At 33.4% G+C, this 279,290-nt stretch overlaps 2 protein-coding genes and 1 pseudogene across 4 annotated transcripts; 2 read left to right on the top strand and 1 right to left on the bottom strand.

Moving 5' to 3' along the window:
* The first annotated feature begins 38,090 nt into the window (after nucleotides 1-38,090).
* On the top strand, nucleotides 38,091-176,634 carry LOC101956960 (sodium/hydrogen exchanger 2). Of its 3 annotated transcripts, none has more exons than XM_078034595.1 (12): nucleotides 38,091-38,521; nucleotides 41,558-42,021; nucleotides 42,544-42,794; nucleotides 59,272-59,489; nucleotides 63,295-63,491; nucleotides 93,136-93,201; nucleotides 96,308-96,378; nucleotides 100,746-100,910; nucleotides 103,837-103,945; nucleotides 124,177-124,311; nucleotides 171,665-171,731; nucleotides 174,491-176,634. In XM_078034595.1, exons 1-12 carry the CDS (start codon nucleotides 38,266-38,268, stop codon nucleotides 174,619-174,621), a joined length of 2,130 nt encoding a protein of 709 aa, XP_077890721.1. In that variant the 5' UTR covers nucleotides 38,091-38,265; the 3' UTR covers nucleotides 174,622-176,634. The 3 variants fall into 3 exon arrangements, with proteins under 3 accessions (XP_077890721.1, XP_077890720.1, XP_077890719.1); XM_078034594.1 differs by having other exon boundaries at nucleotides 38,092-38,521; nucleotides 93,136-93,225; nucleotides 174,494-176,634; XM_078034593.1 differs by having other exon boundaries at nucleotides 38,092-38,521; nucleotides 93,136-93,225.
* On the bottom strand, nucleotides 143,742-158,472 carry LOC101957251 (translationally-controlled tumor protein-like; annotated as a pseudogene).
* A 28,937-nt stretch (nucleotides 176,635-205,571) lies between the features above and the next one.
* On the top strand, nucleotides 205,572-229,561 carry LOC120890766 (transmembrane protein 182-like). The gene is made up of 5 exons (XM_078033933.1): nucleotides 205,572-205,727; nucleotides 210,408-210,528; nucleotides 222,735-222,833; nucleotides 228,340-228,477; nucleotides 229,524-229,561. The coding sequence occupies exons 1-5, from the start codon at nucleotides 205,572-205,574 to the stop codon at nucleotides 229,559-229,561; spliced, it is 552 nt and encodes a 183-aa protein (XP_077890059.1).
* The last annotated feature ends 49,729 nt before the right edge of the window (nucleotides 229,562-279,290 follow it).

Here is a 279,290-nt window from a genome sequence, read left to right as displayed (position 1 = left end):
TGTTGTCATGCAATTCTTTATAGTGTTGTCTTCTAATCATTCCTAATTCTATAGATTCAGTAGTTATGTTACCCCTTTTCCTCTTTGTAATTTTAGTAATCTGTGTCATGATCCTTTTCTCTGCTAATGGAGCTAAATTTTGCTCATATTTTTATTTAAAAAATACATTTTTTTCAGTAATATAGACTAAACCCAGTGTGCAACTGAACTACATCCCTATCCCTTTTTATTTATTTATCTTTTTGTTTTACGATGGTTCTCACTAAATTGCTGAGACTAGCCTCAAATTTGCAATCCTCTTTCCTGAGCCTCTGGAGTCCCTGGGATTATAGGTGTGGGCTACTGCACCCTTTTGGTCTTTTTAATGATTCAACATTTGGGTTTGTTGCTTTTCTCTATTATTTTTCTATTCTTTATTTATTGATACTCAAATGTTCTGCCTTGAATTTTCATGAGGTCCCTCTTTTATTCATTTTTTTTTCTCTGACTTCCACATATGAGAGAAAACATTCAACCCTTGCCTTTCTAATTCTGGCTTAATTCACTTAGCATGATGTTCTCCAGTTCCATCCATTTGTCAGAAAATGCTGTAATATCGTTCTTCTTTACTCCATTGAGTATATATGCCCTGTTTTCTTTATCCATTCATCTGTTGACAAACAAGTGAACTGGTTCCATAACTTGGCTATTGTGAATTCCATTGGTATAAAAACTTGAAATTCATGTATAACTATAGTATGCTAATATTATTTCTTGTGTATAAATATCAAGGAGTGAGATAGCTAGGTCATACAGTGATTGCATGCCTAGCTTTTAAAGGGATATCCACACTGATTTCCTTGGCACTTGTACTAATTTGCAACCTCAATAATAGTGTGTAAATGTTCATTTCCTCCCAAATCATCTACAGCATTTATTATTATTTGTGTTCTTGATGATTTGTATTCTAACTGCAGTGAGGTGAAATCTCTGTGTAGTTTTGACTTGAATTTCCTTGATAACTTATACACATTTTCAAAAATGTATTTACTGGCCATTTGTATTTCTTTTGAGAAGTATCTGCTTATATACACACACACACACACACACACACACTGGAGATATATATATTCTGGATATTCATCCTATCAAAAGAGTATATTGCAAATGATTTTTTCTATTTTGTGGTCTCTGTCTTCACACTCAATTTTTTCCTTTCCTTTGGAGAACCTTTTAAATTTTATGCCATCCAGTTTTAGTGTCTCATTTTCATTTCTATTTTTATTTAACTGGGTCTTAATTCTCCATGTGATTTTGACATTAGTCTAGCTACAGGTTTTTCCATTTGCCTGTCTTTTAAATAACTAATTTAAAAAAATATTATCAATCCTCTCCTTTGTTCCTTGAGGCCCTATTTCATTTTTGTCTAACCCTTATTATTATGTTACTTTTACTAATTTAGAGATTAGTTTATTTTTGCTTTGGAGGATGCACAAGTAGTTTATTTGAAATCTTATATCTTTTTTGATGTATGCAATCATTCCTATAAACTTCTATCTTACTACTTCTTTCATTGTATCACAAGTTTTGGTATGTTGTATTTCCAATATTATTTGTTTCAAATAATTTTTTAGTTTCCCTTATGACTTCGTCAATGATCTACTGTTTGTTCAAAAGTGTGTTTTTCAGTCTTCACGTGTTTTTGTAATTTCTAAAGATTCTCTTACTGTTGATATCTTGTTTCATTCCACCATTATCAGGAAGTATTCAGGGTAGAATTTGAGATTTTAAAATGTGTTGAAATTTGTTTTGTGGCCCATAATATGGTCTATTCTAGAGAACATTCTATACATTGATTAAAAGAATGTTTATGAAACAGCTGTTGGATGGTATGTTCTATAAATGTCCATTAATACCATTTGATCTGTAGTGTAATTTAATTGATGTTTATTTGTTGATGTTTTGTCAGGATGTTCTATGCTTTTGTGAGAGTGGAGTATTGAAATCACCCATTATTACTATACTGGAGCTTATTTCTCCTTTTGATTGATATAATGTTTTTTAAATAAAATTTGGTTTTCTGACATCAGTCATATATAGATTTATAATTATGACATTTTGATACATCGATTCCTTGATAATTATATAGTGACATTCTTTTTTTTTTGGTACCAGGAACTGGACTCAGAGGCACTTAACCACTGAGCCACGTCTACTGACTTTTTAAAAAAATTTTCATTTAGAGATAGGTTCTTATTGAGTTGCTCATCACCTTGCTAAGTTGTTGAGGCTGGATTTGAACTTGTGATCCTCTAGCCTCAGCCTCCTGAGCCGCTAAGATTACAGGAGTGTGCTACTGCATAGGGATATAATTATATAATGGCATTCTTTGACTCTTATTACTATTTTCTTGGTTTAGGCAACTTTATTGAAAAAATAAATCTATTACTAGCAGAACTATTAATCACTTATCCATTGACAACTTGCATCATTTACTAAAGTTTACTTTAAACAGTGTATTGAAAGATAGATTAACTAATAACTCCAAACCTAAACAATTCAAATGAAAATTGCAAAGTATTTTCAGACCCTATTTTAGAATGCAAAGGTTGTTTTATTTCCAACTCCCATTCTCTGTAGAACAAGAATAGATCATTTCTTTATTGGCATGCATAAAATACATCACATTTTATTTTATGCTGTTGCTATAAATTCAACTCCAATTTTCCATCAACATTAGTAATGAGCATAAATATATCATAAAACCTCAAATCTCTAACAGTGGGAAGCTTAAACAAAAATGGATGCTGCTAGAATAATACTGCTTCTTTTGATAGAAGTGAAGAATGATTTGGTCTCATAACCAAGCCAGAGTGAATGCATTGACAACATAATACGGAGGCTCCATTTTTCTTAAGATTCAAAATCTTGGGCAACTGTTCTCTTTTAACTACCTTACAATTTTTAAAAGCTAGAAGAACTTAAGTCTTCTCAGATGAGCATTTAATAAACAGAGGAAAGTAAACAAAATACAAAGTTAAAAGAGGGTCTAATAGGGGAGCAGCTGGACAGAAAAATAAAGAAGAAAAATAATTTAAAGTTTATTTCAGCTATAATGCAAGATATTTTGACTTTAAGGTAATATCACATGGAATGCTTCAAAATCCTCTCCTGAGATATTCTGTTGTACTTATCGCTCTCTATTTTACAGATCCATGCAATCTCTGGATTAAAGGGTCATCTGCAGTGAACATAGCACATAGCAGTGAACAAATGGATAAAAGAACTTTAGGAATAGTTAAAGCAGGGGGCCTTCAAGATCTTAGAATACCAAGATAAATGCTCTAATTTCTGTGAATATTTGGATGATAATTTCTTATCATAAATGCAACCTTGTGTCGTTGAAGGGGTAGTGTATAGTGAAAAAAATTGTTAAAAATATACACTGTTTGACATGGGCAGCCATTAGGTCTCATAGTTGTGACTTGCCAATGAAACATCCCCAAACTGGACCTGTAGAACATTGTGTTGGAGTATCATGGGTCAAATCACACATTTCTTGTTAATCCATTTTAGCCACCATAGTCTGTGAATTTTTGTCTGGCTTCTCATTATCTTTGTGTGCTCAAATTTCCAATCAAAGCTATTGAATTTCTAGGTGGTTGGGAAATATTGACTCTTTATCTCTCACTGGTGCCGAACACAGGTGCCTTTTCATCATTTCAGATCAGTATGCAAATACAGAGGTCATGAGCACAGGAAAAAATTTAAGGGTGAAGGCAATAGGTAATCTATGCCACCCACTTTTCCTTTTATTTTTTATTTTTTTGTAACAGCATCTTCTCACTCTTGTTTTTGTTTTAAAGTCTTTTTTGTACTGCTTTCTTTCAAATTTTTTTTTTTGCTTGTGTTACTGCTTTCCATCATTTCACTTTCAGTTCCTGTGTTTCTTTACTGGTGAAGTTAATTTCTCATAGCCAGCATATTGTTGGGTGTACATTCAGCCAGTTCATGTCTAATTTTTTGTTGTTGTTGTTTTGTGTTTGGTACTGGGGAATGAACCCAGGGGGCACTCAACCATTGAGCCACATCTCCATCCCTTTTTCTCTTTTATTTAGAGACAGGGTCCTGCTGAGTGGCTTAGGACCTCACTAAGTTGCCAAGGCTGGCTTTGAACTTATGATCCTCTTGCCTCAGCTTCCCAAGATGCTGGGATTACAGGCATGTGCTATCACATCTGGCTTAGTTCTTGTCTATTAACAGGATTATTAACGTTATTTTATTTCAGAGTTATTATTGAGAGGTATGGGCTTATGCCTGCCGTTTTGATGATTTTCTTCTAATTGTTTTGAATGCCTTTCTTTCTCTTATTCATCTTTGTGGTTTAATGGCTTATTGTATTGGTAATGTTTGATGCTTCTGTATTTCTAAGTTTTTTTCTACTCTTCTAGATGGATTTGTATTTTCTCAAGCTATCATGATAAATTATATTTCCCCTTCTGTATGAATGAATCCATTAAGCATCTTTTATACATCTTATCTGAGTGTCATGAATTCCCTATCTTTTTATTTATCTTGGATGGTCTTTGTATCCTATGTGATTCTGAAGGATATCCTTGCTGGGTATGATAATCTTGGTTGTCAGTTATTATCTTTCAGGACTTGGAATATATCATTCCAAACCTTCTTTGTCTGTAGGATTTCTTCTGAGAAACATGCTGTTAATTTAATGGTGTTTACCTTTTATGTGACTTAGAACTTCTCTAATTGAAGAATTTACATTTTTTTCTATTTTCTATAATTTTTAATCTGTCTTCATGATAATAATCTTCCATTTAAGCTATTATTTATAGGTGCCTACTATTTCCTTCCTGTATTGGTCTACATGAATTTCTTTCTCAATGATCATACTAACTGGGTGCATATTAATATTACCTTTATATTATAGATGAAATGACTGAGGTTTCTGGAGGCTACCTGATTTTTCCAAAACCACACAGCTGCTTGATGGAAATTCATAACCACTACATCACACAAAATGCTTATTTTCTTTGATGAACGTCTTTAGAGAAAAGTTAAGGATAGTGATATCTACTAACCATTTTCTCGATTCTCAACACTTTTTTTTCTATAAGGAGTAAAATTCCTATCTAAATATTTTACTGTTCTGTGCACAGGTGATTCTTAGCCTTGCTCCGTGACAAATGCAGAGTTGCTCCTGTCCAGAATAGGGATCCCATGCATGAATGTGAAAATGATATGAACAGTATCAAGAATATCAAATAAATTAGAAACACTTACTCTATGTCAGAAATTATAATCATTATTTATTTCCTTAATTCCTAACTCACAAAATCACAAACAAAATAAACTGGTGGGTTTAAGCCAAAGGTCAACACACTGTTTCTCAAAGGCCAAATTGGCTTGTTTATGTAAAGTTTTGTTGGAACATACCCATTTTTTGTGTGTGATTGATTTACAAGACAATGATAGAGTTGAGTAGTTGTGACAAAGATCATCTTCATGCAACGCCTAAACTACATACTATCTGGCTTCATAAAACAATCCTGTCAAAAGTTGATTTTTAAGTTACTGAGTTTTGGAAATAGATAACTAAAACAACATTTATTAATAATTTAGCATGAATGTATTGTATATCTTTGTATTTTAAAAAGTAAACACTGGCAATTCAGAGATAAATGAGAGAGAATGTAATATCAAGAAGTGTACACTCTAGTTGGAGAAAAATGTATATAATATTAGGCAAAAACAGCTATTACATAATTTTCTTGCAAATATGTTAAATATATGTAACGTGCCAGGTACTATTTCTATACTAAGGACTAAAGACAATAACTATAGTTAGAAAATCTCTTACCTTTGGTAATCTTGTAATTTATGTTTGGGTTGTCTGTGGTATATCAAAATAGATTTCTGTTAGAGGGAGCTATTATAAGAAGGTCTGGATCTTTGAGTTTAGGACTTGAAAGTAGAAAAATAGTAGATGTGATTAAATCCATGAGAAAGATGATAATGTATGAGAAATCCTTTTGTGTGAAACAATATACATGAGAACAGAATCCCAGGGAATGGTGTCAGATAATGATTGGATGGGGAAAATAACTGAAAAGAAAAAAAATCTAAGTAAACATGACTACAGAGATTGAAGGAGTATCACAGAAACCAAGAAGATTGAAAAATGTTTCCTTAATGAAAAAAGAAATTATCTACAATGTGAAATGCTGCTGAATGGGAAAGAGAGAACAATAGTGAGCAATGTTTATTGAATTAGGCAATGAAGGAGTTATGAGCAATGTCAATGAAAAGGAGATGATAGGAGCCAGAAAGATTCAGCATGTAAATTAAAACAATATAGTGAGCTGTTAAGGGAAGAAAGGGGTGTTATAGGATTTAGTTAAGAGTGGAGGGCTTTTTATGGAATGGTAAAGATATATGTATGTTTGTAAGCTATAGAAAAGGCATATAGGAAGAGACTGAAAACATAGTAGGAGAATAATCAAGTATAGTAAGTAAACATATGAAACCATAGTAGGAGAATGATCAAGTAAGTATGGTAAAAACCCGGCTATAATGTAAGATGTGATTGAATCAATTGGTGGGTAAAGAAATTACTCTGAAATAACAAAAAAGAAGACTTCTAACACTACACATAAGGAGGAAAATATGGTTCTAAGTATGAATAGGTTTATAGACAGAAAAATAAGGAACTGATTTGTGTCCCATGACTAATTTATTTAAAATTTAAGTGGAAAGCAAGATCATTAAAAAATTGTTCCTGAAAGATTTGAGAGATAGAACAAACTAACAGCAAAATAATTAATGAATATATGAATGACTCAACTTTTTCTGTAAACTAAAATTGTATCACTTATCTTCTTGTTGATTTTTTTGAACTGGAAATTGAACTCAAGGGTGTTTTACTGTAGACCTACATCCATAGACTCATTTTAGTTTTTATTTTGAAACAGGGTCTTGCTAAGTTACTGAGATTTGCACCACCATACCTGGCAGATTTGTGGAATTTTCTGAGCAGTATTTGACATTCATGTATCAGGCTTGAACAAAGATTTTTAACAATGATTCGAAGTTAATTTCTAATCAATCAGTGTTAAAGGACAAGAGGAGTTGGGAGTTGAGGACATTGGTGAAAAACGTTGCCTAAGTGAGAGGGTGGCAAAGTTAATTGTCAGGAATTGAAAGTAACAGAGACCTAATGAAGTTGGAGAAAATTGAAGTTCAAGTAATTAGTAGTCTTGAATAAAGTCAATATCAAGTATATGAGCAGTAACTCCAAGAGAGTGTTGTATTACTTGCTGGTGTAATATTAGTGTGTAATATATCAGAGATGAAATTGAAGTAGATGAAAACATGGCCCACAGTGTGACCTCAGAAATGGATGATTTTAAAGATAGAGATTATGAAGGTCATAAAAGATAAATAGCTCTGAGGATTGAGTGTTGGATGGAAATATAAGTGTACGTTTAAAACCATTGGAAAAATGGCAGTAACTAAAAAGAAATGTAACCTAAAACACCAGTCTCTCAACTTTTGATTCAATATGGTAGTGTTTACAAGAAACTATTAGAAGACTATCATATAATGATGAGAATGTACTATATGCCAAATGTTATACATTCCTAAGGTTGAGAGATTTAGTATGAAAGAGTAAAAATAATGGTTTGTGTGCCACTGGAGACTAAGGAAATGTTTACAACAAGCTCTGAGTTGTGGGGGAGTGAGAATCCTATTCTTGAAGGACAAAAAATCATTTCTTATAGACAGAAATAAATTAACATTCAGCTGAGTGCAATGGCACATGCCTGTAATCTCAGTGGCTCCAGAGGTTAAGGCAGGAGGATCGCAAATTCAAATCCAGCATCAGTAAAAGAGAGGTTCTAAGCAACTCAGTGAATTCTGTCTCTACAAAATTTAAAAAAGAGGGCTGGGGATGTGGCTCAGTGGTTGCATGCTCCTGAATTAATTCCCTGGTTCCCTCCCAAAAAATCAATTAAAATTTAGAGACAAACTAATAGTCATTAAGAGAGTAATACAAGGAGAATATGTTAACCATCAAGTGAAAAATTTAAAAACTGCACTGAAAATGGAATAGGTAAGTGTTCCTCAGGTTCACTGGTGAAATGATTAGTTTAGGAGAGATAGGCTAAATCTGCTATGGAGGGCTGTCCTGAGAATTTCATGATGTTTAGCAGTACTATGGCATCTCCATTCTAGATGCCAATAGCACAACTTCCCAAAATTCTAGCAGTCAAAATGTCTTTAGATATTGTGAAATGTCACTCTTGAAGCAAGATCTCCCGCAGTTATAAACCACTGGCTTAGTTCTATACAGAAGTCAGAGGTGTTAGGGTTGGGAAGGAAACATAGAAACAATATGAAGGTTAAATTGAAGAAGGCCATAGAAATCAATAAAACCCAGCATTCAGGGTATTTTCCAAAGATACATGATGATGTTAGCTCAACCAAATAAATTTATAAACTTTGGTTTAGATTTAAAGAATAACAATTTCAATAATGACACACAAAATGAACATTTAGTATTTGATATATACTGCTTTCAAGTGTTTTATAGCATTAGCTCTTTGAATAATCTAGCTACCATGTGAGACAGATACCATTATGGTTAACATTTTGTTGATCAGAAAACAACCACTGTGCAGTTATATATCTTACCTAAAATCACATGGTTTTAAAGTGTTGGAAGTGGGATTCAAATGCCAAGGCATGTGACTCCATAACCCACGCACTTGCACTTAATCACTTACGTTCTCTCACAATGATTAGGATGAGTGAAAATTCACCAGAGTGATGGCTGGGTAAAGCTTTTCAAACATAGCCCATTTGGTTAAATATATACATTGCAAATGAAAAGGCAAAGATACAGAAAATCTAGAAAGCAGGAAGTAGTTTACCAAAATGGAGTACAGTGTGTGTGTTGAAGGTAAGGGTAAAAGATTAAGTTTTCAGAGATAAATAATTTAGCAATCTGGTTAAATAAACATATAAAATTGCTATATACCAGGCACTATGCTAAGAAGTGGAGATGTGTAAATGAATATTAGTTACTACTCTAAAAATGTTCACAGTGTAGGATGACAAACAATCAAGAAAACAGATATTAGGAATATGGAGAATGATTTTCAGTGATAGAGGCATATATAGTGCGATATGGGACACAAAGAAGGGAAACTTAATCCAGTTTAAATACTGGAGAAAATGATAACAATTTCTCTTTCCTTCTTTTCCTCTATTAAATTTATAATGAGGTAACTATCTAAAATCACTACAAAAGACTGTGTGAGGTTAATGGACATGCTACTGTCCTTGCTGTTATAACACTGCAAAAGACCTAACTGCAAAGTTCTTCTCCCTATACTGCCTGTAGGGATAGGGTCTCTGTTTTAGTCAGGTTTGTGTTACTGTGACCAAAAGACATGACAAGAATGATTTAGAGGAAAAGTACGCTTTGGCTCATGGTTTCAGAGATTTAATCAATGGTCAGCTTACTCGATAGCTCTGGGCCCAAGTTGTGGAAGAACATCATAATGGAAGGGCATGGCAGAGGGAAGCAGATCAGGACATGACAACCAGAATGCAAAGAGTGATTTCCCCTTATCAGGACAAAAATATAAATCTCAAAGACATTCCCCAGTGTCACACTTGCTCTAGACACACCCTACATGCCTACAATTATCACCTAGTTAAATCCTATTAGTGAACTCATCTACCTCTCCTAAACTAATCATTTCACCATTGAAAATTCTTGCATTTTCTCACACATGAGCTTTTTGGGAATACCTCATATCTAAATGATAACATTCCACACCTGGCCCCCCAAATGCCCATGTCACAATACAAAATACACTCAGTGTATTTCCAAGAGTCCCCATAGTCTTAACAGATACAATATTGCTCAAAAGTCCAAGTTTAAGTCTGAGACTCAAGGAAAACTCAGATGTAAAGGTAAAAAACAAAAGTCACAATTTATAATGGCACAAAATAAACATTTCCATTCCAAATGGAGAATGTGTGTTTTAATTAGTTCTTGCATCACTGTGACCAAAAGTCCTGACAAGAACAATTCAGAAATATTTGAAGTTCAGTCCATTTCAGCCAACTCCATAGCTCCAAGCCTAAGATGAGGCAGAACATCATGATGGAGGAAAGCAGCTTAGGGCATGACAATCAGGAAGGAGAGAGAGAGAGGGGGGGGGGGAACACTGCTTACCAGAGAGAAACTAGAAAACCCAAAGTCATGCCCCAATGACCCACCTCCTCCAATAACATTCCACCTTGCCCAGTTAACACTCAGTTAATTTATATCAGTGGATTAATCTACTGATTAGATGACAATTCTCAGAATCCAAATATTTCATCCCTGCATTGTTGCACACATGGTATTTTGGGGGACATTTCAGATTCAAACTATAGTATTCTGCTCTTGGCCCCAAATCCCATGCCTATCTCACACTACAAAGTGTATCTGGTCCATTTTCAAGAATTCCTTCAGTCTTAACAGCCCCAGAATTAGCCAAAAGTCAAAGTTAAAGTTCAAAATCTCATCTGACCCAAATCAAGTCATGAATGTTTTCCCCTGTAAAGGTCAAAAGCAAGTTACATATATCCAATGTATAATGGTACAGAATAAACATTTCCATTCCCAATGAAAGAAAAAGGGGCATAAAAAGAAGAGATGGGACCAAAGGAAGCCAAAATCCATCTGGGCAAACAAGTTCTGTAGCTCATTTCATCTCTGAAAATTCTTTCATTGTCTTGCACATGAGTTTTTTTTTTAAAATCTTTTTCAAAATTTTTATTGTTGGTTGTTCAAGACATTACATAGTTCTTGATATATATCATATTTCACACTTTGATTCAAGTGGGTTATGAACTCTCATTTTTACCCCATATACACATTGCAGAATCACATCGGTTACACATCCACTGATTTACATATTGCCATACTAGTGTCTGTTGTATTCTGCTGCCTTTCCTATCCTCTACTATCCCCCTCCCCTCCCCTCCCCTCCCCTCTTCTCTCTCTACCCCCTCTACTGTAATTCATTTCTCCCCCTTGTATTATTTTTCCCTTACCCCTCACTTCCTCTTGTATGTAATTTTGTATAACCCTGAGGGTCTCCTTCCATTTCCATGCAATTTCCCTTCTTTCTCCCTTTCCCTCTCACCTCTCATCCCTGTTTAATGTTAGTCTTCTTCTCATGCTCTTCGTCCCTACTCTGTTCTTAGTTACTCTCCTTATCTCAAAGAAGACATTTGGCATTTGTTTTTAAGGGATTGACTAGCTTCACTTAGCATAATCTGCTCTAATGCCATCCATTTCCCTCCAAATTCTATGATTTTGTCATTTTTTAATGCAGAGTAATACTCCATTGTGTATAAATGCCACATTTTTTTATCCATTCATCTATTGAAGGGCATCTAGGTTGGTTCCACAGTCTTGCTATTGTGAATTGTGCTGCTATGAACATCGATGTAGCAGTGTCCCTGTAGCATGCTCTTTTTAGGTCTTTAGGGAATAGACCGAGAAGGGGAATAGCTGGGTCAAATGGTGGTTCCATTCCCAGCTTTCCAAGAAATCTCCATACTGCTTTCCAAATTGGCCACACCAATTTGCAGTCCCACCAACAATGAACAAGTGTACCCTTTTCCCCACATCCTCGCCAGCACTTGTTGTTGTTTGACTTCATAATGGCTGCCAATCTTACTGGAGTGAGATGGTATCTTAGGGTGGTTTTGATTTGCATTTCTCTGACTGCTAGAGATGGTGAGCATTTTTTCATGTACTTGTTGATTGATTGTATGTCCTCCTCTGAGAAGTGTCTGTTCAGGTCCTTGGCCTATTTGTTGATTGGGTTATTTGTTTTCTTATTGTTTAATTTTTTGAGTTCTTTGTATATTCTAGTTATTAGGGCTCTATCTGAAGTGTGAGGAGTAAAGATTTGTTCCCAGGATGTAGGCTCCCTATCTATCTCTCTTATTGTTTCTTTTGCTGAGAAAAAACTTTTTAGTTTGAGTAAGTCCCATTTGTTTATTCTAGTTATTAACTCTTGTGCTATGGGTGTCCTATTGAGGAATTTGGAGCCCGACCCCACAGTATGTAGATCGTAAACCCTAAGAGTATCCTAGCCATGCCACTCTTCTTCTCAAGCGGATCAGGCAGAGTTTTTGCTTACTGCTGAGTGTTAGGTTTTAGTTCTCTTCCAACCTGCAGAATTGTTCAAGCAATCTAATGTCATCTTATGGAACTTATGGCCACCTTGTTTTCTTGAAACTATAAAGTCTGCTTCCCACAGTTCTATTGTTAATCTCCTCTTCCAAGTGCTACACTGCTGTGACCATCTGGGACATGTCGTATCTTTCCCTCCTGGGCTATAAATATATGTAACTAATAAACTTCACTTTATGTCATTTGTCTTGCATCAAGTTTGTTGTGTCTTTGGATAGCCCCATAACCCTAGAGCATTTCTCACAAAATAAGTGAATAGGAGGAAAATAAAACATCCTCTGATCAGCATAGTAGTTTTGATTTTCTCTGTTACTAACCTGGGCCAGTTCACTCCTAGTTAGGCAGCCTGGTAGATCCCTGCTCCTGGGAGGTCAGCATATTGAAGCCAAACTTAGTACTAACACCAGTGGATGTAGTGCCCTATATCACAGGACTGCTGGACTCAACTAACCCTCCCAACCTCAGCCTCACCCAGTAGCCACCATGACCAGAATAAAATACCCTCCCTTACTGCACCAAGTTATCAAAACTGTGCCTTTTTGATCTCTTGATAAATGGGTAAAAACAGGATTTCTAACTGTGGTATATTACATCCTCCAGCACTCAAATACGACTATCTGTTTTTGTATTGCTTTCTTATTGGAAAGAAAGCAATGCAAGCTTCTACCAGCTGTTGAGTATTTCAACTTATTACATGGGGACTATGGAACTAATCATAAAATTCATCTGTGGAACTTGTGGATCCACAGCCAGATGAAATTGGACCAGAATTCCAGTTATCAGTTCCCATAAACATACATCCTATCCAGAAAACAATGAGAACATTTGAGGTCTCCTGACATCAGTGTCACTTCAAAACACTATATACGATATTTTTTAAAGATTTTAAAGATGGGCTGGGGATGTGGCTCAAGCGGTGGCGCGCTCACCTGGCATGCATGCGGCCCGGGTTCGATCGTCAGCACCACATACCAACAAACATGTTGTGTCCGCCGAGAACTAAAAAATAAATATTAAAAATTCTCTCTCTCTCTCTCTCTCTCTCTCTCTCTCTCTCTCTCTCCTGTCTCACTCTCTCTTTAAAAAAAAGATTTTAAAGATCTGATACACTGTTATATTTCTTTATATTTTCAAAGCAATTTGCCTTGCACAGTTTTTTCAATATTTTTCAACTTTTTAATTTTTTAAAAAAATTAACTGATAAATAAAAACAAATTATACATGTTGATGGGGTACCATGTAATGTTTGACACATGCATATACTACATAATGTTGAAGTCAGGTGAAACATTTCATCTCCTCATTTATGGTTCTTTGTGTCAATAACTTTTAAAATACTTTTTCTAACTTTCTGAAATGTATAGTACATAGTCATCATCTGTAGTCACTACAATATGGGTAGTACACCAAAGTGTCTTGGTCCTGTCTAACTATAATGTTCTACCCATTTGTCAAACTTTTCCCATTCCTCCTCACTCTCTTCTTTCCCCAACATCTGGTAAACACTAGTGTATTCTCAACTTCTATGAGGTAAAAATTTTTAGAATCCACTTGTGAGTGAGATAATTTGGTAAATATCTTTCTGTGCCTGAATGATTTCACTTAGCATAGTGATCTCCGGTTCCATGGTTCCATTTAGGCTGTTGTGAATGAAAGGATTTAATTCATTATTTATGTTGGAGGATTATTCCATTGTGTACATAAACTACATTTTATTTATCCATCATCAGTTGATGGACACATTGTTTCAATTTTTTTGGCTATTGACTATAGTGTTGCAATAAACAAGGTAAAGAAGATGTCTCTTCTATATTGGATATCAATGCCCTATTCAGATGAGCACATTTCAAATACTTTCTATCATTCTGTAGGTTGTCTTTGCTATGTTGACAGTTTACTTTGATATATAGAATCATTTTAGTTCTATATAATACCATTTGCTCACTTTTGCTTTGGGGAGTTCTGTTTATAAATTCCTATTCAAATGTCTTGAAGAATATCCCCTATAATTTCTTCTAGTACCTTCATCATTTCAAGTCTTCATGAAATTAAGTCTTTAATCACTTTTTTCAAGTTTTTTAAGGGGGAGGGGAAGAGAGGGGGGGGGAGAGAGAGAGAGAGAGAGAGAGAGAGAGAGAGAGAGAGAGAGAGAGAGAGAGAGATCTTCTTCTTTTTTTTGTAGATGGATACAACACAATGCCTTTATTTTTATGTGGTGCTGAGAATCGAACCTGGGTCCCACCCCTGCTAAGCAAGCACTCTACCGCTGAGCCACAATCCCAGCCCTTTAACCACTTTTCAATTGACATTGTAAGTGGCGAGAGATAGTGATCTAGTTTCATTCTGCAGGTTGATGTCTAATTTTCCCAGCATCATTTAGACTATTCATCTTTCAATGCATGCTCTTTGTAAAAAATCAGTTGGCTATAGATGCATGGGTTCTTTATTAGTCTAAGAATTGCATTTTTCTATGTGGGTGTTTTTATGCCAATACTATTCTATTTTCTTATTGTAAATTTGCAGTAGGCTTTGAAGTTAGGTAACATAATATGTCTTGCTTTGTTATTTTCCCTCAAAATTGCTTTGGCTATTTAGGATTTTTGGAAGTCTTTGATTTTTTTTTTAATTATGGGAAGAATGTCATTGACTTTTGTTAGGACTGCATTGAATCTGTAAATAAATTTAAGTAGCATGGACATTTTAACAATATGATTGATTTTAATCCATGATTGTGAAATGTCTTTCTACTTTTTTATGTTCTGTTCAACTTCTTTCATCAGTGTTTCATAATATTCATTGTAGATACAGTTCACATTTTTGTTTAAATTTGTTCCTAGGTATTTTTTAGGTAATATAAATTGTGTTACTTTCTTAATTTCTATTTCAGATCATTTGTTATTGTCATATAGCAGCACTATTGTTTTTTGCATGTTGATTTTCTATCCTGAAACTTTATTGAATCATTTATTAACAGTATCCTGATGAGTTTTTAATTTTTGTACTATTTGACAATTCAAACACATCTTTTCAAATTTGGATGTGTTTACTTTTTTCTTTTACCTGATCACTCTAGCTAGAACTTCCAGAATTATGTTTAATAAATACGGTGATAGTGGACATCCTTGTCTTGTTCCAGATCTTAGAAAGAAAATTTCAGCTTTTCTCTAATCAATAAAAAAATTAGCTGTTAGTTTATTATAAATGGTCTTTATTATTTTGCAGCATATTAGCTCTATATCTAATTCATTATGTTGAATTTTATCAAATGGTGTTTCTGCATGTATTGAGATGATCATATGGCTTTTGTACTTCATTCTGTTGATTTGATGTATCGTGTTTACTGCTTTATATATGATGAACCATCCTTGAATCTCTGTGATGCATTCCAATTGATCTTGGTGAATAATATTTTTAATATACTTGGGTATTCAGTTTTCTAGTATTTTGTTGAGGATTTTTGCATTCTTGTTAATCAAAGACATTAGCCTATAATTTTCTTTTGAGTTTTGTGCTTTTCTTGTTCTGGTATCAAGGCAGTATTTTCCTAGAATGTGCTTTTAAGTGTTGCTTCTTCTTTTATTTTTTTGCAGTAACTTACAGAGAATTTTAATTTTTTCTTCTTTAATTTTTTTTAATTGAGTGGTTAAGCCATCTAGTCATGGTTTTAATTTTTTTTGAAAGGAGACATTTTATTTCTGAGCCAAAATAAGACATTTAATTTTTTATTTTTAAAATTTATTTATTTATTCTAATTTGTGATATATGACAGAATGCATTTCAATACATAATACACATATGCAGCACAATTTTTCATGTCTCTGTTTACAAAATAGAGTCACAATATTTGTGTCTTCATACATGTACATAGGATGAAGATGTCTATCTTATTTTACCATCTTTCCTACCCCCTACCCCCGTCTCTTCCCCTCCCTCCCCTTTGCCCTATTTAAAGTTCTTCCGTTCCTCTCATGCTTCCTTCCCCATCCCCATTATGGATCAGTATCCTTATATCAGAGAAAACATTTAGCATTTGTTTTTTTTTTTTGGGGGGGGATTAGTTTACTTCACTTAGCATAATATTCTCTAACTCCATCTATTTACCTGCAAATGCCATTATTTTATTCTCTTTTAATGCCGAGTAATATTTAATTTTGTATATATAACACAGTTTCTTTGTCCATTCATCTACTGACAGACATCTAGGTTGGTTTCACAATTTAGCTATTGAGATGCTATAAACATTGATTTGGCTTTGCCACTGTAGTATACTGATTTTTAGTGCATTGGGTATAAATCAAGGAGTGGGATAGCTGGGTCAAATGGTGGTTCAAAGTTTTCCAAGGAATATCCATACTGCTTTCTATATTGGTTGCACCAATTTGCAGTCCCACAAGCAATGTATGAGTATGCCTTTCTCCCTAAACCTCGCCAACACTTATTATTGTTTGTATTCTTAATAGCTGCCATTCCAAATGGAGTGAGAGGAAATCTTAAGAGTAGTTTTGAATGCATTTCTCTAATTACTAGAGATGTTGAACATTTTGTCATATATTTTTGATTGATTGTGTGTCATTTTCTGAGAAGTGTGTGTTTAGTTCCTTGGCCCATTTATTGATTGGGTTATTATTATTTTTTTGGCCCATTTATTGATTGGGTTTTTATTATTTTATTATTTATTATTATATATTATTGGGTTATTATTATTATTTTTTTGAATTCTTTATATAGCCTAGAGATTCATGCTCTATGTAATTTGCATGTGGCAAAAATTTGCTCCCATTCTGTAAGCTCTATTAACCTCACTCATTGTTTCTTTTGCTGAGAAGACTCTGTAGTTTGAATCCATCTCATTTATTGATCTTTGATTTTATTTCTTGTGTTATAGGAGTCTTATTAAGGAAGTTGGGGCCGAATCCAACATGATGAAGATTTGGGCCTACTTTTTCTCCTATTAGGCACAAGGTTTCTGGATTAGTTTCTAGGTCCTTGATCCACTTTGAGTTGAGTTTTGTGCATGGTGATGGATAGTGGTTTAATTTCAGTTTGTTGCATATGGATTTCCAGTTTTCCCAGCACCATTTGTTGAAGAGGCTTTCCTTTCTCCAATTTATGTTTTTGGAATGTTTGTCAAATATAAGATAACTATATTTGTATGGGTTAGTCTCTGTGTCCTCTGTTCTGTACCATTGGTCAACAAGTCTATTTTGGTGCCAATACCATGCTGTTTTGTTACTATTGCTCTGTAGTATAGTTTCAGTTCTGGTATAATGATGCAACTAGGTTCACTTTTCTTGCTGAGCATTGCTTTAGCTATTCTGGGCCCCTTATTTTCCAGATGAATTTCATGAATGCTTTTTCTATTTCTATAAGGAATTTCATTGGGATTTTGAGTGGGATTGCTTTAAGTTGGCACACTGCTTTTGGTAGTATGGTCATTTTGACATTATTAATTCTGCCTATTCAAGAACAAGGGAGATCTTTCTATCTTCTAAAGTCTTTTTAAATTTCTTTTTTAGAATTCTGTAATTTTCATTGTGAAGGTTTTTCCCCTCTTTTGTTAAGTTGCTTCCGAGTACTTTATTTATTTATTTATTTTTTTAGGCTATTGTAAATGGGGTAGTTTTCCTAGATTCTCTTTCAGAGGATTTGTCACTGATGTACAGAAATGTCTTTGACTTGTAGGTGTTGATTTTATATCCTGATACTTTGCTAAATTCATTTATTAGTTCTAGAAGTTTTCTGATGGAATTTTTTGGATCGTCTAGGTATAGAATCATATTGTCAACAGATAGTGATAACTTGAGTTTTTCTTTTCCTGTATGTACCCCTTTAATTTCTTTCATCTGTCTAATTGCTCTGGCTAGAGTTTCAAGAACTATGTTAAATAAAAGTGGTGAAGGAGGGCATCCCTGTCTTATTCCAGGTTTTAGAGGGAATGCTTCCAATTATTCTCCATTTAGAATGATGTTGGCCTTGGGTTTAGCATATATAGCTTTTACAATGTTGAGGTATGTTCCTACTGTCCCTAGTTTTTCTAGTGTTTTGAACATGAAAAGGTGTTGTATTTTGTCAAATGCTTTCTCTGCATCTTTTGAAACAATTATGATTCTTATCTTTAAGTCTATTGATGTGATAAATTACATCCATTGATTTCTGTATCTTGAACCAACCCTGCATCCCTGGGATGAATCCCACTTGATTGTGGTGCACTATTTTTTTGATATGTTTTGTATTCGATTTGCCAGAATTTTCTGATTTTTTTTGCATTTATGTTCATTAGAGATATTAGTCTGAAGTTTTCTTTCTTTGATGTGTCTTTGTCTGGGTTTGGAATCAGTGTGATATTGGCCTCATAGAATGAGTTTGGAAGTCTTCCCTCTTTTTATATTTCATGAAATAATTTGAGGAGTATTGGTGTTCTTTGAAGGTCTTGTAGCACTCAGCTGTTCATCCATTTAGTCCTGGTTTTTTCTTGGTTGGTAGACTTCTGATGGTGGCTTCTATTTCATTGTTTGAAATTGATCAGTTTGACTTGGTAATATCCTGATTTAGTTTGGGCAAATCATATGACTCAAGGAATTAATTGGTGCCTTTGATATTTTCTATTTTATTGGAGCACAAATTTTCTAATTTCTCATTATGTTCTGTGTTTCTGTAGTATCTTTCGTGATATTTCCTTTTTCATCATGGATGTTAGCAATTTGAGTTTTCTCTCTCCTTCACTTCATTAGCATGACTAATGGTTTGTCAATTTTATTTTTGTTTTTAAAGAACCAGCTCTTTGTTTTGTCAATTATTTCAATTGTTTCTTTTGTTTCAATTTCATTGACTTCAGCTCTGATTTAAATTTTTTCCTATTTTCTACTGTTTTTGGTGTTGATTTGTTCTTCTTTTTCTAGGACTTTGAGATGTAATGTTAGATCAATTATTCGATATATTGTATCAGTGTTCTCATTTACTTGTAGGAATTTTTTAATCAGAAAGGAGACATTTTATTAGTGATTCAATCTCACTTCTTGTCATTGTTCTGTTAGAATTTTCTGTTTCTTCATAATTAAATCTTGATGAGATGTATATGTCCTGGAATTTGTCAAGTACATTTAAGTTATCAAATTTTTGGCTTACACTTTTTGAAAATAATATCAATTATCATTTATATTTCTGTAATATCAGTTGCAATGTCTCCTAGTCTTTTTTTATTTAAGGTTTTTATTTTTCTTTGTTGCTGTAGCTAAGGGTTTGTCTATTTTGTTTATCTTTTCAAAGTACTAGTTCTTTCTTTTATTAATTTTCTTTATTGCCTTTTTAGGCTTTGTTTCATTTAATTCTCTGTGATCTTTATTGTTTCTTATAATAATTTTGCTTTTGTATGTAGACATTGATTGCCATAACAACCCTTTTTTGACATGTGGTGTCTCCATTTTTATTGGTGTCAAAAACTTTAAATTTTCTTCCTTGATCCATAGAGTGTTCAGGAGGATACCATGGAATTTTCATGTACTTGTAGATTTCAATTTTTATTTTTATTGAATTCCAGTTTTATTTCATTGTGATTGGAAAAGATGTTCAAAATTATTTCAGTTTTTAAAATTTTTTTGAGTCTTGCTTGGTAGCCAATCACAAAATCTTTCTTAGGGGATGTTCCATGTGCTTATGAGAAAATGTGAATTCTGCAGCTGTTGGATGAAATATTTTGTATATGTGTGTTAAGTTCAATTGTTTTAGGGTAAAATTTAACTCTTTTGTTTCTTTGTTGATCTTCTGTCTGAATTGGACACCCCACTTGACTTTGTTCTTTTGCAGCTTTCTGAATCTTCTCTTTGCCTTTTACCTTTGAGAGTTTCATTGTACTACACATTGTGGTAGGCTTGGTTCAACTAAATGTGACTGTTTTGGTCTTTTTGTACCATCTAATTTATATCCTTCTCTAGATTTTAGAAGCTTTCTGTTACTCTTTTGCATAAATTTTCTACTCCATTAGGATTCTCAAGTCACTTTTAAAACTCCAAAATTTTCCTATTGCCCCAAGGTTTCTCTGAGCTTTCTTTGTTCTTTTTTATTCTTTGTTTTCTCTTTTTTCCCCCTTGGATAGTGTGTTTTCAAATATCCTATCTTTGAGTTCAGAAATATTTCTTCGTTTGATCTATCCTGCTACTAATACATTCAATCATGTTTTTAATTTTATTGAGCATATTTTTCAGCTCAAGAATTTTTGTTTAAATGTTTCCCTCTTTTTGTTGTTTCTCAAATAGCACAGTGAATATTTTCTCTCGTTTCTTCAAACTCATTCAGGTTCCTTAACAAGGTTGTTTTAAATTCTATATCAGAAGTTTTTTATGTTGATTACTTTCTGTCTCATTTCTTGCACATTATTCTGAGTGTTAAGTGAGGTCATGATTTTCTGAAAGCTCTTGATGCTTGTTGGAATGCAACACCATTGATAGATCAGTTGTATATTCTAGTTGTTTTAGTCTGGTTTTGTTTGTGTCTGTCTTTCCAAAAATTTAAGCTAACTGCTTATTTTAAATCTGTAGTCATTTCTACTATTTCAGCACTGGATGATGCCCAGGTCCAAGTTTACCCAGTCAGTTGTTGGTGTTTTGCCACTCTTTTATCACTAGAGGGCAATCCATACATAGGTTTATTCTAAATCTATACTTGGTGTGTTTAATAGAAAGAAACAGGAAAATATACAAAAGAATGTAGTCTGCCCCTTCACAGGTCTCACTCTGGGACCAGGGCAGATCCAGACAAGTAAAAAATGTCAAGCACTATAGGATTTTGCTTACCTCTGGGGAAAATTACCATAGATGGACAAGTTTCAGGCTTGTATGTCACATCTGTGGCCAATGATTCAGTCAAACTGTCATATTCTGTTAGGGTACAATTAGGGCTCTATTATAGCCCACAGCCTGATGAAATAAATGGAGCACTGGTATAGATCCAGAGTCCACACTGCTATGGTCTGCCTACTTCTAAGATGGACTAGTGGCCCAAGACCACTGCACTCAGCCATAGGAGATACTGAAAGGAATAAATGTCCAACAGACTAAAGTTACCTGTCTTCTGCCAGCATGAGGTCCATTTCAGAGGCTCTATCTTCACACAGGCCTTAGGATGGGGACCATTAGGATCTTCTCAGTATTAAGTTTCAGCAGCCCATCACTAATTTCCACAGCACAATCCTACACTTATTGTTCTATCCCTAGTTAATAGGGTCTTGTTCCACTCTGTGCTGCCTGGCATTGGTGTAGTGTCTGTGAGGGCAATCTCTTGGCCTACTAGGCTGTCATTAAACTTGGTCACACCTGAGTCTCACAGCCCCGGAAACTGTATAATCTTGAGGGCATACATAGTCCTACACTATAGCTGGCGATTAAGAGATAAAACTGTTTCAATGTAATAATTGTTTCTCTCTCATGCCAGGAAAGTTCTAGAGCTCCATTCTTGAGAAATGACTTGGTTATAGCTACGCTGCATAAAGGTGGGGGATGAATTGCAAAGACAGATCCTTGGCAAAAAAGGCTTATACTAAGCTGCATTGTACCTGAGGTCATATCTGTAGGGACTTGCATAGTTTCAGGGTTGTGGGATCTATGCCTAAGTCTCACTCCAAAGCTGGCCATGATGGAGTCCCAAACTTTAGTCTATCCCACTGTGATCTCTGGCCTATGTATAAGACCTTTAATTTCTATTCAGTGCTGGGTCTGACCATGGTGGTCTTGCCATTATGCTCTCAGAGACTTGACCAGCTTTTGTAAGCTGTTTATTTCCCAATGGGTGGGATCTTTCTCCCTCATTTAGCACTTGGGTTTGGAGGAGGGATGGTAGAAGCAGTTAAATCTCTGATTCAAAACAATTCAGCGGCTTAATTTGTGAGATTTGTCATTCAGGCAGGTTTCACTGTGGAGGGATTGATAGTGGAGTCAAAATTTGAGGATTGGACTTAACTACCTTTCACTTCCCCAAGCCTAAAGTGTCATTCCCAGGACTTTTTGCATCCTAGTCAAAGTACTCCAACATGAAGTTTCACCTTCAGGCAGATTGCAGTGTCTTTCTGGTCACTCTCAAGACATAAAAAAAACTGTCTCATTTTAGGTATTAAAATAACAATTCTAGTTTAGTATCAAATTTTAAATCTCTCTCTTCTTTTAGTTGCCCACTGCTTCCTTCTCTGTCACAGACCTCACTCCCTGTCAGTAGCAAGTTTTTGTCAGAGACACTGTCCCAATTCAACAGTGTCTTTTATGGCTACTACCTACCCAGTCCATGTATTGGGCTGTCCACAGGTTATGTTAGATTTTCTGACTTTCAGAGCAGTAAATTTTAAGATATATAAGACCCTTCTCAAGAAGACTCCTTTTTATAGTACTCTGAGAGGTTTTTAGGAGATGCAATGAAATTTATTTTCTATAAAAAAATTTCTTGTGCGGACTCTGGGTCACTTATCTTATCTCTTTGTCTGCAAGGCATACTTTTTTTTTTTTGTATTGGAAATTGAACCTGAGGGAGCTTAGTAACTGAGCTACATCCCCCCACTTTTTCTTTTTTTCTTTTGAGACAAGGTCTCACTAAGTTGCTTTGGCCTCACTAGATTGCCGAGACTGGCTTTGAACTTGCAATCCAACTGTTTCAGCCTACTGAGCTGCTGGTATTACAGGTATGTGCTATCATGTCTGGCAAATCAGAGCATGGACTTTTGCTTCTTGTTTTCATTCTTTTTCTTTCATCTTTGCTCCCTTGACAGCAGAGTTCCCTTCTCCTAACTGAAGTGCCTAGCCCTAGGTGTTGGAGCCACTTCTCTTGATTTGTTTTCTCTGGATTTCAAAAGGTTTTATTTTCTTTACTGTCAATTTCTAGTGGTCACACACAACCAGTAATTTCTTCAAGCAGTGAGAAACATGTTGCTTTTTTCCCCTATATTTTGGAGGAGCAGGCAATTGTTAGGTGCCTTTATTCTGCCATCTACTCCCCCAAATCCTTATCTATATAACATTTTTAGATATTCATGTTTCAATGAACATTTGGATTGTTTCTATGTATTGGCTATTGTGAATAGTGACAGAATAAATATTGGAGTACATTTAACTCTTTGACATGATGATTTCTTTTTTTAAAGAGAGAGGGAGAGAGAGAGGGAGAGAGAGAGAGAGAGAGAGAGAGAGAGAGAGAGAGAGAGAGAGAGAGAGAGAGAACTTTTAATATTTAATTTTTAGTTTTCGGCAGACACAACATCTTTGTTTGTATGTGGTGCTGAGGATAGAACACGGGCCTCATGCATGCCAGGCGAGCGCGCCACCGCTTGAGCCACATCCCCAGCCCTGTCATGATGATTTCAACTCCTTTGGATATATACCCCAAAGTGGAATTGCCAGATCATATTGTAATTCTATTTTAGTTTCTTGAGGAAATGTCATACTATTTTTCCTTGTGGCTACACCACTCTTTGTATTCTGACCTTCCTTATAGGTAATTACTTATAAGTGTAGTTGTTAGATTCTTCCCACCATTGTGAAAAATGCAGGCCAAAGTATTTAATTTTATAGTCTACATTATTAAAATGTATATAGTAAACATTTTAAAAATATGGTTATGATCTTAATTTTGTTGTAAAGGCTAAAGGATCAAAATAAGAGAGACTTGGTGAACACAAAACAATGGAGTATTGATTAAGAAACCTGGAATCTCTTTTGAACTCAGTTGTTAGATCTTATATGATTTATTAAAACTTTATATCCTCTTCTTCAAAAAAGGTTTTGTGTTTAGTTCAAAGCTAGTTGAGAATCTGCTATATAGCAAGCATGGAAATATATGCTTTAGACATGAGAATTAACACTGCCTCACTACAAGCTGTGGGTCAATCTAAGCACATGAGTGAGACTTTGGCACAGATATTGGGGAAGCTCTGGGTGCTGATGGGGGCCAAGGTTTCCAGTCACTGAGTCTGCACACTGAAAAAGAGGGAAGAGAACTCTCATTTAAAATTGGCAGTATTAACTCTGTGATAATGAGGCCAATAGGCAGTGGGACAGGAACAGTTCAGGGTTGAGTGGAAAATAGTTACCAACAGCATCTTTTTGTGGGTCCCACAAACTCCCTTAATGCCAAGAAAGTTATGGAGGATGCATTTACATAACCTGAGCACTTCCTACACACATTCCACAAGCACACAAATTGAAGTTATCAAGCAAAGTTCATGGTGCCATCTAGATCAGTCCACTAGCTGCTCAGGTAAAAGAGTTGGCCAGCAGTGCCTGTTAGAGTTGCACAATGCCTGTTTGCAATAACACAGTGATATTGAAGGGAGATTCTGCACTGAAATTGTTAACAACCCCATTACTTGCTTCCTGGTAAGGAGGGGGCAGAACTCGTCGTTTGGTCTCCCTGTATTTCATTGTTCTTTATGGCTGAGTAATTTTCTATTGTGTATATACACCATGTATTGTTTATCTGTTCATCAGTGTTTTTAACATTAATGGGTGCTGAATTTTGTTGAAAAATATATGAAAATGTTCAACATCTCTAGCAATTAGAGAAGTGTAGACTAAAACTACACTGAGATTTTATCTCACTCCAGTCAGAATGGAAATTCTAGAGAATACAAGGAACAATAAATGTTGGTGAAGATGTGGGGAGAAAGGCACACTCATACATTGCTGGTGGGATGGCAAATTTGTGTAACCTTTATGGAAAGCAGTATGGAGATTCCTTAGAAAACATGGAATGGAACCACCATTTGATCCAGTTATTCCACTCCTCTGTCTATATCCAAAGGTCTAAAAATTAACATATTACAGTGACACAGTCACATTGATGTATATAGCAGATTAATTCACAATAATCTAGCTATAGAACCAACCTGGGTGCCCTTCAATGAATGAATGGATAAAGAAAATGGTCAGCTTTTAAGTTACCATTGTTAATGGTATCTACTCTCACCTCTCAATTGGTAATGGTGGTTGAACATAGTACATTGATTGTGGAAATTTGATGTTTTGAGACCAAGATGTAGTACCAACTTAGGATAGACTGTAAAGAGAAAACTGATCACTGAAAAACATTTACATAATGAAAGAAGACTCCATCACAACAGAAAGTAAACAAAAAACTTTCAAAAAGACAATGAAATAAGCCAATATAACACCTTCAAATATTTGTTATTCTCCATAGTACTTGAATCTACAGATAACAAAATGTATAAAATCCTTGACAAGTAATTAAAAAGTTGATCATTAAAATGACACAAATGAAAAGATCAGGAATTGAACTTTTGGAGAAAACACAGGATAAGGAGGAGTATTTTAATAAAGAAATGGGGATTTTGAAAAAGTACCAAATAGAAAACTTGGAAATTAAAGATTTAATACATCAAGCGAAAAATTCAGTTGAAAATATATACAATAGATTAGACAAAGTGAAAGATAGAACTTGAGAGCTTGAAGACAAGGTGACTGTCCTTGAACATTCACACATTATTGAAGATAAAAACTGACTGTTGTTGGAGTATTGAATAACAATTTTCAGGCTTATAGACTTAGAAGAAGGTGCAGAGATATGCTGATAACATTGATAACCTTCTCAATGAAAAAAATAGCAGAAAATATTGCAAACCTTGGGAATGAGAAGGATATACAGAAAATGGAGGCATCTATAACTCCAAATAGCAAAGACCTGAAAAGAACTTCTCTATGAAACATTGTTATTATTTAATTATAATGTATCCCCCCAAAGCTTACATGTGACACAATGCAAGAATTTTAAGAGAAGAAATCGTTAGATTAGGAGAGGTAATAATGAATCAGTGGATCAATTCCACTGATATGAATTAACTGGGCAGTAACTGTAGGCAGGTAGAATGTGGCTAGAATAAGTATTTACTTGGGGTGTGGCTTTGGGGAGCACAGTTCCTTTTCTGCTTCCTGGTTGGCATGTCCTGAGCTGCTTTTTGTCTGTCATGCCTTTCTGCCATGTAATTGTGCCTCACCTCGGGTTGAGAGTTAGGGAATCAGCTGATTATGGACTAAAGCTCTGAAACCATGAGCCAAAATAAACTTTTCCTCTTTTAAGTTGTTCATGTTGTATCTTATGGTTACATTGTTGCAAAGTGATAAAAACACACATTATAATCAAAATACCAAAATTACAGATTGAAAGAATTTTAAAGAAAGAGAGAAATGATGGGCTACATTTGGAGGAAAATATCAAATGAAAATAACATCAGATTTCTCAGGAGAAACACTAAAATCCAGGAGTACTTGGTATAAATTGTTTCAAACCCTGGAAGAAAATGACTGCCCAAATTGCTATATCCAGCAAAGTGATTCTTCCAAATGAAAGAAGAAATAATAATAAAAATTTCCAAAATAAGCATTAGTTGAGGAATCAGAAATATATGATTCCTAAGCCAAAATTGCAGAAGATAATTAAAGAAATCCTATAAGCAGAACAGGAAGATAATAATAACCAAGAAAACTCAGTGAACTATAAACATTTTAGAATACTATATAATTAAATGAGAATTTGTATAAAATAGAACGCCAGAAATCAATCAAAATGGCAGAAAGTAATAAAAACCTTTCTATAATAACAATGAATGCTGATAGTCTCAAAACTCCAATTGAAAGTCGATTGGCAGGGCTGGGGTTATGGCTAAGTGGTAGAGCACTTGCTTTGCATGTGTAAGGTACTGGGTTGATTCTCAGCACTGCATATAATTAAATTAATAAAATAAAGGTCCATCACCAACTTAAAAAATTTTTAAAAAGTAGACTGGCAGATTGGATTAAAAATCAGCACCCAAATATATGTTGCCTGTATGATAATCTTCTTAGGAAAAGAGAGTCACAGCAGGAAGTGAAAGAATGGAAACTGTTATTCCATGCAAATTGAATCTAAAAGCAAACAGGTATAGTTAATCTTCCATTTTAAAAAGCAGACTTCAAGCCAAATTAATGAGAAGAGAAAATTATCATCACTTCATAATCATAACTGGAAAAATTCAGCAAGAAAATAGAGTGATATTAAATATATATGTCCAAAATACTCATTTAATTATACAAGAGAAAGCTGCTCAACATAAATGATCAGAAAGATCTCAATGCGATAATAGTTCATGATTTAAGTATACTTCTTGTACCAATAAATAGATTATATATACATAAACTCAACAAAGTTACTGCTGACTAAAAACACAATATAAATTAAATCAACTCAACAGACATATATAGAACATTGTTTCTAACAACAAGTGAATATACTTTTCTTAGCTGTTCATGGAATTTTCTCCAAAACACATCATATTTTAGGCCACAGAGCAAGTCTTAGCACATACAATAATACTGATATAATTCTTCACATTTTATCAGATCATAATGGAATTGAATTAGAAAGCAACAGCAAGAAAACCTACAGGAACTGTATAAACACATGGAGATTGAACAATACATTTTTGAATGAGGAATGGGTCATTGAATAAATCATGGGAGAAAATCTAAAATTCATAGAATAAACCTGAAATAGAGATAACACATACAAGAATCTCTGGGACTATATGAAGGTGGTTGTAAGGTAAAATTTATAGTGTCTACATAAAAAAGTCACAGAGATTATAAATAAATAAACTAATCATGTGTCACTAAGTTTTAGGAAAACAAAACAAACTAATTCCAAAACCTGTAGAGGAAAGGTAATAACAAACATCAATGTTGTAAAGTCAATAGAGAACAGAAAAATCAATACGAATATCAGTGAAGAATTTTGTTTATTTGAAAAGAATAAAAAGATTGATAAACCCTTAGTCAAACTAACAAAAAGAGAGAAAGTGCAAATTAATAAAACCCAAGACAAAAAATGGGGATACTACATAGACATTAATGAAATCTAGAAAATCATTGGGTAAATATGGAAAATTTGTAATCCAATGAATTTTAAAATTTAAAATAAACCTATGATAAATTATGTGATCAAAGTAGTAATAAAAAGCCTCTTGGCTGGCACTGTGGTGCACAACTGCAATCTCAGCATCTCAAGAGGTTGAGGCAGGAGGGTGGCAAGTTAAAAGCCAAACTCAGAAACTTAGCGAGGTTCTGGGGAACTTAGTGAGACCCTGGGAAAACTTAGTGAGACCCTTTCTCAAAATAAAAAGTAAAACAGGCTGGAGATGTGGCTCAGTTGTTAAGTGCCCCTGTGTTCAATCTTTGATATCAAAACTAACAAACATACAAACAAGAATTCCTCCCAGCAATGAAAAGCCCATGTCTGTATTGATTCCAAGCTGAATTTTGCCAGATCTTTAAAGAAGATGTAGAACCAGTGCTATTCAAATTATTCCATGAAATTAAAAGGGAGAAATAATTCCAAACTCAATCTATGACAGTATCACCCTGATACCAAACACAGTAAATCAAAGAAAAAATATTAGGGATCAATGTTCTTGAACATAGATGCAAAAATTATTAATAAAATACTTGAAAACTGAATTTTACATCATACCAAAAAGATCATACAACATGATAGTCATTCCAGTGATGCAAGGCTAGTTTAATATATGAAAATGAGTAAACATAAAATATCAGATAAATAGAACTAAGGACAAAATCACATGATCATTTAAATAAAAGAAGAAAAGACTTAAACTAAATTCAGCATTCACTTATGTTAAAAACATTGATGAGCAGATAAAGAATACTTGCTATATATACACAATCTTAAAGAGGAATGGAATTATGGCATTTGCTGGTAAATGAATAAAACTGGAAAATATCATGTTAAGTGAAATAATCAAGAACCTGTATGTAAAGGGTTGGAAGTTTTCCTCATATGTGGAAGCTATAACAAACCAAGGATTATAGGGAAAAAAGTGAGGAGTGGGTGTGGAAACATCTGATGAAATAAGAAGAGAGATCAAGTAGTAGAGGAATGGAATTGAGGGGCAGGGGAGAGGGATGGGAAAAAGGATGAATGATGAAATGAATCTGATGAAACTTTCTTAGCTAGGTATGAGTATACAACATTGAATTTTACCTTTATGTATATCCATAATGCATTAATTTTTAAAAAATAAATAAATAGAAGAAAATTCAGCAGAATAGAAAAAAGAAAACGTGGGAGGGAGGATGGGTGGCAAAGAGGAAGTACTGGGGATTAAATCAGAACAAATAGTATTCTATACTTCTATATTTATGTCAAAATGAATGCCAGTATTATGTATGGCTATAATGTGTTAATAAAAATAAATCACTGATGAAACTAGATGTAGAAGGATACTACTTCAACATCACAAAGAGGATAAACTGAAAACATTTACTCTAAAATCAGAAACAAGACTTGCATTTCATTCTCACCCCCCCCATTTAATACTTTACTTGGAATTTTAGTCAGCACTATTAGACAAGAGAAAGGAAAATGCTGAGTAGAATGTGAACTACAAGGAACTCTTATACACTATTGCTGGGAATGTAAATCTATACCACTAGGTCAGAAATAAATATGGGGATTCCTTGAAATCTAGGAATGGAACAAACAAGTGATACAGCTATACCACTCATTGGTATTTGCCCCAAAGAAATGGAAACACCATTCTATAGAAATGTATGTATATCCACGCTTATGGCAGCACGAATTAGAATAACAAAGTTATAGAACACGATGAATGAATAAAAATGTGGTGTATATATACAGTGGAATTTTATTCAGCCTTAAAGATGAATGAAATCATGTCATTTGCAGTAACCTGAACGGTAAAATATAAAGTGAAATAAGCCAAACCCGGAAAGTCAAATATTTTATGTTTTCTCTCATATGTGAAAGCTAGAAAGAAAAAGGAAAAAAATGTTCTCTTGAAAATAGTAGGGACACCAGTAGAGCATTGGAAGAAGATTTAGGTGTAGGTACTTGGGAATTAAATTGATCAAATTTGGTTTTGTTCAAATTTGTAAATGCAAAAACTAGTATTATGTATATATAATTACTATACCTAGCAAAAGCTTTAAGAAAAATTATTGTCAAATTGATGATAGCACCCTAGAAAGTTTCTGCACAACAAAGGAAACAATCAACTGAATGAAGAGATGATGTGCAGAGTGGGAGAAAAATCTCTTTGTGTTCCCTGGAGAAAGGATTAAAATCCAGAATATATGAAGAATGTATGAATATATAAATATATGAAGGACTCACCAATCAAAAGACATAAACTAGCAGACTGGATTAAACGAAAAAGACTCAACAATGTGCTGCTCTAGGAGACTCATCTGATAGGAAAAGACAGATTGAAGGTGAAAGGTTGGGAAAAATCATACCACTCACATGGACTGAGGAAGCAAGCAGGGGTTTTCATCCTCATATCTAATAAAGTAGACTTCAAGCCAAAGTTAATCAAAAGGGATAAAGATGGACATTACATACTACTCAAGGGAACCACACACCAATAAGACATAATAATTATAAATATATATGCCCCAAACAATGATGCAGCCATGTTTGTCAAACAAATTCTTCTTACATTCAAGAGTCATATTGACCACAACACAATAATCTTGGGTGATTTTAATAGACCTCTTTCACCACTGGGTAGATCTTCCAAACAAAAGTTGAATAAGGAAATTATAGAACTCAATAATACAATTAATAACTCAGACTTAACGACATATATAGAATATTTCAACCTGCATCAAGTGGATACACTTTCTTCTCAGTAGCACATGGGCCCTTCTCTAAAACATACCATGTACTATGCCACAAAGCAACTCTTAGCAAATACAAAAAAGAGATACTACCATGCATTTTATCAGATCATAATGGAATGAAATTGGAAATCAATGACAGAATAAAAAATTAAAATTTCTCCAACACTTGGAGACTAAACAATATGCTGCTGAATGAACAATGGGTTGCAGAAGACATCAAGGAAGAGATTAAAAAAAATCTTAGAGGTAAATGAGAACATAGACATGACATATTAAAATCTCTGGGACACTATGAAAGCAGTACTAAGAGGAAAGTTCATTTCATGGAGTTCTTTCCTTAAAAGAAGAAAAATTCAACAAATAAATGACCTCACATTACATCTCAAAGCCCTAGAAAAAGAAGAACAAATCAGCAGCAAAAGCAGTAGAAGGCAAGAAATAATTAAAATTAGAGATGAAATCAATGAAATCGAAACAAAAGAAACAATTGAAAAATTGACAAAACAAAAAGTTGGTTCTTTGAAAAAAATAAATAAAATTGCTAACCCTTAGCTACACTAAAGAAGAGAAGGAGAGAGAGAGGAGAGAGAGAACTCAAATTACTAGTATATGTGATGAAAAAGGTAATATTACAACAAACTCTACAAAATTACAAAAGATAATTAGAAATTATTTTGCAAACTTATACCCCAATAAAATAGAAGATATTGAGGGCATCAACAAATTTCTTAAGTCATACTATTTGCCTAGATTGAATCAGGAAGAAAGACACAATTTAAACAGACCAATATCAAGTGATGAAATAGAAGATGTCATCAGAAGCTTACCAAACAAGAAAAGCACAGGACCAGATGGCTACATAGCTGAGTTCTATAAGACCTTTAAAGAAGAACTAAAACAAATACTCTTCAATTTATTTCAGGATTTAGGAAAAGATGCAGCACTTCCAAACTCATTATATGAGGCCAATATCACACTGATCCCCAAATCAGGCAAAGACACATCAAAGATAGAAAACTTTAGACCAATATCCCTAATGAACATAGATGCAAAAATTCTCAATACAATTCTGGCAAATCAAATACAAAAACATATCAAAATGAATGTGCACCATGATCAAGTGGGATTCATCCCAGGAATGCAAGGTTGAGTCAACATATGGAAATCAATAAATGTAATTCATCACATCAATAGACTCAAAGATAAAAATCATATGATTATCTCAATAGATGCAGAAAAAGCATTTGACAAAATACAGCATCCCTTCATGTTCAAAACACTAGAAAAACTAGGGATAACAGGAACATATCTCAACATTGTAAAGGCTATCTATCATAAGCCTCAGGCCAACATCATTCTAAGTGGAGAAAAATTAAAGGTATTCCCTCTAAAAACTGGAACAAGACAGGGATGCCCTCTTTTACCACTTCTATTCAATATAGTTCTTGAAATACTGGCAAGAGCAATTAGACAGACAAAAAAAATTAAAGGAATATGTATAGGAAAAGAAGAAGTTAAATTAGCACTATTTGCTGAAGATATGATTCTATACCTAGAAGACCCTAAAAGGTCCACTAGAAAACAGTGACAAATCCTCTGAGAAAGAAATGAGGAAAACTACCCCATTTACAATAAGCTAAAAATAATAACATTTGGGAATCAACTTAGTGAAAGAGGTGAAAGATCTATACAATGAAAACTACAGAAACCTAAAGATAGAAATCAAAGAAGATGGAAAGATCTACCTTGCTCTTGGATAGGCAGAATTAATATTATCAAAATGACCATACAACCAAAAGCACTATGCAGATTTAATGCAATTCCAATTAAAATCCCAATGGCATTCCTCATAGACATAGAAAAAGCAACCATGAAATTCATCTGGAAAAATAAAGGGACCCAGAATAGCTAAAGCAATCCAGAGCAAGAGTGAAGCAGGTGGTATCACTATACCAGATCTTAAACTATACTGCAGAGCAATAGTAACAAAACCAGCATGGTATTGACACCAAAACAGACTGGTAGACCAATGGCACAGAATAGAGGACACAGAGACTAACCCACAAAATTACAATTACCTCATATTAGACAAAGGTGCCAAAAACATGCATTGGAGAAAAGATAGCATCTTCAACAAATGCTGCTAGGAAAAGTGGAAACCCATATGCAACAAAATGAAATTAAATCCCTATCTCTCACCATGCACAAAACTCAAATCAAAGTGGATCAAGGACCTGGAAATTAAACCAGAGACTCTGCATCTAATAGAAGAAAAAGTAGGCCCTAATCTTCATCATATGGGATTAGGCCCTAACTTCCTTAATAAGGCTCCTATAGTGCAAGAATCAACAAATGAGATGGATTCAAACTAAAAAGTTTCATCTCAGGCAAAAGAAACAATCTGTGAGGTGAACAGAGAGCCTATATCCTAGGAGCAAATATTTTACCCCTCACACATCAGATAGAGCACTATCTCTAGGGTATATAAAGAACTCAAAAAGCTAAGCACCAAGGGCTGGGGTGGTGGCTCAGTGGTACAGCACTTTCCTGGCATGAGTGAGGCACTGGGTTTGATTCTCAGCACCACATATAAATAAATAAAGTAGAAGTCCATTAACAACTAAAATAACTTAAAAAAAATAAGCACCAAAAAACCCAAATAACCCAATCAATAAATGGGCTAGGGACCTGAACAGACACTTCTCAGAAGAGGATATACAATCAATCAGCAAATAAATGAAAAAATGTTCATCATCTCTAGCAATTAGAGAAATGTAAATCAAAAATTCTCTAAGATACCATCTCACTCCAGTCAAAATGACAGTTATTATGAAGACAAACAACAATAAGTGTTGGTGAGGATGTGGGGGAAAAAGGTACACTCATACATTGCTGGTGGACTGCAAATTGGTGCAGCCAATATGGAAAACAATAAGGAGTTTCCTTGGAAATCTCGGAATGGAACCACCATTTGACCCAGCTATTCCTCTCCCCGGTCTATACCCAAAGGACTTAAAATCAGCATACTACAGGGACACAGCCACATCAATGTTTATAGCAGCACAATTCACAATAGCTAAACTCTGGAACCAACCTAGATGCCCTTCAGTAGATGAATGGATAAAAAAATGTGGCATATATAGCCAATGAAATTTTACTCAGCAATAAGAGAGAATAAAATCATGGCATTTGCAGGTAAATGTATGGCACTGGAGAAGATAATGCTAAGTGAAATTAGCCATTCCCCCAAACAAATGCTGAATGTTTTCTCTGATATAAGGAGGCTGATTCATAATGGGGTAGGGAGGGAGGGCACGGGAGAAATACACAAACTCTAGATAGGGCAGAGGGGTGGGAGGGAAAGAGTCGAGGCAGGGGGTTAGCAAGGATGGTGGAATGTGATAGACATCATTATCGAAGGTACATGTATGAAGAAATGAATTTGTGTCAACATACTTTATATATAACTAGCAATATGAAAAAATGTGCTGTATATGTGTAATAAGAATTGTAATGCATTCCACTGTCATTTATTTTTTAAAATCAATAAAAAATTAAAAGATAATTGCAAAAAAATAGAAAATAGTATGGAAGTTCTTAAAAATTAAAAGTAGAACAAATCTGTGATCTAACTATATGACACCATGGTATATATCTAAAGGAAATGAAGTAGGCATACAAAAGAGATACTTGCATACCTGTATTTATTGCCACAGTATTCACAGTAGTCAAGGTATGGAATCAGCAATCATTGCACACAGACAGTGGATAAAGAAAATATGGTATATACACACAATAGTGCTTCGCTCATCAGAAAAATGGAAGTCTGTTATTTGTTGGAAACTGGATCTAAGTAGAAGTCTCATGTTCAGCAAAGTAAGCCAGAAACAGAAATCACATGGTTTCTTTCACGTGTAGAAAATAAAATCAAAGCAAAACAAAAGGATGAACTGAAAGTAGATGAAGAATTATTAAAGGTTGGAAGGGTGCTTGAGGGTGAGGACAAAAGGAGGAGAGGAAGACAGTATAGAAGAAAAGATGGTGGACATGATCAAATATGTGCACATATGTAAATGGCACAGTAAAACCCATTAGTTGGTACAAATAATGTATAATTATATCAAAAGAAAATGTGATATATATGTACAATGGAATATTATTTTTCATCAAATAATATAATTTGTCATTACATGAGTGCCTCCAGAAGACATTATGCTAAATAAAATAATTTTGTAACAAAGACCAAATATTTCATTATATTACTTGTAAATGGTATTTAAAGTAGATGTAAAAGCAAAAAATTGAATGATGATTCTAGGCATTTGGGCAAGAAGATTATGTTGAGTTGTTGCTCAACAGGTATGTGTCTTTTATGTAATATTATAGGGATCTGCTCTACAATGTATGACATAAAATTAACAATATGATATTGTTCTCTAATAAGTATCTTAATACAGTGCTTTCCATGTTAATTGTTGTCACCATGCGCTCACACACACAAAAAAATGCAAACACATACACAAATATAAACATACATATCCAAAGAATATAAGAAAAATTTTCAAAGTGATGGATAATCTCAGTACCTTGATTGTGGTGATGTTATCATGGATATACACATATATGCATACTCATCAAAATACATACATTAAGTGTGTGCAATTTTGTCATATAAATTTTATCTCAATAAAGCATAAAAATTGTAAAAATGAAATAATGCAAGCATACACATTATATTCAACAATGTTCATATCATCCTTTTAAAGAATCACCCCAAACTAGTAACAACTTAAATATCCATCATTTTGAGAATGTATGAACAAATTGTTGCATATATCCATAATGGAATCCATCTCAGCCATAAAGGATCAAACTAGTTATACACATAAAAATATGAATAATTTCTATAGGTAGTGTGCTGAATAAAAGAAGCTAGACACAAAGGAGTGCATACTGTATGATTCAATTTATATGAAGTTCATGAATTGGAAAAAAACAATCTATGTTGCACACAATCAAAACAGTAGTTGCCTGGGGGTTAGTGAGGAATAGTTTAAAAGAAGTATGAGAGAAAGGTTCTATATTTACTTTTGGGTGGTAGCTAATAAAGGTTCATATTAATTATCAAAAACTCATCAAACTGAGCAATGTAAAACTATATATTCATTAAATGTAAGTTATACATTTATAAAAACAAGGAATGGAAAGATATTTTTCTAATCATGCATGGATGACTTTCCACAGATCCTAAAAGGATAACATTATATGATTCTGGCATAAAAGGCTAGACCTAGATAAAAAGGTACATAAATATTGAATATTCCATGCCTGATGTGATTACTCCAGAATTTGGCCTAATGGAAACTTAGAATATAATTACTTAGAATGGTGGTCAGTTTCAAATTAGCGGTCTGTTCTAAAACTAAAGTGAATAGCTCTATGTTCGGTATGGGTTGATGGTAAGTGAAATTGCAAATTGAAAAGTTTATAGAGAATATAATACTAATTTCTTAGGCTTGAAAAAAAATGCCTCACTTTAAAAAACTAAACTATTTTTCAATAAAGACTTCCTGTGGACAAATCAAAACCATATGCATTGGTGAGTCTTTGTCTCCAAATTTTCCCCTCTTTGATGAAAAATGGGTCATTGATTTATCATTAGCTGTTAGGCTAGATGGTATTTAGGCAGCTAAGAAAAAATTGGGTCATTGATTTATGTAATAGCCTAAGGCTCCCATATTTTAATTACCCATGTTCTCTGTGAATAGTCAAGCATGTTGTTAACACTAAGGCATTTATTTTATGAAATATTTATTTACTTACTTTGGATATTTCTCCCTTCCTCCTTTTTTCCTTCCATCCTTTTTTTCTTTCCTCTTTTCTACCCTCTTCTTCCTTATCTCTCTGTCTGTATCTTTAGCTTTCTTGATGAAGGTAAATTTTATGTTTATTAAAAATAAAAAATTATTAGAAAGATACTTCCCCATATTTACCATGTAATTTAGCAGTGTTCTGATCATGCAGAAAATAAGAAAGCATAAATTTCCTGGTATCACATATATTTGTATTGTCATAATGCTCAAAGCACACACATAACTTTCAGGAATTACAGTAAAATAAAATATCCATCACAAATACCTGTGTTTTTTTTTTCATTGAGTACCTCCAGAAAGCATCGCTTTATTTCAAATATCCTTACATTAAGCAAAACATTTGGTTTAAGTTTAGAAGGTAAAGATAGTTATAGTAATGTAAAATAAATACAAATATTTGGTAAAAGGTGGAATAGAGTAGTAAGCAAAATCCATTATCTCTGTTATCATGCCATAGTACATACGTGTATGCATGTATGTGTCTGGATATGTTAATTAGCTTGATTATGGAAATCATTTCACAATGTATAAATATCAAAACATCATGTAGTATATACCTTGAATATATATGATTTTTATTTTTCAGCTAAACCTCAATAAATCTGGGAAAAATGGAAAGGTCATGATAATACAGATTTGCAACTATTCAAGAGGTCAGCCTCACTGATTAAATATCACTAAGTTTTATATTCATGAAACCAGTTCATGTTGGTCATAATGAAAACTGAATAATTTGACAAGGAAATTAAAGGAGCATAATTCCCATGAGTTGAAAGTGGGATCACAAATTTCTTGGCTTTGAAATCTCTATCAAAAGACATCACATGGATTACAGGAATTATAGTAAAATAATATTGTTTGCCCTGTTCTTAACTACATTGCCATATACTCAGAATAAAGAAAATTATTTTTCTTAGAATTTTTAGGAGCAGCTGATTAATGTTTTTCAATCCTTCCACTCTCTCTGTTAAAGCAAACTAAGCTACTTTTAGGTTTTTCCTGCCCAAAGCATGCTAGTTAGGTTTCTTGTGTGCAGACACCTTGATAGACCGCAGGAGGCATAGGAGTTTCACTTGAATACTTTTTACAGATCTACAGGGAATAAAGAAATCTCATGGTAAGAAAATAAATTTTTAAGTGGCCAGAATCTAGTTTTCAGGGATTTTCCTTAGTTGAGAGTTAGGACTGAGGTTAATTTTTTTTCCATGTCAATCAATCATTTCCCCCAGCACCCTCCCTTTGCAGGCTCCTGGCTCTAATCTCATTCCAGGGTATTGCAACCTATCATTTATCTGCAGGGACTCCAGGGAGCTGCTGGAGTGTTCACTGATCTACTAAGTGCTAGGCAGTGGGTCTAAGGGTTAGAGACAGCAAACCACATTTGAGAGGAGGAGAGGCTGGAGATAATATTAAACTGCTTTAGCAAGCATAGCTCGCAGAGCTGATGATGGCCTGTGGGCTAGGGCTCTTGCATCTGCTGCTGGGGCAGCTCTGTTCCCAGCTTCTAGGAACCTTCGGGAATACTATGCAGCACCACCTGGACCCGCAGACAGACAATGGCAGCTGGGAGCCAGAAGAAACACAGGATAATGACTCAGTGGTGTCGGCTCACACACTCCTCTTCTCCCTGGATTACCAGCATGTGCAGGTCCCTTTTGAGATCACACTTTGGATTATGTTAGCCTCTTTGGCAAAGATAGGTAAGTGAAGGACTGCCTAAGGCTCTCCCATAAAGTTTTCTGATAGGAACTCTTTGGGCTTTTCTGGATGGTAAGAAAGGTGCTCTTTGCTTGAAGTACCGGAGAAAGCAAGCTGGAACATTTGTCTCCTGCTGCCCGCCAGAATGATCTTTTTTTTTTTTTATAGATAAACCCCCACTTGAAAGTGATTATATCCAGATTATGGTGGTGGTCTCCAAACTGAAGGTGGGAATAGGCCCAGCCGGGTATAGAATGAAAAGGGTTGCAGTTGTTCAAGGGATATGTGGAGAAGGTATAATACTAAAAAAGAACAGGTGAATGTTATTAGTTTTATTCTAGACACTAACTGGCTTCAGCCTTTATGTATCCCTTTCCCCCCCTCATAGGAAGCTTGTTATATTTTTCAGGTAGATTATCTCCTCCTTTAAAAAAGAATTTTTTTTACTCCCATTCAGCATTTTAGCAGGTGATCACAAAAGAGAAGCCTAGCAAATAGAACAGAAGATTTTTTAAAACATATTTAAACTATAGGAACACCCTGAATTACTAGTATTATAAACTTCCTAAGTGGAGTTCAGTTATTTCTTTTATGTTCATTTATAATATATCTGGCTTTTACCTTGGTGATGTTAAAATTATGAGCCCTTTAAAAGTTCAAAGTGTTTATTATTAACTATTACTTTTTTATAGGCTCTGAACCAAAAACAATGCCAGGCAAATATGGCATCCTACAGAATTTTGTTATTTTAAAATGAGTTTATTAGTTCCCAACTAAATCATGTTTAGCATTACAATGTTTAAGTTACTTTATAAACATAGTTTCAGTATTAACAAAATAATTGACTGATTATGATACATACAAGATCCAAAGACTCATAGCATGATAGATTGCCCAAGCTAGGAAAAACCTTAGAAGTCATTCTTATTCCAGCCCCATTTTTTCATCCATTCTCTTTTATAGATAGTATATCTGAAGGCTAGAGAGAAAAGATAATTTGCCATGTTTATGGAGCAGAACTAGAATGCTCATCTGCTGCCTTCTTGATCAGAAATACTCATTATCTTGAGTGACAATAATTTTCATATGTGTATAGTTAAGGTCTTTTATATTTTATACTTTGCAGTACTAGATATACTGATAGCAAAAACGTATAAGTAAATATTAATGTGAGGACAAGAGGGCAAATGTTACTACCTAAAACTGAATGTCTGACTCTGGGGGTCCAATGAATCAGGTCTCATCCTTTGCCTCTCAAATCAAACGGATAAACTAGTAATGAAAAGTGGGAAAGGAACTTCAATCAGTATAGCTATATCAGGATGGCAAAGTGAGATTAAGAATTTTATGTAAGTTTTCATGTAAGTAAACATATGGCAAAATTATTTTTCTGCAATGGTGCAATACAATCCTATTCAAACAACTGTAGATGGGTTACATAACAGAGAACTAGGAGCTGATTTTTCTAAAAGCACTGACTTGTCATTTGGGACTGCAAATGCCCAGTGGGCAGCTAAAAGCAGAATAATGCTTGACATTTCTGCCTTCATTTTGTACCTGTCTTCAGATTCCTGATGGGCTCTGCACATAGGCATGTTCATCATTTAAAGAGGGCTCATCTAAACATTGGTAATACATGGTTTATCAGCCCTAAGTTTACCTATCCTACTTCATCCCTTTTAAAGACTGAGGAATACTTATATGAACTTTAGCTTTAAATAGAAGTAGAATTGAGTCAGGTGGAGATGAAAGATATGTATAAGTAAATAGTCTTGGTTAAACTGTGGTCTGATTATTATAGTTCTGTGAGGTTGCTCTGATGAAGTACTTATTACCTGAGGTGTCAATCTCCATTTGATTCTCATAATGTTTACCTATGAGACATGTGATCCTGGATGAGGGAAATTTGGCTCCCATGAGATGATTGCTCTTCCTTAGGGGTGCAGTCTCATCATGTGGTGAGCTATTTGCAAGGTTGTGATCTTCTTAGAAGATGTAGGGCAATGAATGAAGACTTCTAGGTGCCAATCCAGGAGATCTGCAAATCTGACAGTGGAATGTGCCTGCAAATCTTGAAAATACCTTTTACCTTGGTATCCTCAGTCTTAAAAGGGGTTGAAGTAGGATAGGTAAACTTAGGGCTGATAAACCATTTATTACCAATGTTTAGATGAGCCCTCTTTAAATGATTAACATGACTATGTGCAGAGCCCATCAGGAATCTGAAGACAGGTACAAAATGAAGGCAGAAATGTCAAGCATTATTCTGCTTTTAGCTACCCACTGGGCATTTACAGTCCCAAATGACAAGTCAGTGCTTTTAGAAAAATCAGCTCCTAGTTCTCTGTTATGTAACCCATCTACAGTTGTTTGAATAGGATTGTATTGCACCATTGCAGAAAAATAATTTTGGCATAGTTTAGTAAGAGAATAAAAACAAAATCTCCATTGTTAGCATTAATTAATTAATTAATTCAGCAAATATTTTCTGAGCATATTTTATGTGTGGATCCATGGGCTGTAGAACTAAGACTTCATTTTTACTCTGAGGAACTTTCAAATTATTTCAATATAAAGAAGAAAAATCATTCTGTAGAGGGAAACAGCATGGTATAGTGGAAATAATAGATGACTTTTAATCAATTAAAAAAATTTTAAATTATGGTTCTCAACTATATATAATTTGATGTATATCACTGTGATTGTGAGAAGAATAGAAGAACATATCTAGCTGATAACACGTTTTGTGTGTATTTTAAAATATGCACCTACATTTGAAAATGATCTGGTAGACATGTGAATTATTGTCCTCTTTTTAACTGTGAATGCCATTATTCTACTAGCAAATATTTTTCCTTCATAGAGACAACTGTCTTTGTCCATGCATCTGCACCTTTTAGACATTATTAAAATGAAAAGTGTGAAATAACTAAGAAGCTATTTTCCTGAAATCATGAGGCTTGACTAGAAGGACATTGGACATATGGGGGTGATTGATAATGATGTTTTAATACTCGTATCTTTTCTCTCTTTTCCAGGATTTCACGTCTATAATAAAATGCCCACTGTTGTACCGGAAAGCTGCCTCTTGATATTCGTAGGTCTCATCATGGGAGGACTAATTTATAGTTTAAATGATCAATCCCCACCAATAATGGACAGTGACATATTTTTTCTGTACTTACTCCCACCAATAGTCCTTGAGGCAGGGTATTTTATGCCCAGTCGGCCCTTTTTTGAGAACATAGGAACCATTCTCTTGTATGCTGTAGTTGGAACCATGTGGAATGCATTTGGAATTGGTCTTTCTCTCTATGGCCTATGTCAGGTGAAGTACTTCAACCTTCAAGATGTGTCATTGCTTCATAATCTTTGGTTTGGTAGTTTGATTGCTGCTGTAGATCCTGTAGCTGTTCTCTCTGTATTTGAAGAAATACACGTGAATGAGAAACTTCATATTTTGGTATTTGGAGAATCCCTCCTAAATGATGCTGTTACTGTTGTAAGTATTTTAGGCATGGAATTTCTGGGCAATGAATTAAGTTCCCTTAAGATCACCCCTGAAATTTAGAATTAAGTCCTAATTTAGGCCATAATTGAGAAAGCTAATTCTAGAAGTAAGTCTATAAATTTAAAGAATATGCTTTAACAGTCACAAATATGCTTTAGAAAGTGACAAGACTTCCTTGACCCTGTATTTATCTTCTATTAGTTTACTAGTTGAAAAGTGAGATAAATCTTCTGGAGGCCATGATCTTTTTAGTCATGTCAACTAAGAAAATCTTAGCCATGAAAGCTATCTTCACAGCACATCAGAAAAATTTCAAACATAATCATGTATAGTTGGATGGTGATCTGTGATCTGTAGAAATATTGATATGGGAAAGCATGCTAATGAATTATGTTCAGTGGCATTAGGAATTATAGAACTTCAAAGTTGAGTAACTCACAAGTTAGAGGGGCAGATAGGGTAGAATTTGGGATTTTTTTAATTGATACATTTGCTGTAATCTTTCTTATGCAGGTACTATATAAGCTGTTCAAGTCTTTCAATGAAATGCCATCTATCAAACTTGTGGATATTTTGGCTGCAATGGGAAAATTCTTTTTGGTTGGAATAGGAGGAGTTTTCATTGGGTTCCTGTTTGGAATGTTTGCTGCCTTTACCACACGTTTTACGAAGACCATCCGGGTCATTGAACCCCTTTTTGTCTTTTTATATAGTTATCTCTCCTACCTGACAGCAGAAATGTTCCATCTCTCAGGGATTGTGGCGTAAGTATCTGGATAAGACTTGATCTGTCTGTCTGTCTGCCTATGTATCTATCTACCTATATTTTTAGGGATTGAGTCTCATTTCATACCAGAAATCGAGAAAATTCCATTTCCTAGATATGGGAACAGGATGCTCCCTTTATTCTCTTCCTGATACTTCTAATAGAGTCACTTAGTCACAGTACTCTAAATTTATTTTGGGACCAAGTTTATGGGCTCCTTCTAGAGGTTAAATTACTACACCTCAACTACTTTACCTATATTGAAGTAGTTGGCTGAAAAACCAAAATGAATCTCTCATTTTATGGACATGGAACTCCCTGAGCCAATTCTCTATCTTTGAAGGGGTGAATCATTTCCTAATAGATTTGATGTGCCTGAGCACAATAGCAGTCCTGGGTGTAGTTAGACAGCATATCACTTAAGTAAGTTTGACATTTATTGTTCTGGCATAGGTGAACTTTCTGCAATAACAAAGAATATTTTTATTACTTCTTTTGCAAACTATACAATGTATACTGTTTTTCCATTATCTATCATTGGCACCAACCAGTGATGATAATCCTACATGTTTAATAGTTAACTTGCAAAGGCTGAATGCTCACATCCTAAGTTGAACAGTATTAGCATATAAATGCTTTTGCATTAGGGTTTAGATAGACCAACCCATTTAAAATATTAGGAAAAAAGTAATGAAATACTTAAATAAAATGTTACAGGTTTTCCAGAAGCTTAGATAGAAAAAATTGAAAAGATTGATTTAAATTAATTTCCAAAGAACTAATGCCTCTAGGTTACTCTAGGGTTTAAAAGGATTTGCTGTGAATAATAAATGTCTTGGTAATGTGACTAGAATTAGTTTGTTTTAAATGAAAATATTCTAAATTGAAAGTAAGAATTCCTATCATGGACCTGGGTGATTTTACCTTAAATTGTTAAGAGATGTAGTTTGGGCTTTCAATTGTCTTTTGTTTTATTTTCTGCCATTACCCTTTATGAAAGACAGGTAAAAAGAGCTAAGAAATGTGTGGAATTGAATGAAACAATTTAAATTTAATTCCAATTCAGGGCATTGTTCAGAGCTTCTACAATGGTATTTTTAAAGTGGCTTCCTTCTTTTGAGCCACTAGGCTTTCACAAAACTTTGCAATATGGAGATTGTTGGCAGGTTTCTGTTGAGTCTTGAAAAGAATAAATCCTAGGAAAAACAATGTTGCCAAATCTACTTGCTTCTTTTGAAATATCCTGAAGCTTAACTTCCTTAAATGTAGAACCTTCATTTTCAGTTATGATTACAAGTATCCTTTGGGGCTGTGATCTTATAATCTTTTTTTATTTTGACTGAAAAAGATAATGGAAAAAAGATCTATCCTTAATTTCTTTGGAGATAGGTTTATAAAATCCATTTAAATAATTTAAATTTTTATTTAGGTATTTTAACATAGGACTTTAGGTTAATTTTTATTTAAAAGTTGTATTACTACCCTTTTTAAAAATAAGCAAATTGCGTTTATATATTAATCTCTGCATTTACTGTAATTACTTGGAATGTAGTTGAACAAGAACAGCACAAATATGATTTAAAATATTTAAGAAAATGCTTTTCTTAGACATTATTTTTTATTATTAATTTCAAATTAATAATTTGAAAATTAGTTAGGCTGAAAATACTGTATTAAGAAATTGAGCACTGATGCATTGGTCACCTACAGAACATAGCATATAGATGATGATGAACAAACAATTAAATACAATAATAATGCATAATTTAGATTGAATAATTTAAGTAACAGTCAATTCATTGATTTAAAAATAAAATATATTTCAAAAATTAAAATTTTATCTTTTTATGTGTTGGAAACAGAAAAGCTTCTCCCAAACGTCCTGAGCTTTAGTTCCTTCATCTGTTTAATGTGGATGATAGTATCTATTTTACAGTATGATTGCAATAAATATAGTATATTAACTGAGTGCTATTTAAATATAAAAATAATTTTTGTCATTTTATTTGTTGATTGGATTACTGTGTTAAGCATGCAGCAATCGTAGATATAATGTTGCTTTGGGGAGGATTTCTCCTCCTTCTATTTTATTCCACTGTCCAATAATTTGGAAAAGAGGCATGAAAACACCTGCACTCATTCAAGAATTGATTGCTTTTTCAGAAATGAGTTGCATATGAATCAGTTCCTACTTAAAAGATTATTAGTTCTCAGAATGGTCAATAACATCATTGATTTTTGTGTGAATATGTTGAGGGTGGAAGAAAGGATGAAAGCATAATGCATGAAAAGTAATTAAAAGTCAAGTAGGAGATTTGTGAGGTTGAGCACTGTTTTTAGCCCAAGACTATAAAGTATCCATTCTTAATGATGGCTGCTTTTAACAGTAGTATATTGCATCCATTTGGAACTAATTTTGTTCCTTTTCAATAATGCATTACTTCTGGAGTCAATAAATCCACAGTTACTGATATTTCAAACATAAATTTTATTATAACAAGTTACCTTCTACTTGGGACTTTCTCTGATAAAAATTCTACCCATCACTGCTATTAATTGCTATATTTAAATTTTATGCTAAAATTTTGTGGTTTTATTACAATAAAAATTATATTGTTGAATATATACATCTGTTTATATTAGTACTTTTTTTTGAGATTAACAATCAAGCTTGGATTTTCATTTAGAAACTTGAAAATATGCTTTTTATCACCATTATATTTTTGTTACCTTTTTGAAAGCTTGGCAAAAATATGAATTTGCTTTCCCAGGTTTCAAATAGGTCTGTATTTTGTTTAGAAAACTGCTACTTTGCTATTGTTGCCTAATAGTGTAGGTAGGAGAACAATGTTTGTTAATTAAGTGTGGTTGGGTCAAACAACCACTTCTGTCTAACATTGTTTTTGAGACTCTCAGAAAATAGTCGGCATTGTTATTTAAATGTTGGGTTGACACTTCTTGTCTGGTATCATTTCTATTCATAGCGCTTAAATGCATTCTACTCTCATGTATAACTAATTAAAATAAATAAAAAAGTAATAAAAAACCTTAAAAACTATAATTAATGAAGTACACTATTCATTGGTTCTGCAAATAATATTATATAAAAATTATAGTACAGAAAGCAGCAGGCAAATTTCTCATATTGTTTTCTCATAAGCATCTATAGATAAATGATTATTGTGTCTAAAGAAAATTACTTTTTATAATAATCTTATAATTTCTATTCATGAATTTTAAAAAATTATATTAAAATTAAAACTGGATTTGTACTTGTAGCTAAAATACTCAAAATTAATTCCTTTTAAAAATTTTTGTGGCTCTGAGGATGGATTCCAAGGACTTTATACATGCTAAGTAAGTACTCTACCACTGAGCTACACCAGTAGCCCAAAAGGGTGCTCTTTTTATATTCTTATTTTCTTCTTCTGACCAAAAGAAAAAAATGCATAAGTTATGGAAGAAAGAGGATCCAATAGAACGTTAGGATTGAGAACAATATTTTGTGTAGTGACAAACAGTATTATTGTAAGATCACAAATACACTTTGAAGTTATTATAAAGTGAACTACAAAATCAAAGCACTGAATTTAAGAATATTCTCTCTCAGGTCTCCACATTTATGATGAGTTTTAACTAAATTGGTTGGTAAATTGCATAATTCATCTGTATTACTATATGATAATATTTTATCCAAGAAAGTTATATAAAACAGTATAAAACACCCTATATAATGTCATTTCAATAATTTATCATGACATTGCTTAGCTTTCTAACTGTGTGAATCTACTAGATGTTCTACTTTCTTAGCTGAAATGGTGCAATGCTATGTGTCTGTGGAGCTAAGAGCTCTTTCACTTTTGGAAGGAATTTGTCTCCTATCCCACCAACATATAGATGTCTTTACCTGGCAACTGTTACCACCATTACCTGAAGCTTCCAGATAAGTACTTTCTATACTAGTTTCAAAACTTAAATACTAAGCTTAAACTTAAGTCCTTGTTCAAAATTAATGAAATCAGAAATTTTACCTATAGCATATATTTCATTGTAATGATAGGCATAGCAAGTTTGAGTGTATTTCTTAAAGATATCAAGAGAATTATAGAATATGAAATATTTTTGTTTCCTTTGAAATTGATGAAACCTATCCATCTTACAGTCCTTTGTCCTAGCTGAAAGGATATTTGTATACTTAATCAATGAACAAACAAACAGGTAGTCTGTCCCTGCTCCCTGGATACAACTGTTCTTCCTCCCCAATTCCCCTTTTTAATTCAAATTTTCCAAGATTAGAGTAGGCTCTGCTGGATGAGTCTTCAGGAAAGTTTCTGTGGTTCACCTAACTTGCTCAATTCTGGAATTGCAATGCCAACACAGTTTTCAGGAAAGAATCACTACATTTTACTGAGAATAATACAGGAAACAAGAGCTGTAGCAACTTACATCTTGTGGACCCTCAGTTGTCACTTTTTGAAAGATTATAAAAAAGAGTATATAAATGACTAGGGGAATTTTAGATAAGACATCATGAGACCACTTCTGTAAAATGAGTTACTTGTGTTAATCATGCCTCAATGAATCATGCACAGCTTGCTCTATAGAGAAATATATCTAGGAAGTGAGTAGTGACATTCTTAAGAAACCTCTACTTAAGGGAGAAGTTAATGTGAATTTCTTAGAGAACTGTAATGAGTCAATGACAGACATGACCTTTCATTTTGGAATTTAATTACTGAGAAACTCTTTTACTCCTATGGCAAATCAATACTTGAAATTTTAATTAAAATTCAGTGTCTAGGCTTAAAGACTCTTGAAAAATTTCCATCAAGAAGATAATAAAAATTAAGCTTGCACATAAAAAACCAAAACTAATTCTATTATGAGAAGAAGATGTTTATGATTTTTATTTTTTAAAATCTTATTTGGATTCTAGGTCTTCCCCTGTGAATGATCTAGAGTTTGTGCCATACTGTGACTTTTGCAAAAAGAGATTTTAATAAGCTAATAAAATGTGTTTTAACAGTGTAAAATGCTTCATTTTTATCTAGGTCAGTGATATTTAAATTGTGGCCCATGAACATCTGGTGGTCTATAAACTGTTGGTTACTATAGAAATTGATAATTTTTACAATGTCCAATATTCTGCTAAACACAATAATCAATAGGGACTTGTATTTTGTATGTCTCATTTTTATTCCACTTTTTTTTCTAGTAATTCTTATTTTTATTAACAGAAACTGACCTTTCATTTCAGATAATTTGAGTCCCTTATCTAGACCAAAATGAGCTTTGTAAATAGTCATTTAGCACCTTAATATGGGCAGTTTTTTAGAATATATGAGGCACCATATCAGAAGCTGGTCATACAGAAATGAATAAGGTGGAGACCTGTATTAATGCAGTGGAGAAGAATGGGTGGTAGGTGGTAAATTATAGTTCGGTTGTTAAATCATTAAGTTATGTAGTCAGACTAATGTAAGTGAAAATCCCTGCTCTTATTCAAACTTTAGGTAAATTACTTAATCTCTCTGATTTGTAAAATGGGCTTAAATAAATGCCTAACTGATGCAGTTGCTCTAAAGATTGAAAGTTAATGTCCATAAAGTGATATGAATCCTGCCTACTATACAGGATGAATATTAGTGAATTTTTTTTGGAAATGAGAATGAGAAGCATCCATATGAGCAACTATGAAACAGGACAGATATTATAAAAGTCATATTATAATTGCAAATGAATTCTGAGTGATGCAGACTTCACAAACATTTAAGGTGGTTGAAGAATGAGTTGAGCAAGTAGAATGGTAGAAAGAGACTATTTAAAGTAGAAATGCTTGATTTTATGAAACTATTTTCAAGGTTATAATTTCCTAAAGGAACTCAGTAAATTATGAGTAGTTATTATTTACAAAAATACTTTTCTTAAAAACTGCCACTCAAAAAGAATTTGTAATTGTTATAATTCTTATTGGTCTTAGGTGGTTAGCTCTTTAGTTTTCTTGAAATATATTGCTAAAATGCTATAGGGAAGAAAAATTCAATAAAAAATTAATGAAAACCTTGTGTGGTGACATATACCTATAATCCCAGGGGCTCAGGTGGCTGATAGGCAAAAGGATTCCAAGTTTGAGGCCAGCTTCATCAACTTAGTGAGGTCCTTAGATACTTAATGAGCCATAGTCTCAAAATAAAAGACAAGTAAAAAAGGGCCAGGGATGTTGCTCAGTGGTTAAGTATTACTTGGTTCAATCCCCCAACTAAAATAAATAAATAAATAAATAAATAAATAAATAAATAAATAAATAAATAAATAAATAAATAAATAAAATATTTAAGTAATTCTTCAACTTTCTCAGACTGAGATAAAAAGGATTGTAGAAGTCTTTAAAAAGTGAATTTGTAAGACTAAACACATAACTTTCAGGTTAGAGCCAGTTATTCAAGTGTAATCAAGGGGAAATATTTAATAGTCATCTTTACTTCCAAATTGATCTTCAATTTGTGTGATACAAAAAGACAAAATAATATGTTTAGAGGAGATGAAGTTGGTTGATGATGCAAAACCATTTGATGTTTTGCTCCAGTCTAGTTTTTCATTTAATAAAACCAAAGGCAAAACTTACACATTCAACACTAAAAAACCTCTAGTTGAAAGGATGTATAGCTTAGTCTGGCATGACTTATTAGCTATGCTTTGGGTTCAAAAGGTTTTCTGTTTGGAAGTACAATCACCATTCATAATATTGACATTTTCACATTCTAAATAATAGACTTTGGAATGTATCTCATTAATAAATGTAAAATTTTAAGACTTCTCATATCTAATTCATTAGAAAACTAAAGTGTGGCTGAGGACCATGGATTGTTTTGTGTTATAAATAAATTATAATTAGTAGTTATCTTTGAAGTCAACTGATTTGACTATAATTTATGCACCATTATGCTTGTAAGTATGTATTCTTGAGATCAAGTCCCCAAAACAATAACTGGTTAAGTCTGGAGATGTTAGAGTAAGAGAGTTGAAGAATATTTTCCTATAAATGAAACAACATTTGCACAAAAATTTGTGTTTATGTTTTATGTTTGAAAAAATAGAACATTACACATTATATTTATTATAAATGTGATAAACTTTTTTTTAAACTAAGAGAAAAATGTAGGAATTTTAGTATTAGGGTAGTAGTTAAGACTATAGTACTTGAAACTAAACAGATTTTTAAGTCCCATATTTACTATTTATTAGCTATGTGCCCTTGTCGTGAGTATCAAATGAGATATAAAGAACTCTTCACAATATCCAACCCTTTATGATAGCTCAATGTGTACATTATTATTTTTTCTTTCCTTTTCACCTATAATAATATGTGATACTTGTATTCTCTTCAATGTAATGAACAGATATCTTACTCTTTTCTGTCTCCTAGATTTTCCTCTTTATTCTAGACTTTCAATATGCTAAGTCTATCTATAGTGCTGAGAAATACATATGGGTTGTACTAAGTAACTGAAAAGAATTTTCATTTTTTAAAATATGTTACTTAAACATGCTCATTTCAAAATATTCAGAAAATTCAGATTTTAAAACAAATTATTTATATACAAACACAGATAAAATCATAAATAATATTTTGTTGAAGATCTTTTCAGGAATTTTTCTATATATTTAAGTAGCATAAAAGAAGCTTGGTGAAAAATCCATTACAAAACAGAAGAGAAGGCTTATCAATTTCAGAGCAGCATATGGCACTGTTCACTTTTTTGGTGCTCTTTTTTTTTTAGAATTGGTGCATTATAATTATGAACAATAGTGAGATTCGTTGTTATGTATTCATTCATACACACCGTACTATTGTGGAAAGGCTTCTAGTACCTTGCCAGGGTGTCCCTTTTCCTGCCCAGGAGGTTATAAGCCACTGGAGAAAATAAGTCAGAAATAATTAGTGAAGAACAAAAAGACAAAGAATAAAAATTATAGTTTTAAAGTAGAGCGCCTGATGATCCAGCCCACACAGGAGCTGGAGCTGGAAAACTAAAATATGGCTCCTGTGGTTTATTTTAGGGGGTACATAAAAAGCAAGAATATGGTTTCAGGGGTGGAATTTTGCTTTGTGATGTCTCATAGTCAGCAGGTTGATATGAATCTTGGCAGGTCACACCCATCTTTGAGAGGCTGCGTGGTTGCAGCAGATCACCCTATCTCCAGTGCTCTGTGGGACCAGGCAGAGCTTGAATAGGCCTCACAATGTGTCTGGGTGGTCTTAGCCAGAGGAAATTTCAACTGGAAATTCCCAGACACTAGATTCTTCTATTCACTAGGCTGCAATGTCAATGTAGACCACAAATAGCCCAGGGATGGCTCTTGACACAATAGGGTAATATAATTTGGTCACTGCATCCCCCAGTACCTCTCCTTTCCTTTCTCTCCTCTTTTCCCTTTCTTAAGGCAATGGGACCATGAATATATTTGCATAAAGTACTGCATCACAGTGATTTTTCTCCAGTTGAGTGGCTTGTCTATGCAAAGACCAATAAGAGTCTTCTGAGCTCCTGAGACTGGTGGCTTTATTTTTTCTCTTCACACTGAAAAACACTTGGTTCATTATAACTTTTTTTATTAGGCAAATTTAATTTTTGTTGGTACTTTTATTTTTTAACTGGTGAATTGAAGTGCTTATGAATTATCATCTATGATTTATAAGCAATAATATATATATATATATATATATATATTTATATATATCCAAAAGACTTTTTATCCATAGATTAAAATTTTATTAATTTTATTTTATTTATACAATTTTATTTATAGAAGCACAGGAATTACCAGTTCCTTCTTCTTTTTCTTAAATTTGTGCAATGATTTATATGTAAATAATCAATTACTGCATTTATCTTTAAGGTGTTGGCATACTGAATATACATTCAGACCATTGTCTGATTTTAGTTGTGTACTGATAATAACCTGGTGCTTTTCCAGGCTATTCCCTTTACATTTCTTATTACTCTTCTTCAAAAACTAATAGCAGAAGTGCAAAATTAGTACAACCTAATATTGAAAGGAAACTTGTGGAATCATTCAAAACAACCCCCTCATTTTTTCATATGAGGAAATGGATGCCCAGAAAGATGTGTAAATGATCACATAATTTATTTTTTTCCATGCAGGAGCATAACAAAGTCATTTCAACACATAAGAAAGTCTTTCACTTTTAAAGAGTCTGAGAGTAGAGCAATCCAGTATAAAGCCATCTTTTTAAAATTTAGTTGTTGCAAAAATCATGTAATAAAATGTGCCATCTAAGCCATTTTAAACATACAGTTCAGTAGTGTTATGTATATTCACATTCAGCCATCCTTTCCTTCTTAAATCATCTTTTTGAGTCTAAAAGCCTATGCCATTTTAATAAAAGTTTCAGTTTTCTTTTGTACTCATGGAATGACAGCTCTAAGATGTAAAGCAGTAAAGAGTGGATGAGAGTTGTTAAATTTGTGCCTTATGAAAATATGGAATCCTAGCAAATGCTATGTAAAATTATACTTAAAAGGTAAAAGATAAACTGTTGTAGGAATTATAGAAGATTTGTTAGATAAGGTCATTATCTCTTTTATTTTTCATATACTAAAGAGATAAAATCTTTGCACAGTTCATGTGAATTAATATTTTGTTTAATAAATTTTGCACATTTCCCTTGCAAGAGTCAATTTCTGTTTTTTAAAATAAATTTTAACATCATTATGAAACTATCATAAATAAATTTTCCTTAACTTTCCATTGTAGAAACCTAAGAAAAACAAATATTGATTGGTTATTAATATACAAAGAGGAACTTTTTAGGTATAGTTGTTTTAATTAGTACTTCAAAGAAGCTTTCCAAAGACATACTCTGATTTTCTCACTTAGCTTCATTTTTTTAAATTTCTATCATTAGTAATTTATTTGGGCCATAGTATAGACAGCCAAATTGATTGGGATTAACTGAGATTAGAATGGATTTCAGTCAACTACTTTTTAATATTTATTTTTTAGTTGGACACAATACCTTTATTTTATTTATTTATTGTTTATGTGGTCCTGAGGATCAAACCCAGGGCTTCACATGTGCTAGGCAAGTGCTCTACCCCTGAGCCACAACTCCAGCCCCAATCACTTTTAAATCATTTCAAAATATACCTTATTTCAAACAATAAACACATTTTTGAACTTCTACTATATTCTCACTTTTGTAGGAGTTAAAAAAATTAAACAAGATCTCCTTTCAAAGGTTTTAAAATTTACCTAATGAGGTAAAAACGTGATTACATGGAATTATAGGTTGACAACAAAGAAGGATAGAAAACAATGTCTATAACAACTAAGAACATTTAACTACCTTAATGTCTGAACTTGGGAGAGAGTGAATGTGGAGAAGCAGTGGTGGTGGTGGTGGGGCATGGGGATTACAGTAGTATTAGAAGCCAAATTTGACTTACTCAGGAAAAAGAAAAAGTGAGTAAGTAGAAAAGGTAAAGGGGATGGTTCCCTCAACATTGAAAATCTAGAGGCTGTAGACTTTTCTTCCTGTTCCTCTTGCTTTTCATAACAACTTATTTTAATCTTCAATGTCATTAGATTCTACGGACTTCTAATTCATGTTAGTTACTTTAGGCATTTATGAAAATTTGTGACTAGCTATTCATTTAATCCTCCAGTAAGTGTCTAAGAAATACTTTTATTCTTTAATCCTTTGCACTGTTAAGCACTTTCTTATGAATCTCCAATCCCCAGAGTTGTGAACTCTTGTAGGACACTAATAATACCTTTTGCATTTTTCTTTTTTATTCATTAACTCACTTACTATAGATAGTCAAAATATTTATTGAACATATGTTTTATTTATTTATCATTTCATTTTTATTGGTATTATTTGTCTTATTGTGCCCTACAGGGAAAAATAGACTTGAAGAATATTTTGGGGACTGGTAGAAAAATAATCTTGTTTCTTGATTAAATGGCTACTATCCCAAGTTATAGTTTTTGGTGTTACATAAAAATGTGCAGATATACAGCCTCCCCCATTTAACTATGAAAGCTTGTTGATACATTAGCACTATGTAGTAATGATGAAGTAAATAAAAGGTCTAAACTCATGGTCTAATAAATGGTCTAAAAAGAAAACAAATAAATTCCCAGTTTCTTTAAAATCCTAATTATAACATTTAAAAAATCAAATTTGTTAGAATTTGATTTTTTTTTGTGGTGCTGGGGATTGAACCCAGGGCCTTGTGCATTCGAGGCAAGAATTCGATTTTTAAGTGGTTTTAATTTTAAAATAATACTAATCTACTTTTAAAAAATTTTACTGAAATAAAAGTTTCAAATACCATAGTGAATAAAAAAGGAATAAAAAGAAAAAAGGGCAAACAAATGTCTGAATTTGATGAATAGAATTTCCATGTTATAAATGGCAAATGTTGGATGATAGCAGAGGGGAAAGTAAAGAAATAGGTAGGTACAAGAAACCTTGTAAAGTAGATGAGAATTATTGCCAAATTAGAGCATGGGGAATACAATAGTGTCAGAAGCCAAATTTGACTTACTCAGGCAGACATCATTTGCTTTGAAGGATAACTTTATGATCATATCTGATAATTACTGGTGATTGACAAGGAGACCTTTTTTTGATAGGTGTTTCAAATTATGGGTTCTATTTGTAGCTATTTTCCAGAAAGGTGAATAGTTACAACTGGATTTTGTATCAATTTACCATTGTAATGCATAAAGTTTATTGTGTAAAGGCAAATCATAAGATGTGCAGAATATACAAACTAAAACATACCAGGAAAATTTTGTGTCTAATATTTACCATATATTTTGTTGTGTTAAGCATTTTGATCTTTCTGGGGTGCTTACAGTAACATTTTTGTTGGAATGCTATTAAGAACTAAAAAAAATTGTGGTACCAGATATTGCACCCAGAGTCACTTAACCACGGAGCTACATCCCCAGCCAGGTTTTTTATTTTATTTTATTTTTTGTTTGTTTGAGACAGGGTCTTGCTAAATTGCTGAGTGTTGAACTTGCGATCCTCCTGCCTCAGCCTCCCAAGATGCTGAGATTACAGGTGTGTGACACCATGCCAGGCAAGAACTTTTTAAAATTTGAAAAATATGAATATCTATTTAGGGAAAATTTTGTCTATTTCAATGAAATGAAATCATACAACACAAAGACGACAAAGTCTGGATTCAATCAAAGCTAGGCTCAAATAACTGCTGTGTAAAATGCTAGTTGTTCTATACTGGGCCAGTTAATGTTTTTGCGGTTCATGCATTCTTGTGAGGTTATTGTGAGGATTTAATGTAATAATGTATGAAAAGTAATTGGAATATAATTGGCATTCAAATATTAGCAGTTTCAAATGTTGGTGATGTGATTTTATTCATCAGCTGTTGTTTCCCTGGCTAAAGGAAACAATCAAATAATATTTCTGATCTTTGCTTAATAGATTTTTCTTCTTCACCTCTCTTAATCCTTTTTTTTGTGGTAACATTTTTATAAATGAATTAGAAATGACCTAACATGGGGAACACAAAACAGTGGATACTTTATTCATATTTAATCTGGCAACTGAAGATGTGTGCATGTGTGGTATATCTATACTTAGAAAACAGAATAGAAAGTAAAATATAACTAATCTTTGAAACAATCCACAAACATGCAAATTATATTTTGGCTTGATATGTGTACTTTTATGGTGATGTCAGGTCACCTTAGATCATAAAGTGATTGAAAACAGGAATCACACCATGGTGGGAGGGGAACCACACAATACACCATATTTCTCAAGAAGTATTAAACTGATGGAATTGGAAATTGCCTAAGAACAGGTATGAGTATGCAGCCATAGTTCATTTATTATGGCAGTAATATAGTCTTGGTAATATTTTAATTAGTTAACATCTTTAAGACACTCAAAGCTGAAAACAAAGAAATATATTTCACTCAGACATCAGGAAGTATATAGTATTTCAGGAATTTTAGCAGATGATCAATGTTAATCATGCTCCCTGAGGATTTTATTATACCATTTACTCAAACAATCAAAAATTGACCTGAGGGAGAATACATTTTTAGATGCTGAACTGTTTTAATTTTTTTTCCAGAATAGAAAATGAAAATAAAACCTACATGGTAACAGATAGGAAAACAAGAAATTGAATATAAATATCAAGTCACCAAAAGCTATTTATTAGAAGGTATTGTTTAATAAGAAAAAAAAGAGAGAAAAAAAGGAAGGGGAGATTTCATCAAAATAGAAGAAAGATCAGTGAGATAGTGGAAGAGGATTGAAGGGGAAGGAGAATTGATGGGAAAAGGAAAGTGCAGTGGGATGAATCTGACCTAACTTTCCTATGTACATATATGAATACACTACAGTGAATCTCACCATCATGCACATTCACAAGAAATTAATTAAAAAACAACTATGGGTAAATGGCAGAAAGTTCAGTAGAGTAGAGAGAAGGGAACAGGGAGAGGGAGGAGGGGAGGAAAATGGGAAGTACAAGGGACTGAATTAGAGAAATTATATTTTATGTTTTTATAATAGTCAAATTGAATTCTAATGTTATGTATAGCTCAAAATAATCAATAAAAAGATTATTTAACAGTGAAAATAATAAGGACATATATTCTCTTGGCATTTGTTAGCATTTGACAATTCATTTGAAGCTTTTGGTACCTACCTAATTTAAAATATTTTTATGATATAGGAATTTTAATATATAAAAATAGATAAAGTTTCACTGGACAAATAAAAATTGTTGTTCATGAGACAAATTTGTGACAGGAACTCAGTTCTCACCTTCAAAATTTGCACATAGAACTACAATTATTAAAACAATTCTGTAACAAATTGAAAGCAGATGCTTGGCTATCACATTTTAAAAAATACTGTTTAATAATTGATTAAGATTATCTACTTGGTAGCTCTGTGGCAGAGTGCTTGCCTAGCATGTGTGAGGCATTGGTTTTGATCCTTAGCAGAGCATAAAAAATAATCATTTAAAAAAGCATTTTAAAAAGATTATCTATTAGCTGAGATTAAAATGAAAATAGTCAAATTAAAAATATGTGAAAATTATATTTTGAAACATTGTACATCAAAATGAAATCTTTCAGTTTCTGGAAGGAGCCCCAAAATGATAGAGAATAAAGAAACAACATTATGTAACAATGGCAGGAGATAGAGAGTTCTTTATTATTAAGCTGACTAGAGAGAAGATACAATTTGACAGATAAAATTATATATATATATATATACAATTTGATTTTAAGTATAGGAAATACTTTGAAATAAAGCCTTCAAACATAGATATAATCATCAAAAAGTGTTTCTTTTTGATTTGGTATAAGGAAAAAGGAAACATCAGAGAAATTTGTTATATTCTTTTCCTTCTGTTGTTTCCAGAGTAGATAGCCACCATTTTTTTTTTTTTTTGGTGGTACTGGGTTGAACCCATAATGCTTTACCATTGAACTACATCCCCAGTCCTTTCTTATTTTTATTTTAGCTGAGTTGCTGAGGGTCTGCTTAAGTCCCAGTACTAGCTTTGAATTTGTGCTCATCTTGCCTCAGCCTCCAGGTTCACTGGGATTACAGACCATCACTCACCACCAATGTTTCTTTAAAAGTAGTAGTGGGAGAATTTATAGTGAATTGATGCTGAATTCAGCATTCAACTAATGAAAGGAAATAGAGAAAAGCAAATCAGGTAGGAAATGTAACTTTCAAGAAATTGAAAAGCATATAATATCATGTCGGTTGAATGTGCCATTCGTGAAAAGTATTAAACAGAATTTGTAAAATAAATACCTTGTGTGTATTTTCAAATATATATCCAGGGGATTAAGTGAATGGGGTCTAGAGGCAGATCTGGAGACAGCTCTGCAGCTTACTGTCTTGAGCAGTTTATTTAATCTTCATAATTCCCTTATCGCTAGCATGGAGATAATAAGTGTTTCATAATGGTGGAAGTGAGAGTTTGAGAAAAAATAGATAAAACAATTAGGATACATACTTATAAAGATTAAGCACTGAAGAAATATTAGTTATAATTGTATATAAATAGATATATGTGGGTAAAAATTATAAACTAAGCTTGTTGAATGGCATTTTTTAATCATTAATGACCTTAAGCCCATTAGACTCTAAGTGTGTCTCATGGGTTTAATTTGAGTGGAGCAATATCAGAGAACTTGCAGTAACTTTAAGGAAAATTGTCAGTAAATTCCTACTGTTATTAAATAAGTGGAGGAGAAGTGTCTTGATTTGTTTCTAGGGATTGAACCAGAGCCTCTCCCCTTTGTGATTGTGGATTTTAGTAGGGCTGAAACTTAAACCCAGTTCTTTGCAGGTCTCTGCTTCACCTACTATTTTTGGTTTTATGTAGGGTAATCTTCTTTTCATTTCCAGGGTACATTTCAAGGAAAATTAGTTTAAGGTTTAAGAACCTATGGTTCTATGCCCCAGAGTGTCATATTACAAGATTTAGTTGTTTGTTGACTGGCCCTATGCAAATCTATATTGACCTACAGATTAGTTAGTGTGATTCCCACATTTCTCCTTTGGCATTATGACCCTTCTGGTTTTTAATGTGAGTCATTTTCTAGGATTTATGCATTTAGAAAAAAAAGATTTTACTACAGGTGGCAGAATTTCTGTTTTTATTGTAGATTCTGACTTCTGTGCAGATGATGTGAATGACTACCACTTTTGCCACACTTACAGTAAAGAATTATTTTAAAATAAATTAGTATGCGGAACTAACCAGTTGTTGTTCATTTTGTGTACAATGTTCTCTCTATCCCTGTCCCTTGCTGCTCCTCTCCAAGTTGTTGTCTGAATATCTTTCCCCACAATGATAAAAAATAGAAATAAAAGCTTGTAGGAATGAAACCATTTTGGTGAATGGAAGGGTGTGTTAAAATAGTCTTGAGGATGACTGGAAAGGCTTACTAGACAGGAGGATAAAAGCATAATTTTGAAAATGTGGTGGATAGAATACAATAGTCAAAACATCCCTGAGTATAAAATATTATAACACTGTAGCACTTTAGAATCTATAAGGATCAAGTTTTTATTCTTAGCATTTAGCTCTTAGTGGTTTACTGCCAACTAATGATTAGAACCTATCAATGTAATCTTATTTGAGTAGGAGAGATTAGACAATGTCAAAAATGATAAAGCAGGCAACTTGCTCTCAGCACACAAAAGGACATAGAAATTGTCACCTATTTTGAAAGCTAAATATTTGATAGTCTTAGAAATGTTATTGTATAAAACTTGGAAACTGGCATGCTTTTCATATTCTGTAACACAGTAAAGTACCTTGAGTAACAGAAATTCTGATTCTTCAATAATGTTTGTATGATTACCTTGCATTATAGTTAAATGCAAGTGCTATTCTCACACATTATTTTTCCTTCTTTAGAATTATCACTTGTGCTATGAGCATGAAACGTTATGTGGAAGCTAACATTTCTCAGAAGTCCCATACTACTATCAAGTATTTTATGAAGATGTGGAGCAGTGTTAGTGACACTCTTATCTTCATCTTCCTTGGTGTTTCTACCATTGGAAATAACCATGAATGGAATTGGCCTTACATTTGTTTCACTGTCTTTTTTTGTCTTATATGGAGAGCATCAGGTATGGTAAATGTTATTTACATAAAACTATGCTGACTAAACTTTGGATTGTGCTAGAAGCATGGAATTAAAAATTTAAATATGCTTATTTTCTATAATTCTATAGGCAGACTATTATATATTTTCATTTATGTAGGAAGAATTTAATAGCAATATTAGGAAACAGGCTATGGAAATAGACTACCTCAATTAAAATCCTAGTTTTACCCTTGAGCCTTGTGGCTTTGACAAATTTATAAAATCATTCTAGGCCTTAGCTTCTTTAACTTTAAATTGCAAGTGGTGTTGATACTAACAACTTCTGCCAGCCATTATAAGAATTACATGAGCTAATCCAGTCAAAGAGGTTAGCAAAGAGACAGGTATATTAAAAGCTCTCAGTTTTTTACTACTATTAGTTTTTTACTACTATTAACAATTAAAACTAATAGTAGTTTTTTACTACTATTAACAATTGCTGCAGCTGCAGCAGTGAAGTTGAATATTATTAGTAATAATGATGTTATAATATGGAATAATATAAAAAAATACTAATGCTCCAAGAAATACTACTAAGAATTTGTACCCAGTACTACTGTTATTGCTAGGAAAAAAGCTGAGCAGTTTTTGTGATTCTTTTCTGAGTGTTTACATCTGCCCACCTTATCCCAAATTACAAAGAAAGGATAAAGTCACCTACAACTTTCAGCACTGTTGTTTTAACTTTTCATTCTTTCATGTACATATGTAGCACACTGATATTGTTTCATCAGTATTATTGAAGTACTGGCTATGGCTTGGGGAATGCTGAGTCTATCAGTTAAATATATACATTCTTCATCTTTTACTCAAACCCTAGTGGAAGCTGAGTGACATCTAGTGTCCTTCCAAGTCCTACCTGATATATGACTTTACTGTTGGGTGAAGCTAAATATTTCTTAGTTCAATCCTTATAGTAAAAAAAAAATACCATTTGTACCAAGGTGAAATATGCATGTATAGTATATTTTTCATTCTAAAAAAATCACACCTTCATTGCTAATTGAACTGAGATTTCTCTTTAATCTCATGGTTTACAGTCTTCATGGGAATTCAGTTTATACTTTATCATCTTTTCTTGACATTTATGTCTCCTCCTCCACAAATGAATAAAATCATAGTAGACTTTTTGTTGGAGGCTATGAAACTTACTTTAACAATACTGAGAGGCACATTAGGAAAATTGCTTAGGGTTTCAAGGATGAATAATAAGAGAGGTCAGGGTATACTTTATTATCCATTAAAATGTGTGTAGGTTAGACATTAACAGTGAAATTATCAGGTGAATGTCATACAGGTTCATAGAAGGCTATTTATGGCTTAGTATAGCCCCCTGGAAAATCTCATTAGAGTTTTAAAATGTTCTTTAAAAAACACTACACAACTTTTAAGATAAAATCAGATTTAAAAAAATCTACTTTGTGTCCATATGCTATGATAAAAACTCACAGGAAAGAGGATACCAAGGTTAATACCAAGGATAAGTGAGAATGTTTTAAAAAACTGTTAACACCTAACAAAAAAGCTACAACTAGAGAAGAAGGTCAATATTTCTATAGGTTTGTATAAATTGATTTCTGTGAAAATTCAGAAGGAAAAAACAGATCCTGTTTCCAATATTTTCTTATTTCTGAACTATAATATATAGATAATCACTGCATCTAGTATGAGGAAATACATAAATGCCTCTTACAACATAGTCAGTGAGGAATCTGTAATTACATAAGCCTGGCATCACAATTTGATTTAAGGCTGTGCCTATAAATGAATGGAAATGGTAAGCTGTAGGCCATATTCTCTTTTCCCTTTGGAAATTAGCTATGTTAAATGTTATTTTTTCAAGTCTCTGAAATTACACATTAGTAGTTGGTACATCAGAATATTCTTATTCCTTTTGATTTGGGTGCCTATATAAAAGATCAGTAAAAATCAAAACTAAAACACCAGATTTCTGTCAATTTTGATTAGTTGAAGATAATCAACTAAGTTGACTTAATGTACTTTGACTCAAAGTGTGCTAGATTACATGTCAACTTGGATAAAATTGTAGTTTGGTTCAAAATGATTATAGTGTCACTATATTTGAATACTGTCAATTTCAATACAGAATAAGAATGTATTATATAGATTTAGACATTTATTGGAATATCTAAATGTTCAAAAATAAGGAAATGGTTAAAACAAACTACTAGAAAATTAATAATATAAACATAAGCATGTGGATTTGGTAAATTTTATTCTAAAGTATTAGCAATTGTTTTATTAGAATGGGTGAGATTATGAGTATTATGTTCTTTCTTTGCATATTTTTATTTTTCTCTAAGAGTTCCTTCTGCTTTTGTGGTAACAAAATAGTGAATTAAAAGAGCTAAAAAGAATTCAACAATTTAAAAAAATTTACAGTTTTCAAATCTCTGGACTTGAGAGAATTTAGTTATTATTTTCATTATATCTATTCTAATGGCTTGATTATATTTTCATTTCACTGTGTAAAATACTTAAATTTAATTACAATGTTTTAAATAATAGAAATAGATAAATTTTTTTATAATCCACAAATGGTTGCAAATCAACCCCATGGCACCTTAAATTGCTATACTCAAAGGCAGAGAATCTGAGATTTTTTTTAACGTAAATCAATTTAGTCAGAACTATCTGTCCAACAACGTATTTCAGCTCAAATTTTCTGTAAGAATCTGTGCTTTCCACTAACAGGGAGTGGGAAGACGGGAGAGATAGAGGAATTATTGGGGACTGAATTGAATCAAATTGTATCCCATTCTTGTATAATTATGTCTGAATGAACTCCAATACTATGCATTAATGTAACGAATTATTAAAAATTTGCATAAAATAATCCCTATTTTCAGTACTCCTGTCAAGGGATCTTGTATTTTCTTTCTGGTCTTGAAATAAATTATTTGATAAACCTACTTACAGAAAAATGTTCAAGATGTACTGCATATTGAAAGGAGAGGGAAAAGGAGTGAAGTATAACTCAAGTATAGTAGTATAATATGATCTGTGGGACAAATGATTCTCTTGTGTCTCAAATTGTATTAGTACATGATCTCATAATTCTATCTTCGCCAAGGTTAGATTTTGAGATAATAATGAAATGTGAGTAATTAAAAATTTTAGCTGATGTTCTCAGAACCCTGGATCCTAGGTAGATGTTTAAAAAAGCACCCTTATTGATAGCCTTGAACTATATGGAATTATTGCTCAGGTCACATTCTTTAGTTTTTATTTCATTAGCTTGTATCTGATCAGTAGCATTTATAAGACTGAATAGAAATATTACATTTTGTTTGTGGAGATTGCTTTTTTTAAAAAAATATTTCCTAGTTGTTGATAGAACTTTTATTTTATTTATTTATATATGGTGCAGAGAATTGAACCCAGTGCCTCACACATGCCAGGCAAATGCTCTACCACTGAGCCATACAGCCCCAGCCCCTGGAGATTGCTTCTAAAGAGTACCCTAGAGAATCCTTGTGGGCCCAAGGAAAACAAGTATGGCTTAAATTCTAAAAACCAAGAATGATCAGAATTTAAAAAAAACAAACAAAATAAAACAAAACAAAATGCAACTATTTAAAGTAAACTCTCTGAATGTAATTTTATAAACTAAACCTTTAAGTTGCTTAATTAGTTTAAGTTTTTAAATTATTGATCACAAGCCCTTAGAATTCTAAACTAGTTCAAAACCGATTTATTACAATATAATTTTAACATTATTTCTGTTGATTAATTAGCTCCTCTCATCTTTTTATTGAAACATTTAGGAGTTCTTGTGTTGACTTTCTTCGTGAGCAAATGTCATATGAATACAGTGACCAGAAAGGACCAGTTTATTATAGCCTATGGGGGACTTAGGGGAGCAATCTGCTTCTCTCTTGTTTTCCTGCTCCCAGAATTTTCCAGAAAGAAGCTCTTCATTGCAGCAACTACAGTTGTTATCCTTTTTACTGTTTTTGTGCAGGTAAACAAACTACTAAAGTAGTGCAATTTGAAGTCTTCCACTCAGATAAAGAAAAGAAAAGAAAACAAAAACAAACAAAAAATTCAAAACCAATGTTCTCTATTAGGACCTTGAAATTAGGTATTTTAGATTTAAGAGAGACAATTAAAATATGTGAAATAGCTTCTATCATAACTAAAGCTGGACTTTTACAGAATCTGAAGTGAAATTGATTTTAAGTCAATAGGGGAAGAGGAGGATGCAGCATTTTTTTTTCAAGTGGATGACAACCAATATTTAGCTACTTAAAATGGTAAGATTGGAGTTGAGGGCAGACAGGGATATAAATAAAATATTTTAATATTTTAATTCTATGAAAATTCTGTTCTTAAATTACCCTTTGGCCATTTGCATATGACCATTTGTCTTAAATTCTAATATAATTTACATTAGTTTTGCAAAAGTTATTATAAAGATTCTTTTAAAAATGTCTAAAAATATATTCATTTGCTAAATGGTATTGTATATGATTTTTTGGCAAATTTTATTTTTACTAGAATAATGACAGTGGATATTTCTCCATGTGTACATGTATGTGTGCTAGGGGTAAGACAAGTTAGGAAATTTGAGTTTAGTAGACTTCCCTTTAATTTTTCTTTAAGTTTTTTTTTAGTTGATACATAAAACAATACACACACACACACACACACACACACACACATACATACAAGTTAGGTTTCAATACATACATTGTGAAATGTTAAAATCAAGTTAAACACATCAGTTTTCTCAAATATTTAGTATTTTTTTATGGTAAAGATATTCAAAGTCTTTTCTTACAGCTTTGTGAAATAAAAAGTACATTATTTTTTTATCTATGGTCACCCAGCTGATGCAATAGCACAACAGAACTTCTTACTCTTAGTGAACTAAAATAGTACTCATTGGTCAAATTTTCCCAATCACTTCAACCCTCCTATTTTCCCCAGCCTCTGATAATTACCATTCTATTCTCAATTGCTATGAAAAACTAGTTATTTTTTTAATTTATATTAAGGTGCTGATGATTGAACCCAAACTCTCATGGATGGTAGAAATCTGCTCTACCATTGGACTAACCTTGCATCCCTGATATAAATATTTCTAGATTCCACATATGAGTGAGATCATATAGCACCTGTATTTCTGTACCTGGATTATTTCAGTTAACACAATAACTCTGGTTCCATCCACGTTGTTGCAAATTTCATCCTGTTTATGTCCAAATAGTATTCCATCAAAACTCTGTTCCACATTTTCTTTATCTGTTCATCTATGGTCAAATAATTGGAGTGTTTCCATTTCTTGGCTATTGTAAATCATGCAGCAATTACCACAGGATGGAGATATCTCTTCAACAACATTTCATTCCCTTTGGAAGTGTATTCAGTAGTGGAATTGTGGGATTTCATGTTAATTAATTTTTAATTAATTAAGGAATCTCCATAATATTTTCCATAATAGCTTTACCAATTTATATTTCCACCAACCCTTTTCTCCATATCCTCACCAGCATTTGTTACCTTTAGACGTTATGAGGATAGCTAATCAGAGTGATATTTCACTTTTTTTTAATTTAAATGTCTCTGATGATTAGTGATGTTGAGCCCCTTTTTATATACCTATTGCCAAATTATATGTCCCACTTTGGGAAATATCTATTTGCATTTATTTCCCATTTTAAAATGGTTATTTGGTTTTTCAGTATTGAGTTTTTGGACTTATTTTTATAATCTAGGTGTCAATTTCTTCTTGGATGAAAGTATTTTCTCCATTTTATTGTTTGTCTCTTCACTCTGTTAAGTGTTACCTTTGATGTGCTAAGATTTTTAGTTTGAATTAATCCCATTTGTATAATCTTTTTTTATTGGTTGTTCAAAACATTACAAAGCTCTTGACATATCATATTTCATACATTAGATTCAAGTGGGTTATGAAGTCCCATTTTTACCCCAAATACAGATTGCAGAATCACATCAGTTACACATCCACAATTTTACATAATGCCATTTTGTATAGTCTTGGTAGTTTTTCTTGTATTTTGGGGTCTTATCCTAAAAATATTGGCAAACTTCAATACCCTGAAGGGTTTCCCTTCTGTTTTCTTCTAGTGGTTTCTAGTTTCAGATCTTACACTTAAATATTTAATTTATTTTGAGTTCATTTAGGTAAATAGTGAAATATAAAAGTCTAGTTTTATTCTTTTCATTGTGGATGTCCAATTTTTTTGCCAGCATCATTTGTTGAAAAGATTATTTTTCTCCTATGCCTGTTTTTAGAAACTTTGCGGAAAATCAATTCACTGTGGATTACATCTGGATTCTTACTCTGTTCTCTTTGTTTATGTATCTATATTTATTTCAATATCATGTAATTTCAGTGATTACAACTTTGTAGTATATTTTGAACTCAAGTCGTATAATGCCTCCTGATTAACCTTTTCCTCAGGATGGCTTTGGGTATTTTAAGTGTATTGAAATACTATATAAATGATTGAGATTGTTATTTCTAGTTTGGTGAAGAATGCAAATAGTGTTTCCATGGGATTGCATTAAATCTACAGATCATTTTGAGTTTTATGTGTTTAATATCAATATTGATTCTTCTGATCTATGAACAAAGGATATCCTTTTTGTGTTCTTTTCAATTTTTTTCATTAATGTCTTATGATACTTATTATGGAGAACTTCCACTTCTGCTTAAATTTATTTTTAAATATTATATTTTGTAGCTATTTTACATGAGATTGGTTTATTAGTTTCTATTTCAAATAATTTGATTGGTTTATAGCAACACTATCATTTTTGTATATTGATTTTGTATCATGCAACATTGATGAATTCATTTATTAGTTCTAATAGTTATAATTTCAGTGGGTTTGTTGGAATTTTCTATATGTAGGATAACATAATCTATAATCAGTCACAGTTTGACTTCTTTTCCAACGTATATGCTCTCAGTTTCTTTCTTTTGCCTCATTGTTCAGGCTAGGACTTCTGCCACTGCATTCAATAAAAGTGATGAAGGTGGGCATCAATTTTTTGGTCACAACTTTAAGCAACTTTCAATTTTTCTTCATTTAGTAAGACATTAACAGTACACCTAATTTGTTCAGTGCTTTTATTATGAAGAGATGATGAACATTATAAGTGGAATTTTTTCATCTATTGAGATGTCATATCATTTTTTAAAAATTATTTGTTCTAATTAGTTATACATGACAATAGAGTGCATTTTGATACATAATTACATAAATGGAGTATAACTTCTCATTCTTCTGGTTGTACATGATGTAGGATTACATGGGTCATGTAATTATATATGCACATAGGATTATAATGTGCCATTCATTCTATTTTCTTCTTACCCTCATACCCCTTCCCTTTGGTCATATGGTTTTTATTATTCATTATGATGATGTAGTATATCATGTTTATTGATTTACATATGCTAAATCATCCTTTCATCCCTAGAATGAATACTGCTTGATAATGGTGAACAATATTTATAATATGTTGTTATATTTATTTTGTATCATGCATCATTGATTAATTCTTTCTTCATAATTCAATTTTGATAAAGTGTAGGTGTCCAGGAACTTGTCCATTTTTTTCTAGGTTGCCATATTTTGGTGTATAGTTCTTTAAAGATCCTTTGCATTTCTGTGGTGCTGGTTAAGTCTTCCATTTCATCTCTGACTTTGAGTCATTTCTCTTTTTCTTAGTTTAGCTAACACTTGGTCAATATTATATTTTTGAAGAGCTAGCCCTTTGTTTTATTGATATTTTGTGTTAGATATCAGCTTCTAGTGCATTTATTTCTAATGATATATTTTAAAATTGCTTCTATGGGTAGATAATAATTATACCTAAAAATGTGGTTCATTGTGACATATTCATATGTGCACATAATGTAATGTATTCCATTTAATTCTCCAGCACTTCCCTTTTCCCTCCCTCCTCTCCTCCTTATCCCTTTATCCCTTTCCCCTAGTCAGTTCCTCTCCCTTTTATTTTTATGAGATCCCCCCTCTTTTTCATTCCACATTTTTCTCTATCTTTTGCATGTGAGAAACATTCAACCCTTTTCTTTCTGAGTTTGGCTTACTTCACTTAGCATTATGTTTCTCTAGTTCCATGCCAGAAAATTACATGTTTTAATTCTTTTTGTGGCTGGGTAGAATTTCAGGGATGTTTATTCTCAGTGGAAGCTGGAGAGAAAAATAGAAAAAAAAAAGATGGAGATGGATCTCATGTAAATCAAAGGCAGATCAGTAGAAGAAATTTACCAAGAGTTGGGAGATGAGGAAGGAGTGGGGAAGTGCTGGTAGTGATACTGCCCAAATTATATTGTTACATTTTGTATTGTGTACATGTGCAAATATGTACCATCAAATCTCATTTGAGGAGGGAAGAAAATATGTACAACTATAATGCATCAATAAACATATGGAAGAAAGAAACTGTACCCTTACACTCCATTTCTTTCCATACTTTGAATATTTAATATTCTATTTTATATTCTATATCCGTCTATCTCTTTTTTTCTGTTTTTAATCTCTTTTTTTAATTGATTGTTCAAAACATTACAGAGCTCATGATATATCATCTTTTATACATTTGACTCAATTGGGTTTTGAACTCCCATTTTTACCCCAGATACAGATTGCAGAATCACATCTTTTACATACTTACATTTTTACATAATGGCTTATTAGTGACTGTTGTATTCTGCTACTTTTCCTATCCCCTACTATCCCCCCTCCCCTCCCCTCCCCTCCCATCTTCCCTCTCTACCTCCTCTGCTGTTGTTCAATTCTCTCCTTTTTTCCCCTCCTCCTTGCCTCTCATAACCTCTTATAATTTTGTGTATCATTGAAGGTCTCCTACCATTTCCATATGCTTTCCCTTCTCTCTCCCTTTCTCTCCCCCCATTCGTCTTTTTTAACTGTTAGTCTTTTCCTCATGCTCTTCCTTCCTGTTCTTTTCTTAGTTGCTCTCTTTACATCAAAGATGACATTTGGCATTTGTTTTTTAGGGCTTGGCTAGCTTCACTTAGCATAATCTGCTGTAATGCCATCCATTTCCCTGCAAATTCTATGATTTTGTCATTTCTTAGTGCTGTATAATACTCCACTGTGTATAGATTCCACATTTTTTTTTATCCATTCATCTATTGAAGGGCATCTAGGTTGGTTCCACAGTCTAGCTATTGTGAATTGGGCCACTATAATCATTGATGTGGCCGTATCCCTATAGTGCGCTCTTTTAAGGTCCTCAGGGAATAGACCGAGAAGGGCAATAGCTGGGTCAAATGGTGGATCCATTCCCAGCTTTCCCAGGAATCTCCATACTGCTTTCCAAATTGGCCTCACCATTTTTCAGTCCCACCAGCAGTGTACAAGTGTACACTTTTCCCCACATCCTCGCCAACACTTATTGTTGTTTGACTTCATAATGGCTGCCAATCTTACTGGAGTGAGATGGTATCTTAGGGTGGTTTTGATTTGCATTTCTCTGACTGCTAGAGATGGTGAGCATTTTTTCATGTACTTGTTGATTGATTGTATGTCCTCCTCTGAGAAGTGTCTGTTCAGGTCCTTGGCCCATTTGTTGATTGGGTTATTTGTTATCTTATTGTTTAATTTTTTGAGTTCTTTGTACATTGTGGATATTAGGGCTCTATCTGAGGTATGGGGGGTAAAAATTTGTTCCCAGGATGTAGGCTCTCTATTTACCTCTTTTATTGTTTCTCTTGCTAAGAAAAAAATTTTTAGTTTAAGTAAGTCCCATTTGTTTATTCTTGTTATTAACTCTTGGGCTATGGGCATCCTATTAAGGAATTTGGAGCCCGACCCCACAATATGTAGATTGTAGCCAACTTTTTCTTCTATCAGATGCAGTGTCTCTGATTTGATATCTAGTTCCTTGATCCATTTTGAGTTAACTTTTGTGGATGGCGAGAGAAAGGGATTCAATTTCATTTTGTTGCATATGGATTTCCAATTTTCCCAGCACCATTTGTTGAAGATGCTATCCTTCCTCCATTGCATGTTTTTAGCCCCTTTATCAAATATAAGATAGTTGTAACTTTGTGGATTAGTCTCTGTGTCCTCTATTCTGTATCATTGGTCCACCTGCCTGTTTTGGTACCAGTACCATGCTGTTTTTGTTACTATTGCTTTGTAGTACAGTTTGAAATCTGGTATCACTATACCTCCAGATTCACACTTCCTGCTTAGAATTGCTTTTGCTATTCTGGGTCTTTTGTTTTTCCATATGAATTTCATGATTGCTTTATCTATTTCTACAAGAAATGCCATTGGGATTTTGATTGGCATCGCATTAAACCTGTAGAGAACTTTGGGTAATATCGCCATTTTGATGATGTTAGTTCTGCCTGTCCATGAACAGGGTACATTTTTCCATCTTCTGAGATCTTCTTCTATCTCTCTCTTGAGGGTTCTGTAGTTTTCATTGTATAAATCTTTCACCTCTTTTGTTAGGTTGATTCCCAAGTATCTTATTTTCTTTGAGGATATTGTGAATGGAGTGGTTTTCCTCATTTCCATTTCAGAGGTTTTGTTGCTGATATACAGGAATGCTTTTGATTTGTGCGTGTTGATTTTATAACCTGTCACTTTGCTGAATTCATTTATTAACTCTAGCAGCTTCTTTGTAGACCCTTTTGGGTCTGTTAAGTATATTATCATGTCGTCCGCAAATAGCGATAATTTAATTTCTTCTTTTCCTATTTTTATGCCTTTAATTTCTTTTGTCTGTCTAATTGCTCTGGCTAGTACTTCGAGAACTAAATTGAATAGAAGTGGTGATAGAGGGCATCCCTGTCTTGTTCCAGATTTTAGAGGGAATGCCTTCAGTTTTTCTCCATTTAGGATGATGCTAGCCTGAGGTTTAGCATATATAGCTTTTACAATGTTGAGGTAAGTTCCTGTTATCCCTAGTTTTTCTAGTGTTTTGAACATAAAGGGATGCTGTACTTTGTCAAATGCTTTTTCTGCATCCATTGATATGATCATATGGTTCTTGTCTTTAAGTCTATTGATGTGGTGAATAGCAGTTATTGATTTCCGTATATTGAACCAGCCTTGCATCCCAGGGATGAATCCTACTTGATTATGGTGCACAAGTTTTCTGATATGTTTTTGTATTCGATTCGCCAGAATTTTATTGAGAATTTTTGCATCCAAGTTCATTAGAGATATTGGTCTGTAGTTTTCTTTCTTTGAAGTATCTTTGTCTGGTTTTGGGATCAGAGTGATGTTGGCCTCATAGAATGAATTTGGAAGAGCTCCTTCTTTTTCTATTTCTTCAAATAGCTTGAAAAGTATTGGTATTAATTCTTCTTTGAAGGTTTTGTAGAACTCCGCTGTATACCCATCCGGTCCTGGGCTTTTCTTGGTTGGTAGTCTTTTGATGGCTTCTTCTATTTCTTCCTTTGTTATTGGTCTGTTTAGGTTGTGTGTGTCTTCCTGTCTCAATCTGGGCAAATCATATGCCTTAAGAAATTTATCGATATCTTCACTATCTTCTATTTTATTGTAATATAGGGTTTCAAAATACTTTCCGATTGTCTTCTGTATTTCTGTAGTGTCTGTTGTGATATTGCCTTTTTCATCCCATATGTTAGTAATTTGAGTTCTCTGTCTTCTTTTTTTCATTAGCATGGATAAGGGCTTGTCTATCTTATTTATTTTTTCCAAGAACCAACTTTTAGTTTTATCAATTTTTTCAATGTTTTTTTTTGTTTCAATTTCATTGATTTCTGCTCTAATTTTAATTATTTCTTGTCTTCTACTACATTTGCTGTTGTTTTGCTCTTCCTTTTCTAGGTTTTTAGGTGTAGTGTGAGTTCATTTATTTGTTGGTTTCTTCTTTTTTTGAGGAAAGAACTCCAAGAAATGAATTTTCCTCTTAAAACTGCTTTCATTGTGTCCCATAGAGTCCGGTATGTTGTGTCTGTATTATCATTTGACTCTAAGAATTTTTTCATCTCCTCCTTTATGACTTCTATAACCCATTGATCATTCAATAACATATTGTTCATTTTCCATGTGATGTAGGATTTTTCCTTCCTTCTTTTTCATTGATTTCCAATTTCATTCCATTATGATCAGATATGGTGCATGGTATTATCTCCATGCATTGATATTTACTAAGAGTTGCCTTATGGCATAATATATGGTCTATCTTTGAGTAGGATCCATGTGCTGTTGAGAAGAACGTGTATCCACTTGATGATGGTTGATATATTCTATATATGTCGGTTAAGTCTAGGTTATTGATTGTGCTGTTGAGTTCAATAGTTTCTTTATTCAGTTTTTGTCTAGAGGATCTGTCTAAGGGTGAGAGCGGTGTGTTGAAGTCACCCATAATTATTGTGTTGTGGTCTATTTGACTTTTGAACTTGAGGAGAGTTTGTTTTATGAACGTTTCAGCTCCATTGTTTGGTGCATACAAACTGATAATTGTTGTGTGTTGTTGGTGGATGGTTCCTTTTAACAGTATATAGTGTCCTTCTTTATCCTTCTTGATTAACTTAGGTTTGAAGTTGATTTTATTCGATATGAGTATGGCCACTCTTGCTTGCTTCCGAGGGCCATGTGAGTGGTATGATTTTTCCCAACCTTTTACCTTCAGCCTGTGTATGTCTTTTCCTATCATATGGGTCTCCTGAAGGCAGTATATTGTTGGATTTGTTTTTTTGATCCATGTTACTAGCCTATGTCTCTTGATTGGTGAGTTTAGGCCATTAACATTTAAGGTTACAATTGAGATATGATTTGTACTTCCTGTCATGCTTCTTTATTTATTTATTTTAGTTTGGCTAGTTTTACTTTTTGGTTATTTTCCCCTCCCTTTACTGAGATACCTCCTGCTGTTAGTTTTGGGCACTATTTTTCAATTCCTCTTCTTGTAGTATTTTGCTCAAAATGCTTTGCAGTGCTGGTGTTCTTGCTGTGAATTCTTTTAGCTTTTGTTTATCGCGAAAGATTTTAATTTCATTGTCAAATCTGAAGCTCAGTTTTGCTGGATACAGTATTGATGGTTGGAATCCATTAGTTTTCAGCGTTTGAAATACATTGTTCCAGGATCTTCTCGCTTTCAAAGTCTGTGATGAGAAATCTGTCGTTAACCTAATTGGTTTACCCCTGAATGTAATCTGCCTCTTTTCTCTTGTAGCTTTTAATATTCTTTCCTTGTTCTGTACGTTGGCTATCTTAATAATTATATGTCTTGGAGTTGGTCTATTATGATTTTGAATGTTTGGGGTCCTGTAGGCTTCCAGGATTTGGCAATCCATTCCATCTTTCATCTCTGGGAAGTTTTCTAGAATTATTTCATTTAATATGCTGTCCATTCCTTTGGTTTGAAACTCTGTGCCTTCTTCTATCCCTATGACTCTCAAATTTGGTTTTTTTATGACATCCCATATCTCCTGAATAGATTGCTGGTGGGATTTAAGCATCTTTTCTGTGTTGAATATAATCTTTTCAAGTTGATAAACCTTGTCTTCATTATCTGATGTTCTGACTTCTACTTGATCAAGTCTATTTGTAATATTCTCGTTTGAGTTTTTAATTTGGTTTATAGTTTCCTGCAATTCTAGGATTACTGTTTGATTTTTTTTAAGATCTCTATCTCCTGGTAGAGCTCATTCTTTGCCATTTGAATTTGTTTGTTTAATTCGTTTTCAAAATATACTTTTATTGCTTGGACTTGCTGTCTCATGTCTTCTCTAATATTCCTTTCCATTCGCGTTAGGTATGCGTTGAGTTCTTTCCCTATTCCTGCTTCTGATGTTTCTATGTCCTCCTGTAGAATTAAGTTGTCTTGCATTGTTTGTACTCCTTTTTCCCCTTGTTTTCTCATGTTGTCCACGTTACTTTCCAGCTCTATTTGATTGTCGTGTTTCTGTTCTCTTCTATAGATTTGTTTTGGTTCTGTATTACTCTGATGTCTCTCCTTTGTGTTGTTAAACTATGCCTGCTAACGTGGATTCCGCTGGGAAGGAATTCCGACGTCTGAGCTCCAGTGATGACACTACTCTGCTATGACGGGCCCCAGGCTCCTTGCCGGGGTGTCCTAATGGGTGGGTGTGACTGGACTGTCTCTGTTTGGTTTCAGCTCCTGGTCACGGCAGGTGGGCAGTCTCCAGCCGCCCAGTATCACAGGCCGCGGGCAGGTGATCGGTCGCCAGCGGGCCTGCAGTTTCCAGCTGCCCAGTCGCGAGGGCCTTTCCTTTAGTCCCCTGGTTTCTCCTGCTAGTCTTGGTTTCTCCTGCTATATCGATTTCCCCTGAGTGATGGTTCTCGGCAGTTCAAACTGTATTCTGAGCCTGCCGTTTGTTGGGTGTGGAGGGTGGCTATTGGGAAAACCGGCACTCTATTGTTTTGTTTTCCTTGTGGGGGATAGAACTGTACCGCTTCCTTCCCCCTCTGAAATCCCTTACTCAGCCCCGGGGGTCAGTACGGGCTTGGCTGGCGGGATTCCTCTGAGTCGCAGCCACTTATCTCCCTGCTTGCTACTTAATCCCTTCTCTGTGGCGCCACGCCTTCTGTAGCCGCGGGGCAGGCCGCGGGAATCAGTCAGCCTGGATGTCCCGGGTCACACAGTTGGCTTTTTTCGAAACTATAGAATTTAAAACTGTGCGGAGCCGCTCCCGGAGCTCCCGCGTCGCAGTCAGCTGCGCGGCAGCCACCGCATCTCCCAGCCCCATCTATCTCTTAAAATTACTGGTGACTGAACCCAGGGATGCTTTACCACTGAGTTACATTCACAGCCTTTTTTATTTTACTTTGATACAGAGCCTCATAAATTTCCCAGGGCTGGTCTTAAACTTGGTATCCTCCTGCCTCATCTTATACAGTAGCAGGGATAGCAGTCCTGCACACATATTAAGGTTGGTAATATTAATTTTAATTGCTATTTTAGATTTTTTAGTAAAGATACTGACTTATTCACCATATTCACAATATTAGAACATTCTGAAATTTCCTATATGATTATTATTAACACTGAGTTTTCTACCTTTTTCTCCTTACTCATTATTGTTTCTTCTTCTTTTATTATTATGTTTTTTTTTCATTTGAAGAATTTCCTTTAGCATTTCTTGTAGGACAGCTATATTAAAGATATTCTCAGCTTATGTTTAGCTAGGAAGGTCTTTATCTATTCTTAATTTTTAGAGGATCGTTTTGCTGGGTACAGTGTTCTTATTTGGCAGGTTTATTTTTCCTTAAGCATTATTAAAATCTCATGCCACTCTTTTGGCCCACAAGGCTTCTTTTCACATGTTTTCTCTCAGGTGGATTGAGGGACTTTGATAGTTTGTGTCATTACTTTTGTAGCCTTGAAAATATTCTTTTTAGAGCTAGATTATAAGCTATCTTGGGGTAGACTCCTTAGTGTTAAATCTGATTATTGACCTTTAACCTTCTTGACTCTGGATATTTATATCATCTAGTCTTGGGAAATTCTCTGTTATCATTTTTAATAAGATTTTTACACTTTTGCATTCTCAAATTACTCTTTAAACACTACAACCCAGATATTTTCTTTTAATACTCTCCCAATATGTTCCATTCTTTTTTCCTCTTTGACAGTGAATGTTTGAATATCGCATCTTCAAGTTCAGTGATTCTTTCTTCTGTTTGATCTATCTTGCTATTAATGCTTTCTATCATGTTTTTCATTTATCTGAGTACATTTTTTCAGCTCCAGTATTTCTATTTGACTTTTCTAATAGATTTAATTTCTCTGTTATATTTTTCTTTTAAAACATTAAAATATTTTTACATGTTTTCCTCAAGTTCATTGAGTTCCCTTAAACTAGTTGTCTTAAACTCTCTGTGAGATCTCCCATATATTTCTATCTGGTCAATTTCTGTCAGCCATTTTAATGATTAGATGAGGTCATGGTTTCTTGAAAGTTCTTGAGGCTTTTTGGTGTACAATGATATTCAGGTTTTGAAGGATTAGATATTTGTTCTAGTCTTCCTAATCTGGCTTTGGTTGTGCCTGCCTCTCTGGAAATTTTAAGTTGGCTGCTTAGTTTCCCTGAGTCTGTATTTACTTCCACTATTTCAGTAGTGCAGGTTCCCAGGTCCAGGTTTTACTGGAATTATCTCTTGGTTTGTTTTCACCATCTCATTACTAGAGGGTAATCCAAGCCTAGATTTATTCTTGTTTTATTTTTTTATTTGTTCTATTCAGATACACATGACAGTAGAAAGTACTTTGACATATTATACATTCATGAAGTATAACTTATTTTAAGTAGAGTCTCGTTCTTGTGGTTGTACATGATGTGGAGTTACACTGGTCATGTATTCTATATGAACCTAGGAAAGTTATGTCTGATTCATTCTACTGTCTCTCCTGTTCTCATCTCCCCTCCCTTACTTTCATTCCTCTTTATTTTTTCCACTGAAGTAAAGGTTTATTCTTAATCCATAGTTGATATGTTTTTAAGGTGAGCCTGGGGAAATTCTAGGAAGTGTAGTTCATCCCCATTTGTCTCTTGCTGGCATTGGAGTAGGACTAAAGACGTAGATCACAGTCAGCTATCTAGTCAGGCACTGTGGAATTCTGGAGAGAATCACCATGGATGGACCAGCCTCATGCTGCTAACTTTGTCACAACTTGATCCCAAAGACCACTAAGGCCAGTGTAGCACTGGAGAAGTGTCAAGGCCTTATAGTACTATGGGTTTCCTAATGCTGAAATGAACTCATAGCCACAAGATTGCTTCAATCAGCTGCAGGTGATGATAACTAGAATAGAAGTCTGATGGATTGGGATCATATGTCTTCACTTGGCACAGGTGCTATTCTAGTGGCTCCATCCTCAGGCAGGCCTTGGTATCAGATTTGTTGGGTTCTGACCATTGTTATGTTTCATCAGCCCAACATTAAGTTTCAGTGCAAAATCTTGTGTTTTCTACACTGTACTACCCCCAGAAAATGGGGTCTTAACACCATGAAATGATGCTCAATATTGGAGTAGTATAAGTGAATTCATTCCTTTTGCCATATGAGCTGATGCTGGGCTGGATACAACTTGAATCTTACAACCACAATGACCTGCACTGTCTCAGAAGTGCACCAAAGATCACAATACAGCTACTGGTGATATAGGCCAAAACTAGGTCCATTCCACTAGGACACAGATCTCTGCCTAGTGCAGGCATAGTTCTAGCTCAATCTGCAAGCACTAATCCTGTAATAGCTGTGCTGCCAAAATTGGGGACAGGTGATAGTCAGTCGCTTTGCCACCAAGGCTTATCCTAAGATGAATTGTACTTTAGTCTTACTGCAGTAGGGCTCTTCAGCATTGGGGAAGGTGTGTGTGCATGCTTCAGATCCATTAAAAATCTTGCAATGACTGATGTAGGACAAAACTCAAGTCTGTCCCATCAATGAGCAGGTCTCTACCTGATCCTGGGGCCAGTCTAGACGTCCATCAACAATGTCCTGTGTATAGGACCTTTAATTTCTACCCAATGCTGAGTCTCACTCTGGAGGGTTTGGTACTGGGTTTAAAGACTAAGGCCTTGGCTTAATTCCCTCTCCCTCCCTCAAATGGGAGCTCTCCTCTCTACACTGTGCTACTTAAACTTTGGTGAGGGGCAATATGGGAACTCCTGCCTTATTTCTTTCTTCAATACGTGCATTTTCTCTGTTTTATTATACTAAAAAACAGGCACTATGATTTTTCAGCTGACTTATTTAGCTCTTAAGAAGACAGTTTAGTATAAAAATTGCAATACAACTTGATGTGTCTCTTTGGAGACAATTGCCAGAGTATCTTAGTTGCTATCTTGCTCTGTCCACCCAACTTCCCTTCAAAAATAATTATTCCTCTAAAATGAATGAAACAAATTCCTAGTTATTAAAGTCTTGGTAGGGAACTTGGGATTGAACTCAGGGCCACTCAATCACTGAGCCACATCCCCAGCCCTATTAGTATTTTAATTGAAGACAGGGTCTCACTGAGTTGCTTAGTGTCTCACCATTGCTGAGGCTGACTTTGAATTTGTGATCCTTATGTCTCAACCTCCTGAGCTTCTGGGATTACAGAACAATTTTTAAGTAAATACTTTAAAACTTAACATTTTTTTCTCATTTTAAAATTAATGATTTGTATTAAACTAGTACCCTCAAACTTATTTTTTTAAGGAAACACTTGGCCTTCAATTAAATGAATGTGTCAGGTAGTAAAATATCACTTCAAAATGCAAAGCCAGATTATTGATTTAATTTCCATTTCCCCAACCTTTCAAAATTCTCTGATTATAATTTGTCCATAACACTCATATTCTCTAATTTTATATTTCAAATGCATTCCACTCTCAGTTACCTTATCAGTTTACATTTACAGTTTCCCTATTACTGAAAATAATTCTTTTATTCATTTTAAGACTTGAGCAGGCAATTTTGGTGAGGTTCACATGTTTTGAGTAGATAATGATTGCAATCAAAGAGACATTGTGCAATAGAGAATCTTTCATGTCTTCACACTACCATCTAGTGGTTAAAATATTTGCAGAAAATTTCATTTTGTTTACGAATCAAAGCCCATGAACAGAAAAATTGTTCTGTGTTTTATTCTACATATTGGTGCTTGATGAATTGTCATGATGTGCTTTAATAGTTAGTGCCAAGTCCACCATCAGAATGTTTCTTTTGAATTTTTGTCTCTGATGTAGTGGAAAATACTCTGTAAACATTTATTTATTTTATCCTTGATTCTTCTTCTGGTAAGAAACAGAACAAGAGTTGAAATTAGAGAAGCTTATTTTTCCTCCCAATACTGGTGATTGAACCCATTGCTTGGCACATGCCAAGGTTTGTCCCTAACTCAGAAGAGCTGACTTCTAATCACAACTTCATTTCTGACTACTCTTCTAATTTTATATGTCATTGTTTATTCAATATCCTCAAAATAGAAACATTATACAAGGTCTGTATTTCAGGGTTGCATTATTATAAAGATTAAATAATGACAATGGTAATATAAATTTTAAAGAATTTTACATCTATAAGTTATTATTTTTATTATTTTTGTGACTGACTGAACTCTAGAAAATTTTCTTAATTGAAGTCTGGATTATGTTCTTATTCTTTCACAAATTCATTCCTGCTGAAGCTTCCACAGACCTCTGTATTTTTAAGTTAGGTTACTTTCTTTTTTCTTAATATTATGTAACTTGACAGCAGAGATTCTTTCATTCTGGGCAATTTTGAGTCTTCTTTGCAAGTTGATTCTCCTCTACTGGAGCTCTAAATGTTAGAATTCTCCAGAATTAGGTACTGATTATTCTATTATCACTACACACTTTTTTGTTAGGTGACATATTCATTCTAATAACTTCAAACACAAAATAAATTCTAATAACTTCCAAATGTCTGTTTCTGGACCATACATCTATGCTGAGGTCCAGATATGTATCTTATACTACTATTAAACAACTTGATTTTGATGTCTCCATCTATATATATTCTCTCTGTGTCTCTCAGCAAATGGCACTGACGTCCACTGAGTAACTAGTCAGAAATGTAGTTGCATCTTTGATTCATTCATTTCTAATTTCTCCTATCGTGTCCTGAGGTTTCTAATATTTAAATATATTTTCAATGTTTTTTTATTTTTAAAAATGTCCAAGCATACAAGATTATGTTAATAATTTTGATTTATGAGAGGCTAGAATTATCTCATAAATTCTTACCACAATTCAAATTGTGGCAAGAACACTTAAAATTGTCTATCCTCTTAACACACGTTTAAGTACTTAATAGAGTATTGTTAATTGTAGGCAAAATTTTGCACATCAAATCTCTAGAATTCACTTATTTTGAAATGTATTTATCAATCCAGTCTCTGATAGCTACCATTCTGCTCTCTCTTTCCATGAGTTTGAATATTGTAGAGTAGTCTTGATTGTTCTGTGACTACGCTAATTTCACTTAGAGTATTGCCCTCCCAGTTTTTCTGTATCATCAAAAATGGAAGAATTTCTTTCTATTTTAAGGCCAGAAAAAGTTACTATATATGTATACACAGTACCACAATTTCTTTATCTATTCATCCATTGATAGATATTTGTGTTTTTTCTGTTAGTTATTGTGAATGATGTTGCTATGAAGGTGGAAATGTAGATATCACATTGAGATCCTGATTTCATTTCTTTTTGCATCCATAACCAGAAGGGAGAATTCTGGGTTATATGGTAGTGTTAGTGTTTAATTTTATGAGTCATTTACAATGATAATTCCCATAGAAGTTGCATCATTTCAATTACCACCAATAGTGTATCTACAAGGGTTCCAATTTCTCCATGTGAATTTCCAATTTCACATTGTCTTTTACTATTTTGATAATACACATCATAACAGTATGAAGTAATATATATACTTCATATATATATATATCCCTGATAATTAGCTATGTTGAGTATATTTTCATATATCAGTTGGCCATTTTTATGTCTTTGGAGAAATGTCTGTTCAAGTTTTGTCCTTTTTTCAGTTGGGTTGCTTTTTTGATTTTACTGATTTTGATACTTCTATCGCTTTCGATAGCTTAATTACTCAATGATTTCTGGTACTATATTAAATGGGAATAACACAAGAGGCATCCTTGCCTATTTCCTAATTGTGGAGAAAAAGTTTTCAGTTTTTCATCAATGACTATGATACTAAGTATGAACTTGTCATATATGGCCTTTATTGTGGTGAGGTATATTCTTTCTTTGTCTAATTTATCAAAATTGTATTTAATATGAAAGAGTGATAGATTTCATGCTTGATTTGCTTTCATATTATGTTAAGATTATTTTAATTTTAACTTGAAAAATGTCTTTTCAAAAAATTTTTTAAGTTTGTTCTGATAGTGATGAACTCCCTCAGCATTATTTTTTCTGAAAAAGTCTTTATCTCCTTATTTTTTTAAAAAAATTAGTTGTAGTTAGAAATAATGCCTTTCTTTTTAATTATTTATTTATATGTGATGCTGAGAATCAAACCCAGGGCCTTGCACACACTAGGCGAGTGTTCTATGGCTGAGCCACAATCACAGCCATATCTATCTATGTATCTATGTATCTATGTATCTATCTATCTATCTATTTATCTATCATCTACCTATTTTATTTATATGTGACAGTGGAATGCATTATAATTCTTATTACACATATAGAGCATAATTTTTCATATCTCTGGCTGTATACAAAGAATGTTGACACCAATTCATGTCTCCATATATGTACTTTGGATAATAATGTCAATCACCTTCCACCATCATTTCTAACTCCATGGCCCCTCCCTTACCCTCCCACCCCTCAGCCCTATCTAAAGTTCATTTGTTCCTTCCATGCTTCCTCTCCCTACCCCACTATGAATCAGCCTCCTTATATCAGAGAAAACATTCAGCATTTGATTTGTTGGGATTGGCTAACTTCACTTAGCATTATCTTCTATAATTCCATCCACTTACCTACAAGTGCCATAATTTCATTCCTTTTATTGCTGGATAATATTCCATTGTGTATATGTGCTACACTTATTTTTATCCATTCATCTATTGAAGGGCATCTAGGTTGGTTTCACTGTTTAGCTATTGTGAATTGTGCTGCTATAAACATTGATGTGGCTGTGTCCCTGTAGTATGCTGTTTTTAGTCCTTTGGGTATAGACCAAGAGAGGGATAGCTGGGTCAAATGGTGGTTCAATTCCCAATTTTCCAAGAAATCTCCATGCTGCTTTCCATATTGACTGCACCAATTTGCAGTTCCACCAGCAGTGTCTGAATATACCCTTTTCCCCACATCCTCGCCAACACTTACTGTTGTTTATCTTCGTAATAGCTGCCATTCTGACTAAAGTGAGATGAAATCTTAGAGTATTTTGATTTGCATTTCTCTAATTTCTAGAGATGATGAACATTTTTCATATATTTGTTGACTGTATATTACATCTTCTGAGAAATGTCTGTTCATTTTTTGATTAGATTATTTGTTTTTTTTTTTGGTGTTTAGCTTTTTGAGCTCTTTATATACCCTAGAGATTAGTGCTCTATCTGATGTGTGAGGGATAAAGATTTTCTCCCAAGATGTAGGCTCTCTATTCATCTCACAGATTCTTTTGCTGAGAAGAAACTTTTTAGGTTGAGTCCATCCCATTTATTGATTCTTGATTTTAATTCTTTTGGTATAGGAGTCTTATTTGGGGCCTAATCCCACATGATGGAGATTAGGGCCTACTTTTTCTTATTAGATGCAGGGTCTCTGGTTTTATTCCTAAGTCTTTGATCCATTTTTAGTTGAGTTTTTTTTGCATGGTAAGAGATAGGTATTTAATTTCATTTTGTTGCAAATGGATTTCCAGTTTTCCCAGCACCATTTGTTGAAGAGGCTATCTTTGCTCCAATGCATGTTTTTTGAACCTTTGTCTAATATGAGATAATTGTAATTTTGTGGGTTAGTCTTTGTGTCCTCTATTCTATACCATTGGCCTACCCATCTGTTTTGGTGCCAATACCATGCTGTTTTTGTTACTATTGCTCTGTAGTATAGTTTAAGGTCTGATATAGTGATGCCACCAGGTTCACTCTTCTTGCTAAGAAATGTTTTAGCTATTCTGGGTCTCTTATTTTTCCAGATGAATTTTGTAACTGCTTTTTCTATTTCTATGAGGAATGTCATTGGGATTTTGATTGGAATTACATTAAATCTGTATAGTGCTTTTGGTCATATAGTCATTTTGATAATATTAATTCGGCCTATCTAACAGCAAGGTAGATCTTTCCATCTTCTAAGGTCTTTTTTGATTTCTTTCTTTATGTTCTGTAATTTTTATTTTATAAATCTTTCACCTCTTTCATTAATTCTGAAATATTTTTTTGAGGCTATTGTAAATGGGGTAGTTTTTCTCCTTTCTCTTTCTGAGGATTTGTCACTTATATACAGAAATGCCTTTAATTTATGGGTATTGATTTTATATTCTGCTACTTTGCTAAATTCATTTACTAGTTCTTGAAGTTTTCTGGTGGAACTTTTAGGGTCTTCTAGGTATAGAATCATATCTTCAGCAAATAGTGTCAATTTGAGTTTTTCTTTTCCTATGTGTATTCCTTTAATTTTTTTCCTATGTGTATCCCTTTAATTTCTTTTGTCTGTCTAATTTCTCTGGCCAGTGTTTCCTTAATTTTTGAAAGACAGTTTTTCCAGGTAAAAGTGTTATTGGTGGGAAGCTTATTTTTTTTCTTTTAACCCTTTGTGTCAATCATCTACCTCCTCCTGGCATGTGAAAACTCTGCTGATGAATCCACTGATAATCTTATGGGGGCTCCCTTATATACAATGAGTAACTTCCTGTTTTCAAATTTCTCTCACTTTGACTTTTAAAATTTGACTGTAATTTGTGAGTGTAGATCTCTGTGGGTTCATCCCTCTTGAGATTGTTTTTGTTTAATGCATCTGGATGTCCATTTCCCTCCCTAAATTTGAGATGTTGTCTGCCATTATTTCTTTAAATAAGATACCCAACATTCATATTCTTTTTCTGTTTCTGTCTCTCATATCATTCTGGTAATTTCATAATGTCCACTTGATCATGCCTCATGAATTCCATTACTTTCCTTTACTCTTTTTCATTTTTTGTTAGTCTAGGTAAATTCAAATGACCTGTCTTTTAGTTTACTAATCCATTGTTCTACGTGATCAAGTCCGATGTTGGTGTGGAGCTTTGCCAGTTTTGGGAGGAGTTGACACAAATTGTTCTTCTTACCAATTTCCATGTGATTATTCTCAGTTTTGTGCTCGTTTAGAATATTGTAAATTCTTAACTGGATTCTGAACTTCTCATAAGAATATTTCAGTTTGTATATCATTGTTAAATTGATTTTTCTGTTGGGGAATGAGGATATGCCTTTCCTATTTGCCATCTCACTGCCATCACTCTTTTTTTTTTTGTTAAAGAAATTAGGAAACTGTACAAACACTTTTTTTTTAAGAGAGAGAGAGAGAGAGAGAGAGAGAGAGAGAGAGAGAGAATATTTTAATATTTATTTTTTAGTTTTCGGCGGACACAACATCTTTGTTTGTATGTGGTGCTGAGGATCGAACCTGGGCTGCATGCATGCCAGGCCAGAACGCTACCGCTTGAGCCACATCCCCAGCCCCCATCACACTTATTATACTTTGAATAGCTGTGAAACTATCATTCAACATTAAAAATGGAATATAATAATATCTTAAGTGATTTTCCCCTATTCTATCTCTTGCCTCTTCATATCACACATGAACAATATCCTGAATGTATCATTTAACATTTTCTTGTCTTTTAAGTACCAATTTTGTAACATCATATTACACATAGACAAATATACATAAATAATATAATGTGTAGTTTTTCAACTTTATAGAAGCGTGTGTGTGTGTGTGTGTGTGTGTGTGTGTGTGTGTGTTACATGTTGTCTTTTGGATTTTTTGGTTTAACATTATATTACTGATATTTATTTATATTGTTCTGAATTGTTGTAGTTCATTTATTTTCTCTTCTCTATAATTTTGCATTTTGTGATTATATAACACTTTATTTATTCTCATTTCAATTGGTATTTGTGATTTCTTTCCTTCTTTTTTTTTCCTTTTACAAATGGTGCATCCATAAATATCCCTATATGACTCTTTGTTTTTCTTTTTTTTTGGTACCAGGGATTTGACTCAGAGGCACTCAACCGCTGATCTACATCCCTAGTCCTATTTTGTATTTTATTCAGAAACAGGGTCTCACTGAGTTGCTTAGTGCCTTGCTGTTGCTTAGGCTGGCTTTGAACTTGCGATTGATTCTCCTGCCTCAGCCTCCTGAAACAATGGGATTATAGGCATGTGCCCCCAGCGCCAGGTGATGTGTCTCCTTGTTTAATCCATATTCACATGCTGTTTTTCATTCCCATTGTCACCATTCTAGAGTTACTTATCTCCTTCCTGAACTGCCTTAAAATGTTCATTATTTCTTTTATAATTCAATCCATGGATCAAAACACAATTTTCATTATTTACCTTCCAAAAGTATTTTTATTCTTTCTTTTGGAATTTTTAATAAAAATGTAAATCTCTTAGTAGCTAAGTTGGAACCAGGATGACTCATTTCTACCTCTGAAACCTCATGTTTTTGAGCAACTCTGCACCTTATCCACTGTAATTTATAGCCTTTAATTTCTTCAAACATGAGGAACTTTTTCCCTGTCTTGAGTCTATCAGAGATGTGATTTCTCCACCTAGAATACTCTCTCCTAATTCCATGAATGTATGGTTTCCTCTTATTCTTTAAGCCTTAGGCAATAATTTGCCTCCTCAGAGAAACCTTCTCAGACCATTATATCTAAGTGGATTCCCAACTCCCTTTTCTCTGTATCATTTACCCCAGGTTTTTTCTTCCTAGTTTCTGTCTGTCTGTCTATCTATCTATCCATCCATCCATCCATCCATCTTCTTATATTTACTTGATTTTTTCTCCTCTTTGTGATGTCTGTCTTCTCTACTAAACTGTAAATTCCATGAATGCAAACCATATTTATGCTTTTCTCAATACTACATACTCAGCATCTAATACATTGCCTAAACAAAATGAAATGTGCATGAACATCTGTGAAAAAAGTAAATGCTTAAATAGTTAATATAGTTTATATTTTGCAGGGGTAAGTAAGATATCAATTCATATCATTTTATATATATATATATATATATATATATATATATATATATATATATAATCTTGATCTCTAAATACTCCATTTAGTCAGATTTGCTAGTTACTACAGATATTCTCATGTATTGAATGTATATTTGTATATATATATATATATATACATTATATGTATAAATATATGATATAGCTTCTCAGCTGCAGTTTACAGTTTCAAATGGAAAAAATCAAATGCATTAAGTTGGGTGTATAAGGAGATCTCAAAATCTTGTTGGTTTATCATTTTAATATTCATCAGCTCATAAGCATCAATTTTGATCTATTCCTGGTAGACTGAATGGTGTAAATTGTTAGGTCAGTGAAGATGGAGAGTAGTGTAGTGTAGATGGGTTTAAAAATGCAAATGTGAAGTCAGCCTTTTAAAAGACCAGGTCATTAGTCAGATCTACTTACATTGAGGAGCTTTTGTCTGTAATAAGCATGATTAAAAGGGATTTTTTTTTAAAATTCCATTGTACTATAAGTTTTCAAATGTCAGAATGAATTAGTGGAATACCAGAACTCAAAGATTATGTAAAAAGCAAGAATTACATTAAATTACTTATGGAAGCCACATGAATAAGATGATCCCCTGACTTTGGGTAATTCAGAAGCAAATTGCAAAATAAAATTCATAGTTCCAAGTCAGAAAAGAAGCTCTTTGGGTGACATTTTTTAAAAAACAGGGCACAGTAAGGTATTTCTGTCATTTAAAGGAGGTGAAGAGCTGATAAAAGGCTAGGACTCCTTAAATATCCAAGATTCAACCTTAACATTAATGGAAATTACTGAATTTTTCTTTCAACGTTTCTAAGATGAAAGTGGCAACTTTATGAAGATGCATTTCAAAAATGTGTTGGAAATGACTAAGTAGTATAGAAGCTCATTTGAAAGCAATAGGTTTTGTTTTCTATTACCAACGATTTCCCCATGTTCCACCTCAGGGTTTTGACACTGGGTTTTATACCTGTTCTTTAAGATTCTTGTTCCCCCATTAGTCTCCGGAGAAAATATCAATTCTTTCTTAACTACACTTTGATTTTAGAAAACAAAACAAAACTTGTTGTTTTGGACAATATCCAGCATTCCATTTTCTTTCTTTATTCTGTTATTCTTATTTTTGCTTTATCCTTGACATGGAAGGTGAAGAAGCAAACATCACTCACCCTTGCTGTTAGTTCATTTAATGGCATTGTTATGAATGTGTTCAAAATCTTCAAAATTGGTATTTTATCTAATATATTTCTATGTTAAGGCACTAATATGTTCCTAAAATCAGATATTAAGTGAATGTAGACTATGGATCCAGTTAAGGATTTGAGAATCAATGTTAATGTTCACATTGGAACTCTCAAAATGATATACTAGGGAGTGAAATGTCCTTAATAATAAATTATGGATAAATAGAATTCATTAGCCAATCCTTACCCTTGCTTTTAACTCTTGCCAAAGGGAAGAGTTAAGGACTGTCAAACTAGTCTGGTAGAAGTAGAAGTACATTTGTTAGATATAAGCTGTTAGTGTAACTTTTTTCCATTTCCTTAGATCTTATTAGGATAAGTGCAATTCAAATAAATATTTACTTTGTTGTCTAAAAGCCAGATTAGAAGATTCATAATGAATCTTTATTATAAGTGGTGGCCAATTGGTTCTCTTCATAGTATATTTTTCTGTTTTAACTAGAACACACAATTGCAAGGCATAATGTAAAGTGCTTTTACTGCTATTTTAGTTTGTCATTTATGTTGCTTAATATTTTTGATGTATTGAAAAAATATTTGTTGTTTAACATTAATTTTCTGGGTAGCATGCAAAATGCTTGGGCTACAGTAGTAGACAGAGCAAACACTGAGCTGAACTTCTCCAAGCTTATCATCTAATCAGTATAATTATTTAAAAATATTAAGTATAAGACTTCTGGTACTTTGGACTTTACTTCATCATTACTAATGGCAGAGGTGGAAATATGTTAATTTACTATGAATATTTTTATTAACACATTGCAATTGTATGTTACTTATAGTGTATAATGTGATGACTTATTCTGTTTTGTTAGCAAATTATATTTATACATAATAGTGGCGTTAATTTTACATATCCTTCCATGCAAATAACAGAATTTGCTCCATTTCATTTCCTAGTATTTTCCTTCTTTCCTCTCCTCCATCTCCTGACCCTCTTCCTCTCCTCTACTGATCTCACTTTTATTTATTTGTTTTAAATGGTGAATTATAATTATATATAACAGTAGAATTCATTTGATATATTCCTTCATACACATAAAAATTGGATGTTTTGATTAATGTATACTTTGGGTAATAATTGAATTAGGGTGGTTAGCATATCCATCACTTTAGAAGTTAATCATTATGTTGATACACTCAAAATCATTTCTTTTAGCTGTTTTGAGATAAATAACACATTATTGCTAAGTATATTCACTCTACTCTGCCATAGAAAACCAGAGTTTATTCCTTCTATCTGTAGTATTAAATTTGTTGATTTTCTTTCTCCATCCCTCCTCCCTGATATGTTCCCTTGTCTCTGGTAACCACTATTCTATTTTCAATTTCTATGTGATAATTTTTTTTTAGATTCCAAATGAGTGAGATCATGTGGTATTAGTCTTTCTGTGTTTTGCTATTTTACTTAATATAACTGTCTTCATATCTATTCACGTTATAAATTACAGGATTACATATTTTAATGGTTGAATAATATTCCATTGTATGTAATACCTTTCTTTATTCTTTCATCTGTTGATGGAAATTTAATTTAATGAATACCCTTGCTATCATGAATAGGGCTAAAAATGTCATTTTTCATGGAAATAGGAAAAAAAAACAATCTTAATATTCCTATTGAATCACAAAGATGCCAAATAACTAAAGCAATCTTGAACAAAAAGAACAAAGCTGGAGGCATCACAAAATATACCAGAAGGTTATAATAACTTAAATATTATGGAATAAATATAAAAATAGACACACACAGATCAATGGAACACAATATGCTTATTTTTATAAGTGATCAACAATGGGATAATCACATTCAAAAACATAATAGAGTGTCTCTCAGCATCAATATCTAACAATTCAATTTTGGTTATAAAACCCTTTTATTAAGTGACCTATATTTACATTTTATTAAGTGACCTATATTTCCCATTGACCTCTGTGAAAAAAGAAGCACTGATTTTCTCTCAGGTATTATTTTAGGCCCAATCATTACTCTTTTTTAAAATTTTTTTCATTGTAGGTGGACACAATACCTTTGTTTTATTTGTTTTTCATTTTTATGTGGTGCTGAGGATGGAACCCAGGGCCTCGCATGTGCTATGCAAGCACTCTATCGCTAAGCCACTACCCCAGAACCCCCCCCAATCATTACTCTTAATATTCTAAATTCCCTTCATTTTGGCCAGAAATAGAAGATAGACTTGCATATCCATCCACACACATGAATGCATAAACACACACACAAATACATCAAGAATATATTCAAGCAGTAATTTTATGTCAAAGTGTTGCACTGGAAAGTTTTCCTGTCTTCAGTTTTTGTGTCTTTTTTTGGAACAAGACACACACAGTTTTAAGTAACATGAAATGGAACGTTAATTAGTAAAGAGAAAATATGAAAGTGCACCATCAGACGGAGAAACCAGGTTTCCCCAAAGAAGATTAACCTCTGGTCTCTTTGTGAGCTAAGCTGTAGTGAGTGATAAGGAAGTTTTCCACAATCTTTACCTCCCAGATCCACTTATTCTATTTTATTTAGTTACTAATATATGCTGATCATCTAGGGGTGACTTTTGGTCACTAATCAGCTTGATTTTCCATAGAGGGCCTTGTATCCTATTTTCCAAGGGGCTCAGAATCTTGTGACAGTTTATCATGGGCCACCATATGATTAGTATTGTTGGTGTAAGGTTTTGTTCAAGATGTTTTAACAGACCATTTTAAGCAGACATTTCCCTGGTCCCTGGTTCTTAGCCTCTGACTTTATCAGTATTTGTAATAGATAAAAGAAATGGTTTATAGAACTGAGATCAGGCAATAGTCATGAAATAGCTGTTTTGTCAGATTTTGTGATGACACTGAGGTAGGACTGTTGATTAACTGCTTTATCCACTAGCTTTTTAATATTTTGATGTACCTTTACCAGACTGAATGCTGTAAAAACAGCATTCTTCTTGAAAATATAGACAAGTGTGATCCTGACTTACAGTTAATAGACTAGGGAATCTTTCATTTTGGAGAATGACTGTGACTAGATAGTGCAACTGTTCCTGTAGCTACTAATTAATTAATTGAAAGGATTTAAATCTTTTCCAACTTTTTATAGGTGTTTTGCTATTCCCACCCACCAGAGGCTGTGGCATTCTTTGTTTCATCAACTCAGTTTCTGACCATTCTATTCCCATCTTTCCTTGGTATGGAGGGCTAGGTGAGGAAGAATAGTAGAGGGTGAGAGCTTTGGGACATACCATGACAGTGGCAGGTGTAGGTTTTGGTTTTTCTGGAGGAGGAGTCATAGGCGGCTCATCTCCCAATCTTGGAGGGAACATGTTTAGGTCTGCCATAAAATCTGGGTCAAGCCAGCATTATTGGTATAGCTTTTTATCTTCCTTCAGTTTGGAAAATATCTCTACTTCCCCTTTTTCTCTTCCTGTTCACAGAAAAGGTCTAACTGCAAGAAGGTGTATATGTTAAGGTTCACATTAAGGGGCCATTATTAATTACTCCCAAGCTTGATGTTGATGTCAAGCACTCTTATAAAAAAAAATGAACCCCTTTTTCTTGAGTATCTCAGGGTCAAATTTACTTCAGTCGTTGAAGATATAGCTCAGAAGAGAATGAGAGGAACTAACATGAAATTTTTTATTTGTCAAAAGAGTGGGGCTGGGGAGGTGGCTCAAGTGGTAGCGCACTTGCCTGGCATGTGTGTGGCCCAGGTTCGATCCTCAGCACCACATACAAAGATGTTGTGTCCACCAAAAACTAAAAAAAAATATTAAAATTCTCTCTCTCTCTCTCTCTCTCTCTCTCTCTCTCTCTCTCTCTCTCTCAAAAAAGAGAGAGTGATCACAGAATCTTCAGGTGAGTGGGCATCTCTGAATTAAGCTCAGTGTCTCTTGGGTTGGAGACCAACCTGGGCATCCCCATCAATGTCTCCCAAGTGAGGTTCAGACTAATGGTCACTCTTACTATTGCCTCAATTCCATGTTCTAAAATAATATAACTAGGCCATGAGGCACCCATCCTCTGTCTCTATCTCATAATTCTATCAGTCCATCCTGGAGGCCCTGCTGACCTAGCTGGTGAAGAGAGGGAGTTGGGGCTATTTTTTTTCCTCATAGCATGCTAGTCATGTATCCCATGACAACAAATAATAACTCTTAAGTGAGATAGAAATGGAATAAATTGATAACTAGCATTAGGGATTGTCATCCCCAAACAAATGGTGTCTGAGTAGCCAGCAATTTGAAAAGTAGGAAGCCTTAGTCTATTTCCACTACCAGGGCTTAAAAACATGAGATAACTGAGATAACAGAAATTCATACAAAGCTCCTGCAGGGAAGGAGTTAATTTTTTTCCTTAGTGAGCCAGGAGTCATCTGTGGTGGAATTGCCATGTCACATAGCAAGAAATTAGCCCCAAGAAGAACAAACACTAAACTTCCTTTGGCCTCTCCTGCTGCCATTTGAAATAAACTACAAATAACTATATTCTGTAAGCTAATGCTGTGGGAGGTCAATGTGATGAGAGAGAGAGGGAGAGAGAGAGAGGGAGAGGGAGAGGGAGGGAGGGAAGGAGGGAGGGAAGGAGAGAGAGATCTGTTTTAATATTGACAAAATTTATGACTTAGACTCTATGACTTTCTGTAATCTTTTAATTCCTTATTTGAATTTCTCCATTTTGGGGCGGCCCAGTCATTTTACTTTATGACCAAGTCTTATTTCACTATACAAAATCCTCTCTTATACAAACATATCTTCTTTCTTTTTTTTAACATTCCATACCAAAAATGTGCTCATACTTATTACCATTCATGCATATGTTTTACACTTCTCTTTTATTTTTACTGGTTGATTCTTTACTTTCATACTCTTTAGAATATGCACTCAGAAATCCTATACTTGATTCATGTACTATGTTCTGGTCTCCTTTGCCTTTATTTGTATCCCACATATGCTCACTTCAATCCAACATACATGCTCCAAATAGTTATGGTGTTGTACCAGATCTCTCACTCTTCTAGGGCACTACAAGGACAATAGAACCTCCATAAAATATTGGGCAATTGATAAGCATTCTCTTGGTTCACTGGGGGTACTTTGAGCCTCCTTAATAAACATGCATATGAAGCACTGGTTAGTCTGACAATGAGCACAGGGACCTAGCATGTGGCAAAAGCAATATATCAGGAAAATGAAAATCTCCCAAACTATCAAATATGCACAGAATGGAGTGAGTGACTTAGGTCTTGTAAGAGGTGAGCTATAGTAACCTTTTACTCAGAAGGAGCAGATCCGTCATGACACCAAATATATATTCTGGTGGAAAGCCCTCCTCCATTCTTGTGGCCTTGTTGAGAAAATTTTGAATGAGACATAACACAGTTCTATCACCAAACAGAGCCTTAATTAGCAAAGAGAAAGTAATAAAGTACAACTTTAGACTGGAGAGTCCAGATCATTGCAGAGATTGAGTCCAGCTCTCTTTGTGAGCTCAGGTGTATTATAGTATCAAGGAAATTCTTTTTTTGTCTCCACCTCCTAGACCAACGTACTGTATTTATTGACGGTTATTTATACATGACAATTTAGCTAGGGGTGACTCTTGATCACCATAATTGGATTCTTTTTTCTTCGTGAGCCTTATATCCTGTTTTCCCAAGGAATCACACAATCTTGTTTATTAAAAAAATATTTTCTTATTTTTAGGTGGGCACAGTACCTTTATTTATTTGTTTGTTTGCTTGTTTGTTTATATAGTGCTGAGGATGAAACCCAGTGCCTCACTATTATGGTTTGGATATGAGGTGTCCCCAAAAATCTCATGTGTAAGACAATGCAAGAAGGTTCAGAGGAGAAATGATTGACTTGTAAGAGTCTTAACCTGATCATTGATTTAATCCCCTTAGAGGAACTGAGTGGTAACTGAAGTAGTATGGTGTGGTTGGAAGAGGTGGGAATTGGAGTGTGGCTTTAGTGTACATATTTGTATCTGACAAGTGGAGACCTCTCTCTGTACTTCCTGCTCACCATGATGTGAGCTGCTTCCTTCTGCCACACTCTTCCTCCAAGATATTCTGCCTTACCTTGAGCCTTGAGGAAAGCCTTCTATGGACTAAGACCTCTGAAACTGTGAACCCTCAAATAAAAGTTTCTTCTTCCACAGTTGTGCTGGTTGGGTCCTTTAGTCACAACAGTGAAAAAGTGGATTAAAACACTCACACATGCTAGGCAAGCACTCTACCACTGAGCTACAACTCCAGCACCAGACACAGGAACTTGTGACAGCTAAACTTAAGTCAGCATTGTTGGTATAAGATTTTGTGGGATCTTGGTTTTTGCAGTTAGGCCCTTTGAGCTAATATTCCCTTTTCCTCTAGTTCTTATCCCCTGAATTAGTCTCTTTCTCCTTTTGTAAGAGGAATAATTTTTATAGTGGAAATCAGGTAAGGGTCATGAAGTAGCTATTTTGTCAGACCTTTTGGACCTTACAGCATAAGCAGAGCTGATGTTTAACTGATTAGTTTTGCGCTAAGTATTTTCTTAAATCCAAGATCCACTGAATATATCTAACTGCTAGCTAACAAAAAGAATGTAACCTTTTGTTTGTCATTTTATAGGGGATGACCATTCGTCCTCTTGTTGACTTATTAGATGTGACAAGAAGAAGAGAAACCTCTCCAACTGTGAGTGAACAAATTCTTATTAGGGTAAGCTGTCAAAATATCATCTAGGTGATCTTGTTGGATGGAAACTAACCCTTATATGAAGATCTTTTTTATTCTTGGATTGTCCTCCTAACAAAATGAGACATATTTTTTTTTTTACTTTCAAATTGGTATTTATTATTTTTTATTTATCTGTAATTTGGAAAGTCAAGAAACAGTTTTGATGGACTAAGAACACGGAGAATGTGAACTTCAACCTTTGCTCTGTTACTACACAGCTTCCTATATTATGTTGGGAGATTTTTAAGATCATTGTGACTTTGGCTTCCTACTCAGTAAATTTAAATTGTGTTTCATGATCTCCAGGGACACATCCTGGTTGAATAATTATGAAAGATAAATATTTTTACTTAAATTTTTAGTATCAGTGTTCTTGGTTACTTTATCATACTAATTTTTAATATATGCTTAATTAATCCAGTAGCTTAGTTTACTTTGTATTTGGTTTTGTAGAGCAATTGCATTTAACCTCAATTGTTTAATTCATATATAATTGGAAAGTTTTGGGGGACATTTTTGTGTTTGGTGGAATTTCTTATATTATTGAGGTCTGAGGAAGTTAAAGATTTTAACAGTTAACTTTTAAAGTATATTCTTTGAAACAGGGCTTCTTAAATGCCCAGAGTTGAAAATAAAATGCCTCATATCTACATGAGAAGTAACAAGATGGTCAGAGATACTTAATGGCATAAAATTTGTATTAGTTGCTTTTGCCTACTTTACCCTTAAGAAATTATAGATATACATAATACTTGGGTTCATTTTGACATAATCATATAAGCATGGACTCTTTTAAATATATATATTTAGTTGTAGATGGACACAATGCCTTTACTTTGTTTGTTTATTTTTATGTGGTGCTGAGGATTGAACCCAGTGCTTTACACATGCTAGGCAAGTGTTCTACTTCTGAGCCACAACCACAGCCCCAAGCATGGACTCTTAATTTGCTCTAATTCAGTCCCTAGTACTTCTCCTTTCCTTCCCCTTCTTCCTCTCCTTGTTCCCATTTTTACTTTAATTTTTACATTTCTCTTATATAAGTATAAATATTGATTATCATATATAAACTAATATAAAATGAAAATAAAAATACTGAAATATAAAAGATATTAAGAATGATTTCAAGATACTCTTTAATTTATTAACATTGACAAAAAAAAATCTAAGACTACCTTGCTTGAACATCAATTTGGCAGAGTCCATATTTATTTTTTGTCCTGGGGATTGAACCCAGAGGGGTTTAACCACTGATTGACATCCCCAGCCCTTTTTTAAAAAAATATTTTATTGAGAGACAGGGTCTCACTGAGTTGCTTAGGGCCTTAAAAAGTTGGTGAAGCTGACTTTGAACTTGTGATCCTCCTGCCTCAGGCTCCCCAGCTGCTAGGATTATAGGCCTGCATCACTGAGCCTGGACAGTATGCATAATTTTTTGAGACACATTTTTAGCAGATGATGACATTCTATTTATCAAATATATGTTTTGTTAATGTGTCTAAGACTCTACAAGCATGATTAATTAAACTCTTTACATTTTTATCTTCAATTTTAATACTTGCTCAAGTTATAAAAAGAAACCTTCTGGTCTTTTTATTGTAACTGAGTGGCATTTTAGATTAATTTAGGGATAATTTATACTGATATTGTCTTATTCCTGGCCATATGAGTTAATCACTTTAATGATGACATAATATACACTACATAGATAGGAAATAACTCATTTAAACAATTTATATGACTAAATCAAACCTTAATTTATTTTGTTTTTCCAACATTAAAAATATTAAGTCTATAGAATTTCAAACGTAGTTCAATGCAGTGTTCATTGATATCTTTGCCACCTTTGCTTTACCATTTTGTTTATATATGTATGTTATTATTGTCATTTAGTGAGTCATTTAAAACTAAGCTGCAGATATCCTGACAATTCACCTCTAAAAACATCAAGTATTAATATTTTCTAAGAAAAATGACTTTCTAGTATATAATCATGATCAACTTATACAATTTAGGCAGGTCAAAATTGATACAATACTGATATCTAATTTCTACTTTAAAAATTTTGTCAACTGTTCCAATAATGCTTTTTATATTATTTTTCTCCTGATGCAGGATCATGAGTTGTATCTAGTTGTCATTTTTAAAAATATTTTTAATGTTGTTTCTCAGCATTTCATTGTCTTTGATGACATTGCCACTTTTAAGATATGTATTTGTAGACTATCACTCAGATTTATTGTTTCCTCATACATAAATTCAGATTATGCAATTTTGAGGTGTATATCAAATTAAACTTCTAATTTTAATATTCAAAACATTTTGTAAGCTGCTCTCTTTTGCCCAACCCTTGGCCTATATCTATCCAGCTTTCTATTTTTATGATTCTTCTCTAAAGTTCCTTATTTTCTCATGCTTTTCACAGTGCATAGTATGATTTCTTTTTTTCCATACATACCCCCATTTAATCAGGATCAATCTCATAATGCACATTTTCATATAAACCTCCTCTAACTCCACTTTTTTTCTACTTCTTTCCTAAGTTTGTCTTTTTATGTTGCATTTATACAAAAATGCATTCCAAATTTCACCTTTATCTCTATCTAAGTGGTGCCTCCCTCTCCAGTTGGTTCTAAGTCCTTCAAAGGTAGGGGTCATGCCTTTTGCTTCTTTTGTTTACTTCATAATACCAAGCCCAGATCCTTGATATATGAATGAATCTGTCATGTAGTATTAATTGATATGAACTTCTTTTGAATTCAAATACTGCATTTATAATGAATATAATAGAGATACTGCAAACATTGTCACCTATAAGCATTGATGCTTCTTTTTATATTTACTCTGAAAAGAGTTTATAATATATCAGAATACACTCTACTATCCCCAGGACCACATATAAAAAAATTCTACTGTCATGTATATCTAAACAGAACAAATCTTTTAAAAAGAAAAGGACTGATAAGTGATGTAGATTCTTTTGATGGATTCTTTTATTTTGTAGTGATTGATCAAGTTTTTTATATATGCTTTGTATTTAGATACATGTTTCATTCTGTTTCAGTTCTTTGATCATTTGCTGGCGGGCATAGAAGATATATCAGGACACTGGGGACAATATTACTGGAAAGACAGGTGAGAATTTGCCAAAAGTTACATCTGTATTTGTGTTGAAAAAAGAAACAAAATGAGTCAACTTCTCATTATGTCTGGTTCTTTTGGGTATTTTTGATATTTATTCATCTATATGTTATAAAAAATGGCAACTTAAAATAAAGGTTAGAACTTTTTTTTTAACCAAGAAATGTATACAACTGACACAAAATCCACACTGCAAAGCTAAACCTTATGTCAAAAAATTCACAGGCCATCTCTTTCTCTTGGGAATATTAAGTTTAGTTTCAAAGAAACTGCTAAATTTCCTTACACATCTTATAGTATTCTCTCTGCCATTTACTATGCTGCAGACATATTGTTATTCTATTTCTTCTGTCCAGTAAACTCAGAATACTTCTACCTTAAAGTCAGTGCATACTATTTCCTCTGCCTGGAATGCACTTTTATATGATATTTGCATGTCCAATATTTTCTTGCCATTCAAGTCTTAATTTAAATTTTATCTCATCAGAGACATCTTCCCTCAGCATTCAATTTTTCTCTATTGTATCAGTGTATTGTAATTGTATGAAAAATATGTAAATCTCTGGTATTCTAAATGTTTATTAAATATTTTCTAAAGGTTTTAATGATATAATTAATATAAAATGCATAATTTTGCATGCTTTTATTTCACTAAAATACCAGTTGCGTGAAAGTGGAGACTTTTGTCTATCTTGTTAAATTCTGTAACTGCAGCACTTAGAAGAGATCCTTTTACTCAGTAGGCAGCCAGTAAATATTTTTAAATAAATAAATGAGTGACAGTGAGCTATAAAGGGGCATTATATGCTTATACTGAATCTATTCCTAGAGTTTAACACAAATATTTGAATGATATTTAATTATGATCTATTTCTAAGTGCTGCTTTAGCAGTGAATATTAAAATCCCCTGATTTGATGTTAAATCCTGACTGGAACTTTGTAAAATATCAGATTTCATTTTAGCAACAAACACATGACACAAGTCCTGATGCCTGATGATTTGTAGATATCCTTTTATGTTACTGTCCAAAATAGTTATAAAGTAAAGCTAAGGTAAGAGAACCAAGATAAATTACTATACTGATCTCCCCCAGTACTAAAACAATTTATAGTTAACTCTATTAAAAATAATATATTTCTTTGCTATAATTATAAATGCAAAGGATATAACAAAATAGATCTTTTCCACTTATTGAATTTTAATGCTAATTTTTGATCACAGGGAAAGGATGTAAAAAATGAATTTAGGAGAATTTACACTAATTGTTTTTCCTTTACTGACAAGTCAAATAGTAACCCCCACCCCCTTTTTTTTTTATAGTGTTGGAGATCAAAAACAGGGCCTCGTGCATTTTGGGCAAGTGCTGTACCCCTGAGATACATCTACAGCCCCCAATATTTTTTTTACTTATATGAGTTGTATTTTATATTTAATTCACAATTATTTTTTTCTCCTTTTTCAATAGCATAATAACCAAACATTCTAAGATAGTTGTTCAAAGAGAGAAATGATCTTTCCAGAATCACAAGTATATCTTCCTTCTGAGGTTTCTCTGCCTCTCTCTTATCTATGGTGCTGGGAGAAAAACAATGAAACTGTTGGATGTACCTCTCTCCTCCCAGAGACTTTTGTTCACATTTTTATCATTATTATTTTAGATTTTTCAGCTATCAAACTTCTATATTTCACAAAAGTAATTTTTCCCTAGGGACAGCTAATGCATGTCTTAAAGCATTTCTTGGAAGGGAAGAAAAAGAAGAAAACAATATTCACTTTAAAAGTCGTAACTTTGAATGTTGCTTAATTATCTCCTTTGTGTTTTTCACTTCCTCCCTTTCTTAGGCAGAAATGATTTTCATTATTAGACTCAATACATACTGTGAGGTGAAAGTAAAATAAACAAAAAATTTTCTATGAGAAGAGGAAAATTGTTGTTTTCTACAAGGCATAAATACATGAACATATACAACATAGAGGGTTAAAATAGGAGCTAATAAAACCACTTGCAAAAGGAAAATCTGAAAATATGTATGTATAATTTACATATTCATATGAAATAGTCCAGTTTGTATCATGTTAATACTTTTACTGCTTCTTGCCCATTAATGACGTGAGCTACTAGCTATTGTCAGTTCAGAAGAACAGATTCTCATCCTGACACCCAGGATGTGAAAAATACACACACACACACACACACACACACACACACACACACACACACACACACATATATATATCTTTATGTCTTAGAAAAATTTGAAAAACATACAGAAGATAAGTAAACAAAGAAATTGACTCTTATTCTTCACTTTGAAGCTCAATTGCTACTTCTTTACAAGACTGAGAAGTATTTTCACTTTCTTGTTTTTTTATGAGGGCTAGCCATGCCTTTGTGTTGCAGGACTTACCTGCCATATTCATACATCAGAATGTGGATTATGCAAAACTCTGAAGTCTTATATGATACCAGAAAAGTGAAGTTCAGTCTAGTTTTTGTCTGCAGTGGTTTCTATCATATTTATGGCTTTTTTCTCTGATGCCATATTGGAGCATTTGTTGGACACTGTTTATGAGAGGAAGCCAAAAAGTGCCCTTTCGGAGGTCATCTATACAAAATTCCAGCCTAGCCGCAGGGATCAGTCCTGTAGTATCCAAGAGTCAATTGCATCAATGGCCTGCTACCTTTTAAAGAGCTGTGCTGGTCTCTGTTGTGCATGGGATTCATCCTTCATCAGCTTAGCCCAGCTGGATAAATCCCTCCTTAGGCTGCTCTCTTTCCCAGCATCAGCCTCAAATCCCCATTTTCTTTACTCTGGGGAAACTACTCCATCCATACTTATGCTTGACTTCCCCTCAACAAAGGCTACATGGGTGAACTTGAATTTGATGCAAAATGGAAGAGAAAGAGTCCTTGATCAATTAGTCTAAAGACACAACATTCATGAGAATCTCTAAAAATCTCTTTATAATATATATGTATTATTCACTCCATTTTGTGTAAATCTCAGAAATTTTCAGAAAGGACCTGGACAAGCCTGCAATAGACATTTCTAGAACCACACTTGGAGAAACACCATTCTTTTTATAACAAAGTGTTTGAGTTAATTACTCCACTTTCTGCTTGAGTATGCTCTATATGGTTTCGTACAGCGAGCTTTTTTTTTTCTGTGAACACAACTTCATTGTTGCACAAATGTGGGCAATCTCTTTTCATTTTCTTCCCCTTCTTATGTTTTATAAATAAATATCCATCTTTCCTAAAATAGCATCTTTTCCTACCCTCACAAATTTATGTGTCCAATTATTATTATTATTATTATTATTATATTTATTTTTTAGATGAAGATGGACACAACAGAATGCCTTTATTTTTATGTGGTGCTGAAGATAGAACCTGGGTCCCACCCATGCAAAGCCAGCGCTCTACCGCTGAGCCACAATCCCAGCCCTGTCCAATTATTTTTATCAATTAAAGTTGCTATCATTATATTCTACAGTTTCTGTATTCTTTTTAATTATTTATAATTGTAGATGGATATGATACCTTTATTTTATTTATTTATTTTCGTGTGGTGATGAGGATCTAACATAGTGCCTCACATGTGCTAGGCAAGTGCTATACCATTGAGCTACAACCCCAGCCCTGTTGTTTCATTATTTTCTGAGCTCAATACTGCCACCAGCTTCCTAAGCAAATTTGAAATTGAGCTCTTAAGCCTAGAATCAAAGCCAGACATTTCCATTCAGTTGTTATGAAGTTGAGAATAAACATTATTTTTCTTTAATTTTTTGAGTTTACTGTGTAAGTTTAAACTCAGGCTCCTTATGCAAAGCTTTCAAAAATATGACTCATTCCTTTTTTCAGTCTTTGAAAATAAGTTGTTTCAAGTATCCTCTTTTTTCACGGCTGTTTCTGAAATGGAGACCCTACTTTAACATTATTTCTGTCTTTGCCCTTAAATATTTTTTTTCCTATACTCTGCTTTTCATGGCCTCAATGACTCTATTTGGTTAACCCTAAAGAATAACTTTTTTTCATAATACATATTTGAAATTAAATTAGAGGGGCTGGGGATATAGTTCAGTTGGTAGAGTGCTTGCCTTGCATGCAAAAGGGCATGGGTTCAATCCCCAGTACCATTATAAAAAATAAAAATAATTAAAAAGATGAGAAATTAAATTAGAATCTCTTGTGAGTTTTTTCCCCTTTACTACATATTAAACTTACATTTTAATGAAGTTAAGTTTGGATTAGGGAGTTGGTAAACCAATTTTGTGATTTTTTTCTCCAAAGTGTAAGCCTCCTCAAATAGTGGCATTAAATTCCTGGAATTTATGTTTTATTTGATTCATTAACAGATTGGAATATTTCAACAGCAGATATTTGCAGAAAATTTTGCTCAGAGAATATGACCAGCCCAAATCCAGCATTGTGCTTCTTTATGAAAAGCTTGAGAGAAAACATGCCATTGAGCTGGCAGAAGCAGGCCAGCTAACACACACACCATCTAGTACATCTTTGCTGTAAGTATATATGTTAGTGTGTTATTGTGTGGGTTTTAATCTGTTTAATTAGCTATCACAGGATAATTACAGAGATCTTCCATGTATTTTAGTTTCAAAATATAATTTGCCTTTCCTTGCATCACATTTTGGAAAAACAAAGAATTTTAAGATAAAATTGAGGATGTTTGGTTGAGTATCACTGGCTGCTTTGTTGAACATGGAGCTTAATGAAATAAATTATGTTTATGAAACTTTTAGCTTTTAAAGGTTTAAAAGAGGTTATCTACCTCCAAGGAAGAATTATCTTTGCATTTTTGTTTCAGGTAAGGATTGATGTTAGGTTAAATATTTTTGTAGGCTTTTGTTGATTAAGAATTTAATTGAGGGCAGGGAAGGTGGTTCAAGCTGTAACACACTCGCCTGGCATGCGCGGGGCACTGGGTTCGATCCTCAGCACCACATAAAAATAAAGATGTTCTGTCCACCGAAAACTAAAAAATAAATAAATATTTTAAAATTCTCTCTCTCTCTCTCTCTCTCTCTCTCTCTCTCTCTCTCTCTCTCTCTCTTAAAAACAAGAATTTAAGTGAGTGTTAAGTGTTTAATTTGTTTTTGTTGGAGATAAACAATAAAGAAAAAATATACAAGTTGGTGATTTCCTGGCTGTAGATCTGGAGGCCACTGTTTAGAGAGAGCAGATATATCTCAAAAGAGAAAACATAAGAATAAAAAGTAATAGAAAGCTATTTCTCTATTCATTTTGTGTGTTGATTCAGTAGGAATTTGATGTTTTTTCTGCATCATGAGATTTTTCTTGAAGGGTTGGTCTTTTGATTAAATTTATTATACAATATTTTTTCCTTTAAGAATATTTTTTAAAAATTTGTATAAAGTAACTGCAGCTGCATATTTAAACAAAGGTTAAATAATTAACTAACTTATTATTCAATATATCTTTCTCAACTGATCAATGCTTGATTTTACAGGAATATATTTAACCAATAAATAGCTCATTTCTCTATTCAATATCCAGAAAAACTTAGCTTTTCTTTAATATTTAATAATTAGTTAGAACAACATACATCTTTTAAAGTGATGAAGATGTATAAAGTAAGTATTTATATGAACCTTTATCTGTGTTACACTATCAAATTGAATAATAATTTTTAAAAAGAAAGTATATATATATATATATATATATATATATATATATATATATGATTATTTTTTGTAGAATATAAAATTTTTCTGCCCTTATCTGTGTCTGGGTAAAAAAAAATCCGGAAATGCATACACCACGTTTTAATCATAGTTTTTTCTATGTAGTGAGATTATTTGATTTTTTATTACTCTTTATATTTTCTGTATTTTTGTTAGTATGCATATACTAATATTGTAACCTGAAAAATATATTTAGGAGAGGAAACTATAAGAATTAAACATAAACATTATGTAAGGTAAAAATGAACAAAAATATCCTAAATTCATGACTGGGTATCAGTTGGGAATTCTAAATAACTGACTGAAGTTAAAGGATGCCTTTTTAAGAGAAAGTTATGAAATAAGTGCTGGAACAAGATATCAAATATATTAACAAAATACTTTTTATCTTTTATGAGTTTTAATTAAAAATAAAATTTTTATTGGGTTTTTGACTTGCCTATTTAATGTGGGCTACACAAGATGAACTCCTGAAATCTTTTCTACTATAAATCATCAAAACTGGATGTTCTGCAGGTGGAGGGGCTATCTATTATAGAGAAGGAAAGATAAGTGGATAAGTGGATGATGAAAATCCTTGAGCACCTTAGGATTTGGATGTATTTAGGAAGGGTATCATCATTAATATTTGTATTTATCAAGCCAGATATATAAAATTAAAACCACATCAAAGGCTCAACTTAAACTTGATGTACTTGAGAAGTGTATATAGCAAATCTGATTAATTTAGAACCCTAAATGTGAATTTTATTTTATCTAAATTAGGCACTATCTGAAGTAACTATATAAATCACTTATTTTCCCTTTTATTTAATAATATAAATCTGAAATTAATATTAGGATAAGAAATATAGTAAATTGTTAGGATTTGATATCCCTTATTAATAATAATATGTTCCATAATTTGGAGAATAAAGCATTAATTTCAAGATTAACATAAAAATATTATTATAAAGTGGCCAAGTAGTATAAATTCAATTCAGGTATTATTACAGTGAAACATACTCAAAATAAAATCTCAAAAATATTTCCAATACTAGTATAAAATAGCACAATTCTAATGTTTGGTCTCAGTCATCATATTTATCTTACTTGCAATTTTCTTTCCATGAAGAGTAAGTTATTCAAAATAAATATCAAAGGGTTTTTATCTGCAACTTTATTAAAGGTATTTTGAGGAACATATTATCAGCATTTTATATATTTCATTGTATATAGATTATACTGTTATTTGAATTATAAAATTTTAGCACACATCAAAAGAACTTCCCTTTTAAATATTATGCTCACGTATCTACTGTAAGTATATTTTAAATGTTGAGATAAGTAAGGTTAAAAGAAGAAATTACCTAAATATCTGATTTTATTATCTCTGAAAGATCAGATTTATGCTTTTTTTGAGAGAGACAGAGAATTTCCTAATATTTATTTTTTAGTTTTCAGTGGATACAACATCTATTTTATTTTTATGTGGTGCTGAGGATTGAACCCAGCACCCCGTGCATGCCAGGCGAGCACGCTACCACTTGAGCCACATCCCCAGCCCCAGATTTATGCTTTTTAATGTGTCTTTTGTACACTCTCCACCCTGCCTTCAATTACCCTTTCAAAATATCTTTGAAAACATCTACTTATTGATACATTAGGTTTTTTGAATGTGTTTTTTGAATTTGTATATTTGTGTGTTGAAAGAGCATAAGTAATCCAGGTATTTTATTTCCAGCCACAGCCGTCAAACAACCATGCCAATTTCATCCCTAGCTCCTGATCAGGATGTTATGGCTAATATTCAAGAAATATTGACCACAAACCTTTATAAAATCAGGAGAGTGGTAAGACTTATTTTTTAATGCATATAACTTTATTAATTACACAAATGAAATGTAGTAACTTTTCTTTTTATAGTTCCAAATGAATCTCTGTCTCTGTGAGTGTCATAGGAATAAGAGGCATGGTAAATAAAATGACAAATCAGTGTTATATTCAGATTTGTCATTCATTGGAAAGCGCTTAAACAATTTCTGTTTAACTAAATATGCACTGCATTATTGTTGATTAAGGAATTTTTAATATATAATTTTGTACAATAAAGTGTATTTTCAAATCACAAATAGTGGGTGTTTTAGTATTAAGGCAGATTTTGTTACTAGAGAGTCACCAAACTCCACATTTTAAAAATTTAGGTCATGAAAAAATTGGTTTCATATGTTCATAGTTGAACATTAGTTAATGTTAGTTTGATAATTTAGAAATCTGAAAATTATTTTAATACATCAGAATTCTGTATTTTGCCCCTCTTCACAGGAAAAAAAAATTGTCTTCAAGTGGTAAAATACACACTTATTTTGAAATTAGTATTTACATTAGAAAAAGTTTGACTTAAGCATGGAATACTTAGCTCGCTGCTGTTAAGATAATTTTTGATTCTATGCATTTTGTAGCATTAGACACAAATAAATATGAGTCAGTTAACATAAATGTAAAAAATATTATTTTGATAGTATGCTGGATTATGGAGTTAATTTGTCATGGAAAGTCTTAAAAATAGAGCTGACTGGATATGAAAACCACTTTGAGCTCTTGAGAGAAAAGCTAGAATAAAAACATTTAATAATAACGAATGATTATAATTTTTATGTCAGTTCATACATAATTGAAATTATTTTCTCATAAAAATGTAATAAGCTTATATTCTGAATTTCATGGTCATAAATATTATGTTTTCATTTCTAATTTTTGGTACCAGGGATTGAACCCTAGGGGTGCTTAACCATCGAGTCACATCCCCAGCCTTTTTTACTTTTTATTTTGAGGGTCTTGCTAAGTTGTTTATTGCCTTGCAAGGTTGCAGAGACTAGCCTAAAAATGTGTGATCCTCCTGCGTCAGCCTCCCAATCAGCTGGAAACACAGGCATGTGTCATAACACTCAGTATAAATACTACTTCTTACATTAAGATAGGAACTATAATGTTCAAAATGTTGTGAAGATATATGTATATATTCTGAATTGTCAGATTTTTTAAAAATATATCCAGTTTTCTTTATTTATTTTCAACTTTTATATATTTTAAATTTTTACTGTTCTTTTTTGTTATACATGATAGTAGAATCTATTTTGATATATTAATACCAGTATGGAACACTTCTTTTTCTTTTATTTTTTAAAAATTTATTTATTTATTTTAATTAGGTATATATGATAGCAGAATGCATTTTGGTTCATTGTACACATTTGCAGCACTTTACATTTCTATGGTTGTACATAATGTAGCGTCATACCATATGTGCAATAATACATGTATCTAGGGTAATGATGTCCATCTCATTCCACCATCTTTCCTGCCCCCATGCACCTTCCCTCCCCTCCCTCCCCTTTGCCCAATCAAAGTTCCTCTATTTTTCCCTTGCCTCTCCACTCCCTGTTATGAATCAGCATCCACTTATCAGAGAGAATATTTGGTCTTTGGTTTTTTGGTATTGGCTTACTTTGCCAACTTCTCCAACTCCATCCATTTACCTGAAATGTCATAATTTTATTCTCTTTTATTGCTGAGTAATATTCCATTGTGTATACATATACCAAAGTTTCTTTATCCATTCATCTATTGAAGGGCTTCTAGGTTGGTTCCACAGTTTAGCTATTGTGAATTGAGCTGCTATGAACATTGATGTAGTTGCATTATTATATTATGCTGATTTTAAGTAGTTTGGGTATAGACCCAGGAATGGGATAGCTGGGTCAGATGGTGGTTCCATTCCAAATTTTCTAAGGAATCTCCATACTGTTTTCCAGATTGGTTACACTGCTTGAAGTCCCCCAGCAATGTTTGAGTGTGCCTTTTCCCCCACATCCCTGCCATCATTTATTTTTGTCTGTATTCTTGATAGCTGCCATTCTGACTGGAGTGAGATGAAATCTTAGAGTAGTTTTGATTTGCATTTCTCTAATTAGTAGAGATGTTGAACATTTTTTAATATATTTGTTGATCAAATGTATATCTTCTTCTGAGAAGTGTCTTCTTATTCTAATTAGGATCCCAGCCCTGTGAATGTACATGATGGTGAGATTCATTGTTGTGTATTCATATATGTACATAGAAAAGTTATATCAGGTTCATTCCACTGTCTTTCCTATTTGTATTCCCATCCCTTCCCTTTATTCTCCTTTGTCTAATCAATTTTTCAACTTACATAATGGTTTTGGAGAAAAAGGAAGGGTCTGGATGGAAAAAACAAAGAAACAAATTATTGAGGTGAGAACAAATAGGTTTTATGACCTCTTTGTAGTTTTTGTTCCCAGATGAATAGATAATTTTTTGGTGATTTGGGCTTCAAATATCTAAAGGTACCAGATGATTTCTGCTAATCATACACAGGTTCAGAGTTCTATGATATTACAAATAGAGTTACTTTTTATTAGTCAGAGGGGAGCAAAGAGAGAGGAGGGAGGAGGGGGGTAAGAAGGATGGTAGAATGAAGCCGACATTATTACCCTATGTATGTATATGATTAAACAACTGATGTGATTCTGTATCATCTACAACCAGAAAAATGAGAAGTTATACTCCATTTATGTATGATATGTCAAAATGCATTCTATTGTCATGAATAACTAATTAGAACAAATAAAAAATTGCAAATGAAAAAAACAGTGAATTGAACAGTTTTCTTGTCTTTTAAAATGGTGCCTAAAGATAGGTAACCTTTACTGAACATTTTTATGTGCTGTTTGCTGTGCTAAGAGTTTATAATAATTATTTTAACTATATTTTATTTTGCCTTTGTGAAGTTAATACCATAATCATTTCCATTAAAGTACTGAGAAAACCAATATAAATTTCCCAAGGTTGTACAGTTAATAAGCAGGAAAACCAAAATTTTATACCTGACAGTCTGAATCCAGAGACTTGCAAATTAATTTTGACTTACAAATTAATTATGACTTTCAAATTAATTTTCAATCAAGTCGTTTTTTCACATTTAAAATACATTCATAAGTCTTTAATAATTACTAGGCAAGAATGTTTTATATTATATATGAAAATATGAGCTCAGCAGATCATTAAAATTTATTATTTTTATTTTTGAACACATAAACATAGAAAATAAATTGAATCTTTAAATATTTTTCACTCAGATAAATTATTATCAGCTATTTGGTATTTCATGTTTATTTATTTCCCCACTCCAAATTAGTGTTTCTTCTGGAATAGATGTAAAGCAAATTTTAGACATATTATTTACTCAGAAATATTACTGTATACTAACAGATAAATAAAAACCACAATACCATCATCACATACCCATATTAACAATAATTCATTAGTATTATCAGTACACAGTTTATGTTCAGTTTTCCCTTATTGTTTCACTGTTTCTTCGCATTTGTTTTGTTTGAAGCAAGACTCAATAAGTTCACACAGTTGTCCTAGTTCATCTCCTTTAATAGCTAAGAGATTCAGTTTACATTTTTAATAAGCAATTATTTGTTGAAGAAAGTGGATAATTTGTCCTGTAGAATTTGTCAGTCTCTACATTGGGCTGAATGAACCCTTGCAGTGTAACGTAACATGTTTCTCTAATCTCTGATTTCCATTAAATCAATAGATTCAGATGTTCAAACAGATTCCAATTTAATTATTTATTATTTATTAAGAGTACTTTATAGGTAATGATGTTTACTTCATATAGAATTTAATCAGAGGGAATATAATTTCCTCTAGAACTGGGTATCATCATCACTTGAAAATTGGGTTCAAGAGTTATCAGTTTGATCCACTCATTATAAAGTTCTCCAATCAATTTTGATTCCTGTCACCCATGTCCTTTGTTTCATCAAAGGTTGCAAAATGGTAGCTTCCTATTTATAACATTTCATCTACATTTATTAGCTAGAATTCTTCTATAAAGAAGAATTACTGTTCATCAAGTATTTGATAACCCTGTTTTCTTATAGGAAAGTTAGGATACAGGCTTTATTTTTTCACTTTTCTTAAGCATTTTAGAGTAGTGAGCTGGTATTCTAGAAACCTCCAAAGGTGACTTGAGAAAATTAAGCATCTTTATAAATTAATAGATATTTCATATTTGATGCATTTTTACATTTGATATATATTTGATATGTTTCAATTTTTAGATTATTGATGCTTAAACAACCTCATCTTTGGCCAGTGAGTGCTAGTCAGAATTGGCCTCGATGTGTTTCTAACATGATCCAATAAGTCTTCAATAGCTTTTTAGCTATTTATTATAATAAGATATCCAAGGATCATGATATATTTCTGATTCAGACTTTAAACAAGCTTTTTCCCCCAAGGTTCTCAATCCTTTTGGTGGACAATGACATTTATAGACTGTCACCTGAGCATCATTATGATTAGTTCAGCATTACTTTTAGAAAGTTTTAGTAGTTAAATCTAAGAAAGTATACATACAGAGAAGAAGAAAATTCCTGAGATTTTACAGGTATTTTCAATTAACATAAGATATTCCAGTACTTCTAAGTTTGATTGTATATTTTCATCTCTTCTCCTAAACTGTAAAATGTGTATACATTATATATATATACACACACTATTTAAGGTAACAGACCAATATTGCTAATTACAATTAGACTAATGAATGAAATTTAATATTTACATATAATTTCTGAGTCCTTAGAAGAGATGTAATGAAAATGAAATGAAAATATGGTTTCCATGTCAGTTAAAGTATTTTCCCTCTTGGAAATGATTAGGTTATGGTTACTTCTTTTGGTTAGTTTTTAAAAGTTTTATTGAAGCACAAATGACAAACAATAAACTGCACATATTAAAGTATACCGTTTTATAAGGTTTTACATATAGATACTTATATTTGAATACCCAAACAACAATCAAGATGTTATGGAGCTGGGGCATCCCAAGAAGCTGAGGTACCCCAAAGACAACCTCTTCAAACCCTGATTCCTGCGATAAAGTCCAGAAAGATTTCAGACATGTTGCTTAGAGTAACAGGCATGAGTTTATTAAAGGGAGAGGAAAAGAAGGGGATACTCTCAAGGGAGAGAGTGGATCTTCTCAGCAAGGAAAGGGACAAAGTGCCCCTCTTGCATTCCATTAAACATTATTTGTTCTTTTGAGTTATATATGATAGTAGAATATATTTTGACATACATAGATGGAGTAAAACTTCTTTTTCTGGTTTTACATGATACAGAATTACATTGGTTGTGTATTCACCTATGTGTATTTGAGTTTTATTGGGATCCCAGAGAAGTTTCTGGAGAGTCTTGTCCAAGTCCACATCTTGATTTTTAAAAATAATTTTTGTATTTGTTCTTTTAGATATACATGATAGTAGAGTATATTTTTGACATATTATGCATACATGGAGTAGGGTTGGTGATTTAGTTCAATGTTAGACTCCTGGCCTAGTGTACACCTCTTGACTTTTGGTGGACAGCAGGGTGACATCAGACTTTCAAATACCCACTGTTATGGTAACTCTAGGTCACCTTGGCACTTGCCAACTGGTTCTAATTGGATTCTTAACCATAATTCTTACTGATTTTATGGTTAGGAGGAACTATCCTTATCTTCCATCAACTTTATGATGGGCCTGTATTTCTCCTGCAGTTAACAGGTAGTTTGCTGAGCAATGTGACATATCCTGTTTACTTAAGCCAGGCAGGGTTTCGGGTAAATTGTTTCTTGGAACAAACAAATCATATGGGGGTCAGCATAATGAGTCCATTTTATAGAATTGTTCTCTTAAAGAACCTTGTATTCCCACCACCCTTATCTATCTGCTCCTTAACTAGAATAATGAACATCCACTAATCCTAAATATTATCTTGTTCCCCTTTGAATCCTTCCTTCTCTTCCTCACCCACACAAATGAAAGGAAATTAGATGTTCTGCCTTCTCTCACTATACATTTTTTGCATATCCTAGAATTTTATGTAAATAAAATCACATTGTATATGCCTGGTTTCTTTCACTCAGCACAATTATTTTGTGATTCAACCACATGTAGAGTAAATTATTGGACTACTTCGTGAGCTTCTTTCTTTTAAGAGCCCTGGGTTGGTCTAATTTCCAGATATTGATACTTTAACTAAATATGTGTCCTCTGCTGACCCCAGTATCTGTGCATAATTGATAGATGCCACTGAATCCTATTTATTATAATCATTTCAGAATCAAGCTTTTTACTATTCAAATTTATGAAAAATGAAAAACAAAAACTAGTTCATATTGTTCTCCACAGCTCCTCAAATCCAGGTATAAACTTGTAGAAAAGTTCTGGAATAGGTTGAAAAATTAGTTATTGAATTTATCAAAATTGCTATAATGTTAAATGGGGTTCAAAGGGGGAGAAGAAAGACTGGTCAAGAAAGAAAAGAATAATACACACCAATGTAGAAAGGAGAAAAAGGTGGATGGTAAGTATTTGAGATAGAAGAAGATAATGAATAGCCGGGAATGGTGGAGTAAAAGGACAAGTATAAACTAGAGCTAGGAAAACAAAGACAGAATGATTCCAATTAATGCCTTAAACCATGAGAAGAAATACATTCAAATGGGTTGAAGTTACAACGTTGGGTATTAGGATAAGAACTTTCAAAACAGGTTAAAGAATGATAAGATAAAAATGTAAGATCATGCAAGGCGGGCAGAGACCAAAGGAGGCAGATTTTAGGCAGATTTTAAAAAGTCGCTGATTATATCAAAGAAGACATTTGGTATTTGTTTTTTAGGGATTGACTAGCTTCACTAAGCATAATCTGCTCTAGTGCCATCCATTTCCCTGCAAATTCTATGATTTTGTCATTTTTTATTGCTGTATAGTACTCCATTGTGTATAGATGCCACATTTTTTTTATCCATTCATCTATTGAAGGGCATCTGGGTTGGTTCCACAGTCTAGCTATTGTGAATTGTGCTGCTATGAACATCGATATGGCAGCATCCCTGTAGCATGCTCTTTTAAGGTCTTCAGGGAATAGTCCGAGAAGGGCAATAGCAGGGTCAAATGGTGGTTCCATTCCCAGCTTTCCCAGGAATCTCCAAACTGCTTTCCAAATTGGCCGCACCAATTTGCAGTCCCACCAGCAATGTACAAGTGTACCCTTTTCTCCACATCCTCGCCAGCACTTGTTGTTGTTTGACTTCATAGTGGCTGCCAATCTTACTGGAGTGAGATGGTATCTTAGGGTGGTTTTGATTTGCATTTCTCTGACTGCTAGAGATGGTGAGCATTTTTTCATGTACTTGTTGATTGATTGTATGTCCTCCTCTGAGAAGTGTCTGTTCAGGTCCTTGGCCCATTTGTTGATTGGGTTATTTGTTATCTTATTGTCTAATTTTTTGAGTTCTTTGTATACTCTGGATATTAGGGCTCTATCTGAAGTGTGAGGAGTAAAAATTTGTTCCCAGGATGTAGGCTCCCTATTTACCTCTCTTATTGTTTCTCTTGCTGAGAAAAAACTTTTTAGTTTAAGTAAGTCCCATTTGTTGATTCTTGTTATTAACTCTTGTGCTATGGGTGTCCTATTAAGAATTTGGAGCCCGACCCCACAATATGTAGATCGGAGCCAACTTTTCTTGTGTCAGACGCCGTGTCTCTGATTTGATATGAAGCTCCTTGATCCATTTAGAGTTAACTTTTGTGCATGGCGAGAGGAAGGGATTCAGTTTCATTTTTTTGCATATGGATTTCCAGTTTTCCTAACACCATTTGTTGAAGATGCTATCCTTCCTCCATTGCATGCTTTTAGCCCCTTTATCAAATATAAGATAGTTGTAACTTTGTGGATTAGTCTCTGTGTCCTCTATTCTATACCATTGGTCCACTCGCCTGTTTTGGTACCAGTACCATGCTGTTTTTGTCACTATTGCTCTGTAGTACAGTTTGAAATCTGGTATCGCTATACCTCCAGATTCACACTTCCTGCTTAAAATTGCTTTTGCTATTCTGGGTCTTTTATTTTTCCATATGAATTTCATGATTGCTTTCTCTATTTCTACAAGAAATGCCTTTGGGATTTTGATTGGCATTGCATTGAACCTATAGAGAACTTTTGGTAATATCGCCATTTTGATGATGTTAGTTCTGCCTATCCATGAACAGGGTATATTTTTCCATCTTCTAAGATCTTCTTCTACTTCTCTTTTTAGGGTTCTGTAGTTTTCATTGTATAAATCTTTCACCTCTTTTGTTAGGTGTCTTCTTTGATATAATGAGAGCAACTATGAACAGAGCAAGGAGGAAGAGCAGGAAGAAAAGACTAACATTTAACAGAGTCATGAGATGGGAGGGAAAGGGAGAGAAAAGGGAAATTGCATAGAAATGAAGGGAGACCCTCATTGCTATACAAAATTACATATAAGAGGTTGTGAGGGGAATGGGAAAATAAACAAGGAGAGTAATGAATTACAGTCGATGGGGTAGAGAGAAAAGAAGGGAGGGGAGGGGAGAGGGGATAGTAGGGGATAGGAAAGGTAGCAGAATACAACAATTACTAATTGGGCATTATGTAAAATTGTGGATGTATAACCGACGTGATTCTGCAATCTGCATTTGGGGTAAATTGGGAGTTCATAACCCACTTGAATCTAATGTATGAAATATGATATGTCAAGAGCTTTGTAATGTTGTGAACAACCAATAAAAAAAATAAAAAATTTAAAAAAAAAATAAAATAAATTATACGTGAAAATTTAGTTGCAGAGCAGTATATGTTTATATTATATATCATGTATATAATATGATCTCTTTATAAGCCAAATCATTCCCTAAATATATGTCTTTGTGTAACCATTTTAAAATAAAGAACAATTATGGAAGAAAAAAAAAAAGTCGCTGAACAAGGCTTTATTTGAGACATCACTCCCGGGTGGAACTGGATCAGACCAACAGAGTGGACAAGAGAAGGGTCTGAGGAGAAACCGTGTGGGAGTTCAATCGGACTTGGATTTTATGGGGCTTAGGCGTGAAGGGAAGGGCTGGGGACAGGAAAAGGTGTTTTTAGAGTCCCTTGTCCCACTGGAGTTGGTTCCGGGGAGCTGGCTGAACTCCAGGTTTGGCCAGGGGGTCCTGCTGATTGACAGGCATTAGTCAGGAGATACCGCTTATTGACAGGTGTTTCCATTGGCTCCTGATTGATGTTTCTTTCCTGCACAGGCTGCTTTGTTCTAAGTCACCACCACCGACCTGAAAAAAAGTTGATATTAGAATTATGTATTGTAAACCATGCCAAGGTGAAGAATATTCTTGTCAAATCTTTGCTTGAATTTCATTAGAGTTTGGGAAATTTAGCATATGTCAATTATTCTTTGGCTGTGGATCCTCCAGAGTTGCGGGGGCACAAGAGACACCTAGTTGCTAAGCACCTCCCACCAGCCTGTTCTTCTTTATCAGCTCAGGGCCCTATGGCTGCTTGGAGCACTCAGTGTTTTGACTTGATTGTTTCTATTGTGTGTAGGAATTCAGAATGTAGGCTCTGAGGTGTTCCTGTGTGTCACTGTGTAACTGCTTCCCTCTACATGATTCTTATTGTGGTGGTGTAGAGTCTGGGGGTTGTCTATAAGTACAGGTCCGGTGATTTTGGATTTTCTGCAGGTTTTCTGTAGTGCAGAAATACTACCCCTAGTCAATGTTGCTCTTTGAGCTGCTGTAGTAAAGGAATTCAAGTGGTTCACCTGGGTTCTATTTTCTACTCCCCCAAATTGTGAACAGTGGGCATTGATTCCCTCTGTTGACTATGACTGATGCACGGTTCAGACAGTGTCCAAAAATGATGTTTCACTTATCAGTTGTGATCACAGGTTAAGCTCGAGGGGTCAACCTGGGAGCAAAAGCTCCCTATTGCCTTGAACCAGGCAACTTTCCATCTTAACTACCTCCCTTTTGCTATGGCAGCAATCTGGAAACCTTCACTTTAATATTTCTGGGGTACTCAGATAACTTCTAGATGCCTTCTGCTGGCTCCTTTCACCATCCAGAAACTGGACCTTTGCCATTGCATATTCAGGTAGTTTCCCTCCAGTATGGGTCCCACTCAGACTGTGGGTGTGATTGAAGGGGACAGTCCCTCTAGGCTTCTTAGGGCTTTGACAATTTCCCACAGTGCCTCCCCCAAAATATCAGTGGTTGGAGTCAGTGCAGACCTGACAGATCTACTTGAGGCCAAAGCTGCCTTGAAACTATGTCTCTGCCCAGTTCCTGCAGAGGCAGCACACAGCATTCTGCCACTGCCTGTGTTTCATAGAGGCTGAGTGGAATGCTGGGATAGGTTCATTCCCCTTCACAGTTCTGCTCCACCCCACTCCACTTTTTTGCAGTGAAGGGAAGGGAAATTCAAAGATTTTTGATTTTCGACTGGTAGCTAGCAGTTTTCTCTAGTTGGATTCTTGAGAGATTCCACTGGAGGGGTCTTCATTCTGGTATAATTTGCAGCTGTCTGAAAGAGGGAAGATGCCAAGTTGATTTAAGGGATGACTAGTGAGCTGAGGACTCCACAGAATGGCTGCATACCCTGGCCCAGATTTCTATTCACAATTTGGTATTGAACCCATCTGCTTCAGGGACACTGCTGTAATGCCTTTCCAAATGTTTTTAAGTGAGTGAGCTTAAGTGTTTACCTACTCCCTCTTTCTCTGTTGACCTCCCACCTTTCCTCTGTCCCGGGATGGGTTCAGAGTTAGAGAAGTCTGCACTTATTTTCTACTCTTGTAACCAATCTTTAAGTCTCTTCAGGTCTCAGACTTTATAATATTGAGTCTTAGAGCATTTATCTTGTCAGCAAATTCTCAATTATGCTTTTCCTTCACTGCCTCCTTTCTATGGTTTGAGGAGATTGAAATCACTGCCTAGCTCCCTTTTGCCATCTTCTTGAACCTCCTCCATTTCTTTTTGAGGAACTTTGATATTTTATTCAGATTGTTCAATTAGATTGTCCAATTTGGTAAAATTATCCACAGTTGTTTCTTGGTGGTGCTGGGAATTAAACCCAGGACCTTATGCATGCAAGGTAAGTGTTCTACCAACTGAGCTATATCCCTAGCCCCTGTAGAAAGATTGATACTAGTATTTTCCACATTTTTATTTCTAAAGTTAGTTCATTATATCTTCTATATTTTAATAATTCATTCTAGCTAAATAATTTTCAGATTTACCCATTAAAATATTGGATCTATTTTTTTTCTATTTTCTAATTCATTTGTCTCTATGTTAATTTATATTGTTTTTATCCTTTTTTTAGTTCTGTTTCGTTCACTCTTATTTTGCTAATTAATTATAGTGCAAAGTTTTTGATTGGAGATCATTTTTGTTTTTAAATGTAGGCACTTACAATTCAAATTCTTTCTGTGAGCACTCTTCACTGCATACCATAAATTTTCTTATTTTGTTTTTTTGTCCTTTGTCTCAAATTAAGTTCTAATTTATTTGGGGGCTTTTATTTGGACCCAGTTTTTTTAAAGTGAGTTGTTTAGTTTTCATATTTTTGTGAATTTTACAGTTTTCTTTCTTTTATTGTTAGTATCATTATATGATGATCAGGGAAGATATTTTGTGTAACTTCAATCTGTTAAAATTTATTTTAATGCTTAGTTTGTAACATATAGTCTAGTTTGGAAAAATTTCCTTATGTAAAAAATAGGAATTGTAGAGAATATTATATAGATGGCTATTAGGTCTAACTGGTTCATAGCCATGCTCAAGTCCTGTATTTCATTATCGACATTTAGTTCAGATATTATATTCATTGTTAAAAACAGGGTGCAAATGTATTCAACTATTATTGCAAGATTATTGTTATTTCACATTTCAGTTCTGTAAAAATTTGTCCCATATATTTTGGGATTTCCTGGTTTGGTGCATAAAACTTTATAATTTTTTATCTTCTATATTATTTGATATTTTTAACAATGGCAATATGTTTTCATTTGCATGCCATCTTGTTTTCATATTAATATAGCTATTCCAGCTATATTTTAGTGACTATTTCAATGGATAATGGAATTATCTCTTTCCATTCTTTTACTTTCAAGCCATTTTTTTTTGGACTGGGAATTGGACTCCAAAGCACTCTACTAATGAGCCACATCCCCATCCCTATTTTGTATTTTATTTAGAGACAGGGTCTCCCTAAGTTGCTGAGGCTGGCTTGGAACTCATGATCCTCTTGCCACAGCATCCTTAACCACTAGGATTAGAGGCATGTGCCACTGTGACTGGCTTTCAAACCATCTTTGTTTTGGATCCAAAGTGATTCACTACTAGAGAGCATATATTTGGGTTATGTGACTTTTTATTGTGGTACTTAATCCATTTGCATTAAAGTTTTTTCAAAAAGGGCCATTGTGCTATTTGTTTTTTTTATATGCCTTTATATACCTTTTCCTGTTTCATTTTATCCCCTACCACCTTCTTTTATGCTTCTTTTGTAGGGTACCAATTTTATTCCCTTATTCCTTTAAACACTTTAAAATATATTTTCTTGGTTATTTAATAAGGTTTACCACTAGCCTCTACATTTTAACATTCTAGTTTGAACTAAAATTAAGTTAGCTAAAATATCATAGAAAATCTTTGTTCCTATACATCTCAACTCTTTTTTATGGCTACACATTACATATTCAATAATAGTTGAATACAATGTATGGTACATATTAACATTAATTCATTAATGTTCCTATATGACATATAAGTCATATAGGAAACAAAGAGGTTTTGCAAATCAAAAGTATAAGAATAGGGCTGGGGTTGTAGCTCAGTGGCAGAGTGCTTGCCTAGCATGCATGAGGCACTGGGTTTGATCCTCAGCACCACATAAAAATAAAAATAAAACAAAAAAGTATAAGAATATTGGCTTTTGTATTTGCCTATGTAGTTCACCTTCACTGGAATTCTTTATTTTTTCTATGGCTTCAAATTCCTGCCTAATATTTTTATATTTCAATCTTAAGTGTTACCTTCAGTTTTTCCTAAGGATCAGGAGTATTATCAGTGTAGTCCCTCAGTTTTTTGCTTATCTGGGAATTTCTTAAGTTCTTCTTCATTTTTTATACCTTTTCTTTCTTTCTTTCTTTATTTTTATGTGGTTCTTAGGATTGAATCCAGTTCCTCACAGGTGCTAGGCAAGTGCTGTACTACTAAGCTACAACCCAACCCCAGCCCAAAGTATAAACAATAATGTAGAATTATTGCTTGATGATTTTATTTCAGCAACTTAAAAATGTCACAGCATTGAGTCTAGCCTTCATGTTTCCTGATGAGAAATCAACTGACTATTGAACATTTTAATTATAATTATTAGAATATATTTTATAAAATAACAGGTTTCAGTATGACAATTTCATACTTGCATATAATGTACATAAATCATATTCAAATTTCCTAATACCCTCTTTTAACCCCCATACCTTTCAACTATACTAAGAGTCCCCTTCTATTTTCATGTCTTTTAATTTTTTTGGATTCCATATATGAAAGAAAACACATGATACTTGTCTTTCTGAAGCTTCCTTAGTTTTCCTATCATGAAAGCTCTTGTTCCATTCATTTTTCTGCAAATAACATGATTTCATTCTTTCGTATGGCTGAATAATATGTCATTTTGTATATATACCACATTTTCTTTATCCATTTTTCTGCTGATAAGTATCTAGGCTGATTTTAAAACTTATGTACTATGAATAGTTGAGAATTACTTGGACATGATGAGTCACACCTCTCTTGTGGCTTTTAACTTTCACACTTCATTTCTGTCTCTGTCAATGTGATTATAATCTATTTCAGTGTGAATGTCTTTGAATTTCTCCTTTTCAAGATCCATTAAGTTTCACGGATATGTAAATTTATTCATTATATCAAATATATTTTATCTACTATTTCTTCAAATATTTTTTCCTTCTCTTCTTTTTCTCCTTTCTAAGACTCACATTACATGTATGTTGGTGTATTTGATATTGTCCTACAGGTATTTTAGGTTCTTCTATAATTCTTTTTTTAAAGTTTTTTTTAATTTGTTTTAATTAGTTATACATGACAGTAGAATGCATTTATGCACTTTGATATATCATACATACATGGGATATAATTTCTCATTTTTCTGAGTGTACATGTTGCAGAATCATATTGGACATGTACCAAAAGTGCTATACAGATTTAATGCAATTCCTATTAAAATCCCAATGATATTTTTCATAGAAACAAAAAAGGCAATTATGAAATTTATTTGGAAAAATAAGATACTCAGAATATCTAAAGCAATCCTTAGCAAGAAAAATGAAGCAGGAGGCATAACAATACCAACCTTAAACTCTACTACAGAGCTATAGTAACAAAAATGGTATAGTATTGACACCAAAATAGACTTGTAGACTAATTATACAGAATAGAGGACACAGAGACGAAGCCACATAAATATGGTTATCTCATACTAGACAAGGGTGCCAAAAATATTCACTGGAGAAAAGATAGTCTATTCAACAAGTGGTCCTGGCAAAACTGGAAATTTATATGTAGCAAAATGAAATTAAACCTCTATCTCTCACCTTGCACAAAAATCAAGTGAAAGTGGATCAAAGACTTAGGCACTAGAATAGAGACCCTGCTCCTAATAGAAGAAAAAATAGGCACAAATTTTCATCACATCAGCCTAGTATCTGACCTCCTTAACAAGACACCTAAAGCACAAGAAGTAAATCAAGAGTCAATAAATGGGATGGATTCAAATTAAAAAGCTTCTTCTTAGCAAAGGAAACAGTAATGTGAGGAGAGAGCCTACAGTTTGGGAGAAAATCTTTACCACATGTACTTCCAATAAAGCATGAATCTCTAGGATATATAAAGAACTCAAAAAACTTAACACCAAAAACAAAAACAAAAACAAAACAAAAACAACGAATAACCCCACTATGGGAAGCAGCACGGAGATTCCTCAGAAAATTGGGAATGGAACCACCATTTGACTCTGCGATCCCACTCCATGGTTTATACCCAAAGGACATAAAATCTGCTATAATTCCTCATTCTCTTTTTATTTATCCCCTTGGGTTTGAAAATTTCAATTGACTTCTTTTAAAGTCTTTTGTTTATTTTTCTTCCTGCTCAAACCTAGTATAAAATAAAACCTTCATTTTTAATATTTTTTCCATTTTAGCTTTGTTTTTCAGGTCCAGAATTTCTATTTTATTGCCTTGTATAATTTCAAACTCTAATTTTATATTACTTTTATAATTTCAAATACTATCTAGTTTTAAATAATTCTGCCATTTTCAAACATTCCTTTGTCCATAGTTTCCTTTATCTCTTTCACTATATATGAAACAGTTGATGTAAATTCTTCTCCTATTAAGTCCAACATACATGCTTCCACTCTAATCGTTTCTGATAATTTATTTTGTGATTGGCCTACACTTCTTTGTTTTTTTGCATAACTTTTTTAAACTGGCATTTCAAATATTATAATGCAGTAATTCTAGAAATAAGATTCTTTCCTCTCCTTCTCCAGAACTTTACTGCTGTTTTTGTTTGTTTGTTTGTTTGTTTTCTATGGGTTATAGCTGCCATTGCCTCCTCCTCCTCCTTCTTTTTATTATCTCTGAAAGTGGTATCTAGACTTGTCTTGTGTAGTTTCTAAAGTCTCTGTTTATTTAGCCTGTGCTTAGCTAGTGTATAGGCAGAGATTTCACTGAATGCCATAAATGGGAAAAAAGGAAGGAAAAATTTTAAACGAGGGAAAAATGCCACAGTTTATGGATTAGTCTTGTGTTGGAACACTATATAAATGTTGCTGCTAAGTTGTGTGGGCCCTCTCTCATCCAGCGAGGAGGTCCATGGAACAGAGTAGAGGACAATGTGGCTGTGGAGTCAATCAAAAACTCTGGAGATCAAGTTGGAAGCAGGTTGTAGTTACTAATTTATATATACTCAGGCAGTAGCTAAACAGATTATAGAAAGCCACCAATACAATTTCTTGCCAACTATCCTTGTAGCAACCAATCAAGGAATGGGCCACTGAGCAAGTGCTGTTACTGCAACAAGTAGTCTTACAACCTGGGATGTGCCTATGGGGTAAGCGGTTTGCCGCTCATAGGCCTAGCACGAGGGGAGTGGTTTGACACTCAGGCATCCTTAACATATACCATGTATTCAGTACTACATGCACTTGTCCCCACGTTTACACAGGTTGTTTGTAAATATGCTTTAGCCTTCACTTTCTTGTGGCACTAAGTATACACATCAGCTAAAGGTAAGCACTTAGTGTTTTCTTAGAAGTTTTTTCTGAATATACGTCTTTCCCTGTGAATGCCTGTGGCTTTCTATATACTCTATTATATGCTATTTGAATGACTCAATCTTTCAAAAACTATCTCCTCAGTTTTTTCTCCCTCCTACACTTTTGAAGTATATGTTCAATTTTTGCCTCTACCATATATATTAATTTTCAATGAACCTTTATTTTATTTATTTATATGCTGTACTGAGAATTGAACCCATGGCCTCACACATGCTAGGCAAGCACTCTACAAATGAGTCACAATCCCAGCCCCTCTACCATATTTTTGACACAGTTTTTTTTTCTTTTGCCTTGCAATAATTTTGAGAATCACCTCTGAAGGGTCACTTTTACAATCTGTATAATTCTTATTTAGGCAATTCAAAAGCAACTGCATTTTGTCAGTACTTAACACAACCCCAAACAGGCTAGAATATGCAAACATAATTTTTAGAGATTAAGATCTTTTCTGTTTCCTCTGGAAATAGGATTTAGGTTCTAATATTATTTGGATGTGGTTTGAATATGTTCCCCAAAGTTTCATTTGTTTGAAGTTTGGTCCCCAATGTGCTATTGTTGAGAAGTAGTGAAATTTTTGAGAGACAGGGCCTAATGGAAAATAATTAGATTGTGAGGGTACTGTCCTAAAATGGAATTAATACTAGTCTTCTGAAATGGATTAGTTCTTCCAAGATTATGTTTTTATAATCTTAGAAGAACCCCAAACACTTAAGCTTTTCTACATGTGGATAATTCCCTTTATGCTTTTCTGCTGTGTTTTGACACAGTCAGGAAACTGGCACCATGTTCTTGGGCTTCAAGAACTGTGAATTAAATAAACCTTCTTTTTATATAAAGAACTCAGTCTCTAGCATTTTATAACAACACCAAATGGAATAAGACTGAGTTCCACCATGAAATTGTCAGTTGATCTCTAAGATCAGTACAGAGATGTGAAGATGCATGGAACAAGGTCAAGTAAAAATCTTTGTTGGTATGTGGTGCTGAGGATCCAACATGGGCCGCACGCATGCCAGGCGAGCGCGCTACCGCTTGAGCCACATCCCCAGCCCCAGTTGCCCTTTTCTTAATTAACAATTTGCTTGGTGGCAATGAGCCTTCGACTAATTTCCAGAATTCTTGCAAAGTAAAATTGGATAGTTTTTCTTGATTTTTCTGTTTTTGTAGAGGTGTATGTCATTTAACTGCCTTTGTTGCATATTATCTGACATCATTCAATCTGTTGGAACTTCCATTTTTATTGCATAAAATCTACAGATCATTTGGAGAGAACTGATATCTCAATAATAGAGTCTTAAATCATGAATATGGTATATATTATATCTGTCTATTTTTATGTCTTCTTTATTTTGGTAATGATTTTTTTCAGTGTACAATTTTTATATATATTGATGCTTTTGCAAATGATATAATTTTAATTTTTATAATACTTTTAAAAACATTTTTAATATTTTTTTAGTTGTAGATGGACACAATACCTTTATTTTTTTAAATTTTACTTTATATAGTACTGAGAATTGAATCCAGTGCCTCACAAATGCTAGGCGAAAGCTCTACCTCTGATCCACAACCCCAGGCCCTCATATTACTTTTTCCTAAGTTATAAAAAAAAAACTTTTAAAAATATTGATATTGCATTTTATAATCTTGCTGAGATCACTTATTTATTTAAAAAGGATATTTTTAATTACTTAAAATATTCTATATAGATGATAATTTCTTCTGCAAACTGAGAAAATTTTAATATTTTTTATTATCTTCTGCATGCATTTCCAACTTTTTTTTGTCTTTATTACACTGGATAGAATTTCCTGTCAGCTTTATGTAAGTTATATTTTTTTCAGCACAAAGTTGTTCACACTGTTCCCTTATTATTAGTTACTATATAATTATATAATATATATGTAATATATATAATATAAAATTTCTATATAATTTATAGTGATATCATGTATTCTCTTATCCTTGATAAAGTTGAATAAAGATTTATTAATTTTAATGACCCCACAGAGCAAGTTTTTGGTTTTATTGATTTTCTCTGATTTTTCTATTTTCAATTTAATTAATTTCCACACTGGTCTTTATTTTCCCTTTTTGGTATTTTGATTTTCAGTTGGTCACTTGATTCCTAGTTTCATATGATAGAATCTATAGTGATTCATTTATATATTTTTTCTATTCTGTTAAAGGTGCTTAATGCAAGAAATTTCTCTGTAAATATGGTTTAATGGATATATATATATCCATTAAACCATATTTACATATATATATATATATATATAATGTTTTAAATTTAATTTGTTTCAAAGGAATTTATATTTTCCCTTATCATATATTTCCTGAATTACTTATTTATTTGTGTGTTCTATTCAATTTCCAAATATTTGGTTATATAATTTTTATGTTGTTAATTTGGAATTTAATTCTACTGCCATCTGAGAATACATTATTATTACTTGGATACTTTTAATTTATTGAAATTTTATTAATGGCTTAAAATATGATGTATTTTAGTAAATGTTCTATGTACTTCATTAAGGAAAGTGTATTATGTTTTTGTTGGATGGAATGACCTACATATGTGAATCAGCGAAGTAACTAATAGTGGAATTAAGATTTTCTCAGTTGTTGATTTTCTGCTTATCCAGGGCATCAGATGTTGAGAGAGAGAGAGAGAGAGAGAGAGAGAGAGAGAGAGAGAGAGAGAGAGAGAGAGAGAGAGAGAGAAATAAGGAGGAGGAGGAGGAGGGAGAGCATTATAAAATCTGAATTAATTTAGATTTCTTATTATTACTTATGGTTCTTTCAAGGTTTGCTTTACACATTTTAAAGCTTTTTTTCTACACATAAAACATATTAAATATTCTTATGTTTTCTTAATGAATGGACCTAATCATCATTGTAAAATAACCCATTTTAGTGCTGGCTTTCATTTCCTTCATCAGAGCATAAGAAAATTCCCAAGGCAATAAGATGGAGTAATAATTGTAGGGCTTACCTCCTCTGTTTCCATTTTTCTATTTTCACTTTCCTAACTTCTTGATTAATTGTATTACAAACCACTGTTTCCTATATTTTTCCATGTTTTGGTTGTTTCAGAGGAGAGGTTAGATGTGATTGATCTCTGTTAATTCATCTTTGCTTAAACTCAGTTTGTTTTGAAGTCTTTTTTTTCCTTTATATTTTCTTTTATTATATAAAATAATGATTTAGTTTTGCAGTTGAAGTACAGTATCAGATAATTTAGAAACTTTTAGCTCTCATCTCTTTTTCCTTCCACCCTATTTCTTCTTTCCATCTAGAAGTAATATTTTTAATTAGTTTGTTGTTCAGATTTTAATTTTTTTCTTTATGAAAAGATAATAAAATAATCATTAATTTTTAACTTTAATCTAATCCATTCATCAAAATTTTGTTGTATACACAGTTTCAAAAATACCACACAAAATCTCTAAATGTATGATGTAAGGATAAAATGAGTATATTTAAAATGTAGGGATTTTGTCAGTTACATATTTATGAACTTTTTAAACCAGAGATATTTTAGTGAATTTAGCTGGAGAAATATGCCTTATGTCATAGCGCAGTAGAAATATATAAAAAAATTAAAGAAATCAATACCTTCTTTTATCTTTATAGAACTCTAATACATCTCATACATTAGAGGTTTATGTCAATTTCATTTATGTATAAGTAGAAATTAATAGTTTATTATTTTCATATTGTTGGCACTTTAATTCTGAAATCTCTGTGTTATGAATTTTCACCAGGCTCCAACATATAACAGGTACACCCTTCCAGGAGAAATGGGAGCAGCAGAACAAGTAAAGGAAATTCTCATACGGCGACACAAGAGCTTGCAACTGAGTCTTTCTCCACGTGACTCTGATAAATCTCAAAAAGAGGTATATTTTTATTTAAAATTGTATCTTTTGTAGTTCTTCTGTTGTAGCTCTCTCTTATTGGACAGTTTCATTCCTCTGTTCTACAACTATAATTCTGGAGAGAGACAAATAATCTTAATTTTACTTAAAAAAATAGCTAGTAGGCAGGTGTTTACATGCGCAGTGGAAAGACTGAGGTATCATAGTCACAAATTTGTATTGACATAGCTCTGGAAGACCTCAGTTTCAGCAACTGAAATAAATATTACCAGATAGCAGGACCTTAGACTCTTCGTACCAAGTAAATAACCCATTAATAGTTATAATGTGTGTGAGATTTTCAATTTCCTCATCTAAAAACACTACCTGTTACCTACCATATTTATCTATTTATTTATTGTTTATTTTTTTGGCATGAGAAATTGAACTCAGGGCTGTTTTACCATTGAGCCGCATTCCCTGCCCTTTTTAATATTTTGGTTTTTTAATTTATTCTTATTAGTTATATATTACAATAGAATGTATTTTGACATATTCTCTCTCTCTCTCTCTATATATATATGTATATATATATATTATAACTTCCCATTTTTTCCGATTGTATATGATGTGGAATTACACTGATTGTGTATTCATATATGTACATAAAAGTAATGTTTGATTCATTCTGTCATTCCTATTCCTTTTCTCCTTCCCTTCCCTTTATTCCTCTTTGTCTAATCCAAAGTACTTCTACTCTTCCTTAGCCCCCTTATTGTGATTTAGCGTCCACATATCAGAGAAAACATAAGACCTTGGAGATTGGCTTATTTCACTTAGCATGATAGTCTCTAGTTCTGAACATTTATTGGCAAATTCCATAATTTCTTTTTTAATGGCCAAGTAATATTCCATTGTGTATATATATATATACCATATTTTCCTTATCCATTCATCTGTTGCAGGGCACTGAGGTTCATTACATAACTTAGCTATTGTGAATTGAACTGTTATAAACATTAATGAGTCCACATCACTGTAATATGCTGATTTTAAGTCCTTTGGATATAGACCAAAGAGTGGGATAATTGGGCCAAATGGTGGTTCCATTCTAAGTTTTTAAGGAATCTCCATACTGCTTTCTAGAGTGGTTGCCACAATTTGCAGACCCACCATCAATGTACGAGTATATGTTGTTCTGCACATCCTTCCCAGCATTTATTGTTACTTGAATTCTTGATAATTGCCATTCTGACAGAGATGGAATCTCAATATAGTGTTAATTTTAATTTCTCTAATTGCTAGAGACGTTGAACATTTTTTCATGTATTTGTTGGTGGATTGTATGTCTTCTTCTCTGAAGTACCTGTTCATTTCTTTTGCCCAGCTATTGATGGGTTTATTTATTTATTGGTGTTAATTTTTTGAGTTGTTTATATATCCTGGAGATTAGTGCTGTATCTGACATGCATGTGGTAAAACTTTTGTTACCAATTAGTAGGTTCTTGATTCACCTCACTGATTGTTTTTTTTTTTGCTGGGAAGACGATTTTTAGTTTGATTCCATCCCATTTGTTAATTCTTGATTTTACTACTTGCACTTTGGGAGTCTTGTTAAAGAAGACAATTCCTATTCCAACATGATAAAGATTTGGGCCTGTTTTTTGCTTTATTTGGAGAAGAGTCTCCAGTTTAATTCCTAGGTCCTTGGTCCACTTTGAGTTGAGTTTTCTGAGGGGAGAGAGATAGGGGTTTAGTTTCATTTTGCTGTATATGGATTTCCAGTTCTTTCAGTACCATTTCAGGAAGAGGCTGTCTTTTCTCCAATGTATGTTTTGGCTCATTTGTTTATTATGAGATAACTGTTTTTATGTAGGTTTGTCTCTTTGACTGCTATTCTATACCATTGGTCTACATGTCTGTTTCGGTGCCAATAACATGCTGTTTTTGTTATTATAGCTTTGTGGTGTAGATTTAGGTTTGGTATTGTGATGCCTCCTGCTTCACTCTTTTTACTTAAGGCCAAGATCATTATAAATGGAGAAAAATTGGAAGCATTCCCTCTAAAAACTGGAACAAGACAGAGATGCCCTCTCTCACCACTTCTATTCAACACACTCCTTATAACTCTAGCCAGAGCAATTAGACAGATGAAAGAAACTAAAGGGATATGAATATGAAAGGAAGAACTCAAACTATCATTATTTGCTGACAACATAATTCTATATTTAGAGCATTCAAAAAAGTCCATCAGAAAACATCTAGAATTGATAAATGAATTCACCAAAGTAGCAGGATATAAAGTAAATACCCATAAATCAAATGCATTTCTATACATCAGTGATGAATCTTCTGAAAAATAAATTAGGAAAACTACGCCATTCACAATAACTGGAAACCACAATAAAATACTTAAGAATCCACTTTTAAAAAAAGAGGTGAAAACCTCTACAATGAAAACTACAGAACACTAAAAAAAGAAATTGAAGAAGACCTTATAAGATGAAAAATTCTCCCATGCTCTTGGATAGGCAAAATTAATATTGTCAAAATGGCCATACTGCCCAAAGCGCCATACAGATCCAGTGTGATTCCAATTAAAATCCCAATGCCATTCATTATAGAAATAGAAAATGCAATCATGAAATTCATTTGGAAAAAATAAGTGTCCTAGAATAGCCAAATCAATTCAATTTCTTTCTTTAGTGTTCTGTAGTTTTCATGTTAGAGATCTCTCACCTACTTTTTTAGATTGATTCCCAAATATGTAATTTTTTATACTATTTTCAATGGCGTATTTTCCCTAATTTCTCTTTCAGTTGATTCATCATTGATGTATAGGAACACAATTGATTTTTGTATGATAATTTCATATCCTGGTACTTTGCTGAATTCATTTATGAGCTCAAGAATTTTTATGATAGAGTTCTTTGGGACTTATGGAATTGGGTCATTGGCAAATAGAAATAGTTTGGGTTTTTCTTTTCTTATGTGTACCCTTTTAATTTCTGTCTAATTTATGTGGATAAAGTTTCAAGGACAATGTTGAATAGAAGTTGTGAAACAATGCATCCTTATCTTGTTCCCGTTTTTAGAGGGAATGCTTTCAATTTTTCTCCATTTAAGAATTATATTGGCCTTGGGTTTAGCATATACAGTTTTTACAATGTTGAGGTATGGCTGTACTATGCCTAGTTTTACTAGTGTTTTGAACTGAGTGGGTGCTGAATTTTGTGAAATGATTTTTATGCATCCATTGAGATCATAATCATATGACATTTGTCTAGATGTGATGAATAATGTTTCTTGGTTTTCATATGTTGAACCCACCTTGCATCCCTGGGATGAACTACACTTGATCTTGGTAATCTTTTTAGTATGTTTTTGTGTGTGATTTGCCAGAACTGTATGAAGAATTTTTTTGTTTTTTACCATTTTATTCTTTTAATTTACATTTTAATTTGTTATATGACAACTGAATGCATTACTATTCATATTATACATATAGAGCACAATTTTTCATATCTCTGTTTGTACACAAAGTAGAGTCACATCATTAGTGTTGTCATATGTACCTAGGGTAATGATGACCATGCATTCCACTATATTACTACTGCTTTGGCACCTGCCTTTCCCTCCCTCCCCTTTTCCACTTTGCCCTATCTATTGTTTATTTAACTCCCCCACAGCATATTATGAATCAGCATCCTTAAATCAGAAAAAAAATCATTCTGCATTTTTTTTGGGGACTAGCTAATTTCACTTAGCATTATATTCTTCAGCTCCATCCATTTGCCCTCAAATTCCATGATTTTATTATCTTTTAATACTGAGTAGTATTCCATTGTGTATATATACCACATTTTCTTTATCCATTCAACTATTGAAGGATATCTAGTTTGGTTCCACAGTTTAGCTATTGTGAATTGTGCTGCTATAAACATTGATGTGGTTGTGTCCCTGTAGTATGCTAGTTTTAAGTCTTTTGGGTATAGACCAAGGATTGGAATAGCTGGGTCAAATGGTGGTTCCATTCCCTATTTTCCAAGGATTATCCATACTGCTTTCCATGTTGGCTGCACCAATTTGCAGTTCCACCAGCAATGTATGAGAGTGCCCCTTTCCCCACATCCTCGCCAAAACTTATTGTTAGTATTCTCAATAGCTACCATACTGACTGGAGTGAGATGAATTCTTAGAGAAGTTTTATTTGCATTTCTTTAATTGCTAGAAATGATGAACATTTTTTTTCATATATTTGTTGATTGATTGTATATCTCATTCTAGAAGTGTGTGTTGAGTTCCTTGGCCCATTTTTTGATTGGAATATTTGTTCTTTTTGGTGTTAGGATTTTTGAGTTTTTTATACATCCTGGAGATTAGTGCTGTATCTGACATGCATGTGGTAAAACTTTTGTTACCAATTAGTAGGTTCTTGATTCACCTCACTGATTGTTTCTTTTGCTGGGAAGATTTTTAGTTTGAATCCATCCTATTTATTGATTCTTAATATTAATTCTTGTGCTATAGAAGTCTTATTTAGGAAGTTGGGGCCTAATCCAACATGAAGGAGATTTATTTGGGCCTAATTTTTCTTCTATTAGATGCAGTGTCTCTGGTTTAATTCCTAGGTTCTTGATCCTCTTTGAGTTGAGTTTTGTGCATGGTGATAGATAGGGGTTTAGTTTCATTTTGTTGCATATGGATTTCCAGTTTTCTCAGCACCATTTGTTGAAAAGGCTATCCTTTCTGCAGTATATGTTCTTGGCACCTTTGTCAAATATAAGCTAACTGTAATTATGTGGGTTAGTCTCTGTGTCCTCTATTCTGTACCATTGGTCTAAAACTCTATTTTGGTGCAAATACCGTGCTTTTTTTTTTCTATTGCTCTGTAGTATAGTTTAAGATCTGTTATAGTAATGCCACCAGTTTCACTCTTCTTGCTAAGGATTGCTTCAGCTATTCTGAGTCTCTAATTTTTCTAGATGAATTTCATGACTGCTTTTTCTATTTCTATGAGAAATGTCAGTGGGGTTTTGATTTGAATTGCATTATGTTTGTATAGTGCTTTTGGTAGTATGGTCATTTTAACAATATTAATTCTGCCTATCCAAGAACAAGGTAGTTCTTTCCATCTAATAAGGTCTTCTTTACTTTCTTTCTTTAGTGTTCTATAGTTTTCATTGTAGAGGTCTTTCACCTCTTTTGTTGATTCCCAAGTATTTTATTTTATTTTATTTTTGGTGCTATTGTAAATGGGGGTAGTTTTCACCTTTCCCTTTCAGAGGATTTTTCAGTTATATACAGAAATGCCTTTGATTTATGGGTGTTGATTTTGTATCCTGCTACTTTGAAGAATTCATTTACTAGTTCTATAAGTTTTCTGGTGGAATTTTTGGGTCTTCTACGTATAGAACCATATTGTCAGCAAATATTGCTAATTTCAGTTCTTTTTTACCTATCCATAACCCTTTAATTTTTTTTTTGTTTGTCTAACTGCTCTGGCCAGCGTTTCAAGAAGTATGTTAAATAGAGTAGTAAAAGAGGGCATTCCTGTCTTGTTCCAGTTTTTAGAGGAAATACCTTTAATTTTTCTCCATTTAGAATGATGTTGACCTTGGGCTTAGCATAGATAGCTTTTACAATGTTGAGATATGTTCCTGTTATCCATAGTTTTTCTAGTGTTTTGAACATTAAGGTGTGCTGTATTTTGTCAAATGCTTTTTCTGCATCTATTAAGATGATCATATGGTTCTTATCTTTAAGTCTACTGATGTGATGAATTACATTTATTGATTTCCATATGTTGAACCAACCTTGCATCCCCGGAATGAACCCCACTTGACTATGGAGTACTATCTTTTGATATGTTTTTGTATTTGATTTGCCAGAATTGTATTGAGAATTTTTGCATCTGTGTTCATTAGAGAAATTGGTCTGAAGTTTTCTTTCTTTGATGAATCCTTGCCTGAGTGGTAGTGGCCTCATAGAATGAGTTTGGAAGTACTTCCTTTTTTTCTATTTCATAAAATACTTTGAAGATTATTGGCATTAGATCTTTGTTAAAGGTCTTGTAGAACTCATCTGTGTATTCATTGGGAACTGGGCTTTGTTGGTAGGCTTCTGATGGCATCTTCTATTTCAGCACTTGAAATTGATCTGTTTAAATAGTGTGTGTATGATCCCGATTCAATTTGGGCAAATCATTATGGCTCTAGAAATTTTTGATGCCTTCAATATTTTCTATTTTATTGGAGTATAATTTTTCAAAATAATTTCTATTTATCTTCTTATTTCTGTAGTGTGTGTTGTGATATTTTCTTTTTCATCACATATGTTAGTAATTTGAGTTTTCTCTCTCCTCTTCATTAGCATGACTAAGAGTTTGCCAACTTTATTTATTCAAAGAACCAACTTTTTGTTTTGTCAATTTTTAACTGTTTCTTTTGTTTGAATTTCATTGATTTCAGCTCTGATTTTTAATTATTTCCTATCTTCTACTAACTTTGGTTTTGGTTTGTTCTTTTTTTAGAGCTTTGAAATGTAATGTTAGGTCATTTGTTTGTTGACTTTTTCTTATTTTACAGAATGAACTCAAGGCAATGAACTTTCCTCTTATTACTACCTTCATAGTGTCCCAGACATTTTGATATGTTGTATCTGTGTTCTAATTCACCTGTAAGAATTTTTTAATCTCCTCCTTGACGTCTTTTGCAACTCATTGTTCATTCAGTCTCCAGTTGTTGGAGTAGCTTTTATTTTTTATTTTGTCATTGATTTCTAATTTCATTCCATTATGATCTGAGAGAATGCAGGATAGTATCTCTACTTTTTTGTTTTCACTTAGAGTTGCTTTGTGGCATAATATATGGTCTGTTTTGTAGAGGGTTCCATTTGCTGCTGAGAAAAATGTGTATTCTCTCATTGAAGGCTGGAATATTCTATATATGTCAGTTAAGTCTAAGTTATTGATTATATTACTGTGTTCTATAGTTTCTTTCTTTAGCTTTTGTTTGGAAGATCTGTTAAGTGGTGAAAGAGTGTGTTAAAGTCACCAAGAATCATTGTGTTGTGGTCTATTTGAGTCTTGAACTTGAGAAGTGTTTGTTTGATGAATGTAGATGATCCATTTGGGGGGGGGGGCATCTATATTTATAACTGTTATGTCTTGTTCATGTATGATTCCCTTGAGCAGTATGAAATGTCCTTCTTTATCCCTTTTGATTAACTTTAGCTTGAAGTCTCTTTTATTTGATATGAGGATGGAAACTCCTGCTTGCTTCCACAATTTATGTGAGTGGTATGTTTTTTTCCAATCTTTCACCTGCAGTCTGTGGATGTCTTTTCCTCTGAGATGAGTCTCTTGAAGGCAGAATTTTGTTGGGTATTTTTTTTGATCCAATATACTAGTCTATGTCTTTTTATTGGTGAGTTTAAGCCATATATATGCAGGGTTTTATTGATACATGATTTGTATTTCCAGCCACTTTTGTTTATTTTTGGTATATAACTTGACTTGGTTTCTCCTTTTTTTTAAAGAGAGAGAGAGAGAGAGAGAGAGAGAGAGAGAGAGAGAGAGAGAAGTTTTTTTTAATATTTATTTTTTAGTTCTTGGTGGACACAACATCTTTGTTTGTATGTGGTGCTGAGGATCAAACCCAGGCTGCACGCATGCCAGTCGAGCACGCTACTGCTTGAGCCAGCCCAACTTGGTTTCTCCTTTCATTAGTTTTCCCTTATTGTAATATCTCCCTCTGTTGATTCTCATCATTGATTTTCATTTCCTCTTCATGGAATACTTTGCTGAGGATGTTCTGTATGCAGGCTTTCTAGATGTAAATTCTTTTAACTTTTGTTTATCATTGAAGGTTTTTATTTCATAAAATCTAAAGCTTAATTTTGCTGGACATATGATTCATGGTTGGCTTCCCTTTTCTTTCAGAGCTTGGTTTATATTCTTCCATGATCTGCCGGCTTTGAGTGTCTAGCTTGAAAAATCTGCTGAGGGGGCTGGGGATGTGGCTCAAGCGGTAGCGCGCTCGCCTGGCATGCGTGCGGCCCGGGTTCGATCCTCAGCACCACATGCCAACAAAGATGTTGTGTCCGCCGAGAACTAAAAATAAATATTAAAAATTCTCTCTCTCTCTCTCTCTCTCTCTCTCTCTCTCTCTCTAAAAAAAAAAAGAAAAGAAAAATCTGCTGAGGTACAAATTGGTCTCCCCTGATATGTGATCTGATTCCTCTCTCTTGCAGCTTTTAAAATTCTATTCCTATTCTGCGTGATAGGCATTTTCATTATAATGTACCTTGGTGTAGATTTGCTGTAATTTTGTACATTTGGTGTCCTGTAAGCCTCTTGAATTCAGCTTTCCAATTCATTCTTCATGCTTGGGAAATTTTCTGATATTATCTATTAAAGATATTGTGCATTCCTTTGGTTTGAAACTCTGTGCCTTCCTCTATCCCAATAACTCTGAGATTTGGTCTTTTGATGCTGTCCCATAATTCTTGGATGTTCTATTCATGGCTTCTTACTATCTTCACTGTGTTGTCAACTGTATTTTCCAGATTGTATAGTTTGCCTTCATTATCTGACATTGTTTCTTCTAAGAGATCTCATCTGTTGGTTATGCTTTCTATTGAATTTTTTGTTTGATTTATTGTTTCCTTCATTTCAAGGAGTTCTGATTGTTTTTTTTTTTCAGAGTCTCTCTCTCGAAGTAATCTTTTGCTACCTGTATTTGCTCTCTCATCTTCTTGTTGGAGTGATCAATTTTTTTTGCCTCTATTTGCTCATTTATGTTTAATTCACAGACCATATTAATTATAAACCACTTGATTCCTTGTTTGGGGCACTTTCCTCCCTTGTTTTTTCATGTTGTCTATGTGTCTTGCTTTCTTGTCTTGCTTTCTATCTAGTGTAGATCTGAGATATTAGTTTCTACCCTATATTTTTGTAGTATCTGTGTGGATTTTCTGTTCTTCACCTTGATATTGGGCTTCCCGACCTTACTGGTGTCCTTCAATATATGCTAGTGCAACTAAAGGTGGCTGTGGCAATAGCCGTGGTAACTTGAGATAATACTGGAGGTGCCCCAAGCTGGATGCTATGTGTTACAGAGATGGAGCTGAAAGGGTGGGCCTTATACTGTCTTTGGGATGCCTTCTTTGAGATGCAGCTGCTTCTAGGCCATGCCTCTTGTCAAAAAGGTAGGGGCTACTGCGTGGGGAAGGCTATGGTGATGTCTGCAGTGTCCCAAGATGGAAATGGGTTAGGCTTGGGCTCCCAGGTGGGGGATGGTGGTGAACTCAGACCTACTCTGGGCCTGGGTCCCATGTATGTCAGTGTGGATGGATATGGGCCGGGCCTGAGCTCCTGCAGTGGTCTGCTGGTGGGAAGAGGGTCCTGTCTTGGAACCTGAGCTCCAGTGGGCGTCTGTGAGTGGCCAGATGGACCCTGGACTACTGTGGGCCTGGGTCCCATGCAGGTCAGTGTAGGAAAATCTGGGCCAGGCTTGAGCTCCCATGGTACTCTGCTCGTCAGTGTATGAAGAATTTTTACATCTATGTTCATCAGGGATATTGGTCTGAAGTTTTCTTACCTTCATGTTTCTTTGTCTGGTTTTGGTATAAGGATAATACTATCTTCATAGAATGAGTTTGGAAGAGTTCCCTGCCTTTCTATTTCATGAAATAATCTGAGGAGGATGGGTGTTATTCCTTCTTTGAAGGTACTGCAGAACTTTACTATGAATTTATCTGGTCTTGTTTTTTTTTTTTTTTTTTTTAGTTTGCAAACTTTTGATGGTGACTTCTATTTAACTGATGAAATTGAACTGTTAAAATTTTCTATGTCCTCCTTTTTCAGTTTGGGTAGGTCATATGTCTCTAGAAATATATCAATGTCTTCAATATTTTCTATTTTATTAGACCATAAATTTTCAAAATAGTTGCTGAATATCATCTGTATTTCAGTAGTATCTGTTGTGATATTTCCTTTTTCATCATGAAATTTAATAATTTAAATTTTCTCTTCTTGGTTAGCATAGCTAAGGATTTATCAATTTTATTTAGCTTTTCAAAGAACCAACTTTTTGTATTGTCAATTTTTAAATTGTTTCTTTTTTATCAATTTAATTGATATCAGCTCTGATTTTAATTATTTTGTCTCTTTAACTTGAGTTTCGTGTTGATTTGTTCTTTTCCTAGGGATCTGAGATATAATGTTACATTATTTATTTGGTGGTTTTCTATTCATTTAATGAATGAGCTCAATGCAATGAACTTTCTTCTTAAAATTGCCTTCATAGTGTCCAGTATTCTCCTTTATTTATAAGTATTTTTCAAAAATTTCATTCCTGATTTCTTCTGCTATCCATTTGTCATTCAATAGTGGATTATTTAGTCTCCATGTGTTAGAGTTGCTTGTATTTTTTGTTTTATCCCTTGATTTCTTATTTTATTCCATGATGATCTGATAGAATGCAACGTATTATCTCTATATTTTTCTATTTACTAAGACTTGTTTTTTGCCTAAAATATAATCTGTTTTAGAGAAGGATCCATGTGCTGCTGAGAAGAAAGTATATTTTCTCATTGATGGATGAAGTACTCTCTATATGTCTTTTAAGTCTAAATTTTTGATTGTATCATTTAATTTTATACATTCTTTGTTTAGTTTTTGTTTGATGAGTCTATTCAGTGATGAGAGAGGTGTGCTATTGTGTTGTAATCTATTTGATTCTTGAATTGAGAAGATTTTTTTAGTGTATGTAGATGCTCTGTTGTTTGGGGCATGAATATTTATGATTGCTACATCTTGTTGATATATAATTCCCTTAAGCAGTATGAAATATCCTTCCTTGTCCCTCTGATTAACTTTGGCTTGAAGTCCACTTTGTCTGATATGAGGAGAGAAACCCCTGCTTGTTTCTGAGACCCATGTAAGTGATATGATTTTTCCTATCCTTTTACCTTCAGTCTGTTGATTTATTTGCCTATGAAGGGAGTCTCTTGGAGAAAGCATATTTGGGGTCTTCTTTTTTTTGTGGTGCTGAGGTTTGAACCCAGGGCTTTGTGTATGCAAGGAAAACATTCTACCAACTGAGCTATATCCCAGCCTTGAAGTCTTATTTTTTAATCAAATATGCCAGTGTATGTTTTTTGATTCATGAGTTTAAGCCATTTACATTCAAATTATTATTGAAGTAGGATTTGTATTCCCCAAACTTTTGGTTTCTTATGTTTTTTCATTAATTAGTTTCTCCTTTGATTGACTATTTCTTTAGTGTAGTTTTTCTCTTTGTTGGTTTTCATTTTTATTTTTTATTTCCTCTTCATGAAATAGTTTGCTGAAAATATTCTGTAGTGCAGGTTTTCTAGTTGTAAATTCTTTTAACTTTTGTTTATCGTGGAAGACTTTTATTTCATCATGAATTTTAAAAGCTTAATTTTTCTGGGTATAGTATTTTTTCTTGGTATCCATTTTCTTTCAGAGATTTTTATGTGTTTTTCTAGGACCTCCTAGCTGTGGGTATCTGGGTTGAGAAATTCAGCTGAGATTTGTATCTGTTTCCCTCTAAAAATAATCTGACCATTCTTTTTTCTGGCAGCCTTTAAAATTCTATCCTTATTCTGTAAAGCATTTTTATAATAATGTGTCTGTGTGGGTCTGTTGTTACTTTTTGTTTATATTTGGGGTTCTCTAACCATTCTATATTTGATTTTCTATCTCAATTTTTAGGTTTGGGTAATTTTCTGGTATTATTTTATTGAAAAGTTTATGCATTCCTTTGGTTTGCATCTCCATGCCTTCATATACCCTGATATGTCTTAAATTTGGTATTTTCATTTTATCCCATATTTCTGGGATGTTCTGTTTGTGGTCTCTTAAGATCTTTTCTCCATGGTCAACCTTATTTTCAAGATTATATATTTTGTATTCATTGCCTGAACCTCAATCTGTTGGTCAAGCTTTCTCTGGAATTTTTAATTTAATTTATTGATTCCTTCATTTCAAGATTTCTGCTTGATTTATTTTCAGAATCTCTAACTCTTTATTGAAGTGATCTTTCACCTCCTGTATTTTCTCTCTGATTTCACTACATAAGCCATTCTTTATGTCACAAATCAAGTTGCCTGTGTACATTCTAAACTCTTTCTCTGATATTTTTCCATTGTGGTGCCAGTGGATTCTATTTTTTGGAGCATCTTGATTTGTTTGGGGCACTGTTTTTCCCTTGTTTTTTTTTTTTCATGCTGTTTGTGTGTCTGTCCATCTAGCAATATGTACCTGAGGCAAAAACAGTTTCTATCGTGTGGACGTACTATGTCCCTGATGGTTTCTATTACCTCTCTGTAAAGGGGGAGTCAAATAATAACAGCAGTCAATTCAAATAATATACAGCCTTAAATCAAGTAGCTCCTGCTATTTTTGTCACAATAAACAAAAATGCTATGTACAGTTATTGCCTATCATAAACACAGTAAGTTTGCTAGTGGGTTTACAATTTAGAATGTAGGAAAAGGAGAGAACAGAAGTTGTGAAGGATGTGATGATTATAAATAAAGAAAATAGAAGATAGAAGTAAAAAAAATAAAGAAAGAGTGGAAAAGGGAGCAATAGAGTTTGGTTCTTAGCAGGAGAAAAGAGAGAGAATCAAGGTAACCATGTGAGACAAAATTATATATGAAGTAAAAACTTTAAAAAATTAAAAATAGAAAAAAAGAAAAGGAAAAAATATAAAAATAAAAGAGCACAAACAAAACTAAAATATACTAATCAGACATTTTGTCCTCAATAAGCTGATTTATGAAAAAATAATTGCTTTCAATAATGGTAGAAATATGAGGGGGAATAAAAATAAAAACAAAAAACTCAATGCAAAGTTAGGGAAATTCCTTTTGTTGGAGATTAAAGATTTTAGCTTCCCTTTTCCTCTGCAACATGGAGTATGATGTTTGCTCCACCCTCTGGGTGGCGTTGCTAGGGTGAGAGGGTTAATCCTGGAGGTGGAACTCCTGGAGGAGAAGTTTAGGCTTAGTTATTCTTCACACTCTTCAATGAATGCCAGTTGGTCTGGAGATCTTAAATCAGCAAACCTCTAGGGCTGACCAGTTGCACATCCATGCTAGAAGGCAGTACCCCAGGAATCTCCTTTGGATTCCACTCCTGTGGTACAATAGCCAATTCTTATTTCTCTAAGTTGCCTGCAGAACCCATGATCCTGGGTCACAGGTTTAGTCTCCAAACGCAATTTCTCCTGTCCCTGCCCTTTTGAATTTCAAGTCAGTTCTTTCTCTCAGCTGGTTCTTCAAGCAGCTGGTTTGGAGGGGGAAGGGGAAGTCTGATGGGTTTCCAAGACCAGATGTCCTCTGTGTAAACCTCTCTCCGTTCTTGCTTTACTCCTTGACACTTTGGCCTGCTCTTTGTCATGCAGAATTGATTTGCAAGGCTTGTTTTCCAGGGCACACTTAGATCTGCCAGAAATTGGCTCCCTGAGTTGGCTTGGGGTCTGTGCTGAGGCTGCAAAATGGTTCCTTCCTTTGTCCTCTGAATGCCAGTGGGAGAGATGTAGTTTCTTTCCTGTACAAGGATATTGTGCAGTGGTCCAGGCAGTGTCTTTAATCATTAAACTCTCCATACCCAGACATGCCTCAGTACTCCCCCAAACATGGGTTCCTTTGATCCCCTTATCACTTTATTGCTTTTGCAGAGGGATTGTTCTGGCTTGTGCCTCTGGCTGTTGCCACAGGGAATTCCTTCCCTATTATGTGTGATCTCCTGAGTTCCTGATCTGTTTTGAGTGTCCATGCTAAATTCCAGCAAAGTCCCTTTGAATTTTGTTCCATTTACCCACCTGGCTGAGAAGCTGCTTGTCTGCTTTTCTTGGTTGCACACCATGGAGCATCCAGGGAAGTGATCTCTTTGTGCTGACATCTTCTGCAGGGCCCTAATATTTTATTTAGAGGAAGGGTCTTGCTGAGCTGCTTATTGCCTTGATAAATTGTTGAGATTTACTTTCAACCTGCGATCTTCCTGCCTCAACCTCCGGATATGCTGGGATTAAAGGTGTGTACCACCATGCTCAGCTACCATATTGATTTTGGATGGACATAAGAGAGGAAGATAGGTTGAGCAGGAGCCTGAAAGGTTCTCAAGAAATGTCAGTGGCAAAACCTGGAGGTGAAGTTCAAGATTTAGGTTTCTTAAGTAAAAGTCAAGATATTAGTCTCAACCCAGTAGAGGATGGAAACCAGGAGAAATGTCAGGCAGCATTTAATTGGCCTTAATGTACAGTCCATGTGGGCTACATATTAAATTCCATAAGATAAGCTATTATGATTGTCTTTTTTTACTACTCTATCTCCAGCACCTGGCAATACTGCCTAACACATAGTAATGATGATGATATTGTGATAAGTGACATTTATTTTTCAGTCACTATTCTGAGCATTTTATATTATGTAAACCTTACAATTCAGTTTGACATAACTTATTATGCCCATTTCACAGTTGAAAAAACTTGGGCTAAGGAAGTAAGGTCATTATCCAAAGACTCAGGATTCAAATAATATTCAATATAGATTCTCAATAAATCTATGATGAAAAACATTTATTTGAGTGAATGAAGTGATTTAGCAGGTCATACTCTATACCATCTTGGCATTGAATCATTGGTTCTCAGGCATGTTGAACAGGGCTTGGTTTTTTACATTACCTGATATATTAGAATATATCATGATACAGATTTGTGTAGAGTAACTGTCACTCTGAGGACAAAGATAAATTTCCTTTTAGCTATAAATCTGAATGTTATGGTCCAGGGGGATATACTTACATCATTACCATTTTATTTGGATCAAGCCATTTTAGAGCAGTAATAATGGTGTTGCTAAGTTAGCATATCTAATAACATAGCCTGTATTATAGATACGACTACCACAGTTGGTGACTTGCTCATTCGGATAACCTCAGACATTCATTAGCCAGTGTAAATGTTGAACACCAAACTTCAATAGAATATAGTTTCAAGTTGGGCTGTAAACAGTACTGAATGCATTATGTAACTGTATAAAACAATTGTTAGATGATGGGTCTGGGCGTGGAAGTTATGAAGAATTATGAATATTTTGAACCAACTTATAAATCAGCAAATTAGGCAGCTGTCTTGAGCCAAAGTCAAGCTTACATATTTGGAAATATTAAATATGTATCTAATTCTGGAGTACTCAATATCCCAAGGAAACTACTCTTGTAAAACTATTAATAAAGATGGTGCTCAGATGCTAGCTCAGTTGAGTTTGAACATAAAGTTAAGGGTAAACTGCAGCCTGAAGTCCAAATCAGAACAAGATAACAGAGCTTAGAAGTGAGATTAAAGGTTCAGGACAGGTTTGATAGATAGTTTTTGTGTTTATGGAACAATATTCTATTATAGACCAAAATATTCATATTGATTATTTTAAGGAGATAAAAACAAATCAGTCAACATAGGACATATATAAGCAAGAAATAAATCAGTGCTCTCCTTGTGCACTGTTGCATCATTAAATTGTTAATCAAGATTTAAATAAGTGCCAGTACAGCATTGTAGTTAAGCATATGTAATCTAGGTTTAGACTGAGTTTAAGTCCAAGTTCTCTCAGGTTTTATATTTGTGATTTTGAATAACGTCTTTCTTAATTTTAATCTAGTTTATTTATCTGAAAAATAGGAATAATAATTTTCTTGCAATAATTGTTTTATGATTATATATGATAATATATGTAACACAATTAATTTCTGATACATAATTAGCACTCAATGCATTTTTACTATTATTATTATTACTGTACATATAGCATTGCTCTGAAAATTAAACTTTTATTAATTTTTAGGAATCTATTTCTGAAAGTTCATTCACCTTATGGAATCTTTTAGCCATACTTTACACACTTCTGTGAGATATTAGATAGTTTTATTTATCAATTTTCTATGAGTTGCGTTGGTAGTTATGAGTCTTAAATCCAAATCCCTAAAAGAAATATGTTGTTAAATGACAGACCTAGAAATGTCAGAAGCATTGTTTCTTAATTTACAATATAAAAATTATATGATGGTAGGCTGAGGTATAGGTCAGTGGATGAGCACTTGCCTAGTATCTGTGAAGCCCAGGAAACAATCCTCAATCCTGCAAAAAAGTAAAAGAATTATGATTACCATGTGAATCTTGTGGTATGAAGTTGAAGAGCAAGATTGTTTGTCTCTCTATTGTTTGTCCATATTATTATTGGATCTTTAACTTTTGAAAAGAAAGAATAATGTTTTGCTATATAATTTTCTATACTTCCATCCTTGCCACCCACATTCACATCATTTTTCTTCTGTGCCCAAATTTACTGTTTGTAGAATAGGCTAGCCTAAGAGAAATGTTAACATAGACGTAGTTACAATACCTTTGTACTTGACTTAATTTGTACCTCTTCATAGTCTTTTATTCCTCAGACCCATTATATTCACTAGACAAAGGTAGCTTACCAGTGTGTGCTTTTTTTCATTGATGCATTAGAATGATACACGAAAATGGAATTCATTATGATATATTTATACCGGCACATAACGTTAATTAGATCAGTCTCATTCCCCAGCACCTCCACTTAACCTCTCCTCCTCCTGCCCCCTGAACACATTTATCTATTCTACTGTCCTACTTTCTATTGTTATTTTAATTAATGCATAATAAATATGTATAAAAGTGGTTTCATTGTGGTATGTTTGTACATGTACATAACATATTTTGGTGGATTTTATTCTCCGTTACTTCTCGATGCCAAACCCTTCTCCCTCCATCACAATCCCTTAACTTTCTCTGTTGTTCTTCTAATATTATAAGATACTTTATTATTCATTATTTTTCTCTTTAGCTTCCACATTTGAGAGAAAACACTTGACCATTGACTTTCTGTGTCTGGTTTATTTCACTTAGTATCCAGTTCTATCAATTTACCAGCAAGTGACATAGTTGTTTTCTTTATGGCTGAGTAAAATTTTATTGTGTATGTATACCACATTTTCTTTATACAGTCATCTTTGACAGGCATCTAGGCTTTCCATAAGGTGGTTAATGTGAATTTCAGTGCTATATACATTGTTATGCATGTATCACTATAGTATGCTGATTTCCATTCTTTGAATAAATAATAAGGAATGGAGTAGCTGGGTCATGTGTTGTTTCCATTCCTCGTCTTTTGAGGAATCTCCATACTCATTTCAAATGTGGTTTTTCAAATTTGAAATCCCACTAATGTATATATGTACATTTTTCTCACATCCATACAAGTATTATTGTTTGTATTCTTTTTTTAAATACCTTTATTTATTTATCTTTATGTGGTGCTGAGTTTCAAACCCAGGACCTCACACATGCTAGGGGAGCGCTGCTCCACTGAGCGACAACCCTAGCCCTGTTATTTTATTCTTGATAATTACTCTTCTGACTGGTGTGAGATGAAATCTTAATGTAGTTTCGATTTGCATCTTTCTAGTTGCTAGAGATATTCAACATTTTTTAAATATATTGAACATTTGTATTTATTCTTTTGAGAAATATCTATATAGTTCAAATTCCCATTTACTTAATCAGTTATCTATTTTTCTGATACTAAGTTTTTTTCATTTTCATTTGAAGCAATAAATTACTCATAATTGTGGAATTCATTATGCCATATTTGTACATGTAAATAAAGGTTGTTTATTTACACACACATATACGCATATGTGTGCATTATATATAATTAAATATACATACGATTCATTGTGTTGTAGTCATACATTCACATAGCAAAACTTGGTAGATTTTTTCCTCCAATACTTTCTCATGCTCTCTCTACCTCCTTCTCCTTCAATCCCCATCCTCTTCTCTATTGGTCTTCTTTTTATTCTTGTGAGACATTCTATAATTTTAATTTTCCCCTATTTCCTCTCTCTAGTTTCCAGATGCAAGAGAAAACATTTGATCTTTGATTTTCTGAGTCTGGCTTATTTCATTTAGCTTCCACCCATTCACTAGCATATGTCAGAATTTTACTCTTTGTGGTTTATTAAAACTCTATTGTTTATATGTACCATGTTTACAGTATCCATTTGTTTGTTGTTGGGTACCTATACGCTGTACCGATATCTTGGCTTGTGTAATTTGTGTTGCTATAAATATTGGTATGCATGTATCACTATAGTTTGCTGTTTTTAATTCTTTTAGTTTAATACCAAAGAGGAAGATACCTGGGCCCGATTGTGTTTCCATTCCTAGTTTTTTTTTTTTTTTTTTTTTGAGGGTGGGTACCAGGGTTTGGACTCAAGGACACTCAACTACAGAGCCACATCCCCAGCCTTACTTTGTATTTTATTTAGAGACAAGGTCTCACTGAGTTGCTTAGTGCCTCACTTTTGCTGAGGATGGATATGAAATCTTGATCCACCTGGTTCAGCTTCCCGAGGCAATGGGATTACAGGTGTACGTGAGTACACCCAGATCCATTCCTAGTTTTTTGAGGAAGCACCATAATGCTTTCCACAGTGGTTTTACTAATTTTCAGTTTTACTAATATTATGTAACTATATGTTTTCCCCACATACTCACCAACAACTATTATAAATTGTATTCTTAATAATTGCTATTTTACCTAGAGTGAGAGGAAATCTCAGTGTAGTTTTTCTTGCATTTCCATGATTACTAAAGATGTGGAACATTTTATTTTATGTATTTGTTGGCCATTGCTATTTCTTCCTTTTAGAAATATCTACTTAGATATTTTCCCATTTATTATTATTATTATTATCAAAAATTAAGATTTTTTTATCTTTATGTATTCTGCATATGAATCCTTTTTTTTTTTTTGAGGACTAGCTGGCAAAGGTTTTCTTCCATTCTGTAAGTACTCTCATCATGCTCTTCTTTACTTTGCTCTGTACAACTTTTTAAATTTGATGTTATCCCATTCATTGATTCTTAATTTTATTTCTTGAGCTTTATTATGCTTATTTCTTATTCTTATTATTTTATTTCTTAAGTCTTATTAAAGAAGTCAGTGCCTGCAACAAATGTAAGAGTGTTGACCCTATGCTTTATTGTAACAGTTGCAAAAAGTTTCTGGTTTAATTCCTATGTGTTGATGCAATTTGAGTTGAGTTTTGTGCAGGGTGAGAGAAAAGGATGTAGTTGTATTCTTCTACATATGAGCATCCAGTTTTCCTAACATCCTTTTTTTATTAGTTTAAATGTACTTTATTTTTAGACCACCTACATGACATGTATTCTCAAACAACAACAACAACAACAACCAATGCCTCCACTCCAAATAAAGCACAATTAAAAATAAATATGCTGAAGATGACATCAGTTCCATTTGTCTTAAGTCCTGGTGTTATGTGAATGACAAGCAACAGCTAGTTATGATGACAGATGATAGATCCAAAGTAACTGCGTAATTTGTTAGCATTTTCCAACTTGTAAACCATCTTTAAAGAAAATCACATGTGGGGTCACATCATCCTCAAGGTAATTCAGAAAAGTGACCAGACCATCTGGATTCATGTTTTCACCAACAAAGAACTGATAGTTTTTTAAATTAGCAAGGATGGGCTTGATTTGTTCTGCAGGCCCTGTCATAAAAGGTTTTACTCTGGTCTGTGTTCTTCAAATTTGCCTTTGATTGATTTCATGTAATTTTTGATGTACTTCTTGTATGATTATTTGTGAAGCTAGTTTCTGACAAGTGATGGTTATGACAATACCAACACCAATGATTACTGTGCTTTTGGTACCTTCCCTCTCGAGTCCTTCAGTGCATCATTTCCAACAATGAACGAGTCATCAATGTTACCCTCTCTCCTATGAACATCTTGCCCTCCACCTCCAGGCACAGCCCATCCATGATCTCCTGGATCTTGTAAATGTGGTAGAATATTTCATCATGGCTAATGAGGTCCAGGTAGATAATAATGATGGTGACTGGAGTGAAATGGTGGTGGTCTAGCTTATTAGGAACCTGGAGCTCAGAGCAAGCATGGTGCAGCCCGAGCAAGCAGTCAGAGCGAGGGGGGAGTGGACAGTAAAAAGAGCTCTGGCACCATTTTTGAAAAGAGTTCTCTTTTCTCCATCATGCATTTTTGGCATCCTTTTGCAAGAACATATGAATGTATCTATGTGGGTTTGTATTTATGACTTCTATTCTGTTACATTGTTCTTTATTTCTGTTTTATGCCAATGACATGTTTTTATTTTATTTTTTCTGTAACTGTGGTATAATTTGAGATCAGGTATTTTGATGCCTCTAGCATTGCTTTTTATCTGCTTAGAACTTCTTTGGTTATTTTGGGTCCTCCATGTGAATTGTAGGACTGTTTTTTATTTTTATTTTTTTGGTTTAATGTAGAATGCCACTGGATTTTGATGGGGATTGCATTGAACCATTTGATTGCTGTTGTTACTATGGCCATATTGATTATATAAATTTTGCCTATCTAGGAACATTGAAGGTCCTTCCATCTTCTAAGGTTTTCCTTAATTTTTTAATACATTGTTCTGTAATTTTAATTGTATAGATCTTACTCTTCTTTGGTTGGATTCATTCCTAGGAACTTATGATTTGGGGGGTTACTGTAAATGGAGTTGCTTTCCTGATTTCTTTTGCAGTGGATTCATTATTAGTTTACATAATAATGTTTTATTGGGTTGGTTTTGAATTCTCCTACTTTGCTGAATCCATCAATTCCAGAGAGTCCTTTGGTAGAGTTCTTTGGGACTTCTAAGTATAGGATTGTATCATTTGCCAAAAGTGACAGCATGGTGATTCTAGTTAATAATATTGTATTGTATATCTGAATTTTGCTAAGAACATCTTAAGTATTCTCACCATATGTGCTCATGCTCTCTCTCTCTCTCTCTCTCTGAAAATGTAACTGAAGTGATGCATAGATTAGCTTTCTTGTGGTAATCATTTCATTTCACTATACATTCATATGTCAAAGCATTACATTGTTCACTAAGTATATAATTTTTTATTGAGTATTTTCACTTTTGTTTAGATTGACTAAGGCATTATCAATCAAGTTTATGTATTTGAAGAGCCAATTCTCTCTTTAATTGATTCTTCTTATTATTTTTAATTTTTTATGTCATTAATTTCAGCTCTTAATTATTTCCTGCCTTTTACTTCTTTTGGAAATGGTTTGTTCTTCTTTATTAGAACCTCGAGATGAAGCACCAGATTGTTTATTTGGGATCTTATTATTTTAATTTTCACACTCATAACTGCAAACTTTCCTCTTATAACTGCCTTCATGCTGTCCCAGATATTCAGATATATTTTCAACCTATCACCATTTTATATTAGCTTAATTTCTCTCTGAATTTCCTCTATGATATGTTTGAATGGTTATTCAAAATCAGATTGTTTAGTATCCATGGTTTTAGGTAATCATTATGATTTTCTTGCAGTTAACTTGTAATTTCAATTCATTGTGATCTGATAAGTTCAAAAATTTATATCCTTTTTTTATAGCTGACACTTGACTTATATTCCAAAATGTGATCAGATTTCTAGATGGTTCTGTTAGCAGCTGAGAAGAAAGTGAAGTTGGCTGTAGTTGGATGAAATATTTTATAGATATCTGTTAGATCCTTTTCTTTTATAGCATTTTAATGTGTAAAGAGTCTTAACTGATTTTTGTCTTGATAACATCTGCTGGTGATAGAGGTGTTGAAATCTCCCAGTATTATTGTAATGGGTTTTGTCTCACTTGTAATGTTGGGTAGTATTTATTGTACATAAATAGATGACCGGCATTTGGAGCATAAGTATTTAATATCATTTTATTGCCTTGTTGGATTGTTCCCTTTACCGGTATGACATGATACTCTTTGTCTCTTCTAACTGATTTTGGTTTGAATTTTGGTTTGTTGGATATGAGAGTAGGAACAACTGCTTGCTTTCAGTGTATGTTTTGGTGAATATCCTTTTAAGTTCTTTCACATCAAGCATGTGAATATTTGCCTTTAAGATGACTCTCTCACACAAACATACACTTGTGTCTTGTTTTTTCCTCTCCATTCCTCCCCTGTCAAACACCATTGTACTCTCTATTTCTCTGAATTTGACTGTTTTAGATATCTCATAGAGAATCATGTAGAATTTGTTCAAGTGTGATTGGTCTATTTCAATTAGTATAATGTCTTCCAGGTTCATATATACTGTAACATGTGTCAGAATTTTTCCTTTTAAAAAGTTTCGTAAGGGCTGGGGATGTGGCTCAAAGTGGTAATGTGCTCGCCTGGCATGCGGGGGTGCTGGGTTATAATACTCAGCACCACATAAAAAAAATAAAATAAAGATGTTGTGTCCACTGAAAACTAAATATATATATATATATATATATATATATATATATATATATAAATTCTCTCTCTCTTTTAAAAAAGTTTCATAATATTTTATTTAGTCAGGGTTCTGCAGATAGACTGAATCAATGAAATATATCTACTTTGATGTATAGATAAAATGAGGATTTATTAGGGAATAAGGTTCATATGGTGATGGGCACTGATATATCCATGACAGGAGTTTTGTAAGCTTCAAACCGTGGGATTTTGTCTGTTTGGATCAGTCCAAATTTGAAGGTCTCAGAAACAGGTTGATGGTATAATAATCCAAGGACAAAGTATTAGGAACCCATGGAAATCCTGGTATCATTCCTCAGCCCAAAGACTAGAAAGTCTGTAGTTCTGATGTCCAAAGGCAGGAGAAGAGTGTTCTTGCTGTAGTAGAGACAGAAAAATCACCTTTCCTCTTTTTTGTTGTTCTTTCTGAGTCTGTAGATGACAAACTACACTGAAGAAATATCTTCCCCACTCAGATCAACAAATCACACTTCAATTTCCTCCAGAAACAGTTTCACAATACAACCCAGAAATAATACTTCACCAGTTTTCTGTGTATTCCATAATACAGTTGACATCTAAAATTTGCTATCATAATATTCCAGTATGTGTTTGTATATCATGTTTACTTTATCCATTGATGGACATATGACCATTTCATGGCTACTTTAAAACTGCTGCAATAAGCAGAGAATTGCAGATATTTTTAAAGATCCTGCTTTCTATCAGTAGAGTAGAGAAAGTGGATTGAGGTAAGGGAGAATGGGAGGGAAAGGAAATGTACTTGAAAATTAGATGAAATAACATTATGTGCATGTACAAATATTGCCTAATGAATCTCGCTTCTATGTATAATTATAATTTACCAACAGAGTATCCTGATTTCTAGTATTTTGGACATATACTTGGGATTTGGATTACTATATTATATGGTAGTCTTATTTTGTAACTTTTTTGAACATCTCCATACTGTTTCCATAGAAGCTCCACCATTTTATGTTCCCAAAAGCAGTATACAAATGTTGCAATTTTCTACATACTTACAAGTACATGTTATCTTTCATTTTTATAACATCCACTCTAACAGGTTAGAAGTGATACCTTATTTCAGTTTTGATTTTCATTCCCCTGATGACTAGTGATATTGTGACTTTTTGTATACCTCATATCTCTTTTGGAGATTTGATAATGTATGTCCTCTGTCATTATAAAATCAGGTTGTTTTTGCTATTGAGTTCTTTGAATTTTTATATCTTCTGGATACCAACACTTTATCATATATTGTTTGTATAAATTTTATTCCATTATACATAAGTTGAATTTTCACTCTGTTCGTTATTTCCTTTCATGTACAGAAATTTTTGAGTTTTATGTGGTCTTATTTTTCAATTTTTGTTTTTATTTCTTATGATTTTGGTGTTATATAAAAGAAATGATTGCCAAGATTAATACTAGAAAGTTTTCCTTTTATGATTCTGTTTTGAAAATTTATAGTTTTAGCTCTTACGTTTAGATATGTGGTTCATTTTGTGTTGATTTTTGTGTTTAGTGTAAGATAAGAGTCAGTATCATTTTGTGTGTGTCTGTGTGTGTGTGTGTATCCTATTTCTTTCTTTCTCTTTCCAGGGTGGAGGACTGAACTCAGAGCCTTGAATGTGCTAAGCAAGCATTCTGCCACTTAGTTAAATCCCCAACCTCTGTATATATCTTTGCTTAATACTATTTGTTAAAGAAATTATATTTCCCTCATTGTGTATTCTTGGAACCCTTTCAAAGATTAGTTGATCCTACACACTTGGGTTAATTTTGGGGTTCTCTGGACACAAGTAGCTCAAAGAGCTGTGTCACGGCTGTGTGTTATAGTTCATTGGGATGATTTCTGCAATCCCAGGCAAAAGTACATAAAGTAGGATCCAGAACTCCTAATTCAATGAGCCTAGATTTGTAGGAATAGTGACACAAAGTACTGTGCTGGGTCATTTGGCATAATGATAAGTGGGGCTACTCCTGCTGCTATTCCTTGTTTTCCAGAACCATTCATTATCCCTTTTAGTAACAATGTAACATATAGGGGTTCCTAGTTCCAGTTTACATATATTGAGCACTTTCAACTCCTAGGATCATGTTGGAGATTAATTCCTACATGTACTATCCAGTTTTGAGATCAGAGAGCAGCAGGTCATTGTTTAGTTTTACTGATTAGTATGCATTTCTCTTTTATTTATGATTCACAGAAAATATTTCCCTTTGTTACCTGAATATATTTTTGTTTTTGCCATTTTACCTAACATTCCTGTATATGTGGTTCAAAATAGTGCCTCAAAGGATGAATTTATAATAGCATCTGGATTAGAAGTGTATATCTTCTGTTTTCTTTCCAATTACTACTTTACTGCACTACTGCCTTTTGGGTATCTCTACCTATTTCTCTTCTCTGAGATCATCTCGAGATATCTGATGGCTGTCTACCTCTCAAATTTGACTCATGATATTTGCATCATTCTGTTGTCCCTGATTTCAGGAATTAAAATTTATCATTCTGCCTCCAAAAGATATACCTGGCCCCTGACATGTAACAATAGTTCAGCATCTAACCCAAATCCTCAAAGTTAAATCACATATTATCATTTTCTACCTGACCTTCCCAAGAGTTGATAAAGATCTTTTCTGCAGCAACTGCCCCTTGTGCAAATCTATCTTTTCATACCAATCATAGCATATTGGAATGTCTGCCTGTGTCGCCTTTTTTTCTTACTACCTATGGAGTTTTAAGGCAAGGAAAAGATATTTAAACATATCTATAATAACTAAGTTTCTTTACTTTTTTTTTTACAGTTGTTTTATTTTAGATATTTTTATAAACAAAACAAAAAATAAAGCACATAATACAGATAACCTATTCTTATTATCACCACAAGATGGAGCCACTAGAATTCAGATTGAACAGAAGGACAAAAAAAATAATAATAATTTGAAGTCAAGGCTGTGAGAATTTATACAATTTTCAATTTTATTAAATTTACCATGTACTTATTTTAAAAGAAAATATTTAGACTTTACATAATCTATGCATATGCTTCCTATCCTAAAATGAGAGCATAAATGCTTTTCAGGAAATTTTTAGGAAAGAATATTTCTCCATATGAAATAAATATTTACTACTTTAAAAAAATTGAACACATTTATTGCTAATCTTATAATAGGGGTCTTTGGAGTTGGTACTTTATGCTTCATTTTGTTTATTACCATGACATCCAAATGAGAAAAATCTTAAATCTTCTTGAAAAATGGGACTTTATTTATTATGACAAATTTTATCATAGGAAAATCCAGGAAAGCTAAAAAGCTATCTCTTTTAAATGAATTTGAAGTGAAAATTATTTAATCACATTACCGAAGATACTATTAAATGCTTTAATATAATTTAATGATTTTAATTGGTTCTTTTTAGTTATATATAACCTTAAGATTCATTTTGACATAATTATGAAAGCATGGAATATAAGTTGCTCTATTTAGTACCCAGAACTTCCTTTATCCCTTTTCCCTTTTCACTTCCCTCTGCTTTACTGATCTTTCTGCTATATACTTAAAAATTTTAAAGTTTTTAAAAAAATTAATCATGCTGTACTTAGCTTTCTTTGCTTGATTTATTTCGTTTAGCATAATGATCTTCAGTTCCATATTTGTGGTTGCAAATGAATGAATCTAGTTTTTTATGGTTAAATATTATTTCATTGTATGTATGTACTACAGGTCTTTATTTATCTACTAGTGGACACTTAAGTTGTTTATATATTTTTTGCTATTGTGAATATTAATACAATGAACATAGAAGTATGCGTGTGTGTGTATATATATATATATATATATATATATATCTTTGACATACTGAACATACTGAATTAATTTAATTTAATTTTAATATATATCCAGTAATGAGATTGCTAGATTGGTAGATCTTATGGTGATTCTATTTTTATTTTTTTTGAGGAGATTCCATGCTCTTTTCCATAATGTGTATATTAATTTACATTCCATAACTATGTTCCATGGTTCCCTTTTCTCTACATCTTCACAAGCACCTGTTACCTCTAGCCTTTTTGATATTAGTCATTCTTACAGGGGTAAGATGACATCTCATTGTGAATTTTATTTTATTTATTGATGATAAGTGATATTGAACATTTTTTCTTGCATGTAATAATTATTTGTAGAAATTCTTTTGAGAAATATTTTATTGCCCATTTTGATTTAGGTTTTTTTTTCTTTTTGCTATTGAATTTTTGGAGCTCTTATATATGCTGGATGTCAAACCCTTCCCAATGCATATATTGCAATTATTTTCCCTCATTTTATTCATTGCATTTTTCACTCCATTGACTCTTTCATTTGCTGTGCAGATACTTTTTAGTTTAATATAATCCCATTTGTCAATTTCTGCTTTGGTTTCCTGTGCTTTTGAAGTCTTTTCTAAAAAAATATGTACCCATACCAGGTCCTGAAGCATTTCCTTTATGGTCTTCTATCACTTTCATATTTTTAGATCATACATTAATTTTTGAATCCATTTTTATGATTATTAGTACATATTAATTGTACAAAACAATGACTTCCATGGTACCAATTTTATGCATGCATATAATGTACTTTGGTTGTATGTACTCTCCCTATTTTCCTCTTTATTCCCTTCTCCCCTTCCCTCAGTCCCCTTTTTCCTAATACTTCTCTTTCTACTTTCCTGTCATCCATTGTGTTTTTTTCTTTCTAGATGCCACATATTATAGAAAACATGTGACACTTGTCTTTCTGAATTTGATTGATTTCACTTATTAGTAAGGTCTCCAGTTCTATCAAGTTTTCTGAAAATAACATGATTTTGTTCTTTTTCTGGATGATAAATTCTCCGCCATTGTGTTTGTATACCACATTTTCTTTGGTCATTTATCCACTGAAGGCCATTGTTTTAGTCAGATTTTTCATACCTGTGACTATGAGTCCTGACAAAAACAATGTAGAGAAATTTTTTTTTTTGGTTATGGTTTCATAGGTTCAGTCTATGGTCAGCTGATTCCATAGCTCTGGGCCCAAGATGAGGCAGAATATTATGGGGAAAAGGTCCAGGGTAGTAAAGTGGTTAGTTCATGGTGGGGTCTGAAAGAAGAAGGAGCTGTCTCTGCTCAGCAGGGACAAAATACAAGCCCCAAAGTGCTTCTAGTGACGCACCTCCCCTAGTCACATCTGACCTCCTTACAGTTACTGCCCAATAAATCCATGTCACTGTAGTAATCCAATGATTGAGTTATACCTCTCATAATCTAATCTTTTCACCTTTGAAAATTCATGTATTATTTTACATATGAGCTTTTGGAGGACATCTTGTATCTAATATCAAAAAGGTTAGAGGTAACAGGTGCTTGTGAAGATGTAGAGAAGAGGGAACCATGGAACATAGTTATGGGATGTAAATTAATAAAACCATAAATTAATAAACCATAACAGCCATTAAGACTGATTCCATAATGTGGATATTGTGAATATTGCTGCAATAGACATGTGTATGAAAGTGTCCTTACAGTGATGTGACTCTGATACCTTTGTATATACCCAGGAGTGGCATAGATAGAACATGTGATACATCTATTTTTAGTTTTCTGAGGAACCTCCATACTGTTTTCCATAGTGGCCACATTAATTTACATTCCAAACAATAGTACATAAGAATTCATTCCCCCTGCATTCTTGCCACCACTTGTTTTCTTTGATAATAGTCATTCTGACTAAGATGAGATGGAATATAAAAGTAAGCTTGATTTGCATTTTCTAGATGAGTGAAATTGTTAAACATCTTTTTCAGTTAATTATTGGCCATTTGTATTCTTTTGAGTATTGTCTGTTCATATATTTTCTCCATATATTAATTGAATTACTTTTCGTCAGAGTCCCATTCAGGAAATCATTCTCTCTCTCTCTCTCTCTCTCTCTCTCTCTCTCTCTCTCTCTCTCTCTCTCTCTCTCTCTGTATGTATATATATATAAAACCCAGAGTTGACTCACTGAGTTTCCTTTTTTTTTTTTTTCTTGGAGGGGAGGAAGGTAATCTGGGATTGAACTCAGGGGGCACTTGACCCCTGAGCCACATTCCCAGCCCTTTTTTGCATTTTATTTAGAGACAGGGTCTCATCAAGTTGGTTAGTGCCTCACTTTTGCTGAGGCTGGCTTTGAACTCATTACCACTCCTTGAATGAGGTACCACCTCCTACGGTTTCTTTCAGTTTCCATTAGTGCATTCTGCTATGAATGCATTAATAGTGATGAAGTTGAACCTGTTAATGTTACAACCGCTTCCATGACTTTTCATATCTGGACACTGATGAATTATGGACAAAGTATTTAAGATATGAGCTTTGTGGGGCACATTCCAGATCCAAATGATAACAGTTAGACATTAATAAAGTAAAATTAATAATACAATTTTTTTAAATGTAAGGGGATAAACTAATATGAAAACTTGAAAGTAATAATACAATATTATAGAAAATGGAATTAGAATGCTTAAGAAGAAAAGAGAAAATTGAAGAATTTTTAAAATAAATAAAAATTGATAAAAGTACCAAAAAATAATGAGGTGAAACAAAACAAGACAAAAGAAAAAGAAACAAGCAAAAGACAACCAAAATGAGTAAAAATTTCTTTTTTTGCTGAGGTTTTAAAAATAAAGACACTTATTTTCAGGACCACTAATTGGGAATTCACCATATGTTGGGTCGTAGGAAGTGAGCTGCAGCCTGGTGTTTTCTTTATCTCTTGAAGCTTAAACAGAACAAACTAGTTATTAAAATTTTAGATTGAGCTATGTCCATATTTGTCCTATTATGTGAGCCAAAGAAAGGATGTCTACAGTATGAGTAAATTTACTCCTAAGACTTTCTTCCTTGCACCGAAGGATAGACATATGATGAGAGTCAAAACAGCTTACTAGCTCCTCTCACCTGCCAAGCCTGTGGAGCAATGGGACTGGGAAACCCTTGGTCTTAAGGTACTACATTTAGGGATGTCACAAATATCTAGGCTCTAACAGTGAATCACCTGAGTATCTTTGAACATGAAGGAAGCAACTAAGCTGATGGAACTGTGCTGGGGTAGGAGTTGAAAGAACAAAGCAATAATTCGTTTCCATTCATGGCACTTCCTTTCTGACCACCTTTGTAAATTCACGTACAAATTTTCTCACTTTTTTCACAGAAGTAAAACCATCAATTTTAAATTAAAATGCCTTCTACTTCCCTCACCTCACAGATTATAGGGTCTACTGGATATATTTCTGAGATAATTTGTGTTACCTTCAATTCCATTGGAACAGAGTGACATGTGGTATATATCTATTGAGTCTGTTGGTCTGTTAAAGAGAAGAGGCCATTAGATCTTGGATATATATATATATATAAAATTTATATGTATATATATATACAGAATTTATATATATATATACAGAATTTATATATATATATACAGAATTTATATATATATACAGAATTTATAAATACAGAATTTATATATATAATGTGTATAAATATGCACATTATATATATAAATTGTATATATATACATTGTGTATATATATATATACATATATGTATACATATGTGTATTTATGCATATATATAAATTATAGGGAATTCTGGTTTCTCATTGGGTAGAGACAATGGACCTTCTTAAGATGTCTCTCTTCCTCCATGGCCCCATAGGAATACACTGCATAGTGCAGAGAAACCCTTCTCTCATGCCAGCTTTATTTATATACTGAACTCCAAACAACACATAGCATGTGTGTTTGCCCAGTGGTAGACTCTGAACTCCTGGACATTGTTATAAATAATTTTCCAAATTTCAGTCTGCTTAGAGAACATGTAATATTCCTTGCCACCTGCCAAGCACTTAGAGTTGTTGCCTTTTGTTTCTCCAAACACTCTATAAAACAACATCTCTGTGTTCCACTTGGTCACCTACTCTTAAAGTTTGCTCTTCAGTGCTTTCCACCCTACTATTCATAAGGCATCTCACCCTGTTGTTTTGACTTGTTCTCATAGAGCCACAAATATTGCTGATTGCTGACTGCCTCCAGTCTGCCACCTTTTTAACTATTTTAGTTAATTTTTGTGAACATACTTTCTTTTGCTCAATTAATGTTCCTAGCAACTTTGTCCTAAGATTGCAAGTTCAAAGCCAGCCTCAGAACTTAGCAAGGCCCTCAGCACTTTAGCAAGACCCTGTTTCAAAATAAAACGTCTAAAGGACTGGAGATATTGCTAAGCAGTTGAGTGAGTGCCCCTGGGTTAAATCCCTAGTGTGTGTGTGTGTGTGTGTGTGTGTGTGTGTGTGTGTGTGTATCAGTTGGTTGTATATATATGGGTTTATTGCTAAGCTCTCTATTGTGTTCAATGTGACTTTTTTATGCCAATACCATACCACTTTGTTTACTACAGCTTTGTAGTACAGTTTGAAATCTGGTATTGTAATGACTCTTTTTTTTTTTATGCTCAAGATGACTTTGGCTACTTAGTGATTTTTGTCATTGTATGCAAACCTTATAGTTATTTTTAAAGTCCAATGGAGAATGTCATTTATATTTTGATAGAGATTACATTAACTCTGTAGACTACATTGGGCATCATAGACATTTTAACAATACTGATTCTTACGTTATGTTAACATGGTATGTCTTTCCATTATTTTCTGTTTTCTTTAATTTCTTTCATTACTGTTTCAATATTTTTATTTTGGAATTCTGTACCTTCATTTCTTGAACTTATTTCTTGTTGCTTTATTGTGTGTATTGTGTTATTGCTTTTAAAATTTTAATTTGAAATAATTTGCTATTAGTATATAGCCACACTAATTATTTTTGTATGTTGAATTTGTTTCCTAAAACTATTTGAATTCATTTGTAAGTTCCAATATTTTTTGGTGGAATCATTAGAATTTTCTCTATATATGATCATGTGATATTCTGTGACAGTTCAACTTCTTTCTAAATTGGATACCCCTCATTTATTTCTCCTGCCTGTTTGTTTGGTAAGATACCTATCGGGCGATCAGAAGTCCTAGAAAGGAACATCCATGTTGTTTCAGATCTTAGAGAAAACCCTCAGCTTTTATTCATTTAGTGTGGTGTTAGCTGTTGGTGTATTATAAATGACCTTTATTATATTGAGGTACATTTCTTGAATACTTAAGTTGTTTAGTGTTTTTATCATGAAGGGATGTTGAATGATATCAAATGCCTTTTCTATATCATCTGATTTCCATGTGTTTTTTTTATTCTTCATTCTGTTGATATGGGGTATCACATTTGTTGATTTGCATACGTTGAAACTTCATTGCATTCCTGGATTAAATACTACTTGATCATGGTGAATAATCTTTCTAGTTTGCTGATAATTTTTTTGCCCCTATTGTTCATCAAGGATATTAAACCATAGTTTGGTTTGTTCTTTTCTTTTCCTTTCCTTTCTTTTCTTTTTCCCTCTTCCCTTCCTTCCTTCCTTCTCTTTTTATCTGATTTGGATATCAGGGTAATATCAGCTTCATAGAATGTGTTTGGAATAATTCCTTTCTCTCCTTTTTTTTTGTAATAACATAAAAAGAATTGTTATTATATTTTCCTCAAAATACTGGTAGAATTCAGCAGTGAATTCTAACCCTGGGCTGTTACTTGATGGAAGAATTGGTCTGTTCAGGTTTTCTCTTTCTTTATGATTCATTCTTGATAAGGTGCATGTGTCTCTGAATTTATCCATTATTTTCATATTATCAAACTTATTGGCTTGTAGTTATTCATAATAATCTCTAGTGGTCTTTTATATTTCTGTGCTTTCAGTTATAATATTTCATTTACATCTTTGCTATTACTTATTGGCCTCATCTGTTTTCTTTCATAGTTCAGCCAAGGGTTTGACTATTCGTTTATATTTTCAAAGAGGCCCCTCAATATTTATTTTTAAAATTTTATTTCTTCTTTTTAGATATATATGACAGTACAGTATATTTTGACACATTTATTTAAAAAGTGGGGTATATATTATTCTAATTAGTATCCCAATCTTGGGATAATCTCTTGCCTGAGGTTGGAATAATTTAGGAGGAAGAAGATTCATTGTGCTGTATTCATATATGTTCATGGGAAAGGTGTGTCAGATGCATTACACTGTCTTTACTATTTATATTCCCACTTCCTTATCTTAATTCCCTTTTGTCTAATCCACTGAAATTCTATTCCCCCCACCCTTGCTGTGTGTTAGCATCTATAAGGGTAAGTAAAAGGAGACACAGAGACAAGATGCAGAAGCAGGAAAGATGACAGAATGGCAGAGAGGCCAAGCTGCCAAACTTTATTTATATCAATAGGGTACTTTAGGTCATTGGCATCATTAGTACATATTGTTCACTGTAGTATTGGGCAGGTTACAGACTTAACAACAGTATGCAGCTTATTCCTCAGTTACATATTAAGTTGAAATGTGCAATGTTAGGATCTTTGTGTAGCTCTAAAGAAAGCCCATTGTATAAAGTTACTGTTATGTGGATAGATTTAGGCTTAGTGAAACATTGTGGTTGTCTAACAAGAGACTTCCTTTATTCCCAGGAGCTATGTGCCTGAGATCAAGATCGAGGCTGATAAGACTAATAAAGGGCCTCCTCTTGAAGGACATTGCTACAGCACAGCCAGACATTGCACATGTATTAGTTAACTTATCTTACTAGTTCTTAGAAATTGCAGGGCACTCTAAGAGTGGGAAAAAGAGTGCCTGTTATCCCCAGGGAGTTTGCTCACCAGAGGAACGCTTCCTTATATATTTCCATGGTGAGAATCCCTACAAACATCCACATATCGGAGAGAACATTCAAACACTGATTTTTTTTTGGGGGGGGATTGGTCTATTTCACTTAGCATGATGGTCACTGGATCCATCCATTTACCAGCAAACATCATAAATTCATTCTTTTTTGATGGCTGAGTTATATCCCATTGTGTCTATATACCACATTTTATTTATCCATTCATTTGTTCAGTGGTATCTAGGTTTGTTCCATATCTTAGATACTGTCTATTTGGCTCTCTTTAATTTATTTTAGCTTTGCTATTTATTATTTTTCTCATTCTACTTATTTTAGTTTTAGTTTGCTCCTTTTACTTCTAGTTCCTTGGATGTAGTGCTAGTCTTTTTTATCTGTAATCTTTCTACTTTTTTAGTTGACTATTGATTGCTATAAACTTCATTCTTAATTCTGCTTTTTTTTATTTCATAGGTATTAGTGTGCTGTCTCCTTTTACATTTGCTTTGAGGAAATTTTTATTAAATTCATTTCTTGATTTTTCCTTGATCCATTGATTATTTAAATGTAAAATACTTAAATTTCATGTGTTTGTAAAGTTTCCAAAGTTTTCACATTTTTACTTTTATTTTTTGTTTTGTGTTGGTTAGGTTGAATCAACCCAGCACTAAGTTCCAGGGTAAAGTAACAAGAGTACTACTTTACCCTAACACAGTAAATAGGGTCTTGTGCTATCTCATGTTGCTTGAGGTTGGGATAATTTTGTGGGAAGGCACACCATTTACCAAATTTAGTTGTTGCTAAGCTGGGTCATACCCACGTCTCCCAACTGTAAAGCTCTGCTCATTGTCAGTTGTACACAGAGGCTCACACTATAGGTGGCAGTAATGGAGGTGAAAGCAGGAACATGTCTCATTGGGGTGCATGTCTCTGTTGTAGCCGGGACCATTATAAGTTTATATCTGTGAGCACTAGCCTGGTGATAATTCCGCTTCCTACTTTTGGGAGATGGTTTGAGGACACAGTCCCTTGGACTCCAAGGCTGTGTAAGCCAGGTCACACTTGAGTTTCTGGAGCCTCTACAGTATTGAAGAGGAAGATATCTTCCCTGGATCCTCTCCAATTCTGAATCTGATACATCTGAAACTCCTGTCTGTGCTGCAGGCCTACCTGTCTCTGCTTGATGCAGGACCTGGCTTAGAGACCCTATGAGCTCTGCTGTATGAAATGTTGCCTTTTGTTTTTTACTGGGTGCTTGATCCCACAATGGTTGTTCAGGTCTCTAATACAAAACCCTGCACAAATGTTTGTGCCCTACTCTCCAAGGATTAGAACCTTGCTCCCCACTCTGCTGTCTGAAGTTAGGAGAGTAGTGGTGGATTAATACTTTTCAGATGCTCAACATGTAGGTACAGCTTGGCTGAAGGGATCATGAGGCTTTTTCTGGAACTGGGTTTCACCATGACCAGCCCAGCACTCGGTTTCAACTTTAAGGCTTGGACTTAATTCTCCCTCATTCTACCAAAAGGAGGCACCTCTCTCAATTCTGGGCTGCTTAGAGTTGGGGGAGGGTTGATGTATAAAACTCCTTTTTTCCTGCCTTCTTTAATGTTTCTCTTCAATTTTATAAAAAAGACCCTATGGTTTCTCACCTGATTTACTTAGCTCTTGAGCCACTATTTTTGTTTGTGAATAGTTGTTTAAGTTGGTTTTTCTGTGGGGAAAGCTTTCCAGAGGAACTTAGCTCAATTTTGTTCTACTTCCAAGGGCAACAATTTTTAACCAAGGTTGATATAATTTATCTCAATGTATACTCTATCTTGCTTTAATCTCTCATTTACTTGTTGAGGTCCAACCACATTGTTCTGCTTTCTAATTTTCATATTTATTTTTTAAATTCATTTTGTCATATCTCAAAGTTTTTGTACATACTATTACCATGACATGGCAAAATCTTCCCCTTATATTTGGTTAATAAATTTTTTATTTTCCTCTGATAAAATTCAAAATCTTTCTTATTTCATAGACCAAGTTAGATCTATCACATATAAAATTATTTTGTACTTCTTTTCCTTCAAAGTACTAGTAATTTGTAATTCAATTATGTGTGTGTGTGCATGCACACATGCATATGGCTTCTATAATTGTAAACAATATTAAATCAGAGAATATGACTGTCTAGTTTATCATCTTCAGTGCCTTATACATTGCCAACACATATTAGATGCTCAATGAGTTAATAAATGTGCTACATAATTAGGAGTCTGAAATCAAAACATCACCTGTGAGCTGGGAATAAATATGGAATGTTGGAGCTCCACAAAATTGTGGCATCTACAAGATATGGGCTTGCTTTAATGAGTTGAGAGAGCTATAATGTGCAGTTTAACTGAGCTTAAGAACCTCGAATGAAGGACACTTTTTTCCATACCAACACATATGTTCCAAAGTTATTTTCAATCCCTTTTTGGTTGACCTTCCAATTCAATATTGTTTTCAGATGTCATCATTGTGTTCCCATTTCATACTCAGTACATCTCATTTCATTGTTTTCCTTTCTGCCAGTGTCATAAAAGGTGCTAATAAATGCTGACACTTAAAAATGTGTTTTATGATCACAAATATAATGCATATTTACATAAAATAGATATACTAATGAAAGTGTATAATGAAAAAGTTATCAATTTTAACAAACTAATCACAAAATAATTTTAATTTTAATAATTTTATGCTATTTAAGTCTTTTAGATTCATTTTCATAGGTTTTGGGTTTTATTCCTTGCAATTATATAAGAATAGTTCTGTAATGAAATGTTGAAACAAAATTTATAGTTAATGAACAATTCATAACCTGAAGATAAAACAATATACAGAAACCTTAAAACCTTTATTTGCCAATAAAGTTTTGTCCTCCATAATATCTATTTCTTTCTTTCTCTCTGTCTCTCACATGCACATGTACACACACACACACACACACACACACACACACACACACAGTATATTTGTTTCTTGTACAGTAGTAGAATTTTGGTTACTTTTAAAACACCAGATTCCCATGGGTCTGGAAATGGTCTGTGAGACAACATTTCATTAGCTCAGAATTCATTCTTAAACTAATGTTTGCAAATTTCCTCAATGACACCATTGGGGAAATGCAAGCACCAGCTGGATGAAGGAGAGGAAGCAAGAAACAACTGTCTGAATTGTGATAAGAGAAGAACTGCAAATATTAGCAAGTGGGCCTTAAATACTAATTCTTTTACTATTCTTTCAATTTTTAGCTTTCTTTTTTTTCTGATTACTCAAATATATTTGAAGGACACTGCCATTTTGTTTGAAATGTTTTATTTCAGCAATTTTAGATATAAAGTGATGAACACATTTTACTGATTCATTATTTTGATGTCACCCTCTCTCTGGGGTATTTTTCTATATTCCTACTCTTCTCATCTTTTTAGATTACTTACTTATCTGATGTGCAGGTCAGCAATATATTTCAGTCCCTTTACCCATGGTAACCATGTACCAGAAACTCTCATGATTAAATGCATAATTATACTTATTTACTTCTTTTCTTTATTATCACAGTATTGTTTTATGTAGTTTGCAACTTAAGTTTTCTAGCCCATATATTGTAATGAAGCACACTAAAGGTTTCTAATACCCCATTTACATTATCTTCACCATTTTCATGTGATGTTTATTTATTTTTAATAGGATTGATTACAGGGGTGCTTAAGCACTGATTCACATTCCCAACCATTTATATTTTATTTTGAGAGAGGGTCTCACTAAGTTGCTAAGGCTGGCTTTCAACTTGTAATCTTCCTGCCTCTGCCTCTCAAGCCACTGGGATTACAGGTGTACATCACTGTGCCTGGCTCACATGTTATTTTCTTACTCCTTGCAACCTAATATCTCCATTCTTCTTACTTGGACTTAATAAGAACTCGTTATCTTAAGAAACACTTATAATGCTGCTAGTTGCAATGTATATAGTACTGAGAAAGTACTATAAGTATTTGGCATGTTTTAGAGATACAACATTAACTTTAATATCATGTTTTTTCTAACTACTTCTGTAGGTATCCATGAATTGGAAGTTTTATTGGTTGCAGAGAAAATATCTAATAGAATCGATTTACTATGCATCTGTATCGGCAGTGAAAGAGAGAATGTAAATTATGTTAGATTTAAATGGTCATTCTAAAGTAACTAGTCAAGGTAAACATATGGCATGTACACTTGGCTCTTATTAGATAATCTTTCATTATTTTAAATAACATATTAGAAAGGAACCAAGTATTTCAGTTTTATATTATACATTCTTACTGGAATTGTTCAAAATGCTACAAAGTTTCTCTGCCTCTCTCTTTCTTAAATCTCACTCTCCTTTTTTTCTATATTTTTCCCTCCCTCTAGCCTTCCCTCTTTCCCTTTTTATTATGTTTTCTTCCCTCCTGCCTTTTTTCCTGATTAAAAATATACTTCCCAGGGAAATTATAAGAAAATACTTTGTTTTTCTGGGTTTAGTTAAGATGTGTGCAATTTATTCCTTAATATTATGCTGAAGACCTTTCATAGCATTGTTTTAGCCAGCCTTTTCATGACTGTAACCCTAGATCCTGGAAATAACAATTTTAGAGTAGGAAAAGTTTATTTGGTGCACATGGTTTCAGAAGTCTTAATTCATACATGGCTGACTCCATTGCTCTGGGCCCCAGGTGAGGCAGAACATCATGACAGAATGGCATGTGGAGGAAAACAGCTTAGAATATGAAAACAAATGCAGAGAAAGTTCACCAGGGACAAAATATCGACTCCAAAGCCATGATCCCAATGATCTACCTTATTCTGCCACACTCTATATACCTACATTTACCATCTAGTTAACCCACATCAATAGATTAATGCACCGATTAGATTAAGGTTCTCATAACCCAAATATTTCACCTCTAAACTTTATTTCATTGTCTCACGCATGAACATTTGGGAAGCATCTAAACCATAACAAGCATTTAAGAAGCTCCTGTTCAACTCAGTCAAGTTTAGGTTATAGTTTTCCTGTAATAAGAAGAGGAAATAAATGGTTTTTGAATATCAAAAGACTCACAGATAATTCCAGAGGCAATTATTTGTCACAGATGATTGGAATCATAGGGAATTTTCTAAATGCAAAGTGATGTTTAAACAGTCAAAACTATTGAGCACCTACTATGAGACTAGAAGGCAATGGAGCAGTGACAACAAAAAACAAGGAACAAAAATTATAGATGCCAGGCTTTGTTTATTTGATTTTTATGTGAACTTGGATCAGTAGTTATAATAAACTGTGATCCAAGTTATTAACTTGTGCTCTAATATAAAACCACAGGTTTGAGTTATCCTACAGATAAAAATAGTGAATAGTAAAGTTTGATGTTAATGTGCTCTCAAAAATTTAATGTCTTATAGAAATATAAGATATAATATTATAAGATGCCCAAATTTTAAGGGAAATATCATAAATAAAATATAGTCACATTCCATTGTAGAAACATCTATGGCAAGTGATAGTTTAGTTGGGAATGTTGGAAGGAAAGATGTGGGGCATAATACTCTTTGGAATGTGAAGTAATGTGAAAAGTAATTATGGAGTATGATGTTGCCATAAGAGATAATATTCTTCATCCTCTACAGAAAACAAATGTACACATCGATCAAAAGCCAGAATATCCCTGGGGCAGTCAAGGTCCTATTTCAGAGTCTAGAGTTGCACAGAAGAGAAGAAAATATAATACCCACATACAAAAAATCACCAGTGGGCTCTGATTGTAGCTCAGTTGCTTGCCTAGTGTGTGTGCGACACTAGGTTTGATCTTCAGCATCTCATAAAAATAAATACATAAAATAAAGGTGTTGTGTCCATCTAAAACTAAAACTTTCTTTTAAAAAGGTCACCAATGTGCTGGGGTTACGGTTCAGTGGCAGAGCACTTGCTTAGCCTGTGTGAGGCACTGGGTTCAATCCTCAGCACCACATAAAAATAAATAAATGTACTGTGTCTATCTACAACTAAAAATATGTATTTTTAAAAAAATCACCTAGGAGATTAGTATATGTGAGAGCCATAAAATGTCTTCAAAACAATGGCACAGCAGGATGTTGAGCATACCTGTAATTCTAACAACTTTGGAGACTGAGGCAAGAGGATCTCAAGTTTAAGGCCAGCTGTAGCAACTAAGTGAGACCCTGTATCAAAATAAAAACAACAACAAAAAATGAAAAAGAGTGGGGGATGTTGCTTACTGGTAAAGTTCCCCTGAGTTCAAACCATGATATGAAAAATAAAACAAAACAACAGAAAATAATCAAGCAAGATAATGGATAATATCACTTTTAGCCATGCAGTGTGAACAATCAAAGTCTCTGAGAGCCTGCCCTAAATGGGACACATGCACATTTTTGTCACTGAGGTATCCAAAAACATTCCATCAGGGGAATCCTAGAGAAGGACACTTAGCTGCAGAAACAAACCCTCCCAGAAACAGCTACTGTTTTGCCACTCTAGGAGTGGAGCATCTACCTTTATCAAACTTACACATGCCTCATACATGGTAGGCACATGCTGTATCACTGAGCCACAATCCCAGCCCTAATAGCTATCTCTTCTGATGTGGACATTCATAGCACTGATGCTTAGTGGCCACTTCAATATTAATCAACACCAAACTGAATTGACAGAGTGGCATGAAGACAGCACTAGTACAGCCTAACTGGAGCACAACTCTTGTACTCCAGGAAGCCACTGCCCTCACGACTCCTTCACATGGCCAGAGGGTCTTTACTCATTGAAATCAATGTATAAAGTCTGAAGGAAGTGACTGATCCACCAAATGTGTAGACATAGGATCCACAACCAGAAAACAAAAATATACTAGTATATCCTCATCTATCAAAAATCTTCTTGAACATAAATGAATTATATGCTCCAATAAATGACATAGAGTGGTTGAATGGATACAAATATGAAGCCCCAACTATATGCCACATAAAGAATCACTTCATATGTAAGAACACACATAATCTAAATATAAAAGAAAGGGATATAATATTTCACAGAACTAGAAATGATAAAAGAGCATGGGTGGATTACATATGTCACTCACAATAGATTTAAATAAGAATTGTGAAGCAGACTATCAATATCATTATATAATGATAAAGGGCTCAATTCAATAACAAAACATAATACACACACACAGACACAATCAATATGAAAGTATCTAAAATACAAAGCATCCATTTAAAGATCCTAAGGGAGAGAAAGAGACTGCAATATAAATATGCAAACAGACTTCAGTACCCTAGTCTCAACAATGTACAGAACATACCGAAAGAAAGTAAGAAAACACAGGACTTGAACTGCATGTTAGAACAAATGAGATGTGTGTGTGAGAAACATTCCATCCAATAACAGCACAATGTACATTTGTTTCTCAAGTGCACATGGGAGTTTCTCAAGAACAAATCATATGTTAGTCAAAAATTTAAGAAATTAAAATCATTTCAAATGTATTTTACTACCTCAAGAATAGGAAGCCAGAATTCAAGAATAGGAAAAAAAATTGAAGATTTTACAAAAACTTAAAATGCTACTTAAAAACCACAATTGATCAAAGAAAAAAATGAAAAGAAAATTTAAAAATCACCTTGAGACAAATTATAATGGAAACAGTACATACTAAAACTTATTAGATAAGCAATAGTTCTTTTTTTCCTATGGAAAGTACTTTTAAAATTTGTTTATTGTTTTGTTAGTTATACATAACAATAGAATCCATTTTGATATAATTATATAATCACAGACTATCTAATTCTAATTAGGACCCAATTCTTGTGGATGAAAGAGATGGTGGGATTCACTGTGGTGTATTCATATATGTATACAGGAAAAGTATGTCAGATTTTCCAATGTCTTTTCTTTTCCTATCTTCCCTCCCTTCCCTTAATTCTCTTTTGTCTAACCTACAGGATTTCTATTCCTCCCCTCCTCCCATATTGTGGGTTTGCTTCCATGTATCAGTGAAAATGTTTGACCTTTGGCTTTGAGGGACTGGCTTATTTACTTAGAAGATAGTCTCCAGAGCCATTCATTTAATGGCAAATGTCAGAAAGCTAGTGTTCTTAATGGCTGAGTAATACTCGATTGTGTATATACATTTTCCCTCTCCATTCATCTGTTAATGGACACCCACGTTGGCTCCATAGCATCATAGTTTAGCTACTGTGAATTTCAATGCTATAAGCATTGATGTGGCTGTCACTGTAGTATGGTGATTTTTAAATCTTTTGGATATATACCAAGGAGTGGGATAGCTAAGTCAAATGGTGCTTCCATTCCTAGTTTTTTGAGGAATCTTCATACTGCTATCTAGAGTGGTTGCACCAAATAAAGTTGTTTGAAGAGGGAAGTTTATAGCAATACATGTCTATATCTAAAAATGAAAAAAAAATCCCAAATAAGCAATCTAATGTGATGACTCAGGAAACTAGAAAGTGAAGAATGAACAAAGCTCAAAGTTATCAGAAAGAAGTTAATTATAAATATCAAGAAAGACATAAATGGAATATAAAATAGAAAAAAGAGAAAAATCAATGAAAATAATATGGTGTTTTGAAAAGATAAATTTGTCAAGTTATTAGTTACATTAGTAAAAGTATAGTAGAGTCAAGTTCATAAAAACACAAAGGATATAGGACAGTACAGTGGTACTACAGAAATATATGAAGAGACAAATATGAGCAATTATTTGCCACAAAATTGGATTTCCCCTTAAGAAATGTATGAATCATAGCACATAAATCTAATTAGAAATAATCATGAATAAATAGAAACTGTGGAAAGACCAATAACGAATAAGAATATTGAATTAAAAAGAGTAAATTATGCCAATCCTATTCAAAATATTCCATGAAAGAGGAAAGGAGAAAACATTTCAAATTTTATTCTATGAATCCAGCATCACCCTGATACCAAAACCAGACAAGGACATGTGAAGTAATAAAACTGTAGACCAATATTCCTGATGAACATAAATTCGAAACCTTGAAAAATATTAGATATATACATTAAAAGACAATGTTAAGAAGATTGTAGTCTATGATTAAGTTGGTTTCATACCAGGGAGGCAAGTTTGTTATACAGATGCTGATTGATAAATATAATTCATCACATAAGTGGAATTAAGGACACAATTATATTATCATCTCAACACATGCAAAAAGGCGTTTTACAAAATCCAGTACCCATTCATATTTAAAACAGAAGAGATTAGAGGTCAAAGGATACATTAGTATCATAAACGGTATTAGTATCATCAAAGGTATATATTATAAAGCCAACATAATATTGAATAGAGAATAACTGAAAGCATCTCCTTTAAAATCAGAAATGAGGCAAAGTTGTTCACTGTTACCACTCCTATTCAATATTGTACTTGAAAGTAAAATCAGCAGAATTAGACAAGATAATGACATTAAAATTTTTCAAGTATGAAGAGTGGAAGCCAAATTATTTGTTTACTAATAACGTGATCCTACATATAGATGGCCCAAAAAACTTCACCAGAAGGCTTCTAGAGATGATGAACAAATTAAGCAAAGTAGCAGGGCACAAGATCATACAAAAATCAATAACTTTATTATACACCAATTATGAACCAGGTGAGTAAGGTATTAGGCAAACCGTTCTATTCACATTAGCTTCAAAGGAAATAAAATAGTTTGGAATAAATCTAATCAATCAGGTGAAAGCCCTATATAATGAAAATTACAGAACATTGAAGAAAGATATTGAGGAAAAATTTAAAAAGATGAGAAGACCTCCTCTGTTCTTGGATAGGCAGAATTTATATTGTAAGAATTACTATATTACCAAAAGCAATCTATGGATGCAACTCCCATTAAGAGAGCAATGCCATTTTTTACAAACTAGAAAAAAAAAGTCTTGGAATTTGTGTGGAAGATCAAAAGATCCAGAAGAGCCAAACAATTTTTGACCAACAAAGATGATGCTGGTGGCATAATAATGCCCAATATTGAAAAATTCTGAAGAACTTTATTAACAACAAAAATTAAAGGGATTGTCATAAAACAAGATGATGTCCAATTGAATTGAATAAAATACACAGATATTAAAAAAGCACAAATACAATCATCTAATCCTTGAAAAAGATGCCCAAAACATACACTGGAAAAAAGGAAGCCTTTTATAACTTGATCCTAGAAACCTGTATACCTATATGTTGAAGAATTAAATTAGATCCTTATTTCTAACTCTGCACATAAATCAACTTATCAACTTGAAGTGTATCAGTGGCATAGGAATTAAATCAGAAACTCTGCAACCACTGGAAGAAAAAAAATAGGTTCAACACTCCAATAAATTGGCACAGGTGTTGATTTCCTTAACAAGACACCTAAAGCTCAAGAAATAAATCAACAATTTTCTACAATCTCTTCAACAAATGGTCTTGATAAGCTTTTTAATTTTAGTCATTATTTCAGGCTTCTGTTATTTCACTGGGGTTTTAATTTATATTGTTGTTCTTATTAACTTTAAAAGGATTTCATATGTTTATTGTTTATTTGGATTTTTTTCTTTTTTAAAATTCCCCTTTAAGCCTTGATTAAAAAAAAAAACTTGGTCATTTTTGTCTTTATTATTCATTTTGTGGTTCTTAATAGATTAAAAAAAAAAACACCAAAGATGTGGCTCAGTGGTTAATTGTGAGTTCAACCCCACCCCCCAAATTTTAACAAAGCAAAGAAAAAAAGTAAAAGCATGAGGAGTCTATATAGCCTATATAATGGGAGGAAATCTTTTCCAGCTACTTTACTAACAGGTAATTAATACCCAGAAATATCAGAACTTAACATAAAAAAATAACTCAGTCAACAAATGGGTAAATCAACCAAATGGACATTTGTGAAAAGAAGAAATATAAATATATGAAAAATGTTTGACATATTTAGCAATTTGGGAAATGCAGATCAAAACTATCCCAATCCAATTAGAATGGCAATCAAGAAAACAGATAGAATTATTACTGATGAGAACATGGGAATATGATACATTTATACACTGTTGATGATACTTAAAATTATTACAATCCCTTCACAAAACATTATGGAAATTCCTTGAAAGAATAGAAATTCAACCACCATAGGACCCAGCCATCACATTCCTTGGAAATTATAGAAAAGCAAGGAAATTAGCACATTATATTGATACATGCATAACATTGTTTATAGCAATGCAATTCATAGTATCAAACTTATGGAATCAGCCTATGTGCCCATGAACAGATGAATGGATAAGAAAAAGGTGGTATATATACACAATGGAGTTTTACTAAGCCATAAAGAATGAAATCACGTCATTTGTTGGTAAATAGATGAAAATGAAGAACATGGTGCAAAGTGAAATAAGCCAGTAAGTTAAGAATTACATGTTTTTTCTCATATGCTAATGAGAGAGAAAAGGGAAATAAAGACTACATGAAAATAGAAGGTAGACTAACAGGGTAGAGGAATGGTTTTTGAGTAAAGAGGGGAGGGTATAGAACTACTGGAAAGTGAAATCTATCAAATTATGATGTCATGCAAGGATATCACAATGAATACAGCTTTTTATATAATTTTAATGTACCAACTAAATGACAAAAATAGAGTAGATACTAGTAAAATAGAGCAATCAGGTAAGGAGAAGGTAGAAGGGAGAATAAGGATTAGTACAGGGAAATGAGATTCATCAAATTATATTATGTGCATGTATAGATATGACATAATGATTTCTACTATTATGTAAAATTAAAATGCACCAATAGTGAAAAAGAAGTTTTATACTACCCAAAAATGTATACAGGTTTACTTAGTTTCTATCATAACTCTGATGATATTTTGTTTATAGAAATATAAAAAATTTATATAGAAACACATAAACACACAAAAAGAACAAAGCAGAGAGTTCACATGACCTGATTTCAAAATCTATTACCGAGGTTTAGTGATCACAACAATATGGTGCTTGCATAAAATAAACACATAGATCAATGGAAAAGAACTGAGCATCCCCATATAAATTTATTCAGTTGTGTTTAAGAGATTTGGGGCCATGACATTTGAAATACCCAACTGGGGAGGCACAGTCTCTTTAGAAGTCTTGTGTAGTCAAGTCATTTGGGTATAAAATGAGGAATGGGATAGCTGGGTCAAAAGGTGGTTCCATTCCTAGTTTTCAAAGGAATCCCCATACTGCTTTCCAGATTGGCTGAACTGTTTTGCAGTCCCACAAGCAATGTATGAGTGTGCCTTTTTCCCTACATCCTTGCCAACTTATTGTTGTTTGTATTCTTTATAGCTGCCATTCTGATTGGAGTGAGATGAAATCTTAGAGTAGTTCTGATTTGCATTTCTCTAATTGCTACAGATGCTGAACATTTTTTCATATATTTGTTGATTGATTGTATATCCTCTTCTGAGAAGTGTCTGTTCAGTTCCTTGGCCCACTTATTGATTGGATTATTTGTTTTTCTGGTGGTTAACTTTTTAAGGTCTTTATATATCCTAGAATTTTAGTGCTCTATCTGATGTGCAAGTGGTAAAAATTTACTTGCAACTTGTAGGCTCTCTTTTTACCTCACTGATTGTTTCTTTTGCTGAGAAGCTTATTAGTTTGAATCCATCCCACTTCTTAATTCTTGGTTTTAATTATTATAGTATAGGATTCTTATTAAGAAGGTTGCTGCCTAATCTGATATGATGGAGTTTTGGGCCTATTTTCTTCTGTTAAATGCAGAGTTTCTGGTTTACTTCCTAGGTCCTTGATCTAGGTTGATTTTTGTGCATGGTTAGAGATAGGGTTTAATTTCATTTTGTTGCATATTCATTTCCAGTTTTCCAAGCAGTGTTTGTTGAAAAAGGTTATCTTGTCTCCAATATATGTTTTGGCACCTTTGTCTAATATGAGATAACTTTAATTATGTGGGTTAGTCTCTGTGTCCTCTATTCATACCCAAACGACTTAAAAACAACATACTACAGGGACACAGCCACATCAATGTTTATAGCAGCAAAATTCACAATAGCTAAACTGTGGAGCCAACCTAGATGCCCTTCAGCAGATGAATGGATAAAGAAAATGTGGTATATATACACAATGGATTATTATTCCACAATAAAAGAGAATAAAATCATAGCATTTGCAGGTAAATGGATGGAGTTGGAGAGTATAATGCTAAGTGAAGATAGCTAATCCCAAAAAACTAAATGCCAAATGTTTTCTCTGATAAAAGGACACTGATTTATAGTGGGGTTGGGAGCGGGAGCCTGGGAAGATTAGACAAACTCTAGATAGGGCAAAGAAGAGGGAAGGAAAGGGAGCGGGCAAGGGGGTAAAAAAGATGGCAGAATGAGATAGACATCATTACCCTAAGTATATGTATGAAGACATGAATGGTGTGAATATACTTTGTGTACAACTAGAGATATGAAATATTGTGCTCTATATGTGTAATATGAATTGTAATGCATTCTGCTGTCATATAAAACAAATTAGAATAAAAAATTAAAAAATATTGTAGTAAAAACTGTGTATCTCCATTAAGAACAAATGTGATCCTGCAATCTGTACACGTGGAAAAATGAGAATTCATACACTATTTGAACCAAATGTATGATATGTCAAGATCATTGTATTGTATTGAGCAACTAATAAAAAAAAAGAAATAAAGAGGTCAAAACCCATAAAAATGAATAATAAAATTAGTTCATTTTAGACATATCAATTTATCTCAAATTTATTTAAAGGCTTGAATGCAAGACCCTAGACTATGAAACTATGGGAAGAAACCAAGTGGAAATATGACAGAATAAGAAATAAAAATTTTTACAGTGTTGTTTTGGATATCGTTGTAATACAATTCTGTTTATTTTAAGAAAAATATTTTTGCTTTACATTTTCTTGGTAATTAATAAATAAGGAATGAAAAAATGCTGGTGAATCATACATTTGTTTTAATAATTTTTAAACAATATTAACAATTATGTTAGCAGTTTTCATGAGTACAATAATAAATTGTCTTTTTTCTTTCTAGAAAAATATCTATTCTTCATTCCATGGTGATTCTGAAATAAAGGCTAAACGATGTCAGTCATTAACTAGTAAGTTGGGAATCTGATAACTATAAATATTATTTTCCCCAGTATTTTTGACATAGCAAAAATAGCCACAGAGCTCTATTGTATACTATGTGTGTTATGTCCAGGTGGACATTTTCACTTCCTGGCACTTTGTTCAATAATTGAACATTTTTTAAACAATGTAATCCTCTTATTAACACTGACAAATTAGTTGTTGAAATTTTTTCCTAGTTTATATTAGAAATTTAAGGTTTTAAATAGCACTTTATATAAAATTATAAGTCAATTTTTAATAATCTCTCACCCCTTGAGTATATTTTATATGTAAGTATCAGTTTTTAGGTAACTTGGAAGCTATCTTTTTGTTTTTGACCCTGAAGAAAATTCTATAATCATTTACCAGTTTTGAATCACATTTGTAGAATGAAAGTAGTCACTTCAAAGTGCTTCTTCTCAATAATTTGACTGACAAATTTATTTACTTTCTGTAAACTTAGTGATGACAAATGAGCATTGGTTCTGCTGATAGTGATTTTAACTCTGGTACTTAATTTAATTAATTTAATCTGTTGTTGTCCTGTTATGTCAGCCCCTAATAATTTGGCTGATAAATATACACATATTTAACAGAACTATCTTCTTATTATGTTAGTTCAATCAGTAAAGGTAACTGAATCTACAGTCATAGTCTTGGTCCCATATGGACCTGTTTCACTCTAATTCTTTGTTGAAAACTATATCCTAAACTATAGTCAGATGTCGTAGTTCATAGGTCTTCCAAGATAATGGGTAAAATATGTCTGTGTTTAATTGGTTGTTTTCCATTCCTATAACTATGAATATTATAAGTCATTTGTCAAAAAGGGATTGATTAATTGTGCAAGAATTTGTGAATATCAGTGCAGACTCATCACTACTCAAGATGCTTCATTACATTACAGTGTCATTGTAAAGAAGATGATAAAAATTATGCTTTATGAACATGAGTGAAATGAAACAAGCTACCTTATCAATAATATTTGTGTCTCAATAGATAATGTGCTGATAAGACATTCTCTGCCTGGTTTCATTTATATTTTTTCAGTAGTCTTTGCTTTGATTTTGCTTATTTTTCAAAATTTGTTCAACATAGATAGCAAAATTTTGACACAACCAAAAAAATAGCCCAGGTGTTATGTTAACATGCCTTTATTAATTTGTAGGATTTGGAAATAAGTTTGAAATTCTTCTCTGAAATGTCTTTTGTGAATTAATTGCTTATTCAATGTAGATATATTTTGTCATTTATTTTATATTTGAAAGAAGTCTGAAACACAGAGTAGATTTATTTTGTCTGATATTATAATATTTGGTTATCATTTAAGATGACTTTTTCCTCTTATTTCTTTTTGTTTGTACTCACTTTGTTTCTTCTCAAGGGGTAAATCATGGCAAAGTGCATAGGTCGATAGATATTGTAGCCCGGTCAGTAAGGTGGTTGCTTCTTTGCCTTGTTTTTCTCTTTAAAATATTTTTTCTTGCTGTTTGGTCCTTAAATTGTGGTAGATCTTTTACTCTCACATTAGAAATTTTGGACCTGTAAAGACATTTTAAAATAAATGCTTTATAATATTCATCATTCTTTTTCTTTTCAAATAACCCAATAAGTAATAGGGAACAAAAAATGTCAAAACATCATCTTTTCCTCTCACACTCTTTAAAGGATGTTCAGGAAGTTATACTTCCTTGTTAGCTGATTTCCCTATATTTCTGACTCTTTCACATAATCTGAAGGGAATTCTGTCCTGTTGATTATTTTAAGATTGAAGAGGACTCCCAAAGTGACAAAAATGGGGGGGGGGGATTAAAGCATTCTAATTCTTTGCAGAAGTTCCCCATTTCCAACATTTGCAAAATAAATTTTGTAATTTTATGTATAGAGTGACAAGTTTTCCATTTGAAATTCTAGGCTGCAAATAATTTATAGTCCCTGAAGAAATAAATGGGGATGTAATGTGTGGCAATCAAAAGTGTATGCTTTGTTTCTTTTATATCCTTAAAAAGGGAGGAGTTATAATCACATTTAAGTAGTCAGGTGCTCCTCATTACAATAGATTACTACTTACATTTTATTTTATTATGTAAGTAGTTTATGTTGTGAAAGAAAGAATCAATGAGTGTGCCCAATGTGGCAGATGATGATATTTTAACATGCAGCCTCTGCTGGTTGCCAGAGAATATAAGGACATCAATTAGCAATTACTGCAGAATCAACTATTTCAGTTTTTACAAACAAAAACAAAACAAAACAAAACAAAAACCACTAATGTTAGGAAGCCTATTTACACCTAATTATTTTTCCTTCTGGATTGTTACTGCCTGATTATTTAGATAGTTCCTTTGATAACTATTTGGAATTTCATTTCTGAAAATAATGATCATTCTCTTTGAACTCAAATTGCATTTTAAATATTTTATAGTACCATTCTAGAGAAGAAGTATGGGTGGAATTATGGGAATTATGGAGAATTAGGTGGAATTATGGAGAGGAAAATTTCTATTGATGTACTGGGTTGATGTTGCCTTTATTTTGATTAATAATTTCTGAGAAATTCTTTCCCCATTTATTATTTCCTTGATGCAAGAGTCATAAATATTTGAGGAAAAATATGAAAGGACAGTAGATTTGGGGAAAATTAAATTAATTCAAAACTTTTACTCCTTTATTTTCTTTCAGTTACATATTTAGTCTAAATAATTTTGGTATTCTTGACTGTTCCTTAATTTTATCCACTTTCCAGCAGGTAACTCCATAGCTTCTTCTGGTGTAAAATATAGTCGCTCCAAGTCAGAATGTTATATTACTTCACTGAAGGAGAACAATGTGGAATTAGTAAATGAAGATGAAACAGACTGCGATCAAATATTATAAAACTGAAACCTGGTGATTTGTGGCTATATCATGGAGCTACCAGTTATTGGATTAATTATTCATTAAAGGAGTATTTGCCCAGTCTTCAAGATATCTGGTGTATAACAATAATGTACCTATAATAATTAATTATATCTGTTCATAAAGTGAAATAAATTTGATATTAAATTTAGTTTCCTTTGTTTTAAAAATTGCTGAAAAAAACTGAGTACTGAATACATTTTTTTCAAGTTAGGAAGATAACAAATGTAAAGGTATCTTGCCTAGTAACCAATATAAAATTTTTTATTCTGTTTATTATTCATTGAATAGAATTCAAAATCAAATTTTAATCTTCACAGTTAAAATGTGTAACCAAATAGGGGAAACTGTAAATATAGAAACAAAATTGCTAAAAAGTTTGTAAATTGAAAACCAAGAGAAAATATCGACAGAATTAAGCATATCTTGCAAAAAAAACATTTTGATATTATAAAAACAATTTGTTCTCATTAATCTGTGAAATCAAAGGAAACAAGAAAATGTGAATTATAAATTCAGATAAATTTTAGAACTCTAAAAGCAATCAGGGTAATGAAATTATGGACAAGATTATCTGTGCATAACTGAAGATAGTCAACTGTTTCTGGATGAAGTTTGTAATGCCTCAAGGCACATTTTTTACCCTGAGACTTGGTCATTTTCTATTTCTGTCTTATGTCTATTGTAATTTTCATTTTAAATATCTCATAATATTAATGTCACTCAAATAGTCTCAACATCAGTATCATAATGATTAAAATCAAACCTAAAATTAGGTGACCAGAAGTTGATGTTCTTTATTCCAATTTTTTCCTGCTGTCATGGAAAACATTTCATATTTTGCCCAGCATCATTTTGTCATTATTGGGCATATTACTGACCCTATATCTATAGAAGAAAAATGAACATATGCATTGAAAACTCAATTTGCCAAAATCTCTATCCATCTTTAAAAATGTGTGGAAAAAATATATATTCTTGTAGATCTGGGAAATTGAACCCAGGTGCATCCCACTACTGAACTACATTTCAAGCCTTTTTTATTTTGTATTTTGAGACAGGATTTCACTAAGTTGCTGGGGCTGGCCTCTAACTTGTGATCCTTCTGCTTCAGCCTCCTCAGTTGCTGGTTTACAGGCATGTACCACCATGCACACCATGAAAATATATTTTAAATATATTAATGATGAAAATTATGTACAATGAAATATACAAGTGTATTGTCTTCCATATTGACAATAATAGAAAAGAAATATACATTATTATTTATATTAGGGAAGACATAAATCTTCTGTTTAAAAATAATATACTAATGCATTGTAATTCACAGAGTTTCTTTCTTTATTCATTCTAGTCTAGATCCATGTCATTCCTTACCCAATGTTTTTACTTTCTTCTAGTATATAAGAAATGACCATATTCCATTTCATATAGACTACATTTTTGCTAATATAGAAGATGAAAATTTTGCACATATTGGATTATGCGTTTCCAATGTAAATATTTTCACTTATTAAGTTATTTAAAGGTAATTTCACTTATGTAAAGGTAATGCTCATTGTGTATAATGGAGAAGAGTTCACAGAGTAACCATAATACTTTAATGAGATGCACTTTGAGTTGTTTTCCTTTAAGTAAAGCTAAGTGTTACAACAGTACCTATTAAATCTAATTTCAATGTATGACACCTTATCATGTTGCTCTATTTATATATATTTGTATTAGTTGATTGTAGTGCTACTGTAATTCTCTTATATAAACATTGTGTCAATGGTTAAAATCATATGATTCTTCTCATTTCTTCTTACTTGATATCTAAACCTCAGATTTCAAGTGAGAAATCACCTTTTTATCCCAAAGGTTGAATGGCATGATAGGGATTATGGAGTTTTATTAAATTCTTTTAGAAGTTCAAGGAAATTGAAATAACTCAAAAGCAAAGAGACTTTGTGGAGCTTAAGTATTTGGATACAATAAACATGATAAATTTCATGGTATGCTTTTATTTTCTATTTTTATGTGTTTGCCTATATAATACTGATCATACAAGTTAATGTCTTCTGTATCTGAATGATATATCTACCCAGGTATATGCCACTTGTTCCAGATTATAAGAAGTCCTATCACCCCCAATAGAATAAATTGTTTTCCATCATATACCTTAATAGTTCCACTATGAAATATTTCCAATTTTGAAAGGGGGTGTTGAAAAAAGACAATCTGGTTGATGGGGCAGACAGAATCTGATGCAAAAACAAGTACAAATATCAAATGTAATTGTAAACATTTCATCTCTAAAGGGAACATTAAGAAAAAATAATTGAAAATTCAAGAATTTTCCTATGTTGTACAGTGCATCTTATGACCTAAATAACATAATATGTCATTCCACTTGTCAACACCATTTTTCTGACTTTTCTTGAATGATTTATATGTAATATGGGGATACATGGTAAATATCTTCTATCCTTAAAAACCTTATAAGGTCAAGAAGAAGGATAAATATCTAAGGATAAAAATTTAAAGAAATTATTTAAAACTCATCTTTGAGGAGAATGAATGTGAGACTAAAAACTACTTATTGAGAACATAATATATGCAATTATTGTACTGATTGCTGGTATTTATTTGAAAATTTTATAGTCTATTATGTAGTTTGTAGTCCATTAGGAGATATGGAGCTATCTTCAGTCCCATTCAAAAAATGAATAACATAAATGTGATAAGGGCCAAGAACTAGGGTTCTGAGAAATGACGGATGTATATTTGGAAGAAATGTCTTGCCAGAAATAATGAGTTCTAGTTTCATATTAAGAAGTATTTGTAATATGGCAGATGCCAGATATTTTGATATATTGACATGAAGGTGGAGTTAAACAGAGGCACAAAAGAAGGGATAAAAACATATCAAACTTCAAGATAATGGCAGTACAAGGAAGCAAACTTTTATTAGGTGGAGTGTGTGTGTGTGAGGGGTTTATTCCAAGGATGCAAGTTTAGTTTAACATATGAAATCAATAAGTATAATCCATCACATCAATAGACTTAAAGATAAGATCATATGATTATATTAATTGATGCAGAGAAAGCATTTGAAAAACTACAACAGCCTTTCTAGTTCAAAACACTAGAAAACCTAGGGATAGTAAGAAAATACCTCAACATGTGTAAAAGCTATCTATGCTAAACCCAAGGCCATCATCTTCTAAATGGAGAAAAAATTAGAAGCATTTTCTCTAAAAACTGGAACAAGACAGGGATACCCTCTTTCACCACTTCTATTCAACATAGTTCTTGAAACTGTAGCCAGAGCAATTAGGTGAAAGAAATTAAAGGAAAATAGGAAAAGAAGAACTCAAACTATAATTATTTACTGACAACATGATTCTACACTTAAATGATTAAAAAAACTCCACCATAAAGCTTCTAGAATTAATAAGTGAATTCAGCAAAGTTGCATGATATCAAATCAATACTGTAAATCAAATGCATTTCTATACATCAGTGATTAGTCCTCTGAAAGAGAAATTAGGAAAACTACCTCACTCACAATAGCCTCAAAAATATAAAATACTTGGGAATCAATTTAACAAAAGTGGTAGAAGACATCTACAATGAAAATTACAGAACACTAAAGAAAGAAACTGAAGAAGATCTTAGAAGATGGAAAGATCTCCCTTGTTCTTGGATAAGCAAAATTAATATTGTCAAAATGGCCATACAACCCAAAGTACTATACAGATTCAATGTGATTCCAATTAAAATCCCAATGTTATTCCTTATAAAAATAGAAAAAGCAATCATAATATTCTTTTTTGTATCTATTTTTTATTATTAGTTGTTCAAAATATTACAAAGCTCTTGACATATTGTATTTCATACATTTGTTTCAAGTGGGTTATGAACTCCCATTTTTACCCCGTACACAGATTGCAGAATCACATCGGTTCCACATCCACTTTTTTACATACTGCCATACTAGTGTCTGTTGTATTCTGCCGCCTTTCCTATCCTCTACTATCCCCCCTCCCCTCCCCTCCCCTCCCCTCCCCTCCCATTTTCTCTCTCTACCCCATCTACTGTAATTCATTTCTCTCTCTTGTTTTTTTTCCCTTTTCCCTCACTTCCTCTTATATGTAATTTTGTATAACAATGAGGGTCTCCTTCCATTTCCATGCAATTTTCCTTCTCTCTTTCTTTCCCTTCCCCCTCTCGACCCTGTTTAATGGTGATCTTCTTCTCATGCTCTTACTTCCCATTCTGTTCTTAGTTGCTCTCCTTATATCAAAGATGACATTTGGCATTTGTTTTTTTAGGGATTGGCTAGCTTCACTTAGCATAATCTGCTCTAGTGCCATCCATTTCCCTGCAAATTCCATGATCTTTCATTTTTTAGTGCAGAGTAATACTCCATTGTGTATAAATGCCACATTTTTTTATCCATTCATCTATTGAAGGGCATCTAGGGTGGTTCCACAGTCTAGCTATTGTGAATTGTGCTGCTATGAACATCGATGTAGCAGTATCCCTATAGTATGCTCTTTTAAGGTCTTTGAGGAATAGTCTGAGAAGATGGGTCAAATGGTGGTTCCATTCCCAGCTTTCCAAGGAATCTCCATACTGCTTTCCAAATTGGCCGCACCAATTTGCAGTCCCACCAGCAATGTACAAGAGTACCCTTTTCCCCACATCCTCGCCAACACTTATTGTTGTTTGACTTCATAGTGGCTGCCAATCTTACTGGAGTGAGATGGTATCTTAGGGTGGTTTTGATTTGCATTTCTCTGATTGCTAGAGATGGTGAGCATTTTTTCATGTACTTGTTGATTGATTGTATGTCCTCCTCTGAGAAGTGTCTGTTCAGGTCCTTCATTTGGAAAAATAAGAGACCCAAAATAGCCGAAGCAATCCTTAGCAAGAAGAGTAAAGTAGGGGGCATTACAATACCAGAACTTAAACTACACCACGAAACTATAGTAACAAAAATGGCATGGTATTGGCACCAAAATAGACATGTAGATCGATGGTACAGAATAGAGGACACAGAGACAAACCTACATAAATACAGTTATCTCATACTAGACAAATGTGCCAAAAACATACATTGGAGAAAAGCATAGCCTCTTCAACAAATGGTGCTGGGAAAACTGAAAATACATATGCAGCAAAATGAAACTATACTGAAGGTGGATCAAGGACCTAGCAATTAGACCAGAAAAACAGACTTTTTTCTAGATATTATTTTCTAATTGCTCATTTTGCCTTATACTTAATTTTCCAAGTATTAAGATTGATATAAAACATGGTTTTTTCAAGGTACTTAAGTCAATGCAACTATTTTATGATATATTTTCTAGTTACTATATGGCTCTAGTATAATTTCTAATAATAATTTCAGCTTTTTACATTTGTTTTTGTTAAAAAAAAACATTGTTTTTTATGGTCTTGAACTCTATGAGTGGAAAACTGGTAAACACTTGAACTTGAATTCTTTGTAGAGTTTTAGTCCTTTAAAGTATTTAAAACAATTTTATTCTATTATTGTACATTGAATCATTTCATGAAAATGTAATTTAATGGTTTAATTCTGGTAATCTGTTCAATAATAGTACACTATAGAGATTTACCTTTAGCTTTCATTTGTTGTTTTTGACCCTCTTTGTTTTTCTCTTCTTAGTCTTTCTCCTGTCTCTCTTTTTTTATTTGCATATTTAAGCATACTTTCACCAAGGCAAATATGATCTTCTTAGATGAGAAAGGTTGTTGGTTGTGAATTGTATGCTCCTGAAAACTTGTGACAAGATACTGATAGAGTTCTCACTATAGGAAATTTTAAAAAGTTTTTTTTAAAATAAGGGAATCCAGTAAAATGACAAGGAGAATTTTTGTCCTGTAGAATTTAATACTAGAGTATCAATATAGAACTATGTTACATAAACTATTTTGAGTGGAATGGCCATTTTTACTACACAAGTAACTGTAACTTTCCTATGAAAAGAAAGAGAAAACAGAAATATTTAAAATAATCAGAGAAGAGTAATTTTACACAACAAGAAGTTCAATAGCTGTGTATATGAACTGAATGTTAGCTGAGAAAAGTAAAGGAATATTGATTCTTTATACAGCACATTTTATAAGATGTGAATGTGATGCATTATGAAGCAAGCCATATAATGCAGACCATATTGAAGAAATTATAAACAGGGCAATGAGATTTAGTTCACTGGCAAATAATAATAATAATAATAATAATAATAATAATAATAATAATAATAATAATTTTGGTTAAGTAACAGTGCAAGAAATTATTTCTCAGAAATCAACTTTGATTTTTTTTATCCATAATAGTTCCCAGAGAAATAAAGCATTTGCTTCTTTATTATGGATCATATGCCATCATACCATACTGATAAGCATACAAAGAATCTTATAAACAAATATCCATTGTACAGTATTAAGCCTGAGCCTCATAATCACTCATAGTCTCTTTCTTGCAAAGATTTTATTTGTGAAAAGCCATGTGCAAACAATTCTACCATGTGATTAAAAAAACATGGGAAGAATAAGGCCATATAAAACTTTCCCTTCTTGTGGTATGTGAAATGCCTTCCAAGGGTGGCTTTGCCAAAATGATGCAGGAAAAAAATAATGTTGGAAACTTGGGTTATTTTACAGAAGGAATTGAGGTTGAAGGGGATAGACTGCTTATTGACCAAAACATTCAATATGTAAATTTGCAAGTTCAGAAATCCTAAGCCTTTTCTTCCTGTTAGGGGCCAGACAGATATAAATGGTGGGAGCACAAAAATAAGGGAATAATTCTATAAAATGGGCCGACTGTACTGATCCCCTCATGCTTTCTTTTCCAAGAAGCAATTTACTTTCAAGTCTGCCTGGCTTAAGAGGACAGGTTATGTCACATTCTTCAACAAACTACCTCTAACCTGCTGGGCAAATGCAGATCCAAAATAGTGTTGATAAGAAGAATCCAAGTTGCCCTGAAGGATGAGAATTTGTTGACCCTTTTCATAGACCTGATCCTCCTAACCTGGAATCTAAATTTTTGGTTGAGAATTCAAATAGAACTGCTCATTAGTTGTTATGAGAATGTGGACTTGAATGTCTGATGTGTCACCCCGCTGTCAGTCAAAATTAAGAGGTAGACCTGGGTGAGTCTCTCTGGAAACTTCTCTGGGATTCCCAATAACATTGGAGTGCAGGAGAGGCACATTGTCCCTCTCTCTCAGGGGACCCAATCTCTCCTATGAGAATACCCCATTTCCCTTTTCCTATCTTTTTAATAAACTCATTCCTGTTACTCTGAGTGACATGTCTGAACTCTAACTTGATTACAAGAATGGAGTTTGAAAGGGGGATCTTCATACTGCCTCAGTTTCCCAGATAGTCCCAGCTCAGTAATGCAGGGATACAATTCTAATGTACATATGGTAACAAACATAGGGACTTGTAGCAATTAGAAACTAAGAAAGAGGAAGAAGAACTCAAAATAAATGAAAAACAGAATGATATAAAAGAATGAGCAGAAGGAAAACTTGTCTCGAAGATTTGAAATAAAAACAATTCTGCTGTTGGAAATTTTGAATTTTTTTTCCCGTAGTGTGTTATCAGGAGATAAAAGATTTATGAACAGCATTCTCTGTCTTCGTTTCTTAAGTTATCCTTATTGGAATAGTCATTTTCTTTACAAAGACAAAAATTCCTGGAATGTAAACCAGGTGCAGTGACACAGGCATGTAATCCCAGTGTGCTGGGAGGCTGAGGCAGCAGAATTGTGAGTTCAAAGCACGACTAGGCAAAAGTGAGGAGCTAAGCAACCCAGTGAGATCCTGTCTCTAATTTAAATAAAAGATATGGCTGGGGATATGACTCAGTGGTCAAGTACCCCTGAATTAAATCCCTGGTAACCACCCTCAAATTCCTGGAATCTAAAGCCATTTGAATCTCAGGAGGGCATCATGTGCTCTCTTAATTCTGGAGAAGAATGAACAGCTGTGGAATCAAGTGAAGTTTTCAACAGCTGTTCTACCATATTTCTCATTTAAGTTGTGATAGATTCCCCCTGTGAATATATTTAGCACTTTGGAGGGGGCACTAGGTCAGGGGACTATTCAGTGAATGCTATTTTGCACGGAATGTTTGCCTAATGACAAAAAAATCTCTCCCACCACAAAGAAAAACTGCTCATTTCCAATAGAAAGTAAACACCAACAAAAAATTGGTTAAGAAATTTATCATGTTTTATTTGACCAGTGGATGTTGCTTTTTATCTTAAGAAAATAATTTCCAGAAATTTGTCTAACTATTGTCTTTGAACTAGAGTCAATAAAATGTTGCATTTCTTTCTTAATCTAGATTAGGTGGTGCATTGATGTAATAATCAGCAAATTGTCTACTGAAGATTTATGTCCTATCAACAAAGCCTCAATCTCTTTTCTTTTTCTCAAAATTAAGATTCTCTGATAAGTTCATATTTTAATGGGAGTGATAGAAATGAAAACATTATTCAAAATGATACCTGATAAATGCAATTTTGAAAGTGCTGAGAAAACAGTGTTCATCGCTTCCTGAGGAACAATGTGAATAAAAACATAGCATCAGAAAAATGTGGGGGCTATTTAGTCATCAATTGTTTGTGAAAGCACATGAGAGAGAATGCAATAAGAAAAAGAAAATGGAGGCAGAGCTCAATGGACCAGTAATGTTTTATTCAATACCAGAGGGACACATCTTCAGGGGAAAATGGTGGTGGGCCACCATAAGAGTTTGGGCTTTATTTTTTTATTTTTTTAGGGTCTGGGCTTTAAAGGTCCTTAGCAGAGCAAGGTTATGGGAGGAGTTACTTACTTTTGGTGGGCTCATAGAAGGTTATGGGAGGACTTTTTCTGGCAAGCTTATTTAGGTTGGGGCAAGAGGGAGGCAGGGGGATAGTAAGGGAAATTTGCTGGGGCCTATTGTCCTTATCCTTCATTCCAAACTCTAAAAGATATATAATGCGTTGGGGCTACATTAACATACCTGCTTACTTTTTGCTGAGAAGGGGTAGATTAGAGCTAGAAGACAACAAGGAAGTGGGAGGTATTTTATGATTCTAGTTCTGGCAGTTGTGCAGTGAGGAGGTGTAGAGGGAGGGAATTTTGACATCATAGTGGTTGATTGCTTCCTTAAGGGTCTCAGGAGAGTCTTGTTGAGAGTAAAGGAGGAGAATGGCTTTTGCATGTTCTTGGGAGGTGATCTGGGCTACATGGGCCACTTTTTCAAGATGTTGCTTATATATAAAAATAGTTATGAAAGTAGGGGAAAGGTTATTACTAGAAAAATGAGTGTTAGAGGGTTTAAAAGAGGGAGAAGCCAGGTAGTCCACTATTTTAGGTCTTCCAATGAGGCTCATCAGTAACTGGCTAGTTCTCTCTGCTGATTCAATTGATATAGAAGCAATATTCTTCCTTGGGGAAGAAGCAGAGGGCATCTCATTCTACAGTAAGGAAATCTAGGCCTTGATGATTCTGTAGAATGACAAATTACAGGAAATCCACTTGATTTTGTAAAGTCAGTACTGAATCAGTGCCTTTAATAACTTGTACTGAGAGTTTTTTATAGTGGTGTAGAGAGATTCCTAAACTTGCTGTTCCTCTGCCAATCCAGTAGATATCTCTAGCCCTATGAGTTAGGGAATAAACTTAGGGGACCTCTTACAACTTTTATACACCATTATCAGGATAGACAAACTTTAGTTGTTGTGTAACACATTAATTTGAAGAGTAAGGAAATCCAAGGTACAGAATTCAGTTCAATTTTTGGTATGCAGGGACAAATATCAGCCTCACAAAATAAAAACTGCCTCAGAATTTGGGCAGCACCAGGACTGTGGGGCTGACACAAGTGTACTTCTTAAGTGTATTAAAAGAACGATTGTCTTTTCTTTTACATTCCAAGATATGGCTGTACTTTGTTTTTAACTGTTTTTGCTAGGTGTTCAAGACCAATATGGTCAAATTGACCTTGTTCCTATGTATGGAGAATCTGGTGCATTCCCTTAGAGGGTCACTCTTGGGGAACTTGAGAGCAGCCTCTTAGCTCTTTTAGGGCCATCTGCAAGGATGGGTTAAGGTCTCCTTGATGATGTGGCTTCCACTGGAATCATCAGGGATGTCTCCCTTCTCCAATGACTCTCTTTTTTACAGCATTTGCACTGGCCAGCTTTCTGTTCTCCATGGTCTCATAGATGCCCCTTATTGGAAGGACATGTGGCCCAGAGTTGGAAATCACTTTCTTAACTTTAATCTTTGAGCCTTGGTCTTAAACATTCAGCAAGCCAGTTTCATGAGTCTTAAAATAAGAGTACTTGGTTTTAACTTTAATGTTTATAACTTCACAATGATTCATCCCTTTTATTTAATAGGGGTCAGTATTATCACTGTAAGTTAGCATTACATTCTGTCTGTTTATAGATGATGACCTACTACCTCAAATCAGCTCAGGTTGTTATACTGACAGTTGTACCAATGTACCAAACTAAAAGAAAACAGTTGACGTTTATAAGAAAAATGCAAAATGAAATTAACAAGAGTAAAAACATATTGAGTTTATATAACTATGAACAATGATTTTTTTAATAATTTTAAACCTTACTTAATTATATATCTCCCAGTTATTATGAGATCACAGTGATATTTATAACAAAAATTTATCCTATGAACATAACTTTAAATGAACTTAAGTCTAGCCTATTTTAAAATTATCTTAACATGCAGTAAGATGAGAGGCAGAGTCTTAGTTCAGGTGAGGTTGGGCTCTTGGCAAATCTTAGGTAAAGTGTCTTATTTCTGAAGCCGATTATTGCCTCTTTCTTAAATATCATTTTATATATATATATATATATATATATATATATATATATATATATTTATATATATATATATATATTTCCTTACTCTATAGAATGTTAGCTAACAAAATATAACAATATAACATTATATGGGGAACGTGAATCAAACAAAAGCTAAGGGAGCTTTTAAAACATTTTGTGAGAAAAATATTTGGATCCATTTTTTCATGAGCGCTCATCATATTTGATACATGGACATATGTACATTCAAACATATAACACAAAACACAAGTGTGCACACTTGTATAATACATACATACACACATAATATAATACATACAACACATAACATAATAGTAAAGGCCTTATAACTTTTTACAGGTGAAATCTCCATTGCAATGTTTAAAAACTCTATAGTCAAAAAAAGAACTGATCAGCAAAACATTAACCTAGGTCTGTATGAGCTCAAAAAAACAAAATAGAACTTCATGATGTGGGAAAGGGTAATAATAAAATAGATATTGAAAAAAGCATCCTGGTTCTGTCGCAGATGTAAGGGTAGCCAACCTGAAGTTTTGTATATCAGTTTTTGTGGATTTGAGCCAAATCATCTTCTTTTTGGTCTGTAGAAATCGCTTTAGTTAATCTCTCTGGAATCCAAATCAGCTGCTGTTCTTCCTGTGGAAACACACAAACAGACCCCCGACTCCAGACAATCACTGGGTCAGGACCTTAGTTAATCTCTCTGGAATCCAAATCGGCTGCTGTTCTCCCTGTGGAAACACACAAAGAGACCCCTGACTCCAGACAATTACTGGGTCAGGACCTTTCCATTGTCCTGTTAGAATATCCTTCCAAAGTACCTTGGGCTTATGTACATTTTTTGGACACATATGCCTTTCCGCAGCACTAAGCCCTGATGAATCCAAATTTAAAAAGTTTAGAGTAAAAAGGGTTATTTTAAGTTTATCTTTGGGGAATATATACCCCTTCCCAATTCCTTCTTTTTGCTTTAATAAGTACATTTTAATAGTTTGATGAGCTCTTTCAACTATGCCTTGTCCCTGTGGATTGTATGGGATTCCTGTTATATGAGTAATGCCAAATGTTGAGCAAATTTGTTTAAAAGAGGTAGAAGTATAACCAGGGGCATTATCTGTTTTTAACTGTTTTGGAACACCCACAGTGGCAAAATTTTGTAAGCAATGAGCTATAATATCTTTAGTTTTTTCTCTGGCATGAAGGGAGCCCATCAAAAATCCAGAAGAAGTATCAACTGTAAGATGCAAATATTTTAATTTTCCAAATTCTGGCAAGTGTGTGATGTCCATCTGCCAAATATGGTTAGGTATCAATCCTCTAGGATTGACTCCAAGATTAATTTGTGGTAAAAAGGTCACAGAATTTGGACATTGTTTTATTATTTGTCTAGCGTGTTCCTTAGTTATTTTAAAATGCTTTTGAAAAGTATTAGCATTGACATGGAACCTTTTATGAAAATTTGTAGCTTCTTCTAGTGTAGAGAAAATATGTATGTCATGTGTAGTTTTATCTGCTAAATCATTGCCCAAACTAAGGGCTCCTGGCAATCCTGTATGTGCCCTGATATGTCCTATAAAGAATGGATCTTTTCTGTCCCAGATTAGACTTTGTATAGTGGAAAGCAAGAAGAAATCAGTAGAGGAAGGGGAAATCCTACCAGCATCTTCAAGGGATACTATAGCATTAACTATATACCCACTATTGGAAAATAAATTAAATACAGAAACTTTAAACATCACAAAAGCTTATAATACTGCATTAAGCTCTACCTTTTGAGCTGATTTTTTGGGTACTAAAAATGTAAAAGTTTGATAAGGTGTAACTATTGCTGCTGTACCATTGTTTGACCCATTAGTGAATATATTTGGAGCATTCATGATAGGTGTTTTTCTTGTCATTTTTGGAAAAATTACAGGATGCAATGACCAAAAAGACAATAAAGGATTAGATGGTAAGTGGTTATCAAATGAAATATTAGATTTGCACATGATTATTGCCCAAGTATTTAACTCATTAGCTAACTCATCAATTTGATCCATAGTATATGGAGTAATAATTTTATTGGGAGAAATTCCAAACACTCCCTTTGCTGCTTTTATTCCTTTGAGTATTAATTGTCCTACAGCCTCAGGATACCTAGTAAGAATAGTGTTAGGAGAATAAGATAAATGTATCCATAATAATGGACCTTCTTGACAAAGTACTCCTGTAGGAATATTTTTTGTTGGTAGTACAATAAATAATAAAGGCAAACTTATATCAATTCTATCCAAATGCATGTTTTCCATATATGTTTCAATGATTTTTAATGCCTTTCTTGCTTCAGGCGTTAACATGCGGGGTGAATTTGGATCTGATGGACCTTTTAGGATATCAAATAAAGGTCCCAATTCTCCTGTTGGAATACCTAGATAAGGCCTTATCCAATTTATGTGTCCTAATAACTTTTGAAAGTCATTAAGTGATTTGAGTTGATATACTCGTATTTGAATTTTTGGTGGATGGACCATGGTTGAGGATAATAGAACTCCTAAATAATTAATTGGAAAATTTAATTGTACTTTATCTATTGCTATCTATAGATTATAATTTTTTAATAAATTTGTAAGTGTGGCATAACATTCTAGCAATGTGTTTTTATCTTTGTGTGCTAATAATACATCATCCATATAGTGAAATATTTGTAGTTCAGGATTTTGATTTCTAAGTGGCTGGATTACTTTGTTAACATAAATTTGACACATAGTTGGGCTGTTAGCCATGCCTTGAGGGAGTACTTTCCATTCATATCTCTGATCAGAACCTTCATGATTCAGTGCAGGGATAGTAAATGCAAAACGTGGACTATCCTCAGGATGAATTGGAATTGAAAAAAAAATCTTTAATGTCTATAAATAAAACATACCAAGTTTTTGGCAAAGCAGACAATTGAGGAATCCCGATTGAGCAGGTCCCATAATAACCATCTCTTTATTAATGGCTCTTAAATCTTGCAATAATCTCCATTTACCAGATTTCTTTTTGATGACAAAAATGGGAGTATTATGGGGAGATACAGAAGGTTGTATATGTCCTCCCGCTAATTGTTGTTTGACCAGGTCATGGGCTGCTTGTATCTTTTCTTTAGTCAGGGGCCACTGAGGAACCCATACTGGCCTTTCTGATTTCCAAGTAATTTTTATTGTCTCAGTGGCCCTTTCTGAAAATCCAACCCATGTCTGTCCGTTCCTTGATCTATTTGTATTGGTGCTGCTATACCTTGTTCTTGTTTTTCTAATCTTTTTCCTTTTCTAAAACCTTGTCTAGTCATAATAGTGGGTGCATTTTGGTTGATGTTACTTGTTAATGTCAAACCTAATTGATCTAGGACATCTCATCCCCATAAATTTATGGGAAGATGATCCAATACATATGGCTGTATAGTTTCTTCACATCCTTCATGATCCTTCCAATCGAATACCATTGCACTTCTATGGGGATTAGTCGCCACTCCTAGGCCACAAAGCGTTTGAGTGGCTTGTTGTAATGGCCAATGTTTTGGCCATTCTTGATGAGAGATGATGCTAAGGTCTGCAACTGTATCCAGTAGCCCATTAAATTCATGTCCTTGAATATTTAGTTTTAGCATGGGGCGAGAATCTAAATTTAAAGAAAGCATAGCCCAATCTACACCTGTGGAGCCTAATCCTTTGAAACTTCTTTCTACAGTATGACTGGAAAATTTATCATGTAGGTTGGGTATTATTAGTAACTGTGCTATTCTATCTCCTGGTGAAATTACTGATATACCCTTTGGAGAACTGGCTATAATTTTTATTTCACCTTCATAATCGGGATTAATTACCCCAGGACTTATCATAAGTCCTTTTAGAGTAGAAGAGCTGTGTCCCAATAATAAGCCTACTGTTCCTTTGGGAAGAGGTCCTTTTACCACTGTTGGAATGATTTGAACTCCCATCTCTGGAGTTAGTTCTGCTCTGGCGGAGGTGCAGATGTCCAACCCTGCACTCCCTCTGGTTTGTCTGATGAGGGATCTAATGGACAATGTGTTCTGGGCATTAGCCTGATGGTGTTGCTGGGTTGCTCCAGTGCTCCGTACATTTGTGGTTTTGGGTCCCGGAGCAGTGGGCCCCCCTGTTCATTCTTTGACAATGTAGCCCGATGCCTTTCTCCATGATATCATGGATAAACACCTGGTCCTTGTTCGTTTTTTGATAATGGAGTACCCTCTATGGTTGTTTGAGAATGGCATTCATTAGCCCAATGTCTCCCTCTATGGCATCGTGGGCAAATATCCGGTATTCTTCTCCTTTGATACTTAGTTTTGTTAAACCCTCCTCCTATGGCGCAATTCCTTTTAAAATGTCCTATTTGTTCACAATTGTAGCATGTTCTTGGCCTGGCATCTAAAGCCTGTTGTATTGCAGCTGCCACAATTTGCCCTTGTTCATTAATGTCTCTGGCATCTAAAGCCTGTTGTATTGCAGCTGCCACGACGTGCCCTTGTTCATTAATGTCTCTACATAAGTTAATATATGTGTTTAAATCTTCATGTTTCCATGGTCTAATGACTTCTCTGCACCAACGATTTGCTTGCTCATAAGCCAGTTGTTTTATTAATGGCATTGCTTGTTCTGTATTCCCAAAAACTCTGGTAGCTGTTTGAATAAGCCTATCTACAAATTCAGCGAAAGATTCATTAGCTCCTTGTATTATCTTAGATAATTGACCTTGTAAACCTCCATGTCCTTGTAAAGTCTTCCATGCCCTAACCACCTCTACAGCAATTTGTGTGTATTCGCCAGGATCATATGCAATCTGTTGCTGCTGATCCTCATAAGGTCCCTTTCCTAACAACGTATCTAGATTTCTCTGAGGATAACCAGCTGCTGCATTTCGCCCAGCCGTCTCCTTGCAAAATTCCTCATTGGCAACCTTACAGAACAGGTATTGACCTCCATTTAGCACAGCTTTACATATATTAGCCCAATCTGCTGGCGTCATGTTCAAGTTGGATTCGACCAAGCTTACAGTGAAGGGTGCTTGAGGATCATAGGTTGTTACAGCCTCTTTTAGCTGCTTCACTATTTTGAAATTTAAAGCATGGTGAATTCGCTGCCCTCCTACCTCAAATACAGGGCATGTTAATACTTGAGATCCTGTCTCAGGATCCCAACTATCAACTGCGGGGGTTGGGAGCCTCCCAGCATATGGAGGTGGCCTTTTCAGTTGGACATTTACGTCTTCTGGTGATAGAAAGGTGTTAGTAGCAGTCTCCTGTAGAGGTGGCCCTGTTGGTTGGACACTTACGCCCTCTGGTGATAGAAAGTTTTTAGTAGCAGTCTCCTTTTGTAACTTTCCCCCTGATGGCTTTTTCTGCTTTAAGCTTTATTCTTCTACCTTTGTCTGAACTGCAGGCTTTGGACTAAGCAAACCAGATACCAATGCCCACAATGTCAATGTGCCAACTGGCAGAGTTCCTGGGCTTTTCTTTTCTATTCTTTTTAAATCTTCACCATGATGGTTCCATTGTGATATATTTAACGACTCCTCCTTAAAAATCCATGGGCTACATTTTTGTATTATATCAACGTATGCCCTGACTGCTCTTGATTTTACTGGGATGCCTCCTTCCTCTAACAATTTACTTAACACTCTTTCGGTTTGTTTTTTTACTAATTTTTGATCCCATATTTCTACTATAATACAACCCAACAAGATAACACCAAACAAAACCGAGACAGAATGAAATAAAAATGGAACCACACAAAATCATTATAGCCTTTCTATCCTCCTGAAATGTGCATCCGTCCTTTCTCCCTATCTGTTCCTCAGATGCAAATAGTTTTTCCTCAGATGTGAGCAGTTTTTCTTCTGTCTCACTCATCTCCAGGGACAGGCAACTTAAAACAAAAGCAAAACAAAACAGGGCTGGGGATGTGGCTCAAGCGGTAGCGCGCTCGCCTGGCATGCGTGCGGCCCGGGTTCGATCCTCAGCACCACATAGCAACAAAGATGTTGTGTCCGCCGAGAACTAAAAAATAAATATTAAAAAAAAATTCTCTCCTCTCTCTCTCTCTCTCTCTCTCTCTCTCTCTCTCTCTCACTCTCTCTCACTCTCTCACTCTCTCACTCTCTCACTCTCTCTTTAAAAAAAACAAAAAACAAAAAAAAAACAAAAGAAGAATTTTAAAATGGCTACCCATCCTCTCGCCCTGCCCTCAGGGGCGAGCAGTTTACCCTATCACTTACCCTCAGTCATTCCTGTGCGGCCCACCAAATGCCACAGTCTGGCTGGGCACAATTCAGGAGCCACTTGTCAAATGAAATGAACTTTATTTTAGAACCACACACGCCAAACAAACAAAACAGCTCCTCAGGAAAACCCTTCAGAGCCCAACTGCCACCACTGGCTTCCCACAAGCCTCTCAACCTCCCCCCTCCTCCTGCTCTTGAGTCCGATTGGCTGGGTCTCTTGGGTGGAGCCAAAAAAGTCCCCCAATGAGCAGCTTTGTGGTCTGAAAGGGCAGGGAAACAGCCCAATGAGCATCACTACAGAAGAGCCAATCATTTGGCAGCTAGAAGTTGCTGGGGCCACTGTGAGCCAATCATCAGCTGGCAGCTGGAAGTTTGCTGGCAGCTGAAGTTTTCTGGGGCCCCTTCGGCTGTGGCTCTCAACAATGTTTCACAATATTGACTTTAAACAGATGAAGCTCTCATTAAATTTTAAAAATACATTTTAATTTCTATCCCAGTGTAAAAAGTAGCATAAAATTTACGTATATATCTTATTGATAACAGGTCTAGTTACAGAACATTAGATGATATAAATAAATCCCCAATTAAATTTGCTAACTTTGTAAGTCTAAAATTACCAGTACAGAGAACTTTAGTTTGGAGAACAATGGCTTGATGAAATGCTCTTTTAATCTCACACATTAAGAACCTGTATACCTGGAAGATGTAAATACATTTATTATACCAAGAAGTCAGTAATAGCATTAAAATTACATTGATGTTTTATATTAACCAATTTTTTCTTTTAAAACCCTAGTTCCATTAAAACCAGTTGCTTTAACAAAGGTTAAACTTTGGTTTGTACAACTATATTAATATTTGACCTTGGGGGTAAAAACTTGAATAGCCTTAACTGATTATGCTAATTATATGTATGACCAACTTAGGTACACACAAACTTTTTGAAATTTACCCTCCACAAAACTTTAGCAACTTGCTTAGACATTTTACAACTTTAATTTTTTAAAAATTTTACCACAAAAAGGGTTTCTCACCCACAAATCATGGTCTTTTCCTTCTGCTTTCCATACTAAAATAGACGTGCATACCTAGAACCTTCTTATTTCTCTTTCTTAGCTGCTAACCCCTTTTTAAAATTTACATTCTGAGTCAATCCTAGGAAATTTCTGAATTCAGACAAATAACTCCATTTAATAATTGGAGTAAATTTATTATTTTCAATATACTCTAATTAAAATACAGGTGAAACTTTTGGACCTTTTATATATAGAATTACACCTGCTACAACTCTTAGCTACCTTGTTTTCAGTGAAGACACAGTCAAAGCAATTTTTTTGTTATATTTACTTTTTGGTTGTAGTTGGACACAATACATTTATTTTTATTTATTTATTTTTAATATGGTGCTGAGGATTGAACCCAGGGCCCTGCACATGCTAGCTGAGCACTCTACCACAACGCCACAACCCCAGCCCACAGTCATAGTAATTTTAAACTTTTTCATTTGCCAATTTATGAAAATACACATAATGATTAAATATATTACCCTATGGAATTCAAGAAATCAAGAGTACTTGACCACTTTAGTTACTTCAAGCTGAGAGGAGGCTATGTTGGGAAAGCAGTTTGACTTTCCTTTTTAGAATGGTTTGGGTAAGTTGAGGAGTCTGTGGCAAAAGTCTGGTTAAGGAAAAACAGGTTGTAAAGTCATTTGGGGGGTGGATGCTTCTATGAGAGAAACAAAAACACATGAGTACTGGAATGACATTAATACAAAATACATTGCTGAGGTTATCAGGAATGTGTCAGATTTGAGACATGAGAACTTCATGTGCATCAGGGGTGGCCATGGCCAGCTGCCTTCAGTTATCTCAAGACTTCCTCTTTCCCACACACAAAATTTCTCCCACAGAAAGAAACTGAAGCAAGTCAGGACAGACATTCTCAACACAGGATGAAGGGAAATTGAAAATCCAACCCACCTCCTGACTTTTGAGGCTGGAAGGCTGACATTGTTGTGGTGTCCTGATGATCAGCCCTTGGGCATGCATTCCCAGGGTATAGATATGCACATGTGCTTCCACCCACAGGGTAAGTCTCATCCTGGCAGGATGGGCAAGGGGAACTCTCAGGGTGGGGGTGTGGGGGGAAGTGGCAATGGGGATCAGGGAAGTGCGACCAGCCCACACAGTGGGTTGCCACTGGGGACAGATGAGACATAGACTAGCCCTCTCCCCAACATATACACCTCATTGCAGACACTGATGAGTAGGAAAAAGCTGGACTGGTGCACTGCTATTTTGGGGAACAGTAAATGAAGAAGGGAGATGGGGGTCAGGACCTGATCTAGGGGGCGTATGAAGCAGAGAGCAAGAATTAATTGTAGAGCAGACCAAGTTTCTTGTAATGAGTACCTAGAGCAGTGGTCAAAGACAGCTTAGAAATAAGGAACCTCAGGCCATTTCCCATTTGATTAGAGTAAATTGTCTAAGTCTTGAAGGATTTGGTGGTCAAAGTTCACAAATTCTGAATTTCAGCCATTGACTTAGGCTGCCTAATCTAGATTGTGGCCAGACTGGTAGAGGCCCACTGGGTCTGGATGAGCAATGAGACAAACTACTTGGGAGTTCTGTGGGAGTCTCCATGTTGGAGAGGTTTGACCAGGATGACAGTGGTGATCAATGCATCCCTTGATGTCTGCCATCACTGGAAAGAGTTCCCCCAGAGAATGGGAGAGTGTTCTCTTCTATAATCTCAATGGTGGAGGATCCGTGGGGTTGGATGAGCCAAAATTTAAGGGTCTCAGGCAGAGGACACCAGTGTTGCATGCAGGAACAAAATGGCAGAAAAGCAGCTTCTGTTCTGGAGGACTCATGGAGAGAAAGAGAAAAAAGATGTAGGTTTGATGGAATGGGGAGGGTATAAAGAACTCCCAAAATTCTACTTACCATTCAGAAAACCAAATAAAAGCACATAAAATAGAACACAAAAAGAAAAAGGAAATGGAGGCAAACCTCAATAGCCAAGTGGCAAGCCACCATGAGGGTCTGGGTTTTATAGGGCCTTAACAGAGCCAAATCATGGGAAGAGTTAGTTGATATGGTGGACTCATAGCAGGGCCAGGTCATCAGAGGACTTTTGGTGGTGGGCTCATTTAGGGTAGGGCAGGAGGGCAAGTAGGGAACAATAAGGGAAGTTTGCTGAGGCCTATTGTCCATATCCTTAAGTTTGGAATACAGGAACCAGGGGAAAGGAAAACAAAAGAAGTAGAGGAAATGGAAAATTATAAAAGATAATGATACTTTGGAGATAATTTAAATATTACAATTACATTCCAATTTAGCATTCTGTTCTTTACACACTTCATAATACTTAAATTAAAAATCATGAATAAAAAGTCTGAACCTCTATGTTTAGAAAGTGCATAAGTTTCATCAAACTTATATGAGTGACCTTTCTTAGTTGATGTAGTTGCCTCATCAAATGAAGTTAAAACTCATTTTGACCTTTAGCTTTATACAATATAAAAGACCAATAGAATCCACTTGACAATTATTCATATTCATGTGACAGTCACATGGGGCACAGTATAGTTAAGAAAGATTTCCAGAGAATGCATTTAAGTCATCTCTAGTCCTTTAAATTTTAGGGCCAAAAAAAAGATCATATTATTACCACTACTTAACTTTGAATCTGAGACTAATATTTATAGAAGAAAATGATAATGTTTAATTTCATTTAAACTCATTGAATTTCCATAGAAATAGAAAAAGAAAAGCTGGCATCAAATGTTTTCTTCTGCTGATGAAATAATTTGATGATAGTATAGTTCAAATATGCACTAAAGTAATTTATTTTGATCTGTTTTACATTGCTGTTGGTGAGAATTTGGTTGTTTAAGAACATTTGTTGTAAATTCATTGATCCATCCAACGTTGAAGATGTAGTGAAAAATATGGAGGCTACTCTGAAGTCAAAATTATCACTGTGTTTCATTGAGAATCCTGTTATAAAAATTACACAAGCATTTTTTATCAAAATAACACCAACTAGCTCCACAGATGCTGAACCACTTCAAATTGCCCACCAATCTACTGAATATTATACAAAAATGTTCTTATCATCCAATCTTAGGAGCATCAAACAAATTAATATCAAATCATGGGTAAGATAATGGTGAGACAGTATATTTATTACCTCATGGCATATCTACAGTTTGAATCATAAAACATACTGCTTAATTAATAGTAAAAAAGATAGTTTGATCTCCTATTATCATTGCTGTGAATTCCACACAGTATATATTGAATCAGATGTTTAAAGATACCTGACTATTGTTTACCTTTACTTCCATGCATCACATTTCTATATCCTCTCAAATATATGAATCCAAATTGAAACAACAGAAACAACTGTACAAAATGTGCAAGCATGTGTGCATGTTATGCATTGATGTCTGTCTATGCATTGATCTCAGTATTTCATACTGAGATACAATCCTAATTAGTAGTGTTATATTCTAGGGTAAAATTAGAGATATATATGGTATTGGCTTTTGCTAGAAAGTGTACATTTGATATGTACCATCATTTCATAGTCTCAGCAAAGCAGATAGTTATACACTGGAAGTGTGTAGATAATTACTTTCCAGCTGCAGTTTTAGTAAGAGGATTAAATCATGACCCATTTGACAAAGTGAATTCAGAAATTTAGAATGTTTTTAAAAATACAACTGATTTTATAAATTAGACTTTCGTGCAACAAGGCTATTTGATATATTACTTTTATTTTAATATTTATTTTTTAGTTTTCAGTGGACACAACATCATTATTTTTTTATTTTTATGTGGTGCTGAGGATCGAACCCAGCACCCCGTGCATGCTTGGCAACCGTGTTACTGCTTGAGCCACATCCCCAGCCCTGATATATTACTTTTAATGAACCCAAATCTTTTGGAATTTTTGTTCACTTTTAAAAAAGTGTCTGACTTTGATTACCAGGCTGGTCTCAAACTCCTGGCTCAATAATCTTCCCACATCACCCTGCCAAGTGCTGTGATTACAGGCATATACCACTGAATCTGGCATATATAATATGTGTGTATATATATATATATATATGTGTGTGTGTGTGTGTGTGTCTGTTTGAATAATGCATTTTATGATTATTTTCAGTATTCAAGCTTTTATTTCTTTGTCTCAAATTACTTTGCTGGATAGGGATAGGATCTCCAATATAATATTACATTTAATTAGTAATAATAGTTAACCTTATCTGTTTATTTTTATTTTGAATTCTGGGGATCAAAACCATGGACTCACACATGCCAGGCAAACATTCTTACCACTGAGCAATGCCCTCAGTCCCTCCTTGTCTATTTTCTGTAAGAATTTGTATAATTTTGTTACATTATCCTAAATTTTCAGAATAATTCATCATTGAATATGTCTAGCACTAGGGAATAATAATTTTTTGTAATATTAATGAAATTTTGCTACAATATTATGGTGGTCCCACAAAATGAGCTAGGAAGTACTCCTTTCTTTTTCCATTTTCTTTAAAAACTTGTCTAATTATTTATGTCATTTTAAAAAAAATTAATTAAATTAATTAATTTATTTTTGGGACCAGGGATTGAAGCCTGGGACACTTAACCACTGCGCCACATTCTCAGCCCTTTTTATATTTTATATAGAGACAGGCTCTCACTAAATTGCTTAGGGCCTCTGTAAGTTGCTGAGGCATAATCATGCAATCCTCCTCCCAGTCTCCTGAGCCTCTGTGATTATAGGTGTGAGCCACAACACTCTGCTTATGTCATGTTAAACTATTTAAAAGAATCCATCACAGATTTTCCTCAGAAGATTTTGTTTGTATAGATTTTTTTCATTTTGTATCAGTTGCTAATTTTGCTTTTTAAATAATTTGCCCAAATTGCCTAGATTCTCAAATCCATTGGCATTAATTTGTTCAATTCTCATTACTATTAATATCTATAATATTATACTGATATCCCCTTTCTTTTTATTTTAGCCATTTGGTATTTTCCTAGTTTTCTTTTTGTGACTGATTAGGTACTACTTGTGTTTATACATTAAAATGACTGAAATTTAAAAAAAAATGTGTTTTAACTGATAACTGATGGTATGTTTGTTTCTTAGCTCTGAACCCCATTGGCCAAAGTTGTTAGAGAAGTCTGTATGTTGAAGTCCCTCCCTTTCTTGCCTGATTGGATCTAGTGGTAGAATGTTGTCTGCTTCAAAGAAGATTTTCTTCCCCTCAGAATGGCTGTTTTATTGTTTCCAGGAGTGATAATGTAAGGCTGGCAGGGGTCCTACTAAGTCCTTTCATCTACTCTACCTATAGAGTGATTGAGTTGATCACACCCCTTATTCTAATAAGAGAGCCTCACTAATGTGTTTTGTGTCTCTTCTGGACTTGGGAAGATTGTGATGTAGTGCCCACTTTCCCGCTGACCTTGATCAGTCCAAGTCCTCTCAACCATCAGTGAGCTCCTTATTCCAGAGGTCAGCCTGCCACTTTCATATGAATTAACCAACACCTTGTATTGGTGGGGGAAATGTCAGTCTCTGCAGGATGTCTGGATTTCTAAGACCTCTGGTAAAATCCACTTTAAAGGTGTAGGAACAAAATGTCCACAGTTTTCAGCTTCCCCTCTCTGAATATGTAGTACTGGGTATCTGCTTTTGAATGAAGATATTCTTATGTTTCTACTATAGTGCCAGGAATGATGTCAGCTTGTTCCCTTGTTTCCTATTTCCATCTCTCAATTTTTTTTGTAATTTTAAAAGATGTTGATGGATCTTTCTTTTATTTATTTATTGTTATGTGGTGCTGAGAATAGAACCCAGTGCCTCACACATGCTAGGCAAGTACTCTAACACTGAGCTACAACCTCAGCCCCTCAAGTTTTTTGATCCACTCCAGGAGTTCCTTTTCTGCCAACTCTGTTTGCAGTTGTGTCACACAGCATTCCTGTTTTCCCCACCAGAAGCATGGCTGCTGGTTGGTTGCCTTGCTTTCCCAGGGAGCCAGGTGACTTTTCTCCCTGCCTAGTAGTGTTTTTCACTCCTGGAATATCTCCTATTCTGGGGAAATCAACCATGGGTTTGCTTTCATCAAACTGTTTCTTCTACTTATTCTGAATGCATTAAAATCAGCCTTCAAAAGAAATTTAAAATTCTATTAAAGCCACTTTTCCTCTTACATATCAAATGTCACTGCCTTGAAACACGAGCCTTTTCTTTAGATTTTCATTTAACCTGAAGTGTGAAGTGAGAAACCGATAGATCAATTTTGCATTGATCTGTTTGCTGATCAATGGAAGCTCTGTTTAAGTGAAGTTATCTATGATTGAAATTATTCCAAGTTTTAGAAGGGATGATATTCTGCAAACTATGTCATTTTGGAATTTCAAAACTAAATGAATTTTAAAATATGATTTACTTCTCATGCATCATAACTGAAAATATATTAAACTAATTCTCTTAATATTAATTAAAAAGACTTGTTGTTACTTCTGCATAATGTATTCCTTGATTTGGAAATAAAATTTTGGTCATTATAATATATGTTTTGTTGTTTCTATTTGTTTTACTTCAAATAAAAGTCAAGAAGGAGTAAAGTTGATGTCCCCTCAAAATAAATCAGTTTCTGGCTTTTAATATTTAAACTATTTTGTGGCTTTCCTTTCATGAATAATATGCATGCTTCAAAATATAGACACATTGTAACTTCTTTTACATAGCCCTCTTAGCTGTGAATATTTATGAATAAGTGATCATTGGTAGACATTGTTAGATGTTGTTTATTCATTTTTTTTTGTTGTTGCTGCTATTGCCAAAAAACTTGAAAAGAAGAATTTTAGAAGATAAAAAATTTATTTGATGCACACAACTGCAGATTTGGGTCTGAGCTGAGGCAGAACACCATTACCACTGAAGAGATTGGCAGTTGAAAGCAGCTCAGGACATGGCACCAGGCAGCAGACAAAGACTCCACTCGCCAGGGACAAAATATATACTCCAAAGGCATGCCCACATTGAACCATCTCTTCAAGCCACATACTACCTGCCTACTGTTATCACCCAGTTAGTCCTTATCAGGGGATTAATGCACTGATTGGGTTAAGGGTCTCATCATCCAATCATTTCACCTCCAGACTTTCTAATATTCTCCCACATGTGAGCTTTTGGGGAACACCTCAGATCTAAACCATAACAGATAGTCTCTGAAATTTAAAAGACCCTGGTACCCAACATCAGGACTTTATAATTTTTCCTTACATAGTAGTTTATATGTGAGAATGGATTTTCTCACTTTGGTAATATTCAAGAAAATAATATGCTAACTTTTATGAAAAACTAAATGGAAAAGGAAATGCTTTATTTTCGACATTTTCAAAGTCTATTATGATACCTCTAGGTACATAAAAAACAAAAATAAAATGATGATTGGGGGATATTTCCTAGTTTATACTTGCGAAGGCCAAGAAATTGATATACTCATGAAAAACAAATCACATTAATTTGGAAAGTATTACTACATTTTAAAAGAGCAGAGTGCCTTTTCTGTAAAAAAATGTATCTGTTTCTATGTTTTATTTGTCATGTGTCAATATTAATATTATTCTTTGCCAGTGAAAAGTGCATTACCATGAATATTGTTACAAAAACATTAATTTTTAATGTGCTCTGTGAATATAGAAAACACAGTAATGGTGTGCAAGCATAGAATTCTGTCAGTTTCATCTTGATGTCATTGTGTTAGTACATCTCAACAATAAGCTTTTCCACTGGAATGAAAGAAAACTTAGCATTGGTTTCATTGTTTTTTGTTTGTTTGTTTTGTTTTTGTTTTCCTACTAATGGTTCACATTAGAGACTATATAGGGATTAATTTACTGAACTTGTTCTGATTCTTGTTTTGCTTTTAAATAATTTAATACATTTAAACCATCTTATCTTTTAATAATAAAATGTATATTCATCCTAAATGGTGCCATGTTCTATGTAAGCTAGCACATATCATTTTCCATAATGGTGCTTAACCTAATTATAGTTATACAGTATTGAGTTTGATTCTCTAGTCAAAATAACTTTGTCTACTTGGTTATGGACTAGAAGATGAACTTTAATTACTACTTTATTTATTTTTATTATATCATATGAGACACGTCTATCTGGCCAGAAATTTGACCTAGGAACAATACTTCATGATAAATTCTTCATGAATGCTGATAGTTGCTTTAGAAGAGAATAACTCATTATTAAGACAAAGATTTTATTCTTTTAGTCTCATTTCTTTCTTTCTCTCTTTCTTCTTTAAGAAATGGCATAACAATCTTTTATCATGATAATAGGAAATGGAATTAGTTTAGCTATGTATTTTTAACAGGGAAATGGGAAAATCAACAGTTTCACAGGATACATATTATTAAAATATTCTTCAACCTCACATAAAGCCAAACAGAGAGGATTTTTAAATGATATTTGAGTGTTTATATTCCATATAATAAACAATTTGGTAATATCCAAGAAAATGTGGAATCTCTATAATTGATATTTTAAAAGAGGGCAGGTTCAAGAATCATAAGAGAATGAATTGAAAAGTTTGGCACTACAATTTCTAATTTTACAAACTGGAGCATGTTTCTGCATATCAATAAAAAAGAAATCAATTAGAATTTTGAAGTTGCCTGTCTAGTATTTTTTTCTGCATCCATACCATTACGTTGCTCAGAAGATAATAAAATTGCAAGAGTGATTTTGCAGCATTTTGAAAATATGTATGACATAATGTAAAAATAAATAAAGTCATTCCAAATATTGACTGAAATTATGCATATTCTGTGTCTAAAATGAACAGAATACCTAATCTTTTCTCCCTTGTAAATTTAAGAGCATGTTGTTTTAAATTGAATACTTTAGAGCTTATAAGAATATAATTTATGACAAATCAATTTAAATAGCATTCATTCTTACCAACAATGAATCAAACATTGGGATATAACTTTAATATAAGAAGCTGTTTTTGATACTTTTTAAAATTGAACAAAAAATATGCATGCGAAACAGTTTTAAACTGATTTTAATTTTATAATAAAGAAAAAATATCACTCTAATTTTGGATACCTCATAAAATTTACATGAATTCAGCTTTACATTTTGTTCAGTTCTATTATTTTCCACTTAGAAAATATCAATAAAGTGATAATATATTATTTGATATTTATATCTTCTAAAGATATCAAAATGATAACAAAGTTAAAAATAATTATTTTTCTAAAGCACATCAGAGACATTAATTGAACTGCAGTAGTAAAAATGATTTTTTCAAACCATTGATTAATAACCATATGTTTTACATGTAGTTAATAAGTTACAGGATTGCACTTAATCTTAAGAAGTCATTCATTTGCAATATTGGGCTGTCTCATTAGACAGAATTCTGTCTTATGTTTGTCTAAAGATTGATAGTGTCCTCTACATGAGGAAATCTTCATGCCATATTACCAATTTCAATGATATATGACAATTAAGGGAGACAATTGGTTATACAATGAATTTTGATAAAAACAAATTATTCCTTTTGCTATAGATAAACAAGCACCAGAATGTGGAATCCGTGGTTTAGATATGCACTTATGTTTCTAAAAACTTAGTGGTCAAAATAACTGTTACTGTGTTAATTTAATAATGAGCATAGTCCTCAGCTTTTAAAAGTTGAGAGAAATAATATCTCACTATATAATTCTTCACATTCTATCAATTACTCCTTGGTTTCTTAATTTACTTACCAGCTTTTTGTCATGGATGCAAGTTCTTTTTATAAAAGCTGATGAGTAACTTTCATGTGGCGACATATAATCACCTGCACAAGATTCTAGTTCTCAGTTGATTTGTGAACCTTTTTAAAGCTTATGTACATTAGCCTTATTAAAGGCTACTTAAACTTTAAGCTTGAAAATACTCTCAGAAACAAAGATGATATTAATATTCATTTGAGGAATATTTTATAGGAGTCTTTTATTTAACATTGACAATAATTACTTCCTTGAAAAATAAGCAACAAAGTTTCAACCCAACATGTACTCTTGGTGTGATATCAGCAGGAGTTTTGCCAAGTGAAGGATATTTGTATTCTTTTATTTGTGTGGCTTTTCCAGCTGTGTGTCACTCACTTGAAGAAAAGTTAACTCAAAATGGATCAAGGAGCTTGATATCAAATCAGAGACATGGCGTCTGATAGAAGAAAAAGTTGGCTACGACCTACATAATGTGGGGTCGGGCTCCAAATTCCTCAATAGGACACCCATAGCACAAGAGTTAATAACTAGAATCAACAAATGGGGCTTACTCAAACCAAAAAGTTTTTTCTCAGCAAATGAAACAATAAGAGAGGTAAATAGGGAGCCTACATCATGGGAACAAATCTTTACTCCTCACACTTCAGATAGAGCCCTAATATCCAGAGTATACAAAGAACTCAAAAAATTAGACAATAAGATAACAAATAACCCAATCAACAAATGGGCCAAGGACCTGAACAGACACTTCTCAGAGGAGGACATACAATCAATCAACAAGTACATGAAAAAATGTTCACTATCTCTAGCAGTCAGAGAAATGCGAATCAAAACCACCCTAACATACAATCTCACTCCAGGAAGATTGGCAGCCACTATGAAGTCAAACAACAAGTGCTGGCGAGGATGTGGAGAAAAGTGTACTCTTGTACATTCCTGGTGGGACTGCAAATTGGTGCGGCCAATTTGGAAAGCAGTTTTTGGAGATTCCTGGGAAAGCTGGGAATGGAACCACCATTTGACCCTGCTATTGCCCTTCTCGGACTATTCCCTGAAGACCTTAAAAGAGCATGCTACAGGGACACTGCTACATCGATGTTCATAGCAGCACAATTCACAATTGCTAAACTGTGGAACCAACCCAGATGCAGTTCAATAGATGAATGAATAAAAAAAAATGTGGCATTTATACACAATGGAGTACTACTCTATATTAAAAAATGACAAAATCATAGAATTTGCAGGGAAATGGATGGCATTAGAACAGATTATGCTAAGTGAAGCTAGCCAATCCCTAAAAAACAAATGCCAAATGTTTTCTTTGATATAAGGACAGTAACTAAGAACAGAGTTGGGAGGAAGAGCATGAGAAGAAGATTAACATTAAACAGGGATGAGAGGTGGGAGGGAAAAGGAAAGAGAAGGGAAATTGCATGGAAATGGAAGGAGACCCTCATGGTTATACAAAATTACATACAAGAGGGAGTGAGGGGAAAGGAAAAAATAATACAAGGGGGAGAAATGAATTACAGTAGAGGGGGTAGAGAGAGAAGAGGGGAGGGGAGGGGATGGGGATAGCAGAGGATAGGAAAGGCAGCAGAATACAACAGACACTAGTATAGCAATATGTAAAACAGTGGATGTGTAAATGATGCGATTCTGCAATCTGTATATGGGGTAAAAATGGGAGTTCATAACCCACTTGAATCAAAGTGTGAAATATGATATGTCAAGAACTATGTAATGTTTTGAACAACCAACAATAAAAATTAAAGGAAAAAAAAGAATAATGCATTCATCCAACAAAGCTGAAGGTTTAAGGGAGGGTTTACATTCCAAGCTGGGTAGAAAGTCTGCAAGAGCAGTTGTACATAGTCTATCTTCTTGGATAGCCACTCAAAATCCCTCAACTTGTCACCCCTATTAAGGCCACCTGTCCAAATCCTTCATCAATCTTATTCTTTAAGCCACTGCAACGTTCTTTGAATTATGTATCAATTTCATTCTCTTTCTTTATCTCTCTTTCTGAAATAGTCACTTCAAATATCAAGAATTAATGGATCTTACATAAGTTTACTCCCCCCAAAAATCACACAATACTTAGTAGAAAGTATGCGATAATCTATCTTTTCTTGCAACTAATAATTTTAGTACTGAAATATATATTTTTATTTAACTCATATGCATACAAGTTATTTTCCTAATCAGTAGTATATTCCTTAAGGCAAACATATCCCATGCTTCCTCTTATATCTAAAGATCTTACATGGAACAATTTCCAAAGAAGATGCTCAAAATGATTTATTTTTTGCTTATGATGTGTCAGGTATATGTCCTACAAATAAAGATGTGATGACACCCTCTCTGCTGAGTCTTTAAAACCAGTTTTCAGATACTGGGTTTAGTGTTAGGTTTTGTGAAAAATTTTGCACACACTTACTACTAAGTTATAGCTATTGAAAAATACTAAGTAATAATTAGAATAATCTGTGATCTTTAGTCTGGGTACTTACTTACATTATAGATATCATTAACTCCACTTTCATGGAAGCCAGAGCTGCTATTGTAGTTTTCCTCCTTCTGTTTTTAGAGAAATTTTGCCTGAAATTGATGTAAGATATGAGGCAGGGAGAATGGAGGGAGAAGGTGAGACACGGAGAGAAAGAAAGAGGGAGAGGTATATGGAGGTTGTGGAACAGGGTGCTTTTTTTCTGTAGGAAATAATTTTGGAACATGTTTGTGGTAGATAGCCCAATGGCTTAATTGAACCAGGTCATCTGCTTTTAATAGCTCTTCTCATATAGCCTAGTGAAACCTAGACCAGTCACAAAAAGATGTCAATCCTAGTCTTAAAATAGTGTCTTCTGTTGAGACCCACAAGCTGTGCTCTAGCAACTGGTCATTTCAATACTTCTTTTACATGCAATTTTCACAACAAGACTAACAGTTCTATCATGAAGATTGGAATTGCTGCTCTCATTGCAGGAATTATTGGTGCTATTGGCATAATTCTGTTTCTGGTAGCATTTGGAACAGAATATTGGCTACTTGCAACAGAGACCTGTGAAAGTTTTGATTGTAACAATGGGACTTTGGACACTGAAGAAGAGGTAAACAGAAATCTAATGTGTACTTTAGAAAGTAGGGATTTCAAACAAAAGAAACAAATGTCTATGAAGGAAATCTTTTATAAAAATTGATGTGGTAATAGAATGAAAGTTGGGCTTTTAATTTTAGTAAATTTTCCTATAAATTTTAGTAATTGCTTTTCAGATTTAATTTATTGATTGGAGATATGGAACATGGGAAGACGCTAATAGGAAACAATGATGTATAAAACAAAATAATGCAAACAGACTAAATTGATATTGTTGCAGGCTTATGAATGGGTATTATTATAAGTTTAGACCAACAATGCTATTCTCACACTAAAACTTGTTAATTTGATTTATTAGTTTGCAAAATATTTACTTTGTTGTGATTTTTTTAGTCATTTTAATATTTTAAAAGGGATGATTAGAGCTGGAGTTATAGCTCAGTGGTAGGGTGCTTGCCTGGCATGTGTGAGGCCCTAAGTCTGATTCTCAGCACCACATATAAATAAAGCAAAAAAATCCATTGACAATTAAAAATATAAAAAAAGAATGAATAAAAGTAGAGACTGAGGGAGAAACCAAAAGCAAATATTTTAAATCCAATTATTGAATAAATTTGGAACATTATTTTCTTTCAGGACTAATGAAAGTTTCTTGATTTTTTTTTGTTACAACTTTATTCCAGTAAGAATGTGTATTTTATAAAATAGTTCACTATTGAACTACAAACTTTTCTCAATTTCAGGTCATTCAAATATAATCATGTTACAAACAATACTATTAAATGATCATTATTGTTCTTGTAATTTTGCATGTAAAACACATTTTCTTTATGCACTGATTCTCATATAAATAATAACTATTATACCACTTAACAAAAGTCAATACTACAGAAGAAGTGGCACGTCAAACCAAAATGCTTTGAATTGTTCTGACTGATGATTTGGAAATACTGAAGTATTTTTTCTCAGATCATCCAAAGTTTGACTACAGTTTCTTCTCATGCTATCATTCTCTAGTTTTTAAAAATGTTATTCTCCCTTTCAGAGTGGCTTCCATATTTACAGTTCCTAACTAGTCCATGATTTTCACATTAAAACTGATCTTATTAAAACCCTTCTGCAGGGTAAAGCTCTAGTACACTGGTAAACCTATTGATGTTGGGTTAAAATGCTCCCACTCCTAGAGATATTTGCCATGCAAAGAGATCAAAGGAATGCATTACTATTGATGGATTAATGCTTCATTAATTTTGGATAGAGAAAAATTGTCTAAGGTGATACACATTTCTGTAATCTCTGATAGCATACAATTTAGGATGCCATCTATTTCATTTTCATCCATGATTGGTTACAAGTGTCAGATAAGAACTGTCAGTCCTCCCCAGGGATTATTACTTGGCATGTTTGAACAGCATTTTCAGACAACAAATGGAATGCTAGAATGTTAGAACTGGAAGTCATCTTAGAAATGATCTAGTCTGAGCTTTTAAAAGTATCAGTTATCTCATTCCTCATCTAGTGCTATTTTTAGCACATTAAGTTGATTGTATTGGTTATAAAAATCTATTATGCATATATAGTGACAAGTATATTGACTAGAACATAGTTGGTTCTTAGTATTACCGAATGAATTTTACAGATCAAGAAATTGATGTTCAAAAGTGGTATGTGAATAACTTAAGCTCATAGAATTAATGACTGAGTAGCAACCAAAATGCAGGATTCCCTATTTCTAAATCCAGTGTTCTATCTTCTATTTCCTGATCATTTCATTACTTCATTTGCCAGATGCATGTAAGGAAAAAATCTGATCTAAACATACTGTGCTATAAGTAGGAAATGATTATTAGCAAATCAATCATTTAATACTCTGTTATCCCTGTAATAATACAGTTGTTAGAGTACAAACATCTCTAGATCATCAAATGTATATAAGCTTGTCAGTAAGAGAGAAAATGAGTTTGCATTTCTGAATTTCACATTCTCTGCAATTCCTGGCATGATTCAATAATTTATAATGTCTAGTTGTCATCATGGCATTAAAATTCTATATGTCAGTAAATGTTTTAAAAAAGGATGGTTAAAAAAGAACTTTATTGATGATGGTGGTGATTATTACTCTATACTCTCCATGTATTGCTTCCCTATTAAGAATAATAGTTAAGATATAAATATACTCCATTTATTTAAACTGTAGAACACATTGTACATGTACATAATATTTGCAGGTATATGTGTACTCATACTTTTATGCTTTATTCATTCTAGAAGAAAGTTTATTTTGCTTGGATCTTTTAAAATTTGTATGTAGTTTTGCTTTTTTGTTTTTTATTTTATTTTTAGGTAGACACAATATCTTTTTTTTTTACTTTTTTAAATGTGGTTTTGAGGATCGAACCCAGTGCCCCACACACGCCAGGTGAGCACACTACCACTTGAGCCACATACTCAGCCCCCATTTTTGCTATTTTAATTGTATTATTTCTGGAATTTTAAATTATGTTGTCATCATTATTTCTTTTGAGAGGTAAGGTGGATGAAAACAAAACATTATGTTTTGTAAGTATGATAAATTCTATAAGAATTATAAAAATCAAAATAGCAGAATAATACATCATGTTAATAACTATTCAGTGTATTTCATCTTATATTACATAATAAAATTATTTTTATTATTTCTTTTAAAAATAATAAAATTTAAGGGCTGGAGTTATAGTTTAGTGGCTCTGGGTTCAATCCTCAGCACCACATAAAAATAAAATAAATAAAATAAAGGTATTGTGTCCATCTGCAACTAAAACTATTAAAAATAATATTTAAAATAGCACTTTCTAGATAAAAAGAGCATAAATAAAATAATGAATCACAAATATCAAATTATTGGCGTTTAGAGCACTTATATATGTTTTCTAATGTGGAATTACATAGTTTGAGAAGTTAGTGTTACACTTATGTGGAGGAAAAAAAGAAAAATATGAGGCCAAGAAGTTGTGCATACCAGTTTTTGCCTTTGTACATATAATACAGTCTTGTTAAGCAAGAATAAATTGAGACAATGAGATAGAAAAAGAAGAAAGTTGATCCACAATTGATCCACAATTGATCCATTCCCATTCTTGAATCCACCACCTCATTCATGTTAAAAATTCTGGAGAAAATAGAGATTGAAGGATCTGACCTCAACAATGTAAAGGCTACGTATGACAAACCCAAGACCAACATCATATTGGATTTAAAAAAACTAAAATATTTTCCTCTAAAATCAGAAACAAGTCAAAAAAGCCCATTTTTAACCACTCTTATTTGACATAGTTCTTGAAACTAGCCAGAGCAATAAGATAAATAAGGGAAATAAAAGGATATAAACCATAAAAGTAAAAAAAGAAATCAAATTGTCTCTGTTTGCTGATTACATATCCTTTATATAGAAGGCGAAAATTATTCCACCAGAATTCTAGAGCTGATGAATAAATTCAATGAAGTAGCAGAATACAAGAACAACACTAATAAATAAATAGTTTTCCTATACTCCAATAATAAATCTTCTGAAAAAGAAATTAGTAAAATTATCCATTCAAAATAATCTCAAAATATTGGGAATAAATATATCAAAGGAGGTGAAATAACTCTACAATGTAATCTATAAAACACTGAAGGAATAAATTGAAGAACTTAGAAGATGCAAAACTTCCTATTTTCTATAAGGGAGAATTGATATCACCAAAATGACTATACTACAAAAAGTTTTATATGGATCCATTGCATTCCCCATCAAAATACCAATAACATTCTTCACAGTTCTAAAATTTATTTGCAAGAATGAATGACTCAGAATAGCCAAAGAAATTCTGAGCAATGTTTTTTTCATCTTGTTCAGTTGTACTAATCTAAATATGAAACATAAATGAAACCACTTCTATGCCTCAGCTCACTGTGAGAATAGGAAAAGCCCATTTGCTACAGTAAAATTATTCTGTAAGTTATACTCTAGGGGAATTGTAGAAGAAATATGTAACATTTATATATACTTCATGGAGCAATTGTTTAACTGATATTATTTTTAGAATACTAACCAGTCATGTGGCAAAAAATCAAATAAGTTTCCCTTGGATCATGATAAAATTCTGAAGTGTGTAAAACTTAAGCTATCAACTAATTAAGTTGCTGTTAATTAGGCGGCCAATCAGTCAAAAGCATATGTTGAGCCTAATGTAAGTCAAATACTGTGTATTTATTCTTCATTTTAAACTTTTTGATATTTATTTTTTATGTAAAATCATTAAACCATACACAATAATAGAAGGAAATGTATAATGATCACCCATCTACACACCACCAAATTTTAACAAATCAACATTTTCCTCCTTCTTTTTTGTGTGAGACATATAAAACCTTTGCACTCAAATTGCTGTCCACAAATTAACAATAATGGTATCACTTAGCAACTTCTAAAAAATGAATATTTTTAGGTTCTATACAGAACTAATGAATCATATGTTTAAACAATATCCCTAGTTGTTCACCTTAAAATTTAAGAAGCAGTCATATACAAACAAACTGTCAGACAGTATACGTAAAAAAGGTATTTTCTACCCTGTTGATAAATATTATCTCAGTATTTTATAGAATTCCCTGAAAATGGCATTTCATTTGTGGAATAACAGTTTTAAATTTTAAATGTTTTAATTCATAGAATGATGAAGATATAAGGGACTATGAGGAAATGTCTGTTATATACCATCATGAAGGATTCTTCTGGCGTTGTTGGTTTTTTGGAGATGATCCACAAACTTCAGTCTGGAGATACTGGTTTAGTGAGTATGAGATGTTATCATATCACATTTTAGAGGAATATTCTCATGTTCATGTTCAAATATAACTATATGGGAATTTCAAGGGACATTTATCAATAAATATATCATAGTTGATATATGAAATACCAAGAGAAGGTAACACTTTATCTTTTCATGTGCTTGACCTAGAAGTCAACTGGCTTTTTTCCCCCTCAATGTTTGGCAGTATACCCAGAACATTGCACATGCTAGGCAAGCACTTTACCACAGAGCTGTACTTCCTGGTAATAACTGGCTATTTTGTAGCCATATGAATAAGATCATATTGCCTTAGAATCATATTGAAAATCATCCATATTTTTTTCAAGATAAGATAGTGGACTTTGGTGGCTACTTTTGCTTTGCTTTAGTAAAATTAAATCAATAAGGCCACAAAATGTTTAAATTTTATAGTATTTATTTAATATATGATTAATTATTTAGGAATCATATTTTTTAAGAACTGACTGCAATTTTACCTACCTGCTGAAATAAATTTACACCCTAGAGAAAGTGTTTCTCATCCTGGCTTTGTCACTTTTTCGATTATGATAGGGATATGTCATAGCTTCTCTTTAGATATCACTTCATCATGACTGTTGACAATATGTTTATCATTGTTAATTTAATATGAAACACCAAAAAGTTTATTCTAAAATTAGTCCCTGAATTTTCAATATTTTTCTAGATATTCTCTTCCATCAATCTGCAATTCAAATTAATGGCAATAAATGGATTTAGATTTAAGGTAAATTAAAAATGTTCAAACATGGTCAATTCATATCTATCACTACTTTTATTACATTATGATTCTTAAAATATGATATGGAAAAATAAAAAGAATTCTAGTGAGAATAAAGGGTATGATTAAGAGCTCTCATACTCTACTTCTTAGGCATGTTTTGTCATTACTGTAATGCTAGATAGATAACTACTATTTGTTCTAAGTAATCCAATAATCCAATTTGCTCATATTAATGAGCAAAATAATTATAGTGTCAATATAAATAGAATCCTATTTCAGGACTCACCAGGGAGAAGATTTACTCAATAGTTACTACTCAAATGTTACATACTTAATGATGATACTCATAAAGAAGACATTGGAAATCAAGCATGGTTGCACATACTGTATTCCCAGCAACTTGGGAGGCTGAGGCCAGAGGATCACAAGTTCAAAACCAGCCCCAGGAAATTAGTGAGGTCCTAAGCAATTAAAAAAAACAAAACAAAACATGTCCTTCAATAGCTTAGTTGGGTACAAGACAAACAAATTTCAAAAATAGAAGAAAAAAAAGGCAAGGGTGTAATTTAGCAAGGTAGTACATCCTATACATCATGAGTAGTCCTATGCATTAAATCTTTAAAAGGTCAGAGCAAAGAGGTAACTTAATAAGAAAAAAAGATGTCCATGGATGGTTTTTTGTTGGATAAAGAAATTGAATTAAATTGAGAAGTATTGGAAGGATTTAGGCTTATAGTTATTGACATGGAGGAAATTTAGAATGATTTTTTAAAAAATTATGCTATGTGTATGTATAAACATACAATAGTGAATACCTTTATGTATATGTATCTATCAGAAATAAATATATAGGAGAATGAAAGGAAGACCAGTAGTGTAGAGGAAGAAAAATGGGGGAAAGAGTAGAGGATAATGAGGACACTAGAGACTGAAATTGAGTAAATAAAATTCCATGCATGTATGATTTTGTCAAAATGAACTCAACTATTATGCATAACTACAGTGTACTAATAAAGGCACAGTGCATGAGTACCATGAATAAAGACATAGAGGTAGGAAAATATTCTCAAGGAAGCTGTTTAGGAAAGTGTAATGGAGTGTGACATGGCTCAAATGCCACAAATTCATGCTGTTCTCATCATGAGTAGGTACATCTCTTTGAGTGTCATGAAAGGTTTGTGGAGAGGTGTAGTGGGAGCTCATGTATGAAGGTAGACTGGAAACAAATTGAACAGACATAAATTATAAATAGGAAATCAGTAATTGGGATATACAATGCCTTCATACAAGTATCTTTATTTAATACATTGCAAAACCTCCTCTGAAGCTTATTAAAATTTTCCCGCTTAATCTGCATGAGTAGCTGGGGAATATATGCTTCTATGTGCATGAAAAAAAATTAGGTTTAGTGAACATAGGCTTTAAAAAATAAATTATTTATTTTAATTTGTTACATATGATGGCAGAATGCAATTCATTTCATATTATACATATGGAGAACAATCTTTCAAATCTCTGGCTGTACAGGAAGTATTTTCACATCATTCATGTCTTCATGCATGTACTTAGGGTAATGATGTCTAAAACATTCCTACCCGTCTTTCCTACCCCTCCTTTCTCCTCCCTCTGCTTTGCCTTATCTAAAGTTCCTCCATCCCTCCATCCCTTCCCCCACCATTCCCTCATATCAAAGAAAACGTTTGGCCTTTTTTTTTGGGGGGGGATTGGCTTAATGCACTTAACACTATATTCTCCAACTCCATCCATTTACCTGCAAATGCCATGATTTTATTCTCTTTTAATACTGAGTAATATTCCATTGTGTATATATACGAAAGTTTCCCTATTCATTCATCTACTGAAAGACATCTGGGTTGGTTCCACAATTTAGCTATTGTGAATTGTGCTGCTACAAACATTGATGTGCCTTTTTCCCTGTGGTATGCTGTTTTTAAGTCCTTTAGGTATAAACCGAGGAGTGGGCTAGCTGGGTCAAATGGTGGTTCCATTCCCGGTTTTCCAAGGAATTTCTATACTGCTTTCCAGATTTGGCTACACCAATTTGTAGTTCCACTAGCAGTGTATGAGTGTGCCTTTTCCCCCACATGCTCATCAACACTTATTGTTGGTTATATTCTTGATAGCTGCCATCTGACTGGAGTGAGATGAAATCTTAGAGTGGTTTTGATTTGATAATGATATTTAATTTTTTTCATATATTTGTTGATTGATTGTATATCCTCTTCTGAGAAGTCTCTGTTCAGTTGATTGGCCCATTTATTAATAGAGTTATTTGGGTTTTTTGGTGTTATGTTTTTGATTGCTTTTTATATCCTAGGGATTAGTGCTCAATCTCATGTGTTTGCGGTGAAGATTTGGTCCCATTCTGTAGGCTCTCTCTTCATCTCACTGGTTATTTCTTTTGCAGAGAAGAAGCTTTTTAATTTGAGTCCATCCCATTTTTTGATTCTCGGTTTTAATTCTTGTGTTATAGGAGTCTTATTGAGGAAGTTGGGGCCTATTCCAACATGATGGAGATTTGCGCCTAATTTTTTTTTTCCATTAGGTGCAAGATCTCTGTTTTAATTCCTAGGTCCTTTATCCATGTTGAGTGGAGTTTTGTGCATGGTTAGAGACAGAGGTTTAATTTCATTTTGTTGCATAAGGATTCCTAGCTTTCCCAGCACCATTTGTTGAAAAGGCTACCTTTTCTCCAATATATGTTTTTGGCACCTTTGTCTAATATGAAAGAACTGTAATTATGTATGTTTGTATCTGTGTCCTCTATTCTATATCATTGGTCTAAAGGTCTATTTTGGTGCCAATACCATGCCATTTTTGTTGTTATTGCTCTGTAGTATAGTTTAAGGTCTGGTATAGTGATGCTATCAGTTTCACTCTTCTTGCTAAGCATTAGCTTTGCCTATTCTGGGTCTTATTTTTCCAGATGAATTTTATGACTGATTTTTCTATTTATATGAGGAATGTCATTGGAATTTTGATTGAGATTGAATTTAATCTGTATAGTGCTTTTGGTAGTATGGTCATTTTGACAATATTAATTCTGCCTATCCAAGAACAAGGTAGATCTTTCCATCTTCTAAAGTCTTCTTTAATTCATTTCTTTAGCATTCTGTAGTTTTAATTGTAGAGGTCTTTCCCCTCTTTCAGTGATTCCCAAGGTAAATGGGGTGGATTTCCTTGTTTCTCTTTCTGAGGATTTGTCACTGATGTACAGAAGTGCCTTTGATTTATGGGTGTTGATTTTGTATCCTGCTACTTTCTTGAATTTATTTACTAGTTCTAGAAGTTTTCTGGTGGAATTCTTTGGGTCTTCTAGGTATAGAATAATTTCATTAACAAATAGTGATAATTTGAGTTTCTTCTTTTCCTATTTGTAGCCATTTAATTTATTTTGTCTAATTGTTCTGGCTAGAGTTTCAAGAACTATTTTAAACAGAAGTGGTGAAAGAGGACATCCCTGTCTTGTTCCAGTTTTTAAAGGGAATGCTTTTATTTTTTTTCTCCCTTTAAAATGATAATTGCCTAGGGAAATCTTTTGATTGAAGAATTTAGACCCTTTACATTCATTGGTGTTATAGAGTGATAAAATTTATTTCCTCTCATTTTGACTTATTTCTAATTTTAAGATAAATGTGATTATCCTATAATTTGCTAATCTAGTACAATTTATCCCTATGCTAGTTTTTATTTTTCATTTCTTTTACATTAAATATTTCCTTCAGTATGTTTTATAGGACAGACTTTGTGGGTATTAATTCTTTTAGTTTCTACTTATTGTGTAAGATTTTATTTTATCAGTTTTGAAAGATAATTTTGCTGGATGTGGTAATCTTGGTTGTCATGCTCTTCTTTCTGAGCCCTCCTGGATTTTAGGGTCTAGGTTGAGAAAGGAGTTCAAATCTGAATTTACTTACCTCTAAATGTGACCTGCTATTTTTCCTCTTGCCACATTTAAAATTATATCCTTTTTCTCTATATTGGTTATTTTCATTTAATGTTTGTTGGAGAGGATCTATTTGTGTTTCATATATTTGGAGTTCTATATGGCTCTTGTATTTGAATTTCCATCTCATTCCTAAGGTTTGGAATATTATCTAAAATTATTTTACTGAAAATGTTGCATATTCCATTAATTTGTATTTTGGAAAATTCATCTACTTCAATCATTTTTATATTTGGTGTCTTCATGTTATGCCAGTGATTTTTGAATCATTCTGCTCATGGTCTATTAACAATTTTTTATGGTTAACTGTATTTTCTAGATTGTATACTTTGTCTTCAAGGCCTGAAAATCTATCTTGGTTGTGGTCTAATCTATTGGTGATGCTTTTCATTGAATTTTGTTTTTAGATTTTTTTTTATTTCCAGGATGTCTATTTTTTCCCAGAATTCCCATCTCTTTATTGAAGTGATCTTTCACTTTCTATATTTTATATCTAAGTTTAGTCTTGTATCTTCTTTTAGCTTGTTGAATATTTTAACTATAAACTTTCTAAATTATTTCCTGAAATTTTCTCTACTGTGGTGTCAGTGGATTAATTTGGTGAAGTGTTAGGGATTTTTTGATTGCTTCCCTTTTTTTCATATTGTTTGTGTGCCTTATCATTTTTATGATATTTACAATTTCTTCTTTAAAGCAATGAATTATTTTAAAAATTATTTGTTCTAATTAGTTATACATGACAGCAGAATGCATTTTGATTAATAGTACACAAATGGAGCCCAATTTCTAATTTTTCTGGTTATACACCAAGTAGAGTCACACCATTCATGTCATGTACCTCGAGTAATGATTTCCGTCTGATTTCATCATCTTTCCTACACCCAAGCCCCCTCTTTTCTCCTCCCTTAGCAATAGACTATTTTGTGAGCTTCTTTCTTTTGAGAGCACCACTTTGAGGGAAGACACTGATCTATTTACTAAGCACTTCAGAGCCCAAACCACATACTACTTAACATTATGAAAAGTGCAAAATGTTGATTCTACTTTTTACAGTTCCTCAATTAAAAGTATAAACATGTAGCAAAGTTCTAAAATATTTTGAAAACTTAGTTACCAAATATTGTAAAATTGCTATAATATTATATGAAGACTAAAATGGGAAGAAAGAAATGTTTCACTTAAGATAGAGTAAAAGTGAAAAGAAAGAAAAGATAAAAAGAGAATAGTACACACCAAGATAAAATGTAGAAAAACATTAATGGATGGATTTGAGGCAGAAGCACATAGTGTCAGAGTGATAAGAGGGTAAAGAGGAGCAAGTATAAACCAGAACTAGGAAAGCAAAGATAGAGGGAATTATTCCATTACAACTAACAAATAAAATTTTTTAAAAGGAAACCTAGTTAGTTAAAAAAATGATTTCAGGAATATTCCACAGAAAACCAAAGCCAGACCATTCTTAGTAATACATTTTAATTCATCAGGTCAATATTTCTTAGCAACTACTACATCCTGGGCACTGGCGATACAGAGGTAAATGAGTGGCTTGCCACTAATTAGTGGGGAGACAGAATAATTGATTAGGCAGTATGTACCAAGTTCAGAGGCAGACAGAAGGTGACTTAACTCTGATGGGAGGGAGTGAAGACTTCATATGAGATGACATCAGTTTCCGAGATGTATTTGCTTGTTGTGCTCCTATCAGGAAGCAATGGATTTCATCTGGTAATTGCCTATGGGGTTGGTGGTAGGGAAATGTGTTACTGTGAATCTGTTACATGGAAGGTGTTGTTTAGAACACAATGTTGGCTATTAAGACAACAACTAGTAAATCAAGATAAAGAGAGACGTACGTATATGATCAACTTTGATTTTAGAGTTTTAGTATTTCATTATGATTTGGGACATTTAGAAGATGTCTAGTATTATTTGGCTTTGGATCCCTTCAGAGGTGCTGGGGTACAGGATCCACTTTTCTAGTTGCTATGGACTTCCTAAAATCATTTTGGTTATCAGCTCATAGGATTGAATCTGACAGCTCAGGTGAGGTGAGGTGTTGTGTTGTACTGTTGGTTGTTTCTATTGTGTATTGGCATTCAGGATACAGGGCTCTGGGCTGTCATTGTGATTGTCATGAGTTATTACAGATTGTCTTCCTTCTAATGAATCCTTTTCAAAGTGGAATAGAACCTTGTGGCTGTATACAAGCTCAGGTCTTGTGTTTATGGATTCTCCATAGTTTATCTATTTTAAAATGTTTGAGTTGTATACGGACAAAACACCTTTATTTTATAGTACTTATGCAGTCCTGAGGATTGAACCCAGTGCCGCACAAGTATCAGGCAAGCACTCTACCTTTGAGCTACACGCTCAGCCCTCCATAAGTTATCTTTACTATAGAAGTGTTCCCCTTGGCAAACACAGCTCATTGAGGTTTTGTCCTTACTACTGAGTAAAGAGAGATTCTTTTCTGAACCTGTATTTTTATGTTATGTATATATCCTATATGTGGATATCCATGTCATTCTTTAGGTTTGGAATTTTTATGCTACTGTGTCACTGAAAAGTTTCTTAATGCCAATAGACTGTATCACCATTTCACCTTGAAGATCAATAAATCTTAAATGTTGTCTCTTAAGGTATTTTTAGAGATCTGTATATTGTGATTATAGCATTTTACTTTTTAAAATTTTTAGTTGCAAATGGACACAATATCATTATTTATTTATTTATTTATTTATTTATTTATTTATTTATTTATTTATTTATTTTTATGTGGTGCTGTGGATTGAACCCAGTGCCTTGTACATGCTGAGCCACAACCCCAGCCCTGGACTTTTACTTTATTCCTTTAACTTTTACTGAGTGGAAAAGTTTATATACCTTGTTTTCAAGCAGTAAAATGCTGCTTTTTATGTAATCTAATCCATTGGTGATGACACTTTCAAATGATTTTTTTAAATTATTGGGTCCTTCATTTCCAGGAATTCTGATTTTGTGATTATCAAAATTTGTCTTTATTGAAATGGTCTTTAACCTTTTATATTTGTTCTCTTAATTTGTTCATTAGAACTTCTTTAACCACAAAAGTAATTTTTAAATTTTTAATAATTTGCTCCTTTTAGAGGTACATGACAGTAGAGTATATTTTGACATATTATAACCACATGGAGTCTAACTTATTATAATTAAAATCCCATTTTTGTGTTTATACATGATGTGGAGTTAAACTTGTATTGTATTCATATATGAACATAGGAATGTTATGCCCAATTAACTCTAATGTGTTTTCTATTCCCATTCACTCTCCCTTTCTTCCATTCCCCTTTGTCTAATCCACTGAATTACTATTTTTCCCTCTCCCTCCTTATTGTGTGTTTCTCTTTGCATATCAGGGAGAACTTTTGGTGTTTGTTTTCTTGGGGGTCTGGCATATTTTACTTAGCATGATAGCCTCCAGTTCCATTCACTTACTGACAAGTGCCATAGTTTAATTCTTCTTTATGGCAGAGTAACATGCCATTGTTTATATATTTAATTGTTGATGGACACAATATCTTTTTTTAAAATTTGTTTATTTTTTGTGGTGCTGAGGATCAAACCCAGGGCCTCACACATGCAAGGCAAGCATTCTACCACTGAGCTACACCCCAGCCCACATGCCATTTTTTTTATACCACATTTTCTTTATTCATTCACCAGTTGAAGGGCATGTAGATTATTTCAATGGCTTAGTTATTGTGAATTGAGCTGCTATAAACACTGATGTGGCTGCATCACTGTAGTATGCTGATATTAAGTCTTTTGGGTATATAACAAGGTGTTGGATAATTGGGTCAAATTGTGGTTCCATTGTATGCTTTTTGGGGAATTGCCATACTACTTTTCAGAGTGGTTGCACAATTTGCAGTCCCACCAACAATGAATGAATATATCTTTTTCTCTACATTCTTTCGGACATTTATTATTATTTGTATTCTCGATATTTGCCATTCTGATTGGAGTGAGATGGAATCTCAGTGTAGTTTTGATTTGATTTCTCTAATTACTAGAGATGTTGAATATTTTTTCATATATTTTTAAACCATTCTTGTTTCTTCTTCAGTGAAGTGCCTAGTCAGTTCCTTTGCCCATTTATTGATTGGGTTATTTGGGTTTTTGTTGTTAAAGTTTTTGAGTTCTTAATATGTCTTTAAGATTAACACTCTATCTGAGGTGCATGTAGAAAAGATTTTCTCCCCTTCTCTAGGGTCTCCATGTTCTTAATTGTTTCCTTTGCTGTGAAGAAATACTTAGTTTCATATCATCCAATTTATTGATTCTTGATTTTACTTTTTGTGCTTTGGGAGTCTTGTTGAGGAAATTGGTTCCTAAGCAGGCACTGTTCCTGTCCATGTGGTATGACATGGGAGTAAGCCTGAGACTTTCCCTCTGATCTTTCTTAGACTCAAACCCATAACCCCCTGACATCCACACCATTTATCACTCTAGTGAGTGTGCCCCTTTATAAAGAAAACACCCTTATAATTCACTTTGCAGAGCCCCAGCAAGGTAAAATTTTCTCTTCTATGCTCAGAATATTTCTAGGTTTGGGCACCAATGATCCAGTGAAAAGTATAGCCTATGTAACTGGTTTTGGATGTTTAAAGGTAACTCTGTTGGAGATAACAAGTTCTGTGTTCAGCCAAAGACTCCTATGTTTTGTCCCCAATAAACACAACCCAAACTTTTCTGAATTCATGCTCTCCAGTTGCAGACATGTTCATTAGAATCTATTTTACTTAAGTTCATTAGGGAAGTGACTTTCTTCTTGGAGAAGGAGAGCTTTCCCTCTCTCACTTTGATACAGTGTGCCTGACACTGCAACCATCTGTTACCTTTATTTATTATTTTCCTATTCTTGGGACCAATACTTTTGGTTTTCTTCTGAATACTAGATCACCAAGTTGCCACCATATTATGCTCCTGCCAATACTCATTTCCCTACTTCAGTTTGTTGCTGCAGAACTACTGCTTTAAATCATTCTTGGAGAGCTGCTGCAGCATTGGGGTTTCCTCTGAGCCACTATCTTCCTTTTTCTATATATTTTGATACATAAGTTTGATTTACAGGCTTGACATGTCAGACCTAAGTCTTAAACTTAGTGAGGAAATGTATGTCAAATATAGTTGATGTACACATATGAAGGGATACAGTGATGGTTTCTTATAATTAATAACCTACCTTTTATTTAAATCTTAAATCTTTCCTTTGGGATATATCTTTTTTTAAAGAGAGAGTGAGAGAGGAGAGAGAGAGAGAGAGAGAGAGAGAGAGAGAGAGAGAGAGAGAGAGAGAAGTTTTAATGTTTATTTTTTAGTTCTTGGCGAACACAACATCTTTGTTGGTATGTGGTGCTGAGGATCGAACCCGGGCCGCACGCATGCCAGGTGAGCGCACTACTGCTTGAGCCACATCCCCAGCCCCTAGGATACATCTTAAAATCAGTTATTATAGAAAATTAGTTTAATATTCAGGGTGTAGCAATAATCAATTCAATGGGAATTCTTTAGTAATATAAGTGGAGAAAATGTCCATTTATTTTGAAGTGCTAGTGCTAACAATAAAACACTTTAAAATCAGTAGACACTGTATTAATGCATCTAACATTCTCAGTATATCATTAATCATGATAAGATACTGTTATTAATATTGATATAATCCACTTCTATTATGATGACATGTTTTTTCATGGGCTTCTAGAATCAGAGATCATTACTGTTATATGATACCATACAGGTTATCTAGTCCAATTCCCAACCTGAATGATGCATGAATCTTTTCTCTAACATGTTGACAAGTAGCCATCAAGTCTATTCTTCATTACCTTCATTGAAGGGTACTTAGCTTCTTTCATTAAATCCACTATTGTAATGTTTGACAGCTATAATTACAGCATGTGTCTTTTATTATTAAACAAAAATCAGTCTTTCTGAAATCTATGACCATGGAATTTCATTCTGCCACTTGGAGCCACAAGAACAAGTCAGTCACTTCTATCCACAGAAGCTCCTCAAGTGATTAATGAGCATTATTATTCATCTCTTTTCATTTTCATCTCAACCATGTATTTCTGTTCTTAAATATCCTAATTTTATTCTATTGTTTCTAACAGAATAATATTCTCATTCTGTAGCCGGTCTATTCACTCTTCTTTGTACTCTAATTTGCTCATGTCCCTTTAAAAATGTGGCATCTATCATTAGCAATGTGACCCAGATGTGACTTATCTCCTATATTTATAGTGATAAGTCACTCTATCTCAATTCATGCAGACTCAAATGGCATTAACTTTTTGTTTAATGTAATTGACAATTAAGCCATATTTAGTTTATAGTGAATTTTGTAGAGTATCTATATTAATTTTACATTTTTTCTTTATCCATGTGTTTTTTACCATATAGAATGCAAGTAGCTTTTAGAAATTAAGAGCATAACTTTACAATAAATTTCACTGTGCTAGTTTTAACTCATCCTTGTGACCTTTTGGACACACTGATTTTGTCATCTATTACATGATTATCATGGTACCTGACATACAAACAGTTAACTTACTTCCACAATGTTTGACCTGTATCATATTGTATATTTTAATTTTTAGGCGGATATCTAAAACTTCCATTAATCTGAATTGTCTCTTAGAAAATAAAATGGGTATTGTATCTATGCTATTTGGACAAATATGTAGCTGTTGTTTGTTCCTGTAATGCTCAATGCAGTTTTTGAAAACTAGAAATAGCTTTATTTCACTTCTATTGTCAAAATTTAGGCTTTCCACACCAAATTTGCTTGCTACTTTGCTGGGTCACTTCCTATGCTTGTGCCCTATATTTTATCTAGAATTTCCTTTTTCTGCTTTCACTTGATGAATGCATTCTCATCCTCCAAGTCCAAAATGAAATTCTACAACTTTTGTAATTCTTTCTTTGAAACTCTCAATTAAAATTAATCTCTTTCTCCTCTTACAAACCTAAGATAATAGCCTTGATACATTTTATGTCATTTAAGACAGACTATAATTATTTACACCACCTTGGATATGTGTTTTTATTTCATTAGGTTGTAATCTGTATAAAGCTGGAGACTTAATAGTCCACATGACATCTACCTTAGCTGTTTTAAGAACATACTAAAAGCTGATTAAATTTTAATGACTTTAATTGAAAGCACACAAAATATCATAGGAGACAAGATTTTATAAGACATTAAGTGAGACCTATGATATTTGTATCCCAATTTCTACCTTTCTTTATATGACCTTGGGCGTTTCATTTCTCTTCTTTGTATCCCACCAGTATTAGCTACAAAATGAAGAACTTCTACTTATTATTTATTCAGTTCTTCAAATACTTTGTTGAATTGAAAGGTGTATAAGGGATTAGAATTTAATTTTCAAAATCTTATAATTAAAATAGGGTTTACTTTTTCTCTGGCAGTGAACCAGCCTCACCCCAAGCGCTGTATTCCTGGGTATCTCTTTCCTATGCCAACTGCTGTTGGGCCTTTCCCACATCCTTCTTTTGATGCAACTACAGGTGAGTTTTTTTAAAAAAAATATTACTGGGATCCATGTTGTATATTATAAAGATATATGACTATTAAGAGTTTATATAGTTTTGATTAAATCAATGATTCATGCTACATTTTGGACTAAGTTTGTTATCTTTGCTTCTGGAGTCCAGTTACAAAATAGATTTCATCTGAACAATTATCCTATAGCAGGTATTCTATGTAAGTTAAAATAAAAAGAAAAGAGAACAAAATTTAAAAATCTAGTAAGTGTGAAGCTAAGTAAAAAAAGATGTAATTATCTACTCACACGAACTACATTAGATACTAATAGAACCATTTAATAAATGAGGAAACTGATATTCAGAAACGTTCAAAGTGGTGGAACCCAAAGTAAGTGTTAAGTAATTTTTATTCTAAAACCTAGATTGTTGCTCTTAATGCTACTCTGATCCAAAATAGAATTGAGCAAGGGATTTCAAATTTCTCTTTAATACCTGTTCTTACAATATTCAGAAACTTGCTCTACTTCCATTCCCTAGATTTGGAGATTAGATGGAATTATATTTCTATCAGAATATCACAAATTTGAATTTTTAACACTTAATTTATAAATTAACAAGGGATTGATTTTAATTCCTCAAGGACACCAAAATACAAGATTTTCACATCACTTATATAAGACGGAGCAAAGTTTGCATGTAATCTATGCATATTCTTATACACTTAAATCATCTCTTGATTATGTGCAATACCTAATAAAATGAATAAAGCTGTGCAAACAGTGCTGTATTTTAAATTAATAATGACAGAAAAAAATTTGTGCCTGGTTAGCACACATGCAGTTTTTCTTCATCTATTTTCAATTTGTGATTACTTTAATATGTAAATATGGAACACACAGATACATAAAGCTGACCATATTTGAACAGGAAAAAAGAGAGAATTTCTTCATAAGTTAAAGTATAAATTTGCATATATTCAGCAAACAGATTAAAAATAATCAGTATTTAAAAATCTTATTTAATAAATTCCTTTCCCCTCTGTTTGGTTATACTTATATCGTATCCAAGATTACACATTATATTACCTATAATCTACTATAGTTACTTTACATTAAAACCAACTAAAAAGTAATCAAGAAGCACATAGGATATACTTTCTAGCATTAATTAAGTCTCACACAGGACTTTCACATCCATTACCTTATTTTATCATCATAAGTAATGGCAAAAAAGTGAATGTCTGTAGTCCTAGCATCTTAGGAGGCTGAGGCAGGAGTAACACAAGTTCAGTGAGGACCTAAGCAACTTATTGAGATCCTAATTCAGAATATTATTATTATTATATTCAGAATAAAAAAATTTTAAAAAGGCCTATGTGTTGAGAGCCACAGCCAAAGGGACCCCAGCAAACTTCCAGCTGCCGGCTGATGATCCAGCTGCCAGCAAGCTTCAGACTGCCCCAGCAACATCTAGCTGATTGGCTCCTCTGCGGTGATGTTCATTGGGCTGTTTCCCTGCCCTTCAGACTGCCAGCTGATGATTGGCTCACAGCGGCCCCAGCAACATCTAGCTGATTGGCTCCTCCACGGAGCTGCTCATTGGGTGACTTCTTTGGCTCTGCCCACGCAACCCAGCCAATCGGCCTCAAGAGGAGGAGGATTGTGGGAGGTTGAGAGGCTGGTGTGGGAGAGAGAGGCTTGTGGAAGCCGGTGGTGGCAGTTGGGCTCTGAGGGTTTTTCCCTGGAGCTGTTTTGTTTGGCGTTTGTAGTTCTAAAAATAAAGTTAGTTTCTTTTTGACAAGTGGCTCCTGATTTGTGCCAAGCCAGACTTCGGCACCTATGAATATAAGTTAGTGGTTGGGCACCCCTCGGTTAAATAACCTGGTATAAAAAAATAAAACTTTGGTCAATATATGAGATTTTGATAGGACCATTTTAATAAGGATAACTTAGGTTATCTGTTTATATGCTATTTTTGTCCTACAGCATTATTACATGGACTAAAGTACAAACAATGCAGTTCATCTATAATTTTTTCTAAGTAAGGTTCAAAACATACAGTTTTACTTTTTGAATAAACCCCCATTCCTTTATCTCAGCTATAGTAATAAAAATATTAATTATTTATTTTGGTATTATTATTTTAGATGAATAAAAATTATCAACATTCTAAGTAAAAATGAACCAACCAAAGATGATAATGATAATAAATACTTATTGAGTACCTAGTATGGTCCAGGCATTATTATATACATATTATTATACATAATACTATTAATATAATATACATTATATATATATATATATATATATATATATATATATATATATATATATATCTGTGTGTGAGTATGTGGGTGTGGGTGTGTATCCTCATTCAATACTCATTCTGAAAAAACATATCCATGGAACCATCAACACCAAATTGTCCTACTGTGCCCTGAGAGGATGAGAGGTAGGGATAAACAAAATTTATCATTTACATTCTGACAGAGAGTGAAAAATGAAGGAAAATAGCAGCAATGGATTTTTTTTTCAGGGCCACAAGCAAGACAGACAGAACCAACATATGCATGCAAGCAACTCTACTGATTCCTGGCAAATTGCTCTTTCCATTGTTCTATTCCCTTAGCATACAAGTTAAAGAAAAAACAAAAAAGAACAATTCAGTTTCCTCTTGTTTCCATGAGAGCTTTACGGTTTTAAGTCCCAAAAGAAATGCAATAAAATGGCAGTTTGGTTGAAATAATATTGATAATAATAACATCAATCAGTTATAATTTATTAAACACTATGTGTCTACATAAAACTTATTCCATTATCACAATTACTCTGTATAACCATTTTACTTCTGGTAAAACTGAGATTCAGCCAGACCAATAATTTATTACAGATTGCCCAGCTTTTGCAGAGATTACACTTTCAGATACACATTAAACAATTAAAAAAAATACCCCCTGGCCACCAATAAAAACAACAAATGTTAATAAATTTGTGGATTACATTCCCATATATGAGGCATTTTACATTGCATTTGCTTTTCTCCACTGTTTCCTTTTTGGAACTGATAACAGAAGTGATTGTTTATTTCTTATTCATTGAAGAATTGAAATTGGCTTTTGTTCTGGGAACACTAGAAAGATGAATAAGCAAACATGTTCACTTTGAATTAAGTATTAACACCATATTCTCATGAAATGAAAAAATATCATGATTCTTGTCACAAAATTTGAGGGAATATTGTCTGAATCCTCTTCCCTGCCCCTTCCTGTTTCTGATGATATTTCTATCTCAGAGATACCTGCATTATTCAAAATAGGTTACTGTCACTTACAATCAATAAAATAGCTAAATGTAGTCTTTTTAATTGTCCTGAGTATCTCAGAATCAGATACCTCAAAGAACTTCTTTCAAAGAGTGGATGTTTTAAGAATAAATGCAATTATGGCATTTGCCAGTGAATGGATGGAAATAGAGAATATCATGTTAAGAAAAACTAAACAAATTCAGAAAATCACAAATTGAATGATTTCTCTCTATGTGGAAGCAAGAGTAAATTAAAGGAAAGGGGGAGAGAAGGATAGGATAACAAAGAACCAATCAAATGTAAATTAATCCAGTGCTGAAAGGAAGTCTAGTAGAGGAATGAGAAGGGAAACAGGAGGGAGGGGAGGAGGGAAAAGAGGGGATCAGGAACTGAAATCAATTTCCATGTATGTATGACTTTGTTGGGATGCACCCTAATATTATGTATAACTATAAAGCTCTAATAAAAACAAAACAAATCAAGATATGGCTAATGGATTTTACCCAAAGACCAATCTTGATCAGAAAAAAAAAAAATTAGTGGATGGATGCTGGACTGTGCTAATTCTCTAAAAGAGTTTAAAGATTGTCAGTATGTGCAAATTAGAGAGAATATTGTCAATTGTTATATGTCAATTTCACTTCCCAATCTGTCCCAAATTAATTCTCCCAGTTTGGCAGCTCTTGATTTAAATTTCTAACCTTCCAGATATTAGAATGTGTAGGGATAAAAGAGAATATCTGAAACTTGTTTCAGTTGTAGAGAGAAAAATTCAAAGCAATGATATAGAAGAATATGTATTTTTCATTGCAACTAAAATGTAAACAAAGTACTGAATTTTATTCTGGGGAATTTAGGAATACTGAAGAATTTTAAATCTTTCCTGAATGACATAGATCCTTCAAAAATTATTTACTTCATTTCACAGCCCAGAGAATCATCTTCACTTGTCCACTTCACTTTATATTATGTATTAATTTCCCTCAAAACAGCAATTGGAACATCATAAAAATGATAAGATAAATGCTCTCTTGATTTCTATATTTCTTTGCTTTAGTTTTTTTGGAAATTCATTTGTATTTAAAATATAATTATATGGAATAGTTTTGGGGAAAATTCAGTCTGCTCACATATCCCTCCTGCCATAGTTCTTCATCTACTCAGAAAGGCTAGTGGAAGGACAGGAACAATTGCATGTCACCAGGAGGATGGATTGTTTAGAAAATCAACAAAGTTTAAAAGACACTGAAAGAACAGGTAAATTTTGTGTAAGAAGGAAGGGAAGCATAAGGCATGGTCAAAGGATTAGGAATCAGGTACTGCTTTTTTCTAATCCCTCAATTTGAAGTCTTGTTTAAGGTTTATTTTCTATACATGGGAATCAAAGTCACAAGTTTATAGAATAGTTGTCATCCGAGAATTTAGAGTTAGGGAGCCCGCTATAAATAAAAATAATCCTGTGCTTATCCTTTCATCCTTGCAGAATTGAAACTGAGACAAGGCATATGATTCAGTTTAACAAGTATTTTTTTAAGCTTTGCTATGTACCAGGAATTTGCAGGCACTGGAAATAAATAAAATAGAATTTTTCCCATCAAGGAACTCTTAGCTTATTGAAGGATACAAGAAAGAAAACAGAGAATTACAGTCTAGTATGATATATTTATTTAAAAAGGTAAGTGAAAGGGTGTTATGGTCACACATCAGAGGAGCCTCTAACCAAAACCATATCAGTAAGAGAAGACATCTAGTAAGAAGAATAATCTGCATTGTGTTTTTAAAGATGTATAGAAAGTTAGGTAAAGAATTTTTACACAAATAACTATGAAGCTAGAAACTCAAACAAACTTAATACTGATAATTAGTGATAGTTTTTTTTTGAGGTTACAAAAATATAATTTTATTTTCTATCACTTAAAATAATCTGCATTTTGAAGCTCCATTCCTCTAGCACAGAAGTATAATTTAATTGGTGTACTTTTTATTGATTTTTTAAAAAATAAATGAGAATGGACTGCATTACAATTCTTATTACACATATAGAGCAAAATTTTTCATATCTCTGGCTGTATATAAAATATGTTCACACCAATTCGTGTCTTCATACATGTATTTTGGATAATGATATACATCACATTCCACCAAGTGATAGTTTATTTTCACGGTTTAGTCATAATTTACAGAATACTCTAATATTTGTATTTTTCTTCTCACTCTCTAGTGTACAGAGGCTTCTGGACGATCTTTATTATACTGGGTATTGGTTCTGGTCTGGCTGGAGGATTTCTGCTGGTGTGTGGTATGCCCTTTGCCAATGCTGGATGTTACAAAATTGGAGGTGGCTTTCTGATGATATCAGGTATGTAGTAACTATGAGGACAAATTAATAACCAGAAAACTCTTTGTGTGTGTGTGTGCGCACACACATACACAGCGCACGTGCATGTGTATGTGACAGAGAGTGCACATGTGCATGTATGCATGTTTGTCTTTATATAACTTTTGCATGAATAGAAACTATACTAATAAGAAATAAAATATAAATGAATAAGTGCTGATGAGTTTGATATGTGCCCTAATATAAACTGTGCATAAAAATTTGTTTTTTTTCCAACATATGTGAACTTTTACCTAGTGGTGGTGAGAAATATCATGTTTAACAACTTATTTACCTATTTCTAAAATCCTGATTTTTGGTTCCCCCCTCTAAACAGGTGACATATTGAAACATTTAGAGCCTCCTCCAATTATTTATTTATTGGCAGTACTATTCAGTGTATAAGATAGATTTTAAGATGACATTATTATGGGTAAAAATAGAATTTTTGGAAAATAAAACATGTTATATAAAGAAACATATACAGGGGTGTTGTGGCTCAGTCGAACAGTGCTTGTCCCACTTGTGTGAGGCCCTGGGTTCAATCCTCAGTACCATATAAAATAAATAAATAAAATAAAGATATTGTGTCCAACTATAACTAAATAATATTTTATACCTTTATTTATTTATTTATTTTTATGTGGTGCTGAGGACCGAACCCAGTGCCTCGTACACTAGGCAAGCACTCTACCTCTGATCCACAACCCCAGCCCACTAAATAATATTTTTTAAACAGAAAAATATACAGTGTATTCTGACTCCTTAATAGATCGATATACTCTCCTACATGCTTCCTTTCATAAGACTAAAATGAACTATCTTATACATTGATTATACAATTAAGAAAAGAGTGTTTTACATACAAATAAATTTGACATAAATTAAACTTCTAATATTTAGCCAAAAGAACTCCTCAAAATGTTAGGCGGCATTTTATTTTTTACTATATTCATATTTGCTTTCCTTGTATTGATGAAACTTTGGTGTTTTAACTTTAATCATTTTATTTTTATTTGTAAATATAGAAAACTATGAAAAATTGGAAAGCAAAGGCCACCCATAAACTCACAATCTACAGATAACCAATATTAATATTTTAACGTGTGCTAATCGAATATATTTCTTATATATATTTATTTTGTTAAAATACTGTAGGGATTATGCCAAATATTAGTAGTTAAACATCAGTTGTGTCTAATATTATCATTAATCTTTGTAACATGATCTTTTATAGCAGCATAATATTCTACCATTTATTCTTATCATAATTTATTTTATTTTCTGGTACTGTTGATAGAACTCAGGAGAGATTTACCACTGAGTTACATTCCACGCCCTTTTATTTTTTATTTTTTTGAGGCAGAATCTCACTAAGTTATCCACACTGGCCTTGAACTTGTAATCCTCCTTAGTCTTCTGAAGTGCCAAAATTACAGACATGCATTATCACACCTAGTTCTATCATAATTCATCTTACATTTACCTCTTTTTTGGAGATTTAATTTGTTTCCGTTCATTGCTATTGTATTTGCAATAATAAATGTCCCTGTATACTGTTTCATGAAACAAGTTCTTATTAAGCACTTACTAGGTAAATGATGCTGTGAAAGCTATAGGATACATATTGATTGAAAAATCAGGTAAAGTCCCTGATGCATGGAATTTAGAATCTGGTAAAGAGATAGACAAAAATAAGTAAATAAATGTGTAATTAAAATTTTAATAAGTTTGATGAAGAGAAAATAATAAGATTATGGAGACCAAAATATTGATAAGAGGTACTATTTTGGATGAGATAGATAGGGGAGGTATTTATGAGGAGGTAATATTTACATTCAAGCTGATTGTTGGAATGGGACAGACATGGGGACAAAGTCTCTCTCTCTCTCTCTCTCTCTCTCTCTCTCTCTCTCTCTCTCTCTCTCTCTCTCTGTGTGTGTGTGTCTGTGTACTTGGAGGCATGGAACACAGTGTACATTGTGTGGAGAGTGCTAGAAGAAATAAGCAGAATTATGGGGAGACCTTAAGGTGGTGAAGAAAAACTCAAAGATATTCAGTATATATAGAGTTTAGGTGTAAGTGGGTAGAGTACCATGAAATAAATTTCAGAGAGTCATCAAAAGGTAGATAAACAGTGCTTTTTTTTACAGATCATGGTCAGGATTTTTCATTTTTTCTCTATTTCCATGAAAAGTCATTAAATAGTTTAATCAGAATAGGAATATATTTTGATTTTCCTGTAAAATATCATTCCTGCTGCTTTGTGATTAAATAGTTGAAAAAAACAAAAAAACATTAAAATGGTCTGATATAAAGGTTATAGTGGCATGGAGTAGAGAGTGGCAATAGAGAAGTAAATCATTTCAAGATATATTTAAATTTTAGGTGAGCATTATGAATCATATATACACATACACATATTGGAACCAATAGGACTTGTGAGATACAAAGGAGATGAGGGAAGACACAGGTTCATGCGAGAGTCCAATTTTTGTGTATATAACTGATTATTTTATATTACAAGTTTAGTGAAAGAAAATGTATATGTTAAGGTTCTTGCTATCTAATTGTCTCACTAAACTTATGTGATAATATATTTATCTCATAATGTATATATGATGTTTTCTGAAATCTTGACATTTAAATCACTAATTTATTATGCTACTAATTTCCCAAAATAATAGTAGATAATTTATATACATGTATATGTGAATTAATTTTCAGTTTTCTCCATATTTAATATATAATAGCCTGCTAATACAATCTTCTCTCTTCTCTATGCATTTTCAAAATTGTGTGTATTTCTCAAGTTTCAAAGTACATCTAACATTCCCTCATGAAGTCTTATCTCCACAATATTTTAATTTCCTTTAGGATGGAAGTATGGTGTTATGTTATCTATCTGCTATACTGTCTAATTCAACACTGAGTATAAAATACATTAACTGATTAGTTATTGTCTTGTTGAAATTTGGTTTCTTTGAATTCATGGCTTATAATACAATGGTGGTCCCATGAAATAATGAAATGAGACCTTGCAATTTATTAATGCTTCTTCTTAGAGACATATACCCATAAAAGTTCTATAATGAACAATTATTTTTTTAATTTCTATTTTTGTATTTTTGATATTTTTATTTGTTCTTTTATGTATGAAAGTAGAAGTGTATTTTGACATATCTTACATACATGGAGTATAACTTGTCTTTTTTGTGGTTGTACATGATGTGGAGTTACACTGGTTGTGTATTCATATATGAAGATAGGAAAGTCATGTCCAATTAATTATACTGTCTTTACCATTCCCATGCCCCTTCCCTTACCCCCATTCCCCCTGTCTAATCTGGTGAATCTCCATTCCTCTCTCTCCACCCCACCTATTATGAATCAACATCCACATAGCAGAGAGAACATTCATTCTTTGGTTTGGGGATTGGCTTGTTTCACTTAACATGATAGTTTCCAGTTCCATCCATTTATCAGCCAATGCCATAATTTCATTCTTCGTTATGATTGAGTAATATTTCATTGTGTATATGTTCCATATTTCTTTATGCATTCATCTATTGAAGGTCACCTAGGTTGGATCCATAGTTTAGCTATTGTAAGTTGAACATCTATGAGCATTGATGGGGCCATGCCACTATGGTATGTTGATTTAAAATCCTTTGGGTATATGCTAAGGAGTGAGATAACTGGTTTCATTCCACGTTTTATGAAGAACCCCATACTGCTTTCCAGAGTGGTTGCACCAATTTGCAGTCCCATCAGCAATGTGTGAGTGTGTCATTTTCCCAACTTCCTTGCCAACATTTATTGTTATTTGTATTCTTGATAATTGCCATTCTGACTAGAGTGAGATGAAATATCTGTAGTTTTAACTTCCATTTTTCTAACAATTAAATTTTTAATTATATGGTATATGCCAAATTATATAATGTTATGGTTAATTATCTAAAAACACTGATAACAATAACAGTAATTTATTGATGTGTAAGAACATCATGGGTAAGAACATGATGGGTAAGGATAGAAATACCATGAGATATTAGTGGAGTGAGAGATCATTGTGAGTGAAGATGGGTAGCAAAATCACTGTGGGGTGCCTCAGTCTGGCTGGGCACAATTCAGGAGCCACTTGTCAAAAGAAACGAACTTTATTTTTAGAACACACACACCACACCACACAGCTCCTCAGGAAAAACCCTCAAAGCCCAACTACCACCACTGGCTTCCCACAAACCTCTCAACCTCCCCCACTCCTCCTGCTCTTGAGGATGATTGGCTGGGTCGTATGGGCGGAGTCAAAAAAGTCCCCCAATGAGCAGCTCCGTGGTCTGAAAGGGTGGGGAAACAGCCCAATGAGCATCACCACAGAGGAGCCAATCAGTTGGCCGCTGTGAGCCAATCATCAGCTGGCAGCTGGAAATTTGCTGGCAGCTGGAAGTTTGCTGGGACCCCTTTGGCTGTGGCTCTCAACAGTGGTGGAGGTGAGACATTTTCAAGATGATTGAGGTACATGGTAAGGTGAGAGAGTATACTACAGGCAGGAAGGCTTGTGTTTCACAGGTGGTAACGTAGAAGCACTTGAAAGAAAATTAAAAATGCTTCCACAACTTTTTTCTAGTAATATTTATAGCCAAATATTGATGTGGCTGTGTCCCTGTAGTATTCTGTTATTAAGTCCTTTGAGTATAGACTGAGGAGAGGGATAGCTGTGTCATATGGTGGTTCCATCCCAATTTTCCAAGGATTCTACATACTGCTTTCCATATTGGCTGCACCAATTTGTAGTCCCACATCAATGTTTATAGCAGCACAATTCTCAATAGCTAAAGTGTGGAACCAACCTAGATGCCCTTCAGTGGATGAATAGATTAAAAAAATGTGGCATATATACATAATGGAATATTACTCAGCAATAAAAGAGAATAAAATCATGGCATTTGCAGGTAAATGGATGGAGTTAGAGAAGATAATGCTAAGTGAAGTTAGCCAATCTCAAAAACCAAATGTAGATGTTTTCTTTTATATAAGGAGGCTGATTCATAGTGGGATAGGGAGAAGGAGCATGGGAGGAATAGATGAACTCTAGATAGGGCAGAGGAGTTGGAGGGGAAGGGAGGGGGCATGGGGTAATTAATGATGGTGGAATTTAATGATCATTATTATCCAAAGTACAGGTATGAAGACATGAATTGTTGTGAATATACTATGTATACAACCAGAGATATGAAAATTGTGCTCTCTCTATATAAAAAGAATTGTAATGCATTCACTTTCATATATAAATTTTAAAAATATATTCTACTGTCATATATAACTAAAAAGAACAAATTAAATAAATAAATAAAGATGTTTGCTGGGGAAAAAGTACTAAACAAGCAGGTTGTGCTGGTACACCCCCATAATCCCAGTATTTAGGGAAGGTAAGTCAGGGTAAAAAAAAAAAAAAGAAAGATTTATAGCCAAAGAGAGTTATGTAGAAATAAAATATTGACTTTACTATAGTTTTGGGAATGAAAGACAGGAGTAGTTGTAGACAGATATTTTGAAGAGTTTTAGGTTAAACTAGACCTAAAACCTAGAGACAGCTAGAAACAGCTCTATGCCAGATAAAATAATTACATGAAATAATGTGGTGATGTTGAGATTGATATTTACATTTGTATATAATTTATTTTGGCACACTTCTGTGCATTTATAGTTAACAGGAAGAGTCAACAATGTTTTCTGGAGGAAACACTTTTTTTTATTATTTTCACTCATGTGATGCCAACCACCTCAAGCTCAAGAGTATGCCTTAAAATAAACCTCATTAACTTTGAATCAATTTTCCAATGTAATGTGAATTTCAGGAGCAAATGAACTAGGTTGATGTGACCCGGGTCTTAAAAGTTGGAGGCAGGGGCTGGGGATGTGGCTCAAGTGGTAACGCGCTTGCCTGCCATGTGCGGGGCGCTGGGTTTGATCCTCAGCACCACATAAAAAATTTAAAAAAAATAAAGATGTGTCCACTGAAAACTGAAAAATAAATATTAAAAATTATCTCTCTCTCTCTCTCTCTCTCTTAAAAAAAAAGTTGGAGGCAACCTTTCTAAACAATGGTCAAGATTGCAATTCAGATATTCCTGGACTTTGTGCTGCTTTAATTTTGGGTGTTTTACATTTAGATAGTTGTTGTCTTGAACGACTCACCCTCATTCTTGACTTCCCGAGTTCTTCACAGCTGTAGGGTACTAGGTCATCTCCTGTATCCTTTGAAATCATTTTGCCAATAGAGGTTGAAAATTAATAGCATATAAATCAGTCTTAACCTTTATTTCAATGTTAATCATGCCTTCAATTTGAGTAGAATTGAAAAATTATTGGGAGAGAGGGAGGGAAGGAAAGAGAGAGAGAGAGAGAGAGAGAGAGAGAGAGAGAGAGAGAGAGAGAGAGAGAGAGAGAGAGAGAGAGAGAGAGAGAGAGAGAGAGAGAGAGAGAGAGAGAGAGAGAGAGAGAAAGAGAGAGAGGAGAGAGGAGAGACAGGATTTTTTTTAAGTCCATAATTCTTTGGTGAATAATAGATTTCTCATAAATCTAACCAAGTCCCAAGCTCTCATTCTAGCAGTGTTATAAAAGAAATAACTGATGTTTAGTTATGTCTTTATGAAGAAAATTACAAAGAATATAGGAGAAAATTAGAGTAAAATATACAAATATAACAAAAGGACTCACAACTACAGACTTTTTACTTTATGGCCATAATGAGAAGTCACCATGCAATTACATTATCTATAGAAAAATTTTCTTTTCTTTGATGAAAATTATCCATAAGAACCATATATGTGATGATATGAATATCATTATTATATTTTCTTAGTGTTAATATCTGTAACAAGTGATATGTTTCAAAGGGAAATGAGTACCTAATAACCAATCATCCATATTCCTATTATTAGCAAATTATATGAAATAAATTTAGCTTCCAAGGAGAGTTTCAATTCTGTTCTTCCACAATTACGCACTTTTCTCTCTAAGTTGGATTTACACTAAAACCTCATTAATCTAAAGTAATTTTTGAGAAATGCAGGACTCAATGGGAGAATGTTTAGAAAAGAAATAGTTTTACACACACTGTATTAATGAGCAACATAGCATTTCAAAGTAGGAAAACTGCTTTAGTGAACAGATAAATGTATAATAGGAATGCTAGCTATTTGCCACAAAAAAGGGCCATAAGTAAATGTTCTCTAAGAAGATTGGCAATGCCTTAGAATCCCATGAAGTTTGCTTAATGTGGCCTATTTTTATACGCAGAACAGAAAAACAACAATCCTTACATTGATTTTTCTCTAGACTAGCCAATATTGCTTCTCCTTTCTTTTGGATTCACTTCTTGCCCTTCATTACCCTTTCAGACTTAATATTTTTAATAGTATCTTATTTTGTGAGGTTTTCTTCAATTAGATCCGTGCTGTCACACCCACTTTTTATTTTCCCTCTTGGCTCAGGAAGGACTTTATTATGACTGGTTCAGATTTGGGGGATCATAGCTCAAAGTCTCTACACAATAAATTATTTACCTATGGTACCTGTGGTGTTTTTCATGAATTCTAAACTGATGGAGTGCAAATGAAAACTTTACTTCCTACACAGATATGTTCATGTAGATTGAGCCTTTGCACACACAGAATAGGAAAACATTTAATGTGGTTTTTAAAACATTTTTTTTAAAAAAGCTTGTCTTCTTCAGTTTTCTGATATATACCTAAAGGTGATTCACTCCTTTAGCATGTAGTGCTGTACTCCATGAAAAGTAGCAACTCAGTAGAAAAAAAGTCATATTGAAATGAAAAATCTATTTTTATCAAGTTGGAGACTAGATATTGATAAGGATAGGGTAACATGAAGACATAATCTATGTCACACATTTCACTGTTTTATTTATATATATATATATATATATTTGCCATTCTTTGGAGCAGAAGACTATGTTCAAGTGTAGTGGCAGCCCCTGTCTCCACAGAAAAGTCTTAACTGGGCTTCTCCAGAAATCTTCACCATGGCTGATTTTGGGACTGTCAGCAAAGAGTTCAATGAATGTAAACTTCCTATTTTTATGCTGCCCTATTTTACTTGTCCACTGGCCAGGAAGATATCAACACTCCAGGTGCTGGACACCTCCTTACTAGTTTTTCATAGACGTATCCAGTATAGTAGTTTGTAGAAATGTACAAACAAGGCCTCTGGCCTTGAGCTGGGCTTCATGAGATGTGTATATTTCTAAGAGTAGAGAAGATACCAATTGTTCTCCATGGTAACAGCTGGCAGGGGGAAGAAATGTAAGAGGAGAAGAAGCTCTCCCCTTCTCAGGTGTTGTCCTTGAAGGGTTAAATTGCCCAAAACAATGAGAGAAAAAGCAGCTTTTATGTAAAATTCTGCAGCCCCTCCCTTTACATGCTGGGTATAAAATTCTGAAACTATCTGAACTTGGGGTTCAGGGGATTGATTGTTTATAGCAAATGCTGTGCCTTCTGAACCTGGCTGCAGCCAAATAATACTGTTTTCTGCTATCTTCGGTGCCTTGCCTTATTTGTCCCCACAACACATGTTTTGTAATATGATTGTTCACCCTACATGTTTTACTTGAAAAATAGTAAAGACAGATGATTTATCCTGCCTTTTAAAAATTCTCTTCATCTCTCCAACATCTACATTATTGGTATGCCTCAATATTCATCCTTAGGCCCCTTCCCTAGATCACTCATTCTCTTTATAAACTCATCTCTGACTCATGGACTTAAATATTACCTATATGCTGAAGATTCCCAAACCTATGTCTATGTAGTACCCCTGTGAACTTCAGACATAGATATCCAGTAGCTAACTTGGTGTCTCTACATAGTATACTGTTATAATGCATTTGAATCATATCACTTTCATGTTTAATGATGAAAAGGCTTCCACTTGAATTAGAGAAAAGATTCATGTATTTACAATGAGCTACAAGGTCCTGAATGGTCTGTTGTCCATTAATCTTCTGCCATTTACTATTTTATCCTTGTTTTGTACAACTACTCCTGGCTCACTCAGACTCAACCATAGTGGTCTTCTTGCTGTTTCTTGAACTTGTATGCAATCTCTTCCTGAATACTCTCCTCAGTACTCTGTGTGGTTTAATAATATGACTTCTCTGAAATTTTTAATGGTATGTTCTATCCTGATCAAGTTATTTAAACATCACAACACTTACACTTACCAGTGCTATAATACCTTATAATATAATATATTTTCCCAATTAATATAGTATTTTCAGCTTCTAATTGGCTTTATTTATTATTTATCTTTCACCTCCTATTGCTAGAATCCAAGCCCCATAAAGACAAGGGATATTTTGTTCAATTCTATAATCTAAGAACCTAGATAAATTCCCGATATATAGTAAGTATTTGCCAAATGATAAGTATATTGAACAAATTATTTTATTTACTGAGATTTAAAGATATACTTTCACAAAAAATATACTAATAAGCAATAGAAAAGAGAAAAATCTTTGCTACTTACAAAACAAATCACTTTTCAAAAATGTTGGAAATTGTGGATATCGTCTTTTAAGAGGTAGATAGAGAAACTGGAATGAAAGAAAGGGACTATTGTTTGGCTTAAACCATGTTACTGGAATACTAGATCTATATCATATAATTAAGAGGGAAAAGAAATATTTTCAGAGTCATATAATCATTATTTAAAATGCTGAAATTGACACATGCATGTGTTCTGCATTATTTGTTCACCAGAATTTCTCAGTGGTTACTAGGAGCTACAATTATAAAACTGAGTTAACATAAATTTCTTTAATAAAAATATTTCGTTGTAAGTTAAGTTTTGAAAATGATAGGTTAAAAAAAAGTTAAATTGGGGCTGGGGATATGGCTCAAGCAGTAGCGTGCTCGCCTGGCATGCATGCGGCCCGGGTTAGATCCTCAGCACCACATACAAATAAAGATGTTGTGTCTGCCGAAAACTAAAAAATAAATATTAAAAATTCTCTCTCTCTCTCTCTCTCTCTCTCTCTCTCTCTCTCTCTCTCTCTCTCTCTCTCTCTCTCCCAAAACAAAACAAAACAAAAAAGCAAAAAGTTAAATTGGTATCTTTGACCATATGATTTCTAACAGTTTGATATACTGGTTACCTTGAATCACTAAGGTTGGAGGTGAAGAACATATCATATTCTAAATGTATTTTACTGAATATACTGCATCCCCCTCTATCTCTTGAATGTAATATCTTGCTAATATGCTTTATTTACCTTTAGAGGTCAGACATAAGACTTATGTGGAAGTTAATAAGGAAGACAATCTCACACAAATTAAGAAAGCATTTTTTTTTTTTTTACCAAAAGCTTAGTCCTTGTCCCTGATGCCTATCTAATAATGAGGACATGGTTTTGAGAAAACAGAAAAAGAAGGTTTTTTTTTTTTTTCCTAGCAAATTAGAAACTTAGGAGATTGTCCCAGAGGCTGAGATTCAACCCTTCAGTGAGAACAAAAGGTTTTTTTTGATTCATTCCAGATGTTCCCTGGTGGGTGGGAGACTGTGATTCACTTGTAAATTTAGGAGGTAGCCATTTCCTAGATCTTCTAGTTATTCCATCATTAAGGTCCAAAATACTTGTTTGTCTTGTTGGTTGTCTGGTCAAAGGCAGATAAGTGAGCCTGGGATGAGGAAAATGTAATCCTGTTTTTCCCAAGGTTAGGGCATAGGAGAGGAAGAAGAGAAAAAGAAAAGCCTGTCCACTTTAAAACAAGCCTCAGTAGCTATATTCAAAGAATGAGATAGATCACTGTTACATCAAGGCAGTTCAGTGGTCCATGGGGGTAGTTGGCAGGTGACTATACAAGGCTAGGTTGGCAATATAGAAGACAGCAAAGTAATACTTTGTTGTACACCAATTTGCACAAACACTTCTTAGTATTCCAGCCAGGCTCTGAAAACCATGAAGACAGTAACTCATAATCACACCAGTGAAAAACAGATCAAGTTTTTCTGTGAGGAGTTTAGTAAGAATTGTATGTCTATGAAATTGAAACCAGTCTTGAAAATAATTTTCAGGTCTTTGTTCCCCTGCTATTGAAGATTGAACACCTGAGAATCACTGAGGCAAGTGTAATAAAGTTTTATTTAAAGGAAAGAAGGTCGAGGGAGAGAAAGACTCTTCTAGAGAAGAGGGGTTCCTGAGCTGGTGCCCCAGGCAGTGGGATGTCTTGCACCCTTTACAGATTTTAGGTTTACTTTCTTCTCATGTCCCCTCCCCATATTTTCTTGCCTAGGCAACCAAAAGCCTGGGATGAGTTGCCCAGGGGGTACCTCTCTCTATTTTCCATATCAGCTCAGAAAGGCAGGAAGAGAGTCACCCAGGAAGTAGTCATTAACAATGCTTTGTCTTGGAGGAACAATTCCCTGGAGGCAGGTGACTTTGGCAAAATTTCTAAAAAATTCTCACATATAGCTGAGGAGAGGAAGTGTCCTGGGGGTATTAGTATTTTATTTCCTGTTGAACCAGCTTCTGTCTTCTGGACCCAATCATTCATTATATACACTGACTATCCTCTCAAAATCAGGCTCAAATTGACTCAGGTCAAACTTGTGATGCTAGAGTCCTTTGTGATAGTTATTGACAGGTACTCCCACATAAGAATCATTGCTTTATATCCTCTAGCTTTACTTACTTTTGGTAGAGCTGACACAAATGCACATCTTAAAATTACATAAAGAAAGAATATATTGTCTTTCCTTTTAAATGTCTATGTATGACTGTGCTTTGGTCATTTTCTCCTTCCAGGTGCTTAAGATCAAGTTGGTCAAAACTGACTTTTGTTCTTGTTTACCCTTAGCATCAACTGAGATGCTTCAGAGATCACTCTTGGTAAAGCATGAGAAGCCTTTTAGCTCCTTTAGCTTTCCTCTACCAGTTGTGTCATCTTCAGGATGAGTCAGGATCTTGCTGACCATATGTGGCTTCCTTTGGAAGTGACACTCCTTTTTAAAGAATGAACTGATTGGCTTCTTGTTCTCTAGGGTGCTCTCAATCTCCCTGATCAGGTGGTACGTGACTCACTGGAGTTGCAGGACCCTTAAAAGATTCCTGTCATTCTCAGGGTCCTGGTTGACCTTAGAGTGCAAAGGCCAAAATATTGGCTGCTTTTCAGTGGCCCTTTTACTTCCTTGAATTGTTCTCCACAATTTTGTTGTTTTTGTTTTAAACATGTGGCAGGGCATTTTCAGGAGTCTTAAAGTGGAAATAATGGATTATAACTCCAGCATCTGTAATTTTACAGTCATCTCTTCCATTTAATTTGAATCAGTATTAATACTAGGATGTAGCATTATATTCTATCGTGATGGTTTATTGTCTTAAATTAGCTCAAGTTTTTCTATTAAAAGTAGTACTTCTGCAAAAGTACTAACGAGCAACAGTTATAAAATTTTACAAAGAAAATAAAACACAAACATTAAAGCATCTTTGGTATCTATCTATCCTCTACAAAGCCCCACATTTACATACAAATTTTACCTTATCTTAAAACTTTTTTACAAATCTAAATAGCTTTTACAATTTTCCTCAACTTTTACTCAAGTTTTGCATTATATCCCCTATTTATTTTGAGATCATAGTAATATTTATAACAACAAAAATCTATCATTTCAACATAACTTTAAATATGCTTAATTCTAGCCTACTTTTGAGCTATTATAACATGGAAAAGGATGAGCGGCAGAGATCTGACTCAGGTGAGGCTAGCCACTTCACAAAATTTAAAGTGTTTTGTTTCTAAAGCTGATCTTTGCCTTTTTAAGAAATCTCATTCTACAAAATTCTCACATATAGTGAGTTTTCTGAGTCTATTGAATATCAGTTAACATAATATGACATTACATCTGAAACATGCATCAAACAGAAAGACTAAGAGAGTTCCAAACTTCCTACTCATGGAAAAAGTGGCAAACCACACTTCAATTGTCAACCTTCAAGAAAATCAGGCTCGCCTTTTTACTTTCCAAAAATACATTTACATTCACATCTCATTATAAGGAGTAATGCAGCATTTTATATACAACTTATTGACAAGTTACCTTTATCCAGTTATAAAACATTATATGACATAAATAAATATCAACCAAATATGTTATTTTTATATAAATCTGAAAGAGACTATTGATACAATTTTAGTTTGGAGAACAATAACTTCGTACTCTCACAAGTTTTATATTTTAAAGGGCTTGTATGCTTGAGGAACATAAATACATTTAATATACAAAGAATCCAGTAATATTTAGTGTCACAATTCCATAGATGTCCTTAAATTAACTACGTTAAACTTTTAAAGTAAAATATAGAATATATAGTGTATGGTAAAATAATCACATGTCTGCATTGTTTAGCAGTACTAGAAAAATATCAAAGGATAACCTTAGATCTTATATATAGATCTTATATATTTAGAAAACAGTGTTAATAATCAGAAATTACTTAATCAAAGGGCACATATATAAGTCAGGTCATCAAATGGCAGTGTGGCTCTCTGTGTCAAGTAAAATGTATAAAAAACTGCACTTATTGGGTACCTTTCCAGTAAATGTACATAGATTTACATTTTACAAATTTTACATAACACTTAGACAAGGCTCAGACATACATAGTTTTCAAATGTATACATATCTCTAGTTGCATATATTTAAGGTATTAACTATACTGTAATAATCTAATATACAGTTGTTTATTTAACTACATACAAAGTAATCATTTAAAAGAGTTTAAAACAAGTATAAACCCTAATCCTTTAAGACTTAGTTTTCTTAAGGAACAAAACCTAATAGACACAAGAAAATTATCTTGATAGATAAGAGCAAAGCAACGTTTCAGACATTGCTTCATGTCACTACATTAAAATTTTATAAATTTGACTGTGGTGATCATAGTTGGTTTAATTATGTACACATACTTTCTGAGACTCACCTTCCATAAAACTTCTGCAACTTATTTAGATATTCTACAGCCTGTTTACATCCTTAGTTTTGTCCTCTCTTTCATCTTGGACCTTAGTATAGAATATTACTTTTCCATAAAAATGTTTTCTCATACAGAAACAATTTTTTGACTTCTAACTTTACATAATAAAGTATATTTCCATACCTATAACTTTCTAAAACTCTTTTCTAGTATAAAACCCTTTCTTAAATTCATATTCTGAAACAATCTTTATGAATGTTATCAATGCACTAAGTTTATACAATGTATTTTGACTCAGTACAGGAATTAGACAATTTGGCATATGAAAAAACTGTGCCTTAATTTTTTTTTCTTCCAGGTTGCATTCGAGGGTATGCAGCACAGGAGATCTTTGAGTCTGACCTGTCTCTCTTATAATTATCACAATGCCATCAACTTTAAGTGAGTTCCCAACTGTCTATTTTATGCAGAGGCCCCTATGGGCATTTTTCTTTTACTAGGCATACTTATATTCAGTGGAGGAGGCCCTTTCTTTCCCTCCCTCCCTCTCTCTCTCTCTCTGTCTCTCTCTCTCTGTCTCTCTCTATCTCTCTCTCTCCTTCCTTCCTTCCTTCCTTCCTTCCTTCCTTCCTTCCTTTCTTTCTTTCTTTCTTTCTTTCTTTCTTTCTTTCTTTCTTTCTTTCTTTCTTTCTTTCTTCTTTTTCTTTCCCAGGGATTGAACTCAAGGGTGCTTAAACACTGGAGCCATATCTCTAGCCCTTTTTATTTTGAGTCAGTGTCTCAGTAAGTTGTGCCTCACTAAGTTTCTGAGGCTTGCTTTGAACTTGTGATCCTCTTGCCTCAGTTTCCCCAGTGACTGAATCTATCCTTTTCTTTAGTTTTCCATGGAGATCCTTTTGCAGAGGTTGCCAAAAATTGGGTTGGCTTTAGTTTCTCTATTTTTTTTTCTTTTCTGGGTGCAGTTATTTAATCTGCCAGTTTAGTTTGATGAGATAGTATCAGCAAGAATTACTCTGCTGCGGTGACAGATATCCTATGGTCTAATTGGATATACTGTCAGATTTTAAAAGAGAAGATTAATCCTGTTCCCAGGTCATAACTAATGATGCTAGAACCTACTGCCAAGTTCTTTGTGGCCAGTAACATACTCCCTCCATTGGGCCAAAGGGGCTTGAAGGCAGGGCAGAGGCCAGGTCCTCTTTTCCAATTTTCTACAGTCCACACAGATTTCATGGATTTTTTTTCCTATTCAGGATTGCTGGCTCTGATCCACAGAAAGATAATCTGTGGCTGCCTGGAGCCAGGTTGAGTGCTTTCCAGCACTGAGTTGGAAAGTATTGAAATAATTTTTAACCCTTTTTTCTGGTGTCTGGCTATCCTTGCACTTCAGAGGTAGTGCCTTTTTGCACTCTCAACTTGGTTTCTGGCTGTCCAAACTACTTATAATGCAAATGCATAAATGCCTGTACATTTAGAATTTCTTCCATTTACTTTATCTATGACAGACCAACTCCAAATGCAAGATTGTATAGTAATCCAGAAAACCATTCAAATGTTAGATTATGTTACAGTAAAACATCTTTCTCTTAGGCTTATACCTATAGGTAACCCATTTAACCAAGATATTTCCAAGAGACTATCTATAGGATGAATTCAGCATTGCCCATGTCTTAAAGGGCCAGATATACACACAAAGAAAGAAATAGACAGCTAGAGAGGATCCCTAAAACTGTGGCCAAGATGGGAAACTTTAAGACAGATCTGCATATACAAAAATTTATACTTACTTTAAAACTCTGACAGACCAACTCTAACGGCATGACTTATAATGCAGGAAGTCATTTAAAAGCCAGTTTATTATTGTAAAACCTCATCTTTTTCTTAGGCTTATACCTGTAGGTGGCTCTCTCTCTCTCAGCCACAATCTTTCCCAAGAGACAACCTATAAGATCAATATAGCATTACCCATGTCTTAAAAGAGGCAGTAAACAGATACCAACAAAAACAAATAGACAATCTGAGCATCCCCAAACCGAAGGCCAACAAACAGATGAGAAACTAGAAGGATTAGAACTGAGTAAACATCCCTAGTTTCTTGAGTCCTGCTTAACCATGACTCCTATACTAGCAGCATAGATGTCCCCATCTTTATGGAACCAGAAGTTCCCATAAAAAACAACCACATATGTAAAATTAAGGGTCTCAGTGTGCATATACATTTACCAGATGACAAAGGTTTCATGGCCTACTGAGTTCAGTTTCCTTTTCCTCAAAGGGGACTAAACTGAAGCAACCTATCCTGTTCAAAGTCAGGAGTTTCCTGAAGCAAAAGGAGCCTCAGTGGGACAGCTCCTTAATCCCTACCTTTACTTATAGAAATAGCTTTTCCTGTTCCACCTCAGGGAAACTCTCCCATCTCCATCTGCTAACTCTCAAGCAGTTGGCATTCAACAAATTTGCCAGCCACCCTGCCTCCTCGGCATAAAAGTGGGTTGCTTGGAGAGTCAGGTCTACCCAAGAAAGCTAGAGTGAGGTCTGAATTTGGGACCTATCTGGGTCACCAAATTTCTTACCAAAAGCTCTGTCCTTGTCCCCAGTGAAGATCCCCAATTAAATTTGCTATTTTTGTATAAAGTCTGAAAGAGATTATCACTACAGACAACTTTAGTTTGGAGAACACCAGCTTGGTAAAGTGTTCTCTAAAGTTCTCAGATATCTACATATCTCATTCACATATATTTTTGGTGTCAAATATATTGTAATAACTTAAAATAACAGTTGTTTATATAACTAGCTACAAAGTTACCATTTAAAAGAGTTTACAACAGTTATAAATCATAATTCCTTTAAGAATTACTTTCCTTCAGTAATAAAACCTAATAGACAAAACAAATTGGCATAAAAACAAATATACCAGCAGCTTGGGAGACTGAGACTGGAGGATTGTGAGTTCAAAGCCAGCTTCAGCAATGACAAGGCACGAAACAACTCAGTGAGACCCTGTCTCTAAATAAAATACAAAATAGGGCTGGGGATGTGGCTCAGTGGTTGAGTGTCCCTGAGTTAAATCCCTGGTACACTCACTCCCAATATTTTTAGATGTATTGTATTTTATTTATTTTTTTTATATTGTGCTGAGGATTGACTCCAGTGCCTCATATGTGTTACGCAGGTGCTCTACCACTAAGATACAACCATAGCCCCAATGATTTACATTGATATAAAAGGGCACATCAATGTTTTAGACTGTTTCTTATTAGTGCATTAAAATTTGACCTTAGGAACTCCAGTAATAAATTTTTATTAACTGTTCTAATTATAGCCAACTTAATCACACAACCTTTTTGAGATTTACCTTCCATAAAACTTCTGAGATTTACTTAGACATTCTACAACTTTTTATAGCCTTAGTTTTGATTCTTCATTTTGGATATTGGAATCAGAATATATTTTTACCATACAGAATACTTTCACATCCAGAAACATTTTTCTTTTCATTTTTTCTATCTTATATTTCTATATACTCTCTGTATGAAGAATATAACTTTCTTATATTCAAGGTTTCTTTTACTCTTTCTTAAATACATATTTTGTAACAATCTTTATGAAATTTCTGAATTGAGGCAAATTATTTTTTAATAAGATGAAATACTTTACACTTTTTAACAATACTTTAATTGAAGCACAGCTGAAATTTTTGAACACTTTGCATAAATGTTCACACCTGTTGAAATTGTAACTCAATAACCTTGTTTTTTAATATTTATTTTTTTAGTTGTATTTGGACACAATGTCTTTATTTTATTTATCTTTATGTGGTGCTGAGGATCAAACCCAGGGCCTTGCACATGCTAGGTGAGTGCTCTACCCCTGAGCCACAACCCCAGCCCATCTTGCTTGTTTTTTTAAGACCTAGAAGCAAAGCAATCACAGGTACATCTCAACTGTTTCTTTTTTTTCATTTACCCATTTACAAAACCATATTTAGCATACCCATATATATGTTACCTTATAGGTTTCAAGTGGCCAAAAGTACATGAATTTATATTTAGTAGTTGATATTTCGGTATTTTAATTTGCAAATTAATCAGATGTCTACTCTAATATTTATGAAGGTTAATCCCATTTATGTTAAATATAATTTACTAATTTATAACTGTTAACTTTAGGTTATTCAAGAAAACCAAGCCTACTCAAAATTTAAGTTATCTTTTTCTCTGCTAAACAAAATCCTAAAACCAGTGGGACATTATAATTTAAACATTTTATAGCTCTAAAGACTTGCACAAATTGGTACTCATCAGTGTGAACTTTCTTCATAGAGAGAATAGGCAATCTGTAGAGTATATAGGAAATCTGACTCAATTCATGTTTCAGAATTTTGCACAAAGAGAATGGATCCCCATTAATACCTATCTCTTAAGGTGATATTTTTTTTTTCTTCCAGGGGCAAGTTATTTCCTCCTAAGAAAAACCTCAGTTAAGGTAACATTGACCAACTTTCTCAGGGTCCCTTTGGCCCAAATAGCATTACTGTCTTTTAGTAGACCTCTAGCAGAGTAGGTTTTGTTTATTTTTCCTGCGAGGCACTTACAAATGAAGTCATTGCTTTTGGGTGAGAATGTTATTAACACATTTAATTTCCACAACAAATTTAAAAAATCTGTGCCTTAATCTATTTTTTTCCTCCCAGATTTAATTCAAGGTATTGGAGGACAGGATATTGTTGAGCTTGCCTTACCTCCCTCATCATTATCACAATGCCATCAATTTCAAGCAAGTTTCCCACTGTCAATTTGTCAATTTTACCTAAAATCTTCTTCTTTTTTTTTTTCTGGAGGGGAGATGGGGCTTTTTTACAGTAGGTGTATTGATATTCAATTGACTAGGCTCTTTTCATCCTTTTTATTAGGCTTCCTTGAAGATCTCTTAGATGGGTTTGCTTATTTAATTCTGTTGTTCAGAGCACCCAATTAAATTGAAGGTCATGTTGACTATATAGATACCTTCATACATGGGGACTGCAGCAGTAATAGGCAGGGCTCCACTCAGAGGTCCCCTTGCCAAATGAGGCATCCTGTCAGATCTCAAAAGGGGAGACCATTTTGACCCCAGGTTCTAATCCAACAGTGCTGGAATCCATTGTCATGTCCTTTGTTATTGGCAGCCTTTATCCCCTAAATAAGATAGGATAGTTAATCATCAGGAAATTAAGAAAATGGGCCCCAATTAATTTTAATTCAAATATAAAATCTCCTCTTTCCCCTTAAATATTCCAGTTAGCTTCATTGTCTCAGAAAAGCATGAAAGTAGAAGCAGGGGTAGACCCAAATGTAGGTTACAGAAAAAATTCAGACTTAAGGGCTAAAAAGGCATAGTCATTTAGAAACTTATAAAATAGTCCAAATAGCTTTGGTACCCTCCCAGTTTCTGTATAATATGAATTCCAAACATTAGCTCAAACACTCTTTTAGTTATCTGTTCAGCATGGACTCAAATCAATGCCCTTACCTAGCAATCACATAAGTCCACAGACTGGTACATCCAAGTGAAAAAACCTTCTTTCAGGTTCCCCTTTCCTGACAGGAACTCCATCTTTCCTCCTATCATTCAAACAAATCTTATTACTTTCACTTGGTGCTCTGCCACCATGTGTGAATTTTATTCTTTGAACCCATGTGACAAGAATCTAGAAAGAAATCAGCAATGCCTGAAACCTACACAGACTTCACCCACTAGCAGAAATAGAAAACTGAGCCCTGTTCTCATTCTCAAACTCTGGTTTTATTCCCATGGGATAAAAGAAACTGAATGGCAGGGTAAATATGAGATCCTCTTTGCCAATTTCCTATAACCTAGGCAGATTTCCTGGGATTTCTCCCCGCCAGCCCAGGGCTGGTGTCTCTGACACATAGCAAGGTGATCTGTGGCTGTCTGGGTCCAGGCTGACAAACCATGCTGGAACTGTCAGCACTGGGTTGAAAGGACTTATTTCTTACAGTGTTCTTTTATCCTTACACAGGAGATGAAGTGCATTGTTTTTGCACCCTCAACTTGATTTCTGATTGTTCAAACTCTTTATCATGCAAATGCTTAAATGCCTGTACATACAGAATTTCTTCCATTTACTTGCCTCTGAAAGATCAACTCCAACTAGAATATTGTGTAACAATCCAGAAAATCATTCAAAGGCCAGATTGTGTTACAGTAAAACATATTTCTCTTGGACAGGGTTATATCTATAGATGGCCCATTCAGCACAGATCTTTCTTCCCAACAGACCACTTATAGGATAAATGCAGTATTGCCTGTGTCTTAAAAGGAGCAGTAACAGATACAAACAAACAAACAACAACAGCAAAACCAATGGCAGACAACCAGAAAGGATCTCCAAAACCATGGATGATAAATGGGAACCTTTAAAACAGATGGACCAGATAGGGGGGAAATACCCAAAGATCCCTATTCCCATTTAACCATGATTTCTATACCAGCAGCTCCACAGATGCCCTCACAAAGAACCAGATGTTCCTACAAATGGGAACCAGATGTATAGATTTAAGGGTCTGTGGGTGCCCATTGTGGGAGCTTACCAGATGGCCAAGGTGATATAACTTCACTGTGTTTGGTTTCCTTTTTTTCTATTTAGACTAAGTTGGAGGAATCTGTATCATTCAGGGAGAGAAGGCAGAAATTACCAAAGCAAAAGGGGCATTGGCAGCTGATGGAACAGTTCCTCAGTCCTTCTCTTTCCACATAGACATAACTCCTCTAGTTTGACCTGAAGTAAATATATCTGTAACTTAACTCTCCAGTAGTTGGCTCTCAACAATTTTGACAGCTTTCCTCCTCAGCATGTAAGTGGGGTTGCTTGGAGTGCCAGGTCTGCTCCAGAAAGCCAGAGTGGGGGTTGCTCTAGGGACCACAATGGAATACCAATGTGTTACCAAATGTTCGGTCCTTATTCCCAAGGCTGATTCAAAAATAAGGACATTGTTTTGAGAAAAAGTTAAAAGAAGCTTTATTGCTTTGCAAGAAGAGGAGAAACACAGGAGATTTTTGTCCCAGAGGCTGTGATTCTGACTATCAGGGACCACAGAGAGTTTTTAAAAAGATGATTCATTCCAGTTGTTCCCTGGGGAGGGGAATGTGATTCACTTGTTAATTTGGAAGACAGCCATTTCTAAGATCTTCTGGCTCCATCCTTGAAGTCTGTGAAGGCTGCCAATCATGAAGGATATGACAATAGATTCCAGCACTGTTGGATTAGAACCTGGGGTCAAAATGGTCTCCCCTTTTAAGACCTGACAGGATGCCTCATTTGGAAAGGGGACCTATGAGTGGAGCCCTGCCTGGTTCTTTGTGAGGGCATCTGTGGAGCTGCTGGTATAGAAATCATGGTTAAATGGGAATAGGGATCTTTGGGTATTTCCCCCTTATCTGTTCCATCTGTTTTAAAGGTTCCCATTTATCATCCATTTCTGGTTGTCTGCCATTGGTTTTGTTGTTGTTTTGCTGTACAGGCTTGGTTCCTGTATCTAAGCCTAGAATAGGGATAAGGTAATCTTTTCCTTCCATGGTAAGGAAGAGGGAGAGAGAGAATAGGAAAAGAAAATAGGTTCACATTAAAATGGACAGAGCAGCACGGGCTATATTCACAGCATGAGGTGTACCACTATTATGTTCTAATCATTAATGCTTTGTAGCAAACAACTTTTATCCTTTTCAAGGTAATAATCTCCTTGTGAATGATTACATTCAAATAAATCAAATGGCTACTTGTTAGATATATTATTAAGGGGATTTTTTTGTATTAAACTTGGAAGTGGTTACTGAGGCTGTTCCTTCCTCCCGTTTTTCCTTTCTTCCTTCTTTCTCCAATGAGAAAAAAATCTTCCTTTTAATTTTATTTTCTTTTTTAGAAATAATTAAGATTAGAGTGGATTTTAACATATTATACATATGGGATATAACTTTTTTCTAATTAGGATCCCATTCTTGTGGTCATACATGATATGGAATTACACTGGTCGTGTATTAATGTATCAACATAGGAAAATTATATTCAATTCATTGTACTATCTTTCCTAATCCCATTCTCCCTCCATTCCTTTCATTCCCTTTTGTCTAATCCAATTAATTTCTATTCTTCGCTCCCCCCATTATTGTGCTTTGTGTCCACATATCAAAGAGAACATTCCACCTTTGTTTTGGGGGGATTGGTTTATTTCACTGCACATGATATTCTCCAGTTCCATATATTTACTGGCAAATGCCTGAACTTTTTTTCTTTATGGTTGAGTCATATTCCATTGTGTATATATACCACACTTTCTTTATCCATTCTTCTGTTAAAGTATGCTTAGGTTGGTTACATATCTTAGGTATTGAGTAAAAGATCTCCTTATGTACTAGAAAAAAATGTCATATAGTATCTATTACTTAGTATCAAAGACTAAATGCTGGCAATTAACAAATTGAAAGATGATTCAGTTTCTGTACAATACTCATTTAAGCAAAGGAAAAGTCATTTACTCTATCCACTTAAACAGGAACTATACATTTAATTTCCTATAATGATAAAAGATGGGCCTTGAAATAAAATTGGGTACCTTTTTTTGGAAATTTTAGATTGATACCTTTCCTATCAACAAATTTTAATCATTTTTCCCCACTAAAGTATACCTAAAAACAGAAGGGAATAATAATTCTTTTGGGTGTCCTGAGGGCTTAACCTGAAGTAGACTGTCACTCAAAGTAATATTTTTGAATTCTGATACTTTTCTTTAAAATGTAAATTATTTTCTAATTCATACCATAAAAAAGTTCAAATAGGGAACATCCGTTATATTTAAGAAATGATTTTGGAGATCTCTATACAAGTACTGCACACTTTATTTCTTTATTAGAAAAGGATAAATTTTCCATTTGAAGGTATACAACATTTTGCTTTCAAGATGCATAATCACATACTTATCAAGGATGTTATGGAAAAGTTTCCTATTATGGTTAGGAATTTATTTCACTCAACCTTTAAAAAACATGCAGATTGGGGCTGGGGCTATGGCTCAGTAGTAGAGCGCTTACCTCACACAAATGAGGCACTGGGTTTGATCCTCAGAACCACATTAAAAAATAAATGAATAAGTAAAGATATTATGTTCATCTGCAGCTTAAAAAATTAAAAAATATGCATATTCTCAAACTATAACCCAATCATCTGAATGATTATTTCCGCAGACTGCGATCTGATTTTCTTAGTGTTAAACAAGTTTTCCTAGTGATTTTGAAATTATGCCTGGGCTTTTAAGCCACTGTTCTCTATAACCTACAAACTTTCTTCCAAATCTTTCAGGCTATAATTTTAGAAAGGTTTTCAACAGAAAAGTTTGAATTAAGCAAAAAAATAGAATTCCTAACTCATAAGTGTTCTGATTAATCCATGTTGTAACATAAGAGTCTCCCAAAAAGTCATTTAATAATGTTAAATCTTTTAAAATTTGATAGCAACATGTGTGACATAAAATCTGACAATGGCATCTAAAGGAAAATTGAGTTTGATTCTTTCAGCTATTATACATCTCACTCGAATGACTATGTAACAGTTATTACCATGATTCGTCACCAGACAGAATAAAAATATGATTCAGAAGACTATTTATTGTGGTTGATGGAAAAATTTTAAGTGAAGAGAAACTATGTACTTTTTCTCACAGTAAATAAAATGTTCAAGAATTTTCTAAACTCCTTTCTAGGGCTTTGTATTCTCAACATGATTGTTTTTTTATTTCATCATAGATTATTCTTGCAATGAATGATTTTACAGACTTTAAGATGTTAAAGAGATGAGTATTGAACTGAATTTGGATCTCCCCTCATCATTTTAGGAAACTGACAAAGAAAAATATTTCCTTTTGCTTTAGTTCCTTTTATTACTCTTGTAGATGTTGATTATTTTGTAGCATGGCTCAGTACAATTAATAGACTATAGCAAACTGAGATTAAATGTACCTCAATATCAGATAGCTCCCCACATAAAATATTCATTCATTGTGTATTTGTAGTTGTATCTCAACTTTTAAACCAAACTGTCATATGTGAGCAAGAGCCACACCACAAGTTTCCTAGATTTTAGAATATTATATAGCAAATTGTCAATTACATCTGATAGGGTGATTTCCCTCAGATCAACAAAAATTTAAATTAAGGGGCACTTTAGATATATTGTTCTTTCTCTATTGAGATTTTTCTCTTTTTTCATTGAAGTTCTTTCTTCCTGCTTCAGTTATCTCCTCCTGACTACAGGAACCATCTATTGTGCACAATCTTTATGATTTCTCACCTTTCCAGGCAACTCAATTAGAATTTTCCTCCTTCATTTTCCCCTTACTTTTCTCACAAGGAGGCCAAAGAAGGGGCAGGGAGAGGGAGAAGAGAGAGGAAATCAGGAAATATTTATTTAAGAAAATACCATAATGGCTAAGTATTTCCTAAATTGTCAATAGTATGTAAAGGGAGAATGATAATGTCTTCAAAAAATAGTGCAGGCAAAAGCCAATATTCAGAAGGAGAAAATGAAATTTGAATCAATTTCTGATACAATACAAAAAAATCAACTTGAAACTGGATGCACAATCAGTCGTAAAACTTGAAACCATAAAAGTCCCTGAAGAAAACAGGATAAAAACTTTAGGTCATGGATCTTTACAGTGATCTTTTGGACTTGACATCAAAAGCACGAGAAAGAAAAGCAAAAAGCAACAGCAAATACAAAAATAAATAAATAAATAAATAATAACAAGTGGAACAACATCAAGCTAAAAAAGTTTCTCTTTAGCAAAGGAGATAGTCCACAAAATAAAAAGAAAGCCCATAAAGTGGATGCAAATATTTGCAAACCCATACATCTAATTAAGGGGTGCATAAACAAAGAAATCATACAACTTGGGAGAAGAAAAATCTAATGGAGTAATTAATTATGGGTGAAAAAAATTTCATAGATATTTTTCCAAGGAAGTTATAAAAATGGCAACAGATATACAAGAACGTTTTGGACATTATTATGCAAATCAAAACCCACAGTGGAAAATTATCTCAGACAATAGTATCTAAAGAATAGTATCTAAAAAAAGGTAGAAATAGTATGTACAAAAGATAGAAATAAAATTACCATATGACCCAGAAATATTTCTGTTTATACTGGAAAGAAATGAACTCAGTATATCTCAGAAAATACCTATGCTTCCATGTTCATTGCAGTAATATTCATACATCCAAGATTGAAAACTACCAAAGTGTCCATTGATGGATGAAGAATAAGAAGGTGTGTGTGTATGTGATGGAATATCATGTAACCTCAAGAATAAAGAAAATCATGTTTTTATTTAAAAAAGTGTGAACCTGGAAGAGTTTATATAAAAAAGAAAAAAAAACCAAACATAGAAGGAAAAATTCTGCATGATCTCACTGAAATTTAAAACATTAGATTAATTAAAACAGAGTAGGTAGGTGGTTTACCACGTTTGTTGTTGAGGGGAATTTAGGAGACATTGGTCAAAAGTTAAAATTTACTGTTATGAGATGAATACATTCTGGAGACCTAGTACATAGCATAGTGATTATAGTTCATACTCTTACAATGTGCATGTAACGTTCTGAAATTAGATCTTAAATATTCTTACCAAAACACAAGTAACTAAGGTGATGGATATGTTATTATCTTCATTGTAGTAATCACTTTAAAATGTGTATTTATATTAAAATTTTCCTCCTCCATTTTCCATTAATTAATGTACGTGTACACATTGTAAAATGTAAAATATTTATTTGAATATTAATAATTTTAATTTGTTAAATATACCTCATTAAGAATGAATAAAGAAGATTTGATATTAATTTTTCTTTTAAAATGTGTGGTAGAATCTAATACTGAAGTCTTCTACTCCTAGGCTTTCTTGGTTGTTTCTGTTGGATTATTTTTGACTATTAGTGAAATTTCCTTTCTATTATTGGTTGGTAAAATTTTTCTATTTTTTCATGATTCATTCTTAAAGTTTTGTATGTTTTATGTGTATATTCATTTTTATATGTGTATTTTAAGAATTTATTATTTTTTTCTAGATTATTCAATTTACAATTGTGCAATGAATTGTTCTTAATAGTCTAAAATGATCATTTTATCTTCAATTTTAATGTATCTCCCTCATTTTTAATTTGTTTGAGGCATTTCTTTTTTGTCTAGTCAATGGTTTGTCAATATTTTTGATTTAAAAAAAACCACAATTTTGTTTATTTTTACTTTTGACTGTTCTCTCTCTTTTTTTTCATTTTGGCTTTAATCTTTATTATTTCCCTCTTTTTCTTAACTTTTGGGGTTTAGTTCATTCTTTTCCTTTTTCCAAGTTTGTTTGTTTGTTTCTTTTCTTCCATCTTTCCTTCCTACCTACCTTCCTTCCTTTTTTGTTTCTTTTCTTTTCTTTTCTTTTTGTTTTTTAGTACCAGGGATTAAACTCAGGGGCACTTAATCACTGAACCACATCCCCAGCCCTGTTTTGTATTTTATTTAGAGACAGGATCTCACTGAGTTGCTTAGTGCCTCAGGGTTCCTGAATGTGGCTTTGAAATGTTGATCCTCCTGCTTCAGCCTCCAGAGCTGCTGGGATTACAGAAGTGTGCCATGGTGCCAGGCTTTTCCAAGTTTCTTAAAATGTTAAGTTATATTTTGATTATTAGAGATAATTCCTCTTGCTTAATACAGGCACTTAAAAACTTTCACCATAATACTAATCTTGTTTTCCATAAGTTTTCACATATTTTGTTTTTATTTGTATTTGATTAAGGTATTTTCTAAATTCCCAAATTTTCTTTGATACATTGGTTCTTCAAGAGTGTTTTCTTTAGTTTCTGCATGTTTGTAAGTTTTCCAGATATGTTCTGTTAGCAATTACTATTTTTTTTCTATGTGGTAAAAAAATTATTTGCATATTTTAAATCTTAAGTTATTAAGACTCTTTTTATTGACTAATATCTGATCTATGCTGGTGAATGTTCCGTATATATCTGGTAATAATATTTATTCTGCTGCTATTGAATTAAATGCTTTGTGTATGTCTGTTAGGTCTGTTTGGTTTAGAGTATTGTTCCATTCTGGTGTTTTTTTGTATACATTGTAATGTACAAAACTTTTTTGAAGACCCCCAAAATGACAGTAAGCAAATTTAAAAAATGGGTGAGTGGAATTGTGTCAAAGTTAAAAGATCCTGAACAGCAATAGATACAATCAATAGAATGCAAATTCAATCTACAAAAAGGAAGAAAATATTTGCAAACTATGCACCTGAAAAGAGGTTAATATCTAGATTATGTAAGGAACTTCATAAACTTTCAATTAAAAAAACAAAATAACAAAAGTGAAAACAAAACAAAATTAAACCAAATTACCCAATTAAAAACTGTAGAATTAAGTAGCCATTTGTCAAAATAAAACCTCCAAACTGAAAATGGGTGTATGAAAAGATGATCAGCATCACTAATAATCAGGAAAATATATATCAAAACCAAAAAGTGCTATCACATCATCTCAGTGGATATGGCTATTATAAAAAAATGATAAAACACTACCAGAACTGGTGACAGAGAAAAGAATACACTTATACACTCTTTTGGGGAATATGTATTTGTATAACAATCATGGAAAACAGTATGGAGATTCCTCCAGAAATTAAAAGTTGAACTAACATGTGATCCAGCAATTCCACTACTGAGTATATATATTCAAAGGAAAGAAATCCATATGTAGAAGATAAATTTGCATCCTTATGCCTATTGCACTGCTATTAAGAATATCCAAGAAATGGAAATAATCTGAGTGTCCATTACCTGATTAATTAATAAGGAGAATGTGATAATTATGTCAAATGGAATACTATTCCCATAAAAAGCATAAAATGCTTTTTCATTTTTTATACTTATGGAATTGGAGATCATTAATTTAATGAAATAAGCCAGGCACAGAAAGAGTACTGCATGCTCTCATTATATATGGAATTAATAAATACATAACATACCTATATATGACCAAAAAATATATATATATACATATACATACATACATACACATCTTGTTACCCTATTAATACATGCAATTTTAGGTTCCATTTAAAATAAATTTAATTAAAATTCTAAGGAAATTCTCTTATTTGTAACAATATGAATGAACATGGAGGGCTTATTGTTAAGTGAAATAAGCTGGGCAAACAAACACAAATATTTCATTATCTCACTGATATGTGGAATCTAAAAATTGATTTGAGAAAAGTACATTTTTCTAATTTGTCTACCATTTTTCTTTCCATGCTATCAGTTAGTTGTAGTCAATGATATTCTAGAAATATTAATGGAAAATTCCAGTGGATCAATTCATGAGTTTAAACTACCCACTGTCCCGAGAATTATGATGAAACCTCTCTCTGTCCAGCTTTGTCTCTCCTCAAAAGTGAATAATCACTTTTTCCAGTGTATCCACCTTTATATTTTATCTTCCCCTTAGTCACTTAGTTGGTGAAAACACAGTATATGTAAATTTTTCTACTACAGTGGTTTTATTTGTCCATTGGGTGTTCTTGGAACATATCTACTGTGGATAAGGAAGGACTACTGAAGTAAGTAGATCACCAGTTATCAAAGGTTGGAGACAGAGGGGGAGAGATGAGGGTAGTTGACCAAAGTATGCATAACTACAATTTTAATTGCATAATAAACTAGGTATATTATAAAGCAAGCTTAATGCAGTTAATGGTTATTGTATTCTTGAATAATGAAAGAAATGTGAATGTTAACTATTCTCACCACAAAAATGTTAACTGTGTGAAATCATACAATAGGTGGTTGTAGTAGTTCTTGGTCTCCTGTCTCACAGTATGGTATAGGGTAGACTGACAAATGATACACTCCTATAGAGAGGGTGGGACAGAATTCTAAAGTGGAAGTTCTAACAGTGTGGAAGGATTAGCCTTGGATGATCTTTGAAACTGTTAGTGGATATCTGAGATTTGATCCACACCCCCTGTTGTTGAAGAGACACTTGTCTCTCCTAGACATCTGGGTCTTAGGTTCTTTTCCAAAATTCCACTTTTAGGGTAAGGAATCCAAACCTCCACAGGGTTCACATATTCCACCACCAGGTATGTGAATTACCCAGGATCCTTCATGGAGGGCAGACAAATCTGTCTGAGCAGTTGCTGATGTCTTCCCAGTTGCTTGTATGAGAAATTACCAGCACAAGAGGCTCTCTCTCTCCTTGGTATTCCCAGCCTGAATCACCCTAATTATATTCCTCTCTACATTTGTTTCAATAATGTTGGTCAAGGCACATTCTGGACTCTACAATAGGTGACTGTTGGGTCAGGCTAGAAACTTCCTTTATGAGTTTCCAGTCTCCAGACTCTGCTACTTGCTTTGTGGTCACATGAAAATGATTCCAGGTAACTTGTTCCCACCAGACTCTCTTCCAATTCGATGAGGGATTTGAACATATTTTCACTCACAACTTCCCCCACCATTATTGGGTAAGTTAAAATCTGCCTCCCTTTCTGTTCCATAGTATTACTCAAGCTAATTTTATTTGCCATGCTTTTTTCTTCTCTTGCTCTTTATGTGTGTCCCTCCTTTCTATAATGGGTTACTGGCAGTGACCTCGCCAGCAGTCAAGCTGTAATGTCTCAACGATTATTCCTTATTTTATATTCAATGTTTCTGACTTTTTCTGTCTTTATGATTATTTTATGAAGTTTATGAAAATTGAATTTCAGTGAATTTAAATACTCATCCAGCTTACTGAGGACTCATTTTCCAACTGTTTAAATTTTGAGTGTAAGAACTGCTGGGGAGTGTACTTTTTTCTAATCTGCAATATTTCAGCAACAACCTCCAGATTTTTGAATTTTTTTTATTTCTAAGTTCATTTTAATGTTATTTGATAAAATACAAAAGGATCACCTCCATTTTTTGGTATTTTATGAGACTTGTTTTGTGTCCTAAAATATATCTTACTTTAGTGAAGTTTGCATGTGTATCTGAGAAGAAATTCAGTATTTCATATATGAAATATTCTAAAGATGTCTGTTACGTCCATTTGATTGATAATATTTCTTAGTTCTTTTTATGTTTTAGATATGAGGTTTTCCCCAAAAACTCATGTCTGGGTTAATAAAAGAATATTCACATGTGAAATTATTTGCTCCTTTATTTTAATTATTTATTTTTATGTGGTGCTGAGGATCAAACACAGGGCCTTGCACATGCTAGGTGAGTTGTTAAGGTCTGTAAACAAGTCAAAATAACACCTGGTATTTTGCCAGGGGAATGTTAGAGTTCGTAAACAAGCCTGGATGGTGCCTGGCAAAATGCCAGAGGGAGTGGTTTGAGAAGTAACAAAAGTGAGCCATTAAGTGTGGAGATTCCTTATTGGTTGACTGATGTATCTAGTTTATGCTAATTAAGATAAGCTGTGCAAAATGTATAAATAGCTCTGTTGTAGGGCTCCTACTCCTGCTGTATCAATGTATAGAAGTTATTTGTAACACCCCCACCCACCCACCCACCCCCAACCCCCCACCCCCCGCTATTCTGCTGCAGCCGGACTGCGGCAGTGAGTTCTCTACCGCTAGGCCAAACCCCCAGCTCAGGATGAGTTTTAAATATGGACAAAAATCTAAAGGAAAATTGATTTAAAAGACTAAAGGAAATCACCTACAACTAATATATCTATATCTATATATTTATATCTATATGTCTCTCTCTCTATGTATAAATATATATGTATATATTTATAAAGTCATCTTAATGTTTTTGTCTAGTGATGCCTGTGTTTATTTGAGAATAGTTTCTGTAACTTTACTTTCTTCCTTTGGATAGTTTATATTGCCAGTTTCTTCACACACTTATCTGTATTTTTTTGAAAACTGTGCATTCAAAAGTATCTGTTTCTTAGTCTTTGTAAATTGGTTCTTTGCAGAAAAATTTATTCAATAATCAGCTTTATTGGATAGCTGAGATCTTTTAAGCAGTTTTTGGGACATGTGTTCTCATTGAGACTTTTCATATTTCTGCCTCAACTTCCCTGTCTAAATGGTTTATTTTATATATGTTAATTTCCATAATCTTCCTTGAGACACCTTCAGATCTTTAGTCATCCTATAATTGTCATGTTCTGTCCTACTCACTACTACCTTCAGCATCCTCCATCCCGATATTCAACTATGCCACTTGTTAGATCTCCAACTCAAATAAGATAAAATATACCCCTTACAAACAAGATATATCATTAATATCAGGTTTATTTCTTTGCATTCCACTCTGAGAATGACAAGGATTGGTCAGAATCCTCTGTGCAGACCATGCAATAATGGAGAGATGATGGGGTCAACAATGTCATGTTTTCTATTGTTTTGATTGTGGCTTTTTGTGAACTGGACTTTTATGTGTTTTAGCAGATCCCTGACTGATTTTCTAGAACTCTAAGAAAGCCCCCCCTTTTTTTACATCTGTTTTTTGCTAGGTTTTTCTATGGAGATTTTTCTCTGGAGAATTTATAATCCACTATATGTGTCACATTGTAGTTTTTACTGGATGCCAGATATTGTGAGTATTATTCTTTTGAAAGCTCAATGAATTTTGGTCATATAACTATTATTAAGCTTTGTTCGGGTAAAAAGTGAAGATATTTATAAACTTTTAGCTCCATTTTACTCCTGAAGTTAAAAAATGATGTGAGACCAGAGCCATGTTAAGGCTAGTACTAGTTTTTTTACCACTTCTTGAAAAGATCCTTTTGAGTATCCTGTCACATGCGCCGAGAATAAGTAGTTTCTTCACTATGGATGGTGTAAATGGGTTCTATTTCCGAACCTGTTTCAACATTGGACACTTGTCATTCAAATACTTTCAGATATCCCTTTCTCTAGCCTTAGTTATTATCCATTTGTGCTTTGATCAATATCATGCTGTATTTCTATTCTTCCCTACCCCCCCTCCACTTATTGTGAATTAGCATCTGCATATCAGAGAAAATGTTATATCTTTGGTTTGGGGGCATTGGCTTTTTTTCACTTAGCATGATATCCTCAAGCTCCATCCATTTACCTGCACATGCCATAATTTTATTCTTTTTTATGGCTAAGTAATATTCCATTAGGTACAAATACCTCATTTTCTTAATCCATTCATCTATTGAAGGGCACCTAGATTGGTTCCATAGCTTAACTATCATGAATTAAGCTGCTGTAAACATTGATGTGGCCACATCACTGTAGCGTGCTGATTTTAAGTTTTTTGAGTATAAACTGAGGAGTGTGATAGCTGGATCAAATGGTGGTTCCATTCCAAGTTTCCTGAGGAATTTCCATATTGCTTGCACAGTGCTTGCAACAATTTCCAGTCACAACAGCAATGTATGAGCATACCTTTTTCCCTACATCCTTTCAAACATTTATTATTGCTTGTATTCTTGATAATAGACATTCTGACAAGAGTGAGATGAAATTTTAGAACAGTTTTGATTTGTATTTCTCTAATTACCAGAGATGATGAACATTTTTTTATTGGTTGTTCAAAACATTACAAGGCTCTTGACATATCATATTTCAAACATTAGTTTCAAGTGAGTTATGAACTCCCATTTTTACCCCAAATACAGATTGCAGAATCACATCGGTTACACATCCACATTTTTACATAATGCCATACTAGTAACTGTTGTATTCTGCTCTTGATGAACATTTTTTAATATATTTGTTTGATTGATTGTATTTCTTCTGTGAAACCTCTGTTCAGTTCCTTAGTCCATTTATTGATTGGGTTGTTTGTTTTTTGGTAATGAATTATTTGGTATTGAATATATATTCTGGAGATTAATGCTCTGAGGTGTATGTGGTAATGATTTTCTTCCATTGTGTAGGTTTTCTCTTCACATGATTGATTGTTTCCTCTGCTGAGAAAAAGATTTTTAGTTTTAATCCACCCCACCTATTGATTATTTTAAAAAATATATTATTTTATTTTAGATGGGCATAATAACTTTATTTTATTTATTTTTTAATGTGGTGCTGATGATAGAAACCAGTGCCTCACATGTACAAGGCAAGCGCTCTACCACTGAGCACAACTCCAGCCCCCAATTTATTGATTCTTTATTTATTGATTTTACTTCTTGTGCTTTAGGAATTTTGTTAAGAAAGTCACTTCCTAAGCTGTCATGGTGAAGATGGGAGTGCTTTTTCTTCTAGTAGGAGCAAGGTCTGTGGTATAATGTCTAAGTCTTTGATCCACTGTGAGTTGAGTTTCATACAGGATGAGAGGTGGGGTTTAAGTTCATTTTGCTATATGGGTTTCCAGTTTTCCAAGCACCATTTGTTGAAGAGGCTAAATTTTTTCTAATATATATTTTTGGAATCTTTGTCTTGTGTGAGATAACTGTATTTATGTGGGTTTGTCTCTTTGTCTTCTGTTCTATACCATTTGTCTTCATTTCTGTTTGGGTGCCAATACCATGCCAGTTTTGTTACTATGGCTTTGTAGTGTATTTTAAGGTTTGGTATTGTGATGATCTTGTTTCACTTTTCTTGTTAAGGATTGCTTTAGCTACTTTGGGTCTCTTATTTTTCAAATAAATTTCATGATTGCCTTTTCTATTCATATGAAGAATGTCATTGGAAATTTAATAAGGAATTGCTTTAAATATGCATTCCACTTTTCATAGTATGACCATTTTGACAATAATAATTCTGCCTATTCAGGAGCATGGTAAATCTTTCCATATTTTGAGGTTTTCTTCAATTTATTTCTTTAGTATTCTGTAATATTCATTGCAGAAATATTTCAACTCTTTTGTTAGCTTGATTTCCATGCATTTTATTTTTTTTTTTGAGGCTATTGTGAATGGGACAATTATCTTAATTTCTTTTACAGTGAATTTATACTGATATATAGAAATTAATTTGTTTTGTGGGTGTTGATTTTATATCTTGCCTCTTTGCTGAATTTATTTATTAGTTTAGAAGTTTTTTGGTTGAATTTTTTGATCTTCTAAATATACAATCATGTCATTAGCAAATATTGATAATTGAGGTTTTTTTCTTATTTATATCTCTTTTAAATTCTTTCATCTGACTAACCCACAAAAATGGATGGAAGCTAAGGAAGAATAGAGGTATTCTGTATTAGGCAGAGTGGAGGGAAGGAATGGGAGTGGGTATGATGGTAGGAAGAATAGTACATTTAATTGGACATTATTACCCTATGTGCATATATAATTACATGCCTGGTGTAATCCCACATCAAGTACAACCAGAATAATGAGATGTTATATTTCATTTGTGTATGAAATGTCAAAAGGCATTCTACTGTCATGTATAACAAATTAAAACAAATTAAAAATGAAAAATAGCAAAATAATCACATACAAATTTGAACATTTTGATGACTGGTATACTGTTGTATTGGAAGTCCCTCATAAGAGCTAATAAAAATGAATCTAAATTCCAAGTTGCAGAGACAAACCCATTTCTTATTAGAGTTGAATGTTGAAATTACATATCTGTTATTCATTATATTAAAATCACTGAAGTGTAAAATTATATGTGCACTGTCAAGCACTATGTATTACTTTTTATTCAGGAAAGTAAAAATCTTTTGAGTATAACTTCATTTTTGATAATAACTTTCTTTTTTGTGTTAGCTATGACCAAAGAATAAATCAGACAATTTTTCAAGGCAGCTGAAGACTCTGTTGGTAATATAGGGAATATTCTACCACAATGCTCTTAGGGAAGTTTTCCAGATGCTGTAAAGACAAAAGAACCTTGTTAAAAACATGTTAATTATGAATACAGACCATCCTCTCTTCTGTAGAAAATCAATGTGTAATACAAATTAAAGTTCAAGAGCTACACAAAAAATATGTTATATATTTGGATCGTCTATGGATATATTGTTTTGTTCTTTGTGAAGTTTTCTATACACTCTAGCACTTCGTTGTGTGAATGCTTCTTGTTTTAGTTTTTTCTGACTCTCTGCTTTATATCTTTTTGTTTTTGTGGGGACAGTACCAGGGATTGAACCCAGGGGCACTTGACCACTGAGCCACAACCTCACCCTATTTTATATTTTAATTAGAGACAGGTTCTCAATGAGTTGCTTAGCACCTCACTTTTGCTGAAGCTGCCTTTGAACTTGTGATCCTACTGCCTCAGCCTCCCAAGCCACTGAAATTATAGGCATGTGCTATGGCACACAGCTCTGCTCTATATATTTATCTCAGGAAGTTCACCAGATTCCTCATCAGTTCTCCCTCCTGCATTATGGCCTGAAAAGTTTCAAGGCAATAAGGTAGAACAAATGTAATGTTCACTTCATTTGTTTACTCTCTCTTAAAAATGCTGTTCTTCCCTCCTATTGATAGGTGTACTCATAAACATTTTTTCATGTATTTCAGACTATTATTTCACATATTTCAGTCTATTTTTTCTTACTGAGAAGAAGGTAAATAAACAGACATACTACTGAATATTTGCTGGAATCAGCCTTTCTCATTTAGTACTCATTTAAACTTAAAAAGTAGTTTTTAAAATTTATCTTCATAGAAATGTATTAAAGAGATCAGACCTGATGTTATGTACTGAGGACTTGCAAAGTGCTTATGCATATCTTAGATTCTATTGCAGGTGGAGTGGTAGAAAGACAAAAGGTGTGCTATAAACACATTTAATGGACTTTAAATATATTAGGAGGAAGTAGATAAAAATTTAAATAATCAAAACTCATTTATATCATTTTATAAATTAAATGTAGAGAAATAGATAAGATTCATGTGGTCCACCAGAGCCAAGGAATTATCTCAAAGAAGCTATATCCTGGTTATATTCCAAGCATCAAAATTTTTGATTTATCTTGGAAATTATATTAACCATAGTTTCACTTAATATCCTAATTTTAAAAATGGAGTAAGAAAACTGTCATACAAATGTGTTATGAAAACTAAGTAGAATGCTTTTTTGTAATAAAAGGTCTTACATATAATGAACTTTCCATAAGATTAGTTCTTATTAAGCATGAATAAGTATTATTAATTCTATTAGTTCAAGATTCATCTTTAGAGAATGTGAATTGAAATTTTCTCATGAGATATCAACCAATTATAGCAATGTCGGATTTTCTCAAATTATAGTTACTCTGTTTATCTTGAAAAACTGTTTGATGAATGTTAGCCAACTTTGTTGCTTAATACTCCTTATAAATACATGTAAAGGTGTTCTAAATGTATTGTTCAGGGAAATGTTTGATTCATTATTCATTATTCATTCATCTTTTCTCCTAGTTTTCTATGAAATATATAATAGATTATTGTAAATTATATTCACCCTCCTATGCTCTAGAACTTTTGGAACTTATTTCTCCTATCTAACTATATTTTGGTTTCAATTGCTTAAAGCAACGGACTCAATCCATTGTGTGAGTTTGAAACAACTAATTTTGTATTCTTCCTTTTTTGGGGAGGTTGGTTATCAAGAATTGAATCCAGATGTTCTTAACCTCTGAGCCACATCCCCGGTCCTTTTTATTTTTTTATTTTGAGAAAGGATCTCAATAAGTTGCTTAGGTCTCACTAAATTGCTGAGGCTGGCTTTGAACTTGCAATCTTCCTGCCTCAGACTACTGCTGGTGGGATTACAGGCATGTACCATCGCACCCAGCTTGTATAGTTTCTTTTGGAAATGTTCTTTATTTTATTATTTTAATTGTCATCATTCAAATCCTAATTCATTATGATCTTCTTTTGGTATATGAGTGTTTCCCTAGCCTCCTAGTTATCTAGTATTTTTCAGTATAACTGCACAAATGTAAGAAAATAATTCCCCATTCTCCCAATGACTCTTTTATACATTTATTCCAGGTAATGTTGCTTAAAGTGTTCTTTTGACCAAAGAAATTTCTGAATGATGTGATGCTCTTCTAATATTGGGTAATCCTTTCCTTTCAACCAAAGCCAACCCAAATGTTAAACTTAACTCAAATCTATTGTTCAACAATTGGTCCAAATTCAATTCTTTTACTTTCATTTGCTACCTCCATCAAAGCAGTTAGTATTTTTTCAATCAATTTATTTATGACAGAAATTTTATTAATTTTTTCCTGAAGCAAATCAATGAAAAACCCATGACTGTTCTTTTTAATGTTTCTTTTAGTTATTAATGAAATATATAATTATATATTGACACAAATTAAAAATATTTAACAGGATAGAAGGCTAATTACCATGACTTAATCATTATGCTTTGTAAACATATAATAAATATGTTCAAAAAGTATGTGTCAATTTTAAAAATTTCACCAGTGAAACTGTTTGCCCAAGCATCAATTTAGGAAATTTGATAAAAATTGTTTTATATTTTGAAAATTTTTGTTTATTTTATTATTAATACATGTGAAAAATTCCCAATGTTTGGTGTGATAATGTGTGGGACATTAAAACTGTTGAATTCTGAAGATTTCAGGCTCGTATTTTTTTGTTTCTAGTGGCCTTAAGCAATTCGAATGTTGTAAAATTATTTAAATACTATCTAAATTAACTTGTATTGATTATTGTAACACTGTCAATTTCTAAAAGGAAAGATTCTTTTTATGTAGACAATTTTAGTAAGTTTGTTCTTGGTGATAATTCAAAACATAAAACTTGCTTATTGCCTTGCATCTGTTGATAAGTTGACTTTTTTTACACATATGTGTAGAAACATCAATAAAACTATTTATCCCCTAGATATCAAAAAAAATTTATTATCTGATGCATATCCCTTTTACTTTTATAATGTAAATAAATATTTCTCATAATAGCTGGGGAAACTCATTTAATCTTGAAGCAATGAAATGATTTGATCAATATCATGCAGTCAGTGAGTGAAAGGGTTAGGCTTTATACCCAATTATCTGATTCCAATTTTAGTTCTTTTCTCTGCCACTAATACACTGTGTTAGTTAATCTTTTTGTCACTTTGAAAAATACCTGACAAGGAAAACTCAGAATAAGAAGTTTATTTAGAACTAATCACTTCAGGTGTTCAGTTCATGTTTCACTGATTGTATTGCTTGGGGCCCAAGTTAATGCAGAACATCATAGTAGAAGGGCAAGGCAGAGGGAAACTGTTAAGCTCCTGGCAGCTGGGATTCAGACAGTGACAGTGTGAAGCCAGGGACAGATATAGTTCAAGGTCATTCCCCCAGTGACCTACTTCTTCCACCTACAACTCACTTGCCTACAATTACTATAGAATATTCTATTCAACTCTCAATGGATTAATCCTTCAAATGAAGTAAGTCACTGATGCATTTAGAGTCCTAGTCATTGCCTAAGAGCCCCACTTCTAAATTTGTTCTATTGGGGACCATGCTTCTAACATATGAGCTTATAGGGGCATTTTAGTTTCAAACCATAACACATATTGTTCCTCAAGTCACTTTGAACAAATATCTACTGATTGTTCTTTTGTTATTAGAATGATATTGCAACAGGAGCATAATTATTAAAGAAATACTTGACAATTTACCTGAGTTAGATGTTGCTTATTTGGAATTTGAAAGTAGACACCAAAGTTTAATAATTTTGATTTCTAGAGCTTTCTGTTTAATTTATAACACTGTATACACCTATGTCATTTCGAGATCAAGAAAAAATAGTTATTTGCTTATTGATTTTAAACATAAAGAATAAGCCAGAGAAAAAGTTTCAGGCATTTAAACAGCTTGGCGATTTATTATTTGTGTTGAGGAAAGTTTCATTACTCTCTATATTTTTTACATTGAAAATGAACAGATAGCAAGATTCATGTTTTTGATGAATTTAATTATTTCCCATAAAATAAATATTTTTTTAGCTTTCTCTCTCCAGTACTATGTTAAACACTATAGAAAGATATATCTTAGGATAAGAAAGTAAGCCTTCATAAAAAGTATGTTCATGATAAAACATGGAAGCCAGTAGCTGAGCCAAAGTGTGGAGAATAATTTCTATAAAAATAATAAAAGAATAATAAATGATATGTAAGTACAATTACAACATTTTTTATTAAACTTTGCATAACTTTTAACACTAAACATAAATTGACGCTATTTTTAGATTTTGGAAAAATGTCAAAATGCCAACCTCATGCTTAATGGAAACTGGTGAGTTCATATTTAAGGAAATTCCTTTTTATATTTTTTGTAACTTTATTTTGATTTCCAAAGAAATGTTATCAAGGATTTCTAGTAAATAAATATGTTTTAGGTATATTATAGATGCCAAATGAAATCATGCTTTTAGAGTCTAAATATTATGTGTTGTTTCCATGATGGAGCAGACATTTCTCACAGTAATTTAATAATTCACTTAAACTGTTTAAGCCCTTCTACTCTAGCACGTAGAAATGCCTATCTAATTATGTAGAATATTACAAATATCCCATTTCAGACAAATAACAATGAATTATATGATACTCCGGCTGGCCTTAAAATTGTAATCCTCATATTCTAAAGGCATATATAATTCTACAATGTTTAAGAGGAAGGAACTTGTTCAAATTATGTGAATTTTAGTAAATTATCCAAGTGTTATATTAGATTGCATGAAAATATTTCCAAAGGGCACCATTTAACTTTACAATACCTAATTGATTCTATTTATAAGCTGGGCCTAATGAAACCTTCCTGTAACCCCAGCTACTCAGGAGACTGAGGCAGAGGGATGGCAAATTCAAGGCCAGCCTGGATAACGTGACATCCTATCTGGTGATGTAGCTCAGTGGTATAGTGCTTGCCTAATCAGCAGAGGGGCTAAATCCAATCCTAGGTACCACAAAAAATGTCTATTTACTTATTTTGTTGATGTATGAAATTATACTTATGATAGCTATCACTTATTGAATGATGAATACAGTCCTAGAACTTCAAGGCACTTTAATATATTCAATATCTCTTTATATTTTATTTAATTTTTATACATTTATGTTCTTAGTGATATTTTTATTATTTAATTAATATTAATATAATATCACCTTGTATTATGATTAATATTTTTCACTCTATCTTCACATATACTGTCTTGATATTAATAGAAAACTATTAAATGTTTTCTTATTTGTCATAATTCATACACAATTGTGTGTACTTATGAGGTATGATGTAACATTTTGATATATGTTTATCATGTGGAATGATTAAATCAGATCAATTAACAAACCTATCAGCTTATATAACTATCATTTTTGTGGTATGATACTCTAAAATATACTCTTAGTAATTTTGAAATAAACTACAATGAACAATAATAGGAAATCAATTAGGTAAATATTATAGGTACTCAAGAAATATAAAAGGATATTAAGTCAGAGCAAAAATGGCTTTTAAGTCGTGGCTACCTCACTAAATCATAATCTAGTAATTGATGGTGAAAAGGGACTTCTAAACGTGTCAGGCTTAGAATGTTACACATCTATCTGATGAGACAAATACTATTAACCTGGAATTACAGAAGGTGTAGATGATTTAGCATATATTTTTGTCAATAAGCATTCATGAAACCTTAGCTAGAGCCATATGTAATTTTTCTCAAATATACTATATAATATGTTATTATTCAATAATATATTAATTATCATATATTAATATATCAATTAAAATATATATATTTGTCTCAAATATAATATTAAATAGAAATTTGTCTCAAATTATTTTTGAGGTTTTCTATTTGTTAGTTTCTTATGCAATCCATGAGTAAAAGAGTACTACACAAATGTCTAGTGTTCTGTTCTTAAGAGTGCAATCTGTTGGTTTATAATCATCATCTGTATAATGTCCTCTTAAATTCAATAAAATTAACCTGGAAGGGTACTTATATGCTTGATAATTCTTACACAATACAAAGATTGAAAATTATTGGTCAGTGTTTACTGCCTTATTTCAGTGGTTTTAAAGTTTGTAGGGATAATCTCTCCCTATGAAAATTATAAATAATACAAATTCATTTGAGGTCATTAGATATTTTAAAGCAACTATGCATTGTAGGGTGCTGTTAGGCTGTGCTGCAGGTCTGTGCAATCATACTGGGATTTGGATTACCTCAGCAGTAAATGGCAGCAAACAAATGTGTATGGCAGCTATAACTCTCTATAACATATCTTTATAGCGAATCTAATTTTTTGAAGATTTGAAGAAAATGTAGCTAGTTTCACTACTGAATTATTTATATTAAAATGCATACTATTTTTAGAATAAGAGTTTTATAAATGTAAACATTTAGTGAATTATGTGCACTTGGAAAACTAAGTAAAAAAGGGAGAATACAAAAGACATAGATTGATTGTCTATTTCGCTGCTTCTAGATTTGATAGAGCCTTAAGTCTTGTTCTGATTAGGGTAGTAATAGCCATAAAAATGTTAGTATAGGAACAAAGAAAACTCCCTAGTTGACCTTTTTTTCATTTCAAAGTATTAGTTGACGTTGCCCACAAGGATAACATTTCACATGTGATGTTAATAATTTTACTGACTTCAGGGGTAATTATAAAATGTTCTTCCAAAAATAAAAAAATCCAGGTTAATGTACTGTCAAACATATTTTCTGTCTTTAAATTAGAAATAATTTTTTTTCCCTTTTCCTCCACAGGGGCCCTATTTAGCCTGATACTCAGCCTGTTTGTATTATGGAAGGAATATGCTGTTGATTTTCCAAAGTACATATCTATAGAAAGGAGCAACAGGTGTGTCCCAGAAAATGTCATCATTGATGTGCAATATGGATGGTCATTCATATTTGCTGCCTTTGGAACTCCCTTTGTATGCATGTCAGGGATTATGTTCCATTTTATTGGCCAAGGGCTTGAGTTTCAGAAGTGAATGAAATAAAATGGCAAAAGACCACAGTGATATCTGGGTAGAATTCTGATTAATGGTTGAACAAAGTTGCAAAAAAATTCAGATTTTGGTCTTAGCCAAGTAATTATCATATATATATTCCTTACATGACATTAACAAATGAATGGAATTTTCAAATGAATGGGTGATGCTGAAAGAGTAAGATTTAAAGTACATCATTTTTAAGGGGACTACAGTGAGTTTTAACTTAGTCTTAGGTTGAATAAATCAAAAGACTGGCTCTGGTTTTCCGAATTAATTTAAAAATAGGAAGACTATAATTTCAAACACTGGCACCATGATTTCATTTTCAGTGTTTCCAAAATTGACTGGATTTGAAGTAATCTGTTTCCTGTTTATGAAGAAGTGAGTTTTACTTTTGAAATAATCAATTGCCCATCAGTAACATATCAGACAGAAAATATTGGTTCTTAATTTCAAGGTTAGAGATATAACAGGAAACATAAAAATATTTCTTCTTGGTTCCCTAAATAGACAGATATTGCAAAGTGAGAATTGAATTAATACATGCAAGATTTAATGGAATAAATAGGAAACAGTTACATCTGAAAAGTTACATCTGAAATGTATATTTTCATATCCCAGGTTGTGTATCCTTCCAGCACAGAAAGATCTGTACTTGAGCATGAGATTGATAATATATTAAAAAATAGAATGCTCTACTTCAACAAAAATCAGTTATAGGTCAAAATTCAAAATAAAATAGTTCATCTTAATAAAGGGACATGGGAAAAGATATATACAGAGATGGGTAGTTCTGGCCTGAAGGATGGGAAGGTTTACATCTATTTTTGGGAAAATATTCCTTGTCCTTTGATAGTCAACTATGTTAATTTTCTTTTTTCATTTTTTTTACTATTTTTTAGTTGTTGATAAACCTTTATTTTTATTTATGTATATGTGGTGCTGAGAATTGAACCCAGTGCTTCACATAAACTAGGCAAATGCTACAACCCTAGCCCTGTTAAATGTTATTACTTAGGAAGAATGGCTAATATAGTAAGAATATTTTGTTTACTCCTGTATTGTCAACTGTATGTCTTTAATTATTTAGACCACATCTATCTATTCTTTAAAATATTATCTTTATCTTAAAGATACTAATAAGAAATAATGAAATATCTGAGGATAATTTAATGTAACATTTATGGGGAAATATATATGAATTATTAATTTGTAGCAGAATCAAAAATAAAAATATAGACCATCATATTGAAATCACCAATAAGGTAAAAGCTGAAGTGTTGTTCCTTTTGAGGATTTGTATATGCTGTGGTCAGTATGTCAACCCCCTAACTGGAACTATTAGACTAGTCACAATTAATAAATGAAGATATATCATAGGTATGTTTAAATTTTCTATAAGTCAAAGATATATTTTTAGCGACTCATATTCAGACAATATCTTCAGGTACTTGGTATAATTATGCTCACCGAATAAAAAATTCAGTAACTGCTAATTGTCCTTCCATGCTATGGCTATTAGTGCCTATTCAGTTATAATTACATCCAATTTACATGAATATTTTAGTGTGATGAAAATACTATAAATTTAACTTTAGAATTGTCCAATGATCTGTAACAAATGATACCTTTTTATCTTATTGGATTTGTGAAGTTTAAAATCTTACCAATAAAACATGTTATATTATAAACCCTAGTATCAGTTGATATATTTGTTGCACATATGTGATCTTTTAAAATATGTAAAGTAGAAATTCTGGAAGGGAACTAAAAATGTAACTTGTTCAAAGTTCTTGGAGATTACCAAATAGTCTTGATCTCTTGATATTATGTATAAATACGCTATGCCTTGAGAGATGAAATATAGAGATATATCAAAACAGGGACTCCTGTTCTACTCTCTATTGAAGTTTGGAATGTCACTTGGCTTGTATCTTAATTAATATATTGATGACTACACGGTAACTAGAACACCAAGTCTAAATGTCAGAGTTTGTTTTGTGATAACTTTAGGGATTATTTCATTTTAAGGAGTCATCTGGCACTTGTTTAAATGTATTCCTCATCTAAAACCACACAGATAAAATCATATAAGCTTTGAAAAAGGTGCCAGAAACTACATTGAAGAAAAGACAGTCTTTTTAACAAACAATCTTTGGAAAACTGGATTTCCTATGAAGAATGAAAAGTAAATGCCTGTTTCTCACCCTACACAAAGTCAAATCAAAGTGGATAAAAAAACTAGGAAATTTAGTAACTGACAGAAGAAAATCTATGGTCAATATTTCAATATATATGCTCTTGTATTGACTTTCTCAATGTGACTCCTAATGCTTAAGAAATAATCCCAAGAATCAATAGATGTGATGGCATCATATCAGAAAGTTTCTGCACAACAAAGGGTAAAAGATCCTGAAGAGAGAGCCTACATAATGGGAGAACATCTTTGCCAGCTACTCTTTTGATATAGAATTAATATCCAATATATATAAAGAACTCAGAATGTCAACATCAAAAATACTAATAGCACATCACAAATGAAATAAATAGAAAATTCTTAAAAGAAGAAATTCAAATGACCCAAAAGTTTATAAAAAATATTCAGCATTCTTAACAAACAGGAAAATGCAAATTAGAACTACACTGACACCCATAGTACAAGAGTTAACATCTAGAATCAACAAATGGGACTTACTCAAACTAAAAAGTTTTTTTTCTCAGCAAAAGAAACAATAAGAGAAGTAAATAGGGAGCCTACATCATGGGAACAATCTTTACTCCTCACACTTCAGATAGAGCCCTAATATCCAGAGTATATAAAGAACTCAAAAAATTAGACAATAAGATAACAACTCAATCAACAAATGGGCCAAGGACCTGAACAGACACTTCTCAGAGGAGGACATACAATCAATCAACAAGTACATGGAAAAATGCTCACCATCTCTAGCAGTCAGAGAAATGCAAATCAAAACCACCCTAAGATACCATCTCACTCCAGTAAGATTGGCAGCCATTATGAAGTCAAACAACAACAAGTGCTGGCGAGGATGTGGGGAAAAGTGTACACTTGTACATTGTTGGTAGGACTGCAAATTGGTGCAGCCAATTTGGAAAGCAGTATAGAGATTTCTTGGAAAGCTGGGAATGGAACCACCATTTGACCCAGCTATTGCCCTTCTGGGTCTATTCCCTAAAGACCTAAAAAGAGCATGCTACAGGGACACTGCTACATCGATGTTCATAGCAGCACAATTCACAATAGCAAGACTGTGGAAGCAACCTAGATGCCCTTCAATAGACGAATGGATAAAAAAAGTGCGGCATTTATACACAATGGAGTATTACTCTGCATTAAAAAATGACAAAATCATAGAATTTGCAGGGAAATGGATGGCATTAGAGCAGATTATGCTAAGTGAAGCTAGCCATGCCCTAAAAAACAAATGCCAAATGTCTTCTTTGATATAAGGAGAGTGAAGATTGAATACCATTATTTTTGGATAGAAGTACATCATGAAATAACATGAAGATACAGAACAAGTGGCATTAAAGTGAGTATGCAAATTTAAATATCAGAAATAGATGAATTTATAGATACATCTGATTTACTAAAATTGACAAAAGTAAATATAGAAAAATTAAACAGACGAATACTAAGCGATGAACGATGATTTGACTATGAAACCAACCTAGGTGCTCTAAAACAGATGCATGGATAAAGAAAATCTGGTATATATACACAATAGAAAATTACTCAACCATAAAGAAAACTAAATTTTGGCATTTTCTGGTAAATGAATGAAACTGGAGACTATCATGCTGAGTGAAATAAGCTAATCCTCAAAAAAACAAAACAAAACAAAACAAAAGCCGAATGTTCTCTCTGATATGTGGATACTGACACACAATAAGGGAGGGAAGGGAAGAACAGAAATTTATATGGACTAGACAAAGGAGAATGAGGGGGGAGAAGGGGGATATAAATAGGGAGGGCAGTAGAATTAATTAGACATAAACTTCACTATTTTTATAGATGAATACATGGCCAGAGAATCTTCACATCATGTAAAACCACAAGAAAGGGATCCTAGTTAAAATATTTTACACTCCACGTATGTATAATATGTCAAAATACCCTCTGCTGTCATGTATATATAAAAAGAACAAATAAAAATAGCAAGCAATGAGGCTGAATAATTAATAAGAGGCTTCCAAACAAAGAAGACCCCAAGATCACATGGATCAATAGATTCACAGTTAAATTTTATGAGATCTTTAACGAAAGCTAATACCTATGCACATCCAATCATTATATTAAATACAAAGGGAGGGGAAACTTCGAAACTTATTCTCCAAAGTCAGTTTCACCTTGATACCCAAACCAGATAAGAACATATGATGAAAATAAAATTAAGATCAACTATACTCTTGATGTTCATAGATGAAAACTCCTAACAAATTTCTCATCAATGCAATTCAGTCACACAACAAAGCATCATATATCATGATCAGGTTGGTGTAACTCAGTGGTGCAAGAATGGTTCCATATTCTCAAATCAATAAACACAATACACCATGTTAATAGAATCGAGTATAAAAATACATAATCATTTCAGTACATGTAGGAAAAGACTTTGAGAAAATTCAACACTACTTCATGACAAAAACAAACAAAGCAAACCCAACCAAATAAAAGACAAAACAAAATAAAACAAAAACCTGAGAAAACTGCAGATAGAATGAATTTACCTGAATATAATAAAGGTCATTCATGACAAACATAAAGGCCACATCATACTGAATGGGTAAAAACCTGAAAGAATTTTCTCCTAATTAAGGGAAAAAACTATGTCCACTTTCCCCATTCCTAGTTAATATAGTACTTGAAATTTCAGTCAAAATAATTAGGCAAGTGAAAGAAATAAAAAAAGCAAAAACGGGATAGGAAGAAGTCAAATTATAACAATTAGAAGATGATATAATCCTATGTTTAGAAGACACTAAAGTATCTAACAGAAGACTTCTAGATCTGATAAGCATATCTAAGTGTCAGTCAGGATACAAAATCAATATACAAACATCAATATATTTTTCTACACACAAACAATGATTCCTCTGAGAAAGAAATCAGTAAAACAGGTCCATACATTATAGTCTCAAAAACCTAAAAATAAATAGGAAAATTTTAACAAAAGAAGTAAAAGGTTTTACACAGAAAATTACAGAACATTAAATAAGGAAATAGAAGAAGACACCATAAAAATGTAAAGATCTCTTATGTTCATAGATAGGCATAATAAATATCATTAAAATGACCATATTACTAAAAGCAATATATTGATTCAATGCATTATTCACAGAATTAGGAAAAATTATAGAATTAATGCAGATGGCCAAAAGCCCAGAATAGTCAAATTTGTTCTTACCAAAAAAGAACAATGCAGTACCCATAATAATAGCTGATTTCAAATTATGCTAAAGAACTATAGCAAAAAAATGGTACTTTAATAAAACAGACATGTAGAACAATGTAATTAAATAGAAGTCATGAAAGGAAACACACAAAGAGTCAACTGATTTTTTTTTAACTTTGCCAGTTTGATTTAGTTCTTTTAAATTTTTTTTTTTGTAGTTGTAGATGGACAGCATGCCTTTGTTTATTGGTATGTGGTCCTAAGATTCAAACCCAGGGCCTCACATGTGCTAGGCAAGTGCTCTACCTGTAATCCCTGAGTCAGTTGATTTATGACAAAGGTGCCAAAAAGAAAATTTCAAGAACATATAGCCTCTTTAATAAATACTATTGGGAAAATTTAATTTCTATATGTAAAAGAATGAAGCTAATATTTTGTCTTTGACCCTGCACAAATGTCAAATCAATATGGATCAAAGATATTGAAATAAGATCAGAAACACTGCAACTGATAGAAGAAAACATAGGGAAAATGCTTCAACTTGTGGGTGCAGGTGATATCTTTCTGAACAGAACTCCTGTAGCTCAGGAAAGAATATTGAAAAACAATAAATAATATTGCACCAAATTTAAAACCCTTCCACACATCAAATGAAACAATTAACTATGTGAAAGAGTGCTTAGAGAATGGGAGAAAATCTTACACAGCTTCTTTTTTTGACAGAGGTTTAATATCCAGAATATATAAAGAACTCAAAAATTTAACACAAAAAAACCTATTTAATAAATGAACTAGACAGATGCTTCTGAAAAGAAATGGCCAATGATTACATGAAAACATTTTCAACGTCATTAATAATTCAGAAGACAGAAATCAAAACTACACTGAGATTCCACCTCACTTCAATCAGAACACAAAGCAATCCAGAACACAAATGACAATAAATGCTGGCAATGATACTGGAATAATGAAATCCTTACATACTGTTTCTGGGAGTGTAACTTAGTGCAACCAGTATAGGAATCAGTAGGAAGGTTCTTCAAAAACTGAAAAGGGGACAACCATATGATCAGGCTAAACCACTCCTTGGTATTTATCCAAAATAATTAAAAACAGCACACTCTAGAATTGCATGCATTTCACACTTATAGCAGTGCAATTCACAGTAGGCACATTACGGTCCAGCTTAGGTGTCTATCAATAGATGGTTAAAGAACGTTTGATATATATACACAATGGAGTTTTATTCACCCATAAACAAGTATAAATTATGTAATTTTTAGGAAAATCAATTGAATTGTAAAGCATTATATTAAATGAACCAAGCCAAACTCAGAAAGACAAGCATCATTAGTATTCTAAGTGGGAGTGAGGAAAAACAAATGTAAAAAGAGGATCTCAAAGAAATATGAAGATCATTAGTAGATTCAGGGGGTCAGGATCAAAAAGGAAGGAAGGGATGGGGATGTACAGGACAGTTATATTGATCATATCATGCTTTATGTATATATTAATATGCCACAATGAATCCAAATATTGGTATTAATTAATATGCATCAATAAAAATAAAAAACAGAAAAATCCTTACCAATAAAAGATATTTTAATATAATTTGAGTTTTTCTAAATTTGATTTTTGTTTATATATTGTATTAGTATTTTATCACTGTGAACAAAACACCTGACAAAAACAACTTAGAGAAAGAAGTTTATTTTGTCTCAGTTTCAGAGCTTTGGCCCATGATCAGTGGTCAGCTGACTCAATTGCTCTGGATCAAAGTGAGGTGGAACATCATGGGAAAAGGTTGGGGTGGATAACAGCTACTCAAGTCATTAGAGACAGGGAGAGAGAGGAAAAGAGAGAGAGGAGGTGGAGTCAGGGAGACAATATATAATTCCTAGGGCATATCCCCAAGACCTAAGTTTCTCCAGCCATTTCTCACCTTTCTACAGTTCCCACAAATACAATAGTCTTTTCAAATTATTAATCTATAAAATACAATAGTGCACTGTTAGGTTACAACTCTCATAATCTAATCATTTCACTTCTGCTTATTCCTGTATTGTCTTACATATAAGCTTTTGGAGAACACCATATATCCAAACCATAATCATTCTTGAACAGTGCATGCCCTGAAGTATTATATATAATATATGTATATACAATTATAATATAAATGAAAGACCAGATATCTACTATATGTGTGCATATATATTTTATATATACACATATATGTATACACATTATATATGCATATATATTTTATATATACACATATATGTATATATTGTATATACATGTATGTTCACTTTCAATTTATGTATGTTCTTTGTAATGAAGTAAGTTTGTTGTAAGCAACATATACTTGAATATTGTCTCTTTATCTTTTCACTGTATATATTTTAAATTTAAAATTTAATGCAATTTAACTCAATTGTATTGAAGGTAAGCACTGAAAGATAAGGTTACTGTAGTTATTTATAACTTGTCTTCTAGTTTTATTTTCCTTCCTTCCTTTTTTCTACCCTCTCTTATTATCTTCCTTAGTGTTTACATGAACTACCATAGTATTGGGTTCTCATTCATTGACTATTATTTTGGTTTGTCTATTATTAATTTTATTTTAGTTACCATGAAGCTTTCGAAACATCTTTTGATTATAGCAATTATTTTGAAATTGTATCAACTTATCCTTATATTAAAATAGAAATAAATAAAAGCAAAACAGAAAAAAAATTACTGAAAACATTACAGGTGCATTCTATTCCTTCCCACATTTTAACTTTTTGATATCCCATTTTTACATCTATGTTCCCAATAACCTAACATCAATGCACTTATTAATTGTTTTGTGTTTCATATCCATACAGAAGAGATGAATTGTTTGTGTTATGTTAATAATAATACAGAATTCTCAATATATCTTTATAGTTACTCTTGGCAGTAAGATATATACCTTCCTGTATTTTTATGTGTGTGTGTGTGTGTGTGTGTGTGTGTGTGTGTGTGTGTGTCTACATGCACGCTAGTGTATTACTAGGGATTTACACCATGGGTGCTCTACCAATAAACTATACTCCCAGTCCTTTTTAATTTTTATTTTTGAGACAGAATCCAGCTACATTGCTAAGACTGAACTAACACTTGTTTTTCTCCTGCTTCAGCTTCCAGAGTCCCTGGGTTTAGAAGTATGTGCCACTATATCCAGCCCATTTTCCTCTTAATCATGTGCATTTCTTTAAATTTGAAGAACTTCCTTAAGGATCCCTTGTAGAACAGTTCTGAGAGAAATACTGTTCTCTTAGATATTTTTGTTTCTGGAAATGTCTTTATCCCTCCCTCATTTCTAAAATTATAGCTTTTCTGGGTATAATATTCTCAGTTAATCATTTTCTTTTTCTTCTTACTGTTACCTGAGAGGGGTTTAAGGCAGGGTGCAAAGGTTCCTTGCCTCT

This window comes from Ictidomys tridecemlineatus, chromosome X (assembly GCF_052094955.1).
Source record: "Ictidomys tridecemlineatus isolate mIctTri1 chromosome X, mIctTri1.hap1, whole genome shotgun sequence".
Taxonomy (NCBI): domain Eukaryota; kingdom Metazoa; phylum Chordata; class Mammalia; order Rodentia; family Sciuridae; genus Ictidomys; species Ictidomys tridecemlineatus.
The sequence above is the reverse complement of the archived record's forward strand: the minus strand, read 5'-3'. Positions and strand labels throughout refer to the sequence as shown.

Excerpts from the sequence above, each read along its gene's own strand:
- LOC120890766 (XM_078033933.1), top strand. The coding sequence starts at position 205,572 with ATGAAGATTGGAATTGCTGCTCTCATTGCAGGAATTATTGGTGCTATT. Across the intron at positions 210,529-222,734 it reads AGTCTGGAGATACTGGTTTA|TGAACCAGCCTCACCCCAAG; the intron begins GTGAGTATGAGA and ends TTTCTCTGGCAG. Across the intron at positions 228,478-229,523 it reads TGGCTTTCTGATGATATCAG|AAAACTATGAAAAATTGGAA; the intron begins GTATGTAGTAAC and ends TTGTAAATATAG.
- LOC101956960 (XM_078034593.1), top strand. The coding sequence starts at position 38,266 with ATGATGGCCTGTGGGCTAGGGCTCTTGCATCTGCTGCTGGGGCAGCTC. Across the intron at positions 42,795-59,271 it reads CATCTCTCAGGGATTGTGGC|AATTATCACTTGTGCTATGA; the intron begins GTAAGTATCTGG and ends TTCCTTCTTTAG. Across the intron at positions 96,379-100,745 it reads CAATATTACTGGAAAGACAG|ATTGGAATATTTCAACAGCA; the intron begins GTGAGAATTTGC and ends ATTCATTAACAG.